Source organism: Gorilla gorilla, chromosome 19, assembly GCF_029281585.2.
Source record: "Gorilla gorilla gorilla isolate KB3781 chromosome 19, NHGRI_mGorGor1-v2.1_pri, whole genome shotgun sequence".
Taxonomy (NCBI): Eukaryota; Metazoa; Chordata; class Mammalia; order Primates; family Hominidae; genus Gorilla; species Gorilla gorilla.
This window is the reverse complement of record NC_073243.2, coordinates 70,356,581-70,644,938: the sequence shown is the minus strand read 5'-3', so window position 1 is coordinate 70,644,938 and position 288,358 is coordinate 70,356,581. Positions and strand designations below refer to the sequence as shown.

Genomic DNA, 288,358 nt, shown 5'->3' with positions numbered 1-288,358 from the left:
CAGAGCAAGACTCTGTCTCAAAAAAAAGAAAGAGAAAGAATAGTTTTATAATTTTTGTCTTCTCCTTAGCTAGTAAAATAGAGTTTCTACAGAAGTACCTACATGTATAGCCTCCATTTCTTAGGTTTAATTAAAATATTACTTATAGATTATATCACCAGCCTCATTATATAGCTACCAAGTGGAGAGTGAAGAGAACCTTGATAACTCCCTTTACAGAACCTTCACAATTATTCTAATTATTATCTGATAGATCAGAGATTACCACTGTGTATTTCAGCTCAATGTAAATGTTAAGTGATCCCTATAGAAAGGAAATCATAATACAGTGTTGGAATAGACTTTAATCAAATTGACAGCATTTTATCTTTATAAAATTGTAACTGAAGAACAGTTGCAATCCAGAAAGCAAGATTTACAGGAAACACACAGTGACTAGTCCTGCAAGAGTTTACGTGACTTCTGCTACTATGGATCTCAGTGAAAGCGTTTTAGTCTCCTAGATAATTTTGCAAATGAGTAGACAGGTATATAGGGATTGTGTCACTTTAAATTTTGCAAGAAATTGGTGAAGACCCAGAGTATAATGCATAGGTGCTCATGTCTGATTCCTGGTCATCCACATCAACTTCCCAGAGAACAAGTGCTTTGAGGGGCCAACTAGAAATTAACTTTAAAAAAGGATAAGAGTCTTGGCCAGGCATGGTGGCTCATCTCTGTAATTCCAGCACTTTGGGAGGCCGAGGTGGGCAGATCACTTGAGGCAGGAGTTCAAGACCAGCCTGACCAACATGGTGAAACCCTGTCTCTACTAAAAATACAAAAATTAGGCGGGCATGGTGGTGGGTGCCTGTAATCCCAGCTACTCGGGAGACTGAGGCATGGGAATTGCTTAAACCTGGGAGGCGGCAGCTGCAGTGAGCCAAGATCATCCCACTGCACTCCAGCCTGGGAGACAGAGTGAGATTCTGTTAAAAAAAAAAAAAAAAAGATAAGAGTCTTAACATGGTTACACACGATCCACTTTCATTCTTTCATATTCTTGGTAGAAGGGAAATTGGACTCTTTGGGCTGCAAGTAACGGAGACAAGGGCTTACTTATAGGAAATATATATAGTAGTACAAGTGTGTCTTATGGAATCAATGACAGTCATGAAGCCAAGCCTTGGGAAAGGACTGTAATCAGGAAATAGGAAACTGTGAAGCCTGAACATATCTCCACTTCTCTCTGCCTACAATATGCATTCTTGTACCTGCCCTGATTGGCTTTTGATGTTTGTAGTCTATGAAGGGAAGACAATGTTTCACAACTGAATTTATGTGCTATAGGTCTGTCAAAAGTAAAAACAAATCGGCAGTTCCAATTCTTAATTCCCAGAGAAGGGAATATGAGTGGCCAGCTTGGTCAGGAGTTGACCTGTGGTCCAATGAGGAGATGATATTACTGTAAAGAGCCTATTTTTATAGTTCAACCTCTACAGAGGGAGTAGTTCCCAGGTAAGGCAAAATCATTGTGAAAAGATGTCTAAGCGTCTGTGAGTGGAGATGTGCTAACAGAAAGGAAGTATGGGGTTACATTCCCAACTTTTGACAAGTTAGTATCATGAGGTTGCTGTGCAGTGAGAGCAAATGTCATGTTAGATGTAATTTGGGGTTAAGAGTCTTAGATTCTACAGGCCTCAGGCTGGACTGCATCACCCAGAGTGCTAAGCTTCCCTTAACGTCACCTTTTCAGTTACTGAAATCAGAGGGCCCCACTGCTGAGAGAATTTTGTGGTTTGATGACAGCTAATCTTTGTATCACACAGGGGTTTCTCAATGTTGGATTTAAGTTCTCTGGCATAAAGCTTGCCTGGTTTTATGTTACGTTATCCTGCCTCTAATGACCTCAATAATGTTGCCAACTGTACCGTATTTCAAGCCAACCTTCTTTTTTTCTGGAATATCTGTACCTTACGAGCAGATTGAGTCTCTTATTAGAGAGATTGAAGGCCGGCCAGCTCCTTGATAAAAGGGAACACATTTTACAAATGGGTAAAGGAACAATTGCTTCATGGTGCAATATCAGTGGGAGGTTCCCATACCCACTTCCCATCCCCAAGTCCAGTGAGGTGTGTTTTGTTTTCTGAATGACGTAGGCTTTCTGCAATTTGGATGAGGCTTTCATCTTTGTTTACACTAAAAATACTACAGAGAGTACTTCCAAGTTTTATTTATTTATTTATTTATTATTTTTCAACTTTTGTTTTAGGTTCAGGGATTACATGTTCAGGTTTGTTACAACGGTAAATTGCATTTCACGGGGGTTCGGTGTACAGATGATTTTGTCACCCAGGTAGTAAGCATAGGTAGTTTTTTGACCTTTACACTCCTCCCACCCTCCATGCTCAAGTAGGCCCTGGTGTCTATTGTTCCATCTTTGTGTCCATGTATAAGCAATGTTTAGCTCCCACTTATAAATCAAAACATGTAGTATTTGGTTTTCTGTTCCTGCATTAATTCACTTAGGATAATGACCTCCAGCTGCGTTCATGTTACTGCCAAGGACATTATTTCATTTTTTCACGGCTACATAGCTTTCTGTGGTACATGTATACCACATTTTCTTTATCCAGTACACTGTTAATGGGCATCTAGATAGATCCCATGTCTTGCTATTGTGAATAGTGCTGTGATGAACATATGAATACATGTATCTTTCTGGTAGAATGACTTATTTTTTTGGGGTACATACCCAGCAATAGGACTGCTGGGTTGAATGGTTATTGCACTTGATGAATAAAGTGTTTGGGAGTAGGCTTCAGGCTTCTTTAGCTTTAAGGAAGGGTTACCACTATGAAAGTAGAAGCCATTGGAATAGAAAGCCACAAACAACTATATCACATCTACTCACCTACCTGCTTTTGTAGGCACATACTCTGCCCTCCCTGCTGTTAACAGTCTATTCTCCCATCTAAGGCTGACATATATACTACCTCCCAGCCCCCTCATGCTGAATTAGGACGATTCCACTGACATATTTCCCTTTTTATTTTTTTGGCTAATTGTCAAATTTTCTTGCTTTTCTGGATTGTTCCCACCTACATGTATGTATTTGATATTATTTACTTAAAAGAAAGAAATAAGCTTAACAACCATCAGCATAAATTTTTTAAATCAAATTTAAAATTTCACATAGAAAAAAATCTTTTTACATAATTAACTCATTTTTTTCTACCCAATCATAAAACTTTACTTTTTATGGCTTAAAAACAACAACAAAGAAAAAACCCACCAGGCATGGTCTTCACAAGCAAAAATTAAATTGCTTTAATTTTTCTTATTATTCTATAATAACATAGTCTTGGTATTATCTAAATGTTGGCTTAAAGCTCTTGTTAATGTATTATGAGGGAAGGAAACATAAAACACATTTGAAAGTCATTATTATTGCATTGCTGTACAGATCTGAAAATCCAAAGGTGACCTGTGAAGTCAAATTTTATAAACTTCTTTATTCTGTATGAAGTGAAGAAGGATTCTGACACTTATTCAATTGTTTTTTGTTTTTATTTTTGGCTGAAGCATCTACACTGTAGTAATTTCATGATTTGGTTTAATGATTTTATTAGCTGAAATATGAGACAACCACATTTAAATGAAAATAGGAAGGTTATATGTTAACAGAAAAAGTTTCAAACTGGAAGGCAGACATGCCCTTTTCTAAATGTCAGATCTTGGAACCCAGTCATTTAAGTGTTTTGATGCTGTTTGAGTCCAAAAAATATTTTTGAAAGCTTCAAAGAATTTACTTATATCGAACAGGTCTTAGAGGGAAAGACCTGTTGAATGAAAGTAACCACATCTATATGTACTGTATTAGCCCATTCTCACGCTGCTATGAAGAGATACCTGAGACTGGGTAATTTATAAAGAAAAGAGGTTTAATTGAATCACAGTATCACATAGCTGGGGAGACCTTAAGAAAATTAACAATCATGGCAGAAATCACCTCTTCACAGAGTGGCAAGAGAGAGAACGAGTGCAAGCAGGGGAAATGCCAGGCACTTATAGAAGCATCAGATCTCATGAGATTCACTTATTGTCGTGAGAACAGCATTGGGGATCCACCCCATGATCCAATTACCTTCATCTGGTCCCACCCTTGACATGTGGGGATTATGAGGATTACAATTCAAGGTGAGATTTGGGTGGGGACACAGAATCAAACCATATCACATATACAGTGAGATCAACTAACATGTTTATGGGTTTTAAGTTCACTAATAATGAACTGGAGTCTGGGTCACTGTCACAGATGAGAAGTTTCATTTTAAAAGCTTTAAAAAAGAGAATGTAATAAATTGGTGTTGTCTTTAGGGGATCTTGCTCTAATGTACTTGAAAACATTTACTTATTCAAATTCAAAATGATTAAATCAAATGTTTGATGAAATTATAAAAAAGATATAAATCTAACCTTAGTTCTTCTTAATGGGGAAGCAAAGAGTAAAAATAGCTGGCAAAGTGTGAACTAAATACGTGGCTTATTTTACTTTGCATTCGTTGGTGAATGTATATGGGTTTCTAGAATCTCTTGTATTTTATTCCATTGTTAATATAAGCAATGATGTCCAGGCTCTTGACAAATGTTAATTTCAATTTTAAATTCTATTTTTCAGGTCAGTCCAATGCCATTAAAAACTGCATAGTTGTCCCAATTTTCAGCCCCTGAAATTACCAAAAAAAAAAAAAAAAATCTCCTGTTTTCTGAGATAATAGCACTATTTTCCTACAACAAGACTTAAACTGTTTTCAGCACATTACCACCTTAAAAAAATCAATAAACCCCTTGGCATAAATATTGAGAATTTAAATTACCAATTGCTTATAAGTGGGCCTTAACTCTAATTTTAGGAAGAGGTTTCTGTTTCCTAATTAGTTCATTTTATTGGCCTGAGGCTGCACTTAAAAAGAATAAAATTATCCATTATGTTTTCCTAATATCTCCCAAATGTCGTACCTATTAAGAATAGGGACACCGTCAGCTTTCAGCTTTCAATAGGGGTGCTATTGGCATTATGATGCATCAGTTCTTCCTTAAACCAGAATGTCTCACAGAAATTGAGGATTATTTGGCATGTCTGGCCTGAACCCACTAAAAGCCTGGGCTGTCCCCACACATTTCCAAATGTCCTGTAGAGAACAAACCACTCCCAGCTGGAAATCTAAACACCTCTGAGGAGAAAGAACTATTTTATTCAATTTATCTACTTATTATCCAGTTATGGATAATGATTTCTAGGTTATTCATGAGTTGCAGCCAAAGCTTCCTATAGTTTAATTTTTTTCCTCAAAAGTAATTCAGATGAATATTTTGCTTTTCGTCCACTATAAGCTTATTATAAGGTACAAAACACAAGTTGATTATTTTTTAAATTTTCGTTTGGCTAGGCAAATGAAGTGGTAACTTGAACACACACACAAACACACCACACACACACACACACACGCCAGCTTTGTGACTTAGTTACATAACTTTCTTCAGAAAAAGGACATACTACAAATATTGGAGGCACAGACTTTCAAACACGTTATATCAAAACTTGTAATTAGTGCTTTCAGATCCCTTCTCTTCAGTAAATCCAGAATTGTTCAGTAAAAACAAACAAATAAACCCCCCCAAAACAAACAAACAAATAAAAATGCTGCAACTGCCGGCGCAGTGGCTCATGCTTGTAATCCCAGCACTTTGGGAGGCCAAGGCGGGTGTATCACCTGAGGCTGGGAGTTCCAGACCAGCCTGACCAACACGGAGAAACCCCATCTCTACTAAAAATACAAAAAAAAAAATTAGGTGGGCATGGTGGCTCATGCCTGTAATTTCCAGCTACTGAGGAGGCTGAGGCAGGAGAATCACTTGAACCTGGGAGGTGGAGGTTGTAGTAAGCCAAGATGGCGCCATTGCACTCCAGCCTGGGCAACAAGAGTGAAACTCCATCTCAAAAAAAAAAACAAAACAAAAACAAACCAAAAAAACCCCTGCAACTTCTCTAGTCTTAAATACACCAGTCCTATAGGTGGATACTGTGGGTAAGGAGAAACAGAATGAATGAAAATGAAAACATGAACAAGTTAGATTTGACAAAATTACACTTCAATTAGTAATGACAAGATACTACACAAAGGTTTGTTTTCCGAATGTGAAATCTCCATTGACTTCACAAAGACATTGTCACACAGCAATCACATATTATAAAAAGCACCATCGCAAATGTACCCCAAATCATATTCTATAAAACTGAACTACTGCCTTTGTAAACTTTCATCTGGAAATCTTTTAACCAGCCATTTCAAGAAGCGCCAACCTCATATGCATGTCCACCAATTAAAAAAGAAGAAGAAAAAAATAGAAAACTTACCTTGCATCTATGACTTGAAGAAATACCAGCAGATACTTCAGCACATCAAAATCCAAGTCCAGAGTAACTAGTTTCATATGTCTTATTATGAACTCTCAGCAGGAATCTTACTATATGATGAAATATTTAAGCTAGAAACATCTCTCTTTAAAAGTATTTCAGTTTTTAAGACTCAGTTTCAGAATAAAATTTAATGAATGTTATGTTGAAGACATACAAAATTAAGAGAGACGGGTATATTTTAGGGAGAAACTCCTATGTATGCTAAACCAGATTGAGAATCTCTACATTTTAGTTTCCTTTTTAAAAGAAATTGCAACAGAGACTCAATGCAAATCCAGACACAACTGTGTTGTTCTGTTTTATCTTCCTACCCCCATCTCCTGCTTATTTTTATCTTTTAGTGCTTTTTTACACAAATTAAACATTGCAAAAACTATTTCAATTTTTAAAAATCGCAAATTCAGAAAGATTGGAGTTGCATCTCAAATATTTAAAAACAAATCTTACAATTAAAATTTTCAAATAATAAAAACAGTAGTTTAAAGCTTATTTAATTGTCACTTATCAATCCAAAATTATTATCTTTCACTTCATTTTTAATGAGATTGATTTTCGTTTTTAAATAGTAATGTCACTACATCAGAATGTGGTGATTTTTTTTTGCATTCGAAATACTTTCAAATTCTATGTTTTTGACAGGTTTTTAGATTACATAGAAAATGAATAAAAAACATTCTGTTGAATAAAATATACTGAATTATATAATAAGCAAGACACACTCCTTTGGAGGATAAACTGCTGGCAAAAAAAATATCCTGTATATATATAAGTGAGCAAGAAAATTCTTTCTCTTTTTTCCTTTTTCTTCTTTCTTCTTTTTCTTTCTTTTTCTGTCTCTTTCCCTTCTTTCCTTCCTTCTTTCCTTTCTTCTTTACTCTCAAAATCCACTTTTCCTAAAGTATGTTCTACAAAACTGGAATTGAGAATTAAGGTGGGCAGGGAGGAGAGGGAAAATAAAAAGATAAAATAAAGACGGACCAAATTATAGCAAACAATTTGTAAAGGCTACAGTCACACTCCAGGATGGTAGGCACTGCTTGAAGTAATTTAAAATGGAGCAAAAGCTCAGATTTGTATTGTGGTATGAGGATCAAGGAGGAATTTAACACCTGAAACCATTGTGCCTTTTTATTGTACATGCTGCTTCTTCCTTCCTACCTCCACAGAAAGGACTTTTTATCTCACTATTTCTTCCTCTTTGAGGTCCTCTAGGTGTGCATAGTGAGCAGGAAGTTTGTGTCTTCTGGGATAACTCAAAAGATATCTTAAAAGTCTCATTTTTAAGACTGTGTATATCTGTATGGATAGGGCTTGTGTAACTGACTTCCCAATTTTGGGGTGAAATTCAACCTTTTGTTTCCATTCTTAGAAAACATGGAGAGGCATTCTTTGATTTAGAAAAATTGAGATTATTAGAAATTTTGCTTTTCTGTGTTCTGTAATCCATTTGGTTATGACAAACTTCATACGTGACTGCTGTTTGGAGTCAGTGTGCAAACAAGCATTATCATATTATGAAGAGATTTAATTAACTAGGTAATATGTTTGAATATCCAGTACAAGGTGAAGGCTGCAAAACAAATTAGTTTTACCCACTATCTGAAAAGCATTCCTTCAAACGGAGGGATTTTCAATGTACTTGATTCTTTACTCATAGATCAGGTGGTAAAATAACTAGTTTTATTTTTTTATTTTGGCTAAAGTGTTTTCATCTTTTCTTCACTATAACCTAAGGAAGAAAGCTACTGTAACATAAGTATATGACTGGGTAATTTTTTATCTTTGTTTCTGGGATTGAATTGAAACATGATGTCATTTACAAGGGTGTAAAGTGACCAAACTTGGAAATAAGCCATGGCCATCTCATGGAATTTGTTCCCCAACATTTACAGTTTTTGCAGTGACCAATAGAACAAGTGACCACGTGCAGGTAGTTTATAGGCTGATAGATAGTTCACTGTTCCATGTGAGAAGGATGAATCAAAACTTAAGGTAGATTGGGTGAAAGATATTTGCTGTTTTTAAGATTATTTGACTTTTTAAAAAACTATAAATACAAATTTCACGTAATTTATTTGAACAGTGTCTACTCCTTCCTAAGGTCATTTGATTTCCTCAGAATTCAAGGTCAGACAAGGTTAAGCTTCAGCCAAGATTTGCTTTTGGTCCCGTCTTACCTTATCTCTCCTCACCACCATCACTCTCAACTTTGCCTAGAGTTCCCCGCCTCCTAGACCTCTCAGTTGTTTCTCTGTAAACATCGCCTTAGTACTCAGAGTATGTATGACAGCTGCTGAGTGTATAGTGTCCTTATTTTTACAACATACAAGATCTGACCTGCTTAGAAATCTTTCCTGGTTTCCTCCTCTGTCAGACAATCTTGCTTCTCTTTATGGCTTTAGATTCAGGCTACCCAATATTAACAAAACCTGTTAAAGTACTCTTTGGGAGCATCAATAGGTTGGTGTGTGTGTCTCTCCGTCTAGGTAACGTCCTTATGTTTTCATAGAGGTCACTGGAACCAGAACACTTAACTCAAATATAGACTGTACTCTCTTCCCTCAATATTATGGCAGAAATAGGTGCCATTGGTCTCAATAAGGACCAACAGATGCAGTATATTAATAGATGGTTCCCATCACCCATAAATAGCATGAAATACCTGCTTTTTCTGATGTATGACTGTTAAGTTATGGGATAGGGTTCAGCAAAAGCATTAATAGCAACAGAAAGCAAACTATTTATTCCTCTTTCATAACATGAACCAGAATCAAATAGTTGGAAGCCAATTTTTGAATCTGAAGCAGATAATGTTTCCTGTATCCTGCTATTATTTTTCTCCCCAGCATGTGTTCAATGAAGATAAGTCCCGTGAATAATTATCTGACTCCATAAAAACCATTAGGCCAGAGTCCAATGAGATATCACAGCTGTGCTACGGATGAGATAATAGAAAAAGAACAGCATTCAAAGCTTTTCATAGTATCCATGTATACCTTGAAGAGGGTAGTGGACAGAAGACAGGACCCAGAGTGACGTGGTCCTGACTTCCCTGGGCAGGCATTGAGGTACTGGGGATGGGATTGGAGTTGGAGCCAGGAAGAAAAGTTATTTAAAGAAAGAGCCAAGAGAAATGTTCTATGTTATTTATCTCCTAAAACCTAGAGATTGGGATAGTTCTTTCTTTCCTCATGTTACTGTGGAAGAGTAGGATGCAACCAAGATGTTACAGTAAACTTCAGGCTCCTAGATAAAGCCAAAAAGCAGGATGAAATTGATGGTTCAGGGGCACAGACTCTGAAATTCTTTCTCAGGAAGTGCCTATCATAGGTTCAACCAAACCAAGTCGTTAGAACATGTGTAATTCTATCCTAATAAGGTCTAAAAGTTGGCTAGTGTGCTGGTGCCTATATTGCCTCCTGTGGCCAAACTGCAATGTCGGGTTTATTTAATTAATGGCTATCTTTTCATTAAGCCTGCTTCCACAACCAAATGGAGATTTCTCAGCCTGCCGAAAGGATAAGTCTGACCTCTGTTTGCCTATGTCCTTTAGGCTAGCTTTTTGCTTAATTTTTTAAAAGCTGTCTTAAATATATGACTTTAGGCTACATTAGTAACAGAGGGAAATCTTGGCAAATCTCACCAACAAGAGTGAGTGAGAGCTTCAGGGATTTGTGCCCCAATGGCCAGGTTTCATCCAAGAGCATTTGTGTCTAAGTGTCAGAATCAGGATATTTTTTAAAAAGTGTAGATGTTTTCTTCATGATTAGGTCAAAAGAGATCAGCTCTACTCACTGGGATCCTATGTTTTAAATAATAAAATCTTTTCTATCTAACTCAAAATACACAGAGTCAAGCTATGTCTATATCACATCAATACATAGAGAATAAAAGTGAAATATTTACTTCTTCTCTTAGATTATTTGTTTTTATCCTGTAAACATTTGTGGTGCCTAAATGTTGTTCTGTCTTTTAATAGATTTGTACTGATACTTGCAGGAAAGAAAATGTCAGAAAGATCACGGTAAGATAAGAGTTAAATGTTTAGGAAGAAGAATGAACAAGAGAAGGAAACTTAGGAAGATGTAATGGTCTCTTACACCTAAAAAAAGAGAAATAACAAAAAGACCACATATGCAACCACTGAGTGCAAATGTAGTCACAACTGCTGCGGCTGTCTCCCACTAGTTTTTGCTTTGGCTTACAGCATGTCCACACTAGTCTTGACCGAAGTTAAAGGAGGATCTGGTTTGCACAAATATTTATTATTAAAATATAATATCAACAATTCCTTAATTTGGAAAAATATGAGGAAATCATCTGTGGGCAGAAAACAATGGCTCAAGGAATTTTTAGAGCAAACAATTTTGATATCAGCAATAAATTATTGAAGCAAAAATGGAAATCTCACTCCCTTTGTCTTACTTTTTTAAGACAAGTGGAATGTTTACCTATTATCCAGAGCATACCTTTGTAAACCAAGTGAATCACTCGAGAATAAATCGTCCTTATAAATAAGAGGCACAGAGGGGTTGGAAGCTGTTCCCTGATATATGGCAAATACTAGCATTCCTTCCCTTTGGAAGAGAATGACTTTAATCTCATTTTTGCATACATCCAAAATGAGAATACAGTTTTCTTAGGATGCTCTAGCAAAGCTCTTTCATTCAGACATGGGCACTACCTGGGAACCAAAAAGCTGAACTCTGATTTAAGCTCTGGTCATTATCTATGGAGCCTTAGGAAAAAAAAAAAAATATATCGTCTGGCTTCAGCTTCCATATCTGCAAAACATGGAGATTAATTTAGAGGCATTTAAGGATTCCTCCCAGTACCAATATTTTGGAAATCTGTATTTCTCCCTGAAAGTTCAGAGAAAGAAAAGAGAGGTTCATAGAAACCATGTCTCTAGTACATGTCCTGTTGGTCATGGGCATTAAAAAATAAAGATAATACTGTGGTTTGAGTAATGAAGACATTTTTATGTTTGTGAACAATTGTGTTTTCTATGCGAATCTCCAGTTAGGAATTACAGAACAAATAGAATTAGAATTTGTGGTGGTATGCTTAGCGTGTATATAATTAGGGACCTTTCTCCATGGCCAAAGAAGTATATGTCAACATGTCACAGCCTAATTTCCAAACTTTGTGAAGGAGAGAGATTAAGATGTTCTCTTCATTAAAATAGCACAGGAATTTTGGAGAAGATAAACCAAGTACAATAATACTTACAAGGCTCTGGGTTTTAGCACCTCAGCGGGCAAAGAGATGCTGTACCAAAATGTCTTCATAGGCAGGCAGATCTGTGAGATGCAGAACATGCTGGCCTGGCCTGCCCTGTGAAGTAAACAAGTCCCTTAGCCTCTTTATGTCCCAGATTCCTTGTCCACAAAAAAAAAGGGTTGAATATCTTATCTTCCTAGTCACTTTCAGTTCCAGAGTTTTATGACTCTTTAAGAACAGATTAAAATGTGGTCAAAGTAATATATAAACAAATTGTACAGATGCTTATTTTAAATTCTTAAGAAAATATTAATAAGTTCTTCAAAGACACTCATTTAAATATGAATTATTTATGAGCTAATTAAAACTCATAGAGTCACATCACTTTAGATATGAAAGAAACCTTCAGTGTTCCACACATCACTGTATATCATGATTATTTGTGAATGTGTCCCTTCCTTGAAAGCTTTTGAGGACATAAATAGTCTATGTTTCTTTGTATCATCAGTGCTTATACCAGTAAAGATATAGAGTGTTTACTAAATAAAGAAGTTAAGTAAATTTTGCAGATAAACAGAAACTTGAAAATATCTGCTAAACTACTCAAAGTTTCACACATAGCTAGAATAAAACTTCTCCCTCTTCTGATACCCAATGCAGAGGCAGCTGATTTCTTCTTAAGGCTAAATTGTGATGTTTTCTAAAACGTATCATCGGTAATAACATTTACTTATAAAAGCAGGCCTTCTGAGGACTTCAAGGCAGGACCAATAGAACCGAGCAGAGAGTAAGGCGCACAAAAAACATTTAGTAACTATTTATTGATTGATTGAAACACGAATCAAATTACTCTTATCTTCTTAAAAGTAATAAAGTTATATCTCTGTGGTAGCCATCCCAAGATGGCTGCCTTTCTTTCTCCTGTGCCTGTATTACGTGCTATTCCCTCACCAAGAGATGAAGCTTATTCCGCCACATCCTTGAATCCCACCCTGCCACTGCTTTAACCAATAGAGTACTGACACTATATCAGTTCTGGTCCTGACCTTTGGGAGTATAACAGCTTTCACCTTGGTCTCTTGGAGGCCAGAGTCACCATATATAAAGTTCACCTTCAGTGCTGAAGAGGTACTTAGACTATATGGAGAGAGAGAGAGGCCCATCTTAGCTCAACCTTCCAGCCACCCCCACCCTGGCTTTTGGAATGCGAAGAAAGCTGTCTCGAACCCTCCAGAACAGCTCATCTAGCTAAATATCACAAAGTGACCACAGTCAATGCCTCAAGGAGCAGAAGAATTATACAGCTGAGTCCCGCTTGAATTAAAGTCAGATAAAATATTGAGATATAATAAAAGATTATTGTTCTAGATTACTTAGTTTTGGGGTAGTTTATTATGAAACAATAAATAACTGGAACACTTCTTTATTGAACAAGTATATAATTTTACTTTTCTATTTTTCTATATTAGGAAATTAGAAAATAATTCTAATTTTCTGTAAGTAAAATTTTGCTGACCCCCTACTCTTATCCCAAATAAATACAAGTTAGAAAGATTTAATAATGCTAATTTCAAGCTTTGCTATGTTAAGAATATGTCCAGGATATCAGCATTAAGAAAAGCTATAGCTAGCTTCTTTATTTTATAGAAACGAAGTTAATTGTAATGTGATTTATGGTGCATAAGCTACAGTATCAATTTCTTTCCCCATAAATGTGCCCTACCTTTTACAGAGAAGCCAATTGAAGCAGTAAAAATTTGTCTTAGTACAGGCATTTATTTGGCCAAAAGAATCCTGAAAGAAGGACTGTTGTATGTAAGTTGTTTCAGTGCCTTTCTTCCCCTTTTCCTTATCCTTTATTTAATATTTCCATTTTCATTTTAAACTCCTAACTCACTTATGTATGGATTCTTTCAGGAAATCTTTATTGAATGCCTGCATTCCTGATACAGTCCTATGCACTGAAAAAAAGGGTATGATTACTAACAGATAGTCATGTACATCAAAGAATGTGAATTCCATTGCAGAAGAAAAATATATTAATACACAGTGTCCACAGGGTACAATAAGTATAAAATTGAAGTAAGTGCAAAGGTGAATGAGAACTTAGTGCCTACAACAGTAGGGGAAGTTATCCCACAGAAGGTAAAGTTGGGTCTTGCAAGATAAATTTTGCAGACAAAAAAACAATAGAGACATTTCAGGCAGAGAGAATGACATCTGTAAAAGCATGAAAAAGTAAGGCAAAAATGGCAAAACTTCCACTGGAATATAGCAAAGAATTGACAGGAGGGCAGGGGAATAATAAGAGATAAATAATGGGCTACAACAGTTGTGGGCTGAGGGCAAAGAGTGAAGAATGCATGCCATGAGCTGACAGTCAATTAATGTTTACCCAGTGCTCCCTAGAGGGCCTACTAAGTGGGTAGCATGCCCACCACCACCTCCAACTGATTAGACCTGGCCTGCAGCTAGTTCATCTTTTGGCTTGAATGTGACCGAGCAGTTTCTCCTGCTCGGGCATTTGTCTTACTAGATAAGGTCAATGACTGTACCTGGTCATATAGTATGCTGAATTAAATGGTTATGTAGGCATGACGTCAGTTCTGGTGTCATGGCAAGCCAGGACCACAAGCAAGTGGGCAGCAGAAGCGCTATAGACTTGCTGAGTCTGTGGATAGGAAAATGGAACTGACATGCTGAGAAAGGCAGAAATGAAGGACCATGTGATCACAGTAAACATTAGAGTGAGACAGAGCCATTAAAAGATCCATGAGAAGAAGATCATATCTGGGAGAAGGGTGTGAGATTATACAGTCAGGCCAAAGGTAGCAGAGACATCAGCCAGATGGGGACTTGGTTTCATCCATTGGCTCTGACCGTTACTTCTGACTTCAGAAAGAGTGCTTCTCAGGTAACCTGATGTCAGAATCTAGATACTATCATTAGGAGCTCTGAGTCTACATGGAGTGTCTATGAAATAAGGCAAATAAAGTATAATGTATACTGATGATTTCCTATTGACTAAGGTAATGGGGAATGGCTGCAAGGATGAGGAAATTCAAAGCACATTCAAATGGGCCACCTCTCTCTAATTATGTTATGATGGGCTGGCTTTCCCTTTCTTCCACTCAAGTCCTTGTATTTTGAGGAATGATTTGAGCTCTCCATTCTTCTGAGATGTGTTGCTTTCTCTTTTATCAATGATCACAGCTAATGCTGGTAATGTTCCATTGACTTAATCTACTTAAAACTCAGCAAGGGCTGGGTGTAATGGCTTGCTTGAGGCCAGGAGTTCAAGACCAGCCTGGGCAACATAGTGAGATTTCATCTCTAATTTAAAAACAAAAACCAAAAACAATCCAATAAAACTCAGCAAGTCCTCACTTTAGTCTAAGTAGTGTTCATACATTGAAATATTGGACACGGGACCTCAGAAAACTTCACTTTTTAAAAGAAAATAGTGTAGCATGAGGCTGTGAAAAGCTGGAGTGAAGTAAGCTAGGTTTTGCATTGTGATTTTCTTACCCTTGGGATCTTCAGACTATGGTTCTGGAGGGTGCTTAATGTAGGCTATGGTGGTGTATCTAGTAGAACAAATGCCTAAAATATAACAAGAATTTCCTTGTTGATGGGATAGCTGTTGATGCCTTATCCACAGCTGTCCTTGGATTCTCTTTTTTCTGGTGATACAGAAGAGCAGGAAGAAAGGGTGTAACAAGTAATCCATGGGAGCAGCAGGTATCTTTAAGGGGGTCCAAAAGCTGCTTGAGACCCACTGCCTGTTGTCATATCACGTCCACCCTTCAAAGGATCCAAGGCCTAAAATCTTTGAGAAAAACAGTTCTTGACTTTAGAGCAACAGTAGAAATCTTTACTTCTTTTCCAATACAGTTTAGAAGAAGAAATTAGAGAAGGGGGAAAAAAATCAAGCAATGAGCAATGACCAAAGGAAGGAAAACAACAACAACAAAAGAATGTCCTCTGAGGAAGATCAGAGTTGAGTTTTATATGTTTATTACTGGCTGAGATATAATGGCACTTGAAACCACAGAGCTGCTTTCCCTAGTTGATGTATTAGCCGAGTACCTGGAGTCTGACTGCCCTTTGCTTACCACCAGGGTGCACCAGTGCACACAGTATTCCAAACTTCTAACTCATCAGGGTTTGTTAGCCTTTAATAACTGGGCTAGTCAAAAGTTACTCACTTTTGAAAAAGACCATTTGGAGGGAATTGAACCTGTAAGATACTGTTTATCAAGCCACAATTCTGAAATCCTCTGGATTTTAAAAATTACATCTACAGTCTGCTTTGCTACAACAAGTATTTTAAAATGAAAATTAACTCACATGCATTGGTAATCAGGGGAATTATGTAGCACAACAGGGCAGACAAATTGAACCAAACATGATTTTTCCCAGTGTGTCCATCATTTGACATGATCAAGGGTAAGTTTCCTCACAGTTAAATAAAATAAAACTGTAATGACATTTGCAGATCTTAAAAAAGAAAAGCTGAAAAATCTCAAAATGTCTTCTGTTTAGTCCAAGATAGCAGCTGGTTAATGGCCTTAAGAACTGCTATGCTGTCCACTGTGCTAAACTATCTGAGGGTAGCGTAAGTGAAGATTAGAACCTGGAAAGACATTTCCCTGTGTTAAAACAAAATGGCAACAACAACAAAATACATTCCTGAATCATATTTTTATTTTGGATGTAACTGGCTTGTTTTAAAGCAACTGTTTTTAAAGCCCTCCATTTCCAAGAAGAAAGCTTTAGACACCGGAGGGTAAACTGATTCAGGTTCTAGGGCAAAGGCAAGTGGAGATTTAACTCTGCTAGTGTTCGCTTTAGGATTGTTACTGCTTTTGTTAGTGCCCTGGCCAAAAAGTGCTGTAGGTTTTGAGGGATCTGTTTCTAACACTGTTTTTCTCCATGAACCCTATTATGTTTAATGTATGATTTTGAAAAATGTGAGGATGCATGTATATATAGTGATATGGTAGAAACACCTGTGCCGAGAATTTTTCTTAAACATTTGCTTAACCCTTACTAAATGCCAGACGTTTTTCAAAATATTTTATATACATTAACCTATTTAATCCTCAGAACAATTTAATGAGGTTGGTTCTATTACTGTCTTCTTTTTTACACATGGACAAAATAAGGCAAGAGAGAATAAATGAACAGCAAAAGGATGAATGTTTTAAAAGAATGTGAATCTGGATGGGTAGGAGGAGGAGGTCCTATTCTTTAAGTTATGCCCATGGGAAGGCTCTCTTAAATGGTGAGTTTGCTGGGAAATAAGGTTTCATTAGAATGAGGCTATGTAGAAGGTAGCATACAACCTCATTTGACGAAAACTGGTTTTTAAGCTTTGCCACATGTGTTTAAATGCACAAGCCATTTTGTTTTTAACTCAGTGAGGCACATATTCCTCTTTTCAAACTTTTCATCAAGTTGTCAGTAGATATTCCATATGAAGTAATGCTATGTGTGATGAACTACAGTGATTGCACAAATTCATATCTCTAAAACTGGTTGTTATGGTAACTTAGAGTTTATTAACTGCATCTCCCTTTCCTCCCTCCCTTTCTTCCTTCCTTTTTAACTCCTAAGTTAGATTACCTACTGAGATTGGCTAAGCACAAAGTCAGGCCAGACATGGAATATGGAGACCCTATAAATCTCTGGTATATAAGCTTCTAAAAGGCTCACTTGATTACTTCTTTACATGAGAAATTGCTGCTTATAAAGAAATTCTTTCAGAAATTGATTTAATGTGAGTAAATAAAATTTTAATGGTAAATAAGCATTGTGTGTGAGCTGTCTATGGTACAAGCTTCAGACACCAGCAAGCAGAATGTGGTAGGTCGTATTATCCTCAGCTGCCTTTCTGTGAATCTGAAGATTATTGAAAACCATTCTTGTTTCCATAATGAGTTCATAACGCAACAAAGAATGACAAGAGTTTACCATATCACTCTGATTGTATTCTGGGACTCTGGAAAGAGAAAATTCCATCATTGAATTACCATTTTATTTGACATTTCATAATGAAATGAGAATGTATAAAAATAATGCATGTAAATTTATAAAGAAAGAAAAGTATGACATTGTATTTTACAATTCCCCCTTCCATTCTTTGTAACAAAATGCTTTTTTGATTTATTTTTAAATTTTCCATTTGGTGCCAAGTACCTGAGTGTTAGTTATACTGCCAAGAACCTGAGGGTTAGCTACACTCTTCTTTTGAGAACAAATTTGGACTTTAAGGCATCCCAGTAGTTACAGATTAGTGTTTAGCAAAATGTAGGCTGAGAATTATGTCTATCAGAATCACCTGAAGTGCTTGTTAAAAAACATAAATTCTTAAACCACAGTCCTATTTACTAAACTACAACATTTGGATGTGGGGGTCTAGATCTGAACTGTTTTTTTTTTTTTTTTTTTTTTTTTAAATGGAGTCTCACTCTGTCACCCAGGCTGGAATGCAGTAGTGTGATCTCGGCTCACTGCAACTTCTGCCTTCCGCCTCCCGAGTTCAAGCAATTCTCTTGCCTCAGCCTCCCAAGTAGCTGGGACTACAGGCGCATGCCACCATGCCCAGCTAATTTTTTGTATTTTTAGTAGAGCTGGGGTTTCACCGTGTTAGCCAGGATGGTCTTGATCTCCTGACCTTGTGATCTGCCTGCCTCGGCCTCCCAAAGTAATCCTCACGCCTGGGATTACAGGCATGAGGCTCGGCCTACCTCAACATTTTTTACAAGGTTCTTATGGCTTTTACACACACTAAAATTTTGTGTATGTAAAATTTGGGTTTAAATCACTGATTTAGAAAATCCAGAGAATTTACAATAGGTATAGTTGTTGCAGCCAGGGAAAAAAAGCCATTGATTGATTAGTTACTATAGATCCCAAGTTTTTTTCTGATTAGACAGGCTTTGTTTCTTAATACAAATTAAGAGAGTCAAATAATCTACTTAGTCAGTTGAAGACTGAGGACCAAGTCAACAAATCAAAATCCAATTGTGCACCAATCTCAGAGGTCTTGTTTGACTGAAAAATAATATTGTAAACAGCCTATACCCAAAGTTTGTCAGGATAGTCAAATTGATTTATGACTGCAGAAAGAGCCTTAAAACAATCACTACATCAAGATTGTAGAAATGTTTAGGTTTATCCTAAAATCTTTAGTTGCAGAAGAGGAAACCTCCAAATTAAATATTGATACATACAGGACCATGCTAAGTGTAAGAGACCCTTTTCAGTAGTTGTTTGACTTCTAAGCAGACTTTTGACATTGCTGAATACTCCTTTTTGAAACAGTCTCTTCTGTTGGTTTCTGTGATTTAACATTGTGTACGTGAAGGTGGCTGCACTTGGTGGCTTAACATAATTAAAGTTAATTTCTCACTCATGTTAAGTCCAATAGTGTTTTTCCCCAGGGGATGGGGAAGTTTTCTGGCTTCTTTTGGAGGCTGACGTGAACTGACTAGATGGAGAAGAGAGAAATTGTTATGGGAAGATCTTACTTATCAGCTTTGAGAGTGGCGTTTATCACTATTGCTCTCATTCCATTAGTTAGGATTCAATCGTATAGCAATACCTAACTGCCTGGGAGGCTGGGAAATACCGCCTAGAAAGAAAAGTAAGCACATTGGTGCTCAGTGAACAATCTCTGCTAGACAACTTCACCTTGTTTTCTTTCTCCCTCTTTTATGCTCTTTCTCAGATGCATCTGTGACTTTTTTTCACTACTCAACCCTGAAACATGGATTTTCCTCGTGGCTCTGTCCTAAATCTCCAATCCTTTTGGTCTTCAAACTTTCCCTGGGCAATCTTGTTCTTTCATATGACTTTAATGTGCATCTGTAGCCCCGGGAGCCCCCAAAGCAAAGTCCAGTTGCTACTGAATTTTTATCCGCCAGTGGCTCAAAGGTATGTCAACCTCAAATGTGCAAAAGTGAACTCTTCAGCATCCTGATTCTTTTCTCCTTCCAGCCTTTTTGGACACAGTAAATGGCAACAATCTGTTTCAAACTGCCCAAATCAGAGACCCAGGAGTGCTCCCTGACTCCTACGTTTCCCTTCATCATTGAATTAGTCATTAAGGTCTGATGATTCTAGTTGCTAAATATCTCTTAAATATAACCATTACTCCATGTCCATTTCTGCTATCCTAGTAAAGTCCATCATCCCTTCCCTCTTTTCCTGGTTACTGCCCAAAGTCTTGCTCCCCCTCAATCTACTCTTTATATTGCCACCAAAGTCATTTTTATAAAATTAAATTATTTATTTCTCTGCTTTAACTCTTTCAATGAGTTTTCTGTGCCATCACAATAAAGTCCATGCTCTCGAATATGATTTATAGTGTCCTCCATGATTTGGTCCTTCTATCCCCTTTCTTGACCTTCAATTCCTCCCCTCTTACTATTTTTCTTTAACATACAATGTTCTTTTGATTGTTTTCTCAAGCATGACATTTTTTTCTCTGCACCTCTGCTCATGTTGTCCCCTTTACTTAGATCTGTTTCCCTGACCCATTTGAAAGTCTAAATACTATTCATTTTTGGGGTTTTAACTTAAACATCACTTCCTTTTGGAAACCTACAAGAATTCCTTAGTTCATACTGGTTCATATTAGAAACCTATAAGGATTCCTTAGTTCATATTAGAAGCCCTGCTTATTCTTCTGTGACACTTTGCAATTTATTGTGTTTTCTTCTTTAAAATGTTTATTTACCCTCACTCTTCTGCACTCTCCAAGAAAGCAGGAGTTGAATCAGTTATGTTTACTGCTTTATCTCCAAGATTCTTACTGGGTATGCAGAAGTTTGCTGGTGAATGAATAAAGTTATTAAGTGAGAAACTCAGCCAGCTACTATCATATTTCTGCAAGTTCTGTGAAACAAATGGTTGCTTATGTGGTCCACTTAAGTGATCTGTGAAACCATTTTCCAGAAGTCCAACTTCTGATGGCATCTTCACATAGCACCTCCAATCACTTTCTTTGACGAGAAGAATAGGATTGCTTTTTGTTTGCACACACTTTTTTGTTTCCATTACTATCAACTTCCTCAACAAACCCAGGCAAAGCTAAGGAGCGATTTCTATAACACTTCCCAGAGGAACACAATAAAGGAAATCAGAGAGACATCTATGCATTGTTTTTTTCTTTTATCTCCATTAACCTTTTGTGAACTGCAAATTACTTGAGAACAGCTGGGCAAGAGGGAAGAGAGAGCTACTTTGTTTAAAAAAAGATGTGTGAACATAATGACTAATTTGATGCTTTCAGGTTTTATCATCTACAAAGTTACAGTAATTTTCTTAACTTACAATTGACTAGTATAATATTAATCAGGAGACATATTGAGTATGTACATACAGTGAGATAGGACAACTTTAAAAATGCCAGCTGACTTTGGAAAACTTAAATGGAAAAAATGTGTAACTGAGGTGGAAGCTGGCTATTGCCACACCGATCTTCCTTCCAGCATTGAAAAATTTATTCCCCTGGTTATGGAGTGCTCTCTGTTATATTTCATGATTGCTTGGCTGAAGAGAGCTAACCACCCCCAAGGTTACTTCCTTTTCTCAGGTCAGGTTGCTCTACTGACTAGGTTGCCTTGAGCATGTAACAGCCTGGGCCTCTTGACCCAGATTGAGGCAACTCTTAAAGATTATCCGTTAAATGTGGAGCTTCCCACGTGGTTGGCTGGGGTCTCCATTTGAACACGCCACAGCCCACGTTCTCCCTCTGTCCAATAGTGCTTCCTTCTCCCTTCCCACAGGTATCGGTCGTGGGGACACTCCCTAATGAACTTCCCATATGCTAATCTCCATGTGCTGTCTCAGATTCTGTGACACACACCTTCTATACTAGGCTGCAAATTTAGTCTCAGATAGGATTTTGTTTACTCTGTTATCCACTAACTTCTGGATGGTAAAATTGGAAGAGGAGATATGGTTTGTGCAGCAAGAGGGGCAAGGGAGTAAGATTGGGTTTGAGGATGGAAGTAGGAACTGAAACACGAGGCAGAGGATAGATGGACTCCTAGAAACTTTAGCTTAAGTTCGGTAGAATTATTTAAACTTCCTAGGTAATTTGTAGGTTTTTGCTATGAGAAGAAATCTTTTCTGCTTCTGACCAATAAAGAGCTCTGTGACTCTTCCCGCAAGTTTGCTTTTTATATTTTGTCTTATACTGCTAGTTTATTGTTTTTTTTAAAGTAGCTTATAACTCAAGATTTTTTAGAGTAGAATCTAGATCTTATGCCTCACCATTTCCACAGTTTCTACCTCAGTACCTTGAATGTCCGAATAGTATAATATAGATAAATTGTTATCAGATAAAGTTTCTTAAAAATAGATATCTACCTAGCTGTGCCTTATTCAATTTAGAACTGAATTTAACTTACTCCTCAGCCTGGCCCTTCCATATTATAACTTTTTTTTATCCCACCTGATTTTAAGATGCTATCAAAACCACTTTTCAAGCTTGGTTAAATAAAATAACTTTTTTTTATCATCAATACTTCTTTATTTACTGTAATGACTAAATGTAACAATTCCATTATCATATAGAAAGTGACTCCACCTAAAGTTGAGAACCTAGTATGCTCCACGGGCTATGCAGAATACTCTACCTGCAATCTTGAAATACTCTCTGGAGTTTGAAGAAATATGTGCCCAGTGTTTTTTTTTCTATTTATTATATTTTATTGTGTTGAATTCTTGTAGGAACCAATTAGACAGATTAGATTAATCTTTCTTAATAAGAATGATTAACAAAAACTCATGCCTTACACTTGCCATGGAACAGGAAGTCAAGTTCATTGTAGAGTCAGTTTTTAGGTCCTGAGCATTCAGTGATGAGACCAGGTCTTGTGGGAGATGACCGTTCATGCCCGCCTCCTGAATCTTATGTGACATTTTAATTTGCATGACCTGTTTTCATTGCTGTTGGAATTGCTTTTAGTTTGTCAATGAAAGAGTGAGTTAGTTTGTCAGTCACTCAAAGGAAGGAAAGCAGCACGGGAGACCAAGAACCACATCAAGCTAGGAAAGAATAACACAATTAAACACACATGAGTGACCTGGAGAGACTAGAGAAGGGTGTTGTAAATCTTCAAGTAAGAGAATAGATTGTAAGTATGAGCAAGTTTCTCATACTGTGAAGAACAGGAAACTGGCAAAAACTTAGATTAGAAACTTGTCTCATTTCAGCCTTTAGTGAATCCCATTATATGTATTCCTTTCACTGTGCTACCCTCCCTGCCCTCGAAAAGGCAACAGTGGGGATAATGATGAATACAAATATGACATCACTACCCTAATGCACTTGCTGGCAGAGGAGGGGACAGAGGAGGACCAATACAATTCTGGAAACAGGAACCTGTGTCTGGGGAAGTTGAGCTTTCAGTCTAGGTTCTTAAAAGGTTATTTCAGGATATTTCTTAGGAAAAAAATAGGCCCAAATGTTGCTGTTATTGAGTTATCTTTTCCAAATAATCTGCTTAAGAAAATTTTCATGTTTAAGTAGGAGCTTGCCCGAAGGAAATAAAACGTTATCCTCCTATTGATGGCAGGTTAACAAAACCATAGTCTGTGAGCACAACATTACCCACAAAAGAGGTCAGTCATACCTATATTCCAGCGAAAATGAAATTTCTGTTTCCTGCATTTACTTGTATAATGTGGTGAAAATCACTCCACACTTCTCTCCCTTGTATTTTTACCTGTAGCAAGTCCCTGTGGATCTGAGATGTTTCTACAGCATCTCAGAGGAAGCAAGAGGAGAAAAGGGAGGAGAGAAGGGGTGTGGCTGTGAAGTCAATGGCTTCAAGATGCCAGAATCTCAGACCAGACACAGGGGCACACCTATGGAATGTGTATAGGTTTATTTTCTGTTATCTGCCCTTTCTCTTAAAAAAATCTTTGAAAAGTAAAGTAGACGGTGACTGTTAGCAGATTGTCCCCCTTTTTTTGAGACCTTACCTTACAAATAATTATTTTCTGTGAATATGAGTCAGTACAGGACAGAGAACAGAGCCCTTGGATGCACACAGACTCAATTTGGATCCAGCTCAGCCCCTTAGTAGTTTTTATGATAGAAATTTATTATTCAACACCAATTAATTTAGTACCTGTAAATAGCCAAGTCTCGGTTCCTAAGTTCTGTGTATACAAAGGAAGCAATAGCAGAAGAACTATATTTATTTATAGTCTGAATTGTTTTTGTAAATGTGGATAGATCTCGTTGGACTTTGATTTATTTGGTAGGCAGAGAGAATATATTTTTCAGCTGGGGGAAATCAAATTGTTTTAGAATTTAAATATCAGTGATTTAAGTCACTGTTCCCTCTTCCTGTATAATTTTTTTTTTCTGAAATGCAATAGGTCATCTAACCAGTAGATCATACAAAATCCTGTGATGATATTTTTTAAAAACACTTTTCAGGAAGCTTATAAAATATGTAACTGGATTACTCAAGTGAAAGTAAGCTGTCAGGAGATGTGGAAGTGAGTCAGGCTGGAAGTAGAGGTAAGAGATGAAAATCACTATAGCAGCAGACTAGGGCAAGCGTCATTAATGCAGCCAACCACTATATTTAATTCTGATCTTCATCATAGACAAGTCCAAAAAACCAAAGGCAGTGAGATATGAAATAAATCTATTAGGGAAAACATTCTCTTTCCTACTATTAAATCTTATAAGAAACTTATATACCCTTATATAAGAGACAGAGAGATGTTAAATTTCCTGCATATAACAGGAAAACCCCAAATAAAAATGATTTAAACAAAGTAGCAGCTATTTATTTCATGTAAAAGAAGGTCAGATATAGGGAATCCCAGTGTGCCTCAGGAGTCTTCATGGTGTCATCACAGACCCAGGCTCCTATTTTGGGATCCATCGTCTTCAAGATTTGTGGCTTTCATCCTCACAGTATCCAGCAGTCCAAGATGGCTGCTGAACTCTGACCATCACATCTGAGTTTCAGGTGGTCAGCAAGAAGAAGGAAACTCCAAAAGTTATTTGTCCCTTTCCATGTAAGAAAATTTTCCAGGAGTTGTATGCAACACTTATGCTTCTATTTTATTAGTTAGAATTTATTCATGTGGCCACATCATGTAAGGGTATAGGCTTGGCTGGGAAAAGTAGTCTTTTTCTGGATAGTAATGTGTAACAGTAAAAATACTTCATAAGCAACTGATAGTCACTGTCACAGACAGGGAATAACAAAATGGATGATGTCTTTAATGATAGTTTTACAGAAAATTCAAATATGGTATTTATAGAAATGCGTTACCAGAGGCAAGAGAACAGAGTCCTGTGGCGACAAAATATTGGTGCATCTGTACTATTTTACTTAGCTCAGGTCTTGGGCATTTCTCCAGGAGAAGTAAATGCTGAAGCTCCAGAGAAATAATTACATATTTAACATGTTGGCTCTAGTTCACTTCCCTAGGGACCAACCAGCTTTTAAAACATGAAGTTCTAATAAGGAAAACATAAATCCAGTTCTTACCCATGAGATGTAATTGATGCATAGTCTTATATCCTTTTGGCCTTCTAACAGGCAATAGCTACACAAAACTTTTACCCGTGGTTTCTGTAATAATTTAATTGTGGAGAAAGTGCTTTGTCCAAAGCAAATAGGTAATTGAGATGTCAGGAGTTCCCCCTAACCCTTTAGGTCTAATGAAGATTGATTTGAGCCCCATTGTCTGGACTGTGGAAGACCAGAGCCCTTTCCAAGATTACCATGAGCTTCAGAGGGACTCAGATTCTTATGGTCACCTCTGGTTCTGAACACGTGCTTGTACAAATTGCTTTTTTTGTTGTTGTATTTTTTTTTTTTTTTTTTTTGAGACAGAGTTTCAGTCTTGTCGCCCAGGCTGGAGTGCAATGGTGTGATCTCAGCTCACTGCAATCTCCGCCTCCTGGGTTCAAGCGATTCTCCTGCCTCAGCCTCCCAAGTAGCTGGGATTACAGGCATGTGCCACTACGCCTGGCTAATTTTTAGTAGAGACAGGGTTGCTCCATGTTGGTCAGGCTGGTCTCGAACTCCCGACCTCAGGTGATCTGCCCTCCTTGGCCTCCCAAAGTGCTAGGATTACAGGGGTGAGCCACCACGCCTGGCCCAAGTTGTCTGTTTTTATAGATTAACTTGCTCATGTTGTTCCTCTTGCATACTGTGTGGAGGCTGAGGTAAGACCTGGATATTTTTCTTATTTTCCATACACATAAAAATGCAAATCAAAAGAAAATCTATAACAAAACCAGAAAACTCCCATACAAGGTAATTTGTGGGTCAAGGACTTTCCTGAAATATATCAGAGTAGAAAAGTACATCACATGTACACGGACAATTTTAAACAGTAGACATATTTTGGATAAAATGTCCTTTAGCCACCACGCCATTGGAGACATTTTCTTGGCAGCTTTATTCTCATTTCTGCTTTTGCTAATCCCTTCTTATATGGTTTGGCTGTGTCCCCATCCACATCTCATTTTGTAGTTTCCATAAAATCCCCACGTGTCGTGAGAGGGACCCTGTGGGAAGTAATTGGATCATGAGGGCAGTTACCCCAGTGCTGCTGTTCTTCTGATCGTGAGTTCTCACGAGATCTGATGTTTTTATAAGGGGCTTCCCCACATCCACCTCGTTCGGCACTTCTTGCTGCCGCCTGTGATGAAGGACGTGTTCGCTTCCCCTTCCACCGTGATTGTAAGTTTTATGAGTCCTCCCCAGCCATGCTGAACTGTGAGTCAATCAAACCTTTGTTGTTATCACAGGCAGCCAGATTTTGTTGATGTCATTCCTACATTGAACTACCTTTGATCTATGGCTGCTTTTAGGATTTTAGCAGTGAAAATGAAAGCCCTTAGGAGGCTGAAATTAGATTATGAATGTGAAAGACAAATCACAGTGCCTGCAAATAAGTGGTGCACGGTAGTTATTTAATAAGTGTTAGGTATTGTTACTAAACAATCTTCAATCGATACTGCTTTTCTCATTGAGAGAAATGTTGAGTCTGTTTATTCTTCTGGTGCAGAGTAGTTTTAATTTGAATACAGAGACCTCCAGAATTTGGATTTGGGGACTGAGCCTAAGTCAGGAGTCGTGGTCGGCTGGTTCTCAGGACGTGTCAGTTCTTGAGGTGATTTTGTAGGAACACTGAACTAGCAAGTTCTCTGTTACGGTAATCAGTTTTGAAAATGCAGCAGCTAGCCATTTAAGAATCAACCAGGTGAGCACTGACCATAGTCAATTAACTAATGTAGCGAGAGGGAAAGGTGATAACTATCTTTTAAAGTGTCTAATATCTGACTAAGCTGATCTGACTAATGATAATTTATTTTGAGCTTCACAACCCAAATGAACAATAAAAAGTTACAACCAGCCAACATCTTGAAAATGTCTTCGCCTCTGTATCTTCACTTCTGCCTTGCAAACCTCATCTCTTACTCTCTTCATTAACTTCCTCTCTTAACCTGCCTTCTTTTTCTCCCTCTTCTACATTTATTATTCTTCTGCCTCTTTAGATCCCTTGCTTTAAGTTATGATTTAAGAACTATAGTACTTTCCTTTTCCTTAGAATTTATTACACATATACAATAAATGACCAATTTCACTTTTAAAAGTAGGTAGATTGAATATTTTCCTCTGTAAATAAAGCAAACTGTCTATTTTTTGCACTCAATTGATTTTCCTTGTACAATATTATTCCTTAATTGAAAATGGCTTATTCTAATGGGTCCAAATGTTTCTCCTCCAGGCTGTGTTTTGTTACCTCCCTATAGTTTCTCAAGTTATTTAACCACCATTTCTTGAAAATTTGTTACATGTTGGACACCAAGACAGATGTTGTAGATTAAATTAGATTTGGCTCCCTTCCTCAAGGAGCATGTAGTATATGTGGAAAACAAGACATAAAATACACAATACACAATTTAAAATACTGGTTCAAGACATTATATGTAAACTCCCTACTGTATGTCCTGTTAAGAGGTTTAAAACTTAAATATGCCAGACCCAGGTTAGTGATACAGTTATATTATCTCTAATTTCCTAACAGCAGACTAAACTATGATAAAAGGCACTTCCCAGTGCTCTTTACAAGGAAAGCAAAACATGGATTCATTTTCTTTTAGAATGAAATCTATAAGGGTGGCACAGTCATAAGTCCTATTAAGCAGTGATATTTTCTCTTTTCTGAAGATTATTACAATAGATTTTGCCCCATATTCTAGATTCACTATCTCTGGCACTCACTCAAAATAGAGTATCATTTAAAAGAAAGACACTTCTTTCCTTATATATGTGACTAATATTTCATCTAAAATGTCATTTTAGATGTAATAGTCAAGTCCCTGGTCTCAATTAGGCGAAGGTAGTCAGATTCTCTATAAAAGGAACTCAAGACAGAAAAAGTAGCTACTTTTTTTTTAATGTAAGAAAGGGGAAAAAATACTTTCTTAGGTTACTCACTGGTTGTCTGGGATAGGTAATAAATTATGTAGCCTCAATAAGTCTTAACTAGCAAGAAGAAAGCATCCTTCCTTACTGAAATCTTCGGGATAGATGAGAGAGGCTGACCACTTTCACCCTGAAGATACGTGTTTTTAACTCATCCTTGCACCTGAGAGGCTCACAGGTGTGGCCTCACCTGAGATCACAGGTCAGTGCAGAGAGAGCCAGATAAGGATAGATCAACTTTCATATGTCTTTCATATATCCACTTGGATTTCGATTTATTCTATAAAGGCAATTGATTTCTATATGGAGGGCAGGGGCAATATTACGGGGTAGGAGAAGTCATTGTTTATGTATCACAAGCAGTTCTCAAAAATAGCGCTTCCCTGATTTGCTTAACAAAAGGCAGATTTCCAGAGCATTTGAACTACCTTGGGCATAAGGAGAGAGGGAGTTGGGTAGGGGTGGGGCAAATGGAAAGCTAGAGATTATAGGCATTTGACACGTTAAGAAAGATGGTGCAGTAGAATGAAATAGCATGAGGGAGAGACTACTGGCTTGACTAAAGAGAGAAAATAACTGAGAATTTCAGGACCTTTGGTGTAAGGGAGAGCTAGATCTGTGAAGGAGCTTGAAACTAAATGGGAATCTATTGTTTAGTGGGCCTGAGATGTTTCTGATTTTGAAGTGTGTGTGTGTGTGTGTGTGTGTGTGTGTGTGTGTGTGTGTGTGTGTGTTTAAATGGTAATCAATGCATATTTTCAAATGTTTTCGAGACTTACAAGGATGTACAATAAAAGTGCTCCTATAATCACTGCCTCTTAAACCACCCAATCCCAATCTTGGAGGCAACTGATATTATCAGTTTTTTTGTGTATCCTTCCAAAGATGTTTTATGCATGTATAATATGACTATATTTATTCTCTTCGTTTGCCAATATGGAGGAAAGCTTTTTGAGAGTTACATGCTTTGAATAAGAGAGAAGCTCCAGAACATTAGAACTGGCCAGAATGCCAACTCATTTTCTTGAGAGATAAAAAGAAAACAGAAAAATAATCTGCTGAAAATGGAGCAATACATACAATAGTTTGAATGAGGGTGACTATTAGATGTCCCTATTTATTTGTATTATGGAATATATTAGGGTATTGTGCCCTGCCTGGTGTTACTAGACATACATTAAAATAGAGGAGGTATAACTTATTAAGGGAGTACCATCTGAATGGCAAGGTAACCTAAACAAAGGAGGACTGTCCTTTAGAGCTCTGTCACGTTATAGTTTAGATAGGTTTTCCAAGATTTATTATGCAATATTCATTTTCAGGACTTCAGGAATTCAATTTCAAAGTTATACCTAGAAAGAAGAAGTAAACGTCTTTGACCTATTGAGTTCTTTTTATCTCTGGTTATGATATAGCCTGTTTTCTCCTTAAATTCCAACTCCTCAAGGCCAGAAACTGAGCTTTATTTATCCTTCTATTTTCTACTTAGTCTAGTGATTAGAATATGGTAGATACTCTGTAAATATGTGATGGATGAATGACTAAATGAATACGTTTCTAAATAATCAACCAAGCCATCAAACCATCTATGGCTTAATTTCTTTACTTTCCAACAGTGAGTATTTTCATTTCAGTTTTAATTAAAATATGGAAAAAGGCATAATCATTCAGTTTTTAGTATTGCTCTGTGGCAAAATTTCATGAAATTCACAGTGGCCATTCTTATGTTAGTTTTGCTAGATTAGCATATCTTAAAATTCTTTTCTTTTTCTGTTTTATCTTCAGTTTCCAAAAGGGCAAAATATCTGTATCTGGAATAAAAAGCAAATTTAAAAAAAGAAATTAATTAAGCACTTAACATTTTTTTAAACATACATTTTAGCATTAGAGGGGTGATAAAATCAATCATTTCAAATGTGCTGTATGGGGGGGTTCGATTTAATTAATTTACTTAAAAGGTGACGCAATCTGCACAATTAGAATATCAATAAAAACACAGCTGTTACGTATAAAACAAACTCTGAAAGAATTTCCATTATTATGATTGCTAAAACAACAACAACAACAACAACAAAACATGCTTTGCACAGCTTTGTTATCAGGAACCTTTGCATTTGACATTTTGGAAGCAAGAAAAGGGAATGGCTTGACAAGTTGAAAAGCCAATTCATCATGATGTCTAACATTTGGGAGCTGATATTATCGTCTGCAATTTAAAGTTCAGAATTGATAAAGTGCAATCATATAGCCCAGCAAGCAAAGGGTCTTATTGAAATGTATGTACTCTGGGAAAACAACATCGAGTCACAAAAACTTGATGGTTTTGAATTTGAATGTTTATTCCTCCTCCTCTCATCCCCAATTTCTCCAAAAAAGTGAGTTTCTACCTTCTGCAAAAAACAAAATTGTACATACAAAAAACCTGATTTTTTTTTTTATTTTTTATTTATTTATTTTTTTTGAGACGGAGTCTCGCTCTGTCGCCCAGGCTGGAGTGCAGTGGCGCGATCTCGGCTCACTGCAAGCTCCGCCTCCCGGGTTCACGCCATTCTCCTGCCTCAGCCTCCCGCGTAGCTGGGACTACAGGCGCCCGCCACCACGCCCGGCTAATTTTTTGTATTTTTTAGTAGAGACGGGGTTTCACTGTATTAGCCAGGATGGTCTCGATCTCCTGACCTCGTGATCCGCCCGCCTCGGACTCCCAAAGTGCTGGGATTACAGGCGTGAGCCACCGCGCCCGGCCAAAACCTGATTTTATATAGGGGGATTTATGAAGGGGGATTTTATATAGTGGATCTAAAAATACACTATATGACCTTTCTCATCATGGTTAAGAGACTTTTCTTAAACGTATATCATGTGATATTTGTTGACTATTTGTTGGCTTTGTTTCTTATCAAAATATGAAGGCACATGAAAATATGTTCAACGCCACTATGGAGATTCTGTGTAATAGTTCTTACGCTGCTGTGTGCTTATACATAAGGTTTACTGGTTAGGGATTCCTATCTGGTAACATTAGCAGGCATTTTTGGGAGCATTTGCATCAGAACATAACCAGTTGGAGAAATTCTTCAGCAACTACAGCCTCAAAAGTCACAGAAGGTGCCTCTGAGTGCTCAGATGATCTCCTGTCCTTGAATCTGGTCATCCACTTTCCTTTTCATCAAAGGAATCAGCATTAAGATTGGGAAATGGGCATCAATGATTTTATGTTCATTTCTGTCCTTGTCTAGCAGTGACGATTCTGCTGCTCTCTCAAAGTTTGGCTTGCTTCGTGTACTGTGCCCAGATTTCTTGCACTTACTCTTGGATCAACAAAGCAAAATATTCCTTTTATTCCTTTCTTACAAACACTGCAAGAAAAAGCACCTAATGATTTGTACAATTGACAACTGCAACCATTGCTCTAGGGCAGAGTGAGGAGAACTCATATTCTCTCTAATATAATCTAGAAGTGCCTGTTCATCTACCTTATGACTGAGGCATGCATTTCATTGCTGCTCTGTGATCTAATTCAGAGGAGAGATAGCTGCTGCATTTACAATTGATATATAAAAATAGCTGGTTTCACTAGACACTATCTGACGTCAACGGAAACATTAAAAAGCAGTGACCAGTCTGCAGAAAGTCTTGGTTGAAGCTAGTGCAGCTCAGTCTGCAGATACTTAAGCCATACCATTTTTTCCTTTTGACAAACAGCCATCTTTTCCTATTGCAAGGTAATTTTCATCAATCATTTAGCAAATATATGGTCAAAGTTCAAGCTCTTTTCACTACACCATAGTGCATAATTCTGTGTCAAAGTTTAGCCACCTTTGAGAATGATTCATATTCTGTGGATATGTTAGGAATGGATTTATGAGGACCCTTGGAAATTTCTCAGTAGAATCCTATGTAATCTGAAGCCCACAGACTAACTTTTACTATATTAGCTTCCACCACGGGCTTTTCTAGAGGTGACTGATGCAGAAAGCCATTAGACTCTTAATAGTGACCAATGTAGTGCTGAGGTCCTCTTGCAAAATCTTTCCAGGATATGGAGCTTACACCAGGAACCAGATATGAATATAAAAATGCCAGACAGAGTCAGGCTCGTGAGTCTGCCAAATCTGTTACTCTGTAAAACGTCCTGCTGCCCTTCCTCCAGTATGAAGTCTCTTCCCCATTCCTCACTATCAAGCTAAATTTGATTCTGCAAATGACCCTAACAAGTCTTGCCTGACCACTCTGACATATTATCTTTCCCCTTCCTCATCAGACTACTCCAGTTCTTGGTCATTGATCTAGCTGAAACTGTCATCAGCTCTCTCTTAATTGCACTTTCCCAAAAGAATGCCTGCCTGACTCCTGTTCACACCATCTTTCAACATACCTTAGTTACAATTTTTCTTTTTTTTGAGACGGAGTCTCGCTGTCACCCAGGCTGGAGTGGAGTGGCACAACCTGGGCCGACTGCAACCTCCACCTCCCGGTTTCAAGTGATTCTACTGTGCCAGCCTCCCGAGTAGCTGAAATTACAGGCATGTACCACCACACCTGGCTGATATTTTTATTTTGAGTGGAGATGGGGTTTCACCATGTTGGCCAGGCTGGTCTCGAACTCCTGACCTCAAGTGATCCACTTGCCTCGGCCTCCCACAATCCTGGGATTACAGGCGCGAGCCACCATGCTTGGCTGTAATCTTTCTAAAATACCAATCTGATTATGTTAGTCCCTGGCTTGACAACTGTCAATGTCTCGCTGTGTGAGAGATCCCCTACCTCTATGTCTTTTAACCAGGCCGACTCATCCATATCCTAGCCAGAGGTCAACTAAACAAATCTTTGGTCTTTTAGGCCTTAGAATTGTTGATTTTTATTCTCCCCTTGCTTCTGTTATCCAATCATTCCTGCAACCACTTGCCTTGTGATACTCTTCCCTTTTACCCCTCACCCTTGACAGATTTAGCTATCTTAATGTTGGGCAGTTGTGTTCTCTTTTAAACATGGTTTCTACTAGTCTTATGAATGCTCAGATGACCACTCTGCTTCACCAGTATCCAAACCTCGGCCTCATACTGGAACATGATTTACCACCTTCTTGGAAATGAATTAGGTGCTCTCCCATTACATGCAGAATAAAACCCATGGCACAATACACAAAACCCCAACCCACCGTTCCAGACTCTCCTTCCACCAATTCCTACCATACACCTGTATATCAGCCACATAGCCCACCACAATCTTTCATTCTTTCATCATTGTGCCATGCTGTGTCATATCTTGAAAACACTTCCACTATTCTCTATTTGACACATTAATCATTGAATATCAAACTTAAATGTCATCACCTCCAACCAATTTAATTGATTCAATGTATATGTTCCCATGAAAATGCATATTTATCTCTTGCACACGTGCTTTGTAACAGCTTCATGTTCATCTGTTTTCTTCCCTAAAACTTGACTTTCCATAATGAAAATCAAGTTGTATATCTTTATATCCCCAGCACACAACAGAGTCTGTCAAATGATGGTTCCTCAACAAAGTGTTTGTTGATTGAACAAATAACCTACACCATACATTTGAGCATATCTTGATTTTTTTACTTGTACTGTTCAATAATTAAGTGTATGTCATCTATGCATTATTGCCTTTGATTACTCACAAGCATGATGTGCTGCAGGTATTATTTTTAATTAACGTGTATACTACCTTGGTCAGTGTTCAGAATTTACATTTGATGAACTATCTTTTTTGATATTATCTTCTGGTTTCTGTTTTACCTATATTATAATATTTTCACTTATCAATATTTCCTTTCAAACTTAAAATTTTAGCCTTTATCATTTCTTAGGAAGGCACTTAGATGATGGAGGATTAAAGTTTATTATGCCAGTTAACCTGGAGGCCCAGGTGGAGGAGAATATTTGTCACTATAGAGATGTGTAATGATACCTCCTTTGGTCATGTTTGTGTCCTGCAGTCATTATTTAATTCAACATTTAGTAGTTGAGAGATAGCTTTGTTTCAATCCAGACTCTGTTTCTAAATAGATCTGGAGATTTTCATGTTGTTCTTCAATTTGAGTGTTCAGCCAGTTCACGCAGCTGCCTACTCAAGACTATCCCATCACACAAGTATCTAAAACTCATTATGTTCAAAATGTGAACCAATGATCCATCTTTCTAAATGTGTGCATTCTGGAATGTCTTCCATTTTTATATTTAACGTAACAATTTCTTGATTTTTTTCTAATTAGAAACTTGAGAATACCTTTAAATCCTTTTTCTTCGTGACCACCCCCCATATTCAGTCTAGCATTAAATCCTGTGTTTTCAAACTCATCCATTTTTCTTCACCCCCATTGTCATTATTCTAATCCAAACCATCATTGTCTCTCTCCTGAATTCTTGCAAAGTCCTTTTATTTGCTTCCTCCAATTTATTCTGCACATAGCATCCTAGGAAATCTTTTAACAAACAAATATGATTACTTCCCTCTCTTACTTAAAATCCTTTAATGGCATCTGATTGCCTTTAAAATAAAGTCCAAAATGCTTCTCATAGTCCACATGACTTGGCATAACCTCTTCAGTTCCATCTCAGCCTCCTCCAGCCTCTGTTTTCATGAGACTCACTGAAACTGTTCCTGATATATAAGCATTTCATGCCTCTACTTAGGCTGCTCCCCATGCTCTTCCTGAATCTTCCTCCCTCTTCACCTGGCCAGTACCTACATATTCTCTGGAGCTCAATTAAAGCACCACTTCTTCTAGAACCTACTACGACCCCTAGATTAAGTTAGGTACTTCTTTTGTATGTGCATTCACCTACAACTCATAACTTTCACATATATATTTTATCACATTTGTAATTATGTAATTGTGTAATAATTTCTTTTAGCTTTCTTGCTATCATGCAAGTTTCTTCCAAGAGGACAAGTATGTTTACATATTGCTCACCTCTGTATCTATAGAATATAGGAGAGTACCTGACAAATAGTGGTGTTCAATTAAAATACTAATTCACTGAATGAATGAATGAGTGAATGAATGTCTCTTTTCTGTGAGGGTTCAGCTATTAGTTGAGACTCTGAATTTTTAATTTAGGCTTGGGTGAAAGATTAACATCTCGATGGCCAAGTTGATGATACTGTCACAGGATACTTGGGGAGTTGCTTTGCCAGGCAGAAACCTCTGTGGCTGGCAGTGCCTTATGCCTGAGTATTGCTTGTGCCTGCTGGGCTCATTCCACCCACTCAGCCTGGTAGGCTGTACTCAGCTCGTGCTACTGGCTTGGATCCCACACCTGCCAAGGGCCAGCCAGGTACAGAGATGCAAGGGGTCTCTGGGCGAGTGAGCATGGGTTCTGGCCACTGCACACAGCCAGGTGCTGGCACAGGTGCTGGCTCTGTGCAAGGCTGTGGCTGGACCAGATGTACCACACATGGCTTCTGCTCTGGGCACGTGTGTCTGGATGAGGGGAATGTGGTGGATCCTGGAAGCTTGCATATGTCAGGAACCACAGAGTCAAAGAAAGTGTCACAGCCCTGGCTTGGGGAGCCCCTAGGTCTGGGCTCCCCAGAGGGCTGCAGCTCTACTTTCCATCTTGTTGCCTGCAACATGGTGAGGTGGAGTGGGGGGCGGGGTTCAGCCCTGTTTGTGTTAGAGCTCTTTCAGTCCCACCATTTGGCAGGTCCCGAGGTCTTGTCCTGCATCTAGGAAAAATGAGGTACACAGACAACTGGAGGGTGAGCAAGGTGGAGAGGAGCTTCACTGGATGACAGAACAGCTCTCAGGAGACCCAGAGTGGGTAGCTCCTTTCTGCAGGCAGGTCATCCTGATGAGTGTCCGGTTCTCAGTGAAGAGGAGGCCCGTAGTGGGTAGCTCTCTGGACCAGGGACTCTACCTGGAACTGGCAGCCTGGCTTCTAGGCTTTGGGCCATCCCTGCATTGAAAGTGGAATTTCACCTGGGACCCGTCTCTTTCTGCTGAGAAGCCTGTCTGCCTCCTGCTGCCATCAACATCATCACAATGTCACAGCGCCCACGCTGTTCGTGGCTCAGGGGTGCCTGTGGGCTCTTGCTGAGCCACCCTCACCCCTGCTCAGTCTCCCTCCCATGCTCATCAGCACCCAAAGTCTGGAGGGAGCCAAGGTGACAGGGGGCTGGCCTGTCAGTGCCACTGGGAGTGTGTACACACCTAGTAGGGTAGTGACAACGCCTGGGCTTGGCCACAACTTTGTTCCACCCAGGAGCAGGTGCTGGGAGGAGGGAGAGGCCAGGAAGTGGGAGCAGGTACTTCTGAGCCTGTGGGGGACAGGGGCATTTGCTGAGCCCCCAAGAAGGCAAGAATGCCCCCATGCAGAGCCTCAGCTGGGTGCTGCAGTTGCTCCCAGGAGTGTGGGGCTCCCATCCCCCAACTCAGTAAGGGGCAAGGCTCCCACTAGCTCCATGGAATGTGCAGCCCCAGCTGCACCTACCCAGCTGCAGCTGGCATCTTTGCAGCAGCCACTCCGGATGGGCCACTGCTGCCATCAATAATGGGTAAAACATATTACAGGTTATTCTTTTTGGTAAAATTGCTTTCCTTTTGCTTGCCTTGGTGAAAGCTCTTCACACTTGAAAACAGCATATATAGGAAAACAGTAGGTTCTATCAAGGTTTTCTCAAAATAGGAAGAGATATTGTGATTCTGAACTTGTGTTAATTGCTGAGGTTGGCATATCATTGAAAAGTCGTACCTTGCCCTTTTGTTTAGGTGCTGCAGTAACTATGTTTGTATGTTATTGTGCAGACACATGTTTTAGCTAATCACTGAAAGCCACCACTAAGCAGCTGTCAATGGAAAATGCAGAGCAATGAAATCAAATCAATAAAGATGGCTGAGAGCAGTTGCAGAAACAGGGTGGTACAGACTTCATATGGTCTGACCTGTTTCAGGCCACTTTGTGTTTTTGGCTTAAATACATTTATTGTAACCATTTTGCTATTGGTAAGTATTTCAGGAGTCTTGAAAAAATAGAATAACTTTTTTTCTTTCTTATAACTTCTATATTTAGTGCAAAGATCATGAGCTTTGGCGTCAGGCAGTCCTGGGTTTAAATTCTACTTAGAGATTTTGTAATGCTGAGAACATTGTTATCCTTTAGGAGGCCTTGCTCCTTTTGTTGCATGGTTATCAAGGTTGAAATAAATAACATGTTCAAAATAACCAGAAAGCTTGATAAATGTCAGTTTCTCATTCCACACACCATCCCTTGATTTTTTACTTTTATTTTTTCTTTACCTAAACTCATTTACCTGGTTTTTCTGGTCTGTGGGGCCCTTGGTAACCTTCTTTAATTTCTAAGGTATTGGAAATTAAAGAAATTACTTTTCTACTTGAATATTGGGTTACAGATTCTCCAGAATTCTATAACTTAGGGAAATTTAAATCTTCTTTAAACATATTAGTAACTAGTAAAATATACTATTTCTCTATTTTTACTGATGAAGAGTCTGTTTCGACTGACTGAAAACTTTAGAATCCTTCTTTAATATGCTATATGGCCACAGTTGATCAATTTCTAGTTGAATATTGTAAGCTTAGGTGAACTAAGGTCATCTAGAATCTTATTGATTTAATATAGTGGGAGGGAGATAAATGGCTGAGAGAAAGATGGGCAATTATAATGGCATCTAGTACAAAGATCATGGGATCTGTAGTCAAATTTAAAGCCATCTTTTGCTCATGTAAACTTGAATAGATAATTTAAAATCCCAAAAACTCAGTTTCTTTATTTATAAAATTGGATACTTAGTATACAATTATACAAAATAATTAGTAAACAGTCATACTAAATCATAGTATTTAGAATGCCTTCCCTGTATAAAGTATATAAATTTTATATGTGCATTATTTCATTTAACAGTCGCAAAAACTTTACCAAAATTGGACACTAGAACTTTACTTAGTATCCAATTTTGGTAAAGTTTTTGTGACTATTAAATGAAATAATGCGTGTATAAAATTTATATACTTTATACAGGGAAGGCACTCTAAATACTATGATTTACTTTTTTCACAACAGAAGGTAAAGTGTAGTTCCCAATTTAGGCCTTTTTCTTGCATATGCAAAGGAGTGTCTGATTATGTATCTGGGAAAGAATATAATGAAAAATAGAGGGCAGAGGACAGGGGAAGAAAGCAAGCAATATTTTTTCAATTCTTCGAATTTCCTAGGGCATGTATATTTTAACTCATGCTTATCTGGTAGATGCTTGGAGGGAAGGAAGATGACTTTGGGTGCATCCTCCATCATCACAGTGTCTGGAATTCCTGGATGCCTACCAGAGTAAACTGGTTCAGCTTTTTCTGAAGCAGACATTCCAAGCAACAAAAGAGGCTCCATCCTACCCCTCACCCGTAGACCTGATCTGGTGTCTATTGAGCTGCTGGGATTGGACAAAAAGATGGATAGGCTGGTCCCAAAGATTTTTTTCTGAGATGGGGTCTTGCTATGTTGCCCAGGCTGGTCTGAAACTCCTGGGGTCAAGTGACCCGCCTGCCTCAGACTTTCAGTATTACAGGCATGGGCCACTGTGCCCATCTTCTACAAAGCTTTTAAGTGATAGGAACAGAGCCTAGTTTTAGCCCCATCCCGAGGGCCCCATGGGACATAGTGGAATTGACTGGGCAGTCATTTGCATAACCAGGTTCTATTCATTGTGATATCACTCCCTGAATTCTCCTACTCTGGTTACCATTCAGCATTGGTAATTGGGGTAGATGAGATGGGGGTAGGTATCTTAGAATGAATGAAAACTAGAAAACGAAAAGGATGATAGATGACTAATACCCTTTTCGCCCTCTGCTTACCTTCAACAACAATTCACTCATCCTCTCTCAGCTGATAAATTTGCTTTCAATTTCACTGAGCGAACTGTGGCAATCAGAAGAGGTCCACAAGTTCCCACACCACATCTATCCGCCAACTGGCATCCTCACCCTTATACTCACTTTCCTCTTGCTGTAGATGAGGTGTCCGTGTTCCTAGTAAGGACAACCTCTTCAATTGTTTATCAGATTCCAGCCTTCTCACATTCTCAGGAATATTACCCCAGAAATGCTCCTCTCTTGCATCATCAATTTTTTTCTCCAGTTGAATTATTTTCATTCATCTACTTATATGCTATTATTTTAATAATCTCAAATAAACCCTCTCTTTACCCTATTTTTCCCTGTAGCCTATCACTCCATTTCTTTGCTCTCCTCTACCACAAAACCCCTAAAAAATATGGCATATAGTCACTTCTAGTTCCTCCTTTCTCATTCTCTTTTAAACCCACTCAAATTGTGTCTTTGTTTCTATTATTTTAGTAAAGGTGCTCTTGTCAACAATGACTTCAAGTTACTAAATCCAAAGGTCAAATTCTCAATCCTCATTTTATTTGTCCTTTCAGCAGCATTCAACCTGATAAATCACACATTTCCTTTTTTTTTGAAGTGCTTTTTTCACTGGGCTTTCAAGACACCACTCTCTCCTGGTTTTCATCCTCCTTATTGACCATTCCTTAGTCTTTACTGATTCCACTCTACCTCCCTCGTTTTAATATTGGAGTCTTCCTCGGCTCAGTAAATGATCTTCTTCTTTTCTCTAGTTACACTCCTTTCCTTGGTAATCTTATTGAATCTCTTGGTTTTAAGTCCTAATAACTCATTAATGATTATCAATCTGGATCTTTCTCGTGAAATCCAGACACATACATGCAACTGCTCTCTTGACATCTGCCCTTGGAGTTTCATGGGTACATTTAATTTATCATGTCTAGAACGGGTCTCTGAACTTTACCTGCTTTTTACTTTTCTTCCCCCTTTTAGCTCGTATCAAATCAAGTTTTCCTTAGAGTCGTCCATGCTTCTTCTTTCCTTCTCACACCATAAAAAAGTTCAAATAGATTTACCCTCACAATATACCCATAATCTACCATATCTTTTCACTTCTGCTGTTACTGGCCGACGTCATCATCTGTTACCAGAATTGCTACAGTAGACTCCAAACTGGTTATCCGTTTCTACTCTTGTCCCCTTCAGTCTCTTGTTAACACAGTGCCCAGAGTCATCCTGTTAAATCATAATGCAGATGATGTCAACAGCTTCTCATCTCAAATAGAACCAAAGACAAAGTTCTGTTAAGGTCTATAAGGCCCTACATGATGGGTCCTCCATTACCTCTGGACAAAATTCTATTATATCATCCCCCTTGCTCCATTTGATCTTACTACAGTGGCCTTCTTGCTGTTCTTTAGCATGCCAAGCACATATCCATCTGAGGATTTTGCACTTCTTTTCCAATTTGTGCCTCAGCATGTGCTACCCAGAAATGGAGGCATAGAGCTTATGTGATGTTTTCAGGGAGTTCAATCCCAGGGCACAGGTGAGAAGGGCAAGAAGAGTGATGCAGGGAAGGAGGAAGAACCAGGGCAAGGACACATTATTGAGCCTGCTTCCAGTTACTGCAGTTAGCTGCTCAGTTCACTGGCATACACTCTTGAGCAACCTTGAGTGTTCCTGGGGAACACAAAGGAAGAAGAGCTCATCCAGATGATCTTCTCTTGCATTGGTTGAAGTTTATCCACGTGGATAAACTTCCAACTTGCACTTCCATGCCCTTCCAACTTGCACATGTGTGGGTTTAAGTGCTCACGAGTCTATAGTACTATCAATGGGAAGCCCTGGGGCAGAATAAAAGAAGTGAAATCAATCAGAGCCCACACAGAGCAGGAACAAGACACATTGGGATCTCAGAGATATATAAGAGATGCTGGATAAACTCTTGCTGGAGTGTTCCTCTCCAGGTGTTGGTATGGCTCACTTTAGCTTTGAACAAAGGTGTTCTTTTCTCCAATGCCATCTTCTCAGTGAGATGTTTTCTCACCTTCCCTTTTAAAATTGTAGTACCCTATCCCCTTTCACTGCTTTATTTTTCCCATATCACTTTCTAAAATGCCATAAATCTACTTTTTTATTTTGTTTATTGCCAGTCTCCTTCACTAAACTTTAAGCTGCAGGAGAGCTGTGAGTTTGGTGTGCCTTATTCATAGTTGTATCCCCAGCCTATCACATAAATAAATACATTCAGTAAGTACTTTGTTATTGGATTATTTATAGAAATTATTGAAACTGAGGTGGTGAGCTTTTGTGATAAGCTTTGAATTAGATACATGAAACATGTTAATCAATGCATAGATTATGTGTTTCTTTTGTCAAATAATCAAATATCCTAAGCATTAAAAGATAGGGTGCAGTATTTCTTAGGTGGATTCTAAAGCAAATTATTGAATGAGAAGATACATAAATGTTCACTGATCAACAAGACATTTGTTTACACAGCTTCTTTATTTCTCTAAATTGCCTTTTATTGATCAGTTTATTAAGTCTCTATGGAAATAACCACAAGGGTTGGCAACAAACTTATTCTTTGTTCTGCCCTCTCTTGGATGTTAACAGTGGGTCCCTGTGAGTTAGACAGTGATAGGAGAAGGCTTATTAACATCACTTTCTGAGAAAAAGGGAATGTGGAAACAAGAAGGTGAAATGAAAAAAATGAGTAAAATTAGATCCCATAAGCTTACTTAAGAATCATAAATTATGATATATGTTTTTAAAAATAGTCATTATTGATCTTCCTTAGCTATTCTAATGCTGCCAGAAGTAATGATGTCCTCTGCAATTATAAATGAAGGGAAGGGAAGGGAAGGAAAGCAAATAGTAGCGATGGCACAGCTATTTTATAGTTTTCTTCTAATCATTGACATTATTTTCTTCAGGGGCCATTATAGAGTACTGATGAGTCATTGATCTAGACATGCCTGCATCCTGATTCAATGATTTATTAGCTTATATGGACTTGGTCAAGTTATTGAACTTGTCTAAGTCTTCATTTCCTTATTTGTAACATAGAGATGATAATATTCAAGCTTAAAGTGTAAATTTTTGATAAATAAATTAGAAAATATAAGGAAAGCACAAATACATAAAAGATATTTGATAAACTCTGCCTGGAGTTTACGTCCTCTACTGTTAATGTTTGTCAGAAAACAGCAATGTAAAAATAAATGGTAGGAAAAGCATGAAGTAAGAAAGAATAATTTAGATATAATATTAATAAGACTTTTAAAATAGAAATAATAATTCTATGTAATGATGGTTTCAATTTTATTCATAATAAACATAAAAAGCATTGTAACAGGCTAAGCATTGAAGGTCACTATGTTTAAGTGTTATACAAATAGAACGTATCAGGTGACGTATTTAGCCTCCAGTATTTTGGTGTTCCCTTAGCACTTGTATAATTTAGAGAAACTCTCTTGTCTCCACAAAAGTTAGTGTCCTAGCAGTCTAGAATACCTCATTAAGCAATACATGATTGAACTCAGTTTACAAAGTAAGAAAATTGGTTAACCAGATGTGCCAAGTATCAGTTTATTGTCTCAGCTCCAAATTCATATTTTAGTGCCTGCTTTGTGATAATATAGACTTTAAATAGGTTTTCTTTGTTATCTGGCTCAATGTTAGGCTTTACCAGTGGAGGACTTGGAGGGAGTTTAGAGGAAGAAAGCTTCATTTTCTTCCTGGTCCCAGTTTGTTCCGCCTGCCAGGATCCTGCAGCATGGTTTCTCTAGTACTGGGCTTCTCAATGCCGAGCTCCTGCAGTGCCCAGCTCCTGCAGTACACAGTGCCCAGGAGCACTCACTGACCAACAGCTGCCCCATGGAGCCCCTTAGATGGTTTTTTCAGCAAGGCACCCGTGAAGGGGCACATCTCTGTGCGCAGTTTTCCCTGAACCCTCTTGTGCAACATTGCAGCAAATTCTGAGACATTACCTCTCCCTCTGGATGGTTTTCTTCAGAGAGCAGACTGCCATCAGGTTCCAATGGCACAGCATCTCAGCACCTTTTCTGACATCCAGTGAGCCATTGTTTTGCCCTCCCCAGTGAAGTATGAATCTCAACGCTTTGGGAAGTTCTTACTTGGATGCTCTACTTAAGCCCTAAGAGTGGGTATTGCTCCTTATTTCTGCTATTCTTATATTCCTTATAGTTCTCCTTACTTCATGGTAGCCTTCTGAGACCAGCTCGGTCAGGGAGACCCTAACGCAGCAGCGCTAGAGGAATTAAAGACACACACACACAGAAATATAGAGGTGTGGAGTGGGAAATCAGGGTTCTCACAGCTTTCAGAGCTGAGAGCCTCAAACAGAGATTTACCCAAGTATTTATTAACAGCAAGCCAGTAATAAGCATTGTTTCCATAGATTATAGATTAACTAAAAGTATTCCTTATGGGAAATAAAGGGATGGGCTGAAATAAAGGGAGGGGTTTGGCTAGTTTTCTGCAGCAGGAGCATGTCCTTAAGGCACAGATCACTCATGCTATTGCTTGTGGCTTAAGAACGCCTTTAAGCGGTTTTCTGCCCTGAGTGGGCCAGGTGTTCCTTGCCGTCATTCCAGTAAACCCACAACCTTTCAGCGTGGGCGTCATGGCCATCATGAACATGTCGCAGTGCTGCAGAGATTTTGTTTATGGCCAGTTTTGGGGCCAGTTTAAGGCCAGATTTTGGGGGGCCTGTTCCCAACAGTAGCCAATATTCCATTTCTTCAATCCTCTGTTACAGTTAATAATTACATATTAAACTTTATCTTTTCAACTTAGTGTGGTTTCTGTCTCCTGTTTGTTTCTAACAGAAACACCAGAGTCTCTCTGGTGCTATATGAGACAATGAGAGAGCAAACATGTTCTGTTTAAATGTCACTTTTAAATTTGTTAACACAGGGTTCATTCTGTTATATCTCTTGAAGTGCAATGTTTTGAAAAATTATAAAACTTATTTAAAGAAGGATTACTGATCATGTAATCGTTCTACCTGAGAAGAGGTCTACAGAAAAATGCAATGAAGAGAAGTTGTAGAAAAAATAGACTATTTGAGCAGAGTATACCAAACCATTATTTTTTAAAGTTACTTAAAAATGTGAGAATGTTTCTGAAGTCCAGGACTTGTATTTCTTTTTATATTTTCAGCATTATAAGAAAAAATATTTCAAATGAATTTTTATATACTAATAATTTAAATTCTATTTCATGCTATTTTGATTTAAGTTCACTGAACAACTAACCTACTGAATTGTAGAAGGATCTATCAAAAGAAAGATGGATGATATATATATTATTTTGTAACACATGGTGAATATTTCAGCATTTCTTTAGGATATATACCAATTTTTAGTGGTCTGAACAGTATCCCTCCAAATCCTTGCATACCCTGAATCTCAGAATGTAAACCTGGTAAGGAAATACAGTAGTTTCCCCTTACCCATGGGAGATATATTCCAAGACGCCCAGTGGATGCCTGAAAGCAGGAATAGTGCTGAACACTGTACATACTACACACAAATTTATTTTTCCTTCTTTATAATTTCATGGATAGGAGATGCATTCTTGCCATAGATCTTAGCAACCTAATCATACAACTTATTTTTCTTAAGAATTTTCGCCTTTTTGCTTAAAGGAAGCACTTTATGGCTTCTCATTGGCATATATGAATCATCAGCATCCCTACCCTTGTGCTTTGGGGCCATTTTTAAATAAAACAAGAAATAACTTGAACATAAGCACTGCGATGCCGAGAAAGTCGATCTGATGACCGATCAGATTGGGACAGAGTGAGATTCCTTATGCTACTCAGAATGGCAGGAAATTCAAAACATATGAATTATTTATTTCTGGAATTTTCCATGTAATATTTCCAGACCACAGTTGACTGTGGGTAACTGAAACCTCAGAAAGTGAAATGGTGAATAAGAGAGGACTGTAGGATTTTTACAGATGTAATTAGTTAAGATGAAGTCATACTGCATTAGGGTGGGCCCTACATCCAGTGACTGGTGCCCTTATAAGAAAAGGAGAGGACCCAGAGATAAACACCAAGGGGATGATGTAATGATGGCAGCAGAGATTGGAGTAATGCCTTGACAAGCCAAGGGATGCTGAGAATTGCCAACAACCACCAAAACCTGGAGGAGAAGCATGGGATGTTTTTTTTTCCTTTGAGCCTCCAGAAATAACCAATACTTTTGACACTTTGATTTCAGACTTTTAGTCTTCAGGACAGTGAGAGAATACGTTTTTGTTCTTTAAACCATCCAATTTGTTATGGAAGCCTTGGGGAACTAATGTGCAATTACCATACGAAGTATTGGGGATTCACAGGTAAATAAGACAAAAACATTCTTGTGCTCATAGGGCTGCTGATCATATTTTGATATTTTCAGTATTAGTTTAAAAACTTATTTTTATATTATGTGCTTTTGATTAAGAAGGTCTTTTTCTTATAGCTCCATAAGAAATTGTAACTGCTGAAATAGTGACCAGAATTTGGGAATGTGGCCTTGTGGAAGGCCTTATTAGATGGGGGCATCTGAATTAGATTTAAAAAATATCTTTTAAGATAAAACCCTGCAGAAAATCCTATGGAGCACCTAAATATTAACACACACACACACACACACACACACACACACACACACACACCCCACACTATATTTCATCCACTTTCCCAATTTAGATATACCTTATCTCAGGTATCAGGTAGATGTGGTTCTGCCAACTATTTTAATAGTGACCCTGATATGGTTTGGCTGTGAATAAGTTACAATTCTCTTGTAACTCATCAGGTCAATAGTGACCCTGACATGGTTTGGCTGTGAATGAATTACAAATTCATCTTGCATTGTAACTTCCACAATTCCCACGTGTTGTGGGAGGAACCCGGTTGAGGTAATTTAATCATGGGGGCAGGTCTTTCCCATACTGTTCTCATGATAGTGAATAAGTCCCATGAGACCTGACGGTTTTAAAAATGGGAGTCTCCCTGCACAAGCTCTCTTCTTTTGTCTGCTGCCAGGTGAGACATGCCTTTCACCTTCCGCCATGATTGTGAGGCCTCCCCAGCCACATGGAACTGAGTCCGTTAAACCTCTTTTTCTGTATAGATTACCCAATCTGAGGTATGTCTTTATCAGCAGTGTGAAAACGGACTAATACAGACCCCAAGAACTGAGCTGATGACATTGGGATCTCCTGCAACTTGTATTGATTGGGGAGGAAATAATTTGGTGCTACCAAGGCTGTAATTTTCCCCCATTGTTGAACCATTAATTTGACCATATTGGCACCTTCTTCTGAAAGTTGTCTCAGAAGAATTGTCTGTTACTTCCTCCACAGTGAGAATTCTAGCCTGCATCTTATTCAGACTAAGCAGCCCACCTAATACCTTCTCACATATTATACATCATTGAAACTTTCTTTTCCCCTCTTTTTATATAAACCATTGGGTTTCTTTTTATATTCTCTGTGGTGCTTTAGTATAATGTGAATTTTGAATGAAGACCTACTTTATTATATGAATGACTGTGGGGATATAGGTTTTTAAACTTTTCAATTCTGACCTCTTAATTAAAAATTTCTTTCTGGAATGTGAATAATCATTTAAAAGCACACTGTTTTCCAGATGATAAGTTAACATTGAAAAAATATTAACTAAAAAGTGACTCCGAGGAAAATATATATGGATGTTTTCTCTAATATTTTTGCAACTTCTCTGTAAGTTTGACATAATTTAAAATTAAAAAGCAAAAGAAAAAAATCAAAAAGTAAGAGTTAAAATTAGACTTAATGTTAGTTTTTACTTTTTAATCTCCTCTGGGATTCAGAACTGAAGTCAAAACAATCAAGGCCACCCTAATGCGTAAATAAATGCAATGCCCACCTACATGGCATGGTTTCAGAGGTATTGGGAAACTTATGTAGATGACATCTGCTATTTGTGCCTGACTAGAGCACCTTCTAACATCTTGTAGTAGCAGAACTTAGGTTTTTCTTGTAAGCCCCCTCTTCCTCATTTGCAGTTCACTCATATGGATGGGGCTGGCAAAGGCCCAGCCAATCAGTCCATTCTATTCTCATACCCAGTGCTTGTTTGGGCAATTGCCTTTAGGCCCAAATCAGATCAGTGAAACTCATTATGTTTCTAGGTTGAAACTATTAGGAAAACGTTTGAGAAGTGCTGCTCTGGACAGTCCTAGGAGTTTCCATAGAGCCTCTCAGGAGAGCTAGGGAAAGGGGACACAAAGCCACTGGCCTTTCCCTATGACAGCCATCCTGTAATATATTGCTTTGTGATTTCATTTTTCTGTAAACACTCCTGTATAGTAAAAAAAAATTGAAAAACTGCTATTTTAAGCCACATTAAATACTTCATTGTAAATGAACTCATCATTTTGTGTGTGTGTGTGAGGGAGAGAATAAGTTTTGTTTGGGGTGGACAGGGGAAGGAAGAATTCTACTAAGGGAAAACTTGGAACCCAAACACAAAGCCCCCTACTCAATTTTATCACTTGCCTGTCTGTGTGGAGATGGCTGCTAGCAGGAGCTGCTGGTTCTTTTAGACCACACACACGTGGGGTTCTAGAATGATTCTAAATAACAGAGCTGGGAGGGTGGGTCTCTCAGAGCCCTATTTTTATAAAAATTAAGAAATCAACTAGGTTAATGTCTTGAGAGAATGAGAAGCCAGGAAGATAAATTTGACCAAGAAGAAAGCTCTGGTCCTCAAAGGGGAGTGGCAATTTTGAGAATAGTACAGTGGTTGTCACTGGAATTCATTTCTGTCTCCAGGCCATAGATGAGAGAGAGGGAGAGGGGGAGGGGGATAGGTAGTGGAAAAGAGGGAGGGAGAGAGAGAGAACCAGATCTAAAAATGATATGCCTGCAATCCCAGCACTTGGGAAAGGTGAGGCAGGAGGATCACTTGGGACCAGGAGTTCAAGACCAGCCTGGGCAACATAGTGAGACCCTGTCCCTACCAAAAATTTTTAAAAATTAGCTGGGAATGGTGGCGCATGCCTACGGTCCCAGCTACTAGGTTGGCTGAGGTGGGAGGATCACTTGAGCCCAGGAGCTTGAGGCTGCAGTAAGCTATGGTTGCACCACTGCACTGCACTGCACTCCAGCTTAAGGAACAGATGGAGACTCTTGTCTCAAAAAAAAAAAAATAAATAAATAAAAAGAAAGAAAGAAAGAAACTTCCACTCCTCTGATCTCGGGTAATTATTAGAATGTAAGAGCCCTATATCTGAGCCCCTCTGTTAGAATGTAACATAACGGGAGGAGAAGCGTTTCCTCACCTAGCTTTAGTTGGCCATAGGCCGGTCACCCCTTTAGTCCCAGAAGACTCCACCTTTGTAGGATGCCCAGCTGTGGATAAGCAGTGCTAACTGGGCAGATCGCTGGGTCTGGCAGAGACCAGAGACTGCAGTGGGCATCAAGATGAGAAAGAAGCACAGGCAGTAGCCAGAAGTAGTGGAGTTTAATATGAATCAAACAGGAAATAATGGCAAAAACGGAAATTGTTTTTGCAACTACCTAGTATCTTCTGGGCACTCAGAAAAGCATGGGGTAAGAGGTAGTCTTCCAAAAGGGTATGTGAGCAACGGTCTTCTGTGGCAGCAAGAATCTGTGGAATTTTAGTTAACAGTTTATGCAACCCCACATGTATCTAGGAGCGAATAAAAAATTTAATAGGGATTTTGGGAAAATTTAACGGGACATTTTGTTGAAGCTCAAAATGTAACCTCCTTCCCAACTCTTTTTCACTCTTTTTAGAATAGATAAGCCAAGTTCCCATGGTTGAATATTCTTCAACAAGATTGAGAGTTGACTTTAGAGCCTAAGAGACGGGTCTTTTACTCTTACAGAGAACACCATGCAGTGCATTTTCCCCTAAAGTCTCCTGACTTTCTCAGTATTTCTCCAAAGAATACAACAGGTAGGGATACTGCCTTATGGTTTTTTGAGCCCTCATTACCACCTATCAATATTTAGCATGTATGTGACCCTTATCAAGCAACTGTCCACAGTTTGATTGGGTCACAATCAGCCGCACTTTGATTTCATTGTTTCCAAACATGTTTTAATACCTGCTATGCGCTAGGAATACAAGAATATTTTACCTTCAATGCTTAAATCAAAGGCTAATATTCTTATAGTCCTAAGAGAAAAGGATTATTGGTTCTAAATTAAAATGTTCTGCCTTATCCCCATACAATGTAGAAACCAGTCTACAGGCACATTTTTTTTTTCTAAAGTGAAAGAACACAATTTAATAACAACTGGGTAGTTGTGTTGAGGCAAAAGATTTTCTCTTGTTTCTCAGTATAACCCCAGGAGGTCAAGCTTACATATTCCTGTGAAGAAGTAAGTGCGAATAGAGTATAAGGGTTCTACCAAGAGGTGCTTCGGGAGCTGCCAGCATTGGTGTTCTCAAACACCTTCCTCTCCCTGTCACTGTGGCACTAAGGCACACTTGTTAGAGTTTAATGTGGTTCACCTTTGCCTCACAGATCCAGATGTTTCCAGGAATAGTTCTATGCACAGGACTGAAGAGTGAATATGGTATCAATGCCCATCACATTTAGATTTACTTCTTGCTACTTAATTCCAGTGCAGCCATTATTATGGCTTATCTCTAAGAACATACATTGAACCACATGTCGAGAGCCAATGATGAAACCTCTTATTGTCCTACAGTATTTTTTTCCACCTGAAAAGAATTATCTCCTTCAATTCCAGATGATGTTTTTACCCCTTTGATGTAGGAAGCACCATTATTTTTACCTTATATGGAGGAGATACCTCTTTTATTTATGGGGTCAGCTTACCTGAGATGCAGAAGTCTACTTGTTAACATCTCAGTGGTGCTATCAGCCTCTCCTGTGGTGCAAAGGCAGTTTCTTCTGAAGTCTGGAGGTGAGGGGAGAAAGGAAAAGGGATAGAGCTCTGCTTTTTCTGTTTTAAAGCTACAGATAGGAAGTGGCCACCAGCTTGCACACAGTGCCCTGTACATTGTGGCAAAGTTTGTGTCAGGGAGAGAACAAGAGTCTACTCTTCATTGCCTGTGGTCATGACCAACCTATTTCCAATTATACTTATTTTAGAAGTTGTCCCTTTCTTCTCAGGCTTTCAGGAATAACTGTGCTCAAGCCATTTTATTATCTGGGGATATTACTTTGAAAATGTCATTGAGAATGAATGCTTTGCTTAGAGACAAAATAGTGCCACTTGTTAGCTCAAGTGAGAGACTACCAAAGTTGTACTTTGTCCATTTTCCTAGGAAACTTTTTAGAAATGTTTTATAGTGCTTAGCGGGGAAGCTGCCACAAAGTAGGCAAATGTTTGTTGGATGACAAAATAAATGAATAAGAGCTCTGATGAAGCTGTAGCAATATTATGTTAAAGACACACAGATATAGTTATGTGGATTATTATTTGTAGACATACACTACTTCTTGAATGCAGCAATCATTACAGCTTTATAAATAGAAATCCTCTAGTGTCATGAATCTTTGGGGGGATTTAGTAGAGTCTTTGGGGGGATTTATGTCCATGCTTAGCCCCAAAGATAATCTTGGACCATATTTATTTGCTTGACTATTTTTATAATAATATTACAATGCTTAAAGTTTGTTTTAAGCATGATTTAAACCCAGCAGGTAGGGTTTACTTGGTGAAATACAAAGGCAATTCCACTTCTGAAATAATGTCTCATGTATTAGGTACCATGCAGGCTCAATAAAAGTAGATAGATTTCCTTCACCCGAAGCTTTTAACAAAAAAAAAAAAAAAAGAAAAGAAATTGTGTTTTATATTAATATGCTATGTTACTATAATACTGCTACATTGATATGGGCCTTCTTCATAATATCAGAAGTGAAGTGTATTAGACATCAGATACCTAACTTTTATATAATTGAAGGACTCACAGCATTGACTTTATTGGTAGATAATATACATATATATTTTTATGGTGGAAACCCTAATATGATGATTCATATTGTTAAAAAAGAATTACAGTTTTTGATGCTCTGAGTCATGCCCTATTTAAGAGATCCATTTTTGAGCTTATAATGAAGCACTGATAAATATTAAAATAAAAAATAAAGATAATTGGTACCAGGACTTTATTAGGCATTTCACTGAATACAAATAAACTTTTTTACATTAAGAACACAATCTTATTTAAAAAATTCACATTTTCTATACAGACTGTAGCCATGGATTTTCTTTACACCACATTTATTAAAGTATCAATAACCAGATCCTAAAAAGAGAAGGCACAGATCTGTCTCTCTCTGGTGAATTTCTGGTGTCTAATGAAGGAAATGTCACCAGCTCTGCAAATTCCCATCCTCCAGAAATGAAGCAAATCAACACAAATGTGTGTAAGCAGGAGTCATGAGATGGACATGTTATATTAAAGGATTTGGATTTTCCTCTGCCACTTATAGGAATTTCAAGAGAGGAGGTAGCTACTGAAAATGTTTCAAAATTCCATCTGCATTCAGTCTCTGTCAAGGATTCACTGTTGGAAACAGGAGTATTTGAAAGCTAGAATTTAGGAATTCCAACATGGTTCTATTTTCTGCATTGTTTTAGAAACTAGCCTTTGATCTCACTGTTCGTATTTTAGGGCTTCTTGGGTTTTCAATTCCAAAAAAAAAATAGTATTTGTTGTTATAATTTGCTTTGACGAGTCTCTCTGTCAGGTGATAGCTGCATGTCAGGGTCAGATTCTATCCCCTACTTGCGCCTGCCTCCCCTGTCCCCCAGTGATGTTCTGAGGAGGTGTCACCAGGGCAGTGTCTATACCTCAGACTCTTTTATTCTTCCAGCAGTGAAGACAGTTCCTATGTCACCTTTCTACAATTCTGTAGATGACCAGTTTTAACCTGATAAAAATAATTTGTGGTAAGATGTGAATGGGGGAAATAATGAATCTGTTTGTTTTCTCTCTGAAAGAAAAAAGAAATTGAATTTAAAAGAGGTCCTGGTACTGAGTTAGGCGGTGTTGCCACTTTTCAGGAGCATTTCTAATATGTCGGTGTGTTTTCGGTTGTCTCAGTTACTGGGAAATGCTATATAAGGGATTAATGGGGAAACTTGGACCTCACAACAGGCTGGCAAAGGGAAGTGTTGAACATGGTGGCATTGATCCTATGAAGATATTTACTTGATTATCCCATCTGTATTTGAGTTCGTCCTTCAAAAAGCATTTGCAGGACCTAGAGCTGACCAATGTTTTCCTTCTTGAAGGACATTATGACTGCAGATATTCATAAGGTGTCTGAACACAAGGGTATGGAGGGAGGTAGATCTTGACCCTTATAGATAGCCCAGCTGAAAAAGATAGAAAGGCGGTGTGGACAGAATTGTGAGATTTAGGAAAAAATATATAGGACATACCCAGTTACATTTGAATTTCAGATAAACTTTTTTTAAAGTGAAAGTATGTCTGATAAAATATATGAGAAATATGCTAAAGAAATATTGTTTATCTGAAATTTAAATTTCACTGGATATCCTGTATTTTACCTGGCAACTCTAAATATTGAAAAGGAATAACTAAGGATGGAGAAAGAAAGGAAATAAGAAAGTTAATTAATATTCTGTACTCAGATCCCAAGCCCAAAGAAGGTCACAGAATTTTTGCTTCAAGCATGACCACATGTGTAGATCCTTGTCAGCCATGAGTTTTCTATTGCTAGACTAATTCTACACGTGGGGCAGACCAGAAAAGTGTGTGGGTTGCATACTTGTTTTCTCGAGAAGAGAACCGTGTTGGAACCACCTAGTATGGATGGGCCTTTAAAAGCTCTCCTAACACCAAGGCAGTTCATCTTACTTGAGAAGATTGAATTTTAAAAAGTAATGGTTTGGAGAAACAATTTTTCATGGAAAATTTATCATTAAAGAAAAATGGGTGCCATGTTGGGAAGGTCAACATTAAAGGTGTACTGGTTCTATTGTTGATGAAAACAAATTAGTCTGTATGAAGATGAAGTTAATATATGAATTGATGTTTGATTATTTCAAAAAGCAATGGGGTACGTCACAAGCTGGACAGTTTGCTTGTGGGAACTCAGATAGGTTCTAAAGCCCATTCCTCACAAAATTAAAAGACACCATTTTTAACAAAAACTTAATTTCTGTTTCAATTTTAAATCCAAATTGCAAAAACAACAAAAAAGTGTTAATAAATTAAGGCTGGTCACAATGTGCCCTTTTTCTTTAGGATAAGTTTGATTTTTGATAAGATATTATATACTTACACACACGTACCACATACAAGCACATACTTTTGACTCATACAAATATACGTTTAAAACTATTACCTACAAAATAGTATCACAATTGAAATAACAATTACACAATTTTCAGCAGATTCAATTGACATGTTTTACAAATTCTACAGAACACTTTATCATTATCATTGTGAAAACAAACAATTTAGAGCATTATTTAAAACTGTATGTAGCACAGGAGCCACCAATAAGTTATGGCAGATATAGCATTTACACCGTGGTGTCACTGAAATCTAGCTGAAAAGACTAAAGTGCTGTAAAATAAAATGCTCTTAAAAACCTTGTTTAGCATATCCTGAGGACACTGTGCATTATTTTCTATTAGCAATTCAAAGTGAGCACTCTGCCTATGGAACTCCTGTTTGGTTGAGTGACCAAAGATTAAAAGATTGTGTCGTTGGATCTGTAAAACTGTGAAACTAAAAAACTCATGGAAACATGCATTTCCTGAGACTTCCAACTTTCCAGTCTAGAATCCTAACAAGGAAGAACCTGAACAAATAACCCTGGCTAAAAACATGTCGGAACTTCAAAGAACTTAAAACAACTTTAAGTGAAGATGTGTGTATGTGTTTGTAATTTATATTCTAGTCCATCTTGGATTCTCTAATTTGAAGTGAAATTGAGAATTTAGATAGATTGTTCATGCCAGGCATTTTCTATTTCTGATGGCCTCACTTTTCATTGGTTTTCTAGTTACTTTTCCCCTCTTAAATATTTAAATATTTGAATTATGTTTATATCTACTAATGTAGGAGATATTGATTTTAAGAGTTGAAACAGCAATAGAATCAGATTGATTCGAGTGCAGTTTCAACTTGAATAATAAGTATATGTGTGTGAAATGTGCATTCTGTGTGTGTGTGTGTAATGTGTGTATGTGCACATACAGGTGTATACATGGCAAACATTTTATACTCTAATACATTCACTGTTAGGTGGCACTCCATGAAAAGTAAGTTTTCCCAGTATGGCTGAAAGTAAATATTGAGGTCATCATATAGAATATCCTAAGGCTTTTAAAAGATGCCTCCTCATTCTCTGCATTTACATGATTGTGTGGTAAATAGGGAGACATAAATGATAATGGCAGAAGAAAAATTTGCTATATTAGTCCTTGAAAATTACAGACAGGAAAGCAAACTTAAAAATGATCTCTTTGCATATTTTCTCTCATTCCACCCACTCCTTTGATTTCCTGCTGTAGATTGGGTAAAAGTTAGATTGTATTTGTTTGGTTGTTTTGTTTTGTTTTGTTTTTTTGCCTCACAGGACTTGTGAAATAGTCTTAAGAAACAAGTAAAACAAAAAGTGCACCAAGGTGTATCTACCACCATCTTGGTGCCCATGTGTAGCCCTTGTGCTACAAGCTCTCTGAAAAGACAATGCCCAGCTGAGACAAATGTGCATAGGCTGAGGATAAGCTTCAATTGCATATCACCATTTTTTACTTTTGGAAGGCCCGCAGCCTGCTTCCCCAGTGTGCTCCAGGGCAGAACTAATGGATAGAAGACAGTCAAAGACACCTTCTCTCCATTCCCCTTTCCAAGGACTCCCTTTTAGTAAACTCCCCCTCTAGCTGGAGGACCCATGGTTCCCTTCTACCTCTTCCCTCCTTTATAAATTAAGGCAAGTCCATTTACTGTAAGTGCCTGCTACATAGGCACTGTATGTCCACATGGAAACCATAGCATTGGCTTGAAAGTGCCTTTTGTCTAACAAGGTTTCTGGGTGCATATCATTAGCAGCAGTACAAAGCTTTCCCTAGTTAAAAAACTGCACAATTATTCAAAAGCTTCATCATGTTTGTCTTTTTCCAGAACCCAGTTGACAAATAGGACAAAGTTAATTCTAAGCAAACACTATGAGAAAGTATCTAGGTTCAAGAAAATACAACATAGTTACCTCTATATTTTATTCATGATATGATGAAAAATCTGTTTTCCATTATATTTATAAAATTAAATTCGTGTGTCATTGCAAATATTCTTGGCTAAGATCCTCCTGAAGGATGAATGAATAGTCAGTTAGAGAGAAAGTCTGCCCAAAAACCAAATTTACGGGACATACATTTCAATAATCCTAATCATTTTAAAAGGATTCATATACATTTTCACATAAAGAGCAGGTGTAAAAGACAGAAAGATAATAAAACTACAAGGGAAGGGAAAATGGAAAGAAGAAATATATTTTAAAAATAATTAAGTCCTACACTAGAATTCTTTTACAAAAATACTTTAATGTGATCATCTACTCTACTTTCAAAGGTTTTATTACTCTTTTTCACACAATATTAAGCGTTTCAGTCTTAAAATTAAATTTTTTAATATTATCAATGTCTTCATTTGAAAAGAAGAATTGTACTGTGTCCATATCTGTGTGTGTTTGTGTATGTTTGAATTTGTATGCTATCACAGGAATGGGCATATGTTTGTATATTGTATACGGCAAGATGTATACACACAACCCAAATGTATACACACATTTTTGTGTGTACATGTATGCTATTTGGTATACCACAGGTACATACACACTCCTCATAAATATTCTCTTCAGTATAAACAATTTCTTTTCCTCCCTTTAATTGCTAATAAGTACTATTTTCTGATCATGAGTATTTATAATCTTGAAATCAACTCTTGATTATTTATGGTCTTGACATATATGGTTTTGAATTGAAGTCCCTTATCTAAGTCTAAGAGATTAAGCCATATGTGCTACATTTAATTTCACTAAAAGCTGAGGGCATGCTTTTATTTCTCTATGACCCTACTTTGCATGGACTGCATTATCCTAGGAAACTATTGGGGTGTGATTATTTCTAAACATGAAAATAAAATAATTCATAATTGTAAGAATTTCATCAAATTTTATAATTTTATAAACACCTCACAATATTCCTGTGAAGTACATAGGCAAGGATTATTGTGCTCTAAGTTTTTTTTTATTTTTTTTTATTTTTTAGAGTTGTCAAATATCACAACGACACGAAGGAGGAAGTAACGCTCAAGCTGTGTCATTGTTCTTCCCTGTAGACCCGGACTATTAAACGTTAGGTTGCAGAAACTTTGTGTGAAACTTTTGCCTCTGCCTTAATCTCATCCCTCGGATAGGATGAAACTCAGAAGTGAGGAGTCAGAGCCAATTTTAAACAAGTCCATTCAGACCTCATAAATTTCAAGTTTCCTAAAGATATTTCAGAGATCCCTGTGACTTCATGGACATAATTTCAAACACATTGCTCTAACTGCTTCTACCAGCCTTCCTCTTTCTTTCCTTCAAGTCAAAAACTTGCAGTTTCTTGAAAAATCTTCCTTAAAATCTGGAATTTAGAATTAAATATTTGAAAATCCCAAATTGGCAGGAAAGCTTGCAGTCTTTTTTTTCTTCCTTCCTCTCTTCCTCCCTCCCTCCCTCTCTTCCTTCCTTCCTTCCTCCCTTCCTTCCTTCTTTCCTTCCCTCCCTTCTTCCCTCCCTTCCTCCCTCCCTCCCTTCCTTTCTTCCTTTCCTTCCTTCCTTCCTTCTTTCCTTCTTTCCTTCCTTCCTTCCTTCCTTCCTTCTGTCTTTTTCTTTCATCAAGAGCATCATTAAGAGGGCTTTTTAAAGAGTTCTTTTCAGAGTTTTCAATTTTAACACACTTGTACCTTACCATTTACTGGGTACTTGCAGGGCAATATTATTTAAGAGATTGCCAAATTAAAATGCCATACATCTCTTTCACCCCTCAACCATTTTTCCCTCTGAAGTTGGCATTCACAGCTCTCCAAAAACATTTTTCTCCTATATTTATAGCTGCCTTAATTAGAAATACTGTGAAACACTATTATTTTCATATAACAAAAATCACTGATTATGACCTTCAATATTACTGATGCATGGAAACTGATTTGATGCAGATTTTCTATGACCAAAAGTTAGCTATGATTGCCCAACTGCGGATGACTATAGAGTATTATAGCAAGTCCCACAAAACAAGTAAGTTTTAAGACAACAATGTAATACACAAAATGTTGGGCATTCAATTGTTTTGATTCCCATACAGCATCTGATTTAAAAAAGTGAGCAAGAGAGGGAGCAGAAAGGTTACAGGGTATAGACAGCATAGGAGCCATAGGCTGGAAATAGAGAACCTAATCAAGTAAACACTCATGAATTCTATGTTACAAAGACTAATTTTGAAAAACAAAGTTACTGGTCTTTTTTTTCTTTTATTCTTAACACTAGAAGTAGATTTTGCTCATCAAATGGGAAATGAAATATTTATAGTAATGAAGAGTATGATTGTAATCACTGAAGAAACAGTTTTTCCCCTTTTCCCACCCACTACCAGCCCTATTCCATTCAGAGACTCAGTGGAATAGGAAGATCAGAGTGTTTACAGATAATATGCCCTAATACAATGAGCTTTCTCCATCTTATTCACGGAAACTCCAAGTAGTGCTATCAAGTGTTGGCTTCTCCTTCATCAAAGACATAGTTGAGCTTTATGACAGTGCTGATAAAGTCACCAAGTTCTACAAAATCGGCAGTGACAATATTGATGCCACTCTCTCCTGGCTTCTGCGTGCGGACCCACTGCATCATGGCAGGAAGAGCTCTGAGAAAGGAAACAAAAAGAAAAGTCACAGATGGCAAGATACTATTTTTCAAGCTCTACAATTCTCAGTCTTCCCTTTAGTTTCTAGCTTATTAAAATAAATGTTTCACGTATAGGTACAGGAAGGGGAAAAGGCCAAATGGACTCTGGGGATTTCTTAACCTTTGAAGAAACTCTGCAGGAGAAATATTCACTATATTGATCCGTATTGGAGTTCTCATCTCGGCAGATCCCAGATACTGTGATAGTTTATAATGACGCTTCCCTACTAAGAAAACAACATTTTTGCATTTGTATTCTGATTTAATATGATGTCATCACAAACCCTACAAAACTACGGATTGGGGAGGTCAGAGATGAATACATGCACTTAGCAAACATTTATTATGAACCCACTATTATGAGGAAATGTGCTAAGACATTGTAAATAGACATAATAGTAAAATCCCCTGCCTTCAAAAAGTACACAGTTTGGTGGTGGGTAGGCAGACAAGGAAGAAATTGTAGCACAATATAATCAGGGCTCATTCCTTCAAACACATTTACTGGGTGCCTATTAAGTTCCAGTCATCAGTGTAGGCACCTGGAGGATTCAAGTGAACAAAACAGATAAAAATATCTTTCCCTGTGGAGCTTACATTCTCATAAGGAGAAACAGACAATAAACAATAGTCATAAAAATGTATAGTTTGATAGGAGGGAATAAGTGCTATAAAAATGGAGCAAAGAAAAGAAGATTAGGAATCTGCAGGTAGGGAGGAGAGATGCAGATTGCATTTTAAAATAGGGTGGCTTAATAGGCCTCAGTGATAAAGGGACATTTGTGCAAAGGTTTGAAGGAGACAAGGGAGTTAGTCATGTGGCTATCTAGGGAAAGCATCCCAGCTATTGCCATGGCACTAATGGGGTAGCATGCTTAAGCTTAGAGAAAAGAGAGTAGTAAAAAAATGAGGATAATGAGGAAAAGGGGGCAGATTCTGTAGGGCACATTAGGCCATTATAAAAGTTTTGATGTTCACTCTGAGTAAAATAGGGGGCTTTTGAAGTATCTTGAGCAGAGGAGTGGTGTGATTTGACTTTCACTATAAGAGCTCATTCATCACCATGAGATCATAGTGGAGAGTCACTTAGCATAGCCTGGAAAATCAAGGAAAATCTTCTGAAAACCTTTCAGAAGAATGCTCGCTAAAATAAATATTGAAGGATTAGGAAGATTTAGCTGGATAAAGGTGAGAATGATAGATGGAGGATGATGCAATGCACTTTCAGGCAGAGGAAATACCATTTTTTCATTTGCTGACAGAATCATGGTGTGTGCTTAGGAGCAATGGATCCAGGCAGACAGATACAGGTGATGTTAATGATGATGTCTAGCATCTTCTGACAGCATATTGGAATGAGAACTACTATAACTTGGTCAGGGCAGGAAGGGAAGTTTCCATGACAAAAGGATAAATGAACAGTCCAGAGACATGATAGTGTATTAATAAAGAAAGTTTGAGGGAAATACATGTGAACATTAAATTCCTGGATGAAATGGAGAGGGAGAGGGAGAGAAAAGGGAAGAAGGGGAGGAGAGTTTAAAAACCTAGAAGAAGTTGTATAAAAAAGGTAAGGTAGTTTTGAAAGATGTTAAAGACAAAAAAAAAAAACCCAGACAATAGAGGGCCTTGAGAAATATATAACAACTGAATTGGGAGGCTGAGCAAGATGGTGGAACAGAAGGCTCCGCATACCCCTGCAAGGTCATCGTCCTTCCTGCAAGGATACCAAGTTAACAACTATCTACATAGCAAAAAACACCTTTATAAGAACTAAAAATCGGATGAGTACCTTTAGTACCTGGATTTAACTTTATATCGCTGAAAATGCCACAGAAGAAATAGAAAAAGCAGTCCTGAATCACTGACACCCTCCCTCTCAACCTCCACCAGAAACGGCCTGTTGTGGAGAGCATCTCTGGGCTCTGGGCAAGGGAGAATACAATAATTGTGAGGCATTAAACTCAGTGCTGTCCTGCTAGAGCAGAAATGAAAACCAGACCTAACTCAGCGGACGCCCAGTCACACAGGGAATATTTAAACCAGGCCTAGCCAGAGAGGGAATCACAGATCCCAGCAGTGAGAACTTGAGTGCCTGCAAATCTCACCACAGAGGGCTACAGTGTTCTGTGTCTCCAAGTAAATTTGAAAGGCAGTCTAGGTCATAAGAACTGCAACTCTTAGGCAACTCCATACTGAGACATCAGCTTAGGTAACCAAGGGAGTGCTGGCATCACCTCTCCCCTAAACCAAGGCTGCACAGCTTGTGGTTTCAAAAGAGACCCCCTTCTTCCACTTGGGAGAAGAGGGGGAAGAATGGTGAGGACTTTGTCTTGCCTCTTGGATACCAGCTCAGCCACAGCAGGATAGGGCACCAGTCAGAGTCATGAGGTCCCCGTTCCAGGCCCTAGCTCCCAGATGACATTTCTAGACACACCCTGGGCCAGAAGGGAACCTGCTGCCTTGAAGAAAAGGATGTAGACCTACCAGCATTCATCACCTGCTAACTGAAGAGCCCTTGGCCCCAAATAACCAGCAGAGATATCCAGGTACTACATCTTGGGTCTTGGGTGAACCTCTGAGACTTGCTTGCAAGTAAGACTCAGCATATTACTAGCTATGGTGGCTGTGGGACAAAACTTCTTCTTGTTGAGAAAAGCAGAGAGAAAAGTAAAGGGGACTTTGTCTTGCACCTTAGGTACCAACACTGCCATGGTTGGTAGAGCACCAAGCAGACTCTTAGAGTCCCCGATTCCAGGACTTCACTGTTGGATGGCATTTCTGGACCTGCCCAGGGTCAGAGGGAGCCCACTGTCCTGAAGGGTGAGTCCCAGGCTAGGCAGCATCCACCAGAAGCAGACTTAAGAGATCTTGGACCTTAAGGGAACATCAGTGGTTGTCTGGAAGTACTCATCATGGCTAGGGTGGTGGTGGCTATAGGGTGAGGCTCCTGTACCTTTGGAAAGGACAGGGAAGACTGGTAAGGACTGTGTCTTGTGTTTTTAGTGCCAGTTCAGCTGCAATGTAATTGGATACCAGATAAATTTCTAAGGTTTTTGGCTCTACTCCCTGACTCCAGATGGCACTTCTGGACCCACCCAGGGCTTGGGGGACCTTGCCATCCTGAAAGGAAGGATACAGACGTGGCTGGCTTTGCCACCTGCTGATTGTTCAGCCCCAGGGCCTTGAGAAACCATACACAATAGCCAGGGACTGGTTACAGCAGGCCCTGTGTGAGACCCAGTACTTTGCTGGCTTCAGGTGTGACCCAGCACAGTCATAGTAGTGGTGGCCACAGAGGTGCTTGTGTCATTCCATCTGCAGGTTTAGGTGGTTCAAAATGGAGTGGGAGACTCTGTAGGTTTGGAAGAAAGTAAGGAAAGAGAACAAATCTCTGCCTGGTAACTTAGAGAATTCTCCCATATCTGGACCAAGGCCATCAAGGTGGTACCTCTACAAGTCATCTGGAATCACAGCATTACTGGTCTTGGGGTGCCCCCTAAAGCAGATACAGTTTAGATCACAATACCCAAGTCTTTTCAAATTTCCAGAAGGCCTCCCTGAGAAGGATGGCTACAAATAAGCTCAGACAGCAAAGACTAGAATAAATGCCTAACTCTTCTATGTCCAGACATTGAAGAATATCTAACTAGCATCAACACCATCTGGGGAAAGGTGATCTCACCATATGAACTAAATAAGGCACCAGGGACCAATCCTGGAGAAACAGAGATATGTGACCTTTCAGACAAAGAACACAAAGTAGCTGTGTTAAGGAAACTCAAATAGGTTCAAGACAACACAGAGAAGGAATTCAGAATTCTATCAGATAAATTCAATGAAGATATTAAAATAATTAAAAAGAGTCAAGCAGAAATTTTCTGGAGCTGAAAAATGCAAGTGGTATACTAAAGAATGCATCAGAGTCATTTAATAGCAGAATGGATCAAGCAGAAGAAACAGTGACCTTGAAGACAGGATATTTTAAAATATACAGAGGAGACAAAAGAAAAAAGAATAAAAAACAATGAAGCATGCCTACAGGATGCAGAAAATAGGCTGAAAAGACAAATCTAAGAGTTATTGGCCTTAAATAAGTAGAAAAGAAAGACATAAGGGTAGAATGTTTATTCAAAGAAATAATAACAGAGAACTTCCCAAACTTAGAGAAAGACATTAATATCCAAACACAAGAAGGCCAGGAGAGCATGACATGACATATTTAAGGTGCAGAAGGAAAAAAAACTTTTACCTTAGAGTGGGATATCTGGCAAAAATATCCTTCAAACATGAAGGAGAAATAAAGACTTTCCCAGATAAACAAAAGCTGAGGGATTTCATCAATCCCAGACCCGCCCCACAAGAAATGTTAAAGGGAGTACTTCAATCAAAAAGAAAAGGACATTAATGAGCAATAAATAATCAGTAGAAGGTACAAAACTTACTGGTAATGGTAAGTACACAGAAAAACAAAGAATATTATAACACTGTCACTGTGGTATGTAAACTACTCTTATCCTTAGTAGAAAGACTAAACAATGAACCAATCAAAAATAAAAACTACAACAAAATTTCAAGGCACAGTCAGTACAATAAAATATAAGTAGAAACAACAAAATGTTTAAAAGTGGGGGGATGAAGTTAAGGCGTATTTTTATTAGTTTACTTTTTGTTTGTTTACTTATGTAAATAGTGTAAAGTTGTTATCAAGTTAAAATAATGACTTATAAGATGGTATTTGCACACTTCCTGGTAACCTAAAACCAAAAACATGCAATGGATACACAAAAAATAAGAAGCAAGAACTAAATCCTATCACCAGGGAAAGTCAACTTCACTAGAGGAAGACAGGAAGGAAAGAAAAAAGGAAGAGAAGACCACAACACAACCAGAAGACACATAACAAAATGGTAGGAGTAAGTCCTTACTTATCAATAACAACACTGAATGTAAATGGACTAAACTTTCCAATCAAAAGACATAGCCTGGCTTAGTGGATGAGAAAACAAGACCCAATGATCTATTGCCTACAAGAAACACACATCACCTGTAAAGACACACATAGACCGAAAATAAAGGGCTGGAAAAAGATTCCACACCACTGGAAACAAGCAAACAAACAAACGAACAAAAAAAGCAGGAGTTGCTATACTTATATCAGACAAAATAAATTTCAAGACAAAAACTGTACGATGAGACAAATAATGTCACTGTGCCATGATAAAGGTTTCAATTCAGCAAGAGGATATAGCAATTGTAAATATATATGCAGTCAACACTGGAGGACCCAGATACATATAATAAATATTTTTAGAGCTAAAGAGAGAAATAGGCCCTAAAACAATAATAGCCAGAGACCTCAACACCCTACTTTCAGTACTGAACAGATCTTCCAGACAGAAAATCAAGAAACATCAGACTTAATCTGCAGTATAGACCAAATGGATCTAATAGACATTTATAGAACATTTCATCCAAGAGCTTCAGGATACACATTTTTTTCCTCAGCGCATGGATCATTCTCAAGGATAGACCATATTTTAGGTCACAAAACATCTTAAAACATTCAAAACAATCTAAGTAATATCAAACATCTTCTCTGACCACAATGGGATATAACTATAAATTAATGATGAGAGGAATTTTGGGAGTTCTACAACTGCATGGAAATTAAACAGTACGCTCCTGAATGACCAGTGGGTCAATGAAGACATTAAGAAGGAAATTGAAAAGTTTCTTGAAATAAATAATAATGGAAACACAACACACCAAAACCTATGGGATACAGCAAAAGCAGTACTAAGAAGGAAGTTTATAGCTACAAGTGCCTATGTCCCAAAAGAGAAAAAACTTCAAATAAACAACCTAATGATGCATCTTAAAAAACTAGAAAACCAAGAAAAAACCAAACCCCAAATTAGTAGAAGAAAAGAAATAATAAAGATCAGAGTGCTAATAAATGCAATTGAAATGAAAAAAATACAAAAGATCAATAAAACAAAAATGTCATTTGTTGAAAAGTTAAGCACAATGGACAAACCTTTAGCCATACTAAGAAAACAAAAGAAGATCCAAATAAATAAATAAAATCAAAAATGGAAAAGAGACATTACAACTGACACTGCAGAAATTCAAAAGTTCATTAGTGGCTACTATGAGCAACTACATGCCAATAAATAGGAAAACCTAGAAGAAATGAACAAATTCCTAGACACATACAACCTACCAAGATTGAACTAGGAAAAAAATTCAAAACCTGAACAGACCAATAACAAGTAATGAGATCAAAGCCATAATAAAAAGTCTCCCAGTAAAGAAAACCCCGAGACCTGATGGCGTCACTGCCTAATAATTCTACCAAACATTTAAAGAAAAACTAATAGCAATCCTACTCTAATTATTTTGAAAAATAGAGGAGGAGGGAATATTTCCAAACTCACTCTATGAGGCCAGTATTACCCTGATACCAAAACCAAAGACACACCTAAAAACAAAAAAAAGAAAAAAAAAAACAACTACAAGCCAATATTGCTGATGAATATTGATGTAAAAATTCTTAACAAAACACTAGCAAACTTAATTCAGGAATACATTAGAAAGACCATTCATCATGACCAATTGGGATTTATCCCTGGGATGCAAGGGTGGTTCAACATATGCAAATCAATTAATGTTTTGGTTTTTTAATTTTTTAATTTTTTGAGACGGAGTCTCGCTCTGTCGCCCAGGCTGGAGTGCAGTGGCGCGATCTTGGCTCACTGCAAGTTCCACCTCCCGGGTTCACACCATTCTCCTGCCTCAGCCTCCAGAGTAGCTGGGATTACAGGCACCCGCCACCATGCGCGGCTAATTTTTTGTATTTTTAGTAGAGACAGGTTTTCACCGTGTTAGCCAGGATGGTCTCGATCTCCTGACCTCATGATCCGCCCGCCTCGGCCTCCCAAAGTGCTGGGATTACAGGCATGAGCCACTGCGCCCGGCCACAAATCAATTAATGTGATACATCACATCAACAGAAAGAAGAATGAAAACCATATGATCATCTCAATTGATGCTGAAAAAGCATTTGATAGAAGTCAACATCCCTTCATTATAAAAAATCTTTTAAAAAACTGGAAATAGAATGAACACATCTAAACATAATAAAAACCATATACAGCAGACCCACAGCTAGTATCATACTGAATGAGGAAAAAGTAGAAGCTTTTCCTCTAAGAGCTGGTACATGACAAGGATGCCCAGTGTCACTGCTGTTATTCAAAATAGTACTGGAATTTCTAGCTAGACCAATCAGACCAGAGAAAGATACAAAATGCTTCCAAATTGAAAAGAAAGTCAAATGTCCCTTGTTTGCAGATGATATGATCTTATATTTGGAAAAACATAAAGACTCTGTAAGAAAACAGAAGTGATAAACAAATTCAATAAATTTGCAGTATATACAAAGTCAACATACAAAAATCAGTAGCATTTCTGTATGCCAACAGTGAACAATGTGAAAAAGAATAAAAGAAGCAATCCCATTTACAATAGCCACAAATAAAATTAAGCACCTAGGAATTAACCAAAAAAGTGAAAGATCTCTATAATGAAATCTATAAAACACTGATGAAAGAGAACACCAAAAAAATGCAAAAGTATATGTTTATGGATTGAAAGAATCGATACTGTTAAAATGTCCATACTACTCAAAGCAGTCTACAGATTTAATGCAATCTACTGTCAAAATACTAATGATATTCTTCATAGAAATAGAAAAAGCAACCCTAAAATTTATGTGGAACCACAAAAGACCCAGCATGGCGAAAGTTATCCAAACCAAAAAGAACAAAACTGGAAGAATCACATTACTTTAAATTATCCTGCAGAGAAATACTAACTAACACAGCATGGCACTGGCATAAAAACAGACACATAGATCAACAGAAAATAATAAATACAGAAGCAAATTCACACATTTACGGTCAACTCATTTTTGACAAAGGTGCCACAAGCATACGCTGGGGAAAAGACAGTATCTTCAGTAATGGTGCTGGGAAAATTGGATATCCAGATGCAAAAGAATAAAACTTGGCCACTATCTCTCACCTCTCACCATATACAAAAATCAGATCAAAATGGATTAAAGACTTAAATCTAAGACCTCAAACTATGAAACTACTATAAGAAAACTTTGGGGAAAATCTCCAGGACATTGGTCTGGGCAAAAATTTCTTGAGCAACACCCCATAAGCACAGGCAACCAAACCAAACATGGACAAATGGGATCACATCAAATTAAAAGGCTTCTGCACAGTGAAGGATACAATCAACAAAGTGAATAGACAACCCACAGAATGGGAGAAAATATCTTCAAACTACCCATCTGACACAAGATTAATAACCAGGATATATAAGGAACTTGAACAACTTTATAGGAAAAAAAGCTAATTAATTAAAAGATGGGCAAAAGATTTGAACAGACATTTCTCAAAAGAAGACATACAAATGGCAAACAGACATATGAACAGATGCTCAACATCATTGATTATCAGAGAGATGCAAATCATGTCATCCAAGTTAAAATGGTTTATATCCAGAAACAGGCAATAACAAATGCTGGAGGGGACATGGAGAAAAGGGAACCCTTGTATACTGTTAGTGGGAATGTACATTAGTACAACCACTATGGAGAACAGTTTGGAGGTTCTTCAAAAAACTGAAAATCGAGCTACCAAGTGATCCAGCAATCCCACTGCTGGGTATATACACAAAAGATAGAAAATCAGTATATTGAAGAGATATCTGCACTCCTATGTTTGTTGCAGCACTGTTTGTAATGCCTAAGATTTGGAAGCAACCTAAATGTTCATCAACAGATGACTGGATAAAGAAAATGTGGCTAGGCGTGGTGGCCCACGCCTGTAATTCTAGCACTTTGGGAGGCCGAGGTGGGCAGATCATGAGGTCAGGAGATCGAGGCCATCCTGGCCAACATGGTGAAACTCCGTCTCTACTAAAATACAAAAAATTAGCTGGGTGTTATGATGTGCACCTGTAGTCCCAGCTACTCAGGAGGCTGAGGCAGGGGAATTGCTTGAACCCAGGAGGAGGAGGTTGCAGTGAGTCGAGATCGCACCACTGCACTTCAGCCTGGTGACAGAACAAGACTCTGTCTAAAAAAAAAAAAAAGAAAAGAAAAAAGAAAATGTGGTACATATACACAATGGAGTACTATACAGCCACAGAAAGGAATAAGATTCAGTCATTTGCAACGACATGCATGGAACTGGAGATCATTATGTTAAGTGAAATAAGCCAGGTACAGAAAGACAAATATCACACGTTGTCACTTATTTATGAGATCTAAAAATCAAAACATTGAACTCATGGACACAGAGAGTAGAAGGATGGTTACCAGAGGCTAGGAAGCATAGTGGGAGAGCTATGGATGAGGTGGGGTGGTTAATAAGTATAAAAAAAAGTTAGAAAGAAGAAATGAGATCTATTTGATAGCACAACAGAGTGATTAGAGTCAATAATAACTATACATTTTAAAATAACTTAAAAAGTGTAATTGGATTGTTTGCAACTCAATGGGCAAATGCTTGAGGGAAGGGATACCCCATTCTTCACAGTAAGCTTATTTCACATTGCATGCCTTTATCAATACATCTAATGTACCCATAAATATATACACCTACTATATACCCACAAAAGTGAAAAAGAAAAAGAAAAGAAATACATAGCAACTGAAAACTGTTAGCTGGGGGAATACTATGATTAGATCAGTGACTTAGAGATTAGTTTGCCTTCAGTGTAGACAAGTGATGGGAGAGAGCAACACTAGGGGCAGAAATCGCAATTAGGAGCTGCTGAAGTAATCCAGACCAGAGATAGTGGTTGCTTGAGTTGCAGTAGTAGCAGTGTATATATATGTGAAAGATACCTGAAATCTAGATGTCATCAAAATGACATCTGATATGAAACTGGATGTAGAAGGAGAGGAAGAAAGGGGCCATGAATTATGCCTAGATTTCTTTTTTTTTTTTTATTATACTTTAAGTTTTAGGGTACATGTGCACATTGTGCAGGTTAGTTACATATGTATACATGTGCCATGCTGGTGCGCTGCACCCACTAACTCGTCATCTAGCATTAGGTATATCTCCCAATGCTATCCCTCCCCCCTCCCCCCACCCCACCACAGTACCCTGAGTGTGATATTCCCCTTCCTGTGTCCATGTGATCCCATTGTTCAATTCCCACCTATGAGTGAGAATATGCGGTGTTTGGTTTTTTGTTCTTGCGATAGTTTACTGAGAATGATGATTTCCAATTTCATCCATGTCCCTACAAAGGACATGAACTCATCATTTTTTATGGCTGCATAGTATTCCATGCTGTATATGTGCCACATTTTCTTAATCCAGTCTATCATTGTTGGACATTTGGGTTGCTTCCATGTCTTTGCTATTGTGAATAATGCGGCAATAAACATACGTGTGCCTGTGTCTTTATAGCAGCCTGATTTATAGTCCCTTGGGTATATACCCAGTAATGGGATGGCTGGGTCAAATGGTATTTCTAGTTCTAGATCCCTGAGGAATCGCCACACTGACTTCCACAAGGGTTGAACTAGTTTACAGTCCCACCAACAGTGTAAAAGTGTTCCTATTTCTCCACATCCTCTCCAGCACCTGTTGTTTCCTGACTTTTTAATGATTGCCATCCTAACTGGTGTGAGATGGTATCTCATAGTGGTTTTGATTTGCATTTCTCTGATGGCTAGTGATGATGAGCATTTTTTCATGTGTTTTTTGGCTGCATAATGTCTTCTTTTGAGAAATGTCTGTTCATGTCCTTCGCCCACTTTTTGATGGGGTTTTTTTTTTTCTTGTAAATTTGTTTGAGTTAATTGTAGATTCTGGACATTAGCCCTTTGTCAGATGAGTAGGTTGCGAAAATTTTCTCCCATTTTGTAGGTTGCCTGTTCACTCTGATGGTAGTTTCTTTTGCTGTGCAGAAGCTTTTTAGTTTAATTAGATCCCATTTGTCAATTTTGTCTTTTGTTGCCATTGCTTTTGGTGTTTTGGACATGAAGTCCTTGCCCATGCCTATGTCCTGAATGGTAATGCCTAGGTTTTCTTCTAGGGTTTTTATGGTTTTAGGTCTAACGTTTAAATCTTTAATCCATCTTGAATTGATTTTTGTATCAGGTGTAAGGAAGGGATCCAGTTTCAGCTTTCTACATATGGCTAGCCAGTTTTCCCAGCACCATTTATTAAATAGGGAATCCTTTCCCCGCTGCTTGTTTTTCTCAGGTTTGTCAAAGATCAGATAGTTGTAGCTATGCGGCGTTATTTCTGAGGGCTCTGTTCTGTTCCATTGATCTATATCTCTGTTTTGGTACCAGTACCATGCTGTTTTGGTTACTGTAGCCTTGTAGTATAGTTTGAAGTCAGGTAGTGTGATGCCTCCAGCTTTGTTCTTTTGGCTTAGGATTGACTTGGCGATGCGGGCTCTTTTTTGGTTCCATATGAACTTTAAAGTAGTTTTTTCCAATTCTGTGAAGAAAGATATTGGTAGCTTGATGGGGATGGCATTGAATCTATAAATTACCTTGGGCAGTATGGCCATTTTCACGATATTGATTCTTCCTACCCATGAGCATGGAATGTTCTTCCGTTTGTTTGTATCCTCTTTTATTTCCTTGAGCAGTGGTTTGTAGTTCTCCTTGAAGAGGTCCTTCACATCCCTTGTAAGTTGGATTCCTAGGTATTTTATTCTCTTTGAAGCAATTGTGAATGGGAGTTCACTCATGATTTGGCTCTCTGTTTGTCTGTTGTTGGTGTATAAGAATGCTTGTGATTTTTGTACATTGATTTTGTATCCTGAGACTTTGCTGAAGTTGCTTATCAGCTTAAGGAGATTTTGGGCTGAGACAATGGGGTTTTCTAGATATACAATCATGTCGTCTGCAAACAGGGACAATTTGACTTCCTCTTTTCCTAATTGAATAGCTTACCAACCAAAAAGAGTCCAGGACCAGATGGATTCACAGCCAAATTCTACCAGAGGTACAAGGAGGAACTGGTACCATTCCTTCTGAAACTATTCCAATCAATAGAAAAACAGGGAATCCTCCCTAACTCATTTTATGAGGCCAGCATCATTCTGATACCAAAGCCTGGCAGAGACACAACCAAAAAAGAGAATTTTAGACCAATATCCTTGATGAACATTGATGCAAAAATCGTCAATAAAATACTGGCAAACCGAATCCAGCAGCACATCAAAAAGCTTATCCACCATGATCAAGTGGGCTTCATCCCTGGGATGCAAGGCTGGTTCAATATACGCAAATCAATAAATGTAATCCAGCATATAAACAGAACCAATGACAAAAACCATATGATTATCTCAATAGATGCAGAAAAAGCCTTTGACAAAATTCAACAACCCTTCATGCTAAAAACTCTCAATAAATTAGGTATTGATGGGACGTATTTCAAAATAATAAGAGCTATCTATGACAAACCCACAGCCAATATCATACTGAATGGGCAAAAACTGGAAGCATTCCCTTTGAAAACTGGCATAAGACAGGGATGCCCTCTCTCACCGCTCCTATTCAACATAGTGTTGGAAGTTCTGGCCAGGGCAATTAGGCAGGAGAAGGAAATAAAGGGTATGCCTAGATTTCTAGAAGTATTCTGGCAGGTGGACATCATTCACTCATCTTGGAAAGACAGGAGCGAAGCCTTTCCAGCAAGCATGATAAGTTCAGTCTGATATATGTTGATTTTGAGGTGACTTTGGAACACATGAGTTGAGATCTCAAGTGGCAGGTAAGTACAGGTCTTATATGCAGGACAGAGGGCTGGTCAGAAGTCATCACAAACAGAGAATAGTTGGAGCTGTGAACGTGGATAAGATCACTTAGATTTTGAGGAGGAGGAAGAAAAGAGAAAAAATCAGAAGCATTTAAGGGATGGGCAGGAAAATGGATTCCATAGAAGGCAATCAGAAGTAGATGTAGAAGTAGGAGGAAAATCAGGAGCATATAGTGACATGAAAATCAAGAAAAGAAGGAAGCCATGCTCCTTTTGGAAAATAAGAAGAGCTGAGTGAGATTTAAGCAGGCAGTGTGATAAATGTGCATTTCCCCAGATCTCAGAAAGTATATCCAGTCTAAAGAAATTCAGCCCATTCAGACAACACTGGGTCAATGGCCTTGAGCTACACTAATCCCCAGCTAGTACCTTAAAAATCCTGATCCATAATTTCAGCATATACATTTTCCTGTCAGACCCAGATAGAGGAGGACTCAGTTGTTTCTAAAAGAGCATAATGTGGACCTAAATGGCCCAATGTCTTTAGGAAATAGAGCAGCAGGTGGAGACATTTGGTCCCCATAGCAATAGTTTTAGAAGATAATTCTATCTTAAAATGGACAATCTGGATCCCATGTCTGAATACACAGACATGAGTGTATTCAAGTTCATTAGAACGACAGATACTGTGACAGTATGTGTGCAGCCACTCTGGTTGAACCCACAACTTTCTCTTCTGGCCTTGCTAGAACAGATGAAGTGGCTCTGCTGTGCCTGTCGCATCACCTTTGCATATATGAGAAGACCAATGCTCTTTGGAAATAGTATCAACCAGTGTATTTCCTGGGAAGAATGATTTTTCAACAGACTCATTCACCTTGAGAGGTGAGAGGCGGAGTAGATAAGTGTCATGCTGAGGCCAGTATTGATTCTGTATTGGCCTTAACTGAGTAGCTTGTTCACCAGATCCCTTGGGTACTACGTCATGGGAGGTTCCTGAGCAACCAAATTCACGTCTCAGAACCTTGATTATCACAGAAACAGCTCCTCAGATGCCGTCTGTTACTCAGAAGTTAAAATTTCTAGGCCTGAATTTAGAACAACTAATTGTTATCCCCACAGGGAGAGGTTAGGAGAACACAAGAGTGTTCTTTTTTGTTTCTCCATAAAATAGATTGCTTTGAGAATTGATGAAACATTGTTTCAAAATAACTTGTAGTCCTTAGATGAAATATGAATATTACATTTAAAATATCATTCCTCTGAGTCATGGGAATATTTCTATTTTCTGTTCAGGCATACTTTCCTAAAGTCAATATGATACCAGAGACAAAACAAGCAATAATGCCAAGTTAAATCTCAAATACTCAGACAGTCTCAAGTAGAATTATGTTAAACAAAAAGACTCACTGTACTGGATTAAAACTAGCAAATGCTACTGAAGTTACAACAATTATTTAGGATAGCATTTCTTAATCTTTTATCATTATTACCTCCCAAGGAGCTTTTGTGAATATTGTTTTCCTATTTGTCCTCCTCCTCCATGAAATTTTAATACTACAGATATATTGTATAACTGTTTATATGTCTGCACTTTACATGTGAAAAGAAAACATTTTTTGTTTGGTGTCTGAAGAACCAATTTTTGTTTTTTTGCCATTGATAATGTACGATGTACAGCTAATTAGGACATTGCTGGTTATACTTGGTGTTGGACAGGTAATAAGAATGAACTGAAAGATGACTCTGGTGGTAATAAAATGCCACCAATGTAACAATTTTTATGGTATAAGACTGTCTTAGTCTGTTTGGGGCTGCTATAACAAAATACCATAACCTGGGTAGTATATAAACAACAGAAATGTATTTCTCAAAGTTTTGGAGACTTAGAAGTCCAAGATCAATGTGCTAGTAGATTTGGTGTTTGGTGAGGGCTCCTTTCTTGATTCATAAACGGAGTTTTCTCATTGTGTCTTCACATGGTGGAAGGGCAAACAAGATCCCTCATGCCTCTTTAACAAGGGCACTAATCTCATTCGTGGGGACTCTGCCTTCACAACCTAATCGCCTCCCAAAGGCCTCACTTCTTAATGCCATCATCTTGAAGGTTAGGATTTCAACATATGAATTTGGGGAGACACAAACATTTGGATCATAGCAAAGAAAAACTGGTTAAACTTTATTTAAATCACCTATCTTTCTATCCCTCCATTCATCCATCCATGCATTCATCTAACAAAGATGTATTGTGCATCAGTGGTGCTACTTGTAACTTCCTAGGGCCATTTCAGAGTTTAGACTTTCCTCATCTCTCCTGGAGAGATTTTGCCACAGTCTTGTGCCTATGTTCCTTTTTTGTGTGTTATCTACACCACAGTCAGGACAATGTTTCTCAAATTAATTTGAGCATTATTATTCCTCTTCATGAACAACTACAAATTCATCTCTCACCTGCAAGATATACCCAACTCTTCAGCAGTGTGTATGAGTTTTTCCTATCTCACCATATCAGCTGCCATCTCCTCCTCAACCTCATTTATTGCTACTTCCTGTTCATTCGTTCTCCAGTGATATTGAAATGCTTATATTGTCCCCCAAACATGCTCTGCGGTTTCATGCTTATGTATTTTTTTCAGGCCTGTCTTCTTCCAATACCCTTCTTGGCCAATTGCTCCCTACCATTTAAGATTTGGCCTGGGCATTATCTCAACCCCTCCCATCCAAATCTGAGTGAAGATCCTTTTTTCTTTATGTTTTATGCCTCTTAAGCATAGTTCTGTGAGTGTACATAGCACATAACATTGATTATTCATTTCCATGCCAATTTTTACCAGTACCTGCCCATTAAAATATCATATTGTATTCATTAATACATCCCCTGTACCTACCACAATCCCTAGGATCCAAAGGGAAAACAACACAACAACACATTCATTGAACTCCAATTTCCTGGGCTCAGGTGGCTCAAAGTTTAAGAAGCAAAATAGACGTAAACCCACCATGACAATATGATATGGTACAATAGAAGTGGGCATAGGATTCTATGGGAGCACAGTAGATAAAATCATTCATTTTACTTGGGAGAAACTAAGGAGGAATTTAAGGACCATTTCACAAAACAGGGGCTATTTGAACTTGGTCATGCCTAGGCCCTCTTAAGATAAAGAGAAAGGGGTTCCAAAGAAGGTGAAGGAAGGTATCATAAGAAAAGGGAACAGGACATGCAAAAGCATGTGGGCATGAAAGAGATGATGCAACTAGGAAGGACATGGGGACCAGAGAGCAGGAGCCCTGGAGGTGCGGGGGAATTGACTGCAGTTGAGAAGAAGCAGAAAAGGTGTTTGGCCAGATCGTTAAGGACTTCCTTTGACATGCTGTGGAGTCTAAGCTTGACTTTATACGCAAATAAAGGTTTGTCCAATTAAAGAAATTTTTAAAAAATTTTCTCATGCAAAGAAGAATTTAATATTAATTCCATCCAAAGGCCCCTGAGACATTCAAACTTGTTTTTTCTTCACCTATAAATAAAGAGTTCACTGTCTTCCTTTGAAACTTCTCAGATTGCTGTGAGAGTCTAAAAAAGCTTTAATTCATTCATATTACCCCTACCTTTCTTTATAGCCAAGATGTTACTAGTGGAAGTTTTAATATTATCCACCAGTATCATGAAGAAAAATATTTCTAAGTGAGTTATGTAATCTGAAGAGATAATTAAATTCCCTTTGAATTTGTATATTAACATTTTAACATCTATTTATAGAATGGTCTACTTTAGTATAGAAGGATGTGATTATATAGTTACTGTGATGTTAAAAATGTCCCCCCACCATTCTTTAATCTTTCTTTTCATTAGATGTTGGATTTTTTCTTTTTCAGAGATAGTGTCTCACTCTATCACCCATGCTGCAGTGCAGTGGCATAGTTATAGCTCACTGTAACCTCGAACTCCCGGACTCAAGTGATCCTCCTGCTTCAGCCTCCCAAAGCGCTGGGATTACAGGCCTGAGACACTGTGCGTGGCAGATGCTAGATTTATAGTGTGGATTAGAGTCTGATTGCTTGCAAGACCTCAGTGACTACCAGGAGAATCATTTCAAGATAAATGAAATTAAAAAAAAATTTCATAGCACTACTGTCAGTTCTAGAGCAAGACTGTTTCTATTCATGTTTAAGCTCCATTTATTATGAGCAAGTTGGTCATCACTCTAAGCCTCAGTTTTACCATCTATAAAGTGGGCATAATAATGAGGATTAAATTAGTTAGTACATGTAGAATGATGAGAAGAGTGCTTGTCTCTGTAGTGGTGTCGCATTCAATAATCACTGAGTGACAGCCTGTCAATTCATTGCTTCAGTAGGGGATTCTGAGAGCTGGGGATTAAACCCTGGGCATAATACAGTTGTGATATAAAAATGAGTCTGCAGGATTTCTTTCCAACTTTCACAATTCCAAAGACAGAAAAGAGGGGGATAATAACGTCCTGGTGCTGTCATACAAGACTGGTGATGAGGCATTTGGGGAAGTATTCTTGGAATGGCTTTGTTTCCTGGGTACATAATTGTGGCAAATGTCCGAGTATCCTTTTCCCACTGCAGCATCTAAAGTAAGTTGGTACAACAGCAGGTCCCAAATTTGGCATGTGAGGTCTCAAAGCCCCTCTGGAATGTGAAGCTCTTCTGTGGAAAGGCATCTTCAAACTGATTACAGGATTCTTAGAAGAGAAACAGGGAAGCCTACAGGAATCAGAAAACCTCCATCCTTCAAAGAAGCCACAAGAGTGAAGAGATGTGAGAACCAGAGGTCGTCTTCTGATATGCTGACATTAAGAACTGGTTTTAAAAAGATTTAAAGAAAAAGATTTAAGAGTTGGAAATGCTGAGGAGTTCTTTTGCAGGTCATACTATTGAGTTCAGTAACCTGCAGTGTGCTGACCTTGACTTGTTATTTCATGTCAATCTCCTGCTTAGAATGTTTCAATTACCTCTCAGTGCTTTTAGAACAAAGGTAAAAATGCTTAACTGGCCTACAGGGCCCTGAACAATGGCCACTAGAGGTTTCTTCAGTTTCATCTCTTGTCATTCTTCCCATCAGTGAATGCTAGCCACGTTATCAGTCTTGCTCATCTTGACCAGCCTAATTTTCCCCAGGGAAACTTCTGGTTTGTTGTTGTTGTTGTTCTTATTTGTTTTGTTTTGTTTTTCCAAAGATGCTTTATCTTCCCTGCCCCGTCACTTGGTGTTAAAAGAGAAATTTCAGTTCTGGTCCTGACTAGAGTAACGTACTGTCATCTTTCAGGTGAAAGTTTAAATGTCACTTCTTCGAAACACTACTCAGAATTGTAATTGTATTTATGCATTTGATCAATGTCTGTCTCCCCAACTAGACTGTAAGCTCTTTGAGGGCTGTTTTCCCACTGTTGTAGCATGGGTGCTTAGCACAGTGCATGGCACAGGCTAAGGACTCAGTAAATATTTGCTGAATAAATGAACAGGCTTTTCGTTTAGAAACAAAGTTTACTTTTAGAACAGAAGTATATGCAGTAACATAATTCATAAAAATGCTACTCAGTATTCCTCATGTGGCTACTGCCACAAATTTTAGTTTGTGGACTCACTGCTTTTTTGCTGAATAAAAGTAATTTTTTAAAAAAAATATTAACTTGAAGAATTTTAACTTTTACAAATTTTCAAATTGACCACTCAATTTGAAAGGTGCCTTTCCTTGCATTATACATATAGTGTCAGGAGGTTCTGTGCTAATGATAACGAAAGCAGTAATCATCATCATCTTTATAAGAGTAAAGTTTATTAGAATTAATTTTTTTATATAATCAGATGTATTTAATCTATTTTATTATATATTAATTATTAATTATAATTATAGTTGATTATCATTTTATTAATTAGAATTAAGTTTATTAGAAATGTATTATAAATCCATGTCAAATTCTTTTTTAAGTATATGTGTTTGTGTATATATAATACCTTTATAACAATTGTATTTCATATATGCTACTTCTCTAACACTTCTAAACTTATATTTTACAGTTATGGATGAACAATTGTGGATAATAAAAAATTTGTGACTTTTAATGAATTTGTTTTGAATGCATTTAATTTTCAATGAAGTGTATCTTTTATTGAATGAAATAAATTTCCAAAATCAATTCATTAATTTTTACAGAACTCTCTGATGCACTGGGGGATAAAGATTATTATAAAAATGTCAATGATAGACCGCTAGCAAAACTAATAAAGAAAAAAAGAGAGAAGAATCAAATAGACGCAATAAAAAATGATAAAGGGGATATCAACACCGATCCCACAGAAATACAAACTACCATCAGAGAACACTACAAACACCTCTATGCAAATAAACTAGAAAACCTAGAAGAAATGGATAAATTCCTCGACACATACACCCTCCCAAGACTAAACCAGGAAGAAGTTGAATCTCTGAATAGACCAATAACAGGAGCTGAAATTGTGGCAATAATCAATAGCTTACCAACCAAAAAGAGTCCAGGACCAGATGGATTCACAGCCAAATTCTACCAGAGGTACAAGGAGGAACTGGTACCGTTCCTTCTGAAACTATTCTAATCAATAGAAAAAGAGGAATCCTCCCTAACTCATTTTATGAGGCCAGCATCATCCTGATACCAAAGCTGGGCAGAGACACAACCAAAAAAGTCAATTTTAGACCAATATCCTTGATGAACATTGATGCAAAAATCCTCAATAAAATACTGGCAAACCGAATCCAGCAGCACATCAAAAAGCTTATCCACCATGATCAAGTGGGCTTCATCCCAGGGATGCAAGGCTGGTTCAACATATGCAAATCAATAAATGTAATCCAGCATATAAACAGAACCAAAGACAAATCCACGTGATTATCTCAATAGATGCAGAAAAGACCTTTGACAAAATTCAACAACCCTTCATGCTAAAAACTCTCAATAAATTAGGTATTGATGGGACGTATCTCAAAATAATAAGAGCTACCTATGACAAACCCACAGCCAATATCATACTGAATGGGCAAAAACTGGAAGCATTCCCTTTGAAAACTGGCACAAGACAGGGATGCCCTCTCTCACCACTCCTATTCAACATAGAGTTGGAAGTTCTGGCCAGGGCAATTAGGCAGGAGAAGGAAATAAAGGATATTCAATTAGGAAAAGAGGAAGCCAAATTGTCCCTGTTTGCAGATGACATGATTGTATATCTAGAAAACCCCATTGTCTCAGCCCAAAATCTCCTTAAGCTGAGAAGCAACTTCAGCAAAGTCTCAGGATACAAAATCAATGTACAAAAATCACAAGCATTCTTATACACCAATAACAGACAAACAGAGAGCCAAATCATGAGTGAACTCCCATTCACAATTGCTTCAAAGAGAATAAAATACCTAGGAATCCAACTTACAAGGGACATGAAGGACCTCTTCAAGGAGAACTACAAACCACTGCTCAATGAAATAAAAGAGGATACAAAGAAATGGAAGAATATTCCATGCTTATGGGTAGGGAGAATCAATATCATGAAAATGGCCATACTGCCTAAGGTAATTTATAGATTCAAGGCCAACCCCATCAAGCTACCAATGACTTTCTTCACAGAATTGGAAAAAACTACTTTAATTTCATATGGAACCAAAAAAGAGCCCGCATCGCCAAGTCAATCCTAAGCCAAAAGAACAAAGCTGGAGGCATCACACTACCTGATTTCAAACTATACTACAAGGCTACAGTAACCAAAACAGCATGGTACTGGTAGCAAAACAGAGATATAGACCAATGGAACAGAACAGAGCCCTCAGAAATAACGCCGCATATCTACAACTATCTTATCTTTGACAAACCTGAGAAAAACAAGCAATGGGGAAAGGATTCCCTATTTAATAAATGGTGCTGGGAAAACTGGCTAGCCATATGTAGAAAGCTGAAACTGGATCCCTTCCTTACACCTGATACAAAAATCAATTCAAGATGGATTAAAGGCTTAAACGTTAGACCTAAAACCTTAAAAACCCTAGAAGAAAACCTAGGCATTACCATTCAGGACATAGGCATGAGCAAGGACTTCATGTCTAAAACACCAAAAGCAATGGCAACAAAAGCCAAAATTGACAAATGGGATCTAATTAAACTAAAGAGCTTCTGCACAGCAAAAGTAACTACCATCAGAGTGAACAGGCAACCTACAAAATGGGAGAAAATTTTTGCAATCTACTCATCTGACAAAGGGCTAATGTCCAGAATCTACAATGAACTCCAACAAATTTACAAGAAAAAAACAAACAACCCCATCAAAAAGTGGGCGAAGGACATGAACAGACACTTCTCAAAAGAAGACATTTATGCAGCCAAAAAACACATGAAAAAATGCTCACCATCACTGGCCATCAGAGAAATGCAAATCAAAACCACTATGAGATACCATCTCACACCAGTTAGAATGGCAATCATTAAGAAGTCAGGAAACAACAGGTGCTGGAGAGGATGTGGAGAAATAGGAACACTTTTACACTGTTGGTGGGACTGTAAACTAGTTCAACCACTGTGGAAGTCAGTGTGGTGATTCCTCAGGGATCTAGAACTAGAAATCCCATTTGACCCAGCCATCCCATTACTGAGTATATACCCAAAGGACTATAAATCATGCTGCTATAAAGACACATGCACACATATGTTTATAGCAGCACTATTCACAGTAGCAAAGACTTGGAACCAACCCAAATATCCAACAATGATAGACTGGATTAAGAAAATGTGGCACATATACACCATGGAATACTATGCAGCCATAAAAAATGATGAGTTCATGTCCTTTTTAGGGACATGGATGAAATTGGAAATCATCATTCTCAGTAAACTATCGCAAGAACAAAAAACCAAGCACCGCATATTCTCACTCATAGGTGGGAATTGAACAATGTGAACACATGGACACAGGAAGGGGAACATCACACTCTGGGGACTGTTGTGGGGTTGGAGGAAGGGGGCGGGATAGCTTTAGGAGATATACCTAATGCTAAATGACGAGTTAACGGGTGCAGCACACCAGCATGGCACATGTATACATATGTAACTAACCTGCACATTGTGCACATGTACCCTAAAACTTAAAGTATAATAATAATAAAATAAAATAAAAGACAAAAACAAACAAACAAACAAACAAAAAAAAACATCAATGGCTTGTGAGTGCCCGTCCCAACCCAGCCTAAGAAATGAAGGCTTCATTGATCTGCAGAGTTTAAAATAATGATCATGGATCTTTCTTCCTTTGAGCAACTGAGCCCCCACAGACCAACTAATTAAAGTCAAGTGTGATAGATGTTCAAATGTGTTTTCTTGTCAATCTGGTCATTTCTGAAAGTTTAGAAATTTCACTTGAAAATGTAAAGAAGAGAATGACAACATGAAAAGAAACTCTTGCCCAGAAAGTTAGTATTTCATACACTGAAGCATTCAGTCATAAAAGGCAGGGTCTTTGCATCTATAGGTTAAAACAATGGTGAGGGGTTCAAAATAACCTCAGGTAGACAAATGTATGTCATAAATCATAGCATCTGTAAACACAAGGCTTATGGTTTTTGCTAAATTCATCTCTGTGTAGGAAGCAGCATATCTGATTTATGTCTGATGAAAACAGTTCATTTAAAAAATATTTTTCCCCTAAAATTACACTCAAAGAAATAATTAAGTCATATGAATTATCTGAAAAACAATGCTCTAGCAAGCAAGTCTTGAGCTTTTAGGTGACCTGGGATTTCCTAAATAGGGCCAAAGTCCTCCTAAGTCTTACTATGTCCTTCATTACGTATTTTCAGAACTAATTTATTATACCTATTTAGGTGTAAAACAGAAAGTAATTAAAGGCACAGCTAAAGAAAACATTAATCTGAATTTTCCCCTTGTCGCTGCAAAAGGAAAAAAATCCCCTCACCTTGACTTTCCCAGATTCTCTGCCCAAATCAAATTCAAACCCCATTTATAGCTTGATAAAGACATCCATTTGACAAATATTTATAAAGCAACCCTTATTTGCTAAATATTACTCTGTGTGCTGAGGACACAATGGTGATCAGAAACAAGCACAGCCTTTGCTGAGAGATTTATTTTTAAAACCAACAAACAAAAACAATCACATCAACTGAATTGATGTTAAAAATTTGAGTTCTGGTCCTGACTAGAGTAGAGTAATGTACTTTATTTATAATCTTACATAAATTATGCAAACCTTCTGAGTCTCAATTTTCTCCATTTGTAAGATTGGCAATGATAATACTTTGGGGTTACTACAAGGATCACAGTCATGCCACACCACCTCACTGCCAACACATACCCAGGTGACAATATGTTTGATACTATTACTCAAATGTACTCCAGGGTCATTCAAAACTACTCAGCCACAGCCTTGGGTACAGTCATATTTTGGGAGATGCAGGATTTGCATAGAAGAGCTGCTGTTGCACCAAAAATATTGGGCACAGGAACTGACCAAGCCTCACCCTCATCCTAACGACACTGGATGTTTTCAGTTTTCCAAGTGGAAAATCCCAAGCCCTAAGAAGTACATGGGACATATCTCATCTTATTTACATGCCAAGAAGGTTGTTAGTTTAGTTTAGCTTTTGTTTTGTTTAACAAAAAGTAATGCAGACAAATCAAAGCAAAATATGCCATCCATTTCCTTTGATAATGGCAACAGCAGCCCTTATTTTTGTTGTGGCAAGGAAAACCATTAAAAATCCATTTTCAATTAAAATAAGTTCATATAAACTACAAGAAAAAATGGTGTTTAAGAGTTCATAAAATGCACTCTGTCCTCAGGCTCATCGTTTGCTCCAAGTCAGGGTTTCAAAATGAGTCACAAACCCTGCCAGGAGACAGAATGTGAGCACAGCCAGCCCTTGATGGGGGCCTCCTGGTGTGCAGGGACTATTTTGTCTTCTAGTTTTCCAGGGGAATGAAGGAATAAAGAAAGCTTTGCAATTTTTAAACAAAGAGACCCTTCTGTATGTTAATAAGATTTCGATTGCCAGGAGACAGACAATGGGTTTTGTTTCAAGGGCAGAACTCTTCTGTGTGGGATCAAGTGTTCTCACTTCACAGTCTCTTCCTCGGCACAAGTAGCCCCTCACTCAGTGCAAATGCACGGGGAATTTGGGTACTCAAAGCTCAAAAGCAATTTACCTTCCTCAAAGCAGACAGTTTCTATCGCTAGCACTGTCCTTCCTTTCCCTTATTTGGAAAAATTTCCATTTGATAAGAAAGAGCTGTGATGAAAGGAAGTTTTACATTTCTGATTTTGCTTGGAGCAAATATCTCAAGGACTATCTAGGTTTATCCTTTGGCTCTCAGTAGTTAGATCCACTTGAGAGTTCTGGATCTAGTACTATTAGAGGCAGTAATGTTGAAACCCACAACACAAATCGATTGCCCTTAATCCATAGTCACATGAGTTAACAAAAATGCTACTTCACTGTTGGCAGGATCGTTTTATCAATCCAGGTTTAGTATTGACTACCTATTGCTGATTGGAAGTTCTAGCGTATTCTGTGTGTCTTTAATTTTAGCAATGGGAAAATAAAGTATTATTTTAAAAATATGCATTTATTAAGAAGAGAAGGGCTTTGTAGAGAGAAATAGGGAAATAGGTCCTTGATGGTGAGATTCTGGAAACTGCTGGTCTCCATGGCATTCATACATTTGCTCATACTGTCGACAAGTGTTTATTGAGTACCCATCATGTGGCATTTGTTGGGGTGGATACAGGGATGAATCAGATATGGTCCCTGACTTGACTATGGTACTAGTTCCAGAATTACTTGAAATCCTACAAACAGAAATTGCTGAATTGCTCTGAATAGCCTTGCATGGAAACATTGGAAAAGGAGATGTCCATAAAGCCTCCTTTGGCTTCATGAACTAGCTGTTTGTCTCTTTATTGGCACACATTCCAATTCTAAAGGAAATATTCCATGGACTCTCACAAATTCATGAGGCTAAATAAAAACTACTCCCCAAGGACTCATAAGCTAAGTGAGTATTTATCGACTTTTAATGGACTCCCTCCAATCGATGCAGGAAGATCAAGAGCTTTGGAATCAGACAGAGTCATATTTGAGTTAAAATAACATGTGGCCTTTGGAAGGTTATTTAACTTCCCCAATTCTCATCTTCCTCGTTGTATAATGACAATAATAATGGTACTACTTCATAGTGTTTTTGTAACAATAAAATGAAACAATACATTATAGATAGGTGGTATGGCATAGAGGTTAAGAGTGAAGACTTTGGAGCAGAGTGTCTGAATTCAAATCCTGGGTAAGTCACTTATGTAAGAGAATAATAAAAGTGAATAGTAAATTAAATGAAATGAAGCATATAAAATTTAGTAAAATACCCAAGAGATAAGAACTCAATGCAGGTTAATTGTTACTCCATTATTAGTGTTAATGCTTCAAGTGCTTAGAACATAGACAGTAAATACATGTAGTTACTTTCATTTTTTCTAGTTCTGAGTGACTTCAAGGCAGGTGACTGAACTCTATTCATTCAGGTATGTAGTGAATGCTTGTGATGAGCCTCCCAGAGCTTCCCTTCCAGATGGAGAGTGCTCATTCTTCTAGCTTCTGAAAGTGTTGTTGGCTGTCAACTCCCAACTAAGTTTCTGTCTGAGAATTGCCCTCAGCAAAAGAAAGCCACCTCACTCAATGCCACACATGCTCTTTGGAATAACTTGCATGCAATGACTGATGTCTGGGGAGGGGTGGGAGGAGAAATCTGAAGATCCCCCACAGCTCCTGCAGTCTTGGCTGAGGCCTTTGTTCTGACTGCATCACAGTCCAATTTCTTCCTCTACATAGTTCTGTTTCCTGTACTCTCCCATAGGTGTTGATCCCAAGAGAATTCGAGAGTAAACCTTCTGCACACAAATCTTGGCGTCTTAGAGTCTGCTTTCTGGGAAACCCAACCTACAAGTGTAATCTAGATGGCAGGAAATTCTGTGATCATAAAATTTGTCCTTTAGCCAGAGTAAGAATTACGAGTGGCCTCTAACAAACTTAATAAGGGAGAACAATTACAACTACATTTTCATTTCCAAAATGCCACCAGGGTAGGTTTTCAGCTGCTTTAAGTGTGTTTTGTGGTGGTCAACCAAAAGAAATTGCATTTATGCTTAGGCAGTGTACCGTACATACCCACGTGGGTACCTCTACTTCCTCTGGCAAAGGTGAAAGACCACCAGAACTAAATGACTTATTGTCAGTGACCACAGAGTCTTAACCTCAGCCAGGATTTCTCTCTGGATACCATGAAGCTATGAATAATATATAAAAGGCTCAGAAAATCTAAAGCTACCTCTCAGAAAACATTTGTCATGGGCACTTAATGGGAGACTTTTCCAGTCCAAACTGCCCAGCAGAAGAAGCTGGAGGATATTGATTACATCATCAGGACTTTTTGTGTACAGTACTCTGTTCAGCTTCATGTCCCCAGTGCATCCTTTCCAAGATAAGTGTGATTATAGCATCCAAATTTGAGTTTGATTTTTTTTTAAAAGCCAAATTCAGAAATTTCACTTTCTTTAGAGAAAATGCTAACAGGCAGAAGGAATGAATATAAGTGGAATTTAATTTGACCATAACATCCCAGGTGCTAATATGTCAATGTGTCTTTGGACACTTGCAATCATGCATAATTATCAGAGGTGATTTCTTTGTTTTTTTCCCCTTTAATCAGTGACAACTGCAGGTGCAAAGGATAGAGAAATATGTCATCTGTTCTGTAAGAAAATAATATTCATTATGTTGTTAATTCTATAATTTCCTCCTGACAGTGACCTTATGAAGTCAGAATCTTTTAACAGTACCATCAGGGAGAGAAATTTTAAGTCAATTAGTCTGAGTTAGAAGAGTATTTCCCATGATGTCATCTCTTCATTATATCTTTGGGAAATCATATTACCTGACACTTTTCTAAATTGTTTGACCATGTTAACATTTTTAAGCAAATTCCTAGGAACTTAATAATGTACAATAAATATTGTCAAGCCATAGAGGTGCCACATATGTGTCTTAATTTGTAATACATTCTCCCTCTTCCTTGTATATTTCCTCCTTGCCATGTTTAGAAAAGTCTCAGAGAATATCGGGTCTGAAAATGTCTTTAAGACATTATAAAGTAGTCATATTCTCTACAAAAAATGTTTCCTGAATTAAATTCCATGGAACAATGCTTCATGAGAGATTAAAGATGTGCCTAAAACAAAAGGTTTTCTTGGCCACATAAGTGTAGGGAATGTTGAAGCCTCTTTGATGTTCACAATACACATAATAGCATATGGAGACCATTATCATATTAAGAACATTGAAATGTCCTGAAGTTAAGGATTTATTTCCCTGTTTTTAAGTTGGGAAACAAATTTATTTGACCTGAGAATAGCCCTGCTACTACCGCCCCTACTAACATGCGTGCATGCATGCGCACACACACACAAATCACCAATGACATCTAGTGGACCTAGTGTTCTACAGAACACTGTTGAAAATATTGCAGTTTCTTTTCAAGGGGCTCAACTTGAGCATCCTTTTCCAGGGGCTCAACTCTAACATATGTTTTAGGGGCTTGTAATTCTCATAGCCTCCCTCCTACTATTACAAGTTTCTTTCTGACCACCCACTAGATCTACTTAGGTTAATGTAAAACAAGTCTATTCCTCTTCAACATGATATTCCTTTAAATATTTGAAAATTATTGATATTCCCCTAACCACACCATCTGTATCTTCCCGTATTCTTCTTAAATATCCTCATTTACTTTTCTTAGATTTTTCAGCTTGGAACCCTCTTATTGTCTTTGTCACTCTTTTCTGAGTGCTCCACTTTGTCTATACTTCCTCTAAAAGGGGTAACCGGAAAATAATGCAATGTTCTCACTTGGGTGTGAAGTGTAACAGAGTATTTCCGCCCTCATTCTGGTTCTTTTATTATGGCCAAAGATTATTTTGGCTATTTTTTCGTTAATGTTTCCCAGTAATTTCATGATCATCTTTTTCCTGGAATTCTTTCATGGCTTCTTCTGCAGTGAGTGGCAGGTATTAGGTAGTATTAGAGGAAGGGGTAGGGAGGAAGCTGCTCTGTCTCTGGAAGAGTCAACAATAGTTTGCTAGCATATATCTTCTTCTCCCTCTTTAGCTCAGAGAATCTCCTCTCTGCTTCCAAAGAAGATATAAAGCATGCAGGAGCTGAGATCCCACCAGAACTGCAAGAAAAGTCCTCAAGAGTGATCCAAGGGTAGATAGTGGTCAGAAACTAAGGAATGGGAGCAGAGGAGAAACATGGAAATTTGGATCCTCTAGGAGGTAGCTCCAGCTGGTAGTATCAATGGTGCTGCCAGGGGATAATAGCCATCTGAGTAAGTCTCTTCTGGCTGGCTTTAGAGTGAATATGTCAATGGATACAGAGAAATCATACTATTTTTTTTTCAAAAATTGGAATCACTGATGTATGTGAATAGTTGGTCATGTAAATTATCTGCCTGACTGACTGAGTCTGTACTTATCAAATACAGAAGCAGGGTTTCCAGGGTGACAAAATGACAGTAGTGTTGCCCTTCCTCAGGGCTTGTGCTCACTTTAGCTTTAAGCAAGTCATTGATTCACTAGCTATTGATTCTAATAGACATCATAGAATATGTTATATGGAAGAGAAGCATTATTAACAACTTGGTATGGTTGTATTCTAGGGAAGCATTTGAAAATGTCATCCTAAAAGAACCCTTGCTATACTTTTTATCTTAAATCTTCCTTCATATTAATCTATAATGCTATAAAAATGACCTTAAAAAGATGAATTAAAATGCTTCCTCATAATAGATCATATCTAGTGCTGGGTTATTTCAAGGGAGATTTGCAGGGATAGGTCTTTAAAAGTTACTTATAGGATTTATTCTAGATGGAACAAAAGGAAAGACACTCGCAATAGAGAGGTCCAGAGGAGCCTTCAGTCAGAAACATGGCAAGGTGTTGAAAATTCAGATAAATGGCTCTCTGTTTGTGTATGTGCTTCTGGAATCTCAGTTAACCTCTAAAGTTATATAGATTCACACCTACAATTGCATTAACTGTATGCCTTTATATAGATGCTGCTCTCCTGGGTCCTTCTCTCAGCAGTGCCTCTGTTAGATAATCAGGAGCAGTTTTATTCAGAGAATGAGGTAACCAGCATTCACCAGTCTCTTTTTATCAGAGCATTTTTCTACACTGAATTTTGCAACTCACTGCATGTAGTGTCCCTAAAAACAGATAACATGATACTGTGAAATGACTAATTAAATAGCTAATGTACTGAAATATCAAAATTATCCTAGAGGCAACAAAATATATTGGTTTCATCAATTAACTAAAAGTTGTAAAAATAAATGGAATGCCATGCGTTCTCAGTTTCTCTGCCCTAGACCAGAAGAACCATTTGAAAAATCCCGTTATTCTTCACCACTCCAGACTGGAAATTTTTCTTTCCACAGCTGGGGTTCAAATTTGGAAGACACCCACCAAGGGAAGTTGGTGGTGAGCTAGACAATGACACTAGAGATGGCCATGGTCTCTGATGACTGCGTGCATCCGTTGCTCATCACCTTTACCAACACTGACCCCAGGGACAGGCCAAGGCAAGGAAAGAGTCTTCTCCAAAGCAGTTAAAGTCTCTCAGGCAGAACTGTTTAGAGGGATAGTGCTATTTTCAAGTGAAAGAATGAATAAATACTTTCTAACTTAAAGTTGCAGTCGGCAGGAAAGAACCTAAAGAATTTTGTTGCTAATTTTATTGGGAACTCATGTCCCACTGGAAGTCATTAAGTGGAAGTTATTTGAAAATATTTTTAATTGTGTGACCTTTTAGCTACTAATAATAGAATGTATTTTATAATAGGTCTTACTCTTGGCATTGAGTTACATTTTAGGAGATGAAAAAGTTTTGATATTAAAAAAGTACAAATATTTGTTAATATCCCACCAAAGTAAGATATTCTAAATAAATGTAAAAAATGTTGCTGACAAAATACTTACCAGTTTTGAAAGTTGCTCTATTTCTAATGACAAAAGTTTATAATGTTGATTTATTTTCTTAGCTACATTAAACCAGTATATCTAGTGAAAAACCAACTAATACCACATATAGTTGACTGAAGAATTACGAATACTTGATTCTAAACTGGGCTGTATCACTAATGGAGTATGTATGGAAGAGAGCACCATCAATATCGCATGTCTACACTGCCATGCTAATGTCCAGAATGGACAGCTTCCTAGCTGACTCTGCGAAGTCATTCTTGAAACCAAGACTGTGACTCCACCTAAATCACGTCTACGAATTGCTGATCCTTTCTGTGCAACATGCAGCATGAAAATACATCATTCTACCTCATGATTACTAGGAAGCTTAGATATAATCATGACTATGAATACTCATGCAAATTTCAAAGTGCCATGCAAATTTCAAAGTGCCCTACAAATTTAAGTTGTTCCAAATAAATTAATGATTTTGGATTATGTAAATTGGAAATAGTCCTGTTCCTCAGCTGAACTTTTCACTTGTAAATGGATTGGGTTACCACTGCGTTTATAAGGTTTACCTGTTTGCAATATTACCTCTTGTAGCTATGAATCATTCCTCTACCTTATAAAAGGCCATAAAGGGTGGGTGGTGGGTAAATAGGCAAGGCCATGGTAGAAAAAAAAGTTCTTATCACTTATTTTTACATCTCTTGGAATCTCCCCGTGTTGCTAATCTCAAATAACTTGAATGTAAAATGAAAGTTGTCATCTAGTTATTGTGTACCCATAGCTTATAAATTGTGATGCCATCATACTGCTTAGGTGCCAAACAACTCACCTGGATTACAAAGGAGCACATTCCTAGCCATGCTTTATCTCTCAAGATATGAGTCCACAGTAAGAAATTTCCACCATCTACAAGAAGGCTTTGTTCCAATAGTTGTAGAAAATGAGACTGGATCATACGGCTGTGATCTAGTGAGCTCCTGCCTACTCATCTTTCTATTTAGGGATAAATATGGGTAACTGGGAAAGGATTTGTTACTTTTGGAAATGAGCACAGGAGTATGCAGATGTGATTTTGAGGATACTGTGGCCTATAGGGTCTCCATATATCCTTTAATTGATCAAGATATTATCAGCTCAGAGTATCCTACTTTGGAATCCCTCTAATGATGTCATAGTTTTTGTTCAATCCAGTTATACCAAATGGTTACTGCCTGCCAGGCACTGTGTTAGGCAACAGAGGTGCTGTTTTAGGTGTTGAAGAGTGAGCCCAGAGAAGTATGTGAAAGGAGAGACTAAACTTTCTAGTTTAATCTAGAAAGCCTGAATATATATTCAGGAAATAGTACTGATTTCACCATCTGTCAATAATTAGATTTTATTGACTCTGTTTCCCAAACTTGTTAACAATGGAAGAGAAAGTGTGGGCCTCAAAGCAGTTGAGGCCAAAAGGCAGTTTGGTGATTAAAATGAAGGTTCACAAATGATATCTTCTTGGACATATAAAATTGTACAGCTGAGTACCTTCCAAAACTGAAATAAAATGTACAGAATGCTTTGTAAATTTAATGTGGGTATTTTATTACCACTTCACTATCTCTTTCTTTATCTAGGTTTAGTATATCAATATATTGAGTCAATAGAACTTTTGTAGGAGAAATTTCAAAACAGAAGCAAAATCTCCAAATGCAGCATAAAATATTAGTAGAAAAGGAGGAGCTAATTCATTCCAAAAGTTAAAAACTATAAGAATTTATAACATACTTAGCTATTTTAATAAGCTGAAAATGCTTGCTTCACAATTTGAAAAATATAATCAATGATGCCTCCTTTTCTGTGGTGGGGATAGGCCTTGTATTTAAGAAGGATGATTTCTAGACAAAAGCAAGAATAATGGATGGGTCCTAGAAGTCTACAGTTCTCAAAACTAACAAATCAGCAGCTTCAAAAATCTACTTATTTGAATGCAGTGGGTACAGATTTTGTTTTCATTAGAAAAAGGTAAAAGTTTAGTGATAATTAACTCATTATCATCAACAAAACTGTGCTATCAAACTTGCTGCAACTTCGCACAAGCATAGGATCCTTAGAGCTAAACCTAGGTAGCTCCACCTTCTCCTGTTCTGGCTCCTTACCCATTTTGGGCTTCTAAGTAAATGAGTACATGAGGACCACTTTATTCACCATAATGATAATAGAAAATTGAATGAAAGATATTAAAATTATGATTTTTTCCTTCAAGTGGAATAACCTTTGTATGCAATCTGAAGTTTTTATCTTTACTTGAAAGCTAATTGTTTTGCTTCAAAAATCTCTTTTACATAAACAGAAACAAAATCAATCCAAAGCCAAAGAAATCATCCATATATTTGGTGAATATATTGAAAATGAATTACTAGTAGGCAAAAGGAAAACTGTTTGCTTATATGCAAAGTAAGTGACTTATTTTGGCTAAAATAAATGGTCTATTCAGTTCTGAAGTCAGTCAAAATTTCTAACCCCAACAGGTGGTTTCACAGGTACTACTACTAAAATCACAAACTTAGTTTGTATCTACATCTTGAACTTTGGATTGAAATAATTTAAAATCATAACAGTGTCTAGACTGAGAATGTTTGTGGTTACAATGAAAATCCAATATACTTAAACCTGAAGAAAACAGAGAATATCATCAGCTAGAGGAGAATTCTGACATTTTTTCTGATCTTAATGAAAACGTGGTTTAATGTCAAGTCACAGTCATATTAAAACATTTTTTTCCTAAAGCCCAAGCATTATGTTTGCTATACACGAGGCCAACATTTTCATGAATTGTGTTATTTACTTGCTTAAGCACAATTGGATGATTTGTCCGATAAGAAAATTCTTCACACCTCAGGCTTCCATTTCAACTTCAAATAAGTAACAACTGTATTGCTTTTTTTTCTTACGTTCTTGTATTTGCTCTAACTTTTAAATGGCATCTATGATTCTCCATTAACCATAAAACATTATCTTGAACTGAAAAAGTAATCTTTCTAAATTGATGTTCTGAATTAATGGGCATGTTTTAAAGGAACGATTTCAGATGGACTTCTAAAACATGAATAATACATTGGTCATAAAGAGCAGACATTAAGCTAGCATTTAGAATCACTCCATGAACACAGAATAGAAGAAGACAAAAGATAGTTTGTCCAATATTTTGTTGATATATTTGGCCAGAAGATTAAGTGCCAAGTCATCCATCCAGAAATGCGACTTATTTTTAGAAAGAGTAGACTCAATAATTAAGGTTTCAGATTTATTCAGCTCTTATTCAAATAAAAGGTAGAACTTTTCACATTTTCAGTTATTTTCCACAGCAAAATGAAAATCTGAAATCCAAATGATCAACTCGTCAATTAAAGAAATATTTGAATCTAGAATGAGAAATCCATTTTCATTTGTCACTTAAGGAAAGTTATTTTTGTTATAAGTTTTATATTCATAACAGTTCTCATTATTTTGCTCTTATAATTTTAATTCATTTGTTTGCCTAGAAATTGTTTTAGATAAGAAATATAAAAATGAGGCTGATATCTATGACTGACATCAGTTAACAGAAGATCATTTATGGGCAAGAAATTAGATGAATTACTAAAAATTACAATATTAAGTTCCTGTTGGAAAATTTTTATTTCAAACCTACAACCATTTAGAAAAAATATCCTAATTCAGAGCAAGCCATGTATCAAAAAATCTAAATTCTCTTTTACTTCATATAATTAAAAATTATATTTATGTTTCATTAAACTAATACAAAGAATCATTCATTCAATATATATGTATTGCCCACCTACTCTGGGCACTAAGCACTGAGGAGTTAATGGTGAATAAAATCAAATCATTCCCTTCCTTCATACAACTCATAATCTAGAGGTAGGTGGGTGTGTGCAGACGTTAGCAAGTAATCACAAAAATAAAAGCATAATTACAAACTGGTTCTATAAACAAAATGATTCAATTACAGCATATAATAGGGGTACTTGGACACAGTCAAAATAGTCAGGATATTGATTTGAGTATTTTCTTTCCAAAAGTCCAAATAGTAATTGATGAAGCAAGGCAACATTAGATTTGTGTCCAAATAATATGATCTCTGCAGACTTGGGCTTTCTTTGAGATTTTTCCAAATGATGTCTTTGGCTAAATCTAACCAGACAAGACAAAAGAACTTGAGAGCAAAAATGGAATTCAGAGAGTATCTAGTCTAACCCTCTTATTGGATAGATGTGGAAACAAATCATGAGAGAGGGTGAGTAGCTTGCCCCTGCTTGTTTTCACTCAGTGGCAAAGATGAAATTGGAACCCATTATGCTAAAATCCTGTCCAGAGGTTATCCTTCTTCATATTATTCTGGGTCTGGTTTATCTAACGTTATCTACTCTGATGCACTAAGGCAATAACTGGAATAGCAATATGATGATAAGAAAGCCTAGAGAATGAGAATATTCATAAGATAACATTGTTTTCTGAACACAGCCTGTCATTCAGCTCAGGCTAGTAGTGAATAGAAAAAAATAGCTTATGCAAACAGCCAAATATCTTGGTAAGTGTCCAATTATTTACCATGTTTCATCCTTTACTCCAAATTTATACATACATATGTGTACACACACACACACACACACACACACACACACACATTCAGGTCACTAAAGCCTCTAACTTTACAGATCCCAACTTTAACTCATTTAACTCATGGTTAACTCCATATTTAATTTTTGCTATATACTTATTTGCCTTTATCCAAATGAATATTTATTAGAGCAGTTTCTTTTCTTTTTTTCTTTTTTCTTTTCTTTTTTTTTTTTTTTTTTCTTTTTGAGACGGAGTCTCACTCTGTCGCCTGGGCTGGAGTGCAGTGGCACTATCTTGGCTCGCTGCAATCTCCACCTACTGGGTTCAAGTGATTCTCCTGCCTCAGCCTCCCAAGCAGCTGGGACTACAGGCACCCACCACCACGCCTGGCTAATTTTTTGTATTTTTAGTAGAGAGGAGGTTTCACCATGTTGGCCTGGCTGGTCTCGAACTCCTGACCTCAGGGGATCCACCCGCCTTGGCCTCCCAAAGTGCTGGGATTACAGGCGTGAGCCACCATGCCCAGCCTAGAGCAGTTTCTAGTTTACAGAAAACTTACACAGAAAGTACAGAGAGTGCTCATATACAACCCTCACTCACCAACCCCTAGCTAGTTTCTCCTATTATTAACATCTTGCATTAGTGGAGTATATTTGTTAGAATTGATAAACTAGTTGTAATATAGTATTATTAACTGAAGTTTAGAGTTTACATTAGGGTTCACTCTGTGTTGCACAGTTCTATGGGTTTTGACAAATGCGTGATGTCCTCTATCTACCATTACAGTACCACAGTTTCACTGCACTAGAAATGCTCTGTGCTGTCTACCTGCTCACCCACCCTCCCCTAAACCAAAACCTTACAACTGATCTTTCACCTTTACTGTCTCTATAATTTTGAATGTGTATGTTGTGGTAAAATATATATTAATATATTTATTAATTTAACATATAAAATTTACCATTTTAAATATTTCTAAGTGTAAAGTTCAGAGGGATTAGGTACATTCACATTGTTGTATTATACAACCATCACCACTCTCCAACTCTCTCTATAAACTTGCCTTTTACAGAATGTCATATGGTTGAACTTACATGCTATGCAGTCTTTTCAGAATGCCTTTTTCACTTATCAATGTGCATTTAAGCTTCCTTCATGCCCTCTTGTGGCTCATTTATTTTTATCACGGAATAGTGTTCCATTGTATGGATTTAACAGTTTGTTTATGCATTCAACTACTGAAGTACATCTTGTTTCCTTCATCTTGGTTCCTTCTAAGTTTTGGCAATTGTGAATAAAGCTATTATCAACATCCACGTGCAGGTTTTTGTATGGATATAAGTTTGCAATTCATTTTGGTAAGTACCTAAGGTTGCTATTACTGGATCATATGGTAAGACTAAGTTTAGCTTTGTAAAAAACTGCGAAACTGACTTCCAAAATAGCTGTTCCATTTTGCATTCCCAACAGGAATGAATAAGAGTTTCCGTTGCTCCATATTTGGTGGGACATTTGGTATTGTCAGTGTTTTGGATTTTAGCCATTCAAAGTCGTGGTATCTTGTTTTAATAAATTGATATTTTAGGATTTTCCAAATGAAAATGTCAAAGAGATGCCTCAGCACAGTAAAGTTAGAAAAAATTAGAAAAAAAATTCTCTGTCTATTAAAATGATTTCTGGTTCACTAATGGCAAGGCTTGTCACTTAGTAGATTTGGTTTACTCTGGACATTTATTAGATCAGATTCATAGATCTTTAGCAATCTCTCACTCCAAGGAAAGTAATTTATCTCTCCTCTGAAATCTCACAGCACCTCAACACCTTATAGACACCATTCTACATTGTAACAGTGTATTGCTCTGCCAATCTTTCTCACTTAATTTTGGGGTCAAAAAGGCAGGGAGCTTGGTGTAGCTGTGTCTGTGCAAGCACAACATCTATAGATACTAGTTACCAACCTATAGTTGTTTTTTATTATGGCAGCTATTAAAGAAAGACATGGAAGATGAATGTGAACTCACCCTGGTCTTCAGTTTTACTATTTTCTCTCTAACACTTTTGTCCTGAGTTACAATTGTCTCAGTCTTTCCCCACTCTTAACACCAGATCAACTGGAGGCACTATTATTCAAAGAATCACCAAATAGGTGCAGGAAAGACTGAGAGAGGAAAAACATATATAATCCAAAACCAGGTAACTGGGCAATAAAAAATAAAATTTAGCGGGCCTTCTTACTCTTTCTCTTTTATTCTATACCTCTCTTGTTAGCAGCTGAATCAGTCTCTGTCATAGGCATTACACTCTTTGGGATGGTGGGCAATTGTTCTCCAAAACACTAAGTAAAAATAGTTCAGTGGAGATTTTTTAGAGATGTTCTCTGGCAGCTCCAGTGGATATTTGGAGAAACAAATACTTTTTCCAAGTTATTAGTTAACATATCATGGAATTCCTTATTGTAAAATGCTTCTCACACTTTGAGGTAGGTTAATAGTATTAGCCCCGTTTCCTAAATGAGTTAGAGGAGTAGCTGCTTTGGATGTTATTTTCAAAACAAGGACATCATTGCTTGTGTGACATTATGATCTAATAGACGTTCTAAACGGACCCTAATGTACCATTATCTTAAAATATAGATGAGTTAGTAATTGCACAAAGGTAGGAGGATGAAAAGAAGTAATCATGGTACAGCTGAGAATTCCTGTCAGAAAGTCATTTTTATTGTTGTTGTCTTTGTATCTAATGTCAGATGTCATGAGAGTAGGATTTTGAATCAGTGAGGGAAACCAGAAAAAAACATTCCTGGTAATATTTTGCAATGTCAATAGGTAGCACTCTAGCTTAACTAGTTAATTAACAAGACAAGGAAGCTTGTGCAAATATAATAGTAAAGGTCTTCCAACTTTGAAAATAGATGTTTTTCCTACAGAAATCCCATCACCATCGTATAAGATGACCACTTACAAATACAGAAAATTGCTGAGGTTTTTGTTTGTTTGTTTGTTTGTTTGTTTTAGATTGCAAGACCATTGGGCCAGGTGTGATATTGAATATGTTTGGTGCTTGGCAGCCTCTGTAATGCAGACTTATTAAGTACAGAGGCACTGGGGAAGAGCAAGACCTGCAGCTGATACCATGACTGCTTGGCAAAGAAGAAGGAAGACTTTTAAACCTCCTGGGAATGAAAATAAGCCATTTCCTTCAGAAAAAGTATGGAAATACAGGATTGAGCTCTGGAAAATTTGCCAAAAGAAGTGAAAAGTAGTAGGGTCTAAAAAGGTCAAATAATAACCACACTTCCATGTACTTGCTCTGGTTTTCCAGTAGTTGGATCTAAAACCTGCGATTCAAAATTTCTGGATGATTTTAATGTGATTTACTCGTCTTTTCTATGGTTTATTGACAATATCCATCTACAGATACTGACAGTGCAAAGGATTAGAGAGAGTCCACATATCCATGTGTTACAAGTTCTGCACGTGCAGTGTGAAGACCCCTAGCTCTATCTAGTAGTTGTTTAAATGGTCAGAAAATTATTCTCAGGTTGGGTCTTTTGTTTCCAAAGCGAGATTTATTTTTTAAAAGGATGGCTGCACTTATTAGAGGTTGTTAGGATGCTAAGCATGGCTTTAGGATCAAAGAAGCTATCAGAAGTTCAAAATTTTATGTCAGGATAAAAAGTTTCATCATGATCATCAAACAGCTCCTATGGAGGACTGCTACTTTCAGAAGAATAACTTCTTTCAAATTTGGAGATGGTTAAATGCTCCTATTGGGAAAAGGGATGGAGTTCTTTAAACTTTTCCTTGTATTAAATTCTGCCACAAGTTGTGTTAAAAGGACATTATCACTGAGAAATCAACATTCCTTTAAACTGCAGCAACTAGAGCACATCCCACTTCATGCAGGATGTGGAGTTGAAGATGAAGAACTGACAAAAGCATTCCACACATTCCCCTCATGAAACGGTCCAAGAGTTTAAAGCAGAGGTTCTTGTACTTTGGAGGTTTAAATAACACTTCAAAATGCTAGAATTTTTTGCTCCACACTTGAGGAGATTTAAAGACTCACAAATGCACTAAGCAAGCCAGTGATCATTACAACACAATTGCATGCATCACAGGTCTTTAAATTATCCTGTAGTTACAGAGCACTAGCCCCTTAGTTGTCCTTTAGCACTGTGGATACTCTACTTACTTCCCTAACTGCTGTACCCATAAAGTCCCAAAGGAAAGTTCTGGAATGTCCTAGTAAACATGCAGGATTGGATTTTTTTTTTTTTTTTTTGGTAGTGCTTTGCAACATTTTGTTGCAGAAAATTGTAGCCAGCTATTCACTGTGGTGCCCTACTTGCTCAGCTGGTCTAATATCTGTGGATGACTCCACAATGGGTGAAGTTGATAAAGACCTCTCTCACACCTCCTGTGCCAGAAATTTCCACTGTCTCCTGCATCACAAGAGACCATAATATGCACACAGCTCCCTCTCTCACATTTTTAAGCCCAGTTTAGGCTCTCCTCCCACTTCTATTCTTTCATAGCTCAATTGTTTCATTTTTTAAATTCCGTCCTCTGTTTTCTCATTGAAAACGAATGAGGCATATTTGATTTAAGCTAAATCTACAGCATAGAGGTCCTCAGAGTTCTATTTGCTACAGTTCCCACTACCTGACCCCATGTCTACTATACTCTTCATCTTCTCTCTGATTCTTTTTCTTTACTTGCCCTGTTTCTCCATTCTTTTTCCTTTTTCTCCATCTGAAGCTCTAAAAGTAAGGGAAACAATCTTAGGATATTAGGTTCTATTCCCATAGGAAGAGTATACTATGAATTTTCATGGAATTCTTTCTTCTTAGAGTATAGATGCATTCCATTGAAAGACTCCTTCAAGGTATGGAATAATTGGGTAATTAGGTACAGATCACATCATTCTTACATCATGCTTAAAAAAATACAATAGGGTATTCTGAGCATATAACGTGAATCAGCATAATCAGGTGCAATTCTTTCCCAAGACAAGGTCAAGAAAATTTTCCCGAGTGTCCACCTAGAAAATAGAGGATGGCAAGAGTTCCAAAGAGCTTTATGAAGTACAGTAATTATAGACAAAATTATTTTTCCCAGGAAGTTAACTCTTAAAGTGTGATAAGTATATTGCATAAGCAAAATCTCTTATATGTTAAATTCCGTTTTATGTCTTTGTTTTTTGTTTCCTATTTGTAGAATCTGGGACTGGTAACATAAGCTTATTTTGTACAACTTTATGGCTTTGTCTTCAGCTTGAGTAAAAAGCTCTAAAAAAAAGATTTCTGGTCTTATAGTTGACAGAAGTCACCAAACCATACTTTATACTATTGTTTGTGGCAAGGACTGGAGAAAGTATTAAATTATGTTTTATAAAGTATTAAATTATGCTTTATAAACTATAAATTATGTTTTATAAACTATCAAAGAAACCACAAATCCTCAGAGCAGATACCTTTTTTTTGAGGCAAACTTGTTCTAATTTTTGGATTTCTTAGATATTTAAGAAAACAAACAATCAGGGTAGAAGATATCCTAGCTCACAAGGTCCCTCTGACATGTGCTTTCATCATGCCACACACCTTTCTCACTCCCCATTCCCCACCTCTTGACATTTCACATCAGTGTGACTTTATTAGTATATCACACGAATGTCTCTTCCCATTGGAGTGTGAGCTTTAGGCTAGCAGGGTTCCTTTCATCCATCATTATATTCCCAGACCTGGCACAGGGGCTGAGCACATGGTAGACTTCAAGGCCTGTAAGGGATGTGAGGCTCTCACCTCACTCCCTGCTGTGGGCTTGTGGCAGAACAAGGGCAGTTCAAATGGATTATCTCAGTCATAAAAGAAGACACCTAGTAGAAAAAAAACCGCTGAACTGAAAGCCCAAGGGCCTGGATTTTAGGTCCAACTCTACTAAATTGCGCCTTGGCTTGTGGTCTTCAGTTTTCATATATTTAAAATGAAGTTTCTATAAGAAGAGTGATTAAGATCACTTCCAGTTCTCAAATGTTATGGTTCTCACTGGTGCCAGGGTAGTAGATTGCTTATCATTGATTCAATGAATAAGAAATATTAATGATAGTACTATTGTCTATCATAGATAGATAATGCCTATTGCACTTTAAGAACCAAACAGATCTGAGTTTAAATGCTAAGTCTAGCTTATATTATTTTTCAATTAATTAATATCACTCAACTTCTACTCTTCATTTTTCTGTTTTGAAATATGTGGGAAATAGGCCATTAAAATATTTGAATAAAGGAGCAAAATAATTGCAATGTTCTGGCAAGGTGAATATTAAATTTCATGGTGACTATTGCATTTCAAAACTATGTCATTTTTACTTAATTTATTTACTGTAGTATTAACTTATGAAAGCTAACAAGGCCAGACCTTATTGGTGATGTGGCCTGTCACCAACATATTTGAAATTATAAAATAAAGAACTGTGTTTCCTTTATCAATAGAAAGTCTCAGCATGCAGAAGACACCATCATCTGACTTTTCTTAAACTTCTAGTCACTTCATCCGGCCCTCCCACATATGAGTTTAGTTTAAGACCCATTAAACACTTTGTGCATCTTGCCCATGAACACCCTTGCCTATTTCATACTTCCTCTGACTTGCATATTACTATATGGAAGTTCTTTTTTTCCCCAGGTTCACCTGGCAAATTTCTACTTGCTTTAATTCTCAGATCAAAAATCACTTTCTTTGTGAAGTTTTTCTGGAAATCCCTGGGTTCATGAGGGCAGGGATAGTATCTTATTTATTGTAAAATCAATTAGCAACATCTAACAAATTTTGGCAAAAGCAGGTTCGCAGAAAATAAATTTATGATAATTAGCCTAGTCTTACATCTCTGACTATTTTTCTGAATGTACTTGATTAGAATAAAAGGTAGCAATCCATTACATAAACCACCTTTCTCTATTAAGCATTCTGCACTAGTAGAATCTAAAATTTTTAAGACCTAGTTGTCTTTTAGTTATCCAAGTATAAAACAAATACACATCTGAAGAATTCTTAACAGCTGAAAAATTCTTTGTTCAGGGAGACAAATGGTTTTTTAACAAATCATTCTCTTTGTAGCTGAGTAATTTTTTTTTAAGTTTGAGGTAGTTTTCTAGGAGAGTTCTAAAGAGTGGACTTAATTACAAGAAAGGCCCATTGTGTCATCACTGATTGTAGAATACTTCCCAGGGTTTGACTTATTTGAAGGACAATCTCCTTAGTGAAAAATCTTAAAGAGCAAGAAAATATGACGACTTTCTCATATGATTTAAAGCCGGTGCATATCATGGCTAAGAAGGTTTGCTAGAGGTTTGAATAATCCTCATGGCACAGTGAACTTTTGGTTTAACTACTGGAATGTTCAGTCAAAACCAATATGTTGCACACTCAGCTTTTTTTTTTTTTTTTTTTTTTTTTTTGAGACAGAGTCTCACTCTGTCACCCAGGCTGGAGTGCAGTGGCACGATTTCCGCTGACTGCAAGCTCCACCTCCCGGGTTCATGCCATTCTCCTGACTCAGCCTCCCGAGTAGCTGGGTTTACAGGCGCCCGCCACCATGCTCGGCTAATTTTCTGTATTTTTTTTTTTTTTCAGTACAGACAGGGTTTCACTGTGTTTGCCAGGATGGTCTCAATCTCCTGACCTCATGATCTGCCCGCCTCGGCCTCCCAACGTGCTGGGATTACAGGCGTGGGCTACCGCGCCCTGCCTACACACTCAGCTTTTAAGAGAAAAAGCAAAACACAAGAAAATAAATTCATATCAGGAGTTTTATATAAGTAGGATTTCCTGGGATATGGTCTGAGGTCAGTAAACACCTTGTATGTATGTAAGCTTGATATTTTTATTCATTCAACAAATATTTATTGAGCATCTACTATATGCCAGGAATTGTTCTAGGCTCTGGAGACACAAGAGTGAGCAAAAGAGAAAAAAATCCATGCCTTTGTGTAGCTTCGCTTTTATTGAAGGGAGAAAGATAATAAATGAATTATTAGGTAAAATATGGAGTTACGTTGTGTGATGAAATCACTCACTGGGCAAGCAATAGTTCAGGATTCTTTTCTTCTGAGTTTGTTCTAGTTGGTGGTGTGGTAGAGACATGTTTTCTCTGGGCTCCAGTGGTAACTTATTTCTCTACTGTGGGTATCAATGGCTCTGAATTTTCTACTGAACTATACAGAGCTGCCTTACCAGAATTTGAACTTCTCTAGATAAGAACTGTTTCTTTTATCTTATATCTTTGGTGCCTAGAATATGTGCCCATTTTTCATGAAATACCTTCCACTGGTTTCTGAGAATCCATACTTCCTCTAGACTTTTTCTATTTTCTTCCAACTTTTGGTAGACTCACAGCTTCTTTGCAACCACTTTTCTTCTGCCCAAGCCTAAAATGTGATGATTATCAGAGTTCCAGCCAATCCTTTATGGATTCTAATTATCTCTCAATGATATTCCCATAGCTTTAATTCCCAGCTAGATATTTACAACCTCCCAAACTACTTTTGCAGCCCGGACTTCTCTCTGGATGCTAGAGAACCAGGCTCTTCTATCCAAGCAGACTTATGATCAGCAGGACCTGAATGTCCTACAAACCTCTCAGAGTCTTCATATTTGAAGCAAATGGTCATGATCCCTCCCTCAACTTGCTCTATGCCCAATGTTTCTGACTTCAGTGAATGGCATCAGAAGTGACCCAAGCCAGAAGCTTCTCTCTTTTTTTTCTTTGACTCCTCCTTTCCTCCCCTTTCCCTAAAACAAGCCAATTGTTCAACTCCTTTAGATTCTACCTCACTAGCATATTTTAAATCTCTGTCCATTTTTTTCAATTCCTATGACCACACCTCAGTTTAGCCCATAGTCATATGGTATCTAAATTACTTGCCACAGCCTCATTCAATGACACACATGTACTGACTATATTATGTACCTAGATCCTGGGTAGCAAAAGTAGAAGCCCGTGCTCCTTTGGGGATGTTGGTGTGGTAACTCCTCTTTGGTTTCCCTGCCTGTAATATTGTCTCACTCAAACTCATTTTTTTAAACTGTAGATAGAGTGATTTGTCTAAATCCAAATCTGATCATGTTAGTTCCCTGCATAAAATTCTTCAAATCCTTTAATTTGTCTTCACTCTTCTCAGGAAAACCCTCAAATTTCTTAGCATGAAATCCAAGGAAGGCCCCTTATAATATGAACCATTCTTCTTTCTCTAGATTAATCTTTTGCACTAATTCCAAATGCCACATTACAGCACACAAAGCCACTTGAAGTTTCCCCAAATGGTATGCTGTCTTACCTCCACAGAAAACATGTAGTTTTCTATGACTAAAGAAAAATCTTCCATCTGAATATAGACACACATCAAGCTTCCCTTTCTCCAGTTGTTCCTCTTTACTCCAAGACAAACTTCACTGTGCCACCATCCTGCTCCTTCCTTAACACTAGACTGATACCAGGCCTTAGTCTACCAAGAGTGTAGAAATAGGTAGTCTCTTGATTATATGACAGACAGAAAATACCCATGGAGTTTTACATAACATATCTCCTAATCTGATGGATTATGGAATGTGAATGATTCTTCTGTCTTTGGAGATCATAAAATGGACAGAGCTACAAAGAACTACAAAGTGTTTAGAACAACACTTTTCCAACTAGAATAGAGATAATGCATTCCAGAACACTGCAGCTTGCATAATTATCTTTCTAGGTAATAAGTACTTGTCTGAAGTAAGAACCATAATATCATAATCCAACCCCTATGCTCCTGTTTCAACCTGAAGCCACACCCTTTTCATGAACTCAGTCAGCCATCAACTGTCAATGTCCACTTATGCTCCATCCAAGCCCTTTCCCTGCCACTCCTGGAGAGGACCTCAATATCAGCTAGGGGAGCTGGAAGACTATGCCTAGGGATTTTTTTGTAACTGCGTTGACACAGACTTTATATGTTTAAAGGAAATGAACATCTTTGCATTGCCTTCATTCACCAAATGATGTCTTCTATCCATGCATGCTGCCCTAGTCACGAGAGTGGGTTGCATGTAACATACTTGTGATTCCATGAAGAGTGGGCACAGGGGAGTGCTGGTCAGGCTAAAGTTTGGGACAGATGAGGATGATATTAGGAGAAGAAGAAAATAACTTCTGCTCACCACCCATCAAAGATTAGTTTCCCATTAGTATCTATTTTTTTCCTTTGGGCATCAAATGGCCTCCTTTGGCTTAAACTTTAACTTATATGAAATGATTTTTTATACCACCAGGCCATTTATCTTTGTTACCCAATAACTTCTCTAAAAAAAAACCATGATCATTGGGAGGCTGAGGTGTGTGGATCGCCTGAGGTCAGGAGTTCGAGACCAGCCTGCCTAACATGGCAAAACCCTGTTTCTACTAAAAATGCAAAAAATTAGCCAGGCGTGGTGGTGGGCGCCTGTACTCCCAGCTACTTGGGAGGCTGAGGCCAGATAATTGCTTGAACCCAGGAGGCGGAGGTTGCAGTGAGCTGAGATTGCACCACTGCACTCGAGCCTGGGGGACAAGAGCGAAACTCTGTCTCAAAAACAAACAAACAAACAAACAAACAAAACCATGAACATGTTCATGTCCCTGAGAAATGAACTACAATGATAACTGTTACTAAGAGTTGGCTTTGTATTGGTGAAGAAAAAACTGGGGATGGTTACAGGATAATTTGATTCTGGGTAAAAATTAATAAGGTGACACTGGGCAAATCATTTCACATGTGGAGATCTAGGAGTGTAGGCACCATAAATTGTCAGATGCTGTTATTATTAATTGACTTTTGGGTTATTCCTTTTAACTGTTCCTTGATTAATGCAAATGTTAAGCCTCTTATTATTGGGGATATCAACAATTCCCAAAATATGTGGATCCCTGTTTTTAAAAATGAAAACGGCCCCTTATTTTAATCCAGTTTATCTATCAGTCAAGTTACAGAATATCATATCTGAACAAACCTTTTTGCCATTAATATTTACTGAAACACATGCTATGAGCTCTTAACAAAACTTCCTGGTGAAGTGATCCCCCAAAGATAAGACATGTATTTTCCCTTTCATCTTTTTGCTGAGAGGCTGAAGTAGGAAAGTCTCACTGGGTCATCCCTCCTGGAGGGCTGCATGTTGTTATCACAAGCTACAGGGCAAACAGGAAGGGCTGCATGGGGGTGTGGAGAACTCACACATCCCAGGGGCCCACTGTTAGCTGCTAGAATTAGCTGCACAATTATCCCGGTCACACCAAATGGTCACCAAGGGTGATAGAGATCCTAGATGCAACTTAATGAACCATATTCAGTTTTATGATAACAACCATGTGTAAGCAGACACGCTTGACCTAACTCTGAGATGGGCATATGCTTACTTGCAACAGAATCTGCTGGGTCACTTGATGTATTTAAATAAAACAAATGTGATTAATGGCAACAAAACATGTCTTTCTCAGAACAGTGCCTTGTCAACAGTAACCAGCTAGCCTGACCTTTCAATGGCTCCCTGAAGGGTGGGTATATACACTATTTGTTAATTGTGGCTTATATTTGTACCTTGGTATAAAGCAATATAGCTGTCAAAAATGCTGTATATTGAATTTTTAAAAAGTTGTTATCAATTAAAAAATTGTTATTGCAATAATTTAAGGTGGCATTGGCCAATTATAAATTTGTTGGATGTTAGTTCTCACTTCTTAGATCATGTAAGACTCAGTTTCTGTTTGGAATATGCAACTTAATTTCTCTTTTATTGTATTCTATGATATCTGACCTCCAAAACTACTCAGAAAATGCTTAACAGCTTTGGAACAATTTTAGGGGCTACAGAATTGAATAGTGCTCCCTATTTTCAAAGAGCTGACCAGGCAGTCAATCAGTGCTTCTCAAACTTGATGTGACACTAAAATAACACTGGGATCCAGGCCCACTGCAGAATTTACACAAGCTTGAGCAAGTCTATATTGTAATGTCTCACTGATAATTCTGATTACAGAATCGCTACAATAGACGTAAGCTTAGTTCTAAAAATAATTATAGCCAAATAAAAATAATGACATGTATAATAAAAAGCTATAATATTAGTGTTAGAGAAAAACAAAACCCCAAGATATTTGTTGCAATGGCCATATAGCATCTGACAATTAGTGTACAAAATTGTTATATGTGCCCACATCTATTGAAAACTCCGAATCATCATAATCTGTATTACAATAGGGTTCTATTTAAAATAAACCTAATTATTCCCAATGATAAAATCAATTCCTAGGAAATAAGCTTCTCAAAGAAGATTATTTACTCTGTTAATTTAGCAGAGTACCATTGAATATCCTTACAAAAATATGTTGTTAATGAAAGTTAACATTTATTGATCACTCACTATGTACCAGGCAGAGAGCTAAAAACCTTGTATGATTGTTACTTTATGCTTCACGGTAGTCTTGAGATAGGTTGAATTTTATTTTAATTTTACAGAGGAGGAACTGAGGTTCAGAGGGTTTATGGAACTTGCCTAAGATCACACAATGGCAAGTGGTAGTCAGGACAAGCCCAGTTCTGTGTCCAGAGTGAATGCTTTGGGCTACTTATTTTTTTTATTTCTTTTATATTTCAGTAGGTTTTTGGGGAACAGGCTGTGTTTCGTTGCATTAATAAGTTTTATCGTGGTGTCTGAGATTTTAGTGCACCCATCACCTGAGCAGTGTACCCTGTATCCAGTATGTAGTCTTTTATTCCTCACCCCCACTCCCGCTCTTTCCCCCAAGTCCCCAAAGTCCAATGTATCATTCTTATGCCTTTGCATCCTCATAGCTTAGCTCCCACTTATAAGTGGGTTACTTCACTTTGAATAATAATTTCCAATTCCATCCAGGCTGGTACGGATGCCATTATTTCTTTCCTTTTTACGGCTGAGTAGTATTCCAGTGGCAGTTTGACTTCCTTTTTATTGATTTGGATGTCCTTTATTTCTTTCTCTTGTCTGATTGCTCTGGCTAGGACTTTCAGTATTACGTTGAATGGAAGTGGTGAGAATGGGCATCCTGGTCTTGTTCCAGTTCTCAGGGGGAGTACTTTCAACTTTTCCCTGTTTAATCTTATGTTGGCTATGGGTTTGTCATACATGGCTTTTATTACATTAAGGTATATCCCTTGTATGCCATTTTTGCTGAGGGTTTTAATCATAAGGGATGCTGGATTTTGTAAAATGCTTTTTCTGCCTCTATTGAGATGATCATGTGATTTTTTTCTTTTTAATTATTCTTATGTGGCGTAACACATTTATTGACTTGCATATTTTAAACCATCCCTGCATCCCTGGTATGAAACCCACTTGATCATGGTAGATTATCTTTTTGATATGCTGTTGAATTCGGTTTGCTAGTATTTTGTTGAGGATTTCTGCATCTATGTTCATCAGGGATTTGGTATGTAGTTTTCTTTTTTTGTTATGTCGTTCCCTGGTTTTGGTATTAGGGTGTTACTGGTTTCACAGAATGATTTAGGGAGGATTTCCTCTTTCTCTATCTTTTGGAGTAGTGTCAATAGGATTGGTACCAATTTTTCTTTGAATGTCTGAGAGAATTCAGCTGTGAATTTATCTGGTCCTGGACTTTTTTTTATTGGCAATTTTTCATTACCATTTCAACCTTGCTGTTTGTTATTGGTCTGTTCAGAGTTTCTATAGCTTCCTGGTTTAATCTAGGAGGGTTGTGTATTTCTGGGAGATTATCCATCTCCTCTAGGTTTTCTAGTCGATGTGCATACTATGTACACCTTGTTCATAGTAACCTTAAATAATCTTTTGTATTTGTGTGGTATCAGTTGCAATATCTCCCATTTCATTTCTAATTGAACTTATTTGGATTTTCTCTCTTTTTTTCTTGGTTAATTTTGCTAATGGTCTATCAATTTCATTTATCTTTTCAAAGAATCAGCTTTTTGTTTTATTTATCTTTTGTGTTTTTTGTTTCAATTTCATTTAGTTCTGCTCTGATCTTGGTTATTTCCTTTCTTACACTGGGTTCTTGTTTCTCCAGTTTAATGACTTTAAATAACCTGATGACTATGTGCCTAGGTGATCATCTCTTTGTGATGAATTTCCCAGTTGTTCTTTGAGCTTCTTGTATTTGGATTTCTAGATCTCTAGCAAAACTGGGAAAGTTTTCCTCAATTATTTCCTCAAATATGTTTTCCAAACTTTTAGATTTTTCTTCTTACTCAGGAATACCAATTATTCTTAGGTTTGGATGTTTAACACAGTCACAAACTTCTCAGAGCCTTTGTTCATTTTTTAAAAAAATTCTTTTTTATTTGTGTTTGATGGACTGGGTTAATTTGAAATCCTTGTCTTCGAGCTCTGAAATTCTTTCTTCTGCTAGTTTGATTCTATTGCTGAGACTTTCTAGTACATTTTGCATTTCTCTAAGTGTGTCCTTGATTTTCAGAAATTGTGATTGTTTTTTATTTATGCTATTTCACTGAATATTTTTCCTTTCATATCCTGTATCAGGGCATGATGAATCAAAAATTTTTTGATTTAAGTTGGACTTCACCTTTCTCTAGTGCCTCCTTGATTAGCTTAATAATCAACATTCTGAATTATTTTTCTGGCAATTAAGAGATTTCATCTTGGTTTGGATCCATTGTTGGTGAGCTGGTGTGATCTTTTGGAGGTGTTAAAGAACCTCGTTTTGTCATATTACCAGAATTGTTTTTCTGGTTCCTTCTTATTGGGAAGACTATGTCAGAGGGAAGACTTGGGACTCAAGGGCTGCTGTTCAGATTCTTTTATCCCACGGAGTGCTCCCTTGATGTTGTGTTCTTCCCCTTCCCCTAAGAATGGGGCTTCCTGAGAGCCAAAATGCAGTGATTGTTTTTCCTCTTCTGGGTCTAGCCACCCAGTGGAGCTACCAGGCTCCCAGCTGGTACTGGCGAGTGTCTGCAAAGAGTCTTGTGATGTGATCCATCTTCAGGTCTTTCAGCCATGAATACCAGCACCTGCTCTGGTGGAGGTAGCAGGGGAGTGAAGTAGACTCTGTGAGGGTCCTGGGTTGTATTTTTGTTTAATGCATTGGTTTTGTGTTGGTTGGCCTCCCGCCAGGAGGTAGGGCTTTCAAGAGCACATCAGCTGTGGTAATATAAGGAGGTTGCAAACTCACCTTGGGGATACCTGGTTAAGTATTCAGGTTTCTCAGGCCATGGGAAGGGCCATAGAGCTCCTAAGAGATTATGATTTTTGTCTTCTGCTACCAGGGCTGGTAGAGAAAGACTACCAAGTGGGGGCAGGGATAGATATGTCTGAGCTCAGACTCTCCATGGGTGGGGCTTGCTGTGGCTGCTGTGGGGGATGGGGGTGTGGTTCTCAGGCCAATGAAGTTATGTTCCCAGGGGTTTCGGCTGCCTCTTCTGAGTCATACAGGTCACCAGGGAAATGGGGGAAAGCTGGCAGTCACAGGCCTCACCCCACTCCCATGCAGCCAGCAGTCCTAAAGGCTAGTCTCACTCTCACTGTGCCCCCACAGTAGCAATGAGTTTATTTCCAGGTAGCCAATGCCCAGGGCTGAGAATTTGCCCCATACCATGAGCTTCCCTGCTGAGAAAGCAAGCAGACCCGCAGTTTTTTGGTGTCTCAGGGAGCCTGCAGTAGTGATCCAGTTTCTTCACATAGTCTGTGGATTGTCTCAGCTTTCCTGGAATGTCCCTGCAGTAGTTCTTGAAGCAAAAGTTCATGATGTGAGTCTCCATATGTTGCTCCATTCATCCCCGCAGGAGCTGCAAGCTAGCCTTGCCTTGTATCTGCCATCTTTCAATCCCTAATATCCACTTTGGGCTACTTAAACCCCATAAAAAACATGAACAAAGTGCCAAATGGAATGAACAATAGAAACCTACCTCACTCATTCTCCAAATAAAAGATAAATAAAAGGATGAATAAGTGAATGGATAGCCTGCTTTGTCACACTCTTCTAGAAGCCACATCTCAGAGCTGTCAGTTAATCTATTGTTCTATTTACCACATTAAAATAAAAAGTCTACATGATACAGAAGTAGTACAGTTACAATAAATATTTTACTTCATTGACTGCTTGAATATTGAACTAATTATCACAATTTTAATATACAAACTCTTGAATCATCAAAGCTCTCACAGATAAGAGTTAAAAACAAAACTAGAGATATAGAAAGTGGCTCTTTGGGCAGGCCACCAACTAGACCACCACGCTTACTTTTATATTAGCCTATCAGTTAGTACATTGACCAAGAGAGATAACCTGAAATTTGGATTGGTTTTTGCTCTATCCCTGAAGCTTTGGGGATTTAGAAATATTCTGGGCAAGAATCAGTGACACTCTTTGGAAGCCATTTTTACATGTAAAAAGCTACTCATCTGACAGGACTTTTGTTTGTCCCTGAATCTGGAAGTAGACAAACATTTTCTTCTTTTTCATTTTGTAGTTAGAAAATGTGTGATACTTTCATATTACTTTTTTGAGTCACTGTGAAAAGAATTATATAATTTCAGATCTTCATCAGAGACAACTCAAAAAATGGAGTGATGTGTAGGGGGTGAAAAAAAGCAACAGAGACTTTGAAATCAGACTGACATGTTTGAATCCTAGCTCTGCCACAGATGCTGTGCAAGGCTAGGTGAGTTGGTTTATTTGGCTAAGGCTCATTTCTTCCATAGGTAAAATAGAAATAAAAATATCTGCATCATTTAGTTGTTAGGAGGACTGAAATAAGAACATAAATAATGTGTCTATTATAGTCATGCAAAAAATATTAGTTCTAATTCCAATCTCTTCATTTTACAATTGAGAATGTTAAAATCAGAAACCGACACCTTGAAAGTTAAACAAACTTCACCTTAGGTTTGTGGACGTCACTCGTGTTGTTTAAAATAACACAATAATTTAAATTACAAAAGATTTATGAGTTAAGTTTTAAATGTAGACATTTTATTTCGCTTTTTACTGCTTGCTATTTTACTGGGATACAGCAACTCCTGATCAACCAACCATGTAGTTTATTATAGTGCTGCATAGTCCAGGAAGAAGAAATAAGGGCAATTCACTTGGTTTAGGGTCATTCTTTAATAATCAACTACCAGTAACAAGTCGAATCTCTCAACAGTTAGTGTTCATGAATGTCTACTTTGGCATCTCTTCCTGTTTCGGTAATAATTCAAATGAAACTAGTGGTTAGTATTTAGACATCATATGATCAGATTTTTTTTACAACATATTATAGTACATATGTCCATAGAAACTGTCATTGTTACCACAGAATCAGCATAATGATGCTAGAAGAGGGGACAACTGCCTTTTCAGATAAGGAAACTGAAAGCAGATGAAATTAAGTGACTTCTCCCGGCTTACAGAGTTAGTCGGTACATGGCAGCTCTGGGTTGAAAAACCAGGTAAATAACTGATTTTGACTTATCTTAGAAGTTACCACAAGATGTGGAAATAAACCGTTTATTAATCTGTCTCTCCCACTGCAGGGTAACCATGTTGAGGATAAGGGGCTATGTCCTAATCATTTTTAAGTACAGTCACTAGCATACACTCAGTAAATGTTCTGTAAATATCTACTGCTTGATCCAAGTAATACAGATAGTAATATATTTTTTAAAAAAGACTTTCTCCAGGAATTCAGGATATTTTCTCTTATCTTATTCTATGACAGATGACTCTAAAGTAGTGGATTTTTTTTTAACTGACATCCCAATACTTAAAAGCTGAAGATGAGCTGTCATTCAGAATTATTACCCATGAAGATGACTGTTCACTTATCCCATCAATGACAGAATGACTCCGAATCTTTTTAAGACTCCTTTATTGAAATTGACTTTAGTATCTGTTCATAAGGAAAGAAAAATCCATCTCATTATTGTTTCACTTAGATTTTGACTCCAAAGAGCCTTCATTAGCTTTGCTCACTTACCTTATCTGCTAAACTTGAATGAGCCTAGCTTGTTTCAAAAAGCAATTTACCCTGAAAGGAGAAGGACTTATCCCTGACTAAAATTATTCTTAAAATTGCTTCAGTATCACTTGGATAAATGAGCAAATTCCCAAGGTAACTAATATGCAGGTGTCAGTAGACACTAAAAATGTGTAAGCTTTGTCATATTTGTTTAAATGAAAAACATGCCATATTTCTAAGTATTTTATGCTTCTCTAATCCCTGGACAGTTGGTATCATCTGTTTAATGTGTAAAGAAATAGAGTATCTGCAAAAGTAAAGGACTGTCACAAGATTTTTTGTGCAGTGGCAGCTCTAGTCCACCAGTTTCCAGCCAGGGTCAACTCTGTATCCTCCTCCAGGGGTGGGCATGGGGGGAGGGCATTTGGCAATAACTGGAGACATTTTTTTCAGTCATAACTCAGGGGAAGGTGCTACTGGAATCCAGTGAGTAGAGGCCATGGATGCTGCCAAACATCCTACTATGCACAAGACAGCTTCCCGCAACGAATTACCTTGCTTAAAATGTCTATATGGCCGAGGCTGAGAAACCCTGTTCGAGGATAAGAATTCTCACCCTCAGTCTTTTCAGGATCCTTCACTACAATCAGTGTTAAGACCCCTGTGTCCTCATGTTTCCACAAGCAAAAGTGAGTGCATGTATTTTTCTTTGGTAATCAAAGAGTAAAATTTTTTTCCATGCTATTTTGCCAGCAGAAAATCCTATTTGCCTTAGGTTCCTTCACCAAAGGATACGAAATTGTCACAAAGGTTGCCTGGAGATGGGTTTGGCATCTTAAAAGCCTAATTGGCAGGAAAATTAAAGCAACTTAAAATGTGTGTGCTCTTTAGGGAGATGTGCTATTCCCGCTCTATATTATTAGATCTCAGAGACAGCTGGGGCAAGAACATCTGGGACTTCCTGCACTAACATTTTGCCAAGTTGCTATAAAATTGTCCTTTCTCACTACAAAATTGAGAAGGAAAAGAGAAAAAGCAGTGCAAAGGCCAACCACACTTGTTAGAAGGTTGCTCCTCAGCTGTCTTTCAGAAGTCCCAGCAGTGGCTCCCTTTTTGTCAGGTTACTTCAATAACGGAGGGAATCTACTTCATTCGATGTGTACTTTTGATAATCAAGGAATGTATCTTAGCATGTAAACTGTGCAGGACAGAATGTCAAATCTCAAAGCATATTTTTCCACCTTGAATTTTAAAAATAAAATACGTAACATGCATTTAGCAAATTTTCTCAGGGAACTTGCTAAATTTTATTGTCAAAATACAGACCTTTCACATAATGCTTTCACTTTTCTCTCTTATGTACATCTGCTCCTAACACCAATAGGCACACAAAGTGTTGTGAATCTGTGGCTGGATCTTTCAAGCCTACAGGGAACTCTCACTTGTTAGCCTAGTCTAATATCTTATTGTGTGGAAATGTTTTCAAATCCAAGCACAATTTTTCACCACAGAAATTTTTCCTTTTTACCATTTTTTGGTGGTCAGTGATTTAGACAATCACAAGAGAATATCACATTTGAGTAGAGAAAATAGATGTGCACCTGATATATGGGCATAAATTGCCATGTCACAATGAAAGGTAAAGTTCAGAAAAGGCCAGAATATTTCTGTCCTAAGATGCTGAAGAAGTCACTTTTGCCATCTTTCTTTCCTTGGAATCCCTATGGCATATGTCAACTACAGATAATTTTAGCACACAGTTGCAAACAATGTCTCATGCCATTCTCTAGGTTTGCCTTTTATAAAAATCTCACACTCCAAGGAGACTGTCCTGTAACTGAAGGACAAAGCAAAATTTTATGACACTGTATCATGCCTCTCCAGTCCCCACTCTAAGCCCACAGCACATTCTATGTTCTTGTTGCCTAAGTGACTGGCCAACTCAATAAATGGATGGATTCTTGTTTCTGTCCCTGGGTAACCTGAAGAGTGCTGGGACACAGGGAAACATTATTTTGGTCTACTTCAAAGAAATTAGGATTCTCTAAAGTCATACCATAAATACCATCCTAGTATCAAGTGGATTATATTACTTTCTTCCCCACCTCAATTTTTTTTTAGTATTGTATCTGCTTCATTTTAATGTTTCATTCACTTTTCCTAAGTTACATCTACTCACTTGAAATATCTCAAGCGGAACCCTTTTTGTAAAATAGAGTTTTGAAGCTATTCTTTGTCCTTGTTCTCAATAGGTCACCTTTTTCTTTTTATTTATTTATTTATTTTATTATACTTTAAGTTCTAGGGTACTTGTGCACAACATGCAGGTTTGTTACATATGTATACATGTGCCATGTTGGTGTGCTGCACTCGTTAACTCATCATTTATATTAGGCATATCTCCTAATGCTATCCCTCCCCTCTCCCCCCGCCCCATGACAGGCCCTGGTGTGTGATGTTCCCCACCCTGTGTCCAAGTATTCTCATTGTTCAATTCCCACCTAAGAGTGAGAACATGCGCCCCACCTCAATTTTTAAGAAGAGTCATAGCTATACAAAAGCCCCCCAAATATCACAGAGATAAGCCACACAATGTTGGAAACAAAACACAACTTTTGAGACTACAATGCCAAAGAAATCCTTCAAGAAAAGAACTAAAGGAAAACATGAGGTTCAGAGCAAGCTAAAAGAATGTAAATGCATGTCTCCTAGGACAATCATGAACTTAGATGAAAAAGTACCACATGGGGTATCTGAGCACTTTCAGGAGACCATCATTTATATCTTCAATTGGGAGATAAGATCACACTGCATGTGAAACTCTTCTTTCCTTAATAAGCAGGAAGAAAGCAATGTATGCTTACAGGTGTAAATAGAAGACTATGTTAATACTTATTTTCAAACTATTTCAACACACAACATGCATCCATACACACATGCACAAACACATATATGCCCAAGCACACATCAACATTTTCTTTTTCTTTTGATTCCGAACTTTTAAGTTCAGGGCTCCATGTGGAGGATGTGCAGATTTGTTACATAGGTAAATGTGTGCATGGTGGTTTGATGCACAGATCAATCCATCACTAGGTATTAAGCCCAGCATGCATTAGCTATTTATCCTGATGCACTCTCCCGTGCCCCAGTGTGTGTCGTTCCTCTCCCTGTGTCCATGTGTTCTCATTTTTCCTCTCCCACTTACAAGTGAGAACATGCAGTGTTTGCTTTTCTGTCCATGCGTTTATTTGCTGAGGATAATAGCTTCCAGTTTTATCCATGTCCCTGCAAAAGACATGATCTCCTCCTTTTTATGACCACATAGTATTCTATGATGCATATATACCACATTTTTAAAACTCAGTCTATCATTGATGGACATTTGGGTTGATTCCATGTCTTTGCTATTGTGAGTAGTGCTGCAATGAACATACACATGCATGGATCTTTATAATAGAATGATTTATATTCTTTTGGGTATATACCCAGTAATGAGATTGCTGGGTCAAATGGTATTTCTGGTTTTAGGTCTTTGAAGAATTGACACATTGTCTTCCACAATGGTTGAACTAATTTACATTCCCACCAACAGTGTAAAGGTGTTCCTATTTCTCCACAGCCTCGCCCATGTCTATTGTTTCTTGACTTTGTAATAATCACCATTCTGACTGGCATGAGATGGTATCTCATTGTGGTTCTGATTTGCATTTATCTAATGATCAGTGATGTTGAGCTTTTTTTTCAAATGTTTGTTGGCCATAATAACGTTTTCTTTTGAGAAGTGTCTGTTCATCATGTCCTTTGTCAGCTTTTTAATGGGGTTGTTTGTTTTTTTCTTGTAAATTTGTTTAAGTTCCTTGTAGATACTGGATATTAGACCTTTGTCAGATGGATAGATTGCAAAAATTTTCTCCCATTCTAGAAGTTGCCTGTTTACTCTGCTGATAGTTTCTTTTGCTGTGCAGAAGCTCTTTAGTTTAATTAGATCCTATTTGTCAATTTTGGCTTCTGTTACAACTGATTTTGGCATCTTCATCATGAAATCTTTGCTGTGCCTATATCCTGAATGGTATTGCTTAGGTTTTCTTTTAGGGTTTTTATAGTTTTGGGTTTTACATTTAAGTCTTTAATCCATCTTTAGTTGATTTTTGTATATGGCATAAAGAAGGGGTGTAGTTTCAATTTTCTGTATAGAGCTAGCCAGTTCTCCCAGCACCATTTATTAAATAGGGAATCCTTTTCTCATTGCTCATTTTTGTCAGGTTTGTCAAAAATCAGATGGTTGTAGGTGTGCAGTCTTATTTCTGGGTTCTCTATTCTGTTCCATTTTTCTACGTGTCTGTTTTTGGGAATGGGAATAACTTTGAATCTATAAATTGCTTTGGGCAGTATGGCCATTTTCACAATATTGATTTTTTATATCCATGAGCATGGAATGTTTTTCCATTTGTTTGTGTCATCATTGATTTCTTTGAGCAGTGGTTTTTAGTTCTCCTTGAAGAGGTCCTTCACTTATCTTGTTAGCTACATTCCTAGGTATTTTATTCTTTTTTATGGCAATTGTGAATGGTAGTTCATTCATAATTTGGCTCTATATTTGGTTCAGTCATAATTTGGCTCTATATTTGGTTCATTCATAATTTGGCATAGAGCCAAATTCACTGTGAGCTACTTGCGTGTTGTTGGTTTATAGGAATGCTAGCAATTTTTGCACATTAATTTTGTATCCTGAGACTCTGGTGAAGTTGCTTGTCAGCTTAAGAAGCTTTTGGGCTGAGACAATGGGGCTTTCTAGATATAGGATTATGCCATCCACAAACAAAGATAGTTTGACTTTCTCTCTTCCTATTTGTATACATTTTGTTTCTTTCTCTTGCCTGGTTGCTCTGGCCAGAACTTTCAAATACTATGTTGAATAGGAGTGGTGAGAGAGGGCATCCTTGTCTTGTGCTGGATTTCAAGGCAAATGCTTCCAGCTTTTGCCCATTCAGTATGATGTTGGCTGTGGATTTGTCCTATATGGCTCTTATTATTTTGAGGTAGATTCCTTCAATACCTAATTTATTGAGAGCTTTTATCATGAAGGGATATTGAATTTTATCAAAGGCCTTTTCTGCAGCTATTGAGATAATCATGTGCTTTTTGTCTTTAGTTCTTTTTCACATAAACATTTTCAATCTACAGCTGACCACCCTTTGCTAACTGGAGTAGAAAATGGTGGACCATTGAAACAGCCTTTCTATAAACAGCCCGCATCAGGAGACATGGAAATGTCGTTGCTCATGGTTTACGATATTGAAAAGCCTCTCCATCTTTATTACTTGTAAGAGTTCTCAGCCATATTGTGTTTGGGGTCTTCTTGGTCTGTGGACACATGAGTGATGTGTTGAAGTATATGTATACAGTGGCAATAAGTTGTGTGTGCTGCAAGGGTGTGGAATTCTCCTTATGTCATGGAAGACCATGTAGAAATGTCTGTGGCACTTTCTCTGCTTGTGAACGGCAGTAGAGTCAAATTTATTAAATAACCACATAACCTCTAACCAACCAATGTGAAAGTGAGACAAGAAAAAACTAAGTTTTCAGGATACTTAACAATAGTCCATCATGACTCTTGTCAATCAACATATGCTGTCTGTTAACAGATTGAATTTAGTGAAACTAAACTACACACTTGATCAAATTTTCCTACAATCTATTCATTATAAGCTAGCTTTATTTTGAAAAACAGGCAACCTGAATTAAACTCTTGAAAATGAACCACAAAAACTGAAAGATGCCCATTAATTAATAGCTTTTGTTTTTCATTGTCTTTTTTTGGTTGGTTGGTTTTTCTTAGACAGGGTCTTGCTCTGTCACCCAGGCTGGAGTACAGAGGCTCCATCAGGGTCCACTGCAACCCCTGCCTCCTGGATTAAAGTGATTCTGCTGCCTCAGCCTCTTGAGTAGGTGGGATTACAGGTGGCCACCACCATGTCCAGCTAATTTTTTTAGTTTTGTAGAGAGGGGTTTCACCATATTGGCCATGCTGGTCTCAAACTCCTGACCTCAAGTGATTCACCCACCTCGGCTTCCCAAAGTGCTGGGATTACAAGTGTGAGCCACCATGACCAGCCAACTAATAGCTTTTGATAGAGTTATCTTATTTATTTTTTGACTGGTTAATTTTTGAACCTGAGCTAAATTATATAGGCAACAACTTTTCTGTTCGGTATTCAGACAAGTAGCAGACAACACAGTGAATTTGGTCTGTTTTATATTGGCCACATATCACATCCATTTCCAAGGGGCAGTCTGTGCTTTTAGCATTCACTAATGAAATCACACATTACAGTCTCACTGCCACATACCGCTTCCTCCAGATAGGATGTCACAGCCCCAGAAACAACTTGTAAGCTTTTTTACTCTTAACAGCTGAGGCCACAGGGAAATAAGTGATGAGGGGGTGGAAGGAAAGAATATTTTAAAGGAAAAGTTCAAGATACAATTGTGATTTCTGCAAAAAAATGAATTATGACAATCAAGTCTCTAGCCATTCTTGTCTAATTATTGTTAATACTTTAAAATAAGTTAATTAGCAATAGGCTACAATCCCAGACATACAGAGCAAGAGCCAGAAGATCTGTGCTGTAATCAACAAAGCCAAATATTAGTGCCTGCAACTGATGCATGCAGTATTTTCTTGTAAAATCCTCCAAGGCCAGGTATTCTGAGAAAATTTTATAGTTTTAACTTTTTTATTGCTGTTGTTACACTGAAAATATTATAGAAAACATCATTTTATCAACCAAATGTGGTAAGTTAAAAGTTGACATCTCATTGCCTAGAGTGATGTTAGTTAGTTATTTAATATTTCTATTAAATTTGGTTAGGTAGGACACGCTTACAGCAACTCCTTGCCCTTTTATCTTTTTTGGCGGAGAGGATTTGGCTTATATCACCTCACTCGACTAGCCATTTATACTTGTCAGAGTCACCCTTGTTTATCAGTAGGTCAGTCTCTGAAAACTGTGTCTATCAAGTACACTCAACACAAACATCTGGATCGCAAGCCCTCAGGGGCACCCATGCAAACAAGCCCAAGAAAAAATATGCCTCCCTCTGTGAAAGAGGACAACAAACCAATTTAGTTGAAAATATGACAGTCTGCATCCTATCTCCTGCTTCCTTGTGCCCTGAATGAATTGTGAAACCTCGGGAAGACAAATGGAATGTTCTCAAATCTTAAAAAATCAGCAATTCCCTTTACAAAGAGCTGTGTTCTTCTATTTTTTTCCTGCCCTGGACCCCTTCTCTCCATCATCTGGGAAATTTCAACAGTTTTCCAAGGGTAGAGGGAGAAATTTAAGATCACAGAGAAAGAAAGTCAAGTTGACTGAAAATATAGCTTAATTTGAAGAGTTTGCATTTTCAGTAGCCAATCCCTCAGCTAGGATATTATCAACTCTTTGATTTGCCTCATTATCAAAATGGCCTGGGCTTTTGCATAGAAACAGCCTCGACTGTTTTAATGAGAAAAAGAACAAAGAAAAAGCACATGGACAGACTAATTTATACTAGAGGCTTTTAAGCCAAATGGCAATAAGTGATATTCCTCTTTTCACATTTTATTGAAAAACGGGGAAAGAAAAAGCAGCCCCTGACAACTGAGAGCTCACCAGACGCTCACAACCAGGCCATGTTATTTTCCTGTGGGACATAAGCAATCTCCCACAATACCGACTTCAGATAAGGTCACCACCTCTCTTGACTAAAATGGGTGACTGAGACTCCTTTACCAATTACAGTTTGACTTTGCTCTAGCCCTATGGATTAGGCTTGTTGAAATATCCAAATATAGACTTGTCCTTGCTTTCTGACAGCATCTGATCTACAGAGAACCCCTGCTTCCTTAGACCCTTCCTCAAGTCACCCAACCTAAGCCCAATCTTGTAAGTCCCTTCTAGCATCCTCTTACTGGGATGTCTCATGTATGAACCCCATGGTATGTTCTCCCTTGCTGCAACAAATAATAAATCCTGCATGTTCAACTACATGTTTGTGCCTGGGGATCTTTGGCTAAAGGACAATCACAGAATATTTATGTCTCTTCTCTTGGAGTTTTTCAGCTGAATGGACTTGTGCCCCACTCAGGAGCCCTGCCTGCATAGAGCAGAAGGGAAGATCTGGCCTGCAGGCCCCCTTCTCATGACCTTGGAATGTGAACTGAGATTTCCACATCTGGTCCATTTTACTTCTTGAATCAGACACCTTTTACTCATTCATCTACTGATATCTCATGATATGGTTCATTTGAAATTCCAAACGAATCTCCCTTTTCCCTCAGTTGCTGACTAAACTACACAAATTATTGTGTCACTACTTGACTGAGTAAATATCCCTGCTGCCTAGATACTCCATCCTTATTCTCTCTACCACCATCAACCTACCTCCTTTCAACTTCTTTTTGTGAGTGCTAGCTATACATACTAGCTATATTTTAAGCTAGTTTCTTTTAGAAATTAAATTCAATCTGCCTAGCAATTCCATAGAAGAAAACTGAGATCCAGAGAGGTTTACTAAAGTGGGAGAGTCTCCATCCTATGCCACAGTTTTTCAGAAAAGTATATGTATTCATTCTCTCTCTCTCTCTCTCACACACACACACACACACACACACACACCAGGCACTGAATAGATTTCTGACTTCTCAACAACTTGGAACCTTCTTTAGTCTTTAACCTCTCTAAAACTGTGAAAATTGCTTGCCTGTATTCAAATGTATTTTAATCTTCTTTAATCTTACAACATCAGCAGAATGAAGGAGAAAGAGAGTTTTTATGTGCACTCTTATTTCAAAAGTTTTGGGGTCAAAAGTTGCTAAAATGGAGAATTACAGACAACGCTTCCTCTTGCCATACCCCGGAGGACATAGGATGAACTCCCTCCTCTGTCATACAGTCTCACAACTGTAAGCTGGTACAGAATCTTCTTCCTTCTGAGAAATAAAAATTAAATCTTTAGCCCCGCCACCAACTGAGTGTACCCCCTTCTTGACCAAAAGGACCCCAGAGAAACCTTAAAAACTGAGTTCCTGGCCATGCATGGTGGCTCATGCCTGTAATCACAGCATTTTGGGAGGCTGAGGCGGGAGGATCACTTGAGGTCAGAAAATTGAGACCAGCCTGGCTAACATGGTGAAATTCCTTCTCTACAAAAAATACAAAAATCAGCCGGGCATGGTGGCATACACCTGTAATCTCAGCTACTTGGGAGGCTGAGGTGGAAGAATCAATTGAACATGGGAGGCGGAGGTTGCAGTGAGCCAAGATCATGCCACTGTACTCCAGCCTGGGTGACAGAGCAAGGCTCTGTCTTAAAACAAAACAAAACAAAACAGAAAACCAAAAACAAATGAGTTTTTGGCCATGATGGGATGGGAGATTGGACATGCCTCGTTATACCCCTTTCTTCACTAACTGCCACTAAAAGACTTTCTTTCCCAAGAGTTAAATAGAAATCAATCCATCCAACTTCCCCACTTTTTTGTGGTTTCAACACAACTGACCAGCATTTCTTCCTCATCAGAGACAACAAATCGTAGACTGGTTCTGGTCAGTTTACAGAGGCTACACATAACATGTCTCTGTGTCTTCTGTTTCACTTTTTGACATATAGGACCTAATTTTAATGCATTTAAATGTTAAGTCTCCACCCAGAAGTGAACATGGGACTTATGAAATGTGCATGTTTACTTATTTATAAATGCAAACGTCCCACTTTGTGAATATTCATAGATTCTCCTGTAACCTGTTGAATATGTATACTTAGCTAACCCATTCAGCCTAAATTTTTGTCTCACCCTTCCTTTCCTTAAAGTGCCTTTCTCAGTTTCTACTGGAGGCTACATTTCCCAGCCCACGGAACAGCCAGCCCGCAGGCCGCAATCCTTTATAAGAAATAAAGCTCTCTCCTCTCTCAATTTATGAACTTCATAATTCTTCAGTTGAAATTCCTCCTCCCCCTTTTCCTCTTCTTCTTCTTCTTCTGCTTTCTCATCTTGTTTGAAATTAGCACTGGGGAGGAAGTTGGGATGCAGTGCCGTAATGTTAATTGGCTTTGGTGGGAGACACTGAGTCTAGAAGTTATTAAGGCTTCTTACATGAGAATGTGCTTTTTAGCCCAGGGTAACAAATAATTTCTCACCAAAGGTGAGAAATTGTTTATGCTTATTAGTGCAATAATCCTAGGGTCAGACTAAGTAACACAAGACAGAAGATGCCAAAAGCTGAGTGCTACTTTTTGGAAATCATTGATAGGTAGTTCTACGTGAGTGATACAGCAAGCAAATATGAACTTGAATCTGGCAGGCCCTGTGGGTAGAGGAGTTGTAGCTTAGATTTAAGGAAGAACTAACTGAGCCTAGGGAGGAGGGCACCAATAAATATTGGGGTTTATGTTCTTTAGGTTAAGTAAAACCAGGTTATTTTGTCAGTAGGGATGATTAAGGTGCAGCCTGTTTGTGGGTATGAGCAGTGCTACTTGAAGTGGGGCTCACTTGAGTCTGTTAAGAATGAAACACTTTGAGCCACAGACTATTAAATCAGAATCTCTGAAAGTAGCATCCAGGAATTTACATTTTAACAAAATTTCCATAAGAGCATTCCAGTTTGCCAAGTCCTAGGCTGGGAAAGGGTTGCTTTCTGGAACTTCCTTTTGATCTACAAGCCAGAATCCCCTTTCTAGTGTTTCAAAAAGATTCTGAATTGGTCCCGGCACTGGCTTATAACATCATCCGAATAAATTATTTAGCCATTCTGACCTTCAGTTTCTTAAATTGCAAATTAGGAATAACACTTGTACAAATGAAGCCACGTACAATACATACAAACAGACATACACAGACACACATACATATGTGTATCTGTATGCATACATATCTATAGAGACAGGGAGCGACAGAGAGAGACAGATCGAAGAAATGAATCTTATGGTGAAAGCTTTTTGTAAACAATGATTATTGGAACACTGGCTTTCCATAGTCTCCTTGGTGTTCTTTCTCCTCAGGGATATGTAGCTTGAGGAGATCGCTTTCCCTCTCTGTTGAATAGAATATCCCAAATATCCATTGTCAGCTGCTCTGCTCTGCTGCTGTGCTGACCTGTCTTGGGACATGGCCTAGGGTGGAAGGGTGGGGCTGGAAAGCTTCTCTTTATGGAGATGGGCACTGTCTTGTGTCTGACTTTAAGCCATTTGAACAGCTGACTTTGAACCATTCTGAGTCTCAACCTCTAAGTGAGGCTTTTCCTGGCTCTCCAAACTGCTAAAATGACTGGCACTGCAGCTGAAAAACTTCCAAGAGACTAGACCCATCCCTTCTGGGTACAGGCAAGGAAAAGGCAAATTGGGCAGTAGGAGGGTTGTGAGCTGGAGTGTGTCCCCATTGGAGAGAAAAAAAAGAGTCCGTTGGGTTCATGATGCAGAGAGAGATAAAGAGAGGAAGAGAGAGAGAGAGAGAGAAAGAGAGAGAGAGCCCAGAGAAAGTAGGCCCAGCACAAAATCTGTGGCCTAGACCTTTGGCTTTACCCCCTATCCCATCCAGGCAAGGCCCCAGGGCACCATGCAGTGTTGAGTGCAGTGCAGACTGAAAGCCCTTCCATGTTAGTATGTGCAGCCTGGTGTGCTCTGCCCCCTTCACCCCTAGGTTTTCTGTTTATCCTCTGGCCTTATCCCTCTCTGGGGTGTCTCTTCTTTTGACTGGGAGCCAGGAGTCCTGAATTTTAATCCTTTCTCTGCTGCCAGTTAGCTCTATGTCCTTGGGCAATCAATTAGCATTCCTCTTGGCCTCAACTTCCTTATTTAATAAAAAATGGTGAAATGAGCAATAGGCACAAGACAAGAAGGATTAAGCCCAGTCATCTCTAACTCCCTTCATGTTCTATGTCAATGCTTCCTTAGGGGGTTCCATGCTAACATCCTATCAGGGTTTGCTTTCTTGAGGCAAAGCCACACACTTCAAACCTTCTCTTCTCTTAGCTTTGCCCACTCTGTCACCAGCGTAATTTACTTTCCCAAACCCCTAGACCTGACTCTGCCTTCCAAGATGACAGAGAATGTATTAAATGCAGCCAGTGCTAAGCAATATTAATTTTACCTAATCTGCAACAATAAGCATGGGACTTAGAGTCAAACAAACCCATGTAATAATCCTAGCTTATTAATTAAGGAATGACTTTAATATGGGATTTTAAAGTAAGGTATTAGACATCTCTCAGCCTCAATTTCCACCTCTAATGGATTTAATAATACCTAATTTGTAAGGCTGCAAGGCCTTAAATGGACACAAATCATGTAGCGCTCTTAGCACAGTGCCTGGCACATAATGTGGGCTAAACAACTCCAGCTGTCTTCCTTTGCCCAGCTGGGTAATATTGGTGTATACTCACAACCGCATCCTGAAAATTCTACCTTACACTCAAGATGATCACTGTGATGATGAGACTAAGTGGCCAGGGCTGCCCATCATCCAACTCCAAGGGATGTCATCCATATAAAATGATACTGTAAATGGTATTCCAAGGGGGCAGCACTGTCAGTAGGGCTGAAGTCAAACCATGTCAGCATTTTTTATCTCTTTCTTTCTAAACACTTGCTGGCATGCCACTCTGTTTCCCCCTTTAAACTGGTGGCTTCTTCTTCAGTCTCTTCCTTCCTTACTCAACCTACATAATTAGGTGGGTTTCATCCCCTGAAGTCCAGTTCTGATTTGTCCTCCTCAATATCTTCCTAATATATGCCTAATTCAGCTAACCATAATTTCCCCCTTCACTTTTTCCTCGACTCATCCCCCATGTTCCTTTGCACATCACTCTGTTTCTCTAATCAACCCTGATTTCTCTTGTCCTCAAGATTTCCTACCTCCATGCTTTGCTCTTGCTATTTCCTCATCCTGAGAAGCTACCCCTACCCATCTCTGCCTATCCCAGTGCTTTTTGTCAAAGCCAGCCAAAATCTTTCCAGATATCTCTCTCCTCTGAGTCAACATAGGCCTTGATCTTTAATTCTCCTGTTTCTCTCCAATTTGTATTTAGGTCTTGCATGTTCTTGTCTTTTCAAACCCACTTGATGCTTGATGGGAACAATGGCAAATACCAATTTTAATATGCCTCACAGCACTTAATGCAGAGCTGTACTCATAGGAGCTGTTCAACAGATAAGGATTAAATTGAACTCAGTCTACCTGAATGTACTGCCAAATTTGATCTAGATATTGTCATTTAATAAGATGAAAACAAAGTTGCAGTCACTTCTTTGGATTCTCACAAATAGCAGGGAGATAGCATGATGTAATGGTTATAAGACTCCATATCTGAGATCAGTCACTTGAACTACAGTGTCTAGAACAGATTAGGCATTTAAATGTTTGCTTTTGTGAATAAACGGATAGATAGAGTTTGGATTTAAATTCTGAATCCACCTTTTCTTAACTGTGCTATCCAGCTAAGTTGCTTAACACTTCTAAGGCTCAGTCCCTTTATTGTTAAGATAGGATGGCAATAGTACCTACACTTGGAGGTTTTACAAATATTGAACCTAATCATGAGTATAACACAGTAAAGGATCTAACAGATAGTGAACCCCTAATAATAACAATTATTATTATTGTTATATTAATCACTACCTAAACTGTTGGCCTGTACAAATATTGTCTAATTTAACTCAGCATCACTTTACTTGCAAAGATGCATTGCTGCTTAAAAATTCTGATAGGTAGTATGACTGCATTTTTTAAATTAAGAAAAACCTGTAAGTTAATAAACTTCCGCAAATTAGGAAAGGACTTTACTAAAGTTGCACACCTTCTTTTTAAGAATGTGTGAATTGCATGGGGGTGAGGTGCAAAAACTGGTGTTTGAAAAAGAAATTAAAAATAGGTCTTTAAGAAATAAAAATCTGTGTCTTTTGGCATTGCTACAATGTAGAAAATGAATCTGCAGTATTTAGAACCATTGGCCAGATCGAAAGCTATGGTACCTAAATCCAGGCTAGATTTAGTTTCCCTGAAAGCCAGCCACAACTTCAAACGCTGTTTTCTAAATGCATGTGCTCAGAGTTTTGTTAATCCAAATATTGGGCATGATTTTAAAAATTGTAGAGAAACTAGCTAGTCAAATGGAGGATCTTGGAACTGTAGGATTTACAACTCAAATGGATCTTGGAGGTAATCTAGCTCAAACTCCAAACTGTGCAGATGAAAATATGTAAGGCCCAGAGCAGTCTTATAATTGCCTGGTAACTTTCCTTTCATGGCACAGAAGAACTTACTACACCTTTTGGTGCCATCACAGGACTTTATGAATGAATGGCTTTTGCACAAAAGCGAGGACAACGTCAGAATCAGTTCACTTCATAGGCTTCATCACTTGGTAAGAAGAGAAAGCCAACAAGTTCTGGGGAGTCAAGTGCTCCTTCACTGAATAAGTGATAAGTATTAATAAATTGCTTTTGCAAGGCATGACCCCAGAGCTGACAATAAGCTTTTCCTATAGGCTCCATGCAGAAGGCTGGAGTATGTCCAATAACCAAACCAAACCAAAACAAAAAACTGAGCTTCACATTAATATAACATTCAGAATACAGCTTTGCAAATGGTTAAAAAGGAAGTCTTTCTAGTACTTCTGAGGCTAAACTCCACTGGAGAATGCCAGCACATCTATAATGACAAGGTTCAGATATACTGGCAAATTGTTTGTAAGTAATTTTCATAATCCTATAGAGGAAAGAATTAGTTCTCTATATGGAGTCTTCATTCCTACTTTTAAAATTTCTTTTTCTTCTCCTTTTTCTTGTCAATGATACAACTCTACTATTCCAGATACATAAGCTAGAGGTAAGTAGGAAGTTCTGAATTAAAGGGCTGAGAGCAGTTTTTAAAAATTAATTCCATGTGCTGTTAATAAGTGTTATCTGAACAAAATTTAAGTGCTTGGAAAACATTGTATTAGTTAAATTTAAATAGGATTCATCACTAAAATATTCCTTAGGCATTTTATATGCTAAAGTACACTGTGAATCCTTTGGGAGAGTTGTGTAGAATATAATGTTCAGCACTTTCCTAACTGATTTTATTTTTTTACCCACAAATCCTACTTTAGTAGTAGGGCACTAGAGCATGAGTAACCAAAAAGCAGTTTAATTATGACTTGAAAACTTCTAAATTACATCAAATGCCATAAGAGGAAAAAAATGAAAATCATTTATCCTTGAGTAAATTCTTCCTCTTGGCTTCTTCAAAGGATGATCTCTATACAGGTAAAACAAGGGTAAAGTTCTTGGCTAAAATGCAAAGCAAGCATTTAATACAAGTAAGTGTTTTCCTAAGCATAGAACTATGCTGGAAGCTGGAAGACGTCATAGGAAGACTTGCATCATGCCCAAAATGTAAAAGTTAAAAATGAAGGTTCTTTCATTCAAGGTGTGGAGAGAATAGAGGGAGTTGGAGTCAGTTCCTTGCCAGGCTCCTGCTGCCTTTTCTCCACCTCTAGTGACCCATCAGAGATTCTTCAAAATCTGGGGACTCTGTGGGATACAGTTAAAAATAACACATTTTTATATGTACACAACTCCCTCACTTTCTAAGTTTGTGAGAAAGGGGGTAAATTGTTAATTACCAGAAAAAATAACGTTTGTACAAAATGGTGCTACAAAGCAAAAAGCCCTCTTGTTTTGATGAATACTTTGTTGGAACTAGCTGAATTTAGGCTTAGGAAGCTGGAGAGAGGTGACTAGTTAGGCAAAATCATCTAGAAATGTTAATCTAGTTACACAATCATCTAGAACGTTGGGTCTCAAAGGCAATTGAAGGGCAATGAGAGAAAAGAAGTGAAAAATGGTAAAGGAGAAGATTCAGTCAGAGGATATGAGGCTGAGGTGTACAGTGTTATAGATGTTGTCAGGGTCTGTTATCCTAGGGCAGAAGATTTGTAATTAAAGACAAGTCTAAAATTTGGTTTTAAATTATGTACATTATTGTGATTATAAGCCATTCCTGGCCTCTTCAGATCTTCAGTAAAATCTAAAAAACATTGTGGAAATGAACATGAAGCAAGTTTCATGTCTCAGAATGGGACATGGACAGACTGCATGGGATAATTAAGCCATAAAATGATATAATCCAGTAGTAGAAAGGGACCTACCATACAAATATAAGAAATGTAGACATTAGCAGAAATCATAGAGAAAGTCATGCACTTTCATAGAGTATACAATGAATGGTTGGTAATGTTATTTAAATTTTAAGGAACAGAGCAGTCCCAGCTAATGGACCATTCTGAGTAACAGAAGAAAGTTATGATTTTATGTGGAGGAACCTTTCCACTCCAATGACTTGGAGTTTTCACCATCGAGAAATGCCAACAACCCCCAAATGAGTTGGCCTATGTTTGTAATGATCAATTAGCCACATCTACCTGAATGCCTTACTCATGCTTTAAATTCAGCATGACCCTGATGGTACCTTCCCCACTTCCTCCCAAGTCCCTGTGTCTTTGTTTCCTGACTCTGTGAATGCTTCCATTACCTGTCCTGCTTATCCTGAACTCTTTTCTCCCATTCATACCACATAGCCAACTGGTCACTGTATCATTTTAATTTTCATTGCTTGTGTATTATCCCCTTCTGTGTTTTTTCGCTTCCCCAGTGTAGCTTGCATTACCTTGCTGAAACAGTTCTAAGCACCTATAAACTGCTCGCTCCCTCCATTCCATCAATCCTCCAGGCTGCATCAATTATTACATAAAACACAGATCATGTCAAGTCATGCTACTTTTAAACTTTATTATCTAGCTCCCCATTGCTCACAGGATGAGGTTCTCTGTAGCCTGGTTAAAAGATTTCTGGAAAATGTATTCTTGCACCACTCCAAGCTTTATCTCCTTTCATTCCCCATCGTATATGCTATGCCACAAGGTCACACATACTATTTTCACTGCCTAATCTTTTCTCTTCATCTTTTGTCTTTTTCCACAAAGACCTTGGGTCCAAGCAAAACATTCATGCTGTGTCTCTTTAGCATAATTCAAAATGTCAGTGAAAGATAAAAATAAGAGATCTGATAAGGATTTGTGTTCTTTCTTCAGATGATGTTTGCATTGTTTAATATTTTAACTCAAAAGAATAAATAATATGTACAATTCAGTATGTTGTGTCCCACTCGCAGGAAAAACTGTGATTGCTCAAATTATACCTCACAGGTAATGAACATCCTACATGTTTGGCTGGGCTTGACCAATGAAGTGACCACTTTCTCAGGGTAACCATTCCTTATAAGGCTGCGTATGTAGTATAAAAGGCATAGGATATAGTTTGAGAATAGAGTTTGAGTATCTGTGTTATCATTCACTGTTGAAGGGGTCTTAGGAAAAATATATCACTTTTTTGAACCTCATTTTTTAAATCTGTAAGACAATATCTACTTCTCAGTGTTGTTATGCATTTCAAATGGAATTAGGGATATTAAAAGACTCTGCAAATGGTAGAGAAAGGATATTGCAATCTGTAAAGCACTACACAAATGTGAAAACGGGTGCTATGAAAAGACAACTAGACATGGAGTCAAAATACATGGTGTTATGGGTTGATCTGTGGTCCACAAAAATACATGTTAAAGTCCTAACCCCTGCTACCTGTGAGTGTGACATTTTTTGGAAATTGGTTCCTTGCAGAAGTAATTAAGATGAGGTTATTAGGGCAGGCCCTAATTCAATATGACTGGTATCTTTATAAGCAAAGGAAAACACAGAGACACATGAGAAAATGGCGTGAGAAAAAGGAGACAGAGACTGGAGTGATGCATGTATAAGCCAAGTAACACTCAGGCTTCCCAGCCACCACCAGAACCTAGGAGAGAGGCATGAAACAGATTCTTTTTTAGAGTCCTCAGAAGGAACCAACCCTGCTGACATTGATTTCAGACTTCTAGGTTTCAGAACTGTGAGATAATATATTTTTATTCTTTTAAGAAACACAATTAGTGGTACTTTGCTATTGCAGCCCCGGGGACCTAATATACATAGGTATAATTTCAGCTTCATCACTTATGAGCTCTATAAATTCAAGTTAAATTATTTGAGGTTTCCCCCCTGACATTTTAAAGACACTTACCTTTCTGTGATTGTTTCTCTGAGGCCACTTGCCACCCCTTTGACCACAGTGCTAGCTTTGGGGGTCAGTACCACCTGAGATATAAAAAACGATCCCTTCTTTCTTCTCTCAGTGATGGATGCTTGAAGAAACTGGATCAGTTTCTCGGGGTCTGTGGTGTTGGCCCAGGGTGCTGGCATCATCTGCCCAGGCCAGAGAAAGGGCACTTCCAGAGCCACTGGACTATGGTAGAAGACCAGCACTTGATAGTCCTTCTCCCACAGGTACTTTAAACTAACTTCCTGGGCAAAAATCGCTGGGCACATTTTATTTCCATAGATGTCTTTCAGCATTTGGACCAGTTTTTCATGGTGATATTTCTGCATCCCATAAAAGTGGTTGAAGTCCAAGAACACTACCTCCTTATGGTGATCTGTGAGGAATGCATTGATCTCCTCAAGGCCTTCATTGACTTTGGCACTGAACAAACCATGAGCAAAATAGAGTTCATTGTCGGGGTCTCTGGGCTTGGTGGAAATTCGAAGATCAAAATAACGAATTCCAGCTCCTAGCTGGCCAGTAAAATTCATTGTCTGAGTGGCTAACCATTTCCGCATGAGCTTTTTGGCCACAGTTCCAAACACAGAGACAAAATTCTGGACAGTTTCTGGCTGCTCAGGACCTACTGGAGAGGCTTCATCAATGTAGAAGCTGAAGGAATCATGAGACCCTAGGAGAATAACAAGGCATAGTGTGGTTAATTTCCAGGTCTTTGCCCTTCCCTCTTGCAATATCCATACCTCTCCCTCAAATGAGCCACAGAAAATACTAAGAAATGTAATACTAGTTATTTTTTATGCCTTAGGAGGGTCCTTTATATAAATTGACATAAGACACAGAACACTTCAATAGATCAAATTGGTTATTAAACAATAAGAAGATTTCCTTATTATTAAATTTAAAATTTAAATAATCATCTATTCTGCGAACCAAGAATGTAATACACTCACTAGAATTGGCTTTCCTTATGGGTGACATAAGTGATCGTTCATCAAGCGATATGTATGAAGACTCACCAATACCCAAATACTTTGCAGTCTTACCCTTTTCCTTGATTTTGGGTTGATTTTAAGCCTAGAAGGATTGTCTCAATGAATAAAGATGCCCTTTTCACAGGCAATCAGCGTATGAATTGTTACCTCATTCACTTCGGAAGGCACAAGAGGTCAAAGTGATAGGGGAAAGGAGAAATAAGACAAGAAGGCAGTACCATGCTGACATATTTAACTTCATTCCTGACCTTGTGTTTGGGCAATTGTAAACTTAGATGAGGTCAAGTACTTTTCACATATTGAATAAATGATGAACTGTTCTTGCAAGTCAACAGCATTTAAAAATTAACAGCATTTAAAAACTGACAGCATTTAAAAATTAACTAATAGACTCCTTTCTTCACAAATTTTCTCTCAACAGCATAAACTCTTTTGGGAATTGGCTTCTAAATTTAGAAGAATTTCTTCCTAGGAAGAAAAAGGACTATTTATTTGATTATTTTTGGCAGTTGCAAATTTCAAGACTCCAGAAATGTAGCAATGAACATGTGTGTGATTTGTCACAAATAGAGAGTGCCATTTGAAACTCTTTATTAGGACCCAACCTATTTCAAGGTTGCATTTTATTTCTTAAAGCCTCCTTTAATTCTTAGGCATAACCCACCGAAGAGCTAAAATTAAATTAACATATTCTAAAAATTTCATACATTAGAGGGTAGATATGCTTTAAATTCTGACACCCTTTCCTGTTTCATGACCTTGTCCTAGTACCATCATTCCCCATCTGATACTCAGGCTTCCTCTAAGTGCACTTTGTTGCCCCATTCCTGATTTCTCTTCCTTGAGGCATATCTTTTCCTAGTTCTTTCACTCCCCAACACAAAACTCACATACATATAAATACACACAAACACACACAAAAACCTTAAGTTTATCCATACAACACTTCAAAGCCTTGGTCTTATAAGCTATTTGAAGCATTTTTTTTTCAGTGATGCAATATATACCTACGTCTATATTCCATATCTATGCATATTTCTATATTTATGTATATATATCTATGTATCTCTCTATCCAGCTTTAACAGCCCATAAGAATCACAAGTGCCTAAATTTCAGACACTGTGGTAAGTTGTTAAAGAAAATAATTTGCAAAATATTTTGATACCCTGAAAATCATAACCTTTAAAATTTAGATAAGTTCTCAGAATGATTTCCTTTTTCAAAAACAATAAAAGATAACCCTAATATACAGAAATGCCATGTTTAATTTAATCTGAAACTGCATGCCTTATCTTTAGTAGATGGTGTGGCAAGAAAATGTCAGTCCTTTCTGAATAAGCAAAGCTGGGAGTTAGGTTCTGATTGGCAAATTTTAATAAGCATTTAAATTGCTGCATACTGATTTATTAGTTGCTATTCATTTGACTGCTAATTTAAGTGAAAGCTAAACAAATGATGCTAAAACTCAATATATACAAAGAAGTGTGTCTACAGATAGAAATGAAAGAAAGTTTAAGAAGAATTATGATTAAATGATCTAAGATTAGGAGAGGTAATAAATACACTTATTTAAAAATAAATTTAAACTCTCAAAATAAGAGTTTAAAAAGTTAGTTTCTAGGCACATGAAGGGAAAGGTAGATGAAAGTAATTGGTTACTTCTGTAATCTAGTAGAAATTATACTTGGAGGTAGGCAAAAAGGGAATTAAGTATAACTAGATTTCTTTTACTAGAAATGAGTGGTTCTTTGTTTTCAATATGGCTTTAGTTTCACCTTTCTATCACATGGTTATGTGGCAAGTAAAAAAATTGTAAAAATAAAATTTTAAAGGCAAGGAAATCACCACTTTTGAAAATACTGTGAAAGGATATTATACTTGCTGGAGTACATGATTTGTTGATCTTCATGGAAAGTAGCTTCTTAAGGTCAAAATAAGGGAATGTTAAAAATAAAAATAAACCGGCAGAAGGAGAAGCCAATGATGGCTTCACCAGTATGTGTTTTAAGCCAGATGACTCTGAGGTGTAGCCACAGCACCTGGTATAAAATGGTGCTTCACACTGTAAATATTATCAGAAAAGAAAAGAAAACCAATAGATACAAAACAGTATCTATGCATTTTGTAAGAAATATATAATATAGTGTTGGCTAAAAAATGAATATTTTGATGACTTTTAATTTTATTTGGAATAGTACTTCCCAATTTCAACATTTTCACTGAACCAGTAAGTTTTCTATTTGTTTGAATGTAAAGCAAAAATACAACAGGACTTCATAACCATTCAATAATTGAGAGGAAAAGCCTAACCTCATGTCTTTAAAGCCAGGAGTCCTCTTTGTTCTTGAACTTTTCGGCTATATCTGGTCTGATATTTTGCTTCTACAATGACTTGGTATTCCTGGGCTTCTGACCTTTTATTCTTCTCTCATCCACAGTCTCAAACTCATACATTGGACCTGGTACTTAATGTCACTCCTCTGATGTTGAGTTTAATTTCTCATCTTTAGGTTCCATTTGCCCTCTCTCCTCAGACAAGGGCTAACCACTACCATTATAAACCCAGTCCCATCAAGCTTGGTTGCTTTGGCTCTGAATAAATAAATGTAATCAGAGCAACTATTTATTTCATTTCTTGGAAATAAGCACTTTAATTTGTTTCTCCTCAGTGTGATAAATTGTACCCTCATTCAGGCACTGTGGGAAGCACACTTCTAAGATGGCACCTAACAATCCTTGCCCTCCTGCATTCATACCCGTCTCTGTGAGTGTGGGCTGAACCTATGACCTGCTTCTAATGAATTACATAGGACAAACATGATGGGATGCCGCTTCTGAGATTAGGTTACAAAAGGTTATAACTTCTGTCTTGTTACTTTTTTCCTTGCTTTGATGAGTGAACTGCCATGTTGGAGAGGCCCATGTGACACAGAGGTGGTAGTGGCCCTTGACCAAAACCAGCTGGGAGCAGAGGTCTTTAGACTAACAACTCTGAAGGAACTGAATCCTGTTAACAGCCAATGAGTAAGCTTGGAAATAATCCTGCATGAGTGAGATCTTGATTGCAGCCCTGTGAGAGAGACCGAAGCAGGGAACCCAGTTAAGTAATGCTTAGCTTCCTGATTCATAGATGTACACAGAAACTCTGTGTTGTTTTACACCACTAAATTCAGGGGTAATTGGTTATACAGCAATAGTTAACTAATACAGGCCATAGCATCTCTTTGTAGTTAATGAGGGGACTTGTGGCCAATAGACCCAACTGGCTAAAGGGAGGAGTTGGAATTTCAAAGAAGGGAAATTAACTATGGTTATGTTATATGCATGTTTCTATGCTTGAAAACTGTATCAGGTATGAGAAAAATTTTAAAGATGGTTTAAAAAATATTCTTGAATTCACAAATGGACTTTATTTTTTCCACATGCTGTTATGGATGATCTGAGATATCATCTGGCCTAACCAAATGGCACATAGCATCAATTTTATTACCTTATCTGTGTAGAATGTGTGTAATCATTTCTATATTTTATGATTTCCAGTAGTACTGGACTTAACTTCTCATTCTGTCATTTGGTATGGTAGGAAGATTGCCCCCAAAACATCCTTCTGGTGACAAGACCTATATAATCCCTCCGCTTGAGTTTCATATTGTTCTTGTGACTATGTCACATTATATAGAAATGAGACTTTTAAAAATATGTAATTAAGGTCCCTAATCAGTTGGCTCTTAGTTAATTAAAGAGAGATTATCCTGAGTGGGCCTGACTTGAGCAGACAAGCTCTTAAAAGAGACAACAAGCAGCAACAGAGCAAAATGCAGTGTTGTAGAGAAGGCCATACGGCAATGGAAGCCATTAATAGCTCACTAAAGTGGTATAAACATCAATTTAAACTGAAAGCATCTGAACAATCAGCAGCAACAGAAAAAATATTATTCAAACTTAAGCAGACCCTCCTGAAAATATAGTTGCCATTGCCTCCCCTTCTGATTGAAAAAAAGACTGATCCTTATCACCAGGAAGTGCAAATGCAGCTGTCCATAAGCATCATAAAGCCCAGTAGACCATTCCATACTTTTCCGATTAAAATCTTAACCTTTCTGTTAAGTTTAGTATATGAGCCTTTATTTCTGGTTATTCAGGGAGTTACTCCTCACTGAGCACTCCATCTGCATGTCATGCATGTATAAATAAACCTTGTGTTTTCATCTGTTAATCTGTCCATTGACAGTTAGTTTGCAGGCCACCAATCACTGGACCCAAGATGAAAGGGAAAAGGTTTTCCTCAAAATATAGTGACTAAGTAGCCTCTAGGAGCTGAGGTCTGAGCTCCTACAACTCAAGAAACCACGTTCTGTGAACAACCAGCAAGCTTGCAAAAGGAACCTTAGCCTCAAAAGAGATCGCAGTCTTGGTCAGCACTCTGATTTCTGATTCTAGTATGATCCTGGGCAGAGGACCCAGCTAATTCATATCCATCGTCCTTATTTACAGAAGCTGTGAGAAAATTTGTATTGTTTAAGCCACTATATTTGTGGTAATTTTAATGCAACAATAGAAAACTAATACATTTGGACACTACTTAAGATCATCTCTATATGTAGTGTCATACGAGTATTACAGTATAGTTGAGAAAATTAGTGCAAGTATTCTGTAATTTTTTAGACTTTATGTGTAAAGGGATATGAATGACTTGAGGCAATTACATCATTCTGATTAAAGGCCCCCAGTAACTGGAAGTAAGTTAGTCTCTCTGTGTAAAAAATTATATGTACTACTAATCCTATTTTGTAAATGTTTTCTTCAAGTAAAATGGTCTACCAACCTGATGGAAAGAAATGTTCTTATTTTTAAACTAATGAATTGCTCATTCAGTAAAACATTTATCAAGCACCTGCTATAAGTGCTGTTATTATGCTAAGTATAAGACAAGCATTGTTCTCATCCTCATAAATTTACAGCTTAATATGTGATGCACATAGATAAATAATTATAGTACAGTTTGGTAATGATTTTTTAGGCACTATTGCGTAGCATGGGGTAGAGAGGAGAAAATGTTTGATCATTGATTATTAATATCAATGGGCTTATGCAAATAATTTTTAAAGAACTAGACTAAATGCAAAAGTAGCCTTGCTTTTTGGGTTAAATGATAAATGGCTCTTGGGAGCCACACTAAACAGGGTACATAATGGGACCATTTTCATCTGGCTAATTTTGCCTTAGTTTCTTGCTGTGGACTAGTTGGAAACTAAAAAAAAAATACATACAATCCTTGCCCTCAAGAGTCTTATAATTTAATTAGGGAAGTTAGGCGTAGACACAAACAAATAAATCCTTATACCAAATAACATTCCTTCATTCTTTCAACAGACATTTACTGAGCATCAGCTGTGTTCAAGGCACTTACAATTAGGCAGTGGAAGTAAAGGCAATTGATCTGGATGTGGAAGGAAAACATGTGCACTTCTATTTTTATTTATATATTTATCTTAAAATAATAAAAAATTAAGCATTAATAACATTGTACTGCCACTGTCACCTCCAGGATAGCCAAATACCATATTCAGTACTCAAGATATTTTTAAAAAGAGTGAGAATTCCACTGCCCTGAATGGTACCCTCATGCATTTGATCAGATTGTGCTGCATTGCAGTTTGCTGTAATATACTGGCTGGTTAAGTAGACTTTAGACTTGCAGAGTTTAATTATCCAAGCACTCCCAAAATAGACATGTGGTTTTAGAAGTTTTTTTCTTTTTCATAAAAAAGGGCCAGACTAAAGATAATTCAATTAAGTAAATAAGAAAACTAAAACTGACACCTATACTTTTATTATGAGCTTTTCATTAGTCATATTACTGTATTATAATTTTAGCTAATAGAAAGACAACCAAAATAATATTAAATTACCAAGAAGACTACCTGATATGTGGATTCACTTTTACTATTAACTATGAACTTCACCCTATGTATGTATCATGTTTTGTAATACCAGTTCATAATAGAATAATAACACTACAGTAAGAAATATGTTTTAAAATAACATATATTTTATATACTTCATTAGTATAGTAATGCTTGTATAATTTATATATAAATGTATTTATAATATTTATACATATATACAAGCACACTCATACAATTTATGGATAAATATACTTCTATCACAGTTACTTGCTTGATTTTTTTTTAATTGATAGGAAGGCCTCTGATTTAGTCCACTGGAATGATTAGACTGGAGGAACTAAGTAAAAATGACTTGGATCAGAAAATACTGGAGACAGAGAAACCAGTTAAAGCCTATTGATGTGCTAGTGATTTGAGATATAGAGCATCTCTGTGAAATAAAATGTACTGAAAAACTTCAGCCCTCAGTGCTTCTCCCCATGTTACAAGATACTGGCATCAGAAAAGACCACAAAATGAATACCATTCTTTACTACTTCCTTGCTTTCCAAATCCCTACTGGGAAGTAAGATTTAGCAGTGTGAGAGTAATTAAGCCGAATACCTCCTTCCTCCAGATACCAACACAGATGCATAAGAAGACATAGCTGAATTTCTGAGCAACAGATGTTAACTTACAAAGCACAAGATAAGCTGTACTGTGTTCTTTGCAACAGAAGTCAAATATCCCAACATGAGAAGAGCCTCTGTGCATATAGACAAAGATAACCAACTGTAGCTAAAGGCTCCCGTGTACTTTCAGTACTCAAAATAGTCATGCATATGGGGATTCTGTCAGCCAACACCGTATCTGCTGTTGATGTTGGTAACAGTGACCATCAGAAACTTCAGGAAGTGAAAGAAGATCTCCCATAGAAAAGGAAATCATGGTCAGTATAATTTTTGTGATGAATTTGTGTTTCTTTTAAATTTTCTAAATTTCTAAAAATATACACATCATATATATTTTATTTGGTAACTTTCAGTTAACTAGAATTTTTTACATTGACATGTTCCTTTTTAAATTATTATTGAAGAATAATGTACAGACAATAAAATGTATTCATTTTAAGTATACAATTCTGTGAGTTTGAAAAATGTATGCATCCAAGTAATTGCCACCACAATCAAGATATAGCACATTTCCACCACAAAGGTCATCCCTTGTGACCCTTTATAGCAAATTGCCCCTATCCACCCCAAGATCCAGGCAACCACTAATCTGCTATATATCACTCTAAGTTAGTTTTGACTTCTCTATAATTCCATATAAATGAAATATACAATATGTACTTTCTTCAGTCTGGCTTCTTTTCCTTAGAGTATATATTTTGAGATTCATCCTATGTTGTTGTATGTATCAGTAGTTTTTTTTCTTTTTATTGCTAAATCATATTCCAACAGTATTCCATCATTTGCATACATCACAATTAATTTAACCATTCGTTTGTTTTTGAGCATTTGTGTGGTTTCCATTGCTGACTATTCTGAACAAAACTGTTCATTGCTGAATATTTTTTCTGGAAACATTTCTCTTTCATTATTATTGCATAAGTCCAAGGAGTAGAATTGCTAAGGTAAATGGTATTTGTTTTACCTTTTAAGAAATTGACAAATTTCTCAAAAAGATTGTCTCATTTTATATTTCCTCAAGCAATATATCAGAGTTCCAGTTACTCCACATGGTACCAATGCTTGTTAATGTCAGTCTTTTTAGTATTAGTCATTTGAGTGGTTGTACACTGGTATCTCATAGTGGTTTTAATTTTCTAATATCTGACAAATAAAGATGTTAAGAATCTTTCTGAGAAACAGGCAGAGCAAGAGCAAGAGGGTGGAATAGAAGGCTCCACCAATCGTCCTCTGTGCAAGGACACCAAGTAGTTAATAACTATCTACACAGAAAAAAAAACAAAAACACCTTCATAAGAAACAAAAATCTGATGAGCACTCATAGCACTGGGTTTTAACTTCATATTGCTGAGAGAGGCTCTGAAGAGATAGAAAAAGCAGTGCTGAATGGCTGACGCCACTCTTCCCTACCCTGGCGGCAGTGGCCTGGTACAGAGAATAACTCTCGGTACTGGGGAAGGAAGAACACAGCAATTGTGAGGCATTGAACTCCATGTTGTCCTGTTACAGCAGAAATGAAAATTGGACAAAAATCAGCTGATGCTCGCTCGCTAAGGGAGCATTTAAAACAGCCCTAGCTAGAGGGAGAATTGCAGATCCCAGTGGTCCAAACTTGACTGCCTGCAAACCTCACAACTGAGGGCTATAGCACTCCGAGCATCCAAGTAAACTTAAAAGGCAGTCTAGACCATAAGGACTGCAATTCAGGCAAGTCCTATAGCTGAATTCAGCCCAGGGACAGTGGACTGAGGTGGAACATGACACACAGAAACATCATCCAAGGAAGCAAAAAGAGTGCTGTTATCACCCCTCCCCTAACCTCAGGCTGCACAGCTTGAGGCTCCAAAAGAGACCCCTTCCTTCATCTTGAGGAAAGGGAAGAGTTGAGAGGAGTTTGTCTTGCATCTTGGATACCAACTCAGCCACAGCAGGATAGGACACCAGTCAGAGTCATGAGGTCCCCATTTCAGCTCTAGCTCCCAGATGACATTTCTAGACACACCTGGGCCAGAAGGGAACCTGCTGCCTTGAAGAAAGAGACGTAGTTCTGCCAGCATTCATCACCTGCTAAATGAAGAGCCCTTGGGTCCCAAGTAAACAGCAGTGATATCCGGGTACTACATCAAGGGCTTTGGGTGAGCCTCTAAGACTTGCTGGCTTCAGGTGAGTCTCAGCACATTACCACCTGTGGTGGCTACTGGGCAAAATTCCTTACTCTTGAGAAAAGCAAAGGGGATTTTGTTTTGCACCTTAGGTGCCAGCAGAGCCACAGTGGGGTAGAGCACCAAGCGGGTTCTTGGGGTCCTTGATTTCAGGACTTGGCTCTTGAACAGCATTTATGGACATGCCCTGGATCAAACGGGAGACCATTTCCCTGAAGGGTGAGTCCCAGGCCAGGCAGCATCCACCACAAGCTGACTTAAGGGAACATAGGCCTTAAGGGAACACCAGCAATAGTGTAGCAGTACTTCTTGTGGCCTGGAGTGGTGGTGGTGGCTATGGATGAGGCTCCTCTGCCTTTGGAAAGAGAGGGAAGAGTGGCAAGGACTGCATTTTGTAGTTTGAGTGCCAGCTCAGCTGCAACACAGTAAAACACAAGGTAGACCTGTAAGGTTTTTGACTCTAGTCTCTGACTCTTGGACAGCACTTCTGGACCTACCCAAGGCCTGGGGTACCTCTCTGCTCTGAAGGGAAGGACACAAGCCTGGCTAGCTTTGCCACCTGCTGATTGTACAGCCCCAAGGCATTGAGTGAACATAGCCAGGGAGTGGTTACAGCCAGTGCTTTTCTGACTTCAGGTCTGACCTAGCACAGTCATAATTGTGGTTGCCACAGGGGTGATTCTGTCACTTCGCCCCCAGCTTTAGGTGGCTTAGAACAGAGAGAGAGAGAAAGAGAGAGAGACTCTGTATATTTGGGATAAAGTAAGAGAAGAGAACAAGAGTCTCTGCCTGGTAATCCAGAGAATTATCCTGGATCTGAACCAAGACAATCAAGGTGATGCCTCTACAAGTCTGCAGGAATCACAGTGTTACTAGGCTTGGGGTGCTCCCTAAAGCAGATACCACTTAGATCACAATACCCAAGTCCTTTCGAGTATCTGGAAAACCTTCCCAAAAAGGATAGCTACAAATAAGCCCAGACAGTGAAGACTACAATAAATACCTAACTGCTTAATGCCTAGACTCTAAAGAATATCTACTAGCATCAACATCATCCAGGAAACCTTGACCTCACCAAATTAACTAAATGAGGCACCAGGGACTAATCCTGGAGAAACAGAGATATGTGGGCTTTCAGATAGAGAATTCAAAATAGCTGTGTTGAGGAAACTCAAATAAATTTGAGATAACACAGAGATGAAATTCAGAATTCTATCAGATAAATTCAACAAAGACATTGAAATAATTAAAAAGAATCCAGCTGAAATTCTGAAGCTGAAAAATGCAATTGGTATACCAAAGAATGCATCGGGATCCTTTAATAACAGAATTAATCAAGCAGAATAAATAACTAGTGAGTTTGAAGGCAGGCTACTTGAAAGTATACAGCCAGAGGGGAAAAATAAGAATAAAAACAATGAAGCACTTAGACAGAATCTAGAAAATAGCACCAAAAGGGCAAATCTAAGATTTGTTGACCTTGAAGAGAAAGTGGAAAAAGACATAAGGGTAGAAAGTTTATTCAAAGGGATAATAACAGAGAACTTTCCAAACTTAGAGAAAGATATCAACATCCAAATACAAGATGGTTGTGAAACACTAAGCAGACTTAACCCAAAGAAGACTACCTCAAGGCATTTAGTCATCAGTTTCCAAAGGTCATAGATAAAGAAGGGATCCTAAAAGTACCAAGAAAAAAAATAAATAACATGAAATGCAGCTCCAATATGTCTGGCAGCAGACTTTTTAGTGGAAACTTCATGGGCTAGGAGAAAGTGGCATAACATATTTAAAGTGCTGAAGAGAAAAGCTTTTACCCTAGAATAGTATATCTGGCAAAAAATATCCTTCAAACATGAAGCAGAAATGGAGACTTTCCCAAGCAAACAAAAGGTGAAATTTAATTCACACCAGACCCATCCTAGAAGAAATATTAAAACGTCCTTCAAGCAGAAAGAAAAGGACATTAATGAGCAATAAATCATCACCTGAAGGTACAAAACTCACTGGTGGCTGGGCACGGTGGCTCATGCCTGTAATCCCAGCACTTTGGGAGGCTGAGGTGGGTGGATCCCAAGGTCAGGAGATCGAGACCATCCTGGCTAACATGGTGAAACCCCGTCTCTACTAAAAATACGAAAAAATAAAAAAAAAATTAGCCGGGCGTGGTGGCAGGCACCTGTAGTCCCAGCTACTCAGGATGCTGAGGCAGGAGGATGGTGTGAACCCAGGAGGCAGAGCTTGCAGTGAGCCGAGATTGCACCACTACACTCCAGTCTGGGTGACAGAGTGAGACTCCATCAAAAAAAGAAAAAAAACAAAAACACCTCACTGGTAATAGTAAACATGGCAGAAAAACACAGAATATTATAAAACTGTCACTGTGGTGTGTAAACTACTCTTATCCTAAGTAAAAAAACTAAATGATGAACCAATGAAAAATAATAACTACAACAATGTTGCAAGACATAGACAGTATAATAAAATATAAATAGAAACAACAAAAAGTTAAAAAGCAGGGAGACAAAGTTAAAATAGAGTTTTTATTAGTTTTCTTTCTGCTCGTTTGTTTATGTAAATTGTATTAAGTTGTTATCACGTTAAAATAATGGGTTATAAGATAGCATTGGTAAGCCTCATGGTAACCTGAAACCAGAAAAATGAATACATAAAAAATAAATACAATGAATACATAAAAAGTAAAAAAGTAAAAAAGCAAGATAAACTAAAACATATCATCAGAAAAAAATCACCTTCACTAGAGGAAGACAGAAAGAAAAAGGAAAGTAGAGAAGACCATAAAACAATCAGAAAGCAAATAATAAAATGGCAATATAAGTTCTTACTAATCAGTAATAACATTGAATGTAAATAGAGTAAACTCTGCAATCAGAAGACAGATTGGTTAAATGAATGGAAAAACAAGATCTGTTGATCTGTTGCCTACAAGAAACACACTTTACCCATAAAGTCCACACAGACTGAAAATACAGGGATGGAGAAAGATATTCCATGCCAATGGAAACAAAAAAAAGAGCAGGAATAGCTATAGTTATATTAGACAAAATGGACTTCAAGACAAAAACTAAAGAGACAAAGAAGGTCACTATATAATGATAAAAGTATTAATTTCACAGGAGTATATAAAGTATATAACAATTTTAACTATATATGCACCCAACAGTGGATAACCTAGATATGAACAGGTAATATTATCAGATCTAAAGAAAGATATAGGCCCCAATACAGTAATAGTTGGAGACTTCAACACCACACTTTCAGCATTGGACAGATCTTCCAGACAGAAAATCAACAAGGAAACTGGTTGGACTTCATCTGCATCATAGACCAAATGGATCTAATATTTACAGAAAATTTTATCCATGAGCTGCAGAATACATGTTCTTTTCCTCAGCACATGGATATATTATCAAGAATATATCATATGTTAGGTCATGAAACAAATCTTAAAATGTTCAAAACAATTTAAATAATATCAAGCATCTTCTCTGACCACAGTGGAATAAAACTCAATTTTAACAACAAGATGAATTTGGGAAACTATACAAAATACACAGAAATTTAAGAATATGCTTCTGAATGATAAGTATATCAATGAACAGGTTAGAAAGGAAATTGAAAAATTTATTGAAACAAATGATAATGGAAACACAATATACCAAAACCTATGGGATACAGCAAAATTAGTACTAAGATGGAAATTTATAGCTATAAGTGCCTACATCAAAACAAGGAAAAACTTCAAATGAATAATCTAATAATTTTAAAGAACTAGAAAAGTATGAAAAAACAAAACCCATAATTAGTAGAAGAAATAATAAATTTCAGAGCAGAAATAAATGAAATTGAAATGAAAGAACAATACAAATATCAATGAAACAAAAAGTTGATTTTTGAAAAGTTAAACAAAATTGAAAAACCTTTAGCCAACAATGAAAAAAGGAGAGACTATCTAAATAAAATTAGAAATAAAAAAGGAAACATTATAATTGATACTGCAGAAATTCAAAGGCTCATTAGCAGCTACTATGGGCAACTATATGCCAATAAATTGGAAAATATAGATGAAGTGGACAAATTCCTAGATACATTCAACCTAGCAAGACTGAACCAAAAGAAATCCGAAACCTGAACAGACCAGTAACAAGTAATGAGATTGAAGCTGTAATAAAATGTCTCCCACTAAAGAAAAGCTTGGGACCTGATGGTTTCACTGCTGAATTCTACCAAATATTTAAAGAATAGCTAATACCAATCTGATTCAAACTATTCTAAAAATAGAGAAGGAGGGAAAATTTCCAAACTCATTCTATGAGGCCAGCATACCCTGATACTAAAATCAGACAAAGACCCATCAAAAAAAAAAAAAAACCCACAAAACAAAACAAAACAAAAAACACAAGTACAGGCCAATATCTCTGATGAATATTGATGCAAAAATCCTCAGCAAAATACTAGGAGACTGAATTCAACAATAGATTAGAAAGATCATTCACCGTGACTGAAATGGTTTGGCTGTGTCCCCACCCAAATCTTATGACAAATTTTAATTCCCGATGTTAGGGGAGGAACTTGGTGGGAGGTGATTAGATTACGGTGGTAGATTTCCCCCTTGCTGTTCTCATGGTAGTGTGCAAGTTCTCAACAGATCTGTTGTTTAAAAGTGTGTAGCACTTCCCCCTTCTCTCTCTCTCTTTCTCCTGCTCCACCATGGTAAGACATGCTTCATTCCCCTTCACCCTCCACAATGATTGTAAGTTTCCTGAGGCCTCTCAGCCGTGCTTCATTTACAGCATGTGGAACTGTGAGTCAATTAAACCTCTTTTCTTCATAAATTACCCAGTCTCTGGTAGTTTTTTTATAGCAATGTGAGAATGGACTAATACAGAAAATTAGTACTAGAGAAGTAGGGCATTGCTATAAAGATACCTGAAAATGTGGAAGCCACCTTAGAACTGGGTAATGGGCTGAGTTTAGAACAGTTTGGAGGCATCAGAAGAAGATAGGAAAATGAGAGAAAGTTTGGAACTTTCTAGAGATGTGTTGAATGGTTGTGATCAAAATGCTGATAGTGATATGGACAGTGAAGTCCAAGCTGAGGTGGTCTCAGATGGAGATGAGGAACTTATTGAAAACTGGAGCAAAGCTCGCACTTGCTCTGCTTTAGCAAAGAGACGACTGGAAGCATTTGTGCTCCTGCTCTAGAGATCTGTGGAACTTTGAACTTGAGAAAGATGATTTAAAATATCTGGCCAGAGAAATTTCTAAGCAGCAAAGCACTCCAGATGTGGCCTTGCTGCTTCTAAAAGCCTACAATCATTTGCATAGACAAAGAAGTGACCTGAAACTAGAACTTATATTTAAAAGGAATGAAGATCATAAAAGTTTGGAAAATTTGCAGCCCAACCACGCAGTAGAAAAGGAAAACCCATTTTCTGGGGAAGAATTCAAGGCTGCAGAAATTTGCATAAGAAGAGCCAAATGCTAATAGTCAAGGCAATGGGGAAAATATTGCTAGGGCATTTCAGAGACCTTTGTGGCAGCCCCTCCCATCACAGGCCTGGAGGTCTGTGAGGGAAACATGGTTTCCTGGGCCAGGCACAGGGCCCTGCTGCTCTGTGCAGTCTTGGGACATGGAGCACTGCATTCCAGCTGCCCCAGCTCTAGCCGTGGTTACAAGGGGCCTAGGCACAGCTTGGGACATTTCTTCAGAGGGTGCAAGCCCCAAGCCTTGGTGGCTTCCACATGGTTTAGGGCCTTCAGGTGCACAGGAGGTGAGAGTTGAGGTTTGGAAGCCTCTGCCTAGATTTCAGAGGATGTATGAAAACACTTGGATGTACAGGCAGAAGTCTTCTGCAGGGGTAGAGCTCTACTAGTACAGGATAATCTGTATGAGGGCAGTGCAGAGAGGAAATGTGGGGTTGGAGCCAAGACACAGAGTCCCCACTGGGGCACTGCCTAGTGGAGCTGTGAGAAGAGGGACACAATCCTCCAGCCCCCAGAATGGTAGATCCACTGATAGCTTGCAATGTGTGCCTGGAAAAGCCACAGTCACTCAATACCAGCTTGTGAAAGCAGCCATGGGGGCTGTACTCTGCAGAGTCACAGATGTGGAACTACCAATGCCTTGGGAGCCCATCCTTTGCATCAGTGTGGCCTGAATGTGACACATAGAGTCAACGGGGATTATTTCAGAGCTTTACGATATAATGTCTGCCCTGCTGGGTTTTGGACTTGCATGGGTCCTGTAACCCCTTTGTTTTGGTCAATTTCTCCCTTTTGGAATGGGAGGATTTATCCAATGCCTATTGCATCTTGGAAGTAACTGACTTGTTTTTCATATTACAGGATCATAGATGGAAGGGACTTACCTTGTCTCAGATGTGACTTTGGACTTGGACTTTTGAGTTAATGCTAGAATGAGTTAAAACGTTGGAGGACTGTTAGGAAGGCACGTCCGTGTTTTGAAATGTGAGAAGAACATGAGATTTGAGAGGGATCAGAAGCAGTATAATATGGTTTGGTTTTGTGTCCCCATCCAAATCTTATGTTGAAATGTAACCCCCAGTGATGGGGAAGAGACCTGGTGGGAGATATTAAATCATGGGGATGGATTTCCCCCTGGCTGTTTTGTGATAGTGAGTGAGTCCTCATGAGATCTGGTTGTTTGAAGGTGTGTAGAACTTTCCTCTTTCCTTTCCCCTGCTCTGCCATGGTAAAATCTGCTTGCTTTCCCTTAGCCTTCTGCAATGATTGTAAGTTTCCTGAGGCCTCCAAGCCATGCTTCCTGTACAGCCTGTGGAACTGTGAGTCAATTAAATTTCTTTTCTTTATAAGTTACCCAGTCTCAGGTAGTTCTTTATAGCAATGTGAGAAAAGACTAACATAATGACCAAGCGGGATTTATCCCTGAGATGAAGTATAGTTCAACATATGCAAATCAATCAACATGGTACATCATATCAACAGAATGAAGAATAAAAACTATATGATCATTTCAATTGATGCCAAAAAAAACATAATATCCAACATCTCTTTATGATAAAAATCCCCAAAAACTGGGGATAGAAGGAATCTACCTCAACATAATAGCCATATATGACAGACCCACAGCTAGTATCACACTGAATGGAGAAAAACTCTAAAATCTAGAACACAACAAGGATGCCTGCTCTCACCTCTGTTATTCAACATACTACTGGAAGCCCTAGCTAGAGCAATCAGACAAGAGAAAGACTTAAAGAGCATCCAAATTGAAAAGGAAGCCAAATTATCCTTGCTCACAGATGATATAAACTAATATTTCAAAAATCTAGGCTTCAGAGAACAACTGTTAGAACTTATAAACAAATTTAGTAAAGTTGCAGGATATAAAATCAACATACAAAAAAAAGTAGCATTTCTACATGCCAACAGTGAACAAAGGGAAAAGAAACAAAGTAATCACATTTACAATAGCCACACATAAAATTAAATACCTAGGAATTAGCTTAACCAAAGAAGTGAAAGATCTCTATAAGGAAAACTATAAAACACTGATGAAAGAAATTGAAGAGGACACTAAAAAATGGAAATATATTCCATGCTCATTGATTGGAAGAATCACTATTGTGAAAATATCCATATTACCAAAAGCAATCTACAGATTAAATGTGATCCCTATCAAAATACTAATGACATTCTTCACAGAAATAGAAAAAACAATCCTAAAATGTATATGGAACCACAAAAGACCTAGAATAGCCAAAGTAATCCCAAGCAAAAATTACAAAACTGAAGGAATCACAATACCTGACTTTAAATTATACTACAAAGCTACAGTAACCAAAACAGCATGGTACTGGCATAAAAACAGACACATAGACCAATAGAACAAAATAGAGAACCCAGAAACAACTCCACACTCCCACATTAAACTCAGTTTAGATAAAGGTGCCATGAGCATACACTGGTGAAAAGATAGTATCTTCCATAAATAGTTCTGGGAAAACTGGCTATCCATATGCAGAAAAATGAAACTAGACCCTGTCTATTACCATATACAAAAAAAAATCAAAATTGGATTAAAGACTTAAATCTAAGACCTAAAACTATGAGACTACTACAGGAAAACGTTGGAGAAACTTTCCAGGACAATGGTGTGGACAAACATTTCTTGATCAATACCCAAGAAGCACAAGCAACCAAAGCAAACATGGACATATGGGATCGCATCAAATTAAAAAGATTCTGCACAGCAAAAACAGCAATCAACAAACTGAAGAGACACAGAATGGGAACAAATATTTGCAAGCTACTCCCCTGATAAGAGATTGATAACCAGAATATATAAGGAGCTCAAACAGCTGTATAGGAATAAAGCTAATAATCCAATTAAAAATGGACAAAAGATCTGAATAGACACTTCTCAAAAGAAGGCATACAAAGACAAACAGGCATGTGAACAGACGCACAATATCATTGATTATCAGAGAAATGCAAATCAAAACTACAATGAAATATCATCTTACTCCAGTTAAAATGGCTTATATACAAAGAGAGCCAATAATATATGCTGGAGAGAATGTGGAGAAAAGGAAACCCTTATACACTGTTGGTGGGAATGTAAATTAGTGCAACCACTATGGAGAACAGTTTGGAGGTTCCTCAAAAAATTAAAAATAGAGCTACCATATGATCTAGCCATCCCACTGCTGAGTATACACCCAAAAAAAGAAAATCAGTATACTGAAGAGTTAGCTGAACTCCTGTGTTTGTTGCAGCACTGTTTACAATACCTAAGATTTGGAAGCAACCTATGTGTCCATCAACAGATGAATGGATAAAGAAAATATGGTACATATACACAATGGAGTACTATTCAGCCATATAGAAGAATAAGATCCAGTCATTTGCAACTACATAGATTAAATTGGAGATTGTTATGTTGCATGAAATAAGCTGGGCACAGAAAGACAAACACTGCATGTTCTTACTTATATGTGAGATCTAAAAATCAACACAATTGAACTCACAGAGATAGAGAGAAGATGGTTACCAGAAGCTGGGAAGAATAATGAGGGGCTTCAGGGGAGGTGGAGATGGTTAATGGGTACAAAAAAAACTAGTTAAAGAATGAGTAAGACCCACTGTTTGATAGCACAATAGGTTGACTATAGTCAATAATAACTTAATGGTCCATTTTAAAATAACTTAAAGAATATAATTGGATTGTTTGTAACTCAAAGGATAACTGTTCGAGGGGAAGGATACCTCATTCTCTATGTTGTGCTTATTTCACATTGCATGTGTGTATCGAAACATCTCATGTACCCCATAAATCTACATACCTATTATGTACACATGAAAATTTTAAAAAGCTAAAAAAAATAAAAATAATAAAAAAGAATATAGTGTGCTTATTTGACACTTTTTTTTGAAGTGTTCATTCCAGTCTTTAACTCATTTTAAAACTTGGTTAGCTTCTAATTATTTAGTTCTGAGAGCTCTTCTGGGAACAAGTATTTTGTTTCTTTCAGTGTGTGACTTTCTTCCATGTACTTAATGTTGTCTTTTAAACAGCAAAAGTTTTATTTTTGATGAAATTCAATGCATTTGTTTTTTATTCTTTGGTTTGCTCTTTGGGTGCTCTAAAAAGTATTTGCCTATCCCAAAGTTGCAAAAGTTTAATAATGTTTTCTTCTGGAAGTTTTATAGTTTTGGCATTTATATCTGGGTCCACAAACCATTTTGAGTTAGTTACTATGGATGACATGAGATAAGAGTCAAAAGGTCAAAAGAACATCCAGTTGTTCAAACACTACTTGTTGAAAAAACTGTCTTTTCTTCCACTAAGTTACCTTGGCATGTTTGCTGAAATTAATTGACCATATGTGTATGGGCCTAGCTCTGGAATATCTAATTAGTTTCCCGATTTCTCTATATGCCAGCACCACACTGTCTTAACTATTATGATAGGCAGCCTTTCAGATGGCTCCCAGTGATCTTGCTTTCTGGTTTTCTCATTCTATTATAACGAGACTCTTGATTTTCTAAAAGAGTTTGTGTAAGACATGCATTATTTTCCTCTTAAATTTTGAATTAAATAAACTACTGAAGCCATCTAGTCTTGGAGTTCTTTTGTAAGAATCTTTTAAACCATAAATTCAATTTCTAAATTAAAATGAGGCTATTTACTTAACTAACTTTTGGCAATAGTTGCCTTTCAAAAAAATCTGTACATTTACTTTCTGAGCCGTAGCGTTTATTGGTACAAAGTTGTTCATAATATTCTTATTACACTTGTAATGCCTGTAGGATCTGGTGATGCCCCTCCTTCATTCCTGATGTTGGTTAATATTTTTCTTTCTTTCATTTTCTTGATGAATGCAAGTAGAGATGCTAAATTTTATTGACATTTCCTAAGAACCAGTTTTTGTGTCATTGTTTTTTCTGCTATGTATTTTCCTTACTGATGTATACTTTTCATATATAATTTTCTTATTTCAAATTGCTTTTGGTTTAATTTGTTCCTTTTTTTAGCTTTTTAAGGCTGAAATTTAGATCACTAATTTTTATACCTTATTCTTTTCTAAAATAAACATTTAATGATAGCTTTTTCTCTAAGTACTGCTTTAGCTACATCTCAGAAATTCTGCAATGTTATATTTTCATTTTCATTCAATTAAAATTATTTTATAATTTTCCCTCTGATTTATTCTTTAACCTCTAAGTAATTTATAAATGTGTTATTTTCCAAATATTTATAGATTTCTTAGGCAGCTTTTTGTTATTCTTTTAAATTTACTTCATTTTTGTCAGAGAACATGCTCTCAATAATCTTAATTCTTACAAATTTATTGATATTTATTTTATTTTATTTGGTAAATTTTTCATGTGTGCTTTAAAATAATTTTATTCTACTGTTATTGCACAAAGTACTATGTAAATGTTAATTACATTAACCTGGTTGATAATGTGCAAGTCTTCCATATCTCTATTAATTTTCTATCTGTTTTATTAATTATTGAGAAAGGAATTTTAAAATGTCTAACTAAATTGTGAATTTATTCTTTATTCTCTGTTCCATCACTTTTTGCTTTATATATTTTGAAGCTCTCTTATTGTTTATAAGTACTATAATTTTTGTGTCTTTTAATATGTTAATATCTTTAATATGAAAAGTTTCTTTTTATCATTAGTAGTGGCCCTTGTCCTGGATATTAATATTTAATATCATATCATTTTTTATTTTTACTTTTAACTTATTTGTGTTTAGATATAAAATGAGTTTCTTGTAGAAAACAACTTGTTGGCACTTAGTTTTATATCCAGTCTGACAATATCTGCTTTTGAATTCAATTGTAATCCATTAACATCTAAGTATTTACTGCTATGGTCAGGTAAATACACCATTTATGTTTACTTTGTCGCATTTGTCCTGCATTCCTGTTTTTCTCTTTTTCTTCCTTCTTTGGGTTAGTTGAATCATTCTCAGAATTCTATCTTATGCCAACCTTCGGCCTATTAGCTAGACTCTCTACCTTTGGCTTTACTAAAAAGGTTTACTTCGTGGATATGATATAAAATGCATTTCTATAAGAATTTTCAATTCTTCGGCCTATTAGCTAGACTCTCTACCTTTGGCTTTACTAAAAAGGTTTACTTCGTGGATATGATATAAAATGCATTTCTATAAGAATTTTCAATATCACTTTAGGGTTTCTTTTAAAACTAAAAACAAGATTAGAAAAGAGGAACTCTTAAAATAGCTATTCTATAAGCCTAAATAAAATAAAACATCTTAATAATTTAACTTTTCTTTTTAAAAATCAAAGACAATATATGGTTGCTCAATAAAGAAAAGTGGTGCATAGAGTCAGGTATCAAAATGTATTAACTTCCAAGTTGGCTCTTCCAAGCAAATGACTCATATAAATGGGCCTTTAGATTAAAATACATTAAGCAAGGGAGTGCACCGAAAGCATCATTGAAAGAATTGTTGGAAGAATAGGCTCAAATTTACACTCAGTCAGTAACTCACTGTTTAATACTCGAGGATCATCAAACCTTCTAGCTCCAGTTTTCTAATTTGATTAATTAAAATACCTTTCACACCTACTTTGCAGGACTCTTATAAGGAACAAGTGGAACCATGTGGAACCATGTTAACGAAAGTCCCATAAAAGTACTATAATACTTACAATTCCTTATTTTATTTTCTTATGGTATAACTCGGCACAAACATCTATTCGCCTGAGAATTAAAAAAAAATCACTGACACAAATGCACATTAGGATAGCTATGCAAGCACATAAGGAAGAAGGGCAAGGAAGGAAATGATTTAAGTTGCAGAATTTAGGGTTGTAAATATTAGTAAAAAATAAGAATATTTACTACCATCTGTCTAAGATTTTATAAATATGGAACAATAAAAACTGCTTCATCCTTTATTGCTTTGAGCAGTGTCTAAAGATTTATATTCTGCTATATTAATAAAACTTGTATATGATATATAGTAAGTATGAATCTTTCTCCATTTAATATCTTTCCAGTATTATTTATAGAAGTTTTTGGAATGAACTTCCGGTTGGTCTCTCAGTTTAGCCATAATCCCATTTCAAATTCTACAAAATTATAGGTTTAATAAACATCAAAGAAAATGTATCAAGTCAATTTCATCTGTGACCCTTCAGACCAAGAAGGCCCCAGTGTGCTGAGGTTTGACATGCTGTGAATGTTCAATTCCAGTATCCATATCCTGACCTTGGAATTCAGGCTTTGACTCAGTTAAAATAAGAACTGCTTCTGTCCTTGTTTTGGCAGAGCACTGAGCTTGCTTTTGACAACACTATGTGTTAGTACATCATGTTTTCTTCTCCTTGCCTGTTCTATTTCTGTTCTTTGGCTCAATGCTTTCTGGCAATAGGCTTTCTACATGTATAATACCTCCATACCTTTTATGATAATAGGACCAACACTATGGTTGTTGGGAAGCAAACATACCTTCCACCTATGAACCAAAAAGAGGCTGCTGGATGAAGATATATAAGGGTAGCTTTGTTGTTTGAGGTCTTTTTCTAGGATAGAAGAAAGGCAAGTGGCAGTATTTCTACTTTCCATGGGAAGAGATGGAATTCTGGAGTAAAGCTTACCCTCTTGTCTTGCCATATGAAAGTCTTTATCTTAGTCTCTTCTGTAACCAACATGTATTTCCTCCTTTGTACCAAAGCCTTTTACCCATAGTTGTCTTTCTCCTGAATTCACATTCATATCGTCTACCACTCCTCCTATCAAGTAATAATTATTATTGGATGTTATTACGAACACTTGTTATGTTCACTAAATTGTTTTTCTGTCTTTATATCTTGCTGTATACCTGCAGTCTCTCATGTACACACACTTGATTTTAAGCTAGATTATAAGCTTCCTAAAAGAGAAAAAAGACCCTATGCCTTATAATTCCCTGTTCCCACTGCTGCATCTAGCTGTATTAATATAAAAATATTTGATTCAAGTCAATGGGTCCATTGTTCACATGAGATCTGCTTCAAAAGTGAGAGAACTACATCCACTAATAACATTTTTTACCAATTAGGCAATCATTGGTCCAATTTTTTTTTTTTTTTTTTTTTTTACCATTTCCATTCAAATTCTCAGATTAGTCTACTTAGTCTGCCTCTCTCTTCCCCAACTTTGGTTCCATCTTTAACCCACCGTAATAAGGTTATCACTGTTGCAACTCATATAAAACCCCAGCAAAATGCCATTGATGACTACTAAATAAAATTGACCAGTCACTTTCTTGACTTCATTCTTAAGTCTCAGCACAAAGCTTGGTAGACATAAGTTTATTCTATTAAATAAGCAAATAAGTGAATCCTGCACAGCCTTTCTGGAACATTTGATACAGCTATGCTTCCTTCTCGAAATATTTTCTTCCTTTGGTTTTTGAGACATGGATCTTTCCTAGATTTTCTTCTCTTTCTGTGATTGTCCTTTACTGCCTCCTGTCCTTCCAACTCCCAAATGAAGGTTAACACCTTCATTTCCCTTCACCCAAAGCTCTATTGCAGACCTCAACTTGCTTCATACTTTTTTCTTGGGTGATATCATCCATTTCTTTAGTCTCTTTTGCCTTTATATAGATGCATCAAATATTGATACCATCTAATTTGACCTGCATTTTAGAGCGCCTGTATGCCTATCTGACAACTAAATTTTATTGTTCCATGGGTACTATAAGCTTACATGTCCCAAACAGACTTTAGTATCTTCCCCTTTAAATCTGCTCCTTCTTGTTTGTCCACTATTATATTTCCTTATCTCATCATCCTTCTATCTCATCCTTGGGTTAATCTTCAACTCTTGCTTGCCCTTCAAACCTTACACTTAATCAGTCTTCAAGTTGTACTGTGTCATGGTAAATACTGTGTAGAGGCATAAATCCTCTCTCTCCAAATCCTCTCTCAGATCTGTTTTGTTCTCTTCCATTTCATTGACAGTGGTCTGGCTTCTTGTGGGGGCCACTGAAATAGCTTTCAGGTACTGCTTTGATTCAATCCTCTGTAGCTTTCCTTTCATCTCAGCTGCGATCATTCCACCCTCCTCTATGGTCATTACCCTGCCTCAGCCTCTAGAATGGATTTAATCTTAGGCAAAAGATATATAATTATTTTCCAGCCCAATACATTGGCATTTGTTAAAAAGTTCCTTTTGCTTTTTGTCTCATTTTCATTAACAAGACTTTTGACTTGGTAAGGTATTCAGCATTCAACTTGCCTAAAGGAACTATTTGCTTTTATAGCCCTCTACCACCCTGTCACTAAATGCTAGACTGGTAGCTGGAGCCTGGTCATCTGCTGAGTCTGCCTGCCTGCCAGTATTTTTTTCATACCACTGTCTTAAGAGTTCTAAGCTAGCACCATTCCCTGTTGCCTTATATCAAATCCCTAAGCATGGCCCTTTGTGTGGACTCTGGCCTTGAGAGGTTTCAAATCTGGCTGATGGTATGTGGGACTATTGACTTCAGTACATGGTCCTCTATGTAACTGGATAGGCAGTGGTTCATTCCTGATAGTACTTAGAAAAAATGAAATCTACTCTTAGTATGTAACTGAGGAGATGAAATACACAGATTATGAAAATAATATTAAATCTCAAAATACTTCTACTTGATTTGGAAGATAGTCAGTTCAAATTGTGACTACATGATGATCAACATGACAAGAAAAAAAAATTTCAAAATTTACTCACTTGATTCTTACCTGACAGCTAACAATTAATCTTAATTTTTGCTTACTGTGTTGATTAAACTTATCAATTATTTGGACTTTTGGAGACAAAGACCAGCCATTGAGCAGAAAGGATCACTTCTTTTTCCTGGCATATAATTTTACCTCAATCTTCCAGCTCGTGATTGAGTCTTTATGAACAATCCAAGAGATTTTATGTCATTAAAGACAATGCACAATATGTATCACAATCTACAAGACTTCTAGAATTGAACAGATCATTGAAAACCACAGACCTGTAACTTAATATGTGTATTTCACTTGACATAATAAATGAATAGGAAATACATTTTTAATATTAAACCCAAAATAGCTCATGGAACACTAAGTTTAATCCTTTTCTAAAGAAAGCATCAAGATAGTCATGCTGTGATTTCTCTTTGGGCAAATCTGTATCTTTCATATTGTGTAAAGCCTCCTCCTCAGTACATCTTACAGTGAGCTCATGTAAAGAAAGTTGGTTTCCTTATTTAAGTCTTTTGATCCAGGATTCAAGATGCTAAATTTGAGAAGTCCTATTTTACTGATGACTCTGAGGAGTAGAGAAGTTCAGTATTCATCACAATTTTAATCAACTTGCTGGGTCATTTCTTTAAACCAGTAGATGAGCTGACAACGAATCATTTAACAGCATCGATATTCAGATTATTCAGATCAAGAGGCAGAAAAAAAGAGCTTGCTCCCATTGCCATCCATGGTGAAACTATTAAGTCTCTTTTTCATATGAATTTATTTTTAAGATTATCAGCAAGGCTTCCAGGAAAAGAATTATAAGAGACCCAGGTATTACCAATGCTGCTCTTTCAAGGCCCACACTTTGAATGTGAGGTATTAAGGTAATACAGACATCTTCTTGCTCATCAACTACTCATCACATTGCCTTCTTTCCTGAGCCCTGAGTTTCCTGTACTTCCACTCTCAGTCTCTTTTCTGACACACACACACATACGCATATATACAAACACACATACATGTTGACACACATACTTCTGCTTATCTGATCTGAGTTGTGATTATATGAGGACATTCTAAGTTTTGGGAGATGTCACAATACCTGTGTTGTTGGTTGAATACTTTCCTGTCACATATAAAAAAATCTGAACTAAACTTTTTTTTAAAAACAAAAAGATTGACAGAACATTTATTAATAAGTTTTGTGATTAATTTTATTTTAATAAACTGTCTGAGTTTATTTAGTTATTAATACTCATAATAAGAACTCTGGAAGTCAATCCGCACATCTTTATTGAGAAGTCAAACATAAGTCTGTGGCCATAAGAATACGGTGTCGCATAAGTAAGCCTAATTCCTCTTACCCTTGAGGCCACCAAGCTGCACTTTCAAATGTATATATTTCTACATTTGTAACGATCACCCTTCCAAATGTAGTGAGTCAGGGAGAAGGATGAATCAAGGATGACTAAATAATAAGAAAGATGGGGGAGGAAAGTGTCCATAAGAGAGATGTGGCAAAGATGAGGAAGAAAAAGAGCAGATTTTATTAACACTATTGCCTTGGCTATTTTAGCAGAACACAGAGAAGAATCCAAAAAGGACATGTCTGTTGGCAAACAACTTGGGAGAGAACCAGAAGTGAACCCAGTTGCTTGTGTCATTATTTTGCCTTAGCCTCCAAGAGCCTGGACAGCCCAAGGAGGACAAGACAGTCTTGACCTAAGGGAAAGATATGCTTTATTTACAAGAAAACATTAAAAAATCTGTTTTGTACAGGAAACTGTCTGGTTCTTTTCCTATTCACTGCCCCCAAAGATGACCTATGAAGCTGGAGAAACTGGATTATCGGGAGCCTTGAGCAGCCTTAAGCCCAGGGTGCTAAGGTCACAAAATGGATCACTCTCCCTTTGCTGGCTGGGCTCCAGCCACAGCAGGCTTTTTTGAGCTTATCAAATATACTAAGCTCATTTCAGCTTAGCCCCTGCACTTGGTAATCCCACTGCCTGTGATACTCTGCCCCTCATTGTGTGCATGGCTGGCACCTTTTCATTCAAGTCTCAGCTTAAATGTCATCTTCTTAAATAAACCTCGTATCTAAAGTATCTAACTCATCCAACCCTCCCCTGCTGCCTGTCAGTCTGTATCACATGATCTAGTGATATTTTCTTCAGAGAGTTTATCACTAGCTTCAAGTTTCATTTTATTTAGTTGCATATTTGCTTGTTGTCTATCTCTCCCCACTAGCATTTAAATTCCACGAGAATTAGTATAGAATCTGTCTTGTCCTCTATTGTACCCTCAACAAAAGGCACTGCCACTAGTACATGAAAGATGTTCCATAAATATTTGTTGCATGAAATAATATATTTTCATTTCACTAAACCTCAACATCCTCATCTATAAATAGGACTGATATCACTACTTATAAAGATTATAAAATAAGTGATAAGCAGTAAACACAAATTATGCAGACAATATTCAAGAAGTATTAACTTTTACTATCACCATGAATTATAATTTCTACATTATTAACACTGAGAACTAAGTGCCTGGCACAGAGTAGGTTTTCACCAAATGAATGAATGAATGAAAGAATGAATAAGAATTATACTGAGAGATTACAAACAACATGGTTGTCATAAACTCTCAGAACTAACTCAAAGAAAATACTCTGGGGTACTTTAGGTAGATTAATGTCTTCTAAAGCCCCCCTCCTTTTATTTATCTTTTTTTTTTTTTTGAGACGGAGTCTCACTCTGTCGCCCAGGCAGGAGTACAGTGGCGTGATCTCGGCTCACTGCAGCCTCCGCCTCCTGGGTTCAAGCAATTCTCCTGCCTCAGCCTCCTGAGTAGCTGGGACTACAGGCGTGCACCCCCACGCCTGGATAATTTTTTTTTGTATTTTTAGTAGAGATGGGGTTTCACCATGTTGGCCGGTATGGTCTTGATCTCCTGACCTCGTGATCTGCCCACCTCAGCCTCCCAAAGTGCTGGGATTACAGGTGTGAGCCGCCGTGCCCGTCCCCCGCCCCCCAGCTCCTTTTATGATTCCCTGGACCGTGAATTTCCTGTACCAGATGTCGCAATGCCAAGCCCTGCCAATTCTGGAAGGCTCTGGGGCTTACACATGTGCCGTTTCAGATTCTTACTATTACTGTATGTTCTGATATCCAGGCTCAGCACTGACAGCTGTCCTTCTACCCAGGCCATCTGAAGGAGGCTCAAGTGTAGGGCACCTCACTTTATGGCCACCTTTTTTCCCAGCAGTTTTATCCTTGTGACAAGGACCTAAAATTGAGCATCAACAGCAGCCGTTGAAAGAGAAGCAAACAAAAGTCAGTGCCATATAGAGGTAACGTGCAGCATAAGAAAAGAAAGTTGGGAAAGGAAATGTGGTTGCCACACAGTCAGCCACATCTTCCCTATTCCTCTGTAGCAGCTAATTGTATAAGACGTTGATATCTTTTTTATGCCACCCTCCCCCCCGATTTCTCCACTGGAGCCTCCTGGTGGTGGCAGACCCTGCAGTTTGGGGCAGTCTTGAGTATATGTAACCACAGGAGCAGCTCTTACGTGGGAAGACAGAACACATAGCCTGGGCAAATGGGGGAGGGCAGATTAGATAAAAACAAGTCCATATCACTAAAACCAACTATTCTGAAAGACAATGACTCGATTGTGTTTTCCCTCTAAGAAAAAAACAAATATAAAACCTGGCAAATAAACAGTCTAATTATTAAATTCTCTTAGATTTGAGAACCAAGAAGGCCTCTGAAGCCTATTTACCTTTGTTCTTGTATGTCTGGCACTATTTCTTTTCCTTTTATGAATAAAGAAAATCTGAAATAACACAACATTACCCTTAATCATGTTTGTGCTACAGAAATAACATCTCCTTGAAATACCAGCCTTTGATTCTATGATGCCCTCACCAAACACCACTTCTTGCCAAGAGCTCAATCTTTCCTTTATCAAGGAAGTGTTTGAGGGTTGGGGATTATTTCTTTGCTCTTCCTTCCAGTCTCCCTTTCTCTTCCTCTAGCCTTGGGATTTGAGATCTGGATATGTAGAGAATACATTTCCTTTTGCTCTCCAATCTCACAGCAGACCTGGGATAATAAGAAATGTTTATAAAACTGGCACAAACAAACAAACGGGTTTCTAAAAACTAGAATGTAGGTACCAAGTTGAGCCCATCATAAGACGATTCTGAATGGTATCACCTTCATGCTACATGATATTTGGTCTTATAAATCTTACATGGCATACAAACATTCCCAAACTCCTTACTCCAAATAATATTTTTATAATTTTATATTTTATAATTTTATAATTTCTAATTTATAATATTTTTGTAATAGTCTTGGTCATATAGAGTATTGATCATGGATATATATATATATATGTCCATATTGATATCCACATATATATGTCTCCATATATATCCATATCTATCTATCTATCTGTATGTATGTATAGCTGCACCATTTAGAGCACACACAGACACAAACACATTTCTAACAATTGTTTTACTTCTTAAGGAATTTTTTTAGGCCTTTTTAATACACTGAACTGTTTATATTGTCTTCTGATAGGAACTGTTTAGACTGGATTCAAATCGTGGTCAAATTTATACTCTATATTCTTACTCATGTTTGGTCTCTTTAGGAAAAAAATATATATCAAATGCATTGGGTTACAACATCAATGTTTTTCCATAGTATTACGTAGTCTTCAAACATTGTTTAAATGATTGCACTGTGCCGTATATACCAATAAATACTTTAACAATTCCTTTATAAGTATGTGTTTCTGAGTTATGTCTTTTATTAATTATACCGAAATGAAACTCTTCCTATATCTTTTATAATAAATTCTCAGAAATTCAGTAGTCTCATTTATTAGGAGGTGACTTACACTCTTTCTTTACCTTTGCTTCATTATTTCTTCCTGTCTTTTCTCAGAGTTGTGTACCTAACTTAAAAGAAGTCAAGGACATGAGAGCTGTTAGTGGGAAATTACAGTGGCAATGTGCTCCTTTGCCACTCGCCCTTGATAATGACCTTCTAATCGCATACTGTTTTCAGTCTGCACCCCTCCGCCTCAGAAAACAGGCATTTCTTGTTTCAGCCTTAATGTCTCACATCTTTATTATATTATCTTTTATTGTGTCAGCCTCTACTTCTTATCTGTAGTGACTCAAGATCTTACCTCAAAGAACCCCCTAATGCTAAAAGGACTTGATATTGTGTGGACTTGGTGACATACCATTTAGAGTATACACAGACACAAACACATCTCTAACAGTGCTTTACTTCTTAAGGAAAATTGTAAAGCCTTTCTTTAATTCAACTATTTGTACTGTCTTCTGGTAGGAATTGTTTAGACTGGATTTAAATTGTGGTCAAATTTGCATTCTGTATTCCTACTCATGTTTGGTCTCTTAAGGAAAAAAGAAGTAACGACATGACAACCGGTAATTTTCTAATGATCCTAAGTTGAGATCAAAACAAAACAAAGAATAATAATAAACTCTGCCATTTATTGTATTACACTTACTAGAATTTATGTTTAACTTGAGAGTTACCACTAGTTCACAAAAGATTGCAAATAATTTTTTTTAAATTGCCTACTTACAAGTTACTTATTTTTCTGCAAACCAAACAAATACTTTGCAAGTGAATGATGCCAAGATTAGATCATGAAAGTCACAAATTTTGTACAACACAAAGAAAGGATGGCTGCGAGCTGGCTCAATTGCAGTGTCAGACCAGGCAAATCAAGAAGAAATATTAGAACCATTTTGTTTCTGCACTGAACTTGGAAGAGTCATTTCAAATCAAATGAGCAAACATGCATTGAACACCTGCAATGCAACAGGAAATTTGCTAAACGCTATGATAGATGTAAAAATAAATATGACTACTTCTGGCCCCAATAAACTCAAACCCAATAAATTTGTGAATGTTTTCAAAAAAATCGTCCTTGCCTTTAGGAACTTTAAATGAAAACTTCTGGCCAATCCTGCCAAAGAGACTGTTACTCCACTTTTCCATTATTTGTTTCTAACAGTCAATGTGCTTGAATTACAGGAGATATGGGTTAACTGGATTAGCTTCTTGGTCATAAAAGTGTTTCTATTATTAGTAGTAGTTTAGGCAATGGTCATCACACTTATGAGGTGAAAGAAGAGCTTTTAATCTCCCAGTGTGAGTAGGCTTTGATTCTCAGTACAATAAAAATCACCTATATTCTGCACCTTAAAATATGATAAACTAGAGTTTTAAAAAAAATTCTCCCATAAGATACAAATATACTTTTAAAATATTTATTTTTTAAAATGCACCGCTGAGCTGGTAAGAACATAAGGGCAATTTTCAAGGGTCAAAACCAAACCAAGGAGCAGACAGAATCCAGGCGGGTAAGCCAGACCTGAAGCCTTGGAGGTTCTGATGATATTTACTGATACAAAAATCTAGGACTTTTGAGTTTTTTTAGATACACAGTAGAAAGGTCTGGGCCTGACCAAGCAGTATTCACATAAAGCTAAGACCCACATGCTGTACTATACTATAGCCCAGTGAAACTGAGGCTTCCATACCACAAAAGAAGTTTTCAAAGCAACTTGTCTGTCTTGGCCTTAGCTCTTGATTGGGATGGGGGAAGAGAGGGAGTAGGTTTTTTATTATTATTATTTATTATTATTTTTTTGAGACGGAGTTTCGCTCTTGTTGCCCAGGCTGGAGTGCGACGGCGCGATCTCGGCTCACCGCAACCTCCGCCTCCCGAATAGCTGGGATTACAGGTATGCACCACCACGCTTGGCTAATTTTGCATTTTTAGTAGAGACAGGGTTTCTCCATGTTGGTCAGGCTGGTGGAGTAGGCATTATTTTTGATGGGAAAAGAGAAGTATCTAATTAAGAAAGACACTTCTACTGTGGTCTTTAATTGTATTGTGAATATTTTATTTCTTTACCTGTATGATGAATATGAGGGTGATTATTATATTTGTGTGTCTCTAATATCTCTGAATCAAATAAAAAAGCATAAGTAGCCTGTTACAAATACAGTAGTTATCCCTTATTTGCAGTTTTGCCTTCCGCAATTTCAGTTACCCATGCTCAATCACAGCCCAAAAATGTTAAATGGAAAATTCCAGAAATAAACGACTTATAAGTTTTAAATTGTGCACCATTCTGAGTAGCATGATGAAATCTCCTGCTGTCCTGCCAGGGACATGAGTCATCCCTTTGTCCAGTGTATTCACACAGTCTACACTACCCACTCCTTAGTCATTTAGAAGCCATCTCAGTTATCAGATCAACTGTCAAGGTGTCACTGGGCTTGTGTTTAAATAACTCTTATTTTATGTGATAATGGCCTGAAAGCTCATGAATAATGATGCTGGTATATTGTTATAATTGTTCCATTATATTATTAGTTGTTAATTTCTTATTGTGTCTCATTTATAAATTAAACTTTATCACAGGAATGTAGGTATAGGAAAAAACATACTATATGTAGGGTTTGGTACTATTCATAATTTCAGGCATCCACTGGGGATCTTGGAATGTATCCCCTATGGATAAGGGGATGCTATTGTAAAACCAAAGACATAGATTATTTTTAGATTAAAAAATTCAAGGTATAGCTAATTAAATGACAGGTAAGATTAGAATTCCAGCCTCACAACTCCGAATCCCCTGCTCTTTCTGTACTTTTTAAAAAGAGTGTTTCAAGACCTCCCAGAAGTTTTGTATTTTACTGTGGGATGTGGCTGAGCTCAGTCTCAAGGGTAAGTCATTTTCAGGAAACCTTGTCTCAGATTGGCAAATACTCTGTGTGCTCTTTGGAATAGCTCCAAAACAGGCCATCCACTTTGGTACATCTTTGAACACAATATTCATCCTGGATCTAGATTAGAAAATCCACTAAGAAATGACTCTCTTGTGTTGGGGTGAAATTTATTGACAGATCCATATGTTTCCTCTGACTATTTAGTTCACAATGACGTTGCCCATTTCTGAATTCTTAGAGCACTTATTATGCATCCTAATCACTTAGATACTTAGTTCCATTCTGCATTTAGTAGATAAATAGGTTATATCTTCAATGTGACTCAAAGTTCCCCCAAAAAAGAGATTTATTTTGCAGTCCCTACATTGCCAAGAAAATTTAGAATAGGAAGGGATATTATTATCTGCTTGAAACTTCTTATACTACATTTGAGGTAATTTGCCCCTATAAAGTGATTTGCCCCAAATCACACAGTGTATCTGTCAAAGTGTTAAAACATGACACAACCCAATTAGGATAATTCAAGGAGAGTTTATTTATAATGGGACTGTGTGGATAGGATGTAGGGAAACTACATATTATAATGTAGTGCCTCAAGGCTAGTAACAGGTAACTTTGGCCACTCTTAACTGATAAGAATCAGGAGTGTTACCAGAAACTGGAAGGAGAGGGCTATAATGAAGATGCCTTGAGAGGAAAAAGGATCTTCAGTAAGGAAACTCAGCCATCCCCAAACAAGCTCAAAGAGGGCGATTAGGAGGAATAAATAACCTGACATCACTTTTCCATATCCACTCTGGGTACTTCCATTGGTCAAACCCAACTGTAACCTTGAGAACAAAGAAGCCCATTGATAAATCCTATAATAGTTACCCTTCTGGAGCCAAGGGCAAGATGAAGGAGGGTAAGGAGATCAAGAAGGAAAAAGTGACAGTATCTAGGACATTTAGCTTTGGCTGGAATAGAGGTTTCCTAACTCCAACTTTACTTTCAACCAGGACATAACTCACATTGCTCAAAAAATGCTTAATGAATTGAGCTAAGTTTAACTGACTGAAAGCTGCCAAACCAGAAGGAAGGTCTGTGTACCTAATGTTGAGTCAGGGCCCAGTGAGGGTGGGTCTCAGACCATCTCCTACTTTCAGAATTGGAATCAGATCCCAGAACTGTACTCAGAAGCAGATGGGAAGCCAGTGTAGTGCCCAGGGCCAAGTGAGTAAATGTTCCAAGCAACCAGACCCACTCAGCATCCTCTTTTGCAAAACAGTGACACAGCCCAGCATATGGCAGGCTGGACACTGTGTGATGTGTAGGACCAGAGCCAAAGATAGAGCTCGGCTGGTTAAAAGAGACATGTTAGTTTTCAGAATTTGAGAGTTACAGATGTGGCAGGTTGAGAAAATTCAAGAACCATCATATCCTTTTGCCTATGCCGCAGTTAGATGTGAAACTGAACTTCAGAAGGCAAGAGTGGGATTGAAGGCAGCTTTTCTACACCTCCACTGTAGCAGAGCCCCAGAGTACAAAAGATGAGGAATTCACCTTTTGGGAGGGTGAAAAGTTTGCAACCAGGAATGAGATACCAATTAATCCAATATGAACAAAAGATTCTTCCCCAGACCAATCATCAGACTGAAAACACTGGCATTCATGGACCTAGACAAGAACAATGGTGGGGACATTTAAGGTTGATCTAGTAGATGTTTCTCTTTTCTTCTCGAATCTGTGGCCAACACTAACATGTCTATTATTCCTCTTACATATCCCTTGCTGAGCTATTACAATAATCAAGTGAAACACTGAAATAGCACTTTGTAAATCATAGGGCTCCCTACATGACACTTACTACTATTACCCATTGAGGGCTGCCTAAGGGTCCCAGGAAGGGAGACCTATTTCCACCCCTCGCTTTGGCTACTATCCTGGAGGATGGTTCCATTGCTGAAGTCTACATTACAAAGACAGTTTTGCCATTGCCATTGGTTGGATAAGGTGATGGTGAGTGTCTTCTCAGGAGCCCCAGCTGTTTTTTGGGTCAGCCTCCTCCTTTTCATTCCAGGAACTAGGAGCCAGAAGCAGATGAAACTTGACTAATGACCAAGAGAGGATAGAGGAGGCTGAGAAAAAGCATTTTCTTGCTGCTTGTTCTACCCAGCAAGGCAAGAAGATAGACCCTGTTACTGAAGAATCAGTAGAAGCAGAACAATCAGGACTCTGGGAAACCCTTGGAGAAATCTCAAGGGAGGAAAGAAAATCCTGGAAGAGAATAACACATTGATATTAACTACTCTCTGATTAACAGCTAATTATTGCAAATGAGTTTACTGACCTTTTCCCTGATGATTAGGAGAGTGCTGCCATCTCAAAGCTGTTAAGCCATGGTATAGGGCTGCGCTGAGCAAACCTGGAGGGTAGGACTTTCCCAAGGAACCAGGGATACTTGGGCAAAATGACCAAGGATATCCCAGGAGGGCAGCCAGAGAAACGTGCCCACTGTGAGCCTGAGGGGGTGTCTATGTTGGACTGGCCAAGCTGACTGAGCAGGTTGTTGGAGATTTGGATACGTGAGCCAAAGAAAATAGAATATCCTCATGTGTTATCTTATTTCACTACTTACTAACAGTATGGAATTATCTATATGTTAGTTTTAAGAATTCAAATGTCATATTAAGTTTTCTGAAATCAAATTCTATCAAATAATCCAACAAAACATGTAATTGCCTCTTTGTTACAGGAAAAAAATTGTCCAGGATGGCTTAGGATATGGTTTTCAAACTGCAATATATAGGTATGTGGCAGTGCAGTGATCTAGAATGTGCGTGGCATATATTTTTAGAACATAAATTTTATCTAATATTTGAAAGAGGAAGAAATTATTTTCATTTAAAACACACACACACAAGTGCATTAAGAAGAGGAGGTCAAAATTCTCTTTTGTTTTTAAGATAAAACATGAGGCTTCAAAGACTTTTCTTCCTTGTAGCAAGCTTTTAAATAACACACAGACCCACACACCCTGGGGTCTGCTCTCCATATACAGCTATTGTGAGTACTTGGGTAAGAAATTCTGGTGACACACAGCCTTATGTGAAAGCAGAGGGATAAGAAGCAGAAACAGCTGTAAGGTCTTTTACAAATCTAGAAACTGAAGACTAAAAAACACATGAGTCATATTAATTTTTTTGGTACACTTTATTTAATATTTAACATTTGTATGGCAATATCCTAGATACTGAGGCAAAGTTAAAACTGAATGGTATGTAATTCAGTTGCAAGTCTTCCAGTTTATGAATCAAACCACATTAAGTGGAGTAGTATAGGTTCTTGCTTCCCTCTCTTCTTCCTGCCACACTGCCTCCCCACACTGCCTTCCATCCCAGATACCAACTGAAAAAACATTCACTCATAAACTATCCTAATTGTTTGTTATTCCAGCAATGACACTGAATCAGTCATCATTTTGGAGAAGAGTGTGACTCCCAAATATTTTGTCATTTCCTATGATTTACAGTGAAATTATGATCTGTTCCACCTCAGAAGGTTACATTGTTCATCACAAAAGGCACCTTGTAAATGGAAAGCAGTAGGAGTCAGAGAGAGGCCAAGGCTGAGCAGCAGGTAGCTGGGTGCTCTGCATTCCACTATCTTGGAGGAGTGACTGAGGCCACAGCCCTCGATTGTAGACAGTAGGTTTTACTTTATGTTATTATTAGTTCCCTCTTCTCACTTGGTATATGTTAGAAACATGAAAGCTGAAAATTTGGCAGAGGCAGGGGGTGGGGGAAGAAAGGTAATAATGTTAAGGAAAAATGCCTTCTAACAGAATTTCCAGAGAGAAAATAGGAAGATGTAGCCAGCAGCTAGAGAATCCTTCCCTTCCCAGTTCGGCTCAGGATTTTATAGCCACAAATCTTCCTCAAATCAAAGCTTCCTATCATCAGGAACTCCAAGGTTTTGTGATAATAAAAAGGACCTCACAAAAAATACTATACAAGACATTCTTTATTTGGAATAATTTCCTGGAGTATTCAAATCAAAGTGCTAGGGGAACATTTCAGAGATTTCCTAGGATATGATAGTGTTTTTCCAATAGAAAACAACATATCATATAGCAAGTCAGTCACATCTTCATGATGCCAAGACATGGTTGAAGTTTTTGGGAAAACGGTAGATAGTATTTCTGCTCCACGTTAACCATGAAGCAATTAAAAAAAAATACTGAGGTTTTTCCCCCAGAGATAGCCAAGCAAAATCTTATTTCTTAGAATGATATAATTCTATTGTTCACTGAATCATTTCACACCAATGGCCATACTGGAGAAAATGACACGTATTCTAGAATTAGATTGCCCCAGTCCCACTACTTCTTATTTATGTGACAACAGATTAAATTTTTTAATCTATTTGTGCCTGAGTTTCTTTAGCTGTAAAATAGGGAAAAGACCATAGACCAACCTCACTCAATAGGTTGTTGTGATGATTAAATGAGGTAATATGTGGAAAACACTTAGCACTGTGCTTAAGTGCCAAATAATTATTATGATTATGATTATTGTTAGAAAATTATTTCTCTGAGATTTCACAGCAAGCACCTTTAGTAGCTAAATAATTCCATGTTAGAGGTACATAGTCTTTCCTTTTTCCCATTTCCCATAATTACTTATCTATTTTTATTTTTAAATTTTAATTATTCTCTGTCAAATGTGTTGTTGCTATAATATGCTTCCAACCTTTTCAAAAAGTTTACAGGGTATAAATTATAAATAAAGACAATGATGGCACCTATATCAAGTATCTCATCTATGAGCTTTTAAATGGACTACTTTTACGTCTATATCCCACCCACAGAACAAGAAAGAACTCCTAAATATATATTAACTAGAGAGTAAAACAAAAGGGAATAGAAGAAAACTGATACATGTCATTAAATTGGTCTTATTTGAAATGAATCTGTTGTGCTCGTTTAACTTTCCCTCAGCCCGGAAATGCACATCTTTTAGAGTCACAGTTATTATAGAAATCCTAGTCCAAGCTAGGCAAAAACCCATGATCTCTAGTGGCATAAATTCAGTGTTCCTCATCCCTCCAAAACAACCAACTTTAGACACTGCATAAAACAAGATTATAATAATCACGTTTTCTTTTAGGAATGTAACAGTGACATGAAAGATGCAAAGGAATCAAACTGTCAGGGTCTACCTCCAAACCCCTTCCCCTCTTAGCTAGAAAACATGTTACATCTCTCAGACTGGGCTTCTGCCAAATCTGCCATGCTTAGCAGTCTTAATTTCTTCTGCTTCTCACTGACAAGTGGCACCTCCAATGCTTGCAGAGAGAATTTATCTTTGCATGGCAGGATAATTGCATACAATAAGCCAGGACATGAAACACGGATACAAAATGGCATTATGTCAGCATTTTTAGTCTTTCCTCCATCCCTAACTTTGTCACATCACCTTTGCATTGTCTGCAAGTTCTTGGTTGTCATCACTACGCTAATTCTGGGCAGCTTCTCTCTGCAATCGTGTGACCATATAACACCATTACGTGAGGCTACAGATAATAAAATGCTACTATTTATTAATACTCAGGGATACTTTTCCCCTGCATTTCCTGCATTCTTTCAGTGGAATCTTACCCACAAGTAGATCCCTGATATCCTTTTACTCTCCTAAGGTAAAGGGAACATCATTCCAGTGATAATATCTGATCTCTCAAGCCCTAAAGAAGTTATTTTCTGGTAACATAAAAATGGAAAGATATGCCTAATATAAAATGTTAGGCATATTTTAGGATAATATTAGGCATAATATCCAAACATCAAAACAGAGTGTATTAAATTCTCACTGAGTCACATTTCTGTTTGTGCAACAGTTTTAGAAAATTTATTGTCAACTATACATTATTCAATCCCTAATTCTTTTTTAATTGTCTTCTGGACCATATTGCTCTAATATATAAGTAATTTGAGGGTAGGTAGGGTCCGTGAATTATATTTCTTATAATAGTCTATAGAGTATTATTCCGTTAGATGTTTAGCAGATCCTTAAAAAATACTCTTTGGAGCTGGGCGCGGTGGCTCACGCCTGTAATCCCAGCACTTTGGGAGGCCGAGGCGGGCGGATCACAAGGTCAGGATATCGAGACCATCCTGGCTAACACGGTGAAACCCCGTCTGTACTAAAAATACAAAAAATTAGCCGGGCGCGGTGGCGGGGGCCTGTAGTCCCAGCTACTCGGGAGGCTGAGGCAGGAGAATGGCGTGAACCCGAGAGGCGGAGCTTGCAGTGAGCCGAGATAGCGCTACTGCAGTCAGGCCTGGGCGAAAGAGCGAGACTCCGTCTCAAAAAAACAATAACAACAACAACAACAACAACAAAACTCTTTGGTAGAATCTAGATGAATGGAAAGCTTAAATATACACACATTTTAATTTCAGCTGATTTGAAAGAATATTCAAACATAAGTCAACTCAGGTGTGCTAAAGAACTTTTTTTAGGTGACAAAGCAGTGAGATTCCAAGTCCTGGTTACCCGTTAATAAAACAAGCATTATGTAACAACATGCTTTTCTTCATATATTTACTATAATTCTCGATATCACTCAGAAATATAAATAACCTAGGTATTTCCATATATATATATATATTTCTAATGCATAGGAAGATATCAACCTACCTTTAAGAGTTACTTACATATGTATTAATTTAAACACACTTACTGTATTTTTATCTTTATTCTTAGTCTTTATAAACAATAGAAAGTATATATTATTGTAAAGGGCTATTGGAACTCCATATTTCTGAATTATTACTCACCTACAGCCAAATTAATCAGCTTGCTCTTTCCTATAAATAACTTCCTTATCCCTAACTGTTTTTTCACATACACCTTCTCCGTTTTATCAATCCTGGAAATGGCTTCAAAACATGACTGAAATCTCCTTGAGGAGCATAATGTGGAGGTAAGAATGTGGACTTGGCAGCAATATGAACCAGGGTTTAATCTTAGCTTTGACTTTTACAAGGCTCTGTAGCCTTGGGAAATTTATCAACCATCATCTTTTCATATCTGGGTAGGATCGGTCTCATCCTTCCTTTTTACTACCTTAGTCCAAATTGCCTTGGCCAATCTTGGAGTTTCATTCTTTCATTTGAATTTTATACTATATTAATCAGATATATTAAAAAGTTGAAAAATTTGTTAGGATTGCATTAATTGATAGAAAAATTGCGAGACAATTGTCATCTTTATGATATTGACTCCTCCCACCTTCCAACATTATATTTCTCTTCATTTCCTCAGATCTTCTTTTAAAGAGTCTTCAATAAAGTTTTACACATTTATCTAAAAAGTTCCTATGCTCCTTTTGTCAGATTTATTTCCAGGTATCTTTTACTTGGTTTGCTATAAAAGTGGCATTTTTTTCCAGTATGTGTGTTTTTCTTTTGCTTTTTTTGATACTATACTAGCTGGTCCTCCAACCCAGTGCTAAATAGCAGTAATAATAACAGGCATCTTTGCCTTCTTTGTGAATTTATAGAGTCCTTTTCATTGTGAAATAGAATACTAGGTTAGGTAGTTGATAGATATACTTTATCAGCTTAAGGAATCTCTCTTCTATTCTTAATTTTCTAAAAAGTATTAATTTTTTTAAAAAATTATGAATGGGTGTTGAATATTATCTAATGCCTTTTCTATATTTGTGAGGTGATCAAATTATTTTTTCTTTTTTTATCTGTTAGTATGGTAAGTAACATTAATAGATATTCTAATTTTAAACTATTCTTGCATTCTTCACAGAAGCCCTATCTGACTTTGATTTATTATTTTATTTTTATCTTCTCCCAGAACAGTTTATATGAAAAATGGGTTATATGTTCTTTGATGGTTTGGTAGATTATGCTGGAAATATACTTTGGTCTAAATGCTGTGTTTTGTGGTTAGAATAAAGTTTTTTTATGCTTAATTATTATAAGGCTTTTGAATTTTCTGCTTCCAGTTGAGTCATTCTCAGTTAAGTTCTATTTTTTAAAAATATTAAGTTTTTCAAGTATATTGGCACAAAGTAGTTCATGGAATTCTCATAAAATTCTGCTGCATCAATAGTTATGGCCTTCATTTCTAGAATGATTATTTTTATATTCTCCTTTTTTCATCAATTTTTCCACAGATTAGTCTATTTTATTAGAAGAAATAGATTTTAATTTTGTTGACTCCATATTTTCTGATTTGATTTGTATCAGATGGTTATATTATTACTTTATATATTTTTCTTTTCTAATATATACATAAAAGGTTGTGAATTTCTGGCCGGGCGTGGTGGATCACGCCTGTAATCCCAGCACTTTGGGAGGCCGAGGCGGACGGATCACCTGAGGTCAGGAGTTCGAGACCAGCCTGGATCCATTTTTGCTCTCACCATTTTTTTCTCCTTTATTGAGTTTTGATCTTTCCCTACCTTTGTTGAGATATATTTGAAAAATAAAAACTGTATATATTTAAGGTGTACAACTTGATGTTTTGATACATTGTGAAATAATCAAACTAATTAAAATACCCATCACCTCACATAGTTACCATTATCTTTCTTTTGTATGTGTTTTGTGAGAATACTTAAGACCAACTCTTCAAGCGCTTTTCAAATATACAATATAGTATGTTAACTATAGTCACACTGCTATACACTAGATCTCCAGAAATTATTTGTCTTGCAAAATTCAAACTTTCTACCCTTTGACCAACATCTCTCCATTCCCCTTCCCCCAGCCCCCAGCAACTATTCACAATAGCCAATATATGGGTTTAATTTCCTTTTTATTTTTCTAACTTTTGGGTTAGATGATTATATTATTACTTTATATATTTTTCTTTTCTAATATATACATAAAAGGTTGTGAATTTCTGGCTGGGCGCGGTGGCTCATGCCTGTAATCCCAGCACTTTGAGAGGCCGAGGCGGGCAGATCACCTGAGGTCAGGAGTTCAAGACCAGCCTCAACATGGAGAAACCCCGTCTCTACTAAAAATACAAAATTAGCCGGGCGTGGTGGTGCATGCCTGAAATCCCAGCTACTCGGGAGGCTGGCGCAGAAGAATTGCTTGAACCTGGGAGGCAGAGGTTGTGGTGAGCCGAGATCGCGCCACTGCACTCCACCCTGGGCAACAAGAGCTAAACTCCATTTAAAAAAAAAATAGGTTGTGAATTTCACTCTAAGAACCAGTTTAGTTTCATCACACATGTTTCGATATCTACTTTTACTGTCCATTACTTTTTCTTTGATGCAAGAAATATTGCAATTTTTGACTTCCTTCATTTTAATTTTTCTGTATTTTATTTATTCTATTTTTTCACATTATAAATAAGAAATTTGTTGTGTATAATATGTGTTACTTAGTATTTGTTGAGATTTGCTATGTGACATAACATGCAATCAATATTTAAATATGCTTCAAGTGTTTTGAGAAAAACGAGTGTCTTGATTTGGGGAAGCAGGATTTTGTATCTTATATTATCATCAAGCTTGTTTATTGTCTTGTCAAATCATACATACCCTTACTAATTTTCTAACTTTATGATCTAGCACACAATATGAGAATTAAGGTAGAAATAGTTCTCAACTAAAATTGTGGATTTAGTTATTAAAATGCAATAAGCTTTTACTTTATATATTTTGGGGCTATTTTGGTGGTTGTATGCAGCTTTGGAGTTCTTAGAGCTATTAAATACTTGGTAAATCTTTCTTTTAACCATTGTATAGTAATCATCTTTCTCTTGTTATAATGCTTTTTGCATCACAGTTTGTGTGATATTAATATAACCACACCAAATTTCTGTTAGTATTTACTTAGTATATCTTTCCCTCCCTTTACTTTCAACCTTTTTGTGTTTTTATGACTCCAGTGTGTCTCATATAATATAAAAGTGAATCTGTCTCTTGTTTTTTTTTTTCTTTCTGGAATAGACTTTCAGAACAGTTTTAAGTTTCCAGGAAAATTAAGCATAAGGTGCACAGATTTCCCATATACCTGCTTCCCCAGTACATGCACACTCTTTCCCATTATCAATATCCCCACCAGAGTGGCACATTTGTTACAAGTGATGAACTTATATTGACACCTTACTATCACCCAAAGTCCATAGTTCACATTAGCATTTTCTCTTTGCATTATACATTCTATGGGTTTGGACAAATGTATAATGACATTTATCTACCACTATAGTATCATACAGAGTAGTTTTACTGCCCTAAAAATCCTCTGTGCTCTGTCTATTCATCCATTTCTCCTTTCTAACCCCTGGCCAACACTGATCTTTTTACTGTTTTCATAATTTTGTCGTTTTTAGAATGTCACATAGTTGGAATTAAAAAGTATGGAGGCTTTTTGTACTGGCTTCTTTCCCTTAATAATTAATATGCATCTAAGTTTCTTCGATGTGTTTTCATAGCTTGATAGCTCATTTCTTTTTAGCACTGAATAATATTTTATTGTCTGGATGTACCACAGTTTACTTTGTTGCTTCCAAGTTTGGGCAACTATGAATAAAGCTGCTATAAACATCCATGTGCAGGTTTTCGTGTAGACATAAGTTTTCAATATCTTTGGGTAAATGCCGAGGAATGTGATTGCTGGATTGTATGATAAGAGTATGCTTAGTTTTGGGAGAAAATGCCCAGCTGTCTTTCAAAGCGGCTGTTCCATTTTACTTTCCCACGAGCAATGAATGAGAGCTCCTGTTGCTCCACATCTTCAGTATTTGGTATTGTCAGTGTTCTGGATTTGGGTCATTCTAATAGGTATGTAGTGGTATCTCATTGTTGTTTTAGTTTACATTTTTCTGACTTATGATGTGGAGCATCTTTTCATATGCTTATTTTTCATCTGTATAGTTTCTTTGGTGAGGGGTGGGTTAAGGCCTTTGGCTCATTTATTTTAATAGAGTTGTTTCTTAATTGTATTTTAATTTGTTTATATTAATTATATCAATGAATTTGAATTTATTCTTACTATCTCATTTATGCTTTCCAATTGCCATATGTTTTTCTTTCTTATTTTATTCTTTTCTGCCTACTTCTGTATTAATCATGCCTGCTTTATCTCTCTTTTTTACTTCTAGTGGCTTGGGAAGGTATACATTCTAGTTCTATTTTTAGTCTTTATCCTTCATATGTTAACAAAGCTACTTAGTTTGACAGTCTAAATATAATGTTTTTACCCTTTTCTTGAAAAACATAATGATATTATTAAAATAATTATCCCTTTCCATTGCCATTTTATTATTGTCTAGAATTTTATTTCTACTTTGCTTTTAATTCTCTGCCCAAATGAATTATCAAGCTTTACAGTTCATATTCATTTAGATTTACATACATATTTATTAATTCATTTGCTTACCATTACTTCTTGCATCCCATTCCTTCTTAGTTTTCTTCTTTTTAAGGTAGTTTATTTGATGAGGATTGCTGAGTGATCAGTTCTCTCAGTTTTTATTTTTTCTGAAAATGTCTTTATTTTGTGCTCATTTAATAATAATCTATCTAAATAGAGAATTGTAGAATGACTATTATTGGTATCAGTATTTCACAGGTATATTTTACTCTTTTCTGATCACTAATGATTTTGATAATTCTGCTAATTGATTTTATTATTTATAAATTATCAATCTCTCCTTTCTTGTTGCTATTAAGACTTTTCCCTTTGCTGATTTGCAATTACACTACAATGTTTCCATGTGGATTTATTTTTTGTTTTCCTTCTCAGTGTCCATGGGAGTTATTCAATATGACAATTCATGTTGCTAATTAAATCTGGAAAATTTTCAGACATGATTTCTTTCAATATTTCCCACTCCCTATCTTCTGTTTCTTTCTTGCAAATCCTATTAGCTCTACTCATGACTCTTATCCTCTAGTTTGTATTCCATCCCTTTCCCTCAGAGTTAGAGTCTGGTTAGTTTTCTCAGCTCTGTTTTCTAGTTCATTAAATTCCTTCAGCTGTGTCTAATCTGCTATTTACCCAGTCCACTGTATTTTAAATTCAGTGAAGAAGACTTGCATATATAGAAGTTTCAAAAAATATTTTTAGTAATTTCTTTATCCTTTCAAGTGACACTTTACTCTTTCCTTTGGCTTCTAAACATTATTTTACTCTCCTTAATAATTTTATGTACACTTATGTGAATGTCTGTATTAGATGTTTTATCTATTAATTCAAGTTTTGTGGTTGCTAATGTTCCAGCAGACTTATCAGTCTGCTGCCTAATATTCACAGAACATAGTTTCCACATATGTTCTGGAACTTTTTGCTGGGAGGTCATTTTAAGCAAGCATTGCTTTTAAGGAAATCTTGACTTCCTTTTCTGCCAGACTCTGGGTGGTTGAACTGTCGCTTCCTAACAGTGTGGCATTTCCTTCTTCCATTAACTCCACAAGTATCATTCACATGGCAACAACTCTTATGGTGATTTCTCAGCCTACAATTGAAGCACCACTAGCAAGAATAGATTTGAGCCCCAACACCATCAAAGGCACATGGGAAACATATTTTTTAATGTAATCAAAATCAGAACAGAAACAAACACCTTGCATTTCTACCAAAACAGGTGAATACATTTAGTCCCTCTTAGGGGAGCCACCCTTTAAGTTTCCCATCTCTAGTGAGGGATCTCAGTTCCCATTTCCCACTTTCTTTGGGACTTCTTTGAGTCCCTCAACTTGTGCCGTTGCCCTGGGAAGGCATTAAAACCTAAACTTTGTCTCTCTCCCCACACCTTGTACCCCAACTATCATGGCATAAATGAAAGCCAGTTCCTCTGGCATTCAGATCCCTTTCTGCCTCTAGCACACAGGAATTTCTTTATCTTTCTTATAAGCTCAGACATGTATTAAAAATATTATTTCAACCAGTATCCCTTGGTATTTATTATGTACTGAATTGTATTCCCCCTCAAATTCGTATGTTGAAGCCCTAACCCCCAGTACCTCAGAATAGGGTCTTTAAAGAGGTGATTAAGTTAAAATGAGGTTTTTTTTTTTTTTTAGGGTGGGCCCTAATCCAATCTGTCATTATAAGAAGAGGAAATTTGGACACAAAAAGAGACACCAGGGACGTATGTACACAGAGAAAAGATCACGTGAGGACACAGAGAGGTCTGCAAACCAAGAAGAGAAGCCTCAGAAGAAACAAAACCAGCCAACCCCCTGATCTTGGACTTGTAGCTTCCAGAATTGTGAGGAAATACATTTCTGCTTTAAAGCCGCTCCGTTTTTGTGATTTTGTTACGGCAGCCCTAGCACACTAATAGTGTTTTACCACAGGAGACTCCAACTTCAAATTTTTCAAAACCTTTTTCAACTTTTAAAATCAGTCCCTTCGTCTTCCCTATTTCCACCTCATTAACATTTAGTGCATTTTTCCACACAAAGAAAATGTTTTAGAGACGCTTCATGCACTGTTAAAAAACAAATAGATGCTGAGGAGAGGTGGTTTAACAAAATAGTTTCACAGTAAAATAAATGGGATGAGGTAAAATAACTGCCAGTTTTAGCCATAGAATATTTCAAAGACTCCCTGAGTCCAGATTATTTCCAGATACTGGAATAGTCAGACTACCGACTGACTTGGAGGAACTGGAAGACACGGCATCTATTTTGAAGACGTGTTGCTTCCTGGAAGTTTTCGCAATATTTATACTGCCCAGGATGTATCCAAGAAGCCAAACTTTGGGAGTACTAAACTCTCAAAGGAGAAATCACCCATCCTGTCAGGTTAAGCATATTGTCAATCACTAAAACAAAAATGAGATATTGCTTAGTGAAAATTTATACCACCAAGAGAAGTCATTCGCTCCATGATCAGTTTCATTCCAATGTTTGCTTACGAAGGACAAAGTGATCTTCCAATAAAGTCAGAAATGGATGAGACTGAAAACTCAACAGAATAGGACAAAGACAACACTGCTACTGGGGATGGGGGAAGGGCACATTCAGTATCAGGAGATTCTCTGCTATGAGGGGAATCAGGGGAGGGAGGGAGAGAAGGCGGAGGAGAGAGAGAGAGAGACATTAGTAATGTTATGTTGTATTACCTTAGCAATGTACTTGATCCAATTGAGTTACAAAGGTTGATTAAACAGGACTATAGGCCAAATTAAGGAAAACCTTATGGATTTGTGTCTTATAGGACTGGGATTTCTACGTCACTGAATTCATGTTCAAAATCATCTTGAATGTGGATATGTATTAATATGATTTCAAATAAAAAGGCACAGTTGGTTTATTGGAAATGGATGCTATGCTTTAGGAAGTAAATGCTCTTGAAAGAGAAAAAGAAAGAAATATAGAAATATGATAAGGAGGGAGGATGGAAAAAGAGAAAAAGGAATGACGAAGGTAGGAATTCAGATCTGAGACAGTTTTATAAGGGATAACATCTATTCACACCCAAACTAATTTAAAATCTATAGGTCATTTGAAGAGTCAGATAAGGTATAGTTTTAACTTATGTTTAGTGTTCTTATTTAGCACCAACTAAAATATTATATTTTTAGAAAAATATTCAGCTTCTAACCAACCTCGATGCCCCTGGAAACACCTATTTATATAGCAGAGCAAAGCAAATGCCAAAGATGAAGCCTAATGCCAAGTTACCAAGGCATCTCCCAATGATCTAAAACAAAAGGGCAAATTGAGTTTGAACCCTACTTTGCTGCTTGCTAGATGTGCAAGCTTGAACAAGTTGCTTAACCTCTCTATGCCTTAGTTGCGTCAACTCCATCATAGTAACAATAATAGCACCTATCCCACAGGGTAGTTATTAACTGAATGAGTTTTATTTGTAAAGCACTTCCAACAGTTCCTAGTATATAGAAAATGCTATATAACTGTATGTAAATATAGTAAATACATACATTTTATTAATTTGCTTTCCATGAGAGAGGAATGAGTTCAAGAAAAGGGGAATTGAATAGTTGCTTGGAACCCTAATAGGGTTAGATTATAAAGCCAAAATAGTAAAATCATGAAGAATTGACCTGTCTGTAGTTTTCCAGGGTTAAATATGAAACAGCACTAATTCAATTTATTGAAAATAGGTGTAGCTTGAAGGAACAAAAATTTCCACATCTTCTTCTGAGATCAGGGCTTAATGAGGCCGAGAATATTTAGGAAAGATACAAAATGCTTCACAAGCATGGTTGGAGTTTCACTTGCCTCTCTGCTTGGGCCTTCATCTGTCCAGAATCAACTTAAAAAACCTGGAAGGGAATTCTGTGACCCAGTGTAAGCACTCATGCCCAGGGAACTTATTATTTAGTGTCCTTCCCTAGTTTCTCTTCTGAATCCCTTCCAGGGGTCAGAGTAGTAATTAGGGCTGGCGTAATTTGAGGATATAAATTATTCAAAAGCTTTTGGGGGAAATAAAAATTTTACATTATAAATATTATTCTTTAAAAGTTATTGCCAATTATAAAGAAAATAGAAAAGTCACAAGGAAAAACAGGAGAATTTGATTCCTGAAACTTCTGTACCCACAGCCCATCAAAATGTTTCCATCTGCTGCTTAACCAAACTAATTTGGAAAAGTATTCTTTCCCAGCTTTGAGCTGCCCAGTTGGTCATCCTCTAATGGGGTATTTGACAAAACTGTCTTGGAAACATGTGAGAAAGGAATTCTTTACTGAGAAACTTATTATACAATGAGCACAAATCACCTAGCAGATGCACAGAACGTCAGAGTTAGAGAGGATCCATGCCAATTTTCTGGGCTGACCTCATCAGTCTCCATCCATACAGGGATTTTATCTCTGTTGATGTTTCTAAATTCCAAGCACTAGATTTTGGATTATCACTTAAAATTTTGTTTAATTAAAAAGTGGTTATAGATAGAACCACTGGCCTATTCTCTGGTTTGAATAGGAATGAGACTTTGCTTTTAATTTACACTCCTCTGAATATACATTAGAGGTTATGCTAAGGGTTTGCAAAGTTAAAAGACACACTAAGTATACAAAATTTTTGATATTTTGACTTACACATTCTTATGTATTACTTAGTGATGACTTTTGTGTTAGGTTACAGATTTATTCATACAACACAATCACTTTCATGATGAATTTATCCTACATTTTCATGCCAAAGTGGATCACTTCATAGACAGGTTCTAGAAATTATCAGCATGAATTGGGAGGGAAAATACTCACTAGATATTGCATTATATAGCTGTTTGCTTATGTATATATATATTTCAACTTTTTGTTCTTCATTCAAAAATAAAAGTAGCATAACAAGTCCAATTATCTGTTTTATTTGATTGTTTTCAGATTAAATGTGGATTATTTTACATTAAATCCCACAGAGGGAGGTCTCATTGACCTGGCTGTCTTGCTGAGCCATTACTCATAAATCTCTAATCAAGACAAGTTTTTAAAGTGAGACACAGTTAATTTCAGAATTCAAATCACACTTTATTTTTAGAAATGTAGGAGGGGAAATGGTGGTGTGATTACCTCCAATTTCAAGCCATTCTCCTGCAACTTGTCCATGATGGGTGCTAGGCCCATGAGGTTTGCTGGACCTAAAAGAGCCCCAGGCAGCCATGTGGGACCTTGAGCAAGAGGACCACATGGGAGAAGCTAGTTAGGGAATGAGAAGAATGGAGGAGACAGAAGACCAAGCAGAGGTGAGAGGCCTTCCATCTTGGAGACAAGAGAGCCTTTTTCCAACTATCTAATGTCCACCCACAAGGGACCCAGCTTTTTCTGGTTTCTTGCCCTCGGATACTGGGAAATTGTTTAAATAGACTTCACAATCCAGGATAAATTACGACTTAAAGAAGCCTCCCATCTTGAATAATATTACTGTCCTCCCTCTCCCTACTACGTAATTCAAAATAAGCTTAATGCACAAATTGCAATTATCATACTTGTGCTAATCAAGCTTCTTTCTAAATGTACTATTTGTGAAATTCAGGTAAGTTTATCAAAGCTTAAAAAACCCTCTATTTCTTTGGCTATCACTGTTTTTCTGCTGTCCAGCATGGGTTTATTCAGCAGATAAAGGAAAGTAAGAAGGGGATGAAAGTGGATGGGGGGATGGAGAAGATGTACTACATTGAGGTTGTTCATTCCTTATTTGATAGGGTCTTAAAAAGTTTAGTGATAAACTGCATGTTATTCTTTTAATGTCTTCCCTAAAAGTTATGTTAAAACTGTCTTTTCCCAAGTACAACCTGCCAGAGAAAAGCACATAAGAGAGCCAGCTTCCAAGAGAAAGGGCACCATGTTGTAATGCCTGAACACCCAGAGGAACATGCCAATCAATGTGTAAGAGATATTTGCTGAGTAAATAAATAGGAGCAAGAACATTCTGTTTATTTAATAATGCAACTAACAGATAAAAGATAAAAGTGAGGTCAACCAATCTTTTGCCTCAAATAAATAGCCATTCTTGACAGGTTTTCTTGATACTTTCGTTGAACTGACGTATTTACAGGTTGAATAGGCTGATGGACCTTTTCTTTTCCTGGGAAAGGACAAAAAGGGCCTATCCACTCTGTCCACATCTCAGTCTGTCTTGTCTGCTGTGTTCTTTTGGCCCAGAACCATTTTCTGATGTCACGAAGAACTTGACCTTAATTTCAAGGTCCTGGAACAGCGAGCTGGTGAGGTCAGAATGCTGCACACCTGGAGCTCTATTCAATTAGCCGGTGCAGAGGCCAGCTTTCTCCATCACACGGCAGAGGAGCTCAGAAGTAGCATTCAGGGCACGAGCTGCCTTTCTTGCCTTTGTGGCTACTCATCTGCTGGAGTCAGACCAGGATGAGAATTTGGACTGCTACTTACCAACTGGGTAGCCTTGGGCAAATCTGAGCCTCTCTGAGCCTCAAAGCCTACACTCTAAGTGAAAATAATGACACTAACCTCATCTCCTGTTTGAGGATTTTATGATAATAAGTTCCTAGTGCTCATAATGTGAAATGCAATCAGTGTTCATTAAATGATATTTATGACTTTCCCTCTTGCCCCTTTTTTTTCTATTCACCAGGTACCTAAGGAGTGCTGAAGAATAAAAGCCATGAACAGATGGATATTGGCTCCCCTAAACCTCCCTATTGTAAAGTATTCCCCTCAGTCATTGCCTAAACACCCCTTTCCACCATCCCAAGATGGAAGCAGCCAGATTAATTTCTCAGTAACCTCTGAGAGCTATTGTATAGATTTTTCCATGTTTGCTCAGGCACAGGAGAAATGAGACCTGAGCCCTTGGTGCCAAAGTGTTTCTTCTATTACTGACTCACAAAAATGACAGTAGAAATCAGGAAATAAAATGCTCATTCTAAGAATGATTAAAGTGCATGGATGCAGCCTTGCTCATCTCAGCTGATCTAATCAGCACCCTCACAGGAGGGAGAGAAAACTGCTGCCATATCAAGTAATCCATTAAAACCTTGTGAATCGATTCTTTAAATGCACAGAAACAAAAACATAAAATGACTCCTCTCCCTTGAAGTGATATGATTTTTCCCCCTCCTCTAATCTTGTTCCATCAAAAGCCTACAGGTGGGAAGGGAAAAAGCACAGGTTACTTGTACAGCTGTGATGTAATATCACCTGATGGGAGCCAACGGGATGGAGACTTTCAGCAGGGATGGCCCAGGCATTGCAAACACATTCAGCAGCAGGAGCCATTCACTTCTACCCACTGTTCAGGGGAAAAGCAGGAAATGCCCACACAGCTGCTGACAAAGATCCTGGGGGCTATTTGCCAATAACTGTGGATCCTTGTGGTTTTTCTATATATCTTTGTTTATCCTAGTTTGCCCTGTTGGCTGCTACCCAAGTTGCTGTATCACAAAGCACCCTAGGTTTGACTTCTGCATGTGATTTTGGCCAAGTCACTTGACCTCTCATTCATTTATTAATTCATTCAATGAATACTGAGTGCCAGATACTGTACTAGGTGCTGGGGATGTGATGTGAACAAAAGCAAACCTGTTCTTTCTCTGCATTGGAAAGCTAGGAGATGAGTATTAAAAATGTACAATTGCAACTGGGAGAATGGCTAATACCAGAAAGATCTGACCTAGCTAGGGAGGTTCATGGAGCTCCACTTGGTGACTAGATTGAGGCCTAGATTTCAGTCTGTACTCATGCCCCCAGGTACTTGCCTTTTTTGTAGGGCACAATTGGTATAGGAGCCCTGAATCCAACCCTGTAATATGAAATCTTGTATAAGCAGAATAAGAGCACAATCAGTGGAATTATTTCAATAGCATTAGGGGTATAAATTATAAAGGGGGAAGCTTGGAATGGGTTCTTGGAAGATGGAAGGAATTTTGATGGATGGAGATAATATGTTGGAAAGGAAGGGACAGGCATTGTGTAGAAAAGTGGGAAACACATGAATAAGACTTGGGTGCAAGTGAGCCTGGTGAGAGTAGGGGCGGGAGGGATTGTTTTCACAGGGCTGCTATGCTTGTGCCTGGAGCTGGCATTACTGTGGAGGCACAAATTGTGGAGGACCAGGAGAAAGGAGATAGGGTTGGAATTGACAGAAAGGAAAGGGATATAATTTTTATTCTCCTTAATTTTAATGCTGGCACACGCTCATAAAAATTTTCAGTAGTATAAAAACAACATGAAGAAAATTTTAAAATTACATATAGTGTCACCATTCAAAGCAAGTATCAGTATTTCAGCATATAGAATTTTAGCTATTTTTCTTTGCATACACATGTGCACCTATGTGTACAAAGGCACATAGGATTTTAAATGGTATCGTAGTGAGAATACTATTCTGTAACCTGCATTTACCACTTGTTCAATATGCCCTGGGCATTTCTCCAGTTCAAAAAGTGTACAACTCTGTCATCATTTTTATGAAGATGGTGGAGGCCACTGTATGGTTCTACCACAATTTGTATAACTACTAATCCCATGTGGAGGAAATTTGTTTTCCCCTTTTGGCTCTGTAAGTAATCTTCTGATAAACATACTTAGATAACTCAGAGTATGCAAAAAAAAGTCAACCTGCCCTTGAAACCTAAGATTAGTGTCTGGCTGCATTGTGTGATAGCTGAGGTTCACAGAGCACCACCCACATGGACACTGGCAGCTGTGGGGTGTGGGCAGAGGCATGTGGTGCACAGTGCACTGGGCTAGATGGGAAAGGTTTTGAGTTTGAGTCCCAGCTCTTGCCCTGAGCAATCTTGGAAAAGTCTGCTGGCCTCTCTGACTCTGAATTTCCTCATAGGTAAGAATGGGGGTAGTGGAAAACAGGTGGAGAAGCCATGGTGGATTTGATAGAACTTCCCAAAACACTAATTCTGAGGAAACCTAATAGGCATTCCTTGGTAAAAATAATGGTTCTGTTGCAAAGTAAGTTTTGAAACACTAGATAATATTTAGAAAATAAGATTTGTGGAGACTAAAGATGTTAAGCTTCTTCTTCAGAGTTTAGCAAAGAATGGAGTTTCTCCTTCTCCTGTAAAGAAACAGGGCCCACCATTCAGCATCATATGAGATAGAAACCTCTGTGGCCTCATAGCCCTTGAAGTCACTCTATACCACCTACTGAATAGTGCCTCTGCACCTGCCAGTCTGGCCTGCCCTGAGGATACCACTCAACCCTAACACATTGGTTGGGGGTAAGAGGTTATTAGTGTATCCTCTGAGAAGGGACAAATATTGAAAGAGAAGTTGGAATTGGGCTGATATTTAAGAAGCACACACCAGGTGAGATATAATGGCCACCCACATTTGGATGGGTTAGGCATCTATTCCGACTAAATGTCTGATGCAGAGTTGAATATTACATGTGGTTCAACTCATAAATGTCAACCCTTAAAAGTACCTTAGCAATTATCTAATATAGCAGTTTTAAAGCTATGTATCACTGAATGCCATCCCTATAAATATGTATTGATACAAAGCAAGTTAGCATTGCTTAAGAGAATGAAATCTAACACATAGTTAGGTTTACATCCTGGATTCACCTCTTACTAGCTGTGTGATTATTTGCAAGTTACTTAATGTCTCTAAGCCTTGGTTGCCTGATCTCCAAGCAGATACTGTTGAAAATAGTTATATTACACCCACAAGACTAGTTCAGAGTTTGCTACTTAATATGTTCAGTAAACGTTAACTGTTGCTATTGCTGAGTCATTTGAAAAGTTCTTATTAGGCACCTCTTTGTAATGGCATTAGCAGGCATTCTACTAAGAAATTCCAACTATTGCAGCCCTCCAATACTTCCCACCATGGTAAGTGGCCCTGAAGTCTTTCAATGCAACAAAACCACCACCTACTAAGCACTTAGCAGGTGCATGACAACAGTGTGTAAAGGGCCAAATCCAGAGCTTGAAGAAATCAAAAACTGCTTCACACATCTATGGGCTACTGGACAAAAGATATAAACCTACTTCAGAATAGGTTTTTCAAAAGAAAATTTAAAAGTATTGAAAGCCAAAATAATTTATCTATAGAATTCAACTAAAGTTCAGTTATTTAATTTCATGTATTCTATACTTTTAGATACTTAATATAGTCAAGGAAAACATATATACTTAAATGAAAGTACCCCCTTCATTCTTTCTAAAAGCTCTTTTACTTAAGCTTCACCTGAGCAAGACTGTCACAGAATCTCATGGGGTTAGAGAAGAGAACAACGTAAAATCTGAACTTGTGATTGAAATGTTAGCTCCCACGCCCATTCTCACATTAAAGACTCTGTACTTATTTCCTTTTATCTTTTATTTAATAAAATTATCCTAGTTGGAATGTAAAGATATGAGTAAATCAGAAGACGTCACACCTGTCTTTGGGGAGCTTACAATCTAAACACAGTGACAAGACATCATACATGAAACTAACAGAGAGATGGAATACTGAGACTTCAGGCCCACTGGAAAGGGCTATGAATTTGAGAAAAATGATGAAGCTCTGGCCACAATGATCTTTCATTCAAATACGTGGTGACAGACATTTAGCAAGTAAACACTGAAAGTGAATGCATAAAATACAGCAATTTCAGGAACTATTAAGTATTTACAAAGACTATAATAATGCAGCCCTGTGATAGTGACTTGTGGTTGTGGGAAGAGGTGAGGGAAGACCTTCTTGCAGAGGTGATGTCTGAGGAGCAAATAGAATGATGAAAAGGAAGGAGCAATGGATCTCAGTTTTCTTTCTTCTAGACCCATTACACAGCAAATTCACAAACTTTAAAGTAGGAAGGAGCTTGGCAAGTTCAAGAAATACAAATAAGCCAGTGTGGCAGAACCCCATTGGTGCAAGAATAAAGACAGGAGTTTGAAGAAGAGTCGTAGGTCAGATAGATATCATGTCTGGTACGTACTGGCAAAAAGTTTGGACTTGATATTCAAGCATTGGGACAGCCACTGGAGAGGTTGGATTGAAAGAGTGCTATCACCTAACTAACTTTTTCTACAGATCTCTTTGGTATGGAAGAGATTGGATTATAAGGTGCAGAGGCTGGAAAAAGGGAGGCTAACTACTGTCCATCAACATGTGATAAATACTGCTAGCTATTGACCAAAATCCAGGTTTCCTTCTTCCTGGACATGGACTATAGTACATTCCCCAGCCCCTCTTGGAGCCATGTGTAATGCTTATCATTGCAATATGACAAAAGTAATGCCTGCAATTTCTTCCTCACTTACTTGGGAAAAAATTCCTATCCCTGGGCTTTGGTTTGTTCTGCCTTAAGTTGTTTGGAAAGGTAACCACTAGCGAAATTGTTACTGAATCCCTGAATGTCTAAGTAGAGAAAAACTGCCACCAACTTAGAACAGCCCCGACAGACTTATGTGAGAAGAAAATTAAATTGCTCACTTTTAAGTGAAAAAGTATTGTGCTTCTTATTTTAGCACTTTAATCAATTTTCCTTAGTTAATGATGAAAAGGTAATACGAATAACATGCTAATGATAGAGACAGGAGACAGACAAGGGTCCCCTGCGAAACCCCACTTTCAAGCCTAAAATAGCCTGAAGTCTGAAAAACCGGACTGCTGGCCCTGGATGAAGCCTGCCCTTTCCCCGACTAGTTCTCTCTGAATAATGCCCACCTGCACGCTGGGAGAATGGGGTGGAACCAGGGGAAGTTTGCCCCATTTGCAGAGAGGAGAAGCCTGGCTTCTTCAGTTCCTGTGTGGTGGCCTGGGCTTCAATCTGTAAGATGGGAGCCTGTTAGCAGGACTCTCTCTCCCTTCGCTGAGAGTTCCTCTTTCCTTTTTCCCTTTTCACCCAATAAACCCTGCCCTAATCACCCTACAATATGTCTGTGTGCCTAAATTTTCCTTGTCATGTGACAAGAACCCACTTTTTTCTACAACACTAACATGTGAAAGTCTCTCTTCTAGAAATATCTAAGAATATCTAGTCTTTTGGAGCTTATTATTTAGTCCTTACCCTGTCATTAGGAAAAAAAAAAAACTTTACAAACTATCTATATTGACTAAAGTCAGAGCATAAAAAAGCTAAGCGAACAGCCGAATGTTTCTCTCCATGGAAAAGAGTTAAATAAAGCAGAGCTTTACATGTATTTTTTCCTATGACTATAAAAATACATTTATCAAGGTAAATTTCAAGACCTGTTGTTTGTTTTAATATAGGAGAGCCCCGGTCTTTAGCACTCTAAGCAAGTGAAAACAAACAAACACTGTCCTAGTTTACAGTGGAGCTCACGGACACTTCCTGATATTCAATTTCCATTGAAGGGAGACCAAGCTGTCTTCCAGGTATCCTGCACCTCCTCTGAACCATCCAAAGCACATTTTAATTTCCTGCATGGGTCATGCATGGAAAATTTGTCCATAAAAAAATAGAAGGTTTCTAAGAAGAAACTGATAGAGATTATTTTCATTACTCTCTGTGGCAAAGCCTACTACTTGCCTATCCAACATTTATTTTTCTCCTTCCAACTTAGTACTAGAACCTTGACTTTTATGAGGGCATATTAATGTGCTAAATGAAAGAGTGCATTTCCCAATGCAGCCAGAAGTAGCCATTTTAAAAGTTCCATCCAATGAGATGTAAGCCAAAGTATTATGTATTATTTGGGATTTTCAGGAAGTCTTTTTAAACGTTTTTTTTTCCCCATTGAGGAGTACCCTTTCTCTTCCCTGTTGTCTGGAATGCGGGTGTCATATTGAACCAAGAGTTGGCCTTGAGAATAGTCTCCAAGTTCTAAGAGTTGCAAAGCCCAAAGATAGGAGCCTGGGTTCCTGAAGACATCATATACCATTTCAGCTCTGGACTAACTTCTTCCAAATGTCTTTTAGGTGAGAGAAAAAATTCATCTTGTTTAAGTTACTATTATTTGGATATTTTCCTGTTATATGCAATGAAACTGACTCCAAAACTGATAGTCCCCCATATATTAAAACCTAATATCTAAAACATTCAATATCTCAAGATTCTGTTGACTTGATTATTGGTCACTTATCAAGTACTAGATTCTCCAGGGACACAAATGAACTATATTCAACTGTGTCTTTTCATGTATTTTCTCAGGCTAATTGGGCAGGTGGAATCTGCAGAATAAAAAGGGAAAAATAATAGTAATGTGTTAAATTAGATGTCAGTGACTGTGAGTTTTAGAAATGGAAAGAAGTCAGTTGGGACAATGGTAGAAGAGGAAGGATTCACACACAGGTGGAACATGGGCCTGACTTGTATGATGGCCATTTATAGAGTAGTTGAGTATAGTGAATAAGTCCCTAGATTCAGGAGCCAGACCACATGGGTTCAGATCTTAGCTCCATTACTTATTAGCTATACAGTTCTGAGCAAATTACATAATCTCTCAATTTTTTTTTTTTAGTCAGAGTCTCACTGTGTCACCCAGGCTGGAGTGCAGTGGCATGATCTTGGCTCACTGCAACCTCTGCCTCCTGGGTTCAAATGATTCTCCTGCGTCAGCCTCCCACGTAGTTGGGATTACAGGTGCCTGCCACCATGCCTGGCTAATTTTTGTATTTTTAGTAGAGACGGGGTTTCACCATGTTGGCCAGGCTGGTCTTGAACTCCTGACCTCAGGTGATCCACCTGCTTTGGCCTCCCAAAGTGCTGGGATTACAGGTGTGAGCCGCCAGGCCCAGCAAAGTACATAATCTCTAATGGCTCAGTTTTTGAATCCATAAAATAGAGAAAATAATATCTATCTTATAGAGTTGTCTTACTGATTCTATCAGTCTATGTATATATGTACATAGAGGAGTGTGTGGCATATAATAAGTACTCTATGGGTGTTAGCTATTATGATTCTGATTTGGACCCTTTTCTGATAACATCACTCTTTTCATTTTAGAAACCTGTTATACCTCACGATAACCGTGTTATTTCTTTCTCCAACCAACCCACAGGTGAATGAAAAGACCCAAGCTGGACTAAAGAATACCTTACCTTGTGGCCATTTTGTTTATTTCAAAAAGTGCAGTTGTGACTTTAACCTAAGGCAGAAAGGATGTTCTCTTGAACTTTTAGAACCATGAGATCAGGCTATCAGAATGAGCTACCTAGGAGTCTCGGAAAGTTAGTGTATAATGCAGACAAAAACAGACAGAGTGGACTTCAGGCCCACAGAATCAGTTTTCTGGTTCTTGCAGTCCTTCCTCTAACCTTATAAACTACTCTCCAACATCTTGCCACCAAATCCTGTTCATTTGCCTATTCATTCATTCATTTCATTTTTCTTTAAGATAGTTCAACTGGGCTTTCGGTACCTGAAAAGACAGCAAACCTGAAAAGACAGCAAACCTGAAAATACAGTCTTAAGAAGACTTGTAATGAAAAGGAAGTGGATACCTGGCAAAAAGGATACACCAGCCAAGAGATGCAGAAAAGAATTTCTTTAGAAGATGCACTCACGCAATGTCAATACTAAATGAGATACAACTCTAACAGAGACAAGACATCCTCTCCACCACAGTTTTCAAGATCATTTTGCACGGAAAAGAAGAAATGCATTGGGAATACGTTAGTTCTGCTCAGATTTTTACTCCTCTCCTCATTCTAATGGAAAGCTAATTTCTCATTTTATGGCCAAAATTAGTTTCTCACCTGGGAAAGCTTCTCTAAACAGTCTCCTGAAGAAACCTCCCTCCAGGAAGGAGTACAAGGTGGATCCAAGAGACTGCTCCAGAACATCTGCATTTGCCCACACGAACCACCACTTCATTATGTAGATTTCTATATGTTGGACCTCACTATGCACTTTTAAGGTAGCTTTTTGATTCTTTTGTCACTGCATGTCTTACATATGACCTGTAGGAAAAGTAGACAACGTCTTGGGGATAAACTCAATTCTGCCAAGTGAACATAAAGGGATTATCCCAACTCTGTGTATTTCATGTCCCCTGCCTATAGGATGAAAATAACAATATGATCTATGATAAATGTGGAGACCCAGATTGTCTCCACACATGGGATACAAATGCTTGTTTTGATCATCTCTAAACATCAGAAAAAATTTTAACTCTTTATGAAGTTTAAGTTTTGTAGAGGTCTCAATCGTTGGGATTAAATTCTTCTCTTTAAAAACTCTGTTTGTAAAAGCAAAATTTAGATTTTCAGTATCAGACCATTTTAGATTCTCCACTATGTCAACCTAATTGTTGACGTCCATTGAAGAACATGGAGATCAGCAAAAGATTCTAGACTCTTATTCAGATGATTATGTTGCAATTTAAATCATCCCATATATGGGAATAAGGTAATTTTTATTAAAAAGAGTAAGCCTTCTCTATGCCATGATAATAGTGAATTCTCCTTCTAAATCTGTATGTAACAATGAATAAACAACTCAGAAGGTGTTTATCTGACAAGGAGGCAAACACACAAAGTATGCACATGTGACTTAGTTAACAATATTCCACAATCTTCCAAATTCATTGGACAGTTTTCAGTGCCAAAGAAGTTCATTAACATTTTCTGAAATGTTAATGTGTCCCAACAGTTTATGTATCATACACATTAAAGTAATAATAAACATATGTTAAGACCAGGGTACTGCTAACCTGCCCCAAACACCACATTTCTAAGCCACAGTTTTGTTACCTGTAAAGTGGGAGAAAAATAAAAGACAACCTCAGAGGAGTATTACAAGGATTAAATGAAATAATGAATGTGTAAATCACAAGACATTATTGAGGTGTTTTATGATTTACTTTAGCAGACTTACATTGAGAAGTAACTTTTCCAACATCCAAAAGTAAGCAAACTAAGCAAGGTTAAAAATTGTGTTGTGATGGTAGAACAATGTCTAAGGAAAGTTTCATTTACCACACAGGGGAAAGTCCATAAAGTTTTCTTTTCCTGTCTCATTAGCTAGCCCTAAATCCCTTCCCTCACCCAAACACTTCAAATCAAATCTGATTGCATTACTCTTGTCTTCCTTGTTCTTCTTCCTCTATCCATATTTTCCAGTGTGACTCAACCAACTTGTCATGGTTTATTTCTGTCCTTCCCTTGACTTTACTCCAACTTACCCAGGTCACAAAAATAAAGACAGGAAAGACAGAGTTCTCCTTATAATATATGAAGAGAAGGAGAAGGAGGAGATGCAGGGATTTTCACACATTAATATTTGTCCATATATATGTATTATTGTATACACATATAATAATATATAATTATACATATCCAGAGGCTGTATAATTATAATATATATAATTATATATGTATATAATTCATATATACCCAATAGTCATGCACTACACAACAACGATTCCATCAACAACAGACTGCACATACCACAATGGTCACATGAGATTATAATACCATATTTTTACTGTACCTTTACTATGTTTAGATACCCAAAGACTTACCATTGTGTTACAACTGCCTACAGCATTCAATACTTGAAGCATTCAGTACAGGATTGTAGGTTCGGTGCAATGTATGCCACACCATATAGCCTAGGTGTGTAGTGGGCATACCATCTAGGTTAGTACACTCCATGACGTTTACACCATAATGAAATTGCCTAACGATGTATTTCTCAGAACATCTCCTCATCGTTAAGCAACACATGACTGTATATATATTAGTTGATATAAATGAAATAACATGTTATTATTTTCTATATACATATAACATGTAATCAGTCATTACAAAACCTGAGACCTGGTAAGCATCCATTATATTGTTATTACTATGATTACTATTAGGAGAGACAGAGCATGGAGGGTGAAAAGACGGAGAGACTGTGCTGACCTTTTGCAGGAACGCAGAGGTGGTTAGCAGTCTGAGGGAGAGAATCTGAACTGAGTCTTTCCTTTAAGGAAACTTGGGATGTGTTGATAAAATAAAATGATTATCCTTTTCGACAAGCATTTCAGGGCAGGCTGGGTGAAGTACAGACAGACCATACCTAAGTATAAGCACCAGGACAGCCTGTGATTTTACTTAAAATAGCGAATTGGTCTGAGATTCAGTATATACTGTTTAGAACCTTTTAGTTTTTCTTTTAACCCTGCTCTATGTAGATACTTTTCCTGAGCTATTTTGATGGTAAATGTTGGACTCTGCTTTTCTCATAGTTAAAATAGTATTCTTTTAAATGGGAAAATTAGTGAAGTACAAATCAATCTGTGGATATACTTTCTTCTCAGGTGTTTTTTTTCTCACCTCTAGGCCAGTATCTTTAATTAAATTTCACCCTATAATTGGTGGCCTTTATTAGGGGTAAGCAGTGGTGACAATCATATTTCTCACAGAATAGTCATTCTATTATTTGTCTAGTATTTTAAATATGATGTTACCTAGTCTTACCCTGGGTGTCTCCCACAGATTAGGGTTTGTTGACACTTGTCCCCAAGATTCCTCAAGCTTTCTTAGGAGGGTTAATATTATCATCAATTCTGTCTGAGGATGGCAAAGTTAGAATCAAAGGGAGTAAATTATAATGATAGCACTTCAAGTACCAGAATAAACACATAGAGTCACATTTTTGGGTTGGGCTAGAGGGGCTCATTCAGTGCTCCTCAGCTAGCATCAGCCAACATCTTCTACCTGGGCAGTAACATCAACTTTGTCTGCCAAGAACAACCTACTTATCTGTAATTGATTTAAATTCCTCCTGCTGAAATATAATCCCAATTCTTATTTTGTCCCCAGCACTTAAACAAATGATTCAGGTCCTGTAATGCCAGTTAAGCTGCAATACATGCTGGAAAGCTAATAATACATGAATTAATAAAAGATGACACATTTTAAGCAGCAGTTTCATAATTACAGATAATGATGTTAATAGAAATGCATTATCAAATGGCCAATCCCACTTTAAATGGGTACCATAGGCTGAATCCCACTAATTGTGCAAGCAGAGACACAAGAAAATTACTCATAGCAAAGCCGTGCCTAAGTTATTTTGTTAGCACCTGGTAGGCTTTTAGATTATGATAGCATATAGTAAGTTCTGTATAATAGTTTGCTATTAGTATGAGTGTTCATGTTGACAATAAATTATTAGAATATTTTGGAGGTATTCTACTTTAAAACGTAAGGAAGGGAAATAATTGGTTTATATTCTTGAAGTAAAAGTAAGAGCTTATTAGATGCTCTTTTGTCAACATATACAGCTATTCACAAAGTGTAAACATGACATGCTTTCTCTGAACACAGCTCCAGAAAAAATAATTCTCTATTGATGAGAATCAAAGTCCATGGCCCTGAAGAGAAACTTGTTTTTTAATATTATAGTGCTGAGCACAGTCAACAACGGAGAAAGTCAATTTTGATTTGTGACTTTAAGGATCCTGCCAACTGAATTCATAACAAGTCTGGTTTATTGGATGGTGGAGAATCATTCCTGGTGACAGAGTATTTTCAAGTACCAATTTGTTATGTCCAGTGCTCAGGGTCTCTCATTAAGGAAGGGCACATAAGTCAGATCTTCCTGGCTTCAAAATCAGAAATTATGCTGATTAGGATGTACTTATTGTACCACCTTTTACTCAGTGAGTCAAATAAAACGAGTATCATTCTCAAAAGCATGACAGTATTTCAAAAAGTGGGGCATTCAGAAGGTAAAGAATTCGTCTCATCTATGAGTCTCCTATGGAAATATGGCAACTATGCCACCAATTCTCCTCACTAGGAAGAGAGGCTTGAAAATCAGTGATATAAGACTTCCACAACTCCCTCTCTGAAATGGATTATGAGAATTTTCTTTGAGGAAGAGAACAATGAAATAAGGTCTCCAAAAAGTAAGATGCAAGAGAAAGTATATTTGAGAAAGAGGGAACAAGGTAAAATTACAATTCAGAACAATCAGGAATTTCGAAGTAGTTACATTTGCCTATTTTTGCTTCTGTTGCCTGTGCTTTTGAGGTCTTATTTAAAAAAATATTTGCCCAGCCCAAGGTCACAAAACATTGTCCCTATGTTTTCTTAAATAATCATGATAAGTAATTAATTAAAAAGTAACAAAAAGTTAACAGTAAGTAAATTAAAAAAAGAACAACGAGGCCGGGCGCGGTGGCTCACGCCTGTAATCCCAGCACTTTGGGAGGCCGAGGCGGACGAATCACGAGGTCAGGGGATCGAGACTATCCTGGCTAACACGGTGAAACCCCGCGTCTACTAAAAATACAAAAAAATTAGCTGGGCGTAGTGGCGGGCGCCTGTAGTCCCAGCTACTTGGGAGGCTGAGGCAGGAGAATGGCGTGAACCCGGGAGGCGGAGCTTGCAGTGCGCCACTGGGCGACGGAGCCAGACTCCTTATCAAAAAAAAAAAAAAAAAAAAAAGAACAAAGAGAGAATAGTGAGGGTTGGGGTTTGGTGGGGCAGGGGCAGATAAGGAGTATTGTTGCTTGGCTCCTTCCTACCAGGGAATTTTCATCCAGAGGCTGTTTTAAACTACCCTTGGCTTTGGAGAATGGATTGGCCAATCACATTCATACCAAAGCCATTAGCCAGTAATGGAAAGCATGGCTTCAATCCAGCTGGCTGTTCATTCTAAAACTGATTGGGCTGTGATCTGACTCAACTAGTCAATTCCAAAAAAGAGCTTCACATGGGTGTTTCATACTGGCAAATGTAGCCTATGTAAAAATCCCCATGGAATGAATAAGTGCTAGTTTCTTTTTTTTTTTCATTTTCATGTCTATATTTCACATTGTCTTCAAAACAACTCTAAGAAATAAATCATGCCCATCTTTGGAGACAAGGAACTGATACTCAAGGAGAAGGGAAGATGCAAACAGAGCCATTCAGTCATGTGGTGAGCCTGGAACCCAGGCTCAGCTGTCATAGAACAGTTTTTTTCTGCTGGGTGTTTGAAGCCCAGGGGTGTATGGCAGTGCACCCGGATAACATTTTTTATTTCTATGAACGTTGGGATAGAGTTGATGCTTTGGGGAGACGTATCACATCTGCACTGTGGCCATAAGTGCTAGTTTCAACTGAACAAGCTTTTTAATTTAGATACCTGTCTTCTAGACAAATGCTAAATTAACTATATAATTGCTTTATACTGAACCTAGCTGGGGCTACATATTGGGATGCTGTAATAATTGTTCAATAGCTGCAAAGGCTATTAATGTTCAGAAATAACATCCACCTACATTCCACCCATGCCAAAAGCTCTTCTCTAATAGCTGTATTTCTGGGGGTGGAGGTCAGAAAGCCTCATGAAGGTTGGCTTGGAAAATAGGTTGGAGAATGGTTCTATTAACCTTTAATGCTTGTAAAACTCTTATCTAGTTCCTGATTCATGTCTTATTATGATCAATTTGGTCATGTTAATAGAGTTGTTGCCCTTTTTTACTCATTGCTAAGCATTAATAAGTTAACAGAAAGGCAGATAGGAAAGAGGTGGTTGTTAGCCAGGGTAAAAGACTCAGTGGTAATTGAAATGAAATGAAAAAAATAATTTGAGAGAAAAAAAGACAAGGCCAAGATATTTAAGGAGCTGAGACCAAGCGTCTTGTCAATTTCTCTTTGGAAAATGTTAGGTTTTCATGTTATTTTCAATATCAAATCATGTGGGATTAAAAGAGAGAAGGAAGGAGGGAAAAGAGGCAGAAGGGTGAGAGAGAGAGAGTTGTTCAGAGAGACAGAACCAGTACACTCACAGGCCCTGTTTGATAACAGCATATTGGAATTCAGATGTGACTCCACGGAGTACAGGCACCTTGAATAGCCTCTTCATCTAAATCACATGTGTGAGCCCCAGAGGATATTGCATTTAATTGCCAAGATTGGGACGGAGGCCTTAAAATGGCCCAAAGAACAGAGCAGGAGCAGGAAGCCATTACAGCTATCCTTCTCTGCAAATAGAATGGACAATATGTTGGCATAAAGTTACAATTTCTTCCTGTATCTGCTTAGGTCAGGCTGACAAATAAAACTAGCGTAAACCTTCAAACCTGGGAGGCAAACAGTTATCTCATTAAGGCAAAGGCCATTAACTTGCCATCATCATCTGGTTACATGCTGTGCTGTGAATAAATTAAATTCAGATTTAGAAGCATTCTGGCTATTGTTGGCTGACATGCAATATAACAGTACAAATGCCACCAATCATTCATAGACCAAAATTATGGGGGACAAAGAAGGAGGAAAGAGAGAAGCCTATTCTCAGGCTCTGGTGCAGCTGTAACTGAAAGCCTCATAACAGCTCTTAAACGCCATAAAGAGTTAAGACATAGGCTATAATTTTTCCCTGATCTCTAGGATCAAAACAGACATAGAAGGTGTTGTGAAATCAATGCATCTGACAAGATGCTCTTGACTGGGACCTGAACCCCATCTCTCCCATCATTCCTGGATCCTGCAGAGTTGATACAAACCAGAAACCCAGTTGACTTCAGCATGCTGAGAAGGATGAAAAAGCCACCTGCTCTTGAATAGGAGAGGTCTGAGGCCAAGCTCAAGGCAGATTTACTTGGGCTGAAGCCATCTTTCTTCCCACATCCCAAACTGGCATCTAGCCAATATGGCAATCCTCTGAAAAATGCCTCAGAAATTGGTGCCAATTAGGTTTTCCAAAAGTAACTAAGAAAACTGACAGAATTAGAGAGCAAAATAAATCTTACAAAATACCTCTTGTATTGTAAAATCATATAGAACTAGCATACTGGTTGCATGTAGCCTGCCTTAACTCTTTTTGGAAAAGTTAGCAAATAAATAAATACATAATTTATCTAAAACGGAACAACTCAATTCTCCTTTCTAACTTTCCTAACTTCTCAATCATACAAGTTTTGAGTCATCCTTTTCTTCTTTCCCTTCCTCTTTTTTCACCAAGTAACAAAATCTAATGTATGCCTTTAAATAGAGGAGAAGCTCAGTACGGTTAATGAATGGATGAGTGAAATAAATGAATGCTATTACTGTGTTTAAAACCCAACAACAAAGAAAGATAATACTCACTTCCCAAACTTCTTAGTATGACATTTATAATCTTCTTAACCTTGGTCCAATACATGTACATACACATTTTTAACTTCTCTTCTCCCCTAAAAGAATCTTCCATTTCAGTCAGATCCAAATGCTAAACATGCACACCTTTCCCTTTCTGCACCTGCAAAACTTTCTGTACCCACACTATGGATCCTTGCCCATGATTTTTCCAGAAAACTTTCTATATGCATGACTTCACTGGACTCCTACGATATATATAGTCTCTATTTTCACATTACATGTCACCATTTACTCCTTGGCATTTCTGTATATTATTTTACCTATTATCACTTAACTTTGTAATGAATGCTCTCATTCTCCTCAAAAGTACAATCTAATATTCTTACAAATAGAAAAAGATATTACACTCACTGATATCCTCATAGCAATTTGCCTTAATGCATTTTATACCAAAGCTCAGAAAAAAATTTTAATGAATGACTAAACAAGATTGATTTTGCTGAGAATGTAAAGCTGAAATCGTAAAGTATAGCTTAGAGCATAGTCAGTGGTCAAATTTCATAATAACTTTCTAATTTTCTAAACTATACAGACTTTTCTACCATTTTCAGTGACACCATAGATTTTCATGTTCAAAAATTAAAATGCATTCTCTCTGTGTGTAGCTTAATTTTTATTGCCCAAAAGCAGACCATGAGACTAAGATTTTAGTGCAAGTAGTTTATTTGAAAGGTGATCATAAAAGGACCATAGAGGAGGTGGGCAGTGAGATAGGGAAGGAAAAAAGCCAGTGTAAAGTACACTGATAAGCAGAATACCATTGTGAGAAGTGGGGCTCCATCCTACTGGGAATACCTAGGACATACTATAGGAGTGCCTCAGAGCTATCTCACCTGGAGATTGAGGAGACTGGGATATTCATCTACCAATTTCCTGTTACTGGTTAAGGCCCTTTTCTGCCCTTACTCTCCAACCACAGGACCTTGCATTAAAAAGCCATTGGTGGGCATAGGAATGGGGGGGCGGGGAAGGGTATATAAGCAGTACACTAATACTGTCTGCTATATCTTAAAGCATAAATATTGAAGACACCACCTATTACCTCCCCTAACAGGTAGATGGGGAGGTATACTGAATACCATTATAATTTTAATGCTAAAGAAGACATCAATGGCTTTCTTTGGAGTAGTACACAAGAGAACAGCAATACAGTAAATACATCTACACACTGAAAACAAACTGAAAGAAAAAGTGATTCTGTCCTATGAAGCTCTATTCCTTGTTCTATCTTCAAAGCTGCCCTTGGTTTTGGCTTGATTTCACCAGAAACAAGATCATGAGGAGCCTGGTGAAAGTAAGAAGGAAGAACAGAACTGGGAGGATGCTGTATAAAGACTGATACAAGAAGAGTGGAAAACCTGCTGATTTTCTTGCAAGTCTGAATTGATAGGAAACTAACATTCACAGCATCTTAGACACAAAAGCTTACAGCCAGGTGATAGTTATTTTATCTCTAAACAAGCTTCTCTACTCTGTTTTTCAAAGGTCTCCAAGATAAAGGACATGGATTTTAATTAGCAAGTTTCAATTGACAGAGAATTAAAATTTAATCTTCTATTCATCAATAGTTTAAGGATGAAGTTTCCTGAGTAGTGCCTGGGAAATGTGGCTGTCAGAGCTGCTTACAGTTTACAAATACTTTACAAAACTGACAATGCTGATAGAAGCAGCTTGAAAGTTTCCTCCAAGTACACCTGAATTTAGGTCTCTCTAGTAGTAAAGAAAGAGGCAAGCTTACTCTTTTCCAATTTCACTCTCATCTTCCCAAGAACACTTTACTTGTTAAGACTGTCTGTGGAAGTTTCTTATCAGTGACACATTTTCTAAATGTAGGTCTCCTAAGTCCCTGGGCTGCCTCAGATACCACCTGCAGGTCCTTCTCCACGATGTATATAGTGAGGGGTCACACAACCCCATTCTCTCCTCTACATTCAAGGGATTCTATACACAGAGATGGACAAAAGAGAAGTAGGAAAGGGGAAAAGAAGGAGAGGGATTGCAGCACAGATAATGGGAATAATGGAAGCAGAAAAAAAGGAGGAAGAGGAATAGGAGGCTGATTATCAAAGCTGGAGGTTGAGCTTCCTGCTATCTCCATGCCTAACTGAGAAGACGCTGGAGTGTCATGCTGTATCTTCATCTCTGGTTTGGAGGAGTTCTCCAAGCCAGGAGCAGTTTCCCCTGGTGTATGTGTCAGAGGAAATAAATGGATTCTGGGAAAACAATGTTCTTTTGGTACATATTGAACAATTTTTACTCTAGAGTGGACTCTTCAAAAAATACCAAAGGTTCAAGGGCTTCATACACCTCAATGTAACCCGAGACATCTTAGTCAAAAGCAGAAATGGACAAGTACATTTGTCTTTTCTTCTTTGACTCCTGAAGTACAAAAGTAGAATGTTTTATAAGCCAGTGAATTTCCTGCTACCAGGAATGTTTGGAATATTTGTCATAAGATGATATTTGAGGAATATTTTAAAAGATCTCTGCTTGAGGAGGGAGATGGGATTCTATTTACAATTCAACTTGATAGACATTTAAGTGCCTTTGATTGCAAAAGTGAACACAAAGCTGTTGCTGATGTCAACAAGGCAACACTCTAGCAGAAAAGATGGGTATAGATGACTGTGGTAACAAAAGCGTTATGCCTAAATGTATATGCAGAGAGGAAAAGAATTGACTTTTCAAGAATATTTAAAAGCAGCCCCAAAGAGAAATAGAGTGATTATTTTGTCTGGCAGATCTGAGATCTTTCCTCTTTTTTTTTTTTTTACATTGGGTATCCACCCCTAATCCTTGGTCTCAGCAAAGAACATGATGAACTCACCTACTGAAAGACATTGAAGGGAAACTGGACCCTAAGAACTAGCTCTCCAGGAGGTTCTTCCTTTTTTCACGTTTGTCACTTTTTTGCTAGCCTTCCGAGAGCGATTTTCTTTAAACAATATAATCAGCTGATTCACTGAGCAGTAAGAGAAAATATCATCTTCTTGTTGGATTGGAGGCTTCCCAAGGCCTACTTGACCCTTGGAGTATAATATTTACACAACTCTCAGATGAGGGCAATTTTGTGTGCATGTTGAGAAACAGGTATCTTGATTGCCATACTTTCAGCTAAGTCTTGTTTTCTGCTCAAGGGATTGCTTTCCTTACTGAAATAAAATCAAGGACCCCAAGGTATTGGTGTCAGAAGGAGGAGCTTCATGGTGAAAGCAGACTGAACAGCCCTGATTCTGTCTCCCAAGTTTGCTCCTCCTTTGTTATCCTCACCTTTCAAATTTAGCTGATGTTGTCTGCTGTTAAATTGCTTGTATAAGTTTGGATCAGACCGTCTTCTTTTCATTCTCCTTAGTCCTGTACCATCAGGATTTCAAACGTGCAGAACCTTACTGAATACTAAGGAATGGCAAAGGGGAACTGATTCAAGAAAAATCTGTATAAATAAAGGAATACTAGTTAGATTTTCACCAAATTTTGAAGGAATGTTTCAAAAGGAATGTTTGAAGTGATCTAAACTTTATAAGCAGAGACTATAAGGCTTTCATCCAGGGAAGCCCCTAAAATGAACAGTCAATGATCCCTCAGAGCAGGTGCAACTTGGTACCAGAGACCTATGTGCGTGCTGTTAAGTAGGCATACCTTAGACTCCAAACAAAACAAAACAAACAACAAAAGTGTAAAAATTCCATCAAATATGACCTCCAAATGAAAAATCACAAAAGCAGATGCAAAGGCAGGGCTACAATACACTCAAGCTGCCCCTCTGCACCCATGAGCATTTCTGTATAATCTACTTCAAGGTCAGTGTGGGCAGAGACATATTTACTTGAACAATGGTTAATGATTTTTTTGTGCAATGCTGGCAAGCTCAGCTAGTATCAGAAATTTGAAAGCATTTCCATTTAAAAGAACACACTTCTGAGGCTCCCATAGCTAACTCTAATCTCAAAAACGGTACCACATTCCATTATCTTTCTTTCTTATTTTTCTTCATTTTATTTTTAATTTACAAATAAAAATTGTGTATATTTGTGAGGTACAATGTGATGTTTTAAAATATGTACACATTGTGGAATAGATAAATAACCTAATTAACATATTCATATTTCACATATTTATCATTCATTTGTAATGAGAATATTTAAAATCTACCCTCAGCACTTTTCAAGTATACAACACACTGTAATTAACTATAGTCACCATGTTGTACAATAGATCTCTTGAGATTATTCCTCGTTTAACCAAAATTTTGTATCCTTTGTCCAACAATCCCCAATCCCACCCAATCTCCCAGGCCCTGGTAATCACCATTCTATTCTTCTCCTTCCATGACTTTGACATTTTTAGATGCCACATATATGCCATTCCATTTTCTGCCAGAAAGCCTATCATATTCTTATGCCAAAGAGATGATTCCAATGTCACAAACTATTGGCTATATGTTTTGCTACTATGCTCTGTACCCATTCTCCCTTTTTTTTTTTAATGACTGCATGGCAATTGGTTTCCTCAATATCTTTATTCTTTCATAGGCCTTCATTCAGCCACTCACCTGAAGTTTCTCCACTTTGTTTTGCTTCTGTTTTATGATACAAGAATAGGCAGATGTGAGTTCAAATCCTGGCTCAATGACTCACTATAGAAACATTTATCCTGGTCAAGTTATTCACCTTTCTTAATATCTTTACTTTATCGGTAAAATTGGACTAAAATAAGTGTTTTACAAAGTTGTTTTGAGAAATAAAATAGTTACTTATGTTTTATAGAGAGGCTAGCACGGCATCTAGCATGTGGTAAGTACAAAATATATTTCCTCAGTGGAATTTATAAGCTTTCTCTGCCTAGGGTTGTGCAAACTTAGACTCCAATGCTTGGTCAGGATAATAAATTCATGCACTGGAAAGTTTTGTCCCTGTCACTTTTCCCCAGAATGGTATAGCCAGTGATTTGCCCAGAGTCACTCAGTCCCTGGTGTTCTTGAGGGCCATGGTTCAACTATGTGTCCTTTTTAGACTCTCGAAAATAATGGCCATGACTTTTAGGCTTCTATATTTCAATTTTCCAAACATCCAACTCTGCAGAATTTATTTTCATCAACAAGAGAAAAATACCTTTTTTTGGCATGGATTTAGACCTCCCAGGAATCTATTAAATCACACAAGAACACCTCAAAACACCAGAACTCCTTTGAAAGTTAGAAATAGATCACAATGTATACTGAGTTAAATAAAGTCCTCCCAAATATTAATGTCCATTCACAACCTCAGAATGTTATCCTTATTTGGAAATAGGGTCTTTGCAGATATAATTAGTTTAGATACAGTCACACTGTAGTGGAATGGGCCCTAGATCCAATGACTGGTGTCTTGTCTTAGTTCATTCAGGCTACTATAACAAAATATCATAAACCGGGTAGCTTTTAAACAACAGGAATTTATTTTTCATAGTTTTTGAGGCTGGGTTGCCTAAGATCTAAGTGCTGGCAGATTTGGTATTTGGTGAGGGCCTACTTTCTGGTTCACAGATGGCACCTCCAGCTGTGTCCTCACAAGATGGCAGGTGCTAGCTAACTCCCTGGAGTCTCTTTCACAAGAGCGCTAATCCCATTCTTGTGGACAGAGCCCTAATGACCTAATTACCTTCCAAAGGCCCCACCTTCTAATACTTTCACCTTGGTGATGAGTTTTAACGTGAACTTTTGGGGGGATGCAAACATTCAGACCATGCCTATCCTTCTAAGGAAGCCATGAGAAGACAGAGAAACACACACAGATTGAAGCAGGTCATGTAGTGATGGAAGCAGAGACTAGAGTTATGTATCCACAAGCCAAGGAACACCAAAAATTGCTGACAACCACCGGAACCTAAGAGACAAATGAGACATATTCTCTCTCCAAGTTTACAAAAGAAACCAATTGTATTAGTCTGTTTTCATACTGCTATGAAGACCTGCCTTCATAGACTGGGTAATTAATAACAAAAGAGGTTTAATTGACTCACATTTCAGCATGGCTGGAGTGGCCTTAGGAAACTTACAATCATAGTGGAAGGCGAAGGGGAAACAAGGCACTTTCTTCACAAGGCAGCAGGAAGGAGAAAAGCTGAGCAAAGGGAAAAGCCCCTTATAAAACCATGAGACCACATGAGAACTCACTCACTATCACCAGAACAGCATGGGGGAAACCACTCCCATGATTCAACCACCTCCACCTGGTCTCTCCCTTGATACATGAGGATCATGGTGATTACAATTTAAGATGAGATTTAGGTGGGGACACAAAGCCTAACCATATCACCAATCCTGCCAGAAACTTGATTTTAGACTTCAGGCTTCCGGAAATATGAAAGCATACATTTCTGTTGTTTTGAGGCATGTAGCTCATGGTAATTTGTTACAGCAGTTCTAGGAAACTAATAACTGAGGATAACTGAGGACTTTCATTTATTTATTCTTCCATTAACCTGACTCTCCCTATTTCCAGTTTCAGCAGCTGAAACCATCATTTTCTCAGTTTAAATATGATTGACAAGTTTAAATGACACAAAAGAATGCTCATGCTGTCTCAGAGGGATGATGGGGTCAGATAGCAGGCTAGGAGGCAGCCAGAGCAAAGGGGTAAGCCTTAAGCTCACAGGCAATGGCTGAACAGCACTAAAGAACCCAGAAACTGAAGAGAAAGGGAGTACATCAACTCTGATGGAATGAGAAAACGGGAAGTATAAAGTTAGGTGTAAGCCATATAAAGTGAAGTGCAGAAACATGCCTTCAGAAAATAAAACTAAACATGAAAGGGCAATCCTACCATGTGAGAGCCAATGCATGCATTCTGAAAAGGTACACTGCCTGTCCTTAAAGAACTGCATATAGTTCAAGGATATTTGTTTTAGTGTATTCTGAAAAGGCTTTAGGATCATTATCAATCCTGTAATAAGCCCAAGAGGAAATTTCAGGAAGCTGCAGTTCTCCTACCACATTTTCAAGTATCATAATGCAGGTCTTGAGAGAACAAGAAACACAGTTATTGTCCCATATCACCATTGTGTTAAAAACAATGCATGTAAAATTGTTGCGAAGAATAAAATCATTTAAAATACAAGGTGTTACTACTGCTGGTAGTATGGTACAGTGATAGATGGAGTCTGGAGTAAAAAAAAATAGGGGTCAAAATTCTACTATGCATTCACTAAGCTATGTAGGGTGTGATAAAGGGAACTGGTAATGAGGAGGGAGAGCAGTTCAATTTTAAATGAGATAGTCAGGGTAAGCATCATAATGAAAGTGACCTTTAAACAGAGATCTGAAGTGTGTGATTTATTCATGTAGATAGATAACAGGAAGTTGTTTATTACCCTCAAGAATTCTGGAACTCTCCTGGCATCTTGGATTCTGACTAGTTCTGTGGAAATTATCTGAATCCTGTTTGTAATCTTTGTACAATCACTTAGCAAATAAAAACATAAATATCCATCATACTTCATTAAAACCTATTGTTACAAAACATTCTGTGTTCTGCTAAGTATAAAATATGTATGTACAATGGCTAACTTTTTTCTAAAAGAGATAAATTCAGGATAGAAAAATATTTATAAGGATAAATGAAAAATAAAATATCCATTTATGTTGGAAAAAAAAAGAAAAACAAGTTCTTAATCTCTAGACTTACCCATTTTATTAATGCTGGAAAGTAGATGTTTGTGTCCCCCCTGACACTCCAAATTCATGTGTTGAAATCTGTTCCCTAATGTGAGGGTATTTGGAGGTTGGGCCTTTGGAAGATGATTAGGTCCTGAAGGTACAGCTCTTATGAATAAGGTAAGTGCCCTTATAAAGGAAATCCTAGAGAGATCCCTTGTCCCTTCCACCATATGAGGACATAGCAAAAAGACAGCCATCTATCAAACAGGAAGCAGCCTCTCACCCTCTCACCAAACACCAAATCTGCCAGCACCTTGATCTAAGATTTCTCAGTCCCTCAAACTGTGAGAAATAAATTTCTGTTGTTTAAAAGCCACTCAGTTTATTGTAGTTTGTTACAGCAGCCCAAATGGACCAACACCATTAAGAAAGATCATTTCCCTACCGTCTTCTTACTCTTTTTAAAAAGGGATGGGGTTTTATGAGAATACATTAGCACTAACAGGGAAACATACATACCCAACCCATATGAGTCAATGGGGCACAAGAGCTTTCTGCAAAAATAAATCTTGAAAATGTTTTTGCTACTTTATAAGCCTGAAAAATAATTCAAGCCACTGTAAACCCTTGAAATTCTGTTGGATAACGAACTTAAGGAGCTGTTGACATCCATGTCGCCTGGTGTCCACACTTGGCCTCATATCAGACAGCCACTGGAAAGCGACTGGCATGAACATGTATCTGAGAACCCTCTGTTTTATTTTTAAATGATAACAAAAGTAAGTACAACCATGATAGTAGCCTACTAATAATAAAGGGAGCTATTTATACATTTTTAAGTGACTGTGGTAGATATAGTTAGCTATCAACACGAAGTTCTTGTACCTTAGAGATGGCATGTCACTGAAAGAAACAGACTCCAGGTCATGGGAGTTCCAAATCTCCTCTCAGATGATTGGAACCCAGGAGTACACCCTTCCCCAGCATAACCTGCATGTAGAAGCATAGCCCACTGCTGAGGGACATGTACCTGTGACCAGCGCCTCAGATACAATACTGGGAGGACATCTGTACTTAAGCTGTCTATATTCAAGTGACCTTTGCTCTCAGAGAAGTGGGACTATATTCAAAATGGTGCCCCTTAACATATTTCACATAAACCCCTTTCACCTGCTTTGTTTTGAAACTTTCCCATGGGACTAGGGTTCTTAAAGCTGAGGAGGTACATGAAAGCTCATACCATAACAGGTCACCCATTAGAACAGGTCAATGGAGAAAGATGAGCACTGAGAAAATGGGGAAAGACTGGGCCTTCCCTATCCTCTGTACACCATTGTGTTTCAGCTCACTCTCCACAAAAATGATGTCCTGGAGTTCTAAGAAAGAAAACAGTCATAGAGCACAGAAATACAGGGCTGCGTGTTACTGGATGTGAGGGAAAACTGTAGACATGGGGACAAAGAAAAAAATAGAAGCACCAAGTTTAACTTAGGGGAGAATCAACCATCATTATGGTTGCTTGAGACAGAACAATGATTTAAAAGGGAGAAACTAAATAGGAGTTGTTACTGGAACAGTGTTCAACCTGCATGTGTTTTCCCTGCTCCCTCTTCCCATGCCTGATAATGTCAATAGTGATAAAAATGAGCTAGATGGAAGAGGGTTGAAGGTGGTCAGTGTAATACTTTAGAAAACAGGTTCATGTATGACTCAAATACCTGAAGCTTTAGGGATTCCATAATTAAAGAACAGAATATAGAAGGAATAAAAAACATACTGAACAGCCCAAGAATCTCTAGTAAAAGTGAAAGATTAGACAGAGAAACAGAAAACTGGAAAATAAAACCAGAATTAGTGAAAATGTAATTCTGAGAGATAGAAGGGTTGGAGAAATGTGACCAGGCTGAATAGGAGATATAAAAAGCCATTTATTTACCTTGATAAGCAAAAGTGTGTCAATGACAAGGAAAGTTGGGGCCAAAATTAAAAAGTTAAATTATTTTCATTCAATAAATGTTCATTGAATTGTCACCCTGTGTCAGGAACTGTGTTAAGTTTTGGGACCAAGTGGTGGACAAAACAGCGGATTTAAAGTGAATGGCCAGGGCAAAGGGTCAGGTCATTTGACACTAATGCTAAAATCCCATGGAAATCTGAATGCTTTTCTTAGCACCTTGAGGTCACAGAAAACTAAAGCAGAAGAAATGAGCTGAAATGAAAAATAAGGGTTCAGAAGAAAAACACTAAAAGGCATCTGTTTAAGTAAATTACATTTATTTCAGGTGCTACATACACATTTGAAAGGGAAAAGTCCTTGTGAGACCCTGTAAAATAATTTACACAGAAATATTGAGTGATATTCTGCAAACATATGCAATCTACGCTACATTTTAGCAGTACATTTTTAAATTAAGAGATACATTTATTTTTCTTAGAGTATCTATTCCTATAACTTATTTCCTTATGAAAAGCATGTTTTATTTAGACATTCCTATAGAATATTGCTTGATTTTCTTTTTCTCTCTTGTCTGTTTTTCTAAGAAAAATATTTTCCTTCAATGCCAAGTACTCTTTCAAGGGTCTAAATAGAAAAATAGAGTTATCGATCAAAGAATCCCTTCTCTTTCTGAGTGTCTTCATCTACACTTAAGGTTTGAGAAGACAAATGACAAACATATTTTTAGACATTTTCGTGTTTGAACAGGTTAGGTGGGGTTCATATCTTGATTCTTCCTAATATAAATGTCATTCAGGCTAGACAAAAGGAAAAAAATAGTCTCCAGGATTTCAGAAATGTTATTTTAAAAAATCATCCAAATCAATGTGGCAGAGTGGCCTGCTTAAAAGCCCTTCAATTAGATTTCATTGCTATAAATGGAGGTGAAAAATCAATCAAGACAACCCGGGACAAAATATAATGCCACAATGAATAAATACTTCATTACAGGCCCAGCCTAATCTTGCTAATTTTTAAAGATTGATACATTCCTGTGACATGTCAAACTAGCATCACACTGCTCAAGTCCCTTTAGGATATTAATACCAAATTAATATTCCTAAAATAACACACACAGAATATTAATAAAATTTCATAGCTCTGGCCTCACAACTGCCAACTAGATAGCCAGCATTGTCTCTTACTTCTTCCTAACACATTCCACTCAGTTCCATCAGAGACACATCCCTGCAACAATTTCTCAATCAACCATTAAGTTATTTCTCTGCCAACATCTTCAGTCAACACTGTCAATCTACTTGTCAGACTTATATCACTTCTTGCAAACTTTCTTTTGTACCCAACTTAAGGATTGCTGCCATTAAGTGTACAATCAAGCAAGCGATAAGGATTTACTGAGCATCTATTCTGTGCTTGTCATTGGGCTAAGGAGAGGGAAAGGAGAAATGATTAGATAAAGATAAATCCTGCAAGGAGCTAATACTAGCGTTCAAGATATAGCACCAAGAAACAACCCCAGATTAAGATCATGTGTAACAAAGGGCACAGCTATGCCTTGCAGAGAGAAAAGGAACTACAGTTTAGGAGACCTTTTAAACCTATGTTTTCCACACAAAGATATGCGTATATAGAATATAACATAATGGTTCCCAGTCTCCTCTGGGATATGATTTTATGGATGCTTGTGTTCCCATTTGTGTTGCAAACCTTTCAGAGGCAGGAAATGTTCATTCCTAGCACTCCAGTGTCTATCATATTGGTGACTATGCTGTTAATTCTCAATGGTGTTGGCTGAATTTTAATATCCTTTACCTTTGATCCTGTTGAACTGTACATAATTCACAGCATGGATAAACAGAGGTGCTTAGATGTACGGTCTAATTTGGATGTGTGCAGTTAATACAAATGTGTTCCTCATCTTCTGTAAGTATATGTGCATTATCATATCTATATTTTTTAAAGTCAGAGAAACTTTAGAGTGAGGGCTGTCAAACACCAGTGTGAAAATTCCAGGGTTTATCACAGCTCATCAACATTTATAGCAGAGTACCTGGCATATTGAAAGAAACCAAGCAGTTTATGTATGACATCTACTTTTGTGCTATTGTACCCTTGGTGAGCAGGAAATTAAGTGTGTTTGCACACAAATAACTTTATCTAGTGAGCACTCATTATTCTACAAGAATTGCAAGATTCATTGCCCTTTTTCCAACATCATTATGAATTTATAAAATGCAATTTTACTTGAAATCTTTGATACTTAGATTTCATGTATTTTCACCAAGTGGCTTACAGTTTACATTCTGTAAGTATTTTAAAATTCTTGCTTATGAATGTGCAAAATTATTGGAACTATCCTTTCATTGTTTGGGAATTGTGAATTTTTTTTCTTATTACTATTGTTGCCTAAGTGTTTCATGTCTCTGAAGCTATAACTTGTTATAAATTATAACAAATTTGGTATAAGATTGCATTTTTATATTTTATAAATCAGCAATACATTCAGAATATTCTCAGTAGTGTTGAATATTTGTCTTGCAACAATTTATTATTTTCCGGTAGGACCCAAAAGTTATCTGGACTACATGTGGAAAATAGAATAAATAATCAAAACATATAATACATTTTGGTATTATATTGGTTTATTGGTAAATAAACTAAAAAATTATTTCTAAGAATTGGAACAGGTTTTTCTATGTAATCTATAAACTGACTCAGCAGAGAAAATCAACAGGGGTACATTAGTGTAATATACACTGGGAATAAAAGGAAGAGAATCCTAAGTTTAAAAAAAAATTCTACAGGAACAATGTAAAGCATGACTGAAACATTTTTTCTTTCTTTCTTTTTTTGGTATCCTACTAAAGATCAGAAAATTATCCCTCCTACCTTAAAAACCTATAAAAGGGGAGAAAGTGTAATATGATTTTTTGAAGCAATAATTCTCCACTGAGTCACTGCAGTCTGTTTCATGTACACTTGGAATTTTATTTTTCTCTCCTCCATAAAGTGTGCTAAAAAACCATGGTGGTTTCCTTCTTTCTAAAATGCTGGGTTACAGGAGCATTTGTCATCACTGCCTCACTTGTTAACCTGCACTGATATTTCTACATTTAGCCTTGTTTTTACAGTATTTCAGAGGTGTCTGCTCATCTTTCAAATGATTAGGTGAGAAGAAAATCGAGAGAGAGAAAGGGGTGATAACACCATATAAGGAGTCACCACAGCTACTTGAATGTGAGCAAATGAAGCAGCTTATTATGCTCCCAAATCGTAGCAGCAGACCAAAGCAGTGTCACGGTCAGAACTCAATCAGACTCTGCGTTGACACCTCAGCCCCCTCACTCCCATCCCAGGGAAAACACATTAGAAATTGAGCTGTGATAATTTAGTCCTGTATTCCTATGTTTCCATTAAGAGACTCAATTTTAATTTAGGTATCAAATCTACTCAACAAGCATGTGCCCTGTAATTGACACCTTGGTTCTACCCACAGTCCTCAAGAAATAACTGTATGAAAACCTCTCCCAGTAGCCTGAAAGAGCCGGAAGCTCACACGTGCACTCAGGCTAGGTTTTAGAAAGGCGTTTAATCTAGGCAGCAGATGTCATACCTCTGTAAGAAACATACATAGTTACAAGAGTTGCCATATTCAGGAAAGCCTAAAACTATGAGGTCCACATCATCTAGTTGCATATAGGGTTGCTCCTAGTCCAGATTCAGTTTAGAAATCCAGGGTCATTTTATCACAAGCAATTCAGCCTAAAAACATAGCTAACATTTTACCCTTATCAGATTGCCAAGAGAACAGAACTAGTGAGCTAACGAAAGGTCAGATTCTGCTGCAGCAAGGGAAATGGGTACCAACAGAAGTTTAAACATATTTGCAATACCTGTGAGACAATCCAATGGAGATGGTATGTTGGCATTTGGGTAGTCCTGGAACTGAGATAATTAATCTTGGCTGGAAATATACACTTGGGACTTATTTTCATATAAGTATTTTTCAATACTAAAGGAGTAATTACCTCATCTAAAGTGAGTAGAGGGCCCAGGATAAAGCCTAACTCTAACATTTTGAAATCTGATAGAAGAAGAGTGGCTCAAGAGCTAGGAGAAACATCCATGAGAGTTCCATGTAGCAGAAGCCTGTAGAATAAAGTGTCTTCTTAAAGAAAAACAATAGCTATAATCCCAGCTACTCGGAAGCCTCAGGCAGGAGAATCACTTGAACCTGGGGGGCGGAGGTTGCAGTGAGCTGAGATCGCATCATTTCACTCCAGCCTGGGCAAAAGAATGAAACTCTGTCTCAAAAAGAAAAAAAAAGAAAAGAAAGAAAAAGAATGGGCCCAACTTTGAAAAATGATGCTGAGATGAGAATTAAAACTGTCCATTTTCTTTGGCTTGGCCAACCTAGTATTATCAGTGACTTAGAAAGAACATTTTTAGTAGAATGGGAGGGCACCAGCTAGACTGATTTGAGTAGGAAAATGAATGAAAAGTAAGAAACTAGAAATAGCATTATGTAGGACTCTGAGCAAATTATTCTTTGAGTAAAGTGACTGTATCTTTTATAATCAATTGTATACAACAGTGGGATCTCACCTAACCATTGATCTCACCTGTATTAATCAGTTCTGGCTACTATAACAAAGTACCACAGACTTGGTACCTTCTAGACAATAAGAATTTATCTCTCACAGTTCTGAAGGCAGGAAGTCTGAGGGTGACAGCATGACTGGGTTCTGCTGAGAGCCGTATTCTGGGTTACACATGACCATCTTGTTGTATCCTTACCTGGCTGAAAGGGGGCAAGGGAGCTCTCTGGGGTCTCTATTATAAGAACACTAATCCCATTTGTGAGGGTCCCACACTCATGACCTAATTACCTTCCAAAGGCTTCATCTTTTACTACCATCACATTGAGTGTTGGGATTTCAACATATAAATTTTGGGGGGACACAAACATTCAATCCATAACACCACTTTAAAAAGAATATAATTACTTCTCATGTAAGAGATTCATATTTCTGGTCTTTGATTATTTTCTTTCCATTACTAATTCATGTTTACAACTTCTTAGGGATCTTCCTAGACCTTGCAGAGTTGGGACAGAGGCTCCACATCTTCCCCAGCACTAAATTACCATAATATAAGGGCTAGGAGTTCTCACTGTGGCAGATGTCCTCATATTGCTGCGGCACTATTTTTTTTAAGCTTCTCTGTGTCATGCATTGGAATTCACTACAAATGGCCTTTGCCTTCCTTGTTTCCTTCTTTTCTGCCAATCATAGCATCACTTTCAGGGCTACCCTTCCTCTTTGAATACTTATGCTCTCAAAGGGAATTTGGTCTCCTACATCCTTGGGAGCTCAACAAAATCATAACAGCACTTTTTAATGTAAATATTATATTAACAATTATGCTACAGGCATTACTAGACACTTTCTGTCAGTTTTTTGCTGACTACCTTAGCTACCATAATTGTAGTCTAATTTATCTAATTGCCACTTACAGACCACTCCAACCTCATACCCACTACTGATTATAAAATTATTCTTATTCAATCATTTAGTGTGATGGAATCCCTCAGTCTGCCCTGACTGTGTTCATTTACTAGTCTGCTTTAATCTGAAGAGCTCTGTAATCTATAGCCTCAGGACAGATGAGGAGCCATTTATTGAGTTCTCCCAATTTTGGTTGAACTCAATTACCTACTTAGTTAAGCTCTTCAAAGATTATATTCCTAAGAAATAAACATCAGTGAGTTCCAAACTCTTGACTGTGCACCACTATCGGTAGACAAAAATGTACTTACATGCACTATTGCCTTGTGCACTGAGAACGGTAGAATGCATATGCTGAAAATAGAGATCAGATAATAAGATAAAATTAATATGGGCATTAGGAGAAATACCTAATGTAGATGATGGGTTGATGGGTGTGGCAAACCACCATGGCACATGTATACCTATGTAACAAACCTGCACATTCTGCACATGTATCCCAGAACTTAAAGTATAATAAAAAAAATTGAAAAAAAAATCTATGGTAAAGTTTTCTTCACTTTCAAAAGTTGTTTCTGTTTTTCCTGGTTATTGTTTATCTTACTCAGTACTCAGAGGTGTTTCTAATCTGAAGACTTATGTCTTCTTCATGGTGAATTCTCATCCATTATCTCATTAAATACTGTTATATACCATTCTCTGTATTTTCTCCTTTCTGAATTCATAGCATATGCGTGCTGGACTTTCTGAATCTATCTTCCAAATCTCCTCTTTCATAGTTTTCATTTCTATATCTTTGTGTTGTGTTCTTCCATTTCATCATTCTTTCTTCAGCTGTTTCTGATCTTCTATTCAATGTATATTATGTTTTCTTTTTATTTCAATAACTACTTTATTAAATTCTAAGAAATATAGTGGTCATTTTCAAAATATCTGCTTCTTGTTTCATCATCCCTTGTTCTTATTTTGTTATCAACTGTACATTTTTGGGGGGTGTTCTCATTCCATTCTTTCTTTTAAAAATTATTAAAAGCATTTATTGTAAAATTGTTTCTGATTGTTTAATTATCCATATTTTGGGGAGTTGGATTCCTAAGCTTGCTAAACGTATGACATGTTTTTCATTATTTTGCCTTCGCAGTTATTCTGGGTTTCTTGCATGTAAAGACATCTGTGTAAATCCACAGTAGTTTCATGGAGGCCTCAGCATTGGCTATGTAGCACTGTAGGGAAATTCAGCTTAGGAATATCACTGTATGTCTCTAATCTTCAGTTCCTACTTTCCCCACTAGTTCTTGTCTTTTTTTTTTTTTTTTTTTTTTTTTTTTTTTTGCATTTCTACTTGTATTCTCCAGAGATTTCTCTTTCTTAGGATTTAACAATAATTCTGTGTTAATTATTATAAGTATGTGCCCAGTGTTTTTCATGAATTTAAAGGAAATGGAAGATAATTCAGCAGGTGCTCAATATTCAATGCATTCTCTTGAACCAGAAGCCTTTCCTTGGTTCTTGTCTCAGCTTTGCTATCAGTCTAATAATGAACCAAGGGAATAAAAGAACTTGAGGTCGAGTAGTGAAGTGACTCAGAGTCTCTTTAGAGATCTCCAACTACCGCATATTCTAAGATGATGCTCTAAGCAGGCATGGGGGCCAGGGAGCATGTGTCTGCGGTCTGAAAACTGGATTGGCCATTATGAACATCTATTCTTAGCTCTGCTCTTGACTTTTGAAATAGTCTGAAGTAAAAGCTGCTGTCTCAGCTCCCTTATTGATGCTTCTTACTAACCTCAAAAGACCTTTCCCCTCAATTCAATTTCAGAATATAATCTGCTATGAAATTAAATGAATTAAGCCCCAATTTTCTTAACCCACAAAACAAGATCTTAGCTAAGAAAAGAAACTATCTAATTACGTCATTTTTACCTTTTCTCACTTTATCCTTTGCAAACACAAAGAGAAACACATTTCTTTTATCATTTTCCCCTAGATCTCATTAACCAACACTGGAAAAAAGTATTGCTTTCTTTTATACTCTCTTTTCCAATCTCCTGAAGTGTTGTAGCCTCCAAATAGATTAAAAATTTTATTTAATCTTTACCTTAAAATACAACTGTTTAATAAAAACAGACTTTAAGGGTTAAAAATTGTTTTTAAAGATTTAATTAAAACAATTTTTCAAATATGTAAGAAAATTGAGCCCTGAACAGAAAAAGTACATTAAAATGCTTATAAAGTTAATAATTGAATCTAGTTAGCAATGTAGGGAGAAAAATCATATGTACTATAAAAATGTGAGTATTACATATTCATAAAACAGGAGAAATGTTTTTCTTTTCTTAGTTTATTTAAAAGATTATTTTTATTGAAAAATCATAATTGTATTTACTTATGAGATACAATGTGATGTTTTTATATATGTATACAATGTGGCATAATTAAGTCAAGCTAATCAACATATCCATCATCTCACTTAGCTATCATTTCTATGGTGAGACATTTGAGATTTATTCTTAGTCATTCTGAAATATGTAATACATTATTGTCTACAGTAACTCTGCTTGCAATAGATCTCAAAATCTATTTTTCTTGTCTATCTAAAATTTTGTCCCTTTGATCAACAACTCCCATTCCCTCACTCCTCCCCACCAACTCCCTGCCTCCCTCAGCCTCTGGTAATCATAGTTCTACCCTCTAACTTCTATGAATTCAACTTTATTAGATTCCCAATATAAGTGAGACCATGTGGTACTTGTCTTTCTATGTTAGGCTTGTTTCACTTAGCATTATATCCTCAAGATCCATCCATGCTGTCACGAGTGACAGAAATCTTCTCTTTTTTAAGGCTAAATAGTATTCTAATGGATATATATACCACATTTTCTTTATCTATTCATACATTGATAGACACTTAGGTTGATTCTATATCTTCGCTATTGTGAATGGTGCTGCAATGAACATAGGAGTGCAGACATTCCTTTGACATGTTGGTTTCAGTTTCTTTGAATACACATATAAAAATGGACTACTGGATTGTATGATAATTGGAATTTTAGCTTTTTGAGTAACCTCCATACAATTTTCCATAATGGCTATACTAATTTACATTTCCACCAACAATGTTTAAAAATTCCCTGTTTTCCACATCCTCTCCAACACTTAACTTTCATCATTTTTGTTAAAGCCATTCTAATAGGTGTGACGTGATATGTCAATGAGGTTTAAGTTGAATTTCCTGAATGATTAGTGATGATGAGCATTTTCTCATATTCCTGTTGGCCATTCATATGATTTCTTTTGAGAAATGTGTGTTCAAGTCCTTTGTCCATTTTTTAATGTGGTTATTTGTTTTCTTGCTATTGAGTTGTTTGAGTTTCTTATTTTTTTGGATATTAACCTCTTAACAGATTTATGATTTGCAAATATTTTCTCCCATTCTGTGGGTCATCACTTCACTTTGTTATTTGTTTCCTCTGCTGTGCAGAAGCTTGTTAGTTTGATGCAATCCCATTTGTATATCTTTGCTTTTGTTGCCTATGCTTTTGGGGTCATATTTAAAAAGAAAAAAAGCATTGCTTAAATCAATGTCACGAATATTTTCCCCTATGTTTTCTTCTGGTAGCTTTACAGTTTCAGGTTTTATATGTAAGTCTTTAATCCATTTTGATTGATTTTTGTATGTAGTATAAGATTAGAGTCTAATTGTATTCTTCTAGATGTGGATATTCAGTTTTCCCGACACCATTAATTGAAGAAATCGTCCTGTTCCCATTGTGTGTTCTTGGCAGCTTTGCCAAAAATCAGTTGACTGTAAATGCATGGGTTAGGCCCTTGGTTTTCTATTGTGTTCCATGGGTTGATGTCTCTGTTTTTATGCAGGCAACATGATGTTTTGATTACAATGACTTTATAATATGTTTTGAAATCAGGAGTGTGATACTACCAGCTTTATTCTTTTTTTTTTTTGACAGAGTTTTACTTGTCCCCCAGGCTGGAGTGCAATTGCATGATCTTGGTTCACTACAACCTCTGCCTCCTGGGTTGAAGCAATTCTCCTGCCTCAGCCTCCTGAGTAGCTGGGATCACAGGCACCTGCCACCTGGCCCAGCTGATTTTTGTATTTTTAGTAGAGACAGGTTTTTACTATGTTGGCTAGGTTAGTCTCAAATTCCTGACCTCAGGTGATTCACCCACCTTGGCCTCCCAAAGTGCTGAGATTACAGGCATGAGCCACTGTACCTGGCCCAGCTTTGTTCTTTTTGCTTAAGATTGGTTTGGCTATATGGGTTTTTTTGTGGTTCCATGCAAATTTAAGGACATTTCTCCATTTCTATGAAAAATCACATTGAAACTTTGATGAGAATTTCTTTGCATCTGTAGATTGCTTTTGGTAGTATGACTATTTTCACAAAATTAATTCTTCTAGTTCATGAACACAGGAGATCTCTTCATTTATCTTTGTCTTTTTCAATTACTTTCATCAATGTTTTATAGTTTTCAGCATTCGGGTCATTTACCTCCTTGGTTAAATTTACAACTAAGTATTTAAATTTTTTGTTGCTATTGTAAATGGGATTATTTTATTTTTCTTTCAGATAGTCTGTTATTAGTATATTAGTATATAGAAATGCTATTTAGTTTTGTATGTTGATTCTATGTCCTGTAACTTTACTGATTTCATTTACCAGTTCTAACAGTTTTGTGATAGAGTCCTTAGGATTTTTTATATGTAAGATTATGTAATCTTACATATAAGAAATAGAGACAATTTCACTTCCTCTATTGCTATTAGTATGACTTTTATTTCTTTCTTTTGCCTAATTCTTCTGGCTAGGACTTCCAATACTAAGTTGAAAAGAAGTGTTGAAGAGAGTATCATTATCTTGTCTCTGATATTCGAGGAAAAGCTTTCAAATTTTCACCATTGGGAATGATGTCAGCTACAGGTTTGCTATATATGGCCTAACGGTGTTGAGGTGCATTCCCTTCATAGCTAATCTGCTGAGAGGTTTTATCATGAATAGCTGTTAAATTTTATCAAATGTTTTTTCTGCATCTACTGAGATGATCATAGGATGGTTATCTCTAACTTTGTTAATGTGGTATATCACATTTATTGATATGCATATATTGAACCATCTTTGCTTCTTAGAAATAAACACAATATGATCATGATGAATCATTCTTTTAATGTGTTTTTAAATTTGGTTTGATAATATTTTGTTGAGGATTTTTGTTTCTACATTTATCAAGGATATTGGCCTATAATATTCTTTTCTTGTAGTCTAGCTTTGGTCTCGGGTAATGCTATCTAAAATGAGTTTGGAAATATTTCCTCCACGAGTTTTTTGGAAGAGCTTCAAAACATTTAATATTAGTTCTTCTTTAGATGTTTGGTAGAATTCAACCATGAATCCATCTGGTTCTGAGCTGCTCTTTTTTTCTCTCAAGTGTTTCAATCCCTTATTTGTTATTGGTCTGTTCAGATTTTCTATTTTTCATGATTCAGTCTTAGTAAGTTGTATTGTGTCTAGGAATATATCTACTTCCTCTAGTTATCCAATTTATTGATCTATAATTGTTCATAGTAGTTTTATGATCCTTAGAAGTAATTAGTTTTTATTTATTTTTTTTTCTTTTTTTTTTTATTATACTTTAAGTTTTAGGGTACATGTGCACATTGTGCAGGTTAGTTACATATGCATACATGTGCCATGCTGGTGCGCTGCACCCACTAACTCGTCATCTAGCATTAGGTATATCTCCCAATGCTATCCCTCCCCCCTCCCCCCACCCCACAACAGTCCCCAGAGAGAAGTAATTAGTTTTTAAAAAATCCCATCAATTAAATACTAAATGGGAAAAAAACTAAAGTGTATTTACATGTGTGTTATGCTTATATACCATTGTGGTAGGAAGACATTCTTTCTGTATTATAACATGCTAGTGGTGTTTTCTTTACTTTTTAAATGGTGTGAGCAATAAATTCACCTAGCATATTCTTTCACCCAAATTAAAGTTCTTAGGTACCAATAAAGGTTATCCACACATTTGTCATGTATGGTTTTAAACACCTTGCCTCTCGTGAGTGAGATGGAGAATGAGAACACTGGGGCCAAAAGTGATATTGGGCTGATAAGAGCTAGTTTAGAAAGAACTCAACAAAAGCCTCTGAAGTGTGATCCAGACCAGCAGCTCTGTCCAGTGATTTTGCCAGCTAAGGCATTATATAAAAACACACAGTGTGGAATAAACTTAGAAAACACAGCAGATTAAATATGCATGTTTATCTCTATCTCCTTCCCAAACAAAGGGGGGTGGCAGTTAAAAAGCCATAAGAATTATGATATTTTGAAAGAAGACAAAGATACATCAATGAATATCTGAAACATAAAGAGTAGATGAACAAATGAATGGTAAATGACTTAGAAGAGCAGTAGAAGCTCTTCTACTGCTCTCCAGAAGGGTCTGGAGAGGAGAATACTGATGAAAAGAAAGACAATCATTTCAGACAGAAATCTGAAAAAAACATAAGGTTTAGAAGCACCAAGTATCATGGAAGATGCAATGAGGAGACAAGGTGGAAATTAGTAGAGCATCAGTCTATGATTCAGATCAGTTAGATCCACATGGCTCTTCCTCCAGCCCATACAACTGGGCAGGAATTTTTCCCCCTAAAACTGAAAGGAGAACTAAGGTTTTCCTACAGAGAAGTTGATCCAAGAGGGGCAGGCATACCATGGAAATTGAAGGTGGGCAAATGCCACTAAACAGTAAAAATGTCTGCTCTTCTATTGGCTGAGTTCCTTTAATGCTAGAAGCTAAACAGGAAAAAGACTAGAATATTATTTTCTGGATAGTCCAAAGAACTCCTGAGAAAAAAGAAAAGAAAAAGAAAAAAATACCTTCCACCAAACAACTGGGGAGATGTCTAACTTAGTAAGCAGATACATTTGCCACCTGATCCGCCGGCAGTGAGTCCCAAGAGTTAATAAACTGCATTCCCAAGTGCACCCTATCAAAGCAAGCCAGAAATGAATAGTAGTTAAAGTGATGAAAACAAATTTTACTCAGGAACTATTGCAACTGGGGAAAAGAGACCTCAGTATAGAACTTGACTCAATTCTAAATGTATCATAGATAACTGATGACTTATAGTCAAGGAGCATGGCAGGGGTCACTGTATAAAAAATTACGAAGAGGGGAGAGGGGTAGAACAAGATGGAAGAATAGACTCCACTGATAGTACCCTCTGCAAGGACACCAATTTAACAACTATCTACACAAACAAAGCACCTTCATAAGAACCAAAAATCAGGTGAGCCATCACAGTAACTGGTTTTAACATCATATTGTTGAAAGAGGCACTGATAGTCTTGAATTGCCAATGCCACCCTTCTTTCATCCCCAGCAGCATCTGGGTGGGTGCTGCAGAGAGAAAACCCGTGCACTAGTGATAAAGAGAGTGCAACAACAGTGAGACATTGCATTGAATGCACTGCAGCCCTGTCACAGCACAAAGCAAAACTCGGTTTCCCTCAGCTGATGCCCACCCACAGAAGGAGTATTTAAACCAGTCCTAGCCAGAGGAGAATCGCCCATCCCAGTGGTCAGAACTTGATTTCTGGCAAGTCTCGCCAATTCAGGCTAAAGTGCTCCTGTCCTACAAGAAATGTGAAAGAGGACTACTCCAATTAGAAGGAAAGGATGTTAATGAGCAATAAGAAATCATCTGAAGGTACAAAACTCACTGTAATAGTAAGCACACAGAAAAACACAGGATATTAGAACACTGTAACTCTGGTTGGTAAACTACTGTCATCTTACATATAAAGGCTAAATGATTAACCAACCAAACAAAAATAATAACTACAACAACTTTTCAAGACCTTCCCTTCCCTCCTTTCCCTTCCCTTCCCTTCCCTTCCATTCCCTTCCCTTCCCTTCCCTTCCCTTCCCTTCCCTTCCCTTTCTCCCTCCCTCCCTCCCTCCCTTCCTCCCTCCCTTTCTTCCTTTTTCTTTCTTTTCTTCTCTCCTTCTCTCCTACGTTGACAACCAAGACTCCAAGAACCTGGCTCAATTCCAGAACAATGCCACATAATTTAAATCTGGATATATTTCCTACCTAAAATGTTAATTGACAAATGTAATGAATTCACAATTTAAAGCTACAAATGGAATGATATACTTAGGCCTATGACAAGATTCTTTGTTGAAGCATGTATGTCTTAATTTGTTGGACTGTGATGCTTCTGCCATCCCTTAAATTTTAGAAACAGGCAGTTAACTCTTCAAGTAACAATGGCTACATCTGATCTTCCTTGACTGGTTTCTGGACCATTTGGAGAGTATGGCCTAAGAATTGGGAAAAACATCTATTTTCTTCATTCTCTAACTATACTGTTTTTCTCATGACTTTAGATTTCCTGGCTACAAAACCCAGCAAGAGATTTTAAGGGGAAAAAGAAGAATATAAACTGTGTTAAATTGTATGTGATAGCATTGGAAATGGCTATTATTATTAAATTTTCATCCAAGTGGATTTCTTTTAAAGTCCTTGAATAATTAAAGTAGGCACTTAAGAAATAATTGAATAATCTATAACATCATTTCTACATAATAAAATAACATCTCATCTCAGAATAGGCTTGTCATGTTGTTCTATTTCAGAGATGACATTGAAGTACCTTAAGGATCTGCTTTTTAAGAAGCAATGATGGTTTGAAGGTGATGGTATTTGTTAGCAATGTGCTGGATCTTTAGGTTGGCCTAAGTTGCTCAATACTCAGGGGATTCATTAGTTGACCAATGAAAGAAAGACAGATCATTGTAGGTACTAATATAAATCTTAAGTTATATCTCCAATGTAAAAAAGCTAACTGTTTTACCTCATATAAGGAACAATTTTTTTTTGCTTTTTCTAGAGAACACATGATTTAGAAAAAACTCACAGTTGATTCAAACAACCACATCAAGTTTGTGGATAATCCAAAATAATAAATAAAATGATAAGCCTCTCCTCTCTATATTCTTAACATTTTATATATTTTATGAAGAGATTTAAGTGTTCTACTTTCTAGAGCATTTTTATTGCCTAAAAAAATCTGCAAGTAAAGAAATATTCTTGGTGGTTAGGGAGACCTTGCCTGGCATTAAAAATTAGCATCTAAATTAGCCACCAAGTGGAAAATCCATAGGCAGATAATTGAGGATTAACAGTATTTCAAAATAATAAAGGAGAAATTCTAACATCTTGGGCCTTTAATGAGTCAATTTGCAATCACTTTTGTGCTAAGATTTCTATAGCACAAAACGAAGTAATGACTTGCTCCCTCATACAAATTAATAGCACATGTATATCCTTTCTTGGTGCCAATTCTGAGAAATGCAATAAGTAAACTGGTAGTATTAGGTTAGTGCAAAAGTAATTGCAGTTTTGCCATTACTTTTTTAATTGATTAATTAATTAATTAATAATAATTATTATTTTTTGAGACTGAGTCTTTCTCTGTCGCCCAGGCTGGAGCGCGAACTCCACCTCCCAGGTTCACGCCATTCACCTGCCTCAGCCTCCCGAGTAGCTGGGACTAGCTGGGACTAGAGGCGCCCACCACCATGCCCAGCTAATTTTTTTTTTGTATTTTTAATAGATACGGGGTTTCACCATGTTGGCCAGGATGGTCTTGATCTCCTGACCTCGTGATCTGCTGGCCTCAGCCTCCCAAAGTGTTGGGATCACAGGTGTGAGCCACCACACCCAGCCGCCATTACTTTTTATGGATCGAACCATTCATTTTCAAGTGTCCTCAGTACAGAGAAGGGCACATAGTGAAGCAGCCCACAGAGGTAACCCCATTAATTACCATTATACAATGACTTGGGTTCCCCTCCCCCTGTCCCCATCCTTCCATGTAAATTTATGAGAGGCCCCTTCCTCTTTTTAAATTTCAAACTAATCTACAAACCCTCAGGAAACCCATGAGAATTGTGGCTTGAGATAGTCACTACGACAGTTACTACTTGAGACCGTCATTACAACAGTTAACTACTATTACTACTTGAGACCATCATTACGAGACTGAATGAAGGGATGAAGGTAGAAATGAAAACTTAAGACAAAGGAAACTGTTTTAAAGGAAGTGTCCAGGGGAAGAGGAAGAGAGCTCCCTGCTTCTAGTGAGCAAAGGCAGCCCCTGAGCTTCCACAGCCCTTTGTATTTATTGGGTAGAAAGGGCAGGGAGGAGGAGGTAACTGGTAGGCTTCTTAATTGATAACAGGTTCATATTATTACTAACAGGCTTCAGATGTACCTAATCACAAGAAACACTGCGCTTGGGGTGTGACTGCCCTCTGCATTCCTACTGGGTGGCAGACACAGTTTGTCAGTTTGCCAACATTCTGCATTTATGAGAAACAGTTTGCTGTTTACTCAGATAGCTTCCAATGGTATACTGAATTGATCACGACCCTCATTCTTTCAGCATCCAACATTTCTCCCTTTTTGTTTTTGAATTAATTGAGAAAGGCAATTGAAAAATGTGCAGCCTTCAATTTGTACAGTACAGGTGGGTCCACTAAACACCATGGGTTGTGACAGATAAATCTCTCTCCTAGTTGTACTTCCAAATCCCTGATTCTCTCATTTCTCCTTTCATGAAGAAGGGTGCAATTTACAAGGAATAAGCAACAGTTGAGCAACATATTCTCCCAGTTCAAAAACCCAAAGATCTTGTGACATTACCACTACTACCTGAATTTCTCCTTCACAATCAAAATCAACAACTCCTGGGACTACAGTAATTCCCTGTAAGTTAAGATGACTTTTACCCAAAATTAATCCCATGTATCCTGTTGGCAAAGGTCCCCAAATACCAGTGGGAATCTTAGTGAGTGTGTCTCCTCCAACTAACGCAACCCATTCTCTGACTGGGAGATCTAATCCTGTGCTTCCAGGTGTTCTGCAATCTGCATTTGCATTCTCAAAAGCTAGAGCCAAAGTCAAAGCTAGCATTTCTGCAGCCACAGAAGAAGACAGTATAAGCCAATTTTCATCCTTCCTTTCCTGTTCACCACCCTCCATAGGTGCTGTAGGTGGGGCAAAAAATTCTCTCAAACCCTGAAATAGTAACAAAAAGATGGTGTGTACCAAACTCCAACCAAAAAAGAGAAAAGAAATAACAAAATTATTCCCCATGTAACCCTGATTCAAAAACTTCCCATTCTTTGCATCTCTAGGGCACTGACCAGTACCTTTTTAGAGCACTGAACTTATGTTGCTGCCAGCAGACTTGTAACGGGGTTTCTCGTTCATCTGGTTGATTTTAGTTTTTTCTGTTCCAGCAGATCTTCCTCGTTCAAGTCCCTATAGGACCCTATCTGTCCCTGCAAGTTTCTGCTGGCTTCTGCTAGTCTCTACTAGTCTTTGCTAGTCTCTGCTAGTCTTTATCTATCCCTATCTGTCCGTATGGTCCCTGTTAGTTCCTGTGAATTCCTGCAAATCCCTGTCTTTCCCTACCTATCTCTATTTGTCTCTATCTCTATTTATCGCTACTTATTTCTATTTATCCCTACTTATCTCTATTTATCCCTGTAGGCCTCTTCAGGTCCCTTCAGGTCTCTGTTTGTCCCTGATGTCCCTGTTTGTCCCTGTTCAGGCGCCACTTGTGGCTGTCTGCCACAAGTACTATTTGAGACCACCACTACGACAGTTACTACTTGAGACCGTCATTACAAGAGTTACTCCTGTTACTACTTGAGACCATCATTACAACAGTTACTGCTGTTACTACTTGAGACCATCATTATGAGACTGAATGAAGGGATGAACATAGAAATGAAAACTTAAGACAAAAGAAACTGTTTTAAAGGAAGTGTCCAGGGGAAGGAAAAGAGAGTTCTCTGCTTCTAGTGAGCAAAGGCAGCCCTTGAGCTTTCATAGCCCTTTGTATTTATTGGGTAGCAAGAGCAAGGAGGAGGAGATAACAATTGGTCAGCTGCTTAATTTATAACAGGCTCTTATTATTACTAAAGGGCTTCAGATGTACCTAATCATAAAAAACACTGCACTTGGGGCGTGACTGCCCTCTGCGTTCCTTCTGGGTGGCAGACGCAGTTTGTCAGTTTGCCAACGTTCTGCATTTATGAGAAACAATTTACTGTTTACTCATATAGCCTCCAGTGGTATACTGAGTTGATCACGACCCTCACTCTTTCAGCCTCCAACAGAGAAGGAGTATCTTCCACTCTCTGAGGAATCCTGAACCTCAGGATGACATTGTCTCTTGTGTGCATGTCTTTGGCCAATAAGGGATAACACTCAAGAGATTACTGGGGAAGCAATGATTGTTATTGCTATAGTTTGACAGATGAAATTAATGACATTTTTCTATGTGGTGATATGTGTATGTAATGATTCATAACACAAAAAGATATCTACAAAAGAATGTGCCATATCTGAGACCATATGAGATTTTCTCTTTAGGTATAATACTTCTTGCCACCTGGTTAATCTGCTGAGAGTGAAGTGTGCAGTTTGTAGGCTCATTCTCTGCTGAGAATTATTGAAGTACAATACAGATTCTTCTGGACTTACAATGGCATTACACATGAATAATATCTGTACATAACCCCATCATAAATCCAGGCATGTACTGAATGCGTATCACTTTCACATCATCATAAAATAGAGAAATCATAAGTTGAACCATCCTAAGCTGAACCATTGTAAGTTGGGAACAGTCTGTACATTATCTCATTTGATTCTCACGACTTTGGGAGAGTGGGCAGAAAAAAAGTTTACATAGCAGGCCTGATTGCTATCCTTAGAAAGGCTTTATTACAAGGTTTACCTTTGGCTGGCATCTAAAAACTTGAATTTCAGGCATGTCCTCACCATTCCCAGAATTAATAAGAATGCCTCAATGTGCCTCAACTATTTGGACAAATAATATGGTTTATGATGAATATCTTCTTAACCATCTAGGTGTCTAGAATTTGATACATGCCAGGTAGAGTCTGCCTCCCTCATCAGTCCCTAATAAAAACTGGGTGCTGAGAATCTAATGAGCTTTTCTGGTTGGCAACATCTTATACATGTTGTCTCCATTTGTTGCTGAGAGGATTAAACATGTTCTATGTGACTCCACTGGGAAAGGACTCTTGGAAGCTTGCACCTGTCTTCTCCCAGACTTTGTTCATGTGCTTTTTTTCCCCTGATTTTTCTTTGTATTCTTTCACTGTAGTTAAATCTTAGCTGTGAATGTGACCATATGCTGAGTCCTGTGAGTCCCCCTAGGAAATTGTTGAACCTGAGGTTGGTCTTGAGGACACCAACACAAAGAGCAATTACTTTCATTATCCACATTTTACAGAAAAGAAAACTGAAGTACGGAAAGGTTAGGGAGGTCCTAGTGTTTCCGTCAAGGCTTTTATAGGGGTCAAGAATGATTCTGGAGAGACATGGTGCTTAACACCTTAATCTTCCACTGCCTTTGAGATGTTTACAAAATGTAGTTTCCATAGATAGTAATGTTTTTCTGTCAATGACAATGTTCTTCCCATTTCCTGCTGCAACTGTATATTTATACATAAAATATGTAAATATAAATTGTTTTTCTAGCCCTGTGATCCTAAAAAAATTCCCTTAATCTCCTAAAATCTGGAGCCCATGTTATATGTTTCTGGCCCTCTGAGCTAGGAGAAAATTTACTTCTTTTCTCTGGGCCTCAGTTCTCCTATCTGAAAAATGGGAATAATATGTTACCCTAACAGTATATAAATGGTACTTACTACTAGTAGTCATTGTAGTTTCTATAATACCCAGTATTTACTTTAATCTCCTAGTATAGAGTTTATTGTAGATTGTCAATAAACATTTAAAAACAAAAACAAGTTTATTAGCATGGTACAAAAGAAAGTAATCAGGGGGGGAGGAGCCAAGATGGCCGAATAGGAACAGCTCCGGTCTACAGCTCCCAGCGTGAGCGACGCAGAAGACGGGTGATTTCTGCATTTCCATCTGAGGTACCAGGTTCATCTCACTAGGGAGTGCCAGACAGTGGGCGCAGGTCAGTGGGTGCGCGCACCGTGCGCGAGCCGAAGCAGGGCGAGGCATTGCCTCACCTGGGAAGCGCAAGGGGTCAGGGAGTTCCCTTTCCCAGTCAAAGAAAGGGGTAACGGACGCACCTGGAAAATCGGGTCACTCCTACCCGAATATTGCGCTTTTCAGACCGGCTTAAAAAACGGCGCACCACGAGACTATATCCCACACCTGGCTCGGAGGGTCCTACGCCCACGGAATCTCACTGATTGCTAGCACAGCAGTCTGAGATCAAACTGCAAGGCGGCAGCGAGGCTGGGGGAGGGGCGCCCGCCATTGCCCAGGCTTGCTTAGGTAAACAAAGCAGCCAGGAAGCTCGAACTGGGTGGAGCCCACCACAGCTCAAGGAGGCTTGCCTGCCTCTGTAGGCTCCACCTCTGGGGGCAGGGCACAGACAAACAAAAAGACAGCAGTAACCTCTGCAGACTTAAATGTCCCTGTCTGACAGCTTTGAAGAGAGCAGTGGTTCTCCCAGCACGCAGCTGGAGATCTGAGAACGGGCAGACTGCCTCCTCAAGTGGGTGCCTGACCCCTGACCCCCGAGCAGCCTAACTGGGAGGCACCCCCCAGCAGGGGCACACTGATACCTCACACGGCAGGGTATTCCAACAGACCTGCAGCTGAGGGTCCTGTCTGTTAGAAGGAAAACTAACAAACAGAAAGGACATCCACACCGAAAACCCATCTGTACATCACCATCATCAAAGACCAAAAGTAGATAAAACCACAAAGATGGGGAAAAAACAGAACAGAAAAACTGGAAACTCTAAAACGCAGAGCACCTCTCCTCCTCCAAAGGAACGCTGTTCCTCACCAGCAACGGAACAAAGCTGGATGGAGAATGATTGTGACGAGCTGAGAGAAGAAGGCTTCAGACGATCAAATTACTCTGAGCTACGGGAGGACATTCAAACCAAAGGCAAAGAAGTTGAAAACTTTGAAAAAAATTTAGAAGAATGTATAACTAGAATAACCAATACAGAGAAGTGCTTAAAGGAGCTGATGGAGCTGAAAACCAAGGCTCGAGAACTACGTGAAGAATGCAGAAGCCTCAGGAGCCGATGCGATCAACTGGAAGAAATGGTATCAGCAATGGAAGATGAAATGAATGAAATGAAGCAAGAAGGGAAGTCTAGAGAAAAAAGAATAAAAAGAAATGAGCAAAGCCTCCAAGAAATATGGGACTATGTGAAAAGACCAAATCTACGTCTCATTGGTGTACCTGAAAGTGATGCGGAGAATGGAACCAAGTTGGAAAACACTCTGCAGGATATTATCCAGGAGAACTTCCCCAATCTAGCAAGGCAGGCCAACATTCAGATTCAGGAAATACAGAGAACACCACAAAGATACTCCTCGAGAAGAGCAACTCCAAGACACATAATTGTCAGATTCACCAAAGTTGAAATGAAGGAAAAAATGTTAAGGGCAGCCAGAGAGAAAGGTCGGGTTACCCTCAAAGGGAAGCCCATCAGACTAACAGCGGATTTCTCGGCAGAAACCCTACAAGCCAGAAGAGAGTGGGGGCCAATATTCAACATTCTTAAAGAAAAGAATTTCCAACCCAGAATTTCATATCCAGCCAAACTAAGCTTCATAAGTGAAGGAGGAATAAAATACTTTACAGACAAGCAAATGCTGAGAGATTTTGTCACCACCAGGCCTGCCCTAAAAGAGCTCCTGAAGGAAGCACTAAACATGGAAAGGAACAACCGGTACCAGCCGCTGCAAAATCATGCCAAAATGTAAAGACCATTGAGACTAGGAAGAAACTGCATCAACTAATGAGCAAAATCACCAGCTAACATCATAATGACAGGATCAAATTCACACATAACAATATTAACTTTAAATGTAAATGGACTAAATTCTCCAATTAAAAGACACAGACTGGCAAGTTGGATAAAGAGTCAAGACCCATCAGTGTGCTGTATTCAGGAAACCCATCTCACGTGCAGAGACACACATAGGCTCAAAATAAAAGGATGGAGGAAGATCTACCAAGCAAATGGAAAACAAAAAAAGGCAGGGGTTGCAATCCTAGTCTCTGATAAAACAGACTTTAAACCAACAAAGATCAAAAGAGACAAAGAAGGCCATTACATAATGGTAAAGGGATCAATTCAACAAGAGGAGCTAACTATCCTAAATATATATGCACCCAATACAGGAGCACCCAGATTCATAAAGCAAGTCCTGAGTGACCTACAAAGAGACTTAGACTCCCACACATTAATAATGGGAGACTTTAACACCCCACTGTCAACATTAGACAGATCAACGAGACAGAAAGTCAACAAGGATACCCAGGAATTGAACTCAGCTCTGCACCAAGCGGACCTAATAGACATCTACAGAACTCTCCACCCCAAATCAACAGAATATACATTTTTTTCAGCACCACACCACACCTATTCCAAAATTGACCACATACTGGGAAGTAAAGCTCTCCTCAGCAAATGTAAAAGAACAGAAATTATAACAAACTATCTCTCAGACCACAGTGCAATCAAACTAGAACTCAGGATTAAAAATCTCACTCAAAGCCACTCAACTACATGGAAACTGAACAACCTGCTCCTGAATGACTACTGGGTACATAACGAAATGCAGGCAGAAATAAAGATGTTCTTTGAAGCCAACGAGAACAAAGACACAACATACCAGAATCTCTGGGATGCATTCAAAGCAGTGTGTAGAGGGAAATTTATAGCACTAAATGCCCACAAGAGAAAGCAGGAAAGATCCAAAATTGACACCCTAACATCACAGTTAAAAGAACTAGAAAAGCAAGAGCAAACACATTCAAAAGCTAGCAGAAGGCAAGAAATAACTAAAATCAGAGCAGAACTGAAGGAAATAGAGACACAAAAAACCCTTCAAAAAATCAATGAATCCAGGAGCTGGTTTTTTGAAAGGATCAACAAAATTGATAGACCGCTAGCAAGACTAATAAAGAAAAAAAGAGAGAAGAATCAAATAGACACAATAAAAAATGATAAAGGGGATATCACCACCGATCCCACAGAAATACAAACTACCATCAGAGAATACTACAAACACCTCTACGCAAATAAACTAGAAAATCTAGAAGAAATGGATACATTCCTTGACACATACACTCTCCCAAGACTAAACCAGGAAGAAGTTGAATCTCTGAATAGACCAATAACAGGAGCTGAAACTGTGGCAATAATCAATAGTTTACCAACCAAAAAGAGTCCAGGACCAGATGGATTCACAGCCGAATTCTACCAGAGGTATAAGGAGGAACTGGTACCATTCCTTCTGAAACTATTCCAATCAATAGAAAAAGAGGGAATCCTCCCTAACTCATTTTATGAGGCCAGCATCATTCTGATACCAAAGCCGGGCAGAGACACAACCAAAAAAGAGAATTTTAGACCAATATCCTTGATGAACATTGATGCAAAAATCCTCAATAATAAAATACTGGCAAAACGAATCCAGCAGCACATCAAAAAGCTTATCCACCACGATCAAGTGGGCTTCATCCCTGGGATGCAAGGCTGGTTCAATATACGCAAATCAATAAATGTAATCCAGCATATAAACAGAGCCAAAGACAAAAACCACATGATTATCTCAATAGATGCAGAAAAAGCCTTTGACAAAATTCAACAACCCTTCATGCTAAAAACTCTCAATAAATTAGGTATTGATGGGACGTATTTCAAAATAATAAGAGCTATCTATGACAAACCCACAGCCAATATCATACTGAATGGGCAAAAACTGGAAGCATTCCCTTTGAAAACTGGCACAAGACAGGGATGCCCTCTCTCACCGCTCCTATTCAACACAGTGTTGGAAGTTCTGGCCAGGGCAATCAGGCAGGAGAAGGAAATAAAGGGTATTCAATTAGGAAAAGAGGAAGTCAAATTGTCCCTGTTTGCAGACGACATGATTGTTTATCTAGAAAACCCCATTGTCTCAGCCCAAAATCTCCTTAAGCTGATAAGCAACTTCAGCAAAGTCTCAGGATACAAAATCAATGTACAAAAATCACAAGCATTCTTATACACCAACAACAGACAAACAGAGAGCCAAATCATGAGTGAACTCCCATTCACAATTGCTTCAAAGAGAATAAAATACCTAGGAATCCAACTTACAAGGGATGTGAAGGACCTCTTCAAGGAGAACTACAAACCACTGCTCAAGGAAATAAAAGAGGATACAAACAATTGGAAGAACATTCCATGCTCATGGGTAGGAAGAATCAATATCGTGAAAATGGCCATACTGCCCAAGGTCATTTACAGATTCAATGCCATCCCCATCAAGCTACCAATGACTTTCTTCACAGAATTGGAAAAAACTACTTTAAAGTTCATATGGAACCAAAAAAGAGCCCGCATCGCCAAGTCAATCCTAAGCCAAAAGAACAAAGCTGGAGGCATCACACTACCTGACTTCAAACTATACTACAAGGCTACAGTAACCAAAACAGCATGGTACTGGTACCAAAACAGAGATATAGATCAATGGAACAGAACAGAGCCCTCAGAAATAACGCCGCATACCTACAACTATCTGATCTTTGATAAACCTGAGAAAAACATGCAATGGGGAAAGGATTCCCTATTTAATAAATGGTGCTGGGAAAACTGGCTAGCCATATGTAGAAAGCTGAAACTGGATCCCTTCCTTACACCTTATACAAAAATCAATTCAAGATGGATTAAAGATTTAAACGTTAGACCTAAAAGCATAAAAACCCTAGAAGAAAACCTAGGCATTACCATTCAGGACATAGGCGTGGGCAAGGACTTCATGTCCAAAACACCAAAAGCAATGGCAACAAAAGACAAAATTGACAAATGGGATCTAATTAAACTAAAGAGCTTCTGCACAGCAAAAGAAACTACCATCAGAGTGAACAGGCAACCTACAACATGGGAGAAAATTTTTGCAACCTACTCATCTGACAAAGGGCTAATATCCAGAATCTACAATGAACTCAAACAAATTTACAAGAAAAAAACAAACAACCCCATCAAAAAGTGGGCGAAGGACATGAACAGACACTTCACAAAAGAAGACATTTATGCAGCCAAAAAACACATGAAAAAATGCTCATCATCACTGGCCATCAGAGAAATGCAAATCAAAACCACTATGAGATATCATCTCACACCAGTTAGAATGGCAATCATTAAAAAGTCAGGAAACAACAGGTGCTGGAGAGGATGTGGAGAAATAGGAACACTTTTACACTGTTGGTGGGACTGTAAACTAGTTCAACCATTGTGGAAGTCGGTGTGGCGATTCCTCAGGGATCTAGAACTAGAAATACCATTTGACCCAGCCATCCCATTACTGGGTATATACCCAAAGGACTATAAATCATGCTGCTATAAAGACACATGCACACGTATGTTTATTGCGGCATTATTCACAATAGCAAAGACTTGGAACCAACCCAAATGTCCAACAATGATAGACTGGATTAAGAAAATGTGGCACATATACACCATGGAATACTATGTAGCCATAAAAAATGATGAGTTCATGTCCTTTGTAGGGACATGGATGAAACTGGAAACCATCATTCTCAGTAAACTATCACAAGAACAAAAAACCAAACACCGCATATTCTCACTCATAGGTGGGAATTGAACAATGAGATCACATGGACACAGGAAGGGGAATATCACACTCTGGGGACTGTTGTGGGGTGGGGGGAGGGGGGAGGGATAGCATTGGGAGATATACCTAATGCTAGATGACGAGTTAGTGGGTGCAGCACACCAGAATGGCACATGTATACATATGTAACTAACCTGCACAATGTGCACATGTACCCTAAAACTTAAAGTATAATAAAAAAAAATTAAAAAAAAAAAAAAAAGAAAAAAAAAAGAAAGTAATCAGGATTCTGGGATCAGAAGACTTAGATCGTATCCCCATACCTGTCACTCCTGGTTCAAAAAATTTGGGCCAATTTCTTACCTTCTCTGTGTGCCAGCATCCTTGTTGCAAATAGGCCTGTGACATTTGCCTGGTTCCATTTAAAGAGTACATCAAAGAATCAGGTGCATATTTTCACAGCTCCTTGGTCTGAAGTGGTACCCAGGATCAAGATGTCCCTCCCATGATTCTAATCTCCAGCCCCCTTACACCATAGTCACTTCCAAACTCTGGATTTCTTAACATTGCAGTTTGCTTCCAAAAAATAAATTAAAAAAAAAAACCTCATCTGGGCATTAGAAGTCATTCTGAAGAGGCTGTCCTATATCTCAGTGCAATTTCCTACTTATCCACTCCAGACTATACCCTGCTTTCATCAGATTGCAACTGACCTAATTTGTAAAGACTTCGGTGAAAAGAGCCTCATTAAAAGCCTTCATCTCTTTAGCAGCCTCTCTTTCCTCCCTCAAATGATCTAGGTCAGAATGGCCCAATAAAAATAGCTGGGAAAATTACAAAGTCACTCAAGACTCTGCCAGGAGTAGAGATTTTAAGAATTAGTGACAGACATATACTGTCTAGGAGCAGGGTGGGAGTGGGTTGCATGGCTTAGGGACATACAAAATGCCTGACAAAGTATAGCAATGGCTAACTACTATTCCACCCTCATCTCATGATAGGCTGGCCATGTTTTTCTGTTTCAGAGATGACACTGCAGTGACTTAACGCTTTGCCTTTTAAGATGCAATGTTGGTTTAAAGATGATGGTATCTGTTACCAAAACGCTGGGTTGTTAGAGAGTTGATCTTTAGCTTGGTCTCAATTCCTCAATTCTCAGAGGATTTGTTAGCTGAGCAACAAAGGGCTTGACATAGATACAAAATAAGCAACCATAAGTAATAATAATTCGTGAGTTTAAAGATGAAAGGTTTTACTATGGATATCATCAAATATTTGGTCCCTTACCAGAACACATAATCATACAGAGTTAACATCTAGATTTTAAAATCTTAATTTAAACAACTGTGTCACTTTTCTAGAAGCCATCACTCCTATAATATTAATTATCTAAAACATCATTAATAAATTGAAAGTATATGAAATAAGAAGGCCTTTCAGTGATTAAAACAGATGTCATAAAATGTATTTACTAAAGCTGATGTACTTTACTTAATTAAACGTTTCTCAAAGCCTCACTCAGAGACTATTTACTTCTGTTTTAAGAATGATTATAATCAACTTAGCTAAATCACTCTTCAGCTAATGGAAAACAAACAGCAAAGTGTAAAGAGGTGTGTATTAGTCTATTATCTTACTGCTATGAAGAATTACCTGAGACTGGGTAATTTATGAAGAAAAGAGATTTAATTGACTCACAGTTACACAGGCTGTACAGGAAGCATGGTTGGGGAGACCTCAGGAAACTTACAATAGTGGCAGAAGGGCGAAGGGGAAGCAAGCACCTTCTTCACATGGCAGAGCAGCAGAAAGGGAATAAAGGGCAAAGTGCTACACACTTTGAAACAAACAGATCTCATGAGAACTCACTATCATGAGAACAGCAAGGGGGAAGTCTGCCCCCATGATTCAATCACCTCTGACAAGGCCCCTCCCCTAACACGTGGGGATTACAATTTGAGATAAGATTTGGGTGAGGACACAGAGCCAAATCATATCACCAAATGTTCATTGACAGAAGAATGGGTAAACAAAATGTGGTATATTCATATAATACTATATTATTCAGTCTTTAAAAATAAGAAAATTCTGATACATGATACAGTATAAATGAAAGTTCCAGACCCACGCAAAGTGAAATAAGGAGTCACAAAAAACAAATATTACATGATTCAATTTATATGAGGTGCCTAGAGTAATCAAATTTATAGAGCCAGAAAGTAGAGTGATGGTTGCCAGGGGCTAGGAGAGGGAAGAATGAGGAGGAGTTAGTGTTTGATTGGTATAGAGTTTTAGTTGAGGAAGATGAAAAAATTCTGGAGATAGAGAGTGGTGATGTTTGCATAATAATGTGAATGTACTTAATGCCACAGAATTGTATGCCTAAAATCGTTTAAAATGGTAAATTTTATGTTGTGTATATTTTACCTTGATAAAAAAACTGTAACACTCAAACACAAAAGCTTAAAAACATAGATGTATAGTTTAGTGAGTATAGTCATAAACAGCTGTGCACATACCAAAAGCTTCTTCAAAATATCTCTTTGTGATATGCAGTTCAATATGCTAATAATAATTTTGCATTATAAAATTGATTAAATTGTATTGGTCCTTAGTACTCTGCTGAGAGGGAGAGAGAGAGAGAGAAAGAGAGAGAGAGAGAGTAGGCATAGACTTTAAAAACATTTATTTGAAATCACTGAAATTAATCATGGTATTACCTCAAAGAGACAAACTCTGTATTTTAGAAAAGAACCCTATAGGTTCATTACATATAAGTATTTGCCAATACTTGTCAAAACAACTAATACATCACCTAGAATATAGAAACTAATTATTAAATGTTGGTTACATTTGTTACATTTTTAATGGAGAAAAGAATCTAGTAGAATTTATTTCTTTCATTTAATTTTCTATTAAAGCATTGTCTCAAAGTTTGGGAAAATGCATTTGTTATGATTGTCAGTTGATATTATAATGAAACCAAACTATTTTAGAGGGATACAAGCTGAAGCTTTTCTGTTCTGAATTCTGGTGAAAACCTTCCTTTCAATAGGAATAAAAATGATTTTTGCCCAAATATTAGCCAAGAAAAATGCCCTGAAAGCAATATACTGAGAAAGATTCTAAACTCTTGATAAAAAAGCAATCAAAATCAAAATGCCATCTCCTAGGGTCAAGGACCAATGAGTCACCCATTGAGAGGCTCTCTGAGCTCCAGGACACAGCAATGTCCTTTTGAATATAACATCAGGATTTAAAGTTCCACTTGGGTACTTGGGCAGCTCATGTAGCTGTAACAAAGTTGTTTTTTTTTTTTTCATTTATAACATTTGCTTTTTTTCTCTTCTAATAAAAATTGGTATGATGACATTTTGCAGCCAGGGGTTGGGTACAGAGAAAAAACACAATTCAGGGTTTAAGGCATTAAGAAAACTTTTTTTTTTTTTTAATCTCACTCTTGCAGAAATTCAGTACTGTTTAGTTTGCTCCTTTACTTGTTTAAGGATTTAAGAAAATGTCTAGGTCCATTGTTAAAAGTATAGCATAGTGGGCCAGGAGCAGTGGCTCACTCCTGTAATCCTAGCACTTTGGGAGGCCAAGGCAGGTGGATCACCTGAGGTCAGGATTTCAAGACCAGCCTGGCCAACATGGTGAAACCCCATCTCTACTAAAAATACAAAAATTAGCCAGGTGTGGTGGTGGGCATCTGTAGTCCCAGCTACTTGGGAGGCTGAGGCTTGAACCCGGGAGGTGGAGGCTGAAGTGAGCTGAGATCACACCACTGCACTCCAGCCTGCATGACAGAGCAAGACTCCATCTCAAAATAAATAAATAAACAAACAAACAAAGTTATAGCATAGTGGAAATATAAGTTGAAGCATTAAAGTATACTAATACTGACTATTTCTGAAAGGGGTCAAATTAGTATGCACTTAATGAATTAGTCAGAAAAATACCCACCAAATTTATAATTGTCAATGGAGAGAGTCCTGAAGAAATAATGAAGACCTAATTTGTAAAAAAAAAAAAAAAAGAAAGAAAGAAAGGGAAAAAAAGCTTGGACATGGAAATCCAACAGCTCTCTCTGTCTGCCTCACCTAATACTTCCTGAATATTTAGTCTCTCCATTTGTATATCTGTAAAATGGGAATGATATTGACTATACAGAGTTGTTATAAGTATTAGAGTTAATACATGTAAGTGACTGTCAGACAGCAGCCTTTAACAAATGGTTACAATTAGTGTGATCTCTTCCTATGAACATAATGCTATAATACATAAGCTAGATCTCCCAGAACTGGACTTCTGCCTGCATAAGAGCTACCCAGCATACTGGAGATGAGTCAGATAACACTTTTGGAATCACACATGTGGAGCAAAACCAACAATTATCTTTTCATCACCTCTGAAACAACTTCCTTTAGGATCCTAAGGTGCAGGGGGACCCTAAAACTCAGCAAGTACTCTCCAACAGCTTCTGAAAAAAGCCAGTCAAAAGCAGAGATGCTGTCTTCTGAAATTATCCCAGTCAGGGTCTGAAATGGAAGGTGCAAGTAAATAACAAGTATGATATGATTCAAGTAACTGCCACCACACCTGAAAGAAAACTATGAAAGGAACTGAGCTGTGTCTGGAGCAAGGTCAAAAGAAGGGAGAGAAGCTTCTGGGGCACTACTTTGCCCTCTGGGATGAGCCCTTAGCCACAGCCTCCTTCCCTTCTCCCACCTCCTGGCATGGACAGCAGGGCTTAGGCCCTTGTGAAACGTGAATTAGGTCAGGCCTTCATCTGAGTATTTGCCCCTACCAAAAACAAAGACTGAATTTTTCACTCTTTAATTAGATATTCAGAGCCCAAGCCACAAGAATAAGGACCTAAGTAACAGCGTTTACAGTGTAAGGATGTATGATGGGCTACCAGTTATTATGCTCATTTTCTAAATTTTGATGTGAAAATGGAAAGTGAAGTTCTTCAAGATAACTTTTTTTTTTAACCTGGAACTCAGATATGTCAATAAAAAAAGATATGCTTCTTTTGGCTTAGGTGAATTCTTTCAATGGGTCTTTTTCTCTGCAGTTGTTTACAATCTCCTTCCTAACATTAGAATGGAAATGCCTAATCTAGCTTGTTTATCTCCATTTCCAGCTCCCAGCATAACCTGGAACATATTCACTGTTTAGTGTGTAATTTCTGAATGAATGAGTCCCAAATCCAAGTTGTATTATGGTGCTACCGACCCTATCGATGAAGAGAAATTGTCTTTGTAGGTCTTTGTAGTCATGTGTCTGGGCCATGTGACTCTTAACGTACTTACAAATCTAGGAAGAGAGTTTCAATATAAAGAATTTGAAAGCTTCCCATATATTATTCCATTAACCCTTACCAGCAGGATACTTAAGAGCACGAAGTATAATATATTAGTCTGATATCACACTAAAGAAGCAGAGACCTAAGAAAGTAATGTGATTTGGCCACCTTTAATCAGTGAAACCATGAATGAAATAACAAGAGGAGCAAACAAACTTATTGGCCATGTAGCTGGAAGCAAAGTTAAAGAGGATGCCCTTTCTTGCTGTTAGAGCCTCAGAAAATTAGGAACACTGCAGAAAACTACAGGGCAAAAGGTGTTTATGTCAAAAAACATTTTTAAAAATCTGACTAGGCCATTTGTTTTCTTGTTTTCTTTAATTTTGGTTTAAAACATACCTCACATTTACCATCTTAACAATTTTTAAGTGTACCATTCAGTAGTGTTAATAATATCACATTGTGTATGAGCAATCACCAGAACTTTTTCATCTTGTAAAACTGAAACTGTACAAATTAAACAACTCCCATTTCCCCTCCACCCTAGCACTGGCAACAGCCATTCTAGTTTCTGTTTCTTCAAATGTAACTATTTGAGATATCTTACATAAGTGGAATCATACAGTATTTGTTTTTTGTGACTGGTTTATTTCACTTAGCGTAATATTCTCAAGGTTCATTCATTGGACAAGTTCATTTTAAGATCATTTTCTACCTACATCATTTAAAGCTTTAAGGATGTCAATTAAAGTGAACCTGACATGATCTTAATCTCATCGGAACAAAATACAAATCCCAAATACTTAGGATTAAAGGAGAACTTGCAAAGGAAGCACAAAGTTTACAGTAGATTAACAAAATTTTAAAAAATCCCAGTTACTTGAGAGATCAGGTGAAACAGAGAATGAGTGAGTTTTGCATTACCTATGAGATTAAGCAGGAAAGAATATTGGACCGGATGCCAAATGATCTAAGTTCAAGTTCTGGTTCTCCAATTAACCAGAAGGGTGAGATTTAGCAAGTTATTGAATGTTTCTGAGCCTTGAGACCGATCTTAAAAGGTTGTCGCTGTAAAAATAAGATAAAATATATGCCATATCTTCGTAATACATAAAGTGCTTTATAAGTGAAATAAAAATTATATTTAAAGTATTTTTAAAATATTATTGCTTAAGCTTAATGAGTACAGAATTCCAGTTTTGCAAGATGAAAAATGTTCTGTGGATGAATGACAGTGATGGCTGTACAACAATGTGAATGTACATAATGCCACTGACCTGCACACTTAAAAATGATTAAAATGGTAAATTGTACATTATGTATATTTACAACTATTAAAAAATAAATGTTTAAAAAATATGATAATATTTCAGTCTTAAAAAGTAATTGCTGAATCAGATGAAATATTTTAGAAGTAGCAATTCACATTCTTTTTCTATTTAGATTTTGAATTGCCATTTTTGGCCCTCCCCTATCCAAAATACTGTCAACACCACTAACACACAAAATTAAATGGCCTAATTTTACTGATCTTGGTATTCTCATACATATTTTTAAAGGCTCCAAATGCATTAATGTAGAATTCCTCTCATTTTGAGGAGGCAATTATTGATCTCACCTTCTAATATGTAAGAAAACAGAAGCAAAAGCCTTTTTGCTTAAGTGACTTGCTCCACTTTAGGAATCAAGACTGCCAGTTATGACCCCAAAAATGTAATACCCATTTTAATATGAACATTAGGGGTATAGGGGGCTGCAGCTATATGTATGATTTTCAAAACTTAAGCAGATTGACTTGGTTAAGTAAATTCTTGTACTCATAAAGTCTGTGACTTAAGATCCTGGAACATGCACACACACACACACACACACCCACTAATTGTATTCTAAAATATTTTTGCACATATTCATTGAACAATTTGGACCAAAATAGGTGAGCCATGTTTAAGTTACTGTATGCATTAGTCACACACCTTTAGTTTTGAGCAACTTTTTGCAAAGTGTTTATCCTTGCATTTCTAGGCTTTGAAGTCCAGCAGCTTTTTCTTTTTCCAAATCGTTTATTTGATCAACATTTAGTAAGCAAATACTGTTGCCAAATATTACTGTATGCCCTATTAAATTGCTTAAATGGCCCTTAGATGAATTGTTCATTATACAAAATATCTAAATGGTAAGCTAGCTTTTGGGAGAAACATATTGCTCATAAAATTTTAAGAACTCTGTCCTGAGGGTCATTTTAGCATCTTGACTTCAGAAACTGCCCAGGTAATCCCAACCTGTGTATAGGTAACGGAATGATCATAGCCTGCAGTCTGCACATCTTCTATTGCAGAAGTCTCTATAATTACATTGACATATGAGAAAAATAAATTCCATCTACTGTCATGTTAAAATATTGTTCTTAATCCAATAGCCTTGGAAATAACATTCAGGTCCTAAATTGAGATTTGTTCCTGCTGTATTCAATTTTCAGTTTCATGTCCCACCTGCTAAGAAACTGCTAAATCCTTGTAGGCAATTAAATAATAAATAAATAAAACTTTATAAGAAATGAAAGTGAAGACCAGAACCATGTTATTGACAGAGGATAGTAAGGTATAAACAGGGATAGGTGAGATTTTATTTATTCAGTTGGTCAAGAATTTGCTAGATTAACTCATAACTCATTCATTGAGAACTTAGTAGGTGTTAAGCATTGTCCTAAATGTTTCACACCAATTATTTCATTTCATTCACACATAATCTTATGAAGACAGATACTATTCTACTTCCATTTTTAGGTAAGAAAAAAAGACATTCAAAGAGGCCAAGTAACACACCCAAAATCACACAGTATCTTAGAGTGAAAAAATGTCTTAAAGTCATTGAGCTCAAATCCTGTGTCAATGCAGATGTTTGGAAGATAGCCATAAGCCTCTCTTTATACACTTCTACTAAAGAGGATGAGTTTACTACTTAAAAAATCACACTGATAAAAGTTTCTTTCCTTTCAGTTTGCCAAAATCTTCAACCTTCTAAATTGTATTCTTTGGTTGCTTTAATTTAGAACTCCAGAGACCCCCTCCTTCATGTATTTGAAGAAAGAAGGCTATATTCCATTTGCGGTGGCTTCCAGAACCTTCAGAGTTATGACCTGGTAGTGTCCTCCTGCACAATCCCAATCCTTCAGTCCCAGCCCCCTCTCTAAAACACACCGAAGCTTTCCTGAGTTTTTGTGGAAATTTGAATCCCAGAACAAAGCACCATGCTGCAGATAGGCTCTTCCTGGAATAGAATCAGCAGGACTATCACACTTCTTACTCTACAAACTATATCTGGTTATGCAGCCCAGTATGCATTACACATTTTCGCTGCCATGTCACACTACTGACTTACAGTCAGTTATCACCAGTTGGTTACTTGCCCTAGGTCTTTTTCTCACAAACCATAGTTAAGTCAGGTTTCTACTGACCTGCTCTTACATAGTTCATTTTTTGATGTTCCAATTTTTTTTTAGTATGAGTCTTGTTGAAGCTCATCAGAATAGGTCCAATTAATCTTCAAGTTACAATCAAGTTACAAGAGGTTACAATCAGCCTTGTAACAACTGGAAGTTTTCTCCACAGTGAGAGATAGCTCAGTTAGTATGAGGCATCAGGAGCCTGGGCAGGAAGAATTCCATGGAACCCTTCTCATTCTAGGATATAAGTACAATCCAGGGCTGAAGAACTTAAGCCTAGAGAGAAAAGTCTGGTGATACAAGCTTGTCCAAAGCTTAGACTTGGGTGAGTAAATATCATACAATGAAGTACAATCTGGGTGAATCTTCCTGTGTTTCTGGGAAATCTGCCTTTGGATTTCCTATTATCTCTGTCAATATATATTAGACTCTGTTTCCTCTGCTGGATCAAAACTCTTGGTGGTCATCGTCCTCCCTGGATAAGGATATTCTCCCAATCACTTGTCACTATGTCTGTCTGGCTAACATCACCAATGGGAAGATTCTATCACTCTCTCTGGGTACCTCATGTCTGCCCCTCCCACAACAGTCCATTTTTCTATGTCCAGCTGCATCAGAGAAGTTGAGTGCTAGACACAATAAGTTAACTTTTAAAATAGCTGTCTTTACTCTCCATCTTCACAGTCTGTGGTTGGACTGCTTCTGGAGGCTAAGCAGAGCTGAGCCTCAAATGGAAAGACAGAAAATTTGAGAGTCTTCAACTGAGGTGAGACAAGAAACAAAGGAGCTTAGAGAGGCAGAGAAAAAGGCAGTCCCTACCAGAGACCCTGTTAGCAAAGTAAATGAGGTTAGTTAGATATGATGTAATGGTCGAAAGAGCTACGTTTATTGACTACTAACTCTGTGATACACATACTATGTATATTATCCTGTTGAATTCTGACAACAAAGAATATGAGGTTAATACTGTACTCATCTCAATTTTAGAGCTGAGAAAATAGCACCTCAGAGGGTATTTAGTGATTCCCCTGGAGCTATTGTAAGTAGCAGAGCCACAGTTTAAACCAAGACTGACCATGGCATGAATCCCCCAACCGTTTTACAGATGTAACACCTGATCCTACTTGAATTACCAACTTACATATAATTAGAATGCGAATTTAAAAACCAAAGCAGTGTTAAAAATAGCATACATTTTTTTTTCTGAAGGCACGGTCCAATCTAAAATTTCTTCAAAGCCTTTATTATGATTAGTAATCATTAAGTATATAAATATAGAAATAAGAAATGTGATTGCACATGTAGTGCCTTAATGGCTAAAAATTGTTCCTTGAAACAAAATCTTATTTTATTTTGTTCAATTATCATGTGCCTCATTCAAAAAATATTGAAGGCCAGGATAGTCTTTATTGAAATGTAACAAGATCATTCCTTGGCTTGAATTAACTTGTTTCAGTTTGGGCTTCTTGAAAGATTTTGAAAAAAAGGAGCTCACTTGACTACTCTTTTTGGGTTCTCTTTCTCTTAGATCAACAGAGCAGAACCCTTTGTGCAAGGGCAGAGTCTTTCTATGCTTATTTTGTCATTTGATAGGCAACAAATATTAATTGGACATTGACTATAGGCCAGGGAACCAGAAAAGATCCAGACAAGGTCGTGAATTTGAAGAGCTTATATTCTACTCATTTGAGAAATAAAAATATATAAACAAATAAAGTAGTTATTCATAAGCACTAGATAATGTATAAGCACTATGAATAAGACAAAGTAATTGTAGAAAAATGATAAAAATGGAGTAGACTGAATTAGCTAGCATGGTCAGGGAATGTCTCCTCAGGAGGTGTCACACTGGAGACTAGAGGAGGAAAAGAAGGAAGCCTAGTGATGATCTGGAGGAAGATGCCAACGAAGTTTTTAAGACAAGAAGCCTGGACGGTATGAGGGCAAAAAAGAATGGATAGGATTAGTGAGAAAGGAAAAGGTGAAAGGAGTTGAGGTCAGAAAAATAGACAGGAACCAGTAAGTTTAGTAAGTTACAATGGAGGGATTTATTTTTTTATTTCATTTCTTTAATTTTGTTATTATTATACTTTAAGTTTTAGGGTACATGTGCACAATGTGCAGGTTAGTTACATATGTATACATGTGCCATGCTGGTGTGCTGCACCCATTAACTCGTCATTTAGCATTAGGTATATCTCCTAAAGCTATCCCTCCCTGCTCCTCCCACCCCACAACAGTCCCCAGAGTGTGATGTTCCCCTTCCTGTGTCCACGTGTTCTCATTGTTCAATTCCCACTTATGAGTGAGAATATGCAGTGCTTGGTTTTTTGTTCTTGCGATAGTTTACTGAGAATGATGATTTCCAATTTCATCCATGTCCCTACAAAGGACATGAACTCATCATTTTTACGGCTGCATAGTATTCCATGGTGTACATGTGCCACATTTTCTTAATCCAGTCTATCATTGTTGGACATTTGGGTTGGTTCCAAGTCTTTGCTATTGTGAATAGTGCTGCAATAAACATACGTGTGCCTGTGTCTTTATAGCAGCATGATTTATAGTCCTTTGGGTATATACCCAGTAATGGGATGGCTGGGTCAAATGGTATTTCTAGTTCTAGATCCCTGAGGAATCGCCACACTGAATTCCACAAGGGTTGAACTAGTTTAGAGTCCCACCAACAGTGTAAAAGTGTTCCTATTTCTCCACATCCTCTCCAGCACTTGTTGTTTCCTGACTTTTGAATGATTGCCATTCTAACTGGTGTGAGATGGTATCTCATTGTGGTTTTGATTTGCATTTCTCTGATGGCCAGTGATGGTGAGCATTTTTTCATGTGTTTTTTGGCTGCATAAATGTCTTCTTTTGAGAAGTGTCTGTTCATGTCCTTTGCCCACTTTTTGATGGGGTTGTTTGTTTTTTTCTTGTAAATTTGTTGGAGTTCATTGTAGATTCTGGATATTAGCCCTTTGTCAGATGAGTAGGTTGCGAAAATTTTCTCCTGTTCTGTAGGTTGCCTGTTCACTCTGATGGTGGTTTCTTTTGCTGTGTAGAAGCTCTTTAGTTTAATGAGATCCCATTTGTCAATTTTGGCTTTTGTTGCCGTTGCTTTTGGTGTTTTAGACATGAAGTCCTTGCCCATGCCTATGTCCTGAATGGTAATGCCTAGGTTTTCTTCTAGGGTTTTTATGGTTTTAGGTCTAACGTTTAAATCTTTAATCCATCTTGAATTGATTTCTGTATAAGGTGTAAGGAAGGGATCCAGTTTCAGCTTTCTACATATGGCTAGCCAGTTTTCCCAGCACCATTTATTAAATAGGGAATCCTTTCCCCATTGCTTGTTTTTCTCAGGTTTGTCAAAGATCAGATAGCTGTAGATATGCAGCATTATTTCTGAGGGCTCTGTTCTGTTCCATTGATCTATATCTCTGTTTTGGTACCAGTACCATGTTGTTTTGGTTACTGTAGCCTTGTAGTATAGTTTAAAGTCAGGTAGTGTGATGCCTCCAGCTTTGTTCTTTTGGCTTAGGATTGACTTGGTGATGCGGGCTCTTTTTTGGTTCCATATGAACTTTAAAGTAGTTTTTTCCAATTCTGTGAAGAAAGCCATTGGTAGCTTGATGGGGATAGCATTGAATCTGTAAATTACCTTGGGCAGTATGGCCATTTTCACGATATTGATTCTTCCTACCCATGAGCATGGAATGTTCTTCCATTTGTTTGTACCCTCTTTTATTTCATTGAGCAGTGGTTTGTAGTTCTCCTTGAAGAGGTCCTTCACATCCCTTGTAAGTTGGATTCCTAGGTATTTTATTCTCTTTGAAGGAATTGTGAATGGGAGTTCACTCATGATTTGGCTCTCTGTTTGTCTGTTATTGGTGTATAAGAATGCTTGTGATTTTTGTACATTGATTTTGTATCCTGAGACTTTGCTGAAGTTGCTTATCAGCTTAAGGAGATTTTGGGCTGAGACAATGGGGTTTTCTAGATATACAATCATGTCATCTGCAAACAGGCACAATTTGATGTCCTCTTTTCCTAATTGAATACCCTTTATTTCCTTCTCCTACCTAACTGCCCTGGCCAGAACTTCCAACACTATGTTGAATAGGAGTGGTGAGAGAGGGCATCCCTGTCTTGTGGCAGTTTTCAAAGGGAATGCTTCCAGTTTTTGCCCATTCAGTATGATATTGGCTGTGGGTTTCTCATAGATAGCTCTTATTATTTTGAGATATGTCCCATCAATACCTAATTTATTGAGAGTTTTCAGCACAAAGCGTTGTTGAATTTTGTCAAAGGCCTTTTCTGCATCTATTGAGATATTCACGTGGTTTTTGTCTTTGGTTCTGTTTATATGCTGGATTACATTTATTGATTTGTGTATATTGAACCAGCCTTGCATCCCAGGGATGAAGCCCACTTGATCATGGTGGATAAGCTTTTTGACATGCTGCTGGATTCAGTTTGCCAGTATTTTATTGAGGATTTTTGCATCAGTGTTCATCAAGGATATTGGTCTAAAATTCTGTTTTTTGGTTGTGTCTCTGCCAGGCTTTGGTATCAGGATGATGCTGGCCTCATAAAATGAGTTAGGGAGGATTCCCTCTTTTTCCATTGATTGGAATAGTTTCAGAAGGAATGGTACCAGTTCCTCCTTGTACCTCTGGTAGAATTTGGCTGTGAATCCATCTGGTCCTGGACTCCTTTTGTTGGTAAGCTATTGATTATTGCCACAATTTCAGATCCTGTTATTGGTCTATTTAGAGATTCAACTTCTTCCTGGTTTAGTCTTGGGAGGGCGCATGTGTCGAGGAATTTATCCATTTCTTCTAGATTTTCTAGTTTATTTGCATAGAGGTGACTGTAGTATTCTGTGATGGTAGTTTGTATTTCTGTGGGGTTCGTGGTGATATCCCCTATATCATTTTTTATTGCATCTATTTGATTCTTCTCTCTTTTCTTCTTTATTAGTCTTGCTAGCAGTGTATCAATTTTGTTGATCCTTTCAAAAAACCAGCTCCTGGATTCATTAATTTTTTGAAGGCTTTTTTTGTGTCTCTATTTCCTTCCGTTCTGCTCTGATTTTAGTTATTTCTTGCCTTCTGCTAGCTTTTGAATGTGTTTGCTCTTGCTTTTCTAGTTCTTTTAATTGTGATGTTAGGGTGTCAATTTTGGATCTTTCCTGCTTTCTCTTGTGGGCATTTAGTGCTATAAATTTCCCTCTACACACTACTTTAAATGTGTTCCAGAGATTGTGGTATGTTGTGTCTTTGTTCTCATTGGTTTCAAAGAATATCTTTCTTTCTGCCTTCATTTCCTTATGCACCCAGTAGTCATTCAGGAGCATCTTGTTCAGTTTCCATGTAGTTGAGTGGTTTGAGTGAGTTTCTTAATCCTGAGTTCTAGTTTGATTGCACTGCGGTCTGAGAGATAGTTTGTTATAATTTCTGATCTTTTACATTTGCTGAGGAGAGCTTTACTTCCAACTATGTGGTCAATTTTGGAATAGGTGTGGTGTGGTGCTGATAAAATGTATATTCTGTTGATTTGGGGTGGAGAGTTCTGTAGATGTCTATTAGGTCCACTTGGTGCAGAGCTCAGTTCAATTCCTGGGTATCCTTGTTTACTTTCTGTCTGGTTGATCTGTCTAATGTTGACAGTGGGGTGTTAAAGTCTCCCATTATTATTGTGTGGGAGTCTAAGTCTCTTTGTAGGTCACTTTATGAATCTGGGTGCTCCTGTATTGGGTGCATATATATTTAGGATAGTTAGCTCTTGTTGTTGAATTCATCCCTTTACCATTATGTAATGGCCTTCTTTGTCTCTTTTGATCTTTGTTGGTTTAAAGTCTGTTTTATCAGAGACTAGGATTGCAACCCCTGCCTTTTTTTGTTTTCCATTTGCTTGGTAGATCTTCCTCCATCCTTTTATTTTGAGCCTATGTGTGTCTCTGCACGTGAGATGGGTTTCCTGAATACAGCACACTGATGGGTCTTGACTCTATCCAATTTGCCAGTCTGTGTCTTTTAATTGGTGCATTTAGTCCATTTACATTTAAAGTTAATATTGTTATGTATGAATTTGATCCTGTCATTATGATGTTAGCTGGTTATTTTGTTCGTTAGTTGATGCACTTTCTTCCTAGCCTCAATGGTCTTTACAATTTGGCATGATTTTGCAGTGGCTGGTACTGGTTGTTCCTTTCCATGTTTAGTGCTTCCTTCAGGAGCTCTTTTACGGCAGGCTTGGTGGTGACAAAATCTCTCAGCATTTGCTTGTCTGTAAAGTATTTTATTTCTCCTTCATTTATGAAGCTTAGTTTGGCTGGATATGAAATTCTGGGTTGAAAATTCTTTTCTTTAAGAATGTTGAATATTGGCCCCCACTCTTCTGGCTTGTAGAGTTTCTGCCGAGAGATCTGCTGGTAGTCTGATGGGCTTCCCTTTGTGGGTAACCCGACCTTTCTCTCTGGCTGCCCTTAACATTTTTTCCTTCATTTCAACTTTGGTGAATCTGACAATTATGTGTCTTGGAGTTGCTCTTCTCGAGGAGTATCTTTGTGGCGTTCTCTGTATTTCCTGAATCTGAATGTTGGCCTGCCTTGCTAGATTGGGGAAGTTCTCCTGGATAATATCCTGCAGAGTGTTTTACAACTTGGTTCCATTCTCCCCGTTACTTTCAGGTACACCAATCAGATGTAGATTTGATCTTTTCACATAGTCCCATATTTCTTGGAGGCTTTGTTTGTTTCTTTTTATTCTTTTTTTCTCTAAACTTCCCTTCTCGCTTCATTTCGTTCATCTTCCATCACTGATACCCTTTCTTCCAGTTGATCGCATCAGCTCCTGAGGCTTCTGCATTCTTCACGTAGTTCTCGAGCCTTGGTTTCAGCTCCATGAGCTCCTTTAAGCACTTCTCTGTATTGGTTATTCTAGTTATACATTCATCTAAATTTTTTTCAAAGGTTTCAACTTCTTTGCCTTTGGTTTGAATTTCCTCCTGTAGCTCGGAGTAGTTTGATCGTCTGAAGCCTTCTTCTCTCAACTCGTCAAAGTAATTCTCCGTCCAGCTTTGTTCCGTTGCTGGTGAGGAGCTGCGTTCCTTTGGAGGAGGAGAGGTGCTCTGCTTTTTAGAGTTTCCAGTTTTTCTGCTCTGTTTTTTTCCCCATCTTTGTGGTTTTATCTACTTTTGGTCTTTGATGATGGTGATGTACAGATGGGTTTTTGGTGTGGATGTCCTTTCTGTTTGTTAGTTTTCCTTCTAACAGACAGAACCCTCAGCTGCAGGTCTGTTGGAGTTTGCTAGAGGTGCACTCCAGACCCTGTTCGCCTGGGTACCAGCAGGGGTGGCTGCAGAACAGCGGATTTTCATGAACCACGAATGCTGCTGTCTGATCGTTCCTCTGGAAGTTTTGTCTCAGAGGAGTACCCGGCCGTGTGAGGTGTCAGTCTGCCCCTACTGGGGGGTGCCTCCCAGTTAGGCTGCTCAGGGACCCACTTGAGGAGGCAGTCTGCCCATTCTCAGATCTCCAGCTGCATACTGGGAGAACCACTGCTCTCTTCAAAGCTGTCAGACAGGGACATTTAAGTCTGCAGAGGTTACTGCTGTCTTTTTGTTTGTCTGTGCCCTGCCCCCAGAGGTGGAGCCTACAGAGGCAGGCAGGCCTCCTTAAGCTGTGGTGGGCTCCACCCAGTTCGAGCTTTCTGGCTGCTTTGTTTACCTAAGGAAGCCTGGGCAATGGTGGGCACCCCTCCCCCAGCCTAGCTGTCGCCTTGCAGTTTGATCTCAGACTGCTGTGCTAGCAATCAGCGAGACTCCGTGGGCATTTAGGACCCTCCGAGCCAAGTGCAGGGTATAATCTCCTGGTGTGCCGTTTTTTAAGCCTGTCGGAAAAGCACAGTATTGGGGTGGGAGTGACCCAATTTTCCAGGTGCCGTCTGTCACCCCTTTCTTTGACTAGGAAAGGGAACTCCCTGACCCCTTGCACTTCCTGAGTCAGAGAATGCCTTGCCCTGCCTCGGCTCGCGCACAGTGCGCTGCACCCACTGTCCTGCGCCCACTGTCTGGCACTCCCCAGTGAGATGAACCTGGTACCTCAGATGGAAATGCAGAAATCACCCGTCTTCTGCGTTGCTCACACTGGGAGCTGTAGACCAGAGCTGTTCCTTTTCAGCCATCTTGGCTCCCTCCAGGGTTTTATTTTTTACTTATTTATTGTTAAGACAGGGTCTTGCTCTAATGCCCAGGCTGAAGTGCAGTGGTGTGATCAGAGCTCACTGGAGCCTTGAACTGGACTCAAGCAATCATTCTGCCTCAGCCTCCTAAGTAGCTGGGACTGCAGGTGTGGAGGGTTTTATATAAGCAAATTATGTACCTAACTTACACTTCTGAAGGATACTCTGTATTGAGGGTCAAAAATGAGGGCAGGAAAACTGGTTTGAAGAACAGTGGAAATATTCATATGGGAGATGGCAGTGGCCAGATTAGGACTGTAATAGTGGCAGCAGAGAAAAGTGGAAGGATTGTAGATACATTTTAGAGAAATATTCCACAGAATTTATTCCTTGAGTGGTTTTAGGATTTAAGTAAAAAATGAAAATGAAGAATCACTCCTAGATTTTGGGCTTGGGAAACTAATAGGTAATGATCCAAAGTACTTAGATGGGGAAAGCTTGAGGAGGAGCACATTTCGCAATGGATGATGATATTAATAGCACTATTTGGGTCATGTTAAGTTTAAGATTTCTATAGGAAATTCAAATGCATATGATGGGAAGGTAGTGGGATATATGAGGATAGAGTCCAGCAAAGAGGTCTGGGCTAATGATTTAAACTTGGCAGTCATTAGCATACTGATGTTATTTCAAGTGATTGGATTAGATATTTTCACCTAAGGTAAAAATGTAACAATAGAAAAAAGGAGTCAAGGTCTGAGCCCAAGGTAATCTAAGATTTCCTTAGATGGCAATAAAAGAGGCTACAGCTCAGAAAGATAACCTTACGGAAGCATGTAGTGAAGGAAGTGAAGGAAGAAAAACAAGGTAAGTGTGGTTAGGAGTAATGTCAGCAAGATGGCAGAATAGGATGCTCCAGACTCTCCTTTCTCTCATGGAGACACTGATTCAACAATACATGGATTAATTTCCTCTATGATACATCCTGCACTCCAGATGAGCAAGAAATGTGCCACATCAAAGCCAGAAGGCAGATTTTTGGCATCCTCTCACCAGAGTCCCTCCTTCCAGCAGAGTCATGCAATTGGGAAGAAACTTTGAGCTCCCAGATTCTCCGTAGGGAGAGAAAGGAGACTAGACTGCATGTCCAACATTCTGACTTTTGGAGAAGGCTGCCTAAGGGACTGGCTTTTGTCTCACCTGTAGAAGAGAGCTAATGAGACCCAGAGTATTCTAAATGTCTGGTGGTCACTGAAAACAAAATTTTTGGGCAACTTGCTGCCCCTCCAGAGGGCCCGAGGTAAGCTGACAGAAGCCGACACAGTTCAGCAGCCTCTCCCTCAGGAAGGAAAGGGAAAAGTAAAGTATGCATCCAATTTCCTGCTTTTTGATGGGATACCCAAGGGGTTAGTTTCTGAATATCCTGGCTTTGTGGACTGATAGGACCTGGCATATTCTAGATGCCTGGGAAGCTCTGAGAATATAAAATAGCAGGTGGTGTGCTGCTTCTTCAGAGGACTCACAGTACAGCAGTCAGGCATCAGTCAGGCATCATTCATTAAAAGCTCCTGAAAAAATCTAATAAATCTTTCTAATTAGAAATCTATATGCACAGGCCTAGAGAAGACACATCACAGAAAGGATTTGAGAGTCTTCCAGAATCCCTAGTTGGGCTGATTGATGAATGCCTTTCCCTTTACAAATCCAGTTTGTAAAGATTATGAGAGGTGGATTTTTTTCAAGTGCATAAATACCAACACAAAGGTACAAGAAATATGAATAAATGAGAAAATAATCAAGTCAAAGGAATAAAATAAGTTTCTAGAAACCAACCTCAAAGAAACAGAGATATGTGAATTACCTGACAAAGAATTAAAAATAACCATCATAAAGATGTTCATTAGTTCAGGACAACAATATATACAAAAAATAAAAACTTCATCAAACAGAAAATATTTTAAAATAACAGAAATTTTGTAGCTGAAGAATGCAATAACTGAACTGAAAAAACCCACCAGAGATATTCAAGAGCAGACTTGATCAAGCAGAAAAATATTGCTAACTTGAGGATAGATCATTCGAAATTATCCAGTCAGAGGAACAAAAAGAAAAAAGAATAAAACAGAAGAAACCCTTAAGGATTTATGGAAAATAATTAAGCAGACCAATATACACATTATGAAATTTTAAACAGGAGAAATGAGAAACAAAGGGGGAAGAAAGCTTATTTAAAGGAATAATGGCCAAAACTTCCCAAATATGAGGAAGGAAATAGGCTTTCAGATTCAAGAAGCCCAAATCTGAGGAACTCAAATAAGTCAATACCAAGACAAATTATAATAAAATTGCCAAAATCAAAGACAAAGAAGGAATTTTTAAAATAACAAGAGAAAAGTGACTAGTCACATACAAGGAAAATTCCAGACTATAAGTAGATTTCTCAGCAGAAAACTTGTGAGACAGAAGGAAGTAGAATAATAACAACCAACCAAGAGCACAATATCTGACAAAACTGTCTTTTAAACATAAAGGAAAGGTAAAGCTTTTCCCAGACCAAAAAAAAAGCCTAGAAAGTTTATCACCATTAGACCTACCTTACAAGAAATGCTAAAGGGATTCCATTAAGTTGAAATGAAAACATGTTAAATAATAATGTAAAAGAGTAGGAAACTATGTAACTTAATGGTAAAGATAAATATAGAGATAAATACAGAATACTATAATACTATAATGATATGTAAATCATTTTCAATTCAGGCATAAGAGTTAAAAGACAAGAATGTTAAAAATAACTTATAGCTAGAAAAATATATTAAAGGATAGAAAATATGAAAAATATAACTTATGACATTGGTAACATGAAGTATGTGGAGGGAGAAGTAGGGGTTTTTGTATGTGATTTAAGTTATTTTTTAATTTAAATAATGTGTTATAAGATATTTCATGTAAAACTAATGGTAGCCACGAAGAAAAAATCTACAGAAGATACAAGAAAAGAAGAAAAAAAATCAAAGAGTATTACTACAAAAAAAACAACAAACCCAAATAAAGATAACAATGGTGAAAAAAGGTATGAAAAAGTTACAAGACAGTAAGAAAAAACATAACTAACAAGACAGCAGTAGTAAGTCTTTTCCTATACAATTTTTTAAAAATGTAATTAAATGGCAAGAACAACAATTCATAAGACGTATGTGCTGTCTACAAGACTTGCTTTAGACTCGAGAACATACATAGGCTGAAAGTGAATAGAAAAATATATTCCAGGCAAATGGTAACCAAAAGAGAATGGAATGGCCATATTTATATCAGACAAAATAGATTTTAAGTCAAATATTGCTGCAAGAGACAAAGAAGGGCATTATATGAATATATAATTGGATGAGTCAAGTCAACCAGGAAGATAAAGCAATTATAAATATATGCACACCCAATATCAGAACACCCAAATATATAAAGCAGTGACAGAACTGAAGGAACAGATAGGCAACATACAATAATAGGAAAAAATTTAATATCCCACATTTAATACTGGATTAATCATCCAGACAGAAAATCATGAAGGAATTGGACTTCAACTACAGTTTAGACAAAATGAACCTAACAAACATATACAGAACATTTCATTTAACAACAGCAGAATACACATTCTTCTCAAGCACACATGGAATGTTCTCCAAGGTTGATCACATGATAGGCCCCAAAACAAATCTTAACAAATTTAAGAGTATTGAAATTATACCAAGTATCTTCTTCAAGTATCTTCTTCAACCACAACTAGAAATCAATATCAGTAGGAAAGCTGGAAAACTCACAAATGTGTGGAAATTAAACAATGCATCCTTTAACAACCAATTGGTCAAACAAGAAATCAAAAGGGAATTTTAAAAAATTATCTTGAGACAAAAAAGATGAGATGAAAACATAACATTCCAAAACGTATGAAATGCAGCAAAAGCAGTACCGAGAGATTTACAGTAATAAATGCCTATATTAAAAAAGATAAAAACCTTAACCTAATTCTATACCTCAAGGAATTAGAAAAAGAATAGCAATCTAAGCCAAAATTTAGTAGAATTAAGGAAATCATAAAGATTAGAGCAGAAATAAATAAAATAGAGAATAGAAACAGCAATAGAAAAAATCAACAACCCTAGGAATTTTTTGAAAAGATAAACATAAGTGACATTTAGCTAAAGAAAGAAAGAAAGAGAGAAGACTCAAATAAACAAAATCAAAATTGAAAGAGAAGACATTACAACTAATTCCACATAAAGGATTATAAGATGCTACTATAAACAATTATATACCAAAAAAATGGGATAAACCAGAGGAAATGAATAAATTCTTAGAAACATACAACCTGTTGAGACTGAATCGTGAGGAAATAGAAAATGTGAACAACCCTATAATAGTAAGGAGATTGATTCAGTTGCTAAAATCTCTCAACAAAGAAAAGCCCAGAACCAGATGGTTTAAAGGTGAATTCTATTAGAATTAATGCCAATTCTTCCCACACTCTTCCAAAAAAACTGAAGAGAAGTGTACACTTCCAAATTCATTTTGTGAGATCAGCATTACACTGATACCAAAGGCAGACAAAGACACTACAAGGAGAGAACACTATAGACCAATATCCCTAATAAACATAAATAAATAAATCATCAATAAAATACTAGCAAACTCTGTTCAACAGCACATTAGAAGAATCATACACCATGATTAAGTGGGATTTATCCATTGGAGGCAAAGATGATTCAACATATAAAAATCAATTAATGTGATATACCATGTTAACAGAATGAAGGATAAAAATAACATGATCATATCAATAGATGCAGGAGAAGCATTTGATAAAATTCAACATCTTTTCATGATAAAAACGCTCAACAAATTAGATATAAAAGAAATATACCTTGACACAATAAAAGCCACATATGACAAGCCCATAGTCATACTCAATAGTGAAAGTTTAAGGCTTTCCCTCTAAGACCAGGAAGAAGGCAAGGATGGCCATTCTTACTGCTTGTATTTAACATAATACTATACACCCTAGTGAGAGCAGTTAGGTTAAAAAAAACAAAAAAGAAAGAAAAGGTATCTAAATAGAAAAGGAAGAAGCAAAATTATCTCTGTAGATAACATTTTATATGTAAAAAACTAGATTCCAATAAATAAATAAATTTGTTAGAATTAAGCAAATCTAGTACATTGCAGAATACAAAATCAACATTAAAAAATCAGTTGTGTTTTTATACACTAAAAATGAGCAGTCTGAAAAGAAAATTAAGAAAACAATCCCACTTACAATATTATCAAAAAGAACAAAATACTTTGGAATAAACTTAACAAAGGAGACAAAAGACTTCACTGAAAATTGCAAAACATTGCAGAAAGAAATTAAAGAACACGCAAACAAATGAAAAGTCATCATATGTTCATGGACTGGAAGACTTAATATTGCTCAAATGTTACCACTCCCCAAAGGAATCTATAGATTCAATGCAATCTTTACCAAAACCTGCTGGCCTTTCACAGAAAGAGAAAAAATAATCCTAAATTTATACAAAACCACATAGGACTCCAAAAACCCTCATAATTTTGAGAAAGAAAAACGAAGCTGGAGGCCTTACACCTTCTGATTTGAAAACATACTACAAAGCACAGTAATCAAAACAGTATAGTTCTGGCATAAAGACCAACATATAGACCAATAAAACAGAATAGAGACCAGACATAAAACCTCACATATACCATTAACTTATCTTTGACAAGATACTAAGAATACACAATGGGGAAAGGATAGTCTCTTTGACAAAGATGTTGGGAAACTAGATATCCACATGAGAAATAATGATTTTGGATCCTTATCTTACGACATATGTATGTAAATTAGTACAGCCTCTATGGGAAATAGTATGGCTATTTCTCAAAGAACTAAAAATAGAACTTCCATTTGATCCAGCAATCCCATACTGGTCATCTACCCAAATGAAAAGAATTCAATACATCAAAAAAACACCTGCACTCATATGTTTATCTCCGCACTATTCATAATAGCAAAGATATGGAATCAAACTTAGTGCCCAACAATAGATGATTGGATAAAGAAAATGTGGCATGTATACACAATAGAATACTATAATATTCAGCCACAAAAAATAATAAGGTCGCTTCTTTTGCAGCAACATGAATGGAAGTAGAGGTCACATTATCGTAAGTGAAACAAGCCAGACGCAGAAAGACAAATATTGCATGTTCTCACTCATAAGTGGATGCTAAAATACATGTACATACGAATGTAGCAAGTGGAATAATAGACAATGGATACTCAGAAGGGTGAGGGGATAAAAGGGGAGAGATGATGAGAAATTAATGGGTACAATGTATATTATTTGAGTGACAGATACCCTAAAAGCCTGACTTGACTATTATGCAATCTATGCACATTTATCCCCTAAACATATATATTATATGCACACACACACACACAAACACGCAACTTAAAAGTAAGACCTGAAACTGTAAAACTCCTGGAAGAAAATGTAGGGGGAAAGCTTTATGAAGTTGGGTTTGGCAATGAGTTTTTGGATATGAAATCAAAGCCACAGGCACCAAAAGCAAAAATAAACAAGTGGAACTACATCTAACTAAAAAGCCTCTCTGCAGGAAAAGAAATAATCAACAGAATGAAATAGGAGAAAATACTTGCAAATCATATATAAGATAAGGGGTTAATTTCCAAAAATATATAAGGAATTCCTACAACTCAATAGCAAAAACTAAATAACCCTATTAAAACTATACAAAGAACAAGTATAGACATTTCTCTAAAGAAGGCATGAAATAGCTAAGAGGTATGAAAGAGTGCTCAAAATCACTAATCACCAGGGAAATGAAAATCAAAATCACGGTGAGATATCACCTAATACCTGTTAGGATGGCTACTATCAAAAATATATAAAATAATGTGTTAGCAAGGATGTATAGAAATTGCAATTCTTGTACACTGCTGGTGGAAATGTAAAACTGTGCAGCCTCTATGGAGAACAGAATGGAATTACCTCGAAATTTTAAAGACAGAACTACCACATGATCCAACAGTCCCACTTTGGGGTATTTATCCAAAAGAATTGAAATTGAGATCTTGAATCGAGATCTCTATTCTCATTGCAATAAGCTTCAGTATCATTCACAATCAAAATGTATATCAATGGATGAATGGATTAATAAATATGGTATATACATACAAATGTACTATTATTCAGTCATAAAAAGAAGAAAATCCTGTCATATGCTACCACATGGGTAAACCTTGAAGACATTATGCGAACTGAAATAAACCAGTCACAAAAGGACAAATACTGCATGATTCCACTTAGATGAGGTATCTAATAGTCAAACTCACTGAAGCAGAGAGTGGAATGCTGGTTGCCAGAGACTGGGAAAGGGGGAAAAGGGAAGTTTCTATTCAACAGGTATCAAGTTTTAGTCATGCAAGATGAAAAAGTTCTAGAGGTCTGCTGTGCAATATTGTACTTACAGGTAGCAACACTGTATTGTATACTTAAAATTTTAAGATAGTAAATTTCATGTTATGGATGTCATAGTTTTTACCACAATAAAAAAAATAAGGTGTGCTAAGAAGCCAAAGGAAGAACATGTTTCATGAAGAGAGGTGTGGCGAACCACATAAATGTTGCTGAAATGTCAAATAAGATGATAGAGAATTAACCATTACCTTTGGCAAAATACAGATCATTGGCTACCTTGATAAGAACAATTTTAGGGAAGTGATGGGGAAATGAGATTAGTATGGACTAGGAAGAGAAACAGATATAACAACCTGAAGGTAGGGAAGATATTTTTACAAGAATAAGAGAAATAGTTTACTGATTGAGGGGCAGGTGTGGTAACAAATTTTTTTTGCAAGGGGCATTATTACATATATTTGTGTGCTGACTGGAATGATCCCATAGAGGTGGAGAAAACTGATGACACAGGAAAGAGAGAGTGGATAAATTCAAAAGTAAGCTTTGAACAGATTTGAGTGGATGGGATCCAGAACACAAGTGGAAAAACTTAGCTTACGTATGAGCAGGTCTAGGTCTTTCTCTTATTTAAAGGAAATCCAAAATATATAGAAATAGATACATTGTGGGTTCAATGGTGGGAAAGTGAGGAAGATCTTGTCTGTTTGCATCAAGTTTTTAAATATAAAATCAGAGGTGAAGTAATCAGTTTAGGTGAGGTGGGAAAGAGTAATTAATAGGATAAAATTATGTGTCTGTGTGTATGTGTATGTGTGCAGTGTGTGTGATTTAACCTTTTCTTGATGGGTCAGAGCACATCAATTAACTGTTAATGTGCTTTAATACAATGGAGCCCTTTCTTTAATATAAAATTAGATGTGATGTAATCAGTACAGATGAAGTAGGAAGAAGGTGTTGATTTGAGAATCAAGAAGAGGTATAAAATTCTCATCTTAGAGAACAAGAAATGAATTTACTAAGGAAGTGTAGTAAGTCTCTCTGCCTGTATTGAACACCCATTTAAAATTTATGGTCAGAAATTTCCAGTGAGTCCAGTCACCCAAACTGCCTAATTTCTCTCCAACAATGTTCATCCATTGAAGTTTTCTGGGATCTGAATAGTTAGAAAGTTGAGTTTAACTGAATTGGGCTTTTCCAGGTAAGTAGGACAGAAAAAGTGAGACAAGAACATTAAGATCATCTCCAAAGGTGTGAATTTTATGCTGGACCAAGAAATTTGGCTTTATCAGCAGAGAAATGAGGACAGGAAAGGGTGATGAAGACTAAACAAAACTTCACATTCTGCAGCCTTCTTCTCTAGCAGCATTCATGGCAGGAGCTTTACATCCCCTGACAACCTTTCTTTTCTTGAGAAAGGGCCAGGACAGGTCACATAGGTGTGTGTTTAGGGCTAACTTCCCTCTAAGGCAGCTATGGTTATCTTCCTCCTACTCTTCTTCCTCCTCTAAATGGCATCATGGGTGTATGGCCTGAGACATGCATTGAAGATAAGTCCTATCTGCCCACTAGGAATGCAAGTGCATCTTTCTCTCCACTAGCTAAAAAGCCATAGGGGAGTTCCAGGAAAGCATAGCAAGAAATTAAGATGACCATTTATCATAATCCACTTTGCCTCATGGAATAAAAATTTTTCAAGTGAATGAAGGAACCAAATTTTCATTTATAATGATAATTATGGATAAATGTGACTGCTTCATAAAAATTAACTCACAGAAATAATTCTTCTATGTAAAACATAACATTAGCTCGCGTTTAAGATAGAGTGTTGTAAGAGCTGTCCACTTCCAGGATCTGTAATGAAATATAGGAACATAACAAGAGTGCATCTAACAGATCCATGGGCCATCTGTTTCAGTACCTGACCTCCGGAGGTGACTAATCCTGGCTGCTTAGCAAGAATATTTAACCATCTCCTCCTGCCCCTCTGTTACTGACCTATCTTCCTGTCTTAATAGAGCATAATAAAAACATATGGTGCTGTAAAAAGCTTCTGGCAGCAAAATTCCACCTGAACCATGATTAAATTTTTCACTCACTTTTCCCTTCCTTCTGGAATATATGATACAGACAATTTTTTGGTCCCCACTCTCCTAAGATCGATTTGAACCCTATCCAAACCAGAAGACATGAGAGGAGTCTATAAACTTCTTGAGGACATTAATTTCAACGACTACGTCTAGGACGTCCTTGAGTGCTCATCATGGTGGCATGTTCTCTGGTTTCCAAAAACTAATATTTTTGTGCAAGAGGCATCCTCACAGGTGGTAATAGTTAAATTTTCCAGAAAACAGAGCTTTCCCCTTTAAGCAACAGGAATTAAAATGTGTGTGTGTGTGCACTTTGTGTGTGTGTGTGTGTGTGTGTGTGTGTGTGTGTGTGACTGATTTAACCTTTTCTTGATGGGTCAGAGCACATCAATTAGCTACTAATGTGCTTTCATACAATGGAGCCCTTAGGGATTACTTTAGGGATATGGGATTAATTGGCTCTGTTTACATCATCCCAGCCTGCTCAGTGGGAAAAATATAGACCCTAGCTGTGTTTCCACTCTAGACTTGTCTAAAGGAATGATTACATTGCACCCACTGGAAGTTTACTTATAGGAAAAATCAAGAAGATTCCTGAAAAAGAAGTTTTTTTAAGAGGAAGTCAATACAAACACATATGTGCAGATGCAGAGAGTGAGCTAACATTGAGCATAATGCAGAGTATAGGATAAAATTTGTCCCACATATTTTCCTCTGCCCAGCCACATAAAATCATACCTTAGTCCCTGAGCAATGAAGCAACAACAAAATAATCAATATCAACCAGGCAAAAAGATGCCTGGTTTTGGCAGTGCCAGCACTCAGGGCTTCAGCAGTGATGGCAGAGTCAGCAATAGGAGATGTTGGCATCAGCAGCTTCCACAATGGGTGACCAAGCTCTGGGAGCCTTTGACTCTCGTTAGACATTAACATGCTCAATGTTGGGCCTCTGCAGACACAGAATAAGCTCTGGAGGAGCTATTAGTAATAGTAGTGATATTTTGGGCATAAAACTATGGAAGCACAGTTTCTCTATATGTCAAAGGAGCAAAGGTGACAACTCTCCAAAGCTTTCCCAAAACAGGAAAGAAGGAAAATGGCAGATACCATGTTGTAGCCCAGAGGACTAGTTTATCAATCCAGCCCAAATGACTGGCTTATAGATCATACTTAAGAATCCATCCAGATTTTTAGAACTATTTGGAAGTTCGTTAAGGAGGTGTTTGGGAGGAGTTGAAGAACTGACAGCTGCTGTGACTCTGATCTTACTTTTGGACTAGTAAAGTGTAGAGAACACTATATTTTGTGTCGGTGTACCTCCATTTGTTAGTCTTCCCTCATAAATATTCCCTATTTTCATTACTGATTTATGGCACTCAACAGTTTTCATCTTCTTTATAATTTGCTCTTTCTATTCTCATTGGGTGGAGTTGGAATTAAATATGAGTAAATAAACTCTAAGTAAGGGTATAATAAATTTTTACATGAGTAAAGCTTATGGGCCTTAACGTGTGAACATTGTAGTATCCATTTAAGCAATTGGAGGGCTGTGTGTGCGTGTGTGTGCATGTGTGTGTGTGTGTGTGAAGTTTAACTATTTTAGAACAATTATAGTATCAAACAACTGACATTCAATCTAGTGGATTATAAACTGTTATATATGCTTGTACTCCATGTAAGCTATGCTTCACGTAAATGAGATGTGACTTGCAAATACAAACAAGATAGGTCATTTTCTATTGAAAACCAATTTACTGTTTACCTTTGATGTTGATGCTTTTGATGGCTTTCCGATGCTACATTTTGCATTATTTCATGATGCCACTTTTGCTCGATAACAATATTGCAAAGTTCTAGCTTATAAATATAATGAATCAACCTGCAACTTATAACAGAAGGAGCTGGTCCTGTGCACAACAAAGAATGACTCAAATGGACAAAGAACCAATATAGAGATGTTTCCTAAATTGGCATTAGAGATCACTAGCATTACCAGATGAGCTGATTTTAAGTGCTATCGATGGCCAATAAGAAGCAGCAGGACTTTAAGGAAATGAGGGGAAAGGTTTTACATTTATCACAGTGACCTAATGTGAACAGTTAAGTAGCAATTAAGTCACATTTATTGCTCAAGGTACATGATGACCTGTAATGTCAGTTATCAGAAATGTCCCTAACTTGGGCAATTAGCTTTGAGTCAAATATGGTGTTCTGGCTTTAAGCCTGATTATAAAATTGGAAACATGTATAGACTGCATGGTGCAATAGAAAGGGCCTAGTAAAAAATGTATATTTAAATTTGCCTCTGACATTTACATAAAAGCCCTCTTTAGAGATACACTAAAGCAGTTTTCTCAAACTTTAAATGTGTATATAAATCGTCTAGGGATTTTGTTAAAATGTAGATGTAATTAAATAGATCTGATGTGTGATGTGCAGAGTCTGAGATGCAGCATTTCTACCAAGCCCACATGTATGCTGATGATGTTGGTCCCTGAACCAACTCTGAGTCCCAAGGCCTTAGAAGATTATTGTTAGAATGTGGGAAAAGCACATGTGTGCATAGGAAGACACTTTGTGAATGGTAAAATAGGATATATAACACTTTACATTGAATAACAATAGTCGAGGATTCGATTCATCAAGAAAAGCCCTAGTAGAACAAATTATGTTTCAGATACTGTTCAATTTTTCCTTGTTCGCAAAACCAAAAACAAAACTGAGAATTAGAGAGGCAGAACAAGAGAGATATTCATCCTAAACAATGTTGTTGCTTTTTTACTGTCTTGAAAGATTCACTTCTGTATCACTATCCACTAATAAATGGGGTAGGAGGTGGGAACTGCTCTTGTTTTGTTCTTTAGAAGTTTGCACAATTAGACCCAGTCCCAGATACATCCTAGAGATTGACTCCTTCCAAGTAAAATAGAAATAGGAAATTACAAAGAGGAGGAAGATGGTTGGCTCCAGGAACACAGGCAGCAACAAAAAGGGATCACTGTTAGGGGAAGAAATTAAAAACTAGTAAGTCAGACACAAGAACAGAGACTCAGAGCTGTTTAAACACTTAGCTTCCCTTAGTGAACTTGTTGTTTTTCATTGGTGTTTGCATTTTCTAAAGGAAATGAACAAAATTCACACGCACAATCATTGATTTATAAAGCGTTTCTGTGTTCCTTATCTAAAAAGTACAATCAACAATTCCCTGTTGAAGAAAACATGGATTCTTTCTGAGTTTCCAGTCCCACAACATTGTGGCCAATATTTTATTATTTCATGGTCAGTTTGCTACACTATATGAAAAAGATTTTTATCACGTATTAGAGAATGCAAAGCAGACCCCTCCCATGGGCTAAACCCTTCCCAATCTTTTAGATTTTGGACAGAATGACTCTCTGTCACACATGCAGATTACCAGCACCTTATGTGTTCCCATGATGCATCTCTTTACAATAGTTCTGGAGCCACCATGATTACAGAGTTAGAACTCTGCTTCAGAGAAACTGAATTTTCATCAGTCTCACTTTTACCTAAATTTTATACTTTGTCTTCCTGCTTTCATCTCTGTTTATCCTCTCTCACCTGCTTATAGTGAAGGGCAGTATCATTCATAATCCAAAATGCCAGTATTCAACAAATATGCATGAATTAAAACTTAAGTTTAGTGCCATCAAAGAGAGAAGGAAATAATAAACAAGGCTGAAATTGGAGTAACTGTCAATGTGTTCTGGCTGTGTCATTTCTTTAAAAAATAAATTGAAAGTGAAATACTAATACCAATTACTAACTTAATTCCTCAGCCCAGTCAATATCATATCATGAAGCCATTTAAATGCCAAACAGCTATTGCGAGATTACTCTGAAACCATTCAAACTGCAGAGATTTGAGAAATATTTAAAGACACCGGAACTGTGCTCTGGTGGGGAATATCACACAGTTGCACATTGTTTTTTGCTGTAACTCTGGGCAATCTGGGTCAGCTGCCCCAGTTGGGTAGCCTTATAATTAGGCAGCTCTTTATTTTCCAGCCACTTTACCTAAGACAACCTGAAGCTTTGAGGATGACTGAGCAGCAGTTTCCCTCAACAGAAACACTTGTGTGGTGCACCAGGAGTGGTTTTAAATGATGGAGATAATTACTTAATTTGAGCTGTAGCAACTGGCCAAGTAAACATGTAGCAGCCAGGAAGCTATTAGCATGATTTTAAGGCAATTATTCCATTAGTGTTTAATAGTCTCCAATTAGTCTTCTCTGACTATCAAAGTTTGAATATCTTTTTTTCCTCCAAAAATTCTTAGTGCTGAGTAACGCAAAAAGGTGCCAAACCTGTTTTTAAACCTGGTTTTTTATATATGTGGATCTTCCAAACAAATTTACAGAAACATGCGAGTATTCAGGAGTATAGATTTGATGAAATATGTTGGTCTATTTTTTCTCACAAGTATTGGAGTGAGAAGGGGAAGCTTTACAGGAGATCCATTTGAGTATAATACCAACAGGAGCTGGGAAAACAATATAAATTCCCATGGAAGCCCAATGTCATCATCTTTGTCTGTACTCTAAGATCACCCAGATACCAAAATCTCTCACCTCAGGTTTTTATTTTGTCCCAGGGCAGGAAAGGAAAATTACTGTGTTCCACTAATGCTTAGTTCCTTGTTTCTTAACCCTGGTTAGTCACGGTTGCTGCTGAATCATCCAGATACAAATCACAAAGCCTTTCCCTCCAAAATTCATAGGGTATCTTCCCAAAGGTCCAAGTAAGGGGTCAGATCCCTGAACTGATAGGGATAAATAGTAAGTCATTTGTCTTCACTTAGCTTCAGTTTTTTCATCTGTGACATGGAGGTAATAGTGCCAGCACTCCCTGCTTCATGGGGTTTTAGAAGGATTTTGTGAGCTGGTGTACATAACAGGGCTTTGAAAAGTGAAATATTACAGAAATGTAAGGTAGACTCAAAAAGATATCATACCATCTCAGAACTAGATAAACAAACTTAGGCTTTTAATCCTGTAGCTCTAGAGAGTCACCTGCCAGAAGGTTTGCATCACAGTGATTGCCCTTCTTACCTTCTATGCATATAAAAACATTCAGGGGAAACCATGTGAAAGAAGCTGTCTAAAATCCAAATAAAAATGAAGGAAGAAAAGGAATGGGAATGCCTGTGGAAGTGAGAATGGAGTTATGCCAAAGTTGTGCTTTCTACTGTCTCCTTGAAAAGAGCAATCCCCAGGCTCGCCTAGGTAGCAGAGTAAGTGCTGCATGGAGAAGCTGGGGTTGGTTCTTTTCCTTGGAGATTCCTGGCCCGTAGCAAGCTATCTGTTGAAGAAGGACAAAAGGAGACAGCCCCTTCTGTGGATAGCACTTGTAGCGTAGCCTGTGCCTGCCATTGCTGCCAAACATCCACTTGACTAACAACCATTGATTTGAGGGACTGATCAATGGCAGCACTCTTGGTTGGAGCATCTAGTGATTTTCAAAATAACCCTTCTTTTTGTTTTTGTTTTTTTCTTTATTATGTTTTCCTCCAACAGCTGAGAGGGGGCGCTGGATGGGGCAGATCAAGAGGAGGTAGACCATAACGTTGAATTTAATAGCCCAGCTCAGCTCAGGGCCAGAAGTGGACTGTTCATGAGTAATTTGCCCTCCAGCCCAGCTCTGAAAAGATCAAGTGTGTGCTCCCCCAGCCCAACTGCATAGCCAAATTGACAATAAAGTATGGCCATGGCCGTGTCCCAGCTGTCATTGTTGTAAAGTGTCCTGAAACGACCCTCACTCCTGGATACCTGATCTAGGGGTTGTTAGGAGCTCCCACCCTAGAAACCTGCCCAGTCTCTGGTCCAAGTCGCACACATCAAGCTGAAGCTTCTTGATCCCTCAGGTCTCTTCCTCGCTTTGTCCACGCTTCTTTCCTTCTAGGCTGTCTGGACACATTCTCAGTCACCTTTTCCGTACTATTTGCCTATTAATCCCACCCCTCCGCTCAGGTCACGCAGGTTCCCCTGCCCAGCTTCTGTCCCGAGCAGCAAACATACGGTCCGCAAGGGTTTGCTTTTTTGACCTGGGCGAAGTGTGTTGCCAACACGCACTTGGACCAGACTCGAGACAGCGGCCACTCGGCCAGGCCCCCCGGGGTCCAAACCGATACGAAATGGTGCCCTCTGCCCGTCGCCCCCTTGGGCTCCTTTTCAAGGGCAGCTATCACGCCGCCTCTTGTCCCCGAACTTTCATCACTCTTCGGGAAGCGCTTTGTCTTTTTAAAGGGGATTGGGGACGAATATTAATGACTGTAGCGGAGAATCTATCAGATCCGCCCAATTCCATGCCAGGGATAGACTCAGGTCCTTGCACCGGAGGCGAGCCCCTGACACTAGCTCGCATTCGCCACACACGGTCACCCCACAGACCCAGAGATTTCTCCCACTTCCCCAAATCTGCAGGAGAAACCATAGGAGGGGGTCACGAGGCACCATCCTGGAGCCCAGCTTCTCCTCTGCCCCAGTCCTCCGCATACAACCTGCTTCAAAAGCCCAGGAGAAAAGCAGTCACCTTGACTCTAGCGCCTCGGTCCTTAGGGGTTTGGAAAACGCCAGGAAGCCCAAGGCTACCCGGCGCGCGCTCGCCTGGCCTGAGACCCACCCTGGAAGACGAGTTTCCCTCCCGCGGGCATCGTGGCAAGTTACCACTTAGTGGCAGATAAAGCAGGGCGGGGCAGGTGGAGCGAGCGCCGAGCGCCTAGCCGGCAGCCCCTGCGCGCCTACCTGGAATGGCTAAATTGGTGAGGGGGATGCTGTGCATGCTCTCCGGCAGAGTTGCCATCCAGTCGGCTAATTTCAGCTCGTTTTTCCCCTGAGACGAGGCCATCGTGCCAGTCGGCGTGCAGCGCGCTGGTCCCAGCACTCCTCGGGCAGGCTGGCAGGCTGCTGCCGCTAATCCAATGTTTGCTCCAGCCCCACTAGAGTTTACACTCCTCTCTGCGCCACACCCACAGGATGGCGCAGACACATGCTAATTTTAATAATTATTCAAAACACCCCGTGCTCCCTTAGTGCCTCCGCCAGACTCCGCTGGAGCTTTTGTTCCTGACGTCCGTGCTCAGCTCTCTCTGCTCTCCCCTCCCTCCCCAACTCCCTCCTCCCGTCTTATCCTTCCTAGGCGTCTCTGCCTTTCCTCGCCATTCTGCAGCTTTCCCTGGTTTCTTATTTTTCTTTTCTATTCATTTTTTTTCCAACTGCTTTGCCGATGGCTTGCTCGATCCTTTGCTGTGACTTTCTCGTCCTGTTTGTATGAAAGACAGTCTTGCACTTGAACCTGAAATCCTAGTAGACTTTGGGATGTTATTGCCTCCTGAGGAACAGACTTCTCATGCTGGCTTTCAGGGCTTTCCGTCCTTATCAAAGAGCTTTCCTTTTTGTAATCTACAACAGGTTATACCTTTCCTCAGCCAGAGACCACAACCCTATTTATTAAAAAATGATGATCTTTATTCACTCTTTTGCCTACTTTGTGAAATAGCTGGTAAGTATGAGTCAGTGAAGGGCATGGTAAATTCTAGGTGGTTCCTACTTAATCCTGGGTACCTTGCTCCAGACATTTCAAAGTCAAGAAATGCTCCCCCTTCTTTTCTCAGATCATGAGAAGTCTACATTATTTCTATGGAGAACACTGCCTCTGTCCTGTCAGTTTCATGGCACTCAGGGTAAGACTGAAGCCTTATGCTGGAAGAAAATCGCCACATCTCCCAGTGACATGCTCTAATTATTGCCAGTAGCATTTGGTGGAATGTATTTGGCACCATTCAAAGTGATCTATGTGACTGTCTGCATTTTCATTCCTTTGCAGACTGGAAAGATGTGCCTCTCTCAAGAGAAATCACTCACTGAGCCTCCAAAGAACTGTCTGGGTCCACCTGCTCTCAGATGAGTAAAAGGAGAGAGATGAAGTTTTACAAATGTAATGAGACCAGCAGTGGCCTGAATAGGAATTATAAGAGATGAACTGAAAGTGTGCTGGGCCTTTGCAACCCAGGAAATGGAGATGCAATAAACGGACTTCTGTTCTTTCATGCCAGGGTTGTGTAAATTTTTATTTTTCTATGGGAAATGCTATTAGATTGCGGAAATGACAATCAACATAGGAGACAAAGAGAGCCATGAAACATGGGAATAATTATTCAAGGTTAGTAAATCCATTTAATCCCTAATAGCATTAAAAAATAAGAAAAAACCTAGAGCCTACCTTATTTTCTACAATGATGCTAAGTCCTAAGAATATTCACCCCCAAATGGGGAGCACTATGGGAAAGATAGAGGAGAGGCAATGCCTTATTTTGGTTATCAAATTTTCCATGCCCCTTATAAAATAAATTCATACCTTCAAGAGGACATGGTACAGTTATCTTTAGTGATGAGGAAGAGATGTACTGAAATTTTTCCCCAAATAAATCTTAATATACATGCTAGTACAATAGAACCCACATATCCTTTTAATTAGGATGATAGTTTAGCTTACGATAGGACTCTTGGTCAAGAGATCTACAAACACCACCCTTCTGTAAGAAACCTACAAACACCACCTAATGCTGGTGGTCTCAGGGCATGATTGCAGGGCAATGAGGAAAATTCAAATCTAGTGGTCAGCTGCTGTGTCTCTGAGTAGTTTGGGCAAGTCCTCTAGTCTCTGCTAGCCCCACTTTTCTCCATTATAAAGTGGTAATAAGAACTCAGAGATTTATGGTGAAGCTTCCAGAAGAGAGTGCATACATGTTTAAGATAACAGGATATGTGTATTTACCACTCTTTGTCTTTTCTATACTTATGAAGTATTTTTTTCAAGAGCATGAAATAATTATTGAATCTGGGGTATATTTTTAATAAGACACATTTTAGAAACATGCCCTGTTAAAGTATATTGAGCTTATGTGGCCCTAAAAATTTACAAAGCATTTTTTACAAAATGAAACCACCTTAACTGGTGAGGAAAGTTCCCCTCTATAAAGAATCATACTATCTTTTGGCAAAACAAACAAACAATCCCTTCTCTGTTTCATCTGATTTGCATTTCAGAATTTTAAATGTCTTGGTTTAATATAAGTTATTATCATTTTCTACATGCAACCCATGAAAAAAGATAGGCCTGAAAGTTGATAGTTGTGAATTTCTTTCCCAGCCTTATAATCAATATTTTGGGCAATTATATGACCCAGTTTCTCCATCTTTCTATCACCAACCCTGCTACCGTTTACTAAAACACATTGGGACAATCATGTAATTTCTCTGGGCTTTAATTTTGTCACTGGATTAATCAAGGTTCTCCAGAGAAACAGAACCAGTAGTATATATATAGAGAGAAAGAGATTTATTTTAGAGAAATTGTCTCATATGATTGTGAGAGCTGGCAAGTTCAATATATGTAGGGCAAACTGGAAGCCTGGAACATGAGATAAGAATTGTTCTTGCAGTCTTGAGTTCAAAATCTGCAGAGCAGGCCAGCAGGCCAGGAACTCAGGAAGGACTTCTATGCTGCAGTTTTGAGGCAGAATTGCTGCTGCTTCAGATAGCTTTAGTCTTTGTTCTTAAGGCCTTCAACTGATTTAATGAGGCCTACCCACATTATAACAGGTAATGCACTTTACTCAAAGTTAAATGATTATAAGTGTTAATCACATTGACAAACATCTTCACAGCAACATCTACACTAGTGTTTGACCAAGCAATTGGGCATCACAGCCTAGCCAAGTTGACATATAAAATAAACCATCACACCCACTTGCAAATTAACTAGAAGTTACTGCCAAACTCTATGGCCCCCTTTGACTCTATTATTCTATAATTTTTTTTATGATTCTTTCTTATTTATATAGCTGCTCAAAATAGCAAAAGGAGGCATGTAATATTTACTTTCTTTTTTTTTTTTTTTTCCAGGCTGGAGAGCAGTGGTGCGATCTTGACTCACTGCAAGCTCCGCCTCCTAGGTTCACGCCATTCTCCTGCCTCAGCCTCCTGAGTAGCTGGGACTACAGGTGCCCGCCAACACGCCCGGCTAATTTTTTTGTATTTTTAGTAGAGACTAGGTTTCACCGTGTTAGCCAGAATGGTCTCGATCTCCTGACCTCGTGATCTGCCCGCCTTGGCCTCCCAAAGTGCTGGAATTATAGGCGTGAGCCACCGCGCCCGGCCTACTTTCAATTTTTAATTCATGCAGACAGCTCAAGATATAGACCAACATTTTTTTCCCCACAAAACAGATGAGAAAATACCAATGGTTTTTAGTTATGGCATTAATAGTAGCCTGCCTATGAAAATCAAATGCTTTTAGGCATAAATGAAAAGAGAAAAGTGACTAATTGCAGTGGCTTCGTGCTACCACCAAAAGTTGTTTGTGTAATGCTCTGCTGTCCATCAAATTCATATAACACACAAAGTTGATGAACAAGGATACTCATCTGGAGCATTTTCTTCCTTCATATCCTCTTCCACCCATAAAAATACATAACTCTTTGCTATGTATTTTCTTCCATTAGTTCATAATCTTTCTTAATCATTGGAGATACATATTGTATTTTTGTAACTGAATTGATTTTGAATTATGTTCTGAAAAGCACGGGTTTTTATAGATCAGAAAACTTTAGAACACATTTTTGTCAAATAATATTTTAAAAGACGAACTTTTTCTAAAACAATTCTGCCAAATTATTTTTTTAAACACTGTTCTAAAACCAACACTTACAGAGTCAGACTTAAAACATGTCCAAAAGGGCATTAAAGAACCTTTGTGAAATTAACTATTAATAATAAAATTTTTTTTACCATTCTCTACAACTCTTATGTAGGTATTCCACCCAAAGAATTTTTCTGTGTTTTAAGGACAAAAATACTTTTGTACTTAAATTCAGAGTAGAAAAAAAGTGATGACCCTCTCTTTCCACCACCAGTTTAGCCCTGCAGAGTTGTCTGTCTTATCCCTCTTGTCCTCCCCTAGTCTACCTTTTATATGTCAGCCCTAAACAAGCTAATTTACACTCACTGAATGTAATCTATTGGCTGGAATCACGAGCTATGGAATGCGGTGATTCAAATCCAGGTCTCCCCAGTCAATTACTGTGTGTTTCTTGGTATCTTTTTCTGAAGGATAAAGAATGATTATTTTCTCCTGGAGGTGGGGAAATGGAAGATGCTATGAAGCTTAATAAAGTAAGGAATTTAAAGTTTATTGAACAGACTGGAAGATTAAAAATTATACTTTTATGCTTCTTGCTCCCACCATGACTTTGCTCATGCACGTGAAATAAATGTACTTCATGCTTTCATCTATCAAAATTCTTTCCATTCTAACCAACTCCTCTTTTCAATTTCCGTTACTATCCATAAGTAGAAGTAATCTTTCTTATCTCTGTACACCCATTGCGGTTTGTTTATAGTATTGTGTCTCTGATTCCCTAGCTAGTCTTAAAGCATTATGTAGGCAGGGATGGTGTCACTTGACACTCTCTAATGTCTTTCACAGAGCCCAAGACATAATAAGGGCTCATTCTAATCATTCATTTTACTCACCTATTTCATAAATATTTATTGAGTGTCTATAATGTGTTCTGTCTCAGACAGAAAAAATAGAGCAGCAAGTCCCTGAACTCTTTGAGTTGATGCTCCAGGCAGAAAGTGGCAAATGATAGCTTTATGGCTCAATACATAAATGACTTGGCTCTATCTCTTATCTCAATGGCAAAACCCAAATTTTGCATCCCTATTTTTAGCACTTGGGTAAGTAGCAAAGCACCGAAGACTTACACCTTAGTTTTGAAAATACATTTTGAAATAAAAATTGGTTTAGAATTGTTTTGTCTCTCTACATTCTTTCCCTTAATCTTTCCCATCTCTATTGCTATCTTCCCTGATACAATAGGGAAGAAATCTGAAAATAACATGATAAACTCATCTAGATCTCCAGGGGTCATTACTACAAAATGTTTGATTTCTCAGAGCTTGGGGATTGGTGGAGGTGGGAGTAGCCTGGGAAGGGAGAGGGAAACTGTTTTAAATTCTTGTGCAGAGTAAAAAAAATCCTGGAACTATTCTACCCATCACTGCCAAAAGCTTAGGACCATTGTACACCAATACTTGTAGAAGCATTATTCACAATTCCCAAAAGGTGGAAACAATACAAATGTTCATTGACAGATGAATGGATAAACGAAATGTCATATATACATACAATGGGATATCATTCAGCCTTAAAAAGAAATGAAATTCTAACACCTGCCACAACATGGATAAAACTTGAAGACATTATGCTATGTGAAATAAGCCAGACACAAAAGGACAAATATCTTACAATTCCACTTCTATGAGATACCCAAAATAATCAAGTTCATAAAGGCAGAAAGTAGAATAGCAGTTATCAGGGTCTGGGGCAGGGAGAAACAAGGACTTTTTGTTTAACAGGTACAGAGTTTCAGTTTGGGATCCTGAAAAGTTTCTGGAGATAGATAGTGGTGGTTGCACAACAATGTGAATGTTCTTAATGCCACTGGACTGTACCCAAAATGGTTAAGATGGTCAATTGTATATGATGTGTACTTCACTAAAATAAAAAAAATGACCAGTGACTCTGTTGGGCAAATTTACCCTATTTATTTTATCAGTTATAAAGTAGCCATTGTAACCACTTAGTTTTAATAATAGTTTATTCTCCACCTGATGACTACCAAGAGCGCATCTCAAGTTGAACAAATTGAACCTATCACTTGTTGCGCTGAGTGAGAATGTGCATCATGGGAACCTGGGACACCTTAGAAAGAGGATGTTAGAAAGAACTTAAAATATTTGAGCTTGCCTTAGGTGATTTGGAAGAGAGTTTAAGAAAGTAGAGCTTCATTCTGATTTAGATGGTGTCAAAAAGTAAGGAGAAGGTAATTCTACAATTAGGTATCATGATAAACCTTACCTAGAATGAAGAAACACTACTAAGGCTAAATCTGTAATTGGTAAAGAAATAGGAGTCATTCATTAGAATAGAATAGTGGGTCATTTTTGTGGTGTAAGACAGTATTAATATTTTATTTTCAGGCATGATTACAAAGACTTCATGTTCTTTTCTTTTCTTGATTCACCAAGGTCACAGAGTGGACCTGTATGATGCTAATGATCCAGAGCATGTTTTTGTTCAACAGGTGGACACCAAGGCCTAGCTGATAGTACCAGGAGAGCTCCTAGATGCCAGGGACTATTTTGCACTTTCTCATAAATAAATAGAATTACACAGTCCGGTCTAATTTACCTGGGGTTCCAAGAGTCCTAGTCTAGTGGACCTTTGTCAACGATAGACACTACTGGCAACTTTGACATGTACTTCCCATCAATGACATTTTAACTTACATTTTACAGCAAAAGCAAATTGATGCAACAAAGTAAATTATATTCCTGTGTGTGCAAGCTGATTGTTGTTCTTCCACAAGTATGCCCTGCAAGACTTTTTGTATATTTCTGTCATTCTCAAATAGTCTCTCAGCTACACAGAAGCAAAGACAATCCCTGCTGCAGGGTTACTCATTCAATTTGCATTTCTTTCCAGCCTCTTCTTGCAAACCCCAAAGGCAATCATCTATATCTAGGGCTGTCTGACAGACACAGGTAATGCTGTGGGACACTCTAACACCTTGGAGAAAGAGATTCTGAGAAGAAAAGTTAGATAATGAGCTCTACATCTAGCTCTAGTCCTAGAACTGCAGTTCAGCCTCTGGAAGAGTGTGTCAGAAATATGGACATGGTGTGAGAGGCAGGACAGATGTCTTGCTGTTCAGAGAACTCAGAGCAATCTCAGCACTTGGAAAAAGAATAATTAGAGACTGATTTTTTTTTTAATTATTGATTTTTTCTGGCTGTCAGTTTAGCAACATTTAAGACTACAGCTTTGCCTAATAAAGGTTTACTCTAAAGAACAGTCACCTCCATTCAGTACTAAACCCTTCTTTACAACTTTATGTAACTGCTAACCCATAAGTATGATTTTTTCTTTTTTGTTTTCATCTTATAAAGAATTTAAAAATTGGAGTTATTTCTTTTCATACTTGAGCTCAATGGCTCAAATGTAACCAAGCATTAAGGAAATGTTACCATATCCCATTAAATTGAAGAGGTTAATTCCACATAATTTATAGCGCCTTGATTTTATTAATCAACACTGTAATATTTGGGCATATCACTTCTATCAAAGAGATTTTAAGGATGAGAGCAACATAGGGGAAAATAAAGCAGAATGCATTTTTTTCTTCATCGCATGAAAAAAAGTTGTATTTAAAAAGTTACTTATATTTTCAAAAACATAAGAAAAAATATAAAATGCCCAGGTCCTGCTTTTTTTTATTTTTATTTTTTGGAAACACAGAAATTTGAGGGATTTTACATCAAATCATAAGCTACAGAAACTGAGTAGCTGTCCACAACTTTAGTGCTGAATACAAACAGATTCATAATTTGCTCTTGGCATGTGTTTATCCTGGCTTGTATTGTAAGCCTTTAACTACATCAGTATGGTGATAAATACCAAACTTTTTTGTGGTTCACAACCAAATCTTCCTTTTGGCCCTGTCTTTGAAAACATTTTGTGATGAAAAAGTTCAAACAAAAAAGTAGAAAATACAGTTAATAAAACCTCCACATCTCCGTCACTGGTCTCAGTAATTATCAGCTTATGGGCAATTTTAATTATTTCACATACTTCCCTTCCAAGCTGGATTATTTTGAAGTAAAGTCCATATATGATAACACAATTTCATCCATATTGCAATACATTAAATTAATAACTATTGTATTTAGACAAAGTCGATTCAGATGTAAAAATCACCAATGATTGGCTGAATTAACTGATTAAATTTTTCTGACTTAACAGATTAGTCACCTGGATACAATATAAATGTGAAGCTTTAAGCTTTAAGTTCTCTCCTTTTTTTTTTTTTTTCTTTTTTTGTCGCCCAGGAGACAAAAAAAAATCTGTTGCCCATTGCAACCTCTGCCTCCTGGAAGACGGGGTTTCACCATGTCGGCCAGGCTAGTCCCAAACTCCTGACCTCAGGTGATGCACCCACCTCGGCCTCCCAAAGTGCTGGGATTACAGGCGTGAGCCACTGTGCCTGGCCAGTCCTCTCTTTTTATTAACCTAATCGTATGTAGATAAATGCATAGAACTTGCATCGTAGGGAAATTATGAAAAGTGAAATTAAAGCTTCATGAACATAGATCATCCTAAATTCAAACTAACCACAAACTCCGGTTGTGTAATCACTATGGACATACATCGTTAAAAAGATAATTAGTTTCCCTGTATCCATGTATGTCATCACTGCAATTACAGTGTAGTGTAATCATTGCCTTTATTGCAAATAATGTAAAGCCTTTTATATTAAAATGATTGAAGTTTGTGTATTTTTATCACAATGTTGGTCCCTTTTTTTAAAAAAATAGCAAAATAAAATACATCCATCTCTAATAAACAAATGGATCTAGTCCTCATCTTGTTCACTATACTATATATCTTTTACATATGGGTAATAATATAACTTTACTTAATTACTGTATTTAGCTTGAAAATAGCATTTGACAAAATATTTAAAAAGTTTGTAGATTTCCTTATAAATATATAAAGACATTTTTACTGTTATAGAGAAATGGCATATTTCTAAGAAATAGGAATACATTATCTAATAATTATATAATAACAACATTTCAACTGAGTGCTAAAATGCTATATTTGGAATCAAAGTATCTTTGAAAGGTTATATAAAGAGCTTGTTAATAAACTTGCCTTTACACACACTGCAGAAAGTGTTATAAAATTCATACTACATTAAATAAGAACAAATTATGAATACAAAATGGCTTAGGAGCAGCTTCCTCGGCTTCAGCAAAGACAATTGTGCGCCCAGATAAGGTGAAGGCCAAAATTTATTTTAAATCATATAACAGCTGACAGAAAGGTCCAAAAGGAGACCTGCAAATAGCACAATGCCTTATTTCCCTGGCTGAATGATTCTAATTTATAAAGCATAGTAGAAGAGAATAGGACAGATGAAAAAATGTAACTCAAGAAGAAATCCCTGCATATACATCATGGTGGGATGAGGAAGTTATAGAGATACCTTCATAAAATTAGTAAGCATTCACCCTCCAAATTAATGAGTTTAGTAGAAAGCCCACATAGGGCACTGAAAAATGGCATACTTCTCAAAGTGAATAATGCTGGTTTGCAGACACAAAGGGTCATAAGACTAATCTTGATTTTGCATGGGAATTTGAAAATACAATACTCAAATTTATGGTTAGGTAATGTGGCCACCTGCAGGCTGTTAAGCAACAGAGGAAGAATATCCCGTTCTTATGGTTAAGAATGGGAAGTGATTTTCTCTTTAAAACAATTTATAGGCCGGGTGCGGTGGCTCATGCCTGTGATCCCAGCCCTTTGGGAGGCCGAGGTGGGTGGATCATCTGAAGTCAGGAGTTCAAGACCAGCCTGAGATAGTGAAACTCCATCTCTACGAAAAACCCAAAAGTTAGCCAGGTGTGGTCACACGCACTTGTAATTCCTGCTACTTGGGAGGCTGAGGCAGAAAAATCGCTTGAACCCAGGAGGCAGTGGCTGCAGTGAGCCGTGATTGCGCCACTGTACTCCAGCCGGGGTGACAGAGTGAGACTCTGCTTCAAAAGAAAAAAAATTATAGCAAAAAAATTACAACACAGCATTATCATATACTTTGTGTAATTATAAAACTTAAATTCTTCACACATGACAATTGTGGATATAATTTTCAACAAAGATACTACTTATTATACCTCATTAACTTTGATTACTGATATTGAAAAAGAATAGATTTACTATTATTGCTTTTCATCTTATTCTTGCCTTCTTTAACAAGCATTGAAAAATCTGAGATGTGGCTTTTGGCTAAGAGACATAGGGTTAGGTAAATTCGGCATTAGAAAAAGAGTGGGCCTGAGTTGACTGCAGTTCATTACAATGGCTATAAAGGGGATTGGGAGACCTGCGCCTAGTCAAAAACCATTGTGAAATAAAATATATTAAATAGCTGTTGGAAATAATCATAAGTCAATGTGAAGGAAGTGCATTTCAGTATGTAATATGTTTAATGAAGTGCTTTGGTAGTAGGACATAAGTTAATAATCATGGGAGAAATTAAAATATAAACAGTTTTTAAATTATGTGGACAGATTTCATTTAAAGCAAATATTGGCAGGTCAACTAATGAGTAGTGTAATGCAATGGTTTCAGAACAAGAACCAATCATTTCAAGTGTCTGTCACTGGTAAGTATTAACTATTTTAATGTTAGCATATAGATTAGCCTGTATAATCTGTGCTGGAAGCAATGGACTGGAGAAGGAAGTCAAGGAGAGGAAAGAATAATTAGAGGGAAATTGTGATAAAGGGTGAAATGGAATGACTATGAAATTAATCATGAACATGTTTGACCGTTCTTTACAACAAAAAGTAAAATAGAAATTTGTAAATTATTTAGCTAATATAACTATTGCAGAAAATTTCACTGACTAATTTAAATCAAGATACCAAATTTCACTCTAAAGACTCTTATTTGATAACACTAATTAGTTTGTCTCTCATCCCTTAACTTTCTGTTGCATGGATACTCCCTACAGCTAACTTCTAAGAAAACACCAAGATTAAAATGGGGGTAATTCATTCAATTATTTAGATATTTTGCTTACATAAGTAAAGCCTGAGGTTTTCTTCTTCTTCATTTAGATATTTTGGCAGTAAATATCATTTTAATAGAGATCAATCCGAGGTAGTAATTTTTGTTTTGTCAGGGACATATGGCAGCCCAAAAGAGGGTGAAAAATAACATATTAAAAATAAACTTGAATATTTTTAAAATAGTATTAAAATATATCTTCATCTGACATAATAACTGAAATAGAAATTAATCAGACATACTCAGTGACACATACTTGCTGCCATTTGAAAAAATAACTACAGGATGGAAGCCAGGCCAACAAATAATATTAGGTAACAATTACTGTGTCCTGAATATATGTTGTAGGCACCAGAGCAGTGCATTATGTGTATGATTCTGTTATATCCTCACATGGAGATTAAGATGCATTAACCTATCAGTGCTCATGGCCCCATCTCCAGGCTCGAACTTGCAATTGAGTCTGAGAAATGTAAAGGTTTCAATGATATTCTCTCAAAATGTATTTCTCATTTGGTTAACTGTAGCCATGGTCTACATGTTTCTTTTGCTAATGTACTAAATATGCCAAAACTTTCCCTCTACAACCATAGGTCTTTTTTCAATCTCTTAGTATATTTTTCTAATAATTTCATTTCTCCTGTGCTCACTATCTTGTGATATTAAGGGGTAAGGGTGTGGAAGAGTCCAGGCATAGCACCCTGGTTGCCAGTTAGATGTTCATCCATGGTTTTGAATCATGAGTATGATTGATAAACCTGAAATTCGTTTTCAGGTGGGTTTTGCTGTTCATTTTTAGCTCCTTGTCTGATCTTCAATCCAATCTAGATATCTATGTTTGATATTATTCTTCAATAATTTAAAATTCAAGGACAAGATTTGTGTATCTCTAGTTCATCTTTATTTTTTTGAATCTAAATTAATATTTTCCCTCTTCTCTCTTTTTCTTTCTTTTCTAACTAGCATACATCCTAAGTCTTTTATATTGCACAATAATCCAGACCAAGATTATTTCTATGATTGGTCAAAATATTAAACAGTAGCATAAATATCTCATCATAAGCCCTTATTAAGTTATTAGTAAACTAAACTCTTCTATGGGTGTAGAAGAGCTCTGTACTGACTCCCAGGCTCTGTGTTTGAGAAGGAGGCTACAGCAGATGAATAGACAATAACACAGGAAGCAGCAGGAGGGAGAGAGTGTGGTGGGTCTCCAGCTGCTTCTACACAACAGAACTTCTTTGAGTTACTTATCACTGACACCAAACTTCAGATTGGAATACAATAATGTTATTTACCTTCTATAACCCCCCTTCTCCCCTGCCCCCACACTCATATACTTCAGTTTTTCCTTTTCCTTTTGTGAATCATTTTTCCCTTCACAATGCCATTGTTTATTCAGATATATGGTAACCTTCAGTGTGAATTTCTCTGCCCCCAATTCCTCCCATCCATCCTCCAAGGTCTTATGTTTTATTGTGTATGTGCTTGATTGCCATGGCTTTTGATAGATTTACTCTACATCACCTCTTCCCAGGGTCCCAAAGACCTGAAAGAGTTATATAGGTCAAATTGAAGTTGGGTAGAAAGTTGGGGAGAGGAGGAGAGAGGGAGGAGGATCTGAATATTTTTTAAATGATCATATTAAGTCCATTAAGATAAGTGCACTCCTAGACAAACATTATTCCTATCTGATGAATAACTTCCTCAAAGACTGGGTGTGTAGGTTAGAAAGGGTTCTGGGTTACTAATTAAGGTTAGAGTATAGAAAGCAGGATTAAACATGATTAAGAGCACATTTCTATGATTGAAACATTATTATTTTATGTTGAATGCATTTGTCACTGGCAAGAGTGTAGTCCAAAGGATGTTCAAATCTGTAATAAATGTTCATACATTTTGAGTGTTGTTCCACTATAGCATGCATCTAGAAATTCAAATGGACAGTTTCTTTGGGTAGCTTATTTGAAGGCTATAAGGCTATTGATTTATAAATCTCTTTCCTTTTGCATCCCCCTATACAGTGTGTGTGTGTGTGTGTGTGTGTGAAATTGTATTAAGATCTTTACTGAGATGGACTATTAAATTATTGATATTCAAAAAATCCACAAATATTAAATTAAATTTAGTCAATCTAAATAAGTTTTCAGCAAAGTTTTAACTTTAGGTGGATTAAACTTTGTGATAATCCTGTACTGCATTCCTCTAAATAATTTTTCAGTTTTAAAATAATCAAAGCCAATATGAGTGACTTTTGGAATTTGGCTGCTCCACATTAAAAAGAAAATTTGACACTGTAGCCCTGTGAAATGATTTTTTGGGGAAGATAGACATGTCTTTCTATGCCATGATGCTTCCTGAAAAAGAATTAGACTTGATATAATTTCTCCTTGCTCACAGCTACTTCCACCTATTTCTTCTTGAGCTATGATTCTTTAGTTTTGTCTCCATGTATTGGGAGAGTTGAATAACTAATCGTAGTGTAAATCTAACAGGAGAACAAAAGTACACTAGATATTTTCAACCAAGAGATTCCAATAAAAGGAAACTGTTAAATAGATGTTGGAGAACTGAAAAGAAAATCTAAAAATGAACACTACAGTAATCATTGCAAGAACCTGCTGTCACCTCTAGAGCTGAGGAAGCAAAGACAACAATTTGAGGTTATCAGAACCCAGATGCTTGGAGCAGTGGTTCTGAAGAGCAGTACCTCTGAAAGACTGACCAGCTTATATGGGCACCTCTTAGGGTGATGAGACTCATTCTAGAAGTGTGACCATTCTGGAAATTTAGAAAAATAGCTGGGATCTTTCCCCTCTGCTGCTACCAGTGAGAAAGAATTGCTAGGGCAATGCCAATAAAACCATCAAGCTAAACAAAAAAGATTGAAGTCCCTCCTTCCACTTCCTGCCTTCCAGTATCTCTTAGTGCCCCCTATTGGCAGAACCTGACAAAGAACCAGCTGGCAAAACAGAAGTATAATTTGCAGAGTTCCATTATCTCAGATCAGAGATATGGAAGAGTGGATTTGTCACCAAGGAAGAACAGCCTAGTAACTGGCAGGTGTGGTAGACAAAATAATGGTACCTCCAACAGTATCCACATCTGAATCTTTGAAACCTGTGAAAATGTTACCTTACATGGCAAAAGAGACTTTGCAGATTTAAATAAGTTAAGGATCTTGAAATGGAGAGACTATTCTAAATTATTTGAATGGGCTCGATAGAATTATAAATGTCCTTATAAGAGGAAGGCAGGAAAGTCAGAGTCAGAGAAAGGGATGTGAGGCCAGAAGCGAAAAGAAGCAGGAGGGAGAGAGGGAAAGAAGGAAGGAGGGAAAATGAGAGGGAGATGTAAATGTGCCATTCCACTGGCTTTGGGGATGGAGGAAAGGGCATGAGCCAAGGCATGCACATGCAGGGAGCCTCTAGAAGCTGGAAAAGGCAGAGAAATAGATTTCCTTCTAGGGCCTTCAGAGGAAATGCAGTTCTGCCAATACCTTGGTTTTAGCCTCATAAGACCCGTTTTGAAATTCCGACCTCCTCCTCTTGTTATTTTAAGCCACTATTTTTGTGGTAAGTTTTTATAGAAGCATAGCACTGAATTATAACATTTTGAAGGTAGAGAAGTAAACAACATCTTTGCCCCCAAAAAGGCCATTCTTAGGCATGGGCTTCTGCCATGTCTGATATGAGCAGACATATCACAAAAGAAAATATATGAATGGTCAACAAACACATGAAAATGTATTTATCATTCTTAGTCATTATAGAAATGAAAATTAAAGCCAAATGAGATATCAGTATATACTTACTAGAATGACAATAATTCAAAAGACGACAATATCAATTCTTTTTTTGTTGTTTGTTTTGAGGCGGAGTTCCACTCTTGTTGCCCAGGCTGGAGTGCAGTGGTGCGATCTCAGCTCACTGCAACCTCCACCTTCTGGTTTCAAGTGATTCTCGTGCCTCAGCCTCCCCAGGAGCCGGGATTACAGGCACCCGCCACTACGCTTGGATAATTTTTTGTATTTTTAGTAGAGACAGGGTTTCACCATGTTGGCCAGGCTGGTCTTGAACTCCTGACCTCATGATCTGCCCACCTCGGGCTCCCAAAATGCTGAGATTATAGGTGTGAGCTACTGGGCCCGGCCCCCAACAGTATCAATTCTTAGCAAGAAAGTGGAATCATTGGAACTCTCATGAATTTCTGATATATGTGTAAAATGATACAACCTCCTTAAAACTCTTTGGTAGCTTCCAATAAAGTTAAACATACACTTTACCTATTACTCACTCCAGGGTATATATCTCAAAATAATTCAGTATATTACCACAAAGAGAATTATACAAGTATGTTTGTAACAACTTTACTTATAGTAGCTCCATTATGGGTCAAATTATAGCCTTCCAAAAAGATATGTTAAAATCCTAACCCTGGGTAACTCAAAATGTCACTTTATGTGGAAATAGGATCACTACAGAGGTCATCAAGTAGAAATGAGGTCATTAGGATAGACTTTAATCCAATATGACTGCTGTCCTAAAAGGGAAATATGTCCAAAGAAACACACAGAGTGAAGATGATGTGAAGACACACAGGGAGAAAAGTCATATGACTGGAGTGATGATATACCTGCAAGCCAAAGAATGCCAAAGGTTGCTGGCAAACACCTGTCAACGAAGAGTCAAACTCTGTAAAATATTTGAACAGATTTACTCTAAGCCAAATATGAATGACTATGGCCTGTGACACAGCCATCAGGAGATCCTAAGAACGTGTGCCCAAAGTGGTTAGGGAAGAGCCTGGTTTTATACATTTTGGGGAGACATGAAACATCAACCAAATACATTTAAGATGTACTTTGGTTTGGTTCAAAAAGGCAAGACAACTCGAGGAGGTGGCTTTCAGGCTAAGGAAATTTCAACAATTTTTGGTTGACAGTTGGTTGAGTTTATATAAAGGCCTGAGATCAATAGAAAAGAAATGTTTGGGTTAGGATAAAGGATTGTGGAGGTCAAAGTTTTATTGTGCAGAGGAAGTCTTAACATAGTAGACTTCAGGGAAAATAGGTTATAAAATGTTTCTTATCAGACATAAAAGGGCACCTGGCTCTTAGCTGATTATCTCCTGGATCTGGAAAGTGAAAAAAAAAACAGAAAAGGGGATTCTCTACAGAATGTAGATTTTTCCCACAAGAGATGACTTTGCAGGCCAATTTCAAGATAAGACAATAAAATATATTTGGGGTTGCTTATTTGTTGTGTGATGTTATGCCAAAGTCAGGTTTGAAAGTAGGCCATGTTATACAGGGTTAAATAAAACTCCTCTGATGAGACTTTAGGGTTTGCAGGGCATGCTCTCCAAACCCCATAGGAAGGAATTTGAGCAAGATAAGATTAAGAAAAAAAGGTCAGAGTTTAGTCTTCTCACCAAAGCTAGAAGAGGACAGGAAGTATTCTCTCCTAGAGCCAATGGAGAGAGCATGGCCTTGCCAACACCTTGATTTCAGACTTCCAGTCCCTAGAACCATGAGATAATACGTTTCTGTTGTTTTCAGTCACTCTGACTTAACAATATGGATAACCCTCAAAAATTTTATGTTAGCAGAAAAAAACGCCAGAAGACACAAAAGAGCACATTCCATATTATCCCCTTTATATAAAGATAATAGTAAAAATGACCATATAACTCTTTTTCACATCCACACCTTTTGCAATTTTTTTTTTTAACCATCCATCAAGAGGTGGCCAATTGTCCACTTCTTCAATCTGGACTGGAATGTGACTTTTGTCAATAGAATGCAGTGGGAGTAATCGTGCACCAGTTCTCAGACAAGATTCTTCACATACCCAACTCTGTCTCTGAACCATATCCAGGCGCCATGTGAGCAGTCCCAAAATAGTCTGCTGACGTGTCAGAGGCATTCAAACCAGAGTGATTCCATCTTAAATACGGGCTGGGTAAAATAAGACTGAGACCTGCTTGGCTGCATTCCCAGGAAGTTAGGCATTCTTAGTCACAGGATGAGATAGAGGTTGGCTCAAGATACAGGCCACAAAGACCTTGCTGATAAAACAGTTTGCGGTAAAGAAGCCAGCCAAAACCTACCAAAACCAAGACGGTGATGAAAGTGATCTCTGGTCATCCTCACTGCTCATTATATGCTAACTATAATGCATTCACATACTAAAAGACACTCCCACTGGTGTCATGACAGTTTACAAATGCCATAGCAATGTCAGGAAGTTACTTTATTTGGCCTAAAAAGGGAGGAACCCTCAGTTCTGGGAACTGCCCACTCCTTTCCGAGAAAACTCATGAATTATCCACCCCTTGTGATATGGTTTGACTGTGTCCCCACCCAAATCTCATCTTGAATTGAACCTCCCATAATTCCCATGTGTTGTGGGAGGGATGAGGTGGGAGATAATTGAATCATGAGGGCAGTTTACACCATACTATTCTTATGGTAGTGAATACGTCTCATGAGATCTGATGGTTTTATAAGTGGAAACTCCTTTTGCTTTGTTCCCATTCTCTCTTGTCTGCTGCCATTCAAGACATGCCTTTCGCCTTTTGCAGTGATTGTGAGGCCTCCCCAGCCATAGGGAACTGTGAGTCCCTTAAATCTCTTTTTCTTTATAAATTACCCAGTCTCGGGTATGTCTTTATCAGCAGCATGAAAACAGACTAATACACCTTGTTTAGCATATAATCAAGAAGTAACTATAAGTATACTCAGTCGAGCAGACCATGCCACTGCTCTGCCTATGGAGTAGCCATTGTTTTGCTTCTTTACTTTCTTAATAAACTTGCTTTCACTTTACTCTCTAGACTTATCCTGAATTATTTCTTGCATGAGATCCAAGACCCTCTCTTGGGGTCTGGATCAGGACCTCTTTCCAATAATAGAAGGATGAGAAACCATGTAAAGTAGAGATAAAATGTCATAACCAAGGCCATCGTGGAGCTGCAGACTTAGCAGTTAATCACAAATACTTGAGTGAGCCCAAAAGAAACAAGAACCACACAAACAAATTGAGACCAAATTGCTGATCCATTTATTTGTGAATTAAATAAGGAGTTGTTTTAAGTTATTGAGTTTTGAGGTTTGTATGTAGCAGCAATTAACTAATGAAGTAAAGAAACAAGCCAAGTAAAATCTGGCAATAAACATCATAAAAGTGAATAGTTAAAGCAGTCTTGAGCAAAATAAAACAAAAGAACAAGAAAACAAAGCTAAATGCATTACACTATCTGATTTCAAAATATACTACAAAGCCATAGTAATCAAAACAGCATGATACTGGCTTAAAAACAGACATATAGACAAATGGAACATAATGTAAAGGCCAGAAATAAATCCATGTTATGGGTAATTAATCTTTGATAAATATGCCAAGAACACACAATGGGGAAAGTCTCTTCAATGAATACTGATGTGAAAACTGAATATCTACCTGTAGAAGAATAAAATTGGACTTTTATCTCATATCTCATAAAAAATTAACTCAAAATGAATTAAATACTTAAATGTAAGTCCCGAAACTTTAAAACTACTAGAAGAAAGTGTAAACCAAAAATAAAATTCAAAGGGCCCCCTGCAACCATCTGAATGGACTCCCTCCTCAACCAGTACACTCTAAAATTTAACCCGAAAGACTTGTTCAGGCCATGATGGAAGCTGAGGTCAGACATGCCTTATTATGCCCCTCCAGCATTAGCATCAACAGAGACCTTTAGTCTGATAAGAAACATTTACAATATATTTTCTCTAAAGCCTGCTACCTGGAAGCTTCACCTGCATAATAAAACCTTGGTCTTCACAACCCCTTATCTTAACCCAGACATTCCTTTCTACTGGTAATAACTCAACCAATTGCCAGTCAGAATATGTTTAAATCTACCTATTACGTAGAAGTGCCCCCAAAGTTGTTTCACTCTTCCAGATTGAACTAATGTATTAGGTTGGTGCAAAAGTAATTGCAATTTTATCATTACTTTTGATTACTTAGGTTACTGCTAAGTCTGTTGAGATCCCACATATAAGAGACATAATGTGGTATGTCACATTATTTTACACAGAACAAGTAAAATTACTTTTAATTGCAAAAACCACAATTACTTTTGCATCAACACAATAAATCTTACCTGCATTGATTGATGTATTATGTCTGCCTAAAATGTATAAAACCAAGCTGCATACAAACCACCTTGGGCACATGTCATCAGGGCATCTTTAAGCTGTGTCACAGACACATCCTTAACCTTGGCAAAATAAACTTTCTAAATTGACTGAGACTTTCTCGGATATTTTAGGTTCACAAAAGCATAGGAGAAGAAGCTTCTTGAGATCAGCCTGACCGGTAATTTTGTTTTCTATATGATCCAAAAAGCACAAACAAATAAAGCAAAAACATGAGAATGGGATTGCATCAAACTAAAAAACTTCTGTACAGCAAAGGAAACAACAATGTGAAGAGGCAAACTACAGAGTGGGAGAAAATAGTTGTAAGCCATGCATCTGACAGGCAATTAATATCCAAAATATGTTTAGAAAGTTAAACAACTCAATAGCAAGAAAACAAATAACCTGATTTTAAAAATGAGCAAAGGACCTGAATAGACATTTCTCAAAAGGAGAGATACACAAATGGCCAAAAAGTATGTGAAAGAATGCTCTACATCATTAATCATCAGATAAATGCAAATTGAAACACTAAGCTATCACCTCAAACCTATTAGAAGAGCTATTTTCAAAAAGAGAAAAGATAAGTGTTGGCAAGGATATGGACAAAAGGAAACTCTTGTACATTGTTGGTGGGAGTGTAAATTAGTATAGCCTTTATGGAAACAGTATGAAGCTTCCTCAAAAAATTAAAAACAGAATTACCACATGATCCAGCAATTCCACTACTGGATATATATCCAAAGAACATGAAATCAGTATGTTGAAGAGATAACTGCACTCCCATGTTCATTTCAGCATTATTCACAATAGCCAAGATATGGTGTTAACCTAAGTCTCCACCAGTGGATGAACAGATAAAGAAAATATAGCATATACACAATGAAATAATATCCAGTTTTAAAAACAAAGAAAATATTGTCATTTGAAACAACATTAATAAACCTGGAGGACATTGTGTTAAGTGAAACAAGCCAGGCATAGAAAGAAAAATACCACATTATGTCACTTATATGTGGGATCTAAAAATGTCAAACTCATAGAAGAAAAGAACAGAATGGTGGTCACCAGGGGATTGAGATTTGGGAAGAACTGAGGGGGTGTTGGTCAAAGGGCACAAAGTTTCAGTTAGATGGACTGAGATAAGTTTAAGAAAAAAAACTCAGAAAAATGATTACCTTGGAGAAAGATTAACTGTAAAAAGTTGAGAAACTTTTTTGAGATAAGTTTTTAGTTCTGTATCTTGGGTGATAGTTATATCATCATTAAAATGTAACATACATATGTGAAAACTTATCAAACTGCACTTTGAAGAGCTGTATATATTACAGTATGAAAGTTATAGCTCAATTGTAAAGACAGAGAAGACATTGGGTGTCTTCTTGTCAGGATTAGATTACTGCTAAGTCTATTTATCAAGAGTCCCCCTACCCTTGATATCACCTCTTAGTGATTTTTTATTCTACTGATCCCTTGATTATAAATCCTCATTGGTGTAGCTGTATTCAAAGTTTAGCCCAGTGCAGTATTTTATTCCAATAGTTTTAAATAATCTTATTTATCATTTTAACAAGAATCACAATAATTTTTTTCTACATTTATGAAACATGATGGCTGGCACTTTTTATCAATCAAAACTTTTCAGTTTTTTGAGAATTACTAGTGATACTGTCTAGAAAACTTTTATAATAAGTAAAAATGTTCTTAATTATCTAGATATATTTGGAGGTATATAATTTATTCATTTTATATAAACTAAAACAATAAGCTTAAATAAAATTTATGGTAGAGAATGACTTGTGTTAGATAATAGTGCCTTTTGACTAGTCTTAATATTGCAGCTTAGACCTACTGCATGTTCCAAGTAAATATTATTATGAGATAATGTATTGAATACCTATCATTCTTAAGGTGCCTGTTAGATATGGACTTTTTAATTCCTTATGGCATCTTATTTTTGAACTTCAAGTGTCAGAAAACTAAGTGTTGAGACTTCATGCTAGAAAGAATGAATTATGAAAAAACATGATCTGGCTTTGGACAACTGACATTGGCCTAATAAATCTAACCAATGGGGTTAACTTTTCCCAGTCAATATATATATTTTGGAATATACCGTACTGAACCTGGATAAACAAAATTTGAAGTAGTTGCTTATTAAATAGAGCTGATTTTTTTCTCTAAAGGCATACCACATCTCTGATTTTCATAGTCTTCTTCTCAGAGAAGCATTATTCATTTTCATAGGAAGAAGAATACGAGGCTGGGAATGTTTATTGAGACTTGATTAAATGCCAGGCTAAGAAGTTTACTTTTAAAGAACTGGTTATTAAATCCTGGAGGTGTCTCCTTGCACTTCACCTCTGATTTGAGTATTGTAGTAGATAGGTATAGGGTTGGATTTCATACTTCTGAGTAGCAAATAAAGTTTTTATTATTCTTTTAAAAATATGTTAACTCTACTGGCAGTTTCCATAATACTTTTGTTAGCCACCAGAGCTTTAACTCAAGACAATTTAGAAAATGAGCACTCTCCACATTGCTCTGTAAAGACAGGGAGAATGAAGCCAAGAGCCAATTGTACAGACATTGTGCTTTGCCCATAAATGCTCAGTAAATATCGTGAAATAAATAGTATCTTCGTTTACATTCCTATTATTTTCTCTAAGAAGTTTGAGTTAAATAGATTATTTACCAGAAAAGTTCTCCCCTCTAAACTCAACAATATTGTTCTTTGATACTGAGAGAGCACAAACATTTTCATAATCTCCTGAGTTCTGTAGCCTATGCAGGCTGATTCTTGGGAGAACTCCAGAATTGAGTCAGTTATTAAAGGGAAAGGGGGGAAAAAGGCATGTAATGGCCTTTACATTTGGAGAAAAAAAGTGCTTGTGTAGAAAATGAGGGAAGTGAGAGAAGTTAAAAAACATGCATTGGTAAATATAATTGAGCAGCTGACTGATTTGTCAGTGGTCTGCATCTTTTGAAGAATATGGCATTTCCTGTTGTGGGTCTTATGCTACTTTCAGGCAAAGCCAAAAAATGAAAACAAGACACAGATTGAGATGCTCCCACACCACAAACACACCCCTTCAACCCTCTACAAATAAAACAAAAGGAAGGACTCTTGCTTCATTTTTTATTTTCTCCCTCTCCATTCATGTACCCCACCACTGAAATTCCTCAGTAACATTTTACATGAATATTATGTCAATTTTTGAAACCTGATATGGACCATTTGTGGTCTAAGAAAAAATTGGCTTTACCATACTCATTTAGGTCTCCTTTTGTATTTTTAACTAGTTTTATAATGGAGACTTCACCATATAGGTTTAATTAAATACCTATAAATTAGCTCATCTGGTCTGCCAAGGCTGAATAACCTAGTGACTTAAATGTGTCCTATAATTGCAAATGAGATGAGTTTGAATTCTTCTGAGTTTTATTTTTATTATAAATTTCCCTATCTTCTTGTTCTCTTAATATCCAATGGGTAACTATAATTTTTATTTAATTATTATTATCATGTCAATGATGGATCTAATGAAAATAGTTAAGTATTTTCCAGGAAGAAAAATACCCACATGATATTAAGTATAATTTTCAGAAAAGTGTACTGCATTTTTTAATAAACAAGGGACTGCACTTCTTTAGTACTTTATAGCATTTTATTAACTATTGTACAGTATACTTTTCTTTGAATTCTCAGCATGTCTTTACAGTTTTGGGAAACAAAAGCAGGTCCCACAGTAGCAATCCTTTAAAAGGGAAATTTTATTGACTAACATTCATTCAAGACGAGTGTTCCCAGCATGTTAAAATATAATGATGCTTGCTATCTACACAGTTGGATGATGCTACAAGAAGCAAATTTTTACTTGTCTTATTAATCATCCCCTCTTCCTCTGTGGGGTTTCAATTCAGGATAGCTTGCCCATTGATAAAACTAATCATCTTGTATGGTCAAATTGCAGCTAGAATCATAGAACTGTGGAATTAATCATTTCTACAAGTACAGCACAGTTCTATAAATTCAATTCAAATGTCTGCTGTAAGATCAGAGCAGTATTCACACAGGAGAAAACTCTCATACTGGGAAAAGTAAAAAATTATTGATGAAGAAGCATTTGTGTGGTGAAAGAAAAAAGATGACCAAAACCTTTATTGTATAACCAGGGAGTTGTAGTCTATCTCCAGCAGGTTACAATTTTCTGACTGAGGGTATTTCTTTCTTTTTTTTTTTTTTTTGATGGAGTCCAGGTGGTTTTTATTGACTTTGATGCTTTTCTATGTCTTTCTAATTTTCTTTTTATTATTATTATTATAATTTAAGTTTTAGGGTACATGTGCACAATGTGCAGGTTTGTTACATATGTATACATGTGCATGTTGGTGGGTTGCAACCATTAACTCAGCATTTAGCATTAGGTATATCTCCTAACGCTATACTACCCCCTCCCCACCACCCCACAACAGTCCACAGTGTGTGATGTTCCCCTTCCTGTGTCCATGTGTTCTCTTTGTTCAATTCCCACCTATGAGTGAGAACATGAGGTGTTTGGTTTTTTGTCCTTGCGATAGTTTGCTGAGAATGATGGTTTCCAGCTTCATCCTTGTCCCTACAAAGGACATGAACTCATCATTTTTTATGGCTGCATAGTATTCCATGGTATATATGTGCCACATTTTCTTAATCCAGTCTATTATTGTTAGACTTTTGGGTTGGTTCCAAGTCTTTGCTATTGTGAATAGTGCCACAATAAACATACATGTGCATATGTCTTTAAAGCAGCATGATTTATAATCCTTAGGGTATATACCCAGTAATGGGATGGCTGGGTCAAGTGGTATTTCTAGTTCTGGATCCCTGAGAATCGCCACACCAACTTCCACAATGGTTGAGTTTACTGTCCCACCAACAGTGTAAAAGTGTTCCTATTTCTCCAAATCCTCTCCAGCACCTGTTGTTTCCTGACTTTTTAATGATCACTATTCTAACTGGTGTGAGATGGTATCTCATTGTGGTTTTGATTTGCATTTCTCTGATGGCCAGTGATGGTGAGCATTTTTTCATGTGTCTGTTGGCTGCATAAATGTCTTCTTTTGAGAAATGCCTGTTCATATCCTTCGCCCACTTTTTGATGCAGTTGTTTGTTTTTTTCTTGCAAATTTGTTTGAGTTCATTGTAGATTCTGGATATTAGCCCTTTGTCAGATGAGTAGGTTACAAAAATTTTCTCCTGTTCTGTAGGTTGCCTGTTCACTCTGATGGTGGTTTCTTTTGCTGTGTAGAAGCTCTTTAGTTTAATTAGATCCCATTTGTCAATTTTGGCTTTTGTTGCCATTGCTTTTGGTGTTTTCATCATGAAGTCCTTGCCCGTGCCTATGGCCTGGATGGTATTGCCTAGGTTTTCTTCTAGGGTTTTTATGGTTTTAGGTCTAACATGTAAGTCTTTAATCCATCTTGAATTAATTTTTGTATAAGGTGCAAGGAAGGGATCCACTTTCAGCTTTCTACATATGGCTAGCCAGTTTTCCCAGCACCATTTATTAAATAGGGAATCCTTTCCCCCTTGCTAGTTTTTCTCAGGTTTGTCAAAGATCAGATAGTTGTAGATATGCGGCATAATTTCTGAGGGCTCTATTCTGTTCCATTGGTCTATATCTCTGTTTTGGTACCAGTACCATGCTGTTTTGGTGACTGTAGCCTTGTAGTACAGTTTGAAGTCAGGTAGCATGATGCCTCCAGCTTTGTTCTTTTGGCTTAGGATTGACTTGGCAATGCTGGCTCTTTTTAGGTTCCATATGAACTTTAAAGTAGTTTTTTCCAATTCTGTGAAGAAAGTCATTGGTAGCTTGATGGGGATAGCATTGAATCAACAAATTACCTTGAGCAGTAAAGCCATTTTCACGATATTGATTCTTCCTACCCATGAGCATTGAATGTTCTTCCATTTGTTTGTATCCTCTTTTATTTCCTTGAGCAGTGGTTTGTAGTTCTCCTTGAAGAAGTCCTTCACATCCCTTGTAAGTTGGATTTCTAGGTATTTTATTCTCTTTGAAGCAATTGTGAATGGGAGTTCACTCATGATTTGGCTCTCTGTTTCTCTGTTATTGATGTATAAGAATGCTTGTGATTTTCGTACATTGATTTTGTATCCTGAGACTTTGCTGAAGTTGCTTATCAGCTTAAGGAGATTTT

The 288,358-nt window shown here is 37.5% G+C and overlaps 1 protein-coding gene across 1 annotated transcript; it reads right to left on the bottom strand.

Moving 5' to 3' along the window:
- Positions 1-51,204: 51,204 nt before the first annotated feature.
- Positions 51,205-263,361, bottom strand: PLCXD3 (phosphatidylinositol specific phospholipase C X domain containing 3). The gene is made up of 3 exons (XM_004058906.5): positions 263,007-263,361; positions 128,656-129,364; positions 51,205-57,997 (listed from the first exon to the last, which is right to left on the bottom strand). Exons 1-3 carry the CDS (start codon positions 263,107-263,109, stop codon positions 57,844-57,846), a joined length of 966 nt encoding a protein of 321 aa, XP_004058954.1. The 5' UTR covers positions 263,110-263,361; the 3' UTR covers positions 51,205-57,843.
- Positions 263,362-288,358: the final 24,997 nt, after the last annotated feature.

Coding starts and splice junctions, on each gene's coding strand:
- PLCXD3 (XM_004058906.5), bottom strand. CDS start 263,109: ATGGCCTCGTCTCAGGGGAAAAACGAGCTGAAATTAGCCGACTGGATG. Junction 129,365..263,006: donor CACCAATTTAGCCATTCCAG/GTAGGCGCGCAG, acceptor TTATTCTCCTAG/GGTCTCATGATTCCTTCAGC. Junction 57,998..128,655: donor AGAGAAACAATCACAGAAAG/GTAAGTGTCTTT, acceptor TTCCTTTCTCAG/AGCTCTTCCTGCCATGATGC.